The 286,581-nt window shown below is 42.4% G+C and overlaps 10 protein-coding genes and 1 long non-coding RNA gene across 21 annotated transcripts in view; 4 read left to right on the forward strand and 7 right to left on the reverse strand.

Annotated features, from left to right (window-relative positions):
* Positions 1–49,587: 49,587 nt before the first annotated feature.
* RRAGC (Ras related GTP binding C) lies at positions 49,588–60,401 on the reverse strand. The gene is made up of 7 exons (XM_021554836.3): positions 60,077–60,401; positions 56,445–56,648; positions 55,549–55,748; positions 54,571–54,685; positions 53,009–53,151; positions 51,712–51,860; positions 49,588–51,184 (listed from the first exon to the last, which is right to left on the reverse strand). Exons 1-7 carry the CDS (start codon positions 60,341–60,343, stop codon positions 51,033–51,035), a joined length of 1,230 nt encoding a protein of 409 aa, XP_021410511.1. The 5' UTR covers positions 60,344–60,401; the 3' UTR covers positions 49,588–51,032.
* A 2,277-nt stretch (positions 60,402–62,678) lies between these two features.
* Positions 62,679–68,453, reverse strand: MYCBP (MYC binding protein). Its single transcript, XM_021554845.3, has 5 exons — positions 68,377–68,453; positions 68,105–68,177; positions 65,807–65,855; positions 64,972–65,101; positions 62,679–62,774 (listed from the first exon to the last, which is right to left on the reverse strand). The coding sequence occupies exons 1-5, from the start codon at positions 68,389–68,391 to the stop codon at positions 62,730–62,732; spliced, it is 312 nt and encodes a 103-aa protein (XP_021410520.1). The 5' UTR covers positions 68,392–68,453; the 3' UTR covers positions 62,679–62,729.
* A 3,523-nt stretch (positions 68,454–71,976) lies between these two features.
* On the reverse strand, positions 71,977–73,509 carry GJA9 (gap junction protein alpha 9). The gene has a single exon (XM_021554761.3). The coding sequence runs from the start codon at positions 73,507–73,509 to the stop codon at positions 71,977–71,979; it is 1,533 nt and encodes a 510-aa protein (XP_021410436.1).
* Positions 73,510–79,125: 5,616 nt separating this feature from the next.
* Positions 79,126–84,932, forward strand: LOC144247525 (NF-kappa-B inhibitor delta-like). Its single transcript, XM_077788480.1, has 12 exons — positions 79,126–79,141; positions 79,828–79,920; positions 79,998–80,031; positions 80,229–80,410; positions 80,876–81,020; positions 81,809–81,914; positions 82,576–82,722; positions 82,895–82,946; positions 83,410–83,567; positions 83,958–84,071; positions 84,418–84,582; positions 84,873–84,932. The coding sequence occupies exons 1-12, from the start codon at positions 79,126–79,128 to the stop codon at positions 84,930–84,932; spliced, it is 1,272 nt and encodes a 423-aa protein (XP_077644606.1).
* Positions 84,933–88,130: 3,198 nt separating this feature from the next.
* LOC110484246 (uncharacterized) lies at positions 88,131–91,348 on the reverse strand. Of its 2 annotated transcripts, XR_013341180.1 has the most exons (3): positions 90,760–91,175; positions 89,282–90,273; positions 88,131–88,284 (listed from the first exon to the last, which is right to left on the reverse strand). It is a non-coding gene; the product is annotated as an uncharacterized LOC110484246 (long non-coding RNA). The 2 variants fall into 2 exon arrangements; XR_002467711.2 differs by lacking the exon at positions 88,131–88,284 and having other exon boundaries at positions 89,007–90,273; positions 90,760–91,348.
* Positions 91,349–91,856: 508 nt separating this feature from the next.
* Positions 91,857–131,892, forward strand: RLF (RLF zinc finger). 2 transcript variants are annotated; one of them, XM_021554894.3, is made up of 8 exons: positions 91,857–92,039; positions 95,750–95,904; positions 101,709–101,790; positions 110,673–110,805; positions 119,654–119,856; positions 124,075–124,211; positions 126,448–126,589; positions 126,754–131,892. In XM_021554894.3, exons 1-8 carry the CDS (start codon positions 91,887–91,889, stop codon positions 131,476–131,478), a joined length of 5,730 nt encoding a protein of 1,909 aa, XP_021410569.3. In that variant the 5' UTR covers positions 91,857–91,886; the 3' UTR covers positions 131,479–131,892. The 2 variants fall into 2 exon arrangements, with proteins under 2 accessions (XP_021410569.3, XP_021410570.2); XM_021554895.2 differs by lacking the exons at positions 91,857–92,039; positions 95,750–95,904; positions 101,709–101,790 and having other exon boundaries at positions 110,705–110,805; positions 119,695–119,856.
* A 3,697-nt stretch (positions 131,893–135,589) lies between these two features.
* Positions 135,590–148,583, forward strand: ZMPSTE24 (zinc metallopeptidase STE24). Its single transcript, XM_021554839.2, has 10 exons — positions 135,590–135,744; positions 136,819–136,965; positions 139,226–139,312; positions 139,889–140,005; positions 140,319–140,471; positions 143,149–143,290; positions 143,973–144,133; positions 145,499–145,603; positions 146,370–146,513; positions 146,818–148,583. The coding sequence occupies exons 1-10, from the start codon at positions 135,628–135,630 to the stop codon at positions 147,040–147,042; spliced, it is 1,398 nt and encodes a 465-aa protein (XP_021410514.1). The 5' UTR covers positions 135,590–135,627; the 3' UTR covers positions 147,043–148,583.
* Positions 148,584–150,762: 2,179 nt separating this feature from the next.
* On the forward strand, positions 150,763–178,843 carry KDM1A (lysine demethylase 1A). Its single transcript, XM_021554803.2, has 20 exons — positions 150,763–151,047; positions 154,017–154,182; positions 158,965–159,024; positions 162,755–162,888; positions 164,537–164,615; positions 165,508–165,600; positions 166,316–166,422; positions 167,277–167,358; positions 168,450–168,544; positions 169,376–169,518; positions 169,972–170,062; positions 170,779–170,913; positions 171,869–171,942; positions 172,598–172,709; positions 173,088–173,220; positions 173,942–174,129; positions 174,505–174,619; positions 175,664–175,791; positions 176,143–176,289; positions 178,057–178,843. Exons 1-20 carry the CDS (start codon positions 150,763–150,765, stop codon positions 178,240–178,242), a joined length of 2,553 nt encoding a protein of 850 aa, XP_021410478.1. The 3' UTR covers positions 178,243–178,843.
* A 706-nt stretch (positions 178,844–179,549) lies between these two features.
* On the reverse strand, positions 179,550–211,424 carry LUZP1 (leucine zipper protein 1). Of its 2 annotated transcripts, none has more exons than XM_021554861.2 (4): positions 211,297–211,424; positions 187,607–190,864; positions 184,418–184,582; positions 179,550–183,948 (listed from the first exon to the last, which is right to left on the reverse strand). In XM_021554861.2, the coding sequence occupies exons 2-4, from the start codon at positions 190,754–190,756 to the stop codon at positions 183,913–183,915; spliced, it is 3,351 nt and encodes a 1,116-aa protein (XP_021410536.2). In that variant the 5' UTR covers positions 190,757–190,864; positions 211,297–211,424; the 3' UTR covers positions 179,550–183,912. The 2 variants fall into 2 exon arrangements, with proteins under 2 accessions (XP_021410536.2, XP_021410537.2); XM_021554862.3 differs by lacking the exon at positions 211,297–211,424 and adding an exon at positions 205,053–205,747.
* A 5,982-nt stretch (positions 211,425–217,406) lies between these two features.
* HTR1D (5-hydroxytryptamine receptor 1D) lies at positions 217,407–228,521 on the reverse strand. 4 transcript variants are annotated; one of them, XM_077788471.1, is made up of 3 exons: positions 226,641–226,771; positions 220,783–220,821; positions 217,407–220,404 (listed from the first exon to the last, which is right to left on the reverse strand). In XM_077788471.1, exon 3 carries the CDS (start codon positions 219,264–219,266, stop codon positions 218,130–218,132), a length of 1,137 nt encoding a protein of 378 aa, XP_077644597.1. In that variant the 5' UTR covers positions 219,267–220,404; positions 220,783–220,821; positions 226,641–226,771; the 3' UTR covers positions 217,407–218,129. The 4 variants fall into 4 exon arrangements, with proteins under 4 accessions (XP_077644597.1, XP_021410524.2, XP_077644598.1 ...); XM_021554849.3 differs by lacking the exons at positions 220,783–220,821; positions 226,641–226,771 and adding an exon at positions 228,465–228,521; XM_077788472.1 differs by lacking the exon at positions 220,783–220,821.
* A 40,731-nt stretch (positions 228,522–269,252) lies between these two features.
* The window catches only part of HNRNPR (heterogeneous nuclear ribonucleoprotein R), a 23,471-nt gene continuing 6,142 nt past the window's right edge, over positions 269,253–286,581 (reverse strand). For 2 of the 5 annotated variants that reach the window (XM_021554858.3, XM_021554856.3), the window contains exons 2-11: positions 285,565–285,730; positions 283,168–283,286; positions 282,637–282,744; positions 281,971–282,084; positions 279,693–279,869; positions 277,684–277,819; positions 276,404–276,609; positions 275,544–275,693; positions 273,368–273,489; positions 269,253–273,171 (exon numbers count right to left, since the gene is read on the reverse strand). In XM_021554858.3, coding sequence (XP_021410533.1) covers positions 272,559–273,171; positions 273,368–273,489; positions 275,544–275,693; positions 276,404–276,609; positions 277,684–277,819; positions 279,693–279,869; positions 281,971–282,084; positions 282,637–282,744; positions 283,168–283,286; positions 285,565–285,721 — 1,902 coding nt within the window. In that variant the 5' untranslated portion in view covers positions 285,722–285,730 and the 3' untranslated portion in view covers positions 269,253–272,558. Of the gene's footprint in view, positions 273,172–273,367; positions 273,490–275,543; positions 275,694–276,403; positions 276,610–277,683; positions 277,820–279,692; positions 279,870–281,970; positions 282,085–282,636; positions 282,745–283,167; positions 283,287–285,564; positions 285,734–286,581 lie in introns of all 5 variants that reach the window. The other 3 variants (XM_021554857.3, XM_021554854.3, XM_021554860.3) reach the window with 2 other exon arrangements.

Raw genomic sequence — 286,581 nt, forward strand, 5'->3', positions numbered from 1 at the left:
GGGCTCCACCAAGATCAGCAAACAAACAAGCTGCTTCACGGAGAGCCACCAGCAAACGGAGCAAGAACTGAGCACGATGCCTGAGCACACTTAGCTTTGCCCTCATCTGCCGCTGCTTGGGTTTTGCCTTGCCTTTCTAATTAACATGATTTTTTGGTGTTGTTTGGTTTAGGTTTTTTCCTTGTTTATTTATTTGTTTGTTTTAGCAGCTATTTAATTTTAATCCTTTGTGGACAGCAGACACAGGTCTGACTATCACACAAAATAATACAAATTGACAGTATTAATGATGGATTGCAACTGCATTTCAGAGAAAAGTATTTAACTACATGGAAAGTATCCAACTGCAAATATTGTTCTTCCTCTGCACCTCATATCCTTTTCTATATCAATAAAAACCATCTGTTCTATACTAATAAATCGTCACTGAATAATTTTTTCTTTTCTATGGTAAGGAATGTTCCAAGTGATATTATCTGATTCTGTATGACAGATACCTTCAGTTGTTTCTACATAATCCTCTGCTATAATTCAATGTTGATTTGCATACAGTGAAATGTTTATGTCATTATGTGAAACAGAAGAAATTAATAGCAACAGTACTATAGTATATTTTTGAGATTTCATGGAGTCAAACACTGAGAAAAGTTAATTAAGCTAGGAGCAAAGAAAAACTTTAATCTGCCCCACAATTTACAACACCCTCTTCCTAGATGTGCTTATCCTATTGTTTCTATACTTACAAAATCCTTAATCTTTTCTACAGAAAAATGACTACAGATAAAATTAAATATATCTGCAGATAAACACTTCTTTTCACTCCTCTTGAGCTGTCATTAAGTAAATATTTAAGTGATTTGAGCACAGGCACTTTTAATACACAAATATTTTTCAAGTGTGTCTGTTGTCCTACAACCTAAAAGGTGCTGAACTGAAAACTGCTTTTACACCCCTGATTTTTGCTTGTCACAAAAGACATTAGGCCCTACTTGTGTTATCAGCCCTTTAGATTTCAAAACATAAATATTTCAGAATCTTCTGCAGTAGAGTTATAAAGCTCCTGTCTCCCAACGACAAAAGAAACAGCAATGCCATGCAGTGAGCTCTTTTTTAAGTTGTTTTCTTTTTTTTTGGTTGTTGACACCTTTTTTCAATTTTGATAATACTGCTTTTCAGATGTTAAGCAAAAAAGGAGGTAAATAGGCTTTATGTGACTCTGCTGCAGAATTGAATCCATCAAATGGAGTAATGCTCTTCTTTGACTCTTAATTAGAACTGAATAGAGTTAAAATTATTCGTTTATACCTTGCCTTTTTACTTGCCTATATTCAGAAGAGGCTGGGAGCATCAATTTGTCCATCAGCCCTATTCTACATCTCTCCTCAGCTAAAACAGAATAAGTACAAGCACAAACCCAAGATCACTTCTGAGGCTATTAATTATAAATTCTTATATATTGCACATCTCATAATATATTACAAAATCAGGAGGTTTCAATATTGAAAGTTCCTTTTAATCATGCTAACAACAAAGAAATGTACCTCGTACTGTAAGATCAATTTCCATTTAACAGATTCAAGAGTTAAAATTAACCTCTGTAAAATATTTTTTGATGCTAAACTGAAAACCCTCAGAAATCTCTGTGAAGAATTTCAACGTCAGATAATCCTGGAAGGAGCTTTGTACAATCTCATAAAGTGCACAAATGATAATTTGCAACAGCACGTGCAGGACCATGCAGAAAAAGAGCACACAGAAGTGCCAAACTCTTAAAGAGCCAAATTTAAAACTTATCCTGTTAAAAAAAGGTAGCCTGGACAACAGCAGGACTGGTTATAAAAAGAGAGTTCAGGATACCTTGAGTCTAATCCAAATTTCAAACCCATCTTTTGCTAAAATGTAAAGAGAATTTGATTTTTTTTTCTCCTCCTCCCTTGCAACTTGCAGTGAAATGTAGATAAAGTTGTAGACCTCAAAGATCAAATGCATTTTGCAGGAGAAAGAGGAGGCCAAAAACACCAAACTATTTTGACAAGAACATTTTTCTAGTAAAAATTATTTTGAGTCCATGAAAAATATTTGTTGTTTAAAGAGCATACATTTATTTTTAAAAGTGTCTCTGTGAATATCTGTGTGCCTATCTGTATCTAGAATGAAAAGCAGTTCCCTAGGACAATTCAGGAAAAAGATAAACAGTCCAGTTATAGCCCTTATTATTCAGTTCTATCCCTTATATCCCTTGCTGTGATTTGCTTTCTGAGGAGTTTGGGAATCTCAAATTGCTAATTACAGCATTCTCATATAAAAATGGCTTCTTACCTACCCACAGTATACAGAATTTCCAGAAACCAGATGAGATATATCACATCTTTAAAATGTTTGACTGGTAGTGACTTCAAAAACAAATATTGTGGTCCTTATAAAACAAAACCAACCCCAAATTGTCACGTTACTAATAAAAAGCTTTTGCCCATGGCCCTTAAAAATATGATAATTTATTTAAAACAGATACAATCCTGAAAGTGACCCACTTAAAATTATTAAAAAGATATGGTGTTTATTTTTGCTGTCCATAAAACATGCAATGGCTTTTGAATATGCAGACTCTTCAGATGTAATTAATATGATTGGCTTCTACTGGAATACAATCTTCTGTGTTTGAGGGATTTGAATGCAAAAACTAATCAGGTCGATTTAATATGCTTGTGAAAAAATCATCAGCTTTTTTTTTTGGTGCAACTGACAATAATGCTGGTACTAATCCCCTTTCCTGAGAAAATAATTTAAATTTTCCTCAGTGAAGCAGGAAATCTTAAGAGCATAGAGTCAACCTGATAAATGTGGGCTGATTAACAAGGAAGAAATAAAAGCATGTGTCCATTTATAGTAACAATAAACATGTCATTTAATTAACCAGAAGGTTTTCAGCAAGTGTTATGGACAATTATTTGATCGTCACAGCACAGCTTCATCAACCCAGCCCAACATGCACAGTTCCACCAAATGACCTGCAAATATCCAGCCTTAAGGAAAATCTAGAATGCAACTAAATGGGTTATGACATCAGCAATTAAACTAAGCAGGTTTGATCACTTAGCACAGAAATCAATACCTATAAACTGTTGTGTGTTTAAATGTGAACATTTTTCTTTTCTAATGGTTAAAATGCCTCCAGCCACCTCAAAATACTGCTCCTGATACTGTTCACGTTACTGGATGCTCTAGTATTACAGAGTAGTTGAAATCTCCCTCCCTCCTTCTTCCAAAATGTAATATTCTACATTACAAGATACAGAAAAATCCCCCAAATTTGAAATAAAGCAGGAAAACTCAGAGCCAGGTATTTGGAACTATAGGCGATTTTGCCCTGTTTGAACGCAAACAATGAAAGAATTTGGTAAACTTTGAATCACCAGCAGGAGTTTTTAAATACTAAATAAAAAGCTTTGGTTTATTTTGATTCACCCCCTCCTTTACTAAAATACAGACAAAATGAACATTTTAATGCAGGACATGGTGCTTACTCTGTAAGAAATATGGTATATTATTTTGTTGTGAGGGTGCCAAAATCCCCATTCCCTCTGATGTACATATTTATTTATTAGCTGAAAAAAAAAAAATTTAAAACATATACACCAAATTCCCAAAGCAATCCCTTAAGAGTCCAAAGCACAGCAGAAAGGATGGTTTAATTCTCAGCTCCTGCTAGATGGAAGAAAACCTAACAACTAAATTCCAGAAAAGGACACCGAGTCTGCAAATCAGAAAATTCTGTGAGAAGAGTGATTAATTACTGGAAAAGATAACCAAGAAAACGACTGTCAGTGTTGCTTTTAAAAATTAATTTCTCAGGGGTAATTTAAGGCATAATTGACCTACTGAGGGTGTGGGAATGGGTCAGATGTTCTCTAGAAATCCTTTCAGTTTTCCATGGTATGGTTGGAATTTCTATTTTGTTTTGTTTTGGGGTTTTTTGGTGTTTGTTTTTGTTTGTTTGGTTGTTTTTTTTGTTTTGTTTTGTGGGGTTGGATTTTTTTTTGTGGGGGGGGGTTTTGTGGTTTTTGTTGTTTGGTTTTTTTTGTTTGTTTTTTGGGGTTTTTTTTAACAGTGATGCACACAAAAAGCAGGTAGCAGGTCTCCAACAGTCCCAAAAATGAAAAAAAAAAAAAAATACAAAACAAAACAAAAAAAAACCAGAGGAAGCAACTGAGAGCTGAAATATGGGCACATAGGAAACACCAAAGAATTGATAAGCACATCCATCACTGTAAGCAAATTCCCTTGTAGTGTATTTTTATAAAAAAGTGGTTCCACCTTCATTCCCATGCTATGTGCCTCTGCCACTTGTAGTTAAGGTCTTCAAGATCTTTGTGGTTGGAGGCCAGAAAAATCCACTTTCAGCCGGGTTCCTGCGGTGTAACAGTGACACCCAGTGACAAGTTCCCACTGTGACTTCCTGGGAGCATCCAGAAAATGCCATCAGCCTCCTGTTCCAAGGGAAGAGGCAAAAGGAGTTTGGCTGAGAGTTAAAAATGTCCTTTTGTGCTGCCTGGGAGAGCTCGGGAAGGGCTCAGCCTGGCAGGAAAATGCTCTGCCTGCTAAGGCTTCATTCAAAGGCTGAAGCAGGAGTGAAATTTCTGTTTAGGTGCTCTGATGGTTTTCCTGGCATTCTCAAGCACAAGGATTTCACAATTATCTGGCCAAGAATGGGCATCAAGTTTAATCATGGCTCTAACAGTTATTCATTTGAGATTCTGAGATGAGAGTAAAATGAAGGAGTAAACCATTCTTTTGCCTGGACTACAGGGATTTCTAATCTGTAAGAAGCCCATTATGAATTCTCCCTCTCTCTTTTTTCTTTGAGGATTAAATAAAATCATAAATCCCTACAGACATATGCACTGCATTTGCAGTAAAGTCCCCTTCCACAAGATCAAGAATTCTAATAAAAGACATAAATTCTTCCTCAACCTTGAATCACACTGACAGCTTTTCAGTGCCCAGATTGCTGCATGGTTAAAACAGAAAATATTCCACTGAAAACCTGTCTAGACCTCACATTATATATCTGGCTGCTGCTTTATTTTCAAGGTAGGTTTGTTTTCTTCTTCAATAATTTTTAGCAACTTTAAATGCCTGCTAAAGTAAAATGTATAGCACTTTTGGAATGGAGGGAAGATGTAGTTTTTTAAAACATAAGCACCATGCCAAAGGTGCACTCAGGTAAGAATCTACCTGAGGCCAAACTGCAGAAGTTTGCATTACAAACTGAAATCAGTAATTCAGGAGCTGTTCATATGCAATTAGTTTTTTCCCAAGACACATTTTTATGTACCTGCTTCCCCCGGCCATGAATATGACAAAATAAACTACCAATCTGTACTTTCAAAAGAGTATTTTCCCAAAGTTTCATCACTTCATGATCAAAACCAATCCAGATGTGAAGAAAAATGCAAGCAACTCTTGGTGCAAGTCTCCAGCACCAGACGTTACTGGCCCAAAAAGAAATGGAATTATGGGACAGATGTACCATTACGTGTTGTAATTTCAAACTTCCTAAGAAATGGAAGATGGAAAAGGCTGCACTCATTTTTTTGTGTGACCACTGTGACCACTTAGGATCCCATTAAGGAAAATAGGAGTGTGAATGGACTCAAGGACATTATTCAGGAAAGCACAATTTATGAAGAGTTACTAAAGACAAAGATGATCTTTCTGTTTTAGAAAGTCTCCTGTTCTGGAATCTGGAAGGAAGCTACCAGGGAAATATCATGGTACACTTTCTGTATTTCCAAACTCTTTCTTAGCAATGACATCAGAGGCAGGATGCTAAGCTTGGGAATCCTTAGGTCTATCCAGCTGTGTAATGACAGCTATAAAAATAAAAACACATGAAACTAAAAGCTAACCAAAGAATTGCAGGATAAATGAGTGATAAAAAGACTAAAAGTATTCAGTGAAAAGTGTAGCATAATACAAAAATGTACTTAAGTTTACATATGCTTTATAGAATTTGAAAAGGCCCAAAGTGCTTGTTATCACTCAAGAAAAAAATCTGGGAGTTACCTGCAGGTGGTTTTATGAAGAAAGGCTTGCTTAACAGCAATCTAAAAGGCAAGTAGAAAGTTAGGAATCATTTTGAAAATAACCAAGAACAAGAAGAAAAATATCTCTGACATTTTTTAAGAGTTCTTACCAATGTCTATGTAAATGGACTTAGTAGAACTGGGAAAGACAAAAGTGGCTGATGGAAAAAAATCAGAAAAAAATCAGAAAAAAATATATTAATGGCTTCTAAAATGGCCTATAAACCTGCAGATGATGGCCAGAGAACAATTACTCACTGAGCTTTCTAACAAAAAGCCAACGAGCACGGAATATTTGAATAGCAGGAGGCAAATTTGATAAAAGCATTGCACATCCTCTGTCTGAGGCAGAGCTGCAGTGTGGGACTCCCTAGCAGAAGATTCTACCCTGTGGGCTTTACACAGGCACAATGCACCTGGACAAACTCATGCCATAAAAATTCTTTTCATCAGTCCTTATCCTTTTCCCTGGGCTTTCAAGAGTGGCTGCTGCTGGAGACGGGATGTGGAACTCAATGGAGCTTGTCCTGGCATGTAAGATCAGCATGTATTCTGTTCACCATCTGTTGGAGGTGGGGCAGTTTTCTTATCTCCCCCAAGAACAATGTCTCCCTCGGGGAGAGATCTTCTGTTAATGGGCCATTAATGACTCCCTGCATGGCTGGGAAAGTTCCATCAGCCCATGGTGAGATGCTCCACCCAGAGGGAGGAGCCAAGCATTCCTACCTGCATAAAATCTGCATTTTTTGGACACCAGGGCAGCCCTTGGCTGGATCCCCAGAGGAGCAGCTTCTTCCCTGCTGGATCCCCAGAGGAAGACCAGGCCCATCTACTCCATCCCCAGACCTTCAGAGAAAACTCCACCCTTCTCCAGATCCCCGCTCCAGCAGCATTCCATCTGCCCCTCCAGGAGGAGCAGCCACCATTTCACTGGACTGTCACCAACACCCTGACTCCTCTGGGTGTCAGGGTTCTGACTCTATCACTAGTTGTACTAAGTACATTTTTTAAAATTTTTATTTAGTTTTTTCCTAGTAAAGAACTGTTATTCCCATATCTTTGCCTGAGAGCCTTTTAATTTTGAAATTGTGGTAATTTGGAGGGAGGGGGTTTACCTTTTCCATTTCACAGGAGGCTTTTGCCTTCCTTCACAGACTCCTGTCTTTTCAAACCAAGACAAGCTACAGACCACAGGCAGGGATGGAGATTCCTGCCACTAGCAAGACTTATGACCATGTTTTCTTCTCCTGTGAAGACTGGCTGCATATTTATGATCTCTCCCACAATGACCAGCAAGCACCTGCATACACAACAGCTGTAGAGAGACGTGATGAATGAGTCTTGACAGCAACAAATCAGTCTCATGGAACCACCTGTGCCTCCTAATACGAGGTTTCATGGCATGCACAGAGTATCAACAATTGCCATGTAGCACCACTGTCCCTGCACTAATACTCCTCATGGATGGGTGTGAAATATCTGCACTACATCAGCTTTTATATGGGTTTTTTGTATTTCTATTTTTGCATTTTTGTGTTTAGTTTGGGGTTTTTTGGTTTTGTTTTTGTTTGGTTTTGGTTTGTTGCTGTTGTTTTTTGGTTGTTTTTTTCTTTTTGGTATTATATTTCTTGAAGGATCTTCAGGTACATTTAAGGCAGATGAAGACCCCCAGGGACTACACCCAAAATGGATGATAGGTCACAGGTTTGCACACTTTTATAAATTTGGTTCATTTGCATACTGGGGGTTCATCTGCCAATTACAGCTTCAGCTAATGAAGTCATTTACCCCAAGTTTTCTGCCCCAACTCACTTTTGTTTCCATCTCTCAGGCCCTGAGGCAGTGAGGTGTCCTTGATTGCCAGGCCTGGAGAGGAATTGTTGTGTTTGCCCCGAATGGGAAAGCAGCAGCTCACACTGCACGTGGAGTTTGGAGTTCTGCACTAAAGAACTGCAGGATTACAAATATATAAAAAAAATATAAAAACTAAAATGCTAAGGCATCAATGCTATGCAGCATTCCAGCAGGAGTGCTTGAAGCCAATGTATTCAGTTCTGATTCACATTCAAAGTGCCCAGCACTTAGATATCTCCAGCTTCAATGAATTCAGCTGTGACAGTTCATAAAAATTCAAATGGCTGTGAAAAGTCAGGAAGGAGGAACTCAGGACAGTGTTGCTGTGTTTCAAGCCTTGTTTTGAAATACAAATTTTGAGGATGGTCTAGCAGGGAAATCAGGTGACAATCTGGGATGGAGTTCAGCATTCATATGTATTACCACATCCTATGTTCACACCTGCACATCTCAGGATTTATTCTGTGTCTGGGTAGGCTAACATTCCTTGGGAGACAATGAAACAGATACATGGGAAGAGTGGGGTATGGCAACAAATAACTTTTAGACATCTTGCCAAACAGTGAAATGCAGAGCACTATTGAATTTTGTGAGCAAGCAAAGTAGGGATTACTTATCTGTTAGTCAAATAATTTCCTCAAAAGGAGTAAAACCTCATAAAACCTTTATGTTCCAAGTTCTTGTTAGTGAAGAGGTAACAGTGAGGCAGATACTAAACCCAAAACACCTCTGATGGATTTGGAAAAAACCTGAAATTAACTGATTCCACATACTTAGCCTCTTTCTTCTCTACTGTACATAACAGGCCTGCTGCCATTGCCATTCTAACAAACTAAAGTTTCTCTAAGAAGAATAAAAATAATAAAGCCTGGAGTTCAGGCAACTGCCTTGGTGCAGGATAAGCAAATTAAACTATCCCAACATGACAGGCCTTATGTCAGCCTCGGCCTACATTCCACAGCTCGCCTGCTGGGACCTTGTGGCTGTCAAGTGCTCCTGATCATGCCCCAGTGATCCCAAAACTCTTCAGCTCAGTGGGTGAAACATCCAAATCACAGTCAGCAGATGTGCAGCACACAGTCAGCACAATGAGACAGCACCACATTGTTAGCAACAACCACAATATCAGCACAGAAGGCAGTAAGCACAATTCTGGCTAGCACAACACTTTGTGCACAAGGAAAACAAATCACAGCAGGATCCTATGAAGACATTTGACATTTTTACTATGGCAGAAATGCTTAAGTTCTCATATCTAAGGAGTATTCCTCACACAGAGCTGCAGTAGGAACTCAAAATACTTGTGTTCTTCAGAAAAAAAAAAAAACAAAACAACCAAAGTTTATCCCCAGGTGCATTATGAAATAGATTAATGTAGAGTTCTTGAGCTCACAGAACAGGAGACAGTTTGGGGATTTAGAAATATGACTCTATTTCCAAGAAGAAAGCAAAGAAGTTCTTGCAATCTACAAACATTTTAGAGCAAATAGGTAGTCCAATAGTCCAAAAGTTAATTAACATCATTATCTTCAGCCTCTATTTAGTGTTCCCACTTTTTCCAGTATCTCTCCTGCTCTGCTTCTAGCCTGGTCTATCAGCAAATTCAAGAAAGGAAAAAGACCAATATGGTGGTAAAAGGAAGATTTGGATGGTCCAGATCACATCCTTTACAAATCACTTTTCTGATTCCTAGGGCCACAGAGCAAGAATGCTTCTGTAGCTCACCTGGAACACTCTGATGCTTTGGGTTCTGTTCTGCAACCCAAAAAATCTCCCTTCAGAAAGTCCTTTTTTATTTTGGATTACTTATTCTAAAGTTCGCTCAATACCTGTGCCACATCCCTTCAGTAGCACATCCCCACATTCAGTACACCTTCAACAAGGGGAATGTTCTTTACAGACTCAGCACTGAAAATCACAAAGATCACGAGCTGGAAGGCACCTTCCAGACCACAATCCATTTGCTAGCTCTGTGGAATATCCTGAAATCATCACACATCACAACACTTAGTAGTGTCCATTTTCTGGAACTCATCCCATTGATCTGTCTCAATCATCCCATTTTCTAAATGAACAGCTTCACAGACAGCCACTATATTTATTGTAAATACAGGCGAACCCAATGGGAAGAAATGACAATGTCTGACTCAATTCAGAAGGCTGAATTATTTCTTTATTATAACTATGCTAAAATACATTAATATACTGTATTAAAGGAGGATATTAAAACTACATACTACTTTCTCTGACTCTAACACAACTTGTGACCCTCTCTGAGAGTCCAGCCCCAGGTGGGTTGGATTGGCCACCAGGCTCAAACAATCCTCACCAGAATCCATCCAAGCACTCACCCCAGGTAAACAATTCTCCAAACACATTCCACATAGGAAAAACAAGGAGCAAAAATAGAAATTGTTTTCTCTTTCATTTCTCTCTGTGCACCTCTATGAAAATCCTGAGAGGGAGAGAAATGCGCTTGCCACATTATATTCTCTCTGATATTCCTATTTTCTTCTTGCTACTCTCTCCTACCACTGCATTTCTCTCTTTCAGCTATATGCTCTAAATTTCTCTGGCCTTCTCCCAGGGCACATGAAGGAAAAAAAAACCCTGTTGGAATTGGAGTTCTGCCAGATCTAAATTCATTGACACTTAAAGGAATTCCAACTAACCTCAAATCACACTGAAAAGAATCTCTAATAATGTCTTATTTTTCATCCTTCTTAAGTAGACAAATTTTTCTGGTTTATTGGGGGAGTAATGCAGATCTAGGTTTTTACAGATTGCTTCATTAATATTTCTTACTACATGCTCCATGTCATTATTCTCCTGAGAATCAATTAGCCCAAATACTGTTATGACAGTTACAGAAAAAATTGCATTTTAAACTCTAATTGATAGTGTTTTGTCTTTTTCCAATCAGTCTTCACAGAGATGGTGAACACTTCAAACCTAATCAGGTAGTGAAAGAAAATCTCTTTTATGAGAAAGAAATCTATGTGATGGAGAGAGTTTTCTAGAAGAAAACATAAGCCTTTTACTTCTAGATGTACCCTGGTATTTTAAAGTAGTCCAGATGAATGTATAAGCAAGCAAAAAAGCAGAAAAACAAGGTGCTGAGCAATCATTTTCCATTAAAATCATCAAACAGATTTGTTGAAAAACAATTCAAGATGTTCTCTAGAAGAACTGCAAAACCAAAAATCCAGTTTCATTTCAAGTCTAGTGTTTTAACAAATAGCATTTCTCAATTTTTTGATCTCTGTTTGTAAAAGAAAGAGTAAGAATATTTAACTAGATCTTAAAACCTTAGAAATATACCCCAAACACTTTAGGATTCTGATGCCTAGTTTTTCTTAGAACAGTATCACCCATGTCAGGCAGTACAATCCCTCTCACCATAAAAATTTACAGGATGATAGATGATCTGGAAAGTAGAAGGACTTCTCAATCTGATATTTGCCACTCTACAAGTGACAAAATACAGAAGCAAATTGTCACATTGTTCATTAAGCACCTTCAGTGAGCTGAAATTCCTTGGAAAAAGGAATAACAATTGTGTGGAAATGACAAAATCACTGTTTCTTGTTGAACTAATCATTGAAGGACTAATTGAACTAATCAGTGAAGAAAGGAAATTCATGTAAGAATGAAAAATGCAGAGGGAAGTAAAACACCCACTACTACCAGCTGATCTAGAAACCTAAATTCCAGAATTAGGCAATATTCTGGAAAAAACTTCAAATTATTTCATAAAATGTGATGAAAAAGAAACCAACCTGAAAAAGGACCAACCTATATGTGAGCAGTGACTGGAAAAGAGCATGAAGGTGGTTTAGGAGAAGTTCAGGCTGGATATCAGGAGAAGATTTTCAGCCAAAAGGTGGCTGGGCACTGGAACAGCTACCCAGGGAAGTGGTCTCATCCTGATGTGATATTTGGGGTGTCCTGTGAAGGGCCAGGAGTTGAACTTCATGATCCTGATGGGTCTCTCCCTATCCAGCATATTCTATTCTATATGCCAAGTCATCAAATACCAGGAATACCTACATGTGTATAATATTTATAAAATGGTGAGGAGAAATACAATAAACACCTGAAGGAAAGAAACTAGCATAGTCATAGAATTGAGAAAAAACTCCCGAAATTACCTCTGATTTGGAAAAAATCCAGCATAAAACAGTCTGAAGGTGGCAACTAAGAAAATACAGTATGTACTCACAGCTCATTTAACCTGCCCAGTGAAAATATTCCACTGAAAACCTGTCTAGACCTCACATTATATATCAGGCTGCTGCTTTATTTTCAAGGTAGGTTTGTTTTCTTCTTCAATAATTTTTAGCAACTTTAAATGCCTGCTAAAGTAAAATGGATAGCACCTTTGGAATGGAGGGAAGATGTAGTTTTTTAAAACATAAGCACCATGCCATAGGTGCACTCAGGTAAGAGTTTACCTGAGGCCAAACTGCAGGAGTTTACATTACAAATTGAAATCAGTAATTCAGGAACTGTTCATATGCAATTAGTTTTAAAAATGACAATATATTTTACAGTATGGTGTAATTTTTAAGAACTTTGTTTCCCCTGTTAAATATACCAAATATGTTCATGTGATAGTAATCTACATTTGAGCTGATAAATTAAAAGGAGAGTGTAATGATCCAATCTTATCACTGGCACCAAAAGTGTCCTAGGCAGAGATGAGAGAAGAAATGCACGAGGTGGTGATGGCCACTGGATCCCCGAGTGTGAACAGACTTCAGGAAGTGTCTGTCACAACTCATCTATTTTGATGTCCATTATGAAACCCTCCTGGGGTTAAATAATGCACAGATACAAGACAGTTTCACCTCCACTGGAAGGGTTTTAAAAATGAAATTAGACATGTTTTTGAGGCAAAATATTTTTGCAGTTAACTCCCCAGGTCTGCACATATTCCTACAGAATCTGTGGCCAAAGGAACCTCCTCTAAACCATTTCCCATCACCTCCTCTGAGCTGTCAGCTTCAATTGGGCTTTTCTTGCAGCACTACTTGTCCTGTACTGAGAGGATAGCAAACAAACAACTTAACTCATCCTTCTATGTTTATAACTGCAATCTAAAAACCTGTATTTACTATTTTATCTACTTGCTTAAAAATCAGAACTGTTTCAACGTACGTTTTCCACTATTGCACATTTCAGGCTGCTGTACCTTACTAATTTCCAGCATTTGTTTAATACATAAATTATTTGGGTTATAATTTGTTTTTAAGCATTTCTTTTATTTTTAACTAACCTTGCAGCTGGCATTGAAACAAATTGAATTCTTCCGAATGGAATTTTCCAACAACCTGTGAGAGCATTTTTAGGAAGAAAACTGTGTTCCAAATCAAATGAACGAAAAACCTGGGAAAGCATCTTGCTAGTTTGATATAAAAGGAAGAAAAGAAACCAAACAAAAAGTTCATGAGATCATAAACCACTTTGCAAAAGTCTGGTTTATAAAAGTAGTTTTGAAAACTTTTTCAAAAGGTTAAATGTAGATACAGTAAAGTTCAAAAAGCAATTGAACTTTCAGGACAAATTGTCCACAAATACTGGTGCAGGAAATGGAAGAAATGGTGAGGATTTCCATCATAATGGTCACTACTATGGGTACTTCTTTCAGAAACTTTCTCTCCTATTCCAGTAAATAAGTGGACAGAAAATGACATAAGCATGAATAAAAGGACACATTTCAGAGAAGCAAACCCATTAGCATTTCACCCTAGCACTCACAGAGACCTTTAGTATTAAGTGGATTTTTGAATGGTCTCCGTTGCTTAAGTCAGAATTGGAAAATGCTTTTGTAAAGCCTTTTTTACTACTCTTTTTGATAGAACACAAATATATGATTTCAACATTTTCCTTTCTATGCTGACTCATGTTTCTCCTCTACTGAAATTTCTTGGATACTGAGTTAGAGTTTACCAGAGATCAGCACTGCTAACTTGCTGCCAAAACCAGCTCAGCACTGTAAATTTCTGTAGCACTAAATGATGTTTTTACACTGATAACAGAATTACTTATTTTAAAAACCAAACAAGCAGCAGTTCCAAGAATCTACATATTTATTTTGACAGCTGTTACTGTTCCTAACACTTCTCTAGCTTAACATGTTTCAGTTAGACCTCTAATCACTTTTAAATGCTTTTAACATTGGTTGGTTGTACCCCAGCCAGGATGAATGAAAGTATCTGATGTTTCAGTGCATTGAGGGATAATCTGATTAAAAAAAACCCTCAACTCTGTTGGTATAAAGAGGTAACACAGCTAAAACTACTACAGTTTTGCTCAGTTATAGTATTATGCTCTCCTATTATAAATAGCTGTGCCAATGTATTTTGGAAGCATCATGGATTGTGCCAAGTTTTGCCTGCAAAGATGGGCAGCAGTGCAACTTTACAGCTCTGAGGATCAGATCACAGAAGAAAAGGAGCTGGTTCTTTACACTGCTGGATGCTTACAGACTCAGGGGGAGTCATCCTGCTGGCAGGGCACTGTGTGCTGCTCAAACAGCTGTTTGCCTGCCTGGCCTAACAGAAAAGCTGTGAACCAGAACGAAATGTGCACCTAAATGTTTCTGTTTCTGCAGCTATGCACATACATGTTTCAGTTTCTACTCCACTGGACCCAACTGGGAGCTGTATTTGATTAAAACCTCTCCTAAAGACTGGCTCCCTCTAGTGCAAATTGCCAGGAGTCTGATTTTTTTTTTCAACCAGTTTTCTTAAATTGCACATTTTCACCTACCAGACCTCTTGTTTGAAATTTCAATCCTTAACAATCTTGCACTGAATAAAACACCTGTGGTCAGCTTCAATGTTTAATGTAATAAATACAGATTATGTTCAATTACATGATTTCTACCTCTCAGTAGGGATTTGATATCTAGAGTTCACTTCCAGCTAGAAAGCATTGTTATTTTAATAGAAATGTAAGTACACAGAACTGCAGCAGCTAATGACTGCTAACAGGCCACAGATATGGTGCTTTTGGTGCTCTTTTAATGACAGAATCTCTGCTCCCAGGGGGTTTCTGATCCTGCTCCAGCACTGGGAGCTCAGCATATTGGAGAACCCGTGCCAGTAGAGCTGTCAAGAGCTAAAGTTTGACTCTGCTAGAGATTGGAGCGTAGCAATTGGGGTTTACATGCAACAAACTTCAGCAGGAACCACTTCTGTCCTTGCAGAGAGAGGAAGGCTTCATTCAGATGTTTGTTCCAGACCACTACAGCAGGGATGAACACAAAACTCCTTTTCTCAAAGTACTGACAACATCAAAAATCTATCTCTTCCACTTTCAAAAGGCCTTACCCTATATACCCTTCTCCTACTTACATCAGCTGCTAATTTGACTGGGATTTTTGTTGAACATTACCTGTGTTCTCCCAAGAGAGAAAGCTTCAAGAATGAGATTTTTCTAGTCAGTCTATGCTTTCTGCTCTGTCTCTATAGAAATTATACCTTGTAACACATAAAGTGAAATATGTCTTATTTCAGAAGTTTAATGTCATTAACACAAATTCATCACAGAATAGTAAGGAATAACAAAGGGAATCTTATTTGTAATAAAATGGAAGTCTAATTTAGGAAAAAAAAATGCTCAGAGGTGCCAATCCCAGCTGGGGAACTACAATGCACCATCCCCAAGTTCTTTGCAGTAGGGGTAATGTTTGAAACATCCATCTCTAAGTAGTACTGTTAGACACAGGGATTTATTTTAGATTTCCAGTAACAGTTCTGTCAGACTCTGCAAGATCTCCCTCTCCAGATTATCTTCAAACATATCTGAGTGAAAGGGCAAACAGAAATCTGAAAGAGATGATTGATTCCTTTGTGGGGGATAGAGTTACCCACTGAGACAGGAACATATATGAATTCTGATTTGCAATCATTTCCACTATTTATGAGGTCACAGGACATGCTCCTGCTGAGCTCAATTTAGCAAGAGCTTTAGCAAGATCAATGCAGAGGGTATTACAATCACATTGACTTGGTGATGTCCAAACTACAACAAATTCATAACTCAAAACTATAAATAGACTGAAAAATAAAACTATTTCAGTACACAGACAGATTAAAAATCTAAGATGCAAATAGAAATTAAATAATGGCCTTAAAGGCATCATTAATTATGAGTTTAAAAAAAGGGGGTGCAGTTCATGCACTTAGGCAGGCATGCTGAAGCCAACAAGAACTTCAGGTGGTCATGAATACCTCGCTTTGAAACAAAAATTCCACCAAACTGCAACAAAAAAACCACCTCTCCTTTCTGTCACAGAAGGAGACATTTCAACCATAACCACTCATTTCTCCCAGGTGCTCTGAGCACTATCCCACTGAATGACTTGCATGGGATTTGAATTTCAGTCTCCTTTCTTCCTATGAGGATTGTCTAATGATGCCTGCAATCAGGAGAAAGTTGATGACTATAAATACAGAATGTTCTGTAAGATTGTTTATCTTTAGATTATGCATATCTAAAAAAGCCGAAGCAAATATACACCTATATTTCATCTCCTTCCTATTAATTCATCTTTTTTTATTAGCCTTGAATTGATGTTTTATGTAAATTAATAAATTATATGTTCTTCTTTCACCTTTACAGGGATTTAAAATTTGCTATTTCCTAACTTTAACAATATAGTATTTGGATTGAAAGATCTTTAATATGTTGTGCATTCCTCTATTTTCTTGTCTGGGAAGCTTCCTTAGCTCTTCATGTCCCAGACTTTGGCAGGAACCTGTCCATAGAAGAAGCAACAGCAGTGGAAATGGAATCAAAATATTTCACCTAGTTATGTTGGGTTATTCTTTTCTTAAGTGTAGTCTTTGATTTCACTACACTTAAGTATATTTTATTGGTGTTTGCAACGTGCATTTTAACAGAACTGTGAAGGGTGCTGCAGACAAAGTTGAGAAGAAAATGCTTTTTCTTCCTGGACAAGCAGCCTATAGGAAAAAACCCATTCCAGCAATTTAGTTTAGCCCTACATATAAAATAAGAGAAGCCAAGGTGCCTGCGCTGTTATTATTTTTTTCTGATGTTTTTGACACCAATGTGCTGAGCTTTATGGCATTCACCATTTCAGCAGTGGGGAGTTCCTACGAGGTATAGTCACAATACTCCTTAATATTTTCATTTTGATGTAATTTGCGGCCCCAGCTTTTTAAATATCCGCTCTGTAATAATGTTTAATTTCAGGGGTCACTCCGCCAAGGAGTATATTAAAGCCCATAAAACTCATTTCCAAAGCTCAAATATCAAACTGTGATCAGGTTAGGAGGGCAGCATCTGTGAATATTTCATCTTTTATCATGCTGATAATAAGGAGATGACAGAGGCACATTATTACAATGAGAGAATTGCTCATTTCAGCCCTGGCTGCTGGAAGATGGGGTCTGCAGTGTGCATTACTCAATAAAATCAATTCTTATATGAAAAGCAAGTTTACTGAGCCACCACTGTGTCTTATTTGATTGTAATGAATAATATATGGACCCAAGAGCTTGCTCATCTGGTGGGGAGAGGGAAAGGAAAAGGCTTGAGTTTGAAGGGGCATTTCAGTGTAGACAATAATTTATCAAAATTGTATTTTATTGTTCAGAAGCAATGTTATGGGACTGAAGTCTGTTAGACTTATAATTTTGAAAATAAATCTTAAAGTTCCACTAACACTATGAAGGATATTAGCCAACAGTGAACAGTGTAAAACAATTTCCATCTTGCATTTGGTTTTCTATGCTCAGCAGACAATGACCAACTAGCATGACACTTTAAGGTTTACACAATTTCTGCTGCAATTTCTTGTACTTTCACTTTTTTTTTTTTTTTTTTTTTGGGGGGGGGGCTACATTTCACACCATTCTCTACCTAAAGAAGAAAAATTTGGGAAAAAAATAGTCTATCTTATCATTAATAAGATGATAAACACACTTCTATGAAAAAGTAGCATCATATCTGTTCTGAGAGGGATATAGGAAAAAAGGCTGACATTTACTTATCTCTTGGATCATAATCTATTACTATTTTTTCTTAAACATATTTATACCATTTGAAAACAGCTTACTGAGAACAGAAATATGGATAATTTCACAGACCAACACATATGTTTTGTCCAAATTTTGAACTGCAGCTTCAAATCAATGCCTTATAGGAAAATGAGTCTCAGTATAACCACTTATTTATTATTAGCAACAGTATTAAACAGGGCCATTTCTTTTCAGAATTCTGAGAACAAATGGCCATCATTACAAAAATATGACTTTAAATTGTCATTATCACCATGCTGTGATAATGGCCTATCATTTTGGCACTTGCAATCCAAGTTGTGCTTCCTCCAATCCTTTGCTGTAAAACATATTTAACTCATTTACATATAAATATTTATTCTGCCTGCCTTAATTTCTTTCCCTTTTGCTTACACACTACCAAGTTCAGTAGAGTTTAATGGGGGAGGTTTATTTTTTTATTTTTTTCCTAAGCTTTTAAAACTCTCTTCCTGTATTTTATTTTAGGGGTGCAGTTGAGGCAAACTGAAACAACATTCCCAAGTTCACAGAAAGAGAATTAAGAAAACGATTGAATATGAGCATCAGGAATATCAGGAAGATTACCAAAGTTTACACATAGACTCTCCAATTCAATAAATGCACAGTAATGCTTGTAGAAACACAAAAATACAGAAGAAACCCACTTGGGTTGCACAGGAGATTATCTATTCACAACTTCTGCTCTCTGCTGAGTTAACTTTAAAGTTAAATCACATTGATCAAGCATTTTCCAGGATGATTTTGACATGTCACAGGTTCTCTGGGCATTCTGAGTGCTTGTCACTAACTCTGCCAAAATATCTTCCTTAGGTAAAATCAGTTTTCAATTGTTGCAACTTCTGACCCTTGAACTTTTCCTGTCGAAGATTCTCTGGGAAGAGCTGGGCAGAGATGGTTTAAATTCTTCCTGCAGAATTTCCTGTGTCATTTTATTTCAAAATAGAATGAGCCAAACTCTGTAACACCTATTGTCATCTCCCTATTACAAAGCAATTCCAGCACAGACAATTTCTTCTAAGGTTTCCAAAAATTTGCTTTAATAAGATTTGCTTATTAAGCTGACACTGTGTGCAGTTGGTTCAGCTACAATGGAACCTCATGCAAATCCACTCTGCATAACTGTGGTTGAGCCATGTGTGTACTGCCAATAAATCTCATTATTTTGGTCTCTTAGTTGTTGAGGACTTCTTAAACTTCCACACAGTGGTAAATTTTTCCTAACAGATGATGTTGAGGTGAACAGGAGAAAAGCCTTACATCACAATTCTTGTGGTTTACCTGAAAATGTATTTGGTATCCTAGATTTAAAATACAGGAAATTATTCAAACATACAATAAAACTATAGTAGATATACAGATTCCATTGAAAACTCTCAGCAGAAAAATAAGAAACATTTCCCTATGGAAAAAAAAAAGTGATTTAAAAATAAAAAACTTCGTTCATATAGAAGAAAAAGTAATTTTTACAAGAGTAACTTGATTTCTGTAGTATAAAATGAAACTATTTTAAAAACCAACAGATGCTTAGAGGATAAAAGATGATCTGGTCCAGATAAAAGAAAATTATTAGAAGGAATTAGAATTAGAATTAGAATTAGAATTAGAATTAGAATTAGAATTAGAATTAGAATTAGAAAACACTTTTAGGAATTAGGAATTAGAATTAGAAAGCACTTTTTCTTATAAGTGAGAAATCCATGCTGGCATACTAATTTTTTTAAGAGAAACCATAGAGAGAACTACATGTCAAACGTATCAGAAGGGATTAAAAAAGGCCTGAAACTTCTTCACATAAAACAACCATTAATCTGAACTTCTGTGACATCAGTTTTCTATTGAGAGCACTAACATATGAAGAAGAAAGACTAAAACTTATCCATGATATACAATTAAGGGAGAAAATCATCTTTTTCTGAGTTAAGCCAACAGACAGTAGGATCAAAAGTTGACCAGGCTTTTTAATTTCAATATTGAAACAGAAACATTGTTCAGAGAGATCAGTGTGTGAATTAATTGTCTTGAAAATAAACACCAAGGTACAACTTTAAAAATAAATAAATAACCACAAACATCCTGCACCAGCACCAGCCCCTAAGGAGCAGGTTTAAGAGTTGATGATCTGGGATTTGTTATTTGTTGGAAAAGATCACAATATCTCAGAGAGTCTCTCTCTCTACCTTAAAACTCTTTAAAAATACATCATTTGACATTAGAATTTTGCATACATAACCTTCAATCAGTTTATTAAGAAGGTCATTTCATAACAATTAAATATCAACAATAAAGAGCTGTCCAACAGCAGGGAGAGTCATTTTTATGAAATCATATGTTGCAACAGCAATGTCTTCTTCTTATACTCAAGAATTCCTTCAAAGTGCAGGTCCTCTAAGCAAGGCATGGAAATAATTCACAGAATTACAGAATCAGTCAGTGAGAAGGGAGCACATGGGAAATCTGGTCCAACCTCCCTGCTCAAGCAGGCTCATCCAAGAGAATACAATTCCTAAACTGGCCAGAAGAGCATCCTGCCATCCAAGGTGTGCTAATGGCACTCACCTAGTTATTATTCCATTAGTAACACCATTACAACCACTGAATAGCAGAAATTTACTCCAAAAAAGCAAATATCACTTGCAAGTGGCCTGTTACAGCTGAATAAGTGCATTTCTTCACTTAAATTAATAAAGCACATCTCCTAGAATTACTTTATTTTGATGATGAATGAAAGGAGTGAACCATTAACAAACCCTTTAAAAGTTACTGACTACACTAATATCTTCTGTAAATGGAAATAGAACTTTTAAATTAAGTATTTAAGGTTATATACTCTCTGGTAAGTGCTACTTTGAGCATTTATAGTGACTCTTTCTGTACTGTAATAAAAGGTAAAAATAAGAATATAATTCCAAATGGCTAATTATGCTATTTTGTAGGTCAAGTTTTTGAAATTGAATCAATGTGAAGCTACCTTTTTATTATTTTTTATATTTTTTCATTTGGATCCTAAATGGGGGTCACTATTTTAGTGGGGGTTACATTGTTTTAGGGAGAATTCAAAGAACAGGAGCAAAATGGTAAGAAATTTGCTCTTGGGTGAGCCTGCTTGTGCAGGGAGGATGAATTATCACCTATACAGGCATTAGATAGTACAGTGCAGAGAAAAGAGACATAGATTAGAGTTAGAGAGAGAGAGTTTTTACCTCTGAAACAAAAATCTTCTAGGCAAGAAGAATTAATTCTGCACATATTAGAGACATGTCATTTCTAAAGGGTGGGGAGAGGTAAAGGATGAAAAAAGAAACCCCAACCCAAACCAAACAAACCAAGGAAAAAAAACCAAACAAAACCCAGAACACCACTTGGTGTTTATTTTATTTATACTCATCTAGGATGCATTCTTTGCATTTTTTATAATCCATGCACACTGTTGTAGAATAGCTAGGTGTTATTATTCATTACAATTTTCTACTGCACTGTGATAAATGGCACCCCCAGATCTGCTCAGAGGATGCTTATTACAGTCAATTAAGTAAGAGGTGATTAACCTTAAATAGGTTGTTTCATATAGCTGTACCCCATGCTTATGTGGAATAACTAAATTTTTACTGAATGATGACTGTTCCAAGCATGTATCACACTGCATCCTATTTGTTTTATCTTACAAAATAAGACTGTACTAATTCTACATGCTGTACAGCTAGAATCTTTTTACTCTGTTTCAAGAATTGACTCCTTTTTTTAGTGCCAAGTTTAACAAAGGTTCTTGTTTAAAAGGCAACCATCACTCTCTAGTGACAATATTAGAGAAGACAATCTGCAGGCTGTAGCAGTCACTTTCCCATGTATCAAAAGAAGGCTTCTTCCATCTACATATTTCATAATTTGCTACCTTATTTATGCACAAATGCACAACCAGATAGCACAGGGGTTTTGGCAAAAACCTGCCAGGAAGAAGCTTAACTCCTCTTTGGGACTTTAGCCTTCTCTTCGCTGCTGGCACAGAATTACAGATATTGAGAGCAGATATAAGGACATTCTGCTTCAGTTTATATCAATATGACAGACATTTAAGCCTATAAATAGTCTGGACACAATCAATCTATGTTGCTGGTTTTAAAGCACAAGTTTAAATTGGAGAAGATAATCTGTTGAGCAAGCTCGACTTCATATTTTCAGTGAAAAATGAATGGAAGGTAAGAATAAAAAAAGTAAAAAAGAAAAGAATTCTCCTTTAAAACAATGAAAGTGCTGCACAACTTCCTTCAACCTGTTCCCAAAATTCTTTAAAAAAACTTAAAGCAGAAACATTTCATCAGTGGTCACAGATTTAAATTCTCAACGCTGCTTTTCCACCCCAGGTAGCAGAAATTTCCTCAAATTCAAGAATTTCTTATTGTTGTTCTTTTCTGAGTATCAGAATCATTATTTTGTAAATATACAGAATCATTTAAACTATACATGACCTACATAGTTTTGAGAATGAAAGAGTTTCAGTGATGCAGTCTCACAATATTGAGAGCAAATCTCACACAGCTGAATTTTGCTTGATTGTACAACCATGAACACACATTTTCAGGAGGGTTACAATTTCATTATGCATTACTAGCAACCCAACCATATTTTTCAGTTTGTTTTGTTTAAAAGTTAAAAGCCCAAAAGTGAAAACCCAGAGAAAACAGCATGTTAAATTTAGAATTCAGTGCTAAAGCAGCACAGACTACCTGAAGTAAAAGATCTTACCCCAAGATAAAGTTCAGACAAGAAAAATAGATTGGGAAATAGCATTATGTATTGTTTTTTCTGATGTGAGAGAAAGCTATATTTTTTCAGATTTTGGCATTCAAATGCAGATGCCAATAAGATTCAGCTCCAGGGCTACTGAAACTGTTTCACAGTGCCAGAAGTCCCTGTGCTACTGAATGATGGATAAAAATAGCTCTTATAATCACACTGGTCATCAAATGAAGCCAGCACACAGAAGTTTTTAATATGATCCTGTAGAACAGAAATTCTGGATATAAGCAAGAGTAGCATGCAATAGAAAAGGTGAAGCAAAACTCAACATTGTAAAAATAAATCCAAGGTATCTGTTGGCAAAATTGCTTTGTATAAACCACCTGCTCTCATGAGAGTACAAAATCATCAATCTAAATGAGGATGTTAAAATTGTACTGGTCATGTATGTGAACTATAACAATGAAAGTGGTGATAAGCAAGAAATTTTAAATATAAAAGTAAATTTACTTGTTGATAACAGAAAACAGTGACCCTTGCATTCACTTGCCCTTGACATCACCCTGTAAATGACTGTCAGAATCAAAGCACAGACCCAGTCACAGAAGGATTTCACACCAACTTTGTCCAGCATTTAAAGCAAGTATTTTGAATGGAGAGCAGTAGTGAATTAAACTTTAGCTTTTTAATATAAATGGGAAATCCAGCAGCCAAAATATATTCTGATGAGAATACATCAGAATTAAACTTCAACTACTTTTTAAAACAAAGACTTTTAGATGCTAATGGCCATTGTTTTCTCACTTAGTAAGCAAAAATTTGTGCCACAAAAGGTTGGATGATTGCAAAGATTTAATTGAATGTCTAAAAGAAATGAAAATGTTTCTTAAAAAAGCTAAGATGGACCTCTTACCTCATTCCTACAGTAAAATGTCCTGTAACAATAGAGATGTGATTTGCTGAAATTAAAATGCTATTATCGTGGAATTAGCACTTCAATATTTTTAGCAGCTTAAATATGCCTTCCATTTTTAAAGGACATCTGATAACAGATAATTACATTTCATCTCATAGAAACTGAGTTGTTTTCTTAAGGAAAAATACTTTTCTTTTTTCCCATGAAGGTTAAAACATAGCCATCATTAGTAGCAGCAATAGGATTTAGGTGCCTGCTTCAGCTTTGAGGATATATATTAGCATATAAATAGCCATTGGTGGCTGCTTGATTCTACTTACTTTATGTTTTAAGGTGGGATCAGAATGCACTTAGCAAGAAACATAGGGGGCAGTGAGATACGTGCTCTGAGGAGTTCTGTAATATGGTGGTTCTATAGAAAGGGCATATTTTCTTATTAAAAAAAATCACTTGTTGTTATGTTACTGAGTTTTATGTTTACTATATCATTTAAATCCTCTAATTAATGAGTTCTGCAGAGCAATAGGACACTGCTAGAAGAAGGTTCATTGGTTTATGCAGCAGTTCTATCCTGACAATATGAGAATATGTCAAGGTAGTGAGTTTTCTATATGATAAATACAATTGTTTATTTCATATTTACCTGAAATGTATCCAAAATTATTTCTGCCTTTTTATTGATGGAAAAAAATAGAAAAGCAAGGTGTGGTTATTAACCTGAACACTATTTTCATGCAATACATTTCCTCATGGGGGGCAGGCAGGGAAGGAAAGCCACGAGCATTCCCTGTCCTCTGTTTCAGACTGACCTTCAAGATTTACTGCTTTAAAATGTTAATCATCATGAGTGACATTTCTTGTGTCACTGAGCGGATTGCAGCAGCAGAGGGAGAAACGTTCTTTTAACAACTTTCCTCCTAGCCAAGGAGGAGTGACTGAAGGTGGGGCAGAGGTGAGCAGATGGCAAAAACACTCGATGCATTCTTATGAGGGAAGTGAGGAGGGCCTGCAGCAAAACAAACCTGCCTTGATGTATGACTGTGGGAATCCAGAGCTTCCCTCTGGCTGCCCTGGCAGGTCTGGGACCCTTCAGGGGTCAGGAACCCCCCTGGACAGAGCCCCCAGAGACACTGTCTGTGATCTCTGTCCATGGAAAAGAGTTTTCAATCTCACAGGATGAATTACCAGCTCTGAGGGTTTGATATAAGTCATAATTAAGTGTGACATGGGTGCAAAAGTCAAATTTTAGGATTCTAGATAAGGGGTGCAAAGGGGACAAGATGGAGGAAATTGGGTGTGCCTTGTCCTTTTTCTCCTTCTTCATGCCCTCCATGTCTCACTGTGGTGTTGGCATTTTTCTGTTGGTTCAGGCTGGGGACACACTGTCCAACGTAGGTGACAGATATTGGCACGTTCTTGTAAATGCAGCCCAGGGAGTTTCTGGTATTGAATGTTTGTCACATCCCACTGAGGGCAGAGCCCCACACGCTGCCCTGCAGGACAGAGCTGGGCAGGGCAGCAGAACATGTGAGAGATCAACAGAATAAACAACCTGGAAACCAGCACAGACCAATTATGGCTTCTGCTTTGGCAGCGGGACTGACAGACAGAGACTTTCTACAATCTGGGAATCATCAATACCACAGATTCCAACATATAACAGTGATGGATAAAGAGCCATGGATTCCATGGTTTCACAGAATTCACAGAATCACAGAATTCACAGAATCACAGGGTTGGAAGAGACCTTCCAGATCATTGAGTCCAACCCAGCCCAGCCCCTCAACTCAACCCTGGCACCCAGTGCCACATCCAGGCTTGTTTCAAACACACCCAGGGATGGTGACTGCACCACCTCCCCGGGCAGCCATTCCAGAACTTTGTCACTCTTGCCATGAAAAACTTTCTCCTGACACCCAGCCTGGATTTCCCTGGGGCAGCTGAGGCTGTGTCCTCTGGTTCTGTCAGCTCCTGGAGAAAGAGCCCAGCCCAGCTGGGCACAGGCACTTTTCAGGAGCTGCAGAGAGCGCTGAGGTCACCCTGAGTCTCCTTTTCTCCAGGCTGAGCACCCCCAGCTCCCTCAGCCGTTCCTCACAGGGTTGGTGCTCCCAGCCCTTCTCCAGCCTCGTTGTCTCCTCTGGACACGCTCGAGCATCTCAGCGTCCTTCCCAAACCGAGGGGCCAGAACTGGACAGAGTCCTCCAGGATGATCTCCTGGTTCTCCTGGTTCTCCTCCTTGCACTGCAGCCCCCCCCATGCCGGGCATCTCCAGACAACTGCCACTAGGACAAGAGGACACGGTCTTAAGCTGAGCCAGGGGAGGTTTAAGTTGGACCTCAGGAAGAAGTTCTTCACAGAAAGGGTGATTGGGCATTGGAACAGGCTGCCCAGGGAGGTGGTGGAGTCCCTGTTCCTGTAGATGTCTAAAAACAGGCTGGCTGTGGTGCTCAGGGCCATGGTTTACTTGTAAAGGTAGTGTTAGGTCACAGATTGGACTCAATCACCTCAAAGGTCTTTTCCAACCTAGCTGATTCTGTGATTCTGTGGTTCATACTCTTCTGGAGAAGCTACTGGAACAGCTAAAATTCTGTTAGGGTCTGGCATTCAAATAACTGAACCAAACCATTCATGTGTGTGTGTTTTGTTTTGAAAAAAGGAACTATACAAACACATCTTGCATGCATCCTGATACCTATCACATCAATCTCCCATGCTCCAAAAACCTTTTTAAAATTAGAAAGTAACCAATACTATAGACACTGCTTTATGGATGCCACTTCTGAATATTCTGCCTGCCAATATAAGCCCTTTTAATCAAAGCTTAGAATCTTTGTTGCTCACCTACCTTCCTTCATTTTGGCCTTCATTCATTCAACAGCAAAAATATTAGGTCCACAAGGGGCAAAGTAAAACATGATTTCTGGCACCACAAGTACCAATATTTGAAACACTTGTTGAAGAAATACAATAAGAGATTTTTAGATTGGGCTGATTCAAATAGTTATTTAAAGTGTTAATGTTTAATTATAAACAAAATATTGGAAGAAATTAGATACCAGTCCCATCACTTTCGAAATTACCATCTCACTCTCAGTTAATCAAGTCAAAGAAAGGTCAAAGACCTCTATCTTCTAACAAACACGATTCTTGATTCATTACATTAGTCAAAAATTTTAGATTGCAAAAATCTGTTATAACCCTACTATCCTATCTGCATCATTATAATTTTTAAACATGTTATTTCATTTCCATGACCTTTGCATTATAGTTTATACTGAATGAAACAGGGCCAACACCTTGCAAATGAAACAGGAATCCTAACCAGGCACTCTCTTCTTGATTAAAAGAGCTGCTGAAAAGAATTGTTTTGCAAATTAGTAAAGTCAATTTCTATGGCTTTTAAGTCACCAAACCAGAAAAAAAATATTTTTACAATAAAGGGAGACAGATGGAAAGACCCTATAATATACTACTTCTTAAAAGAGCAGCTTAACACCCCAATATTACAGGGGTTTAACAAACACACCAAAAATCTTCTCTGCTAAACAACACAAGGCTTGTCTACTATAAATACCAAAATGGTGATGCATTTTTCAAGAACTTTGTGAGCTCATTAATAGCTCATAAGTTCCCATGACATTGGAGACACCACTCTGCCTCCATATTTTGAGCCTGAATTATTATTATTATTATTATTATTATTATTAATAATAATAATAATAATAATAACAACAACAACAACATTAGATATGTGCATATCCCTTCAACAGCTGTACCCAAGAGAGTTGAAGTGACCAAACTAACCAACCAAAGAAAACCAACATCAGATGTCATTTGGATTTCTGTTTCCCCAGACAAAAATATTTCTGATGTATAAATATTTTGCCCTTTCCAAAAATCTGTAATAACTTATGCCATAATTCCTGTCACACAGTTTGTTGAAAAATATGCCTGGCAGTTAGGCAAACATTGGCTCGGTGATCAGAAGAGTGGAAGTCCCACAAGAGCAAGGATTGAATGACAATATATATTGTGAGTATAACAATGCTTCTAAATGTTTCTAATGCACAGCTTAACCTAACCACAGGGCTAATTTTGCAGCCAGAATTATGTTGGTCCGTTATCTGTCTATATAATTAGAAAAGGAAACTGAACAATGATTCTTTAGCAAGGAATACACCTTGAGAGTTGTGCACGTGATAGCTGAATTTTTTTCTGTGGCAGAAGAACTCAAGGAGATATAAACATGGCAGCCCTTGTATGCCAGAAATCATATTCCTCTCAGGGAAAATGTGCTTTTCCTGGTTTTAATGAGACAATCTCCTTCGTGGGAGAAGCTAACAACAGGAGAAGTGTCTTTGATGGGATTCATATGCATCTTTATTTTCACTTGGAGTAGCTTTGTTGCAGACCCTCTCCCTTTCATCTCAGAAAAATCAAACATGTCTGACCTGAAAAAATAGGGGATTTTAATGGGCATTCCCAGCTCATCTGACTAGGTAAATAAATTGTTTTGATTTTACTCTTATGCTGATCACTAAAAAACCTTAGTCTGAAAGAGAGTTTTGTTCATTTCTCTTCCTGAAACAGCTGAGAAACTGCAGACTTCACAACTGATTCAATTATGCAGCCATGTACTTTTTGCAAACATAAGCATTTGAGGAAAATATACCTCAGATCAGAAAAAAAAAAATATTGTGATGTGAAGAGTTACCAAAAAATCCTCTCAAAGTATTTTTTTAAAAGATTAAACTATTTGTAGGGTGCAGCCTCTGTCTGTAAAACCCTTTGATCCATTCTCCAGCTATAAGTAAAAGCACTTACTGCTAGGATACTTCTGAATTCCTGAATTACCTTGAACAAAACTTAATGGCACTCTTTGAACTATCTTCTTCATCTCCAAATATGCTATTTGAAATTGAACCAAACTTTAACCGAAAGGGAAAACTTCTTATCAATGAAGATCTAACATAGTGTCTGTAAAAATGAAACTAAAGATTTTGTAAAAGCAGTGTGCCACTAAGTTATCTTCAGAAACTGCAAGTATCTTCCTAAAGAGTTAAACTTTTATAATCAAAAGAAATAAACTTGCAAATATTTGCACTAATGCATCGAAGAACATGCTTACATTCTTGTTAGTAAATATTTACATTAATGCATTAAAGAACATGCTTACATTCTTGTTAGTAAATATTTGCACTAATGTATTTAAGAACATGCTTACCTTCTTGTTGGACTATTTAGTGTTGTTGTAATAATTTTTATTCTCTGAATTCATTCTCATTGGTGAAACAACAAAGTGTAAACATCACCATGTGATCACACACCATGGAAGTAGGGTGAAAAATGGAAGTTGATTTTGTTAGCATTCAGGAACACACATAATCACAGAATATCATTATCTGCAGGTGCTTTTATTGAGAGCTCTGGGAATCAGGGGTACAGACCCAAATCTGACTCCGACACGGCTTTCGAGCTGAACGTATTTTATATTCCATTATTACATAACTCACATATTAATTATTAAACTTAGATTATTCTATTGTATACATTGATATGAGTTTCTTGTGATCTTTCTTAGGTCACTGACCACAGTTTCTCATGATTATTCTTATGATTAAACAGTAATTATATTTAATTACTAAACAATCATCACATCTAACAATTATATCAATTATCATGTACTAGCTACACGGTGCAGTTCTAGCAAGTACGAGTTCTCCATGTGCTTAGGGTGTTTATTTTTCCAGGGCCTATTGAACTTATTTTTCCTTTTAACCCTTAATCCCCATGATTTTAAAACCCTTTTACTATCAGTTTCTGCCAGGGTAGGTCTGGCTGCAGGGCTGTGACCTCATCAGCAGAGTTCCCATTTCCTCAAACCCACCTTGGCCAATCAAGCAGAGATACAAAATTGTTTGGAACCTCAAAGTAGCAAGGAATGAAATTCCATTAAAATACTTTAATGGTTTTAAGACTGATACTTAGCATCTTGAAAAAAATAAGATTACAAATAGCTTAATCACACATATGTTTTAGAAGGGCAAACTATGGTGAAATTTGCCCATTTGTTTAGCTGCCTCTCAGTTTAAACTGACATTTCATATGTTCACTATTCCTGTGATTTTCCTTTCCACAGGCTCATTTCCACTCTCCACATGAAATAATTCATTCAACTTAATTTGAGATAACAAACCAAAGGCATAGACCAATATAAAGAATAACATTAAAATGTGCTTTAAAGGGACAAAATTAGAGGAGAAAAAAGCCTTGCAAGGAATGAACCAAACTGTTGCTCAGCACACCCCATGCTGCCCAAAACATATAAATGCTAGAGCTATATTTCTACATAGTCATTCACATGGAACTTCTGACTTAATAATAATAATAATAATAATAATAATAATAATAATAATAATGGTTTGAAAGCAAGTCTACACAGAGACAGATAATTTAACACTACTCTATAGAAAAAATACCTGATCTGCTTCTTCGTATTGGGAGATGATTCAATTTTGTATTGCAAAAACAACCCAGAAACCTATTTCACATTCTGTTGACTGACTGGATAGGAAATGTACTGCCAAGACAGACAAGTCTCCTGAGTGCAAAAACATCTGTAATCATAATTAAACAATAAAGTGCTGGCTGCATCTGTTTCCTCGTATCCCTGCAGGGCTTATGTGTAACATTGAAGGTGATCTCACTATACTGGCCAAAAGGGTTAATTACTGTACATTGAGAGGGAGAAAAAGTAACATTCTGAGGGGAAAGTATCACTGAGGAAATGTGCATTACTGGATCAATGGCCATTAACTGAAGAAGAGATTCACAGCAGGCTGTTAATGATGAGACAAAGATTACAGCTAGATACATCTTTCTGGTAAGGTCATCTGCTCAGAAGTAATAATAATGATGAGGCAGCACACACTGGAATGGATGTGTAAACAAAACACAAAGGGAAGGAAGAAAATGATGAAGATAGAAAAAAATTGTCTCAGCTGATACTTATTCATTCCACTAAGTATTTTAAGTCCTGTGAGTCAATGATAGCAGTGGGGGAGCTTCTTTCTAACCACACTTTTAGCAGATGAAGGATTTTTCCCCCCCTTCTCCTTAAAAACTGTCTCTCTAGAGGTCTGTGTTGCAAAGCAGTCCATAAAACTTCAGGGGTTTTAAAGGGTCACGTTCACAGGGCCAGACACACGGATTCCATTATAACTGTTGAACTTATAAAAACGTGTCATTTTGAATTGCGGAGACGAAGTATAACACAGTGAGATATGTTTAGTTTCCTGATGCCTTAAGAATATTTTGTTCACTGTATAGTTATCACACCCTTATTTCTGCGAGGCATGCTGCCTCTTGTACATGTCAGCTGAAACGACAGCAGCCCTGCTCCAAGACAGCTGATGAACCTCCTGCTGTGCTGGCAAACAGACACTCAACAAGACTTGACTTTCACTGCTAACAGGCATGGACAGTGAACTTTGCAAATGAAGCCTCAGACTGAAAGAATGTGTCCAAAAAGCCCAAAGGTTCAGTCTCTGAGCTGGAGTCTCTGCCCCTCAGCTTGGTCAAAGCAGCTCGCTCAGTTGGCCTTGTTCTTTCCGGGTCTTTTTAATCAAATTGTGGATTAAGGAAAGGTTTGAAATGGGAAAAGGCACACAATAAATAATAAAATATTCTGGAAAATCAACATAGTTTAATAGAGGAATAATCTGATTTGCCCCTTAAAATAAAACAACAATTTTGCTTTAGTTTTGAAATATTATACCATCATTTTGCATAAGAGCTTTTTCTGATAGACTTTGCAGTAACTGAAATAACTTTATATGCTGAACTTTATTTCACTACAGTAACCCAGAATTTTCTAGTTAATTTACTGAAATAATTACTTGGAAGGCAAGCAAGGAGAAAATCCAGGACTATTTCCCAGAAGAGGATGACAGAGATTGTGCACTGATATCTGCATTACTTAAAATAATTGTAACCTGATGACTGACAAGACCTTCTTAAAACCAAAGAATACCCAAGAAGCTAAAGCATGGAAGTTCCTTTCAAATGCCAGCAGCCAATTCTATCCTTTGGGTATGCACTTGCTTGATGTTTATGGTAATCAAAAAAAGCATTAATCTTTGGTGCTTTTGAACACTCATGTTATATAAGGAAGAACTTTCTCACCCCATTTCTAATGCCATGTGGTAAAAGATTTATTCCAAAAAAGCAAGCAGGAGAAAGCATCACAGCATTCTTGATCCTTCAAGGAAGATCTCTGTCATGCTTAGTAACTTTAAGGAAATCTGAGTAGTTCTTTAGTTAAAACTATTCAATAATCAATGTTTAAAAGCATGATAGGAGTTTTTTAGTCAGCAATTATCTGAAATTACTACCATTAAAAGGAAAAAATAATACCTCAGTAAGTGTTTGTGTCTTATAGATACCCTCAGAGCACAAAGTACAGAGAAATTTTACTCGAGTCTGCTATTTAGCACAGTGTAAAGCAAGTCAGAGGAATCCAGGGTAGATATGCAAGTGTAAACTGAATTAAGTTTGGAAGTGAATAGAGCCATAGGAGAAGGGCAGAGGGAGAGCAATGATGGTGCCCTTCCTTTCAATAGAGTTTTACAGATTTATGAATGACAGTAGCCCTCCATACATTACTTTCATCTGGTTAATGAACTGCAAGAAAATTTGGCAGAAGAATGAAGATACAAAGCTCTTTTCAATTTCATTTTTTAAAAAACCCTACCTAACAAAACCCAGAAAAAAAAAAAAAAAGCCAAACCAAAATCCCCCCCAAACAAAACAGAAATGAGGAAAAAAACATCTCCCAAAGAACTAACAGATAAACAGAGGGAAAACATTCAATTTGTTGTCCTGTTGAAGTAAACTCTACGCTGTAAACTCAGTAATTTGCCATCCTTTAGCACACACACTGCCAAGACAAACTTCTCAAAATTAAGAATTTTGTGAAACACCACGGCACCCTCTATATTCTCACAGACAAGTAACAAATCCAAGCTGATTTAAAAGTGCAACTCTTCATTTAGACTTATTATAATCACACCACAAAAAAAGGGCAACTGAAAGAAACAAAGAACAAAGCAAGCAATAAATTATGATCTCCATGTTTTCATAAAAATGGGGTTTTTTTAAACATTCACAGACAGATTGGTTTTCTTTCATTTTTCTGGCAAACCAATTAGTCTGCTTTTCTTTGGCACATCACAACAAAATATGGTGTGTTTTCTGATTGAGATATTAGGAAACTAAGCCTGAGGGCAGAATTCTAACAAGTATTCTGGATAGCAAATAATAATTAAAAAAAGCCACTCTTTATTTCTGGTTTTGTTTGTTTTGTAAATTTTTTAAACTTGTGTTAAATTCAATACTGAAAATGAAACAACATATTTTACAGTTCCAATTAGTATCCATTTATACTTTGATGTGCTGCTTATGGGAGTCCTGAGAACAGAATATGTTGTAAAAGACATCAAATTTATCTGATGATTACATAACAAAATCTAAATAAAGAATGGTTCTTACTAGGAACACACTTCCTTTTTTACAGATGATTCATCAGGGGCTCACAGCTCTAATCTATGTGTTATTGATAGGGATTAATACCATTCTTCACCTTTATTCAGGCTGATAAAATCTATACTTGGAAGAAAACAAACATTTCATCTATCATAACAGGTAAAGCAGGAGTTTAAGGACAGAGCTGCTTCACAAATTCTGGGATTTTAAAAGGAATTAATAGAATAGAGTTAATTATAGTTGAATTGCTTTCCTTAAATGTCAGATAGAGCCAATATGCAAAATACATGAGAATTTATAGACTGGTGATTGCTCTAACCAGTAAAATCCAGTCTAGTAACTACAAATTATAACTTAGTGAACAGGATACCCTGAGTTAGTTACACTCAGATGACACTATAAACCTCTGCATTTTGCCTATTTAAAATTGTGTTGTTTCAAAACTGTCAGATTCCTGAATTCCTCACTCAGACTCATTTGAACATCCTAAGCAAAAGGCTTTCACCTGTTTTCTCAACGTGTTATGTGGCCTACAGTCACAGTTTTGTACAGCTTTGGGTCAAGAAGATTTTACCACTCTCCAGCTCAGTTTGCCTTCTAGCTGTATCTCTAATCTTAATCATAAATTCTCTTCTTTTGAGACAGCCACCACACACAGAGTGTCACCACACAGATTCAGAAGGCTTCAACCCAAACAGAGTAACACCATAAAATTTCAGAAGGATTCAAGCATCCCCCCAAATAGAGTAATTCCATAAAATTTCAGAAGGATTCAAGCATCCCCCCAAACAGAGTAACACCATAAAATTTCTGAAGGATTCAAGCATCCCCCCAAACAGAGTAATTCCATAAAATTTCAGAAGGCTTCAACCCAAACAGAGTAACACCATAAAATTTCAGGAGGCTTCAAGCATCTCCCCAAACAGAGTAACACCACACCTCATCAGAAGGTTTCAGGCAGAGTAACTGAAGAGCAAGAAGATGCTTGGAGCCTTCTGAAGTGGAATGATGTTACTCTGCATGAAGCCTGAAGCCTTAGCATAGAAGCTATTCTAAAATACAGCTTGAAGATGCTTAAATCCAGAGTGAATGAAAGCCCCCAATGAGATCTCAGTGATTTTGGGAGCCTTTACTTTGAACATTGCAATGGTGGGAATAACTCATCTCGTCCTTGTAGGGTTGGATTTCTTTCCTGGCCTGACAGGAGCAGCAGCAGAGATTTTAGCACCATAATAGGACAAGAGAACTGTAACAAAAAGATGGAAGATGACCAAGTCTTCCTGCAGAAAAACTCTATTAAGGCTGAATCCATTCTGATTTCCTCTTTGTCTATCACAATGAACAAAATGTGCATGAAGATTATCTGATCACTTTAAAAAAAAAACTCACATAAATTGATTGAATTTTTTAAAAAAACAGCAAACTCGAATTTAAATTGTGTTTATCACTATAAAGATAGTGAGGGTTGTTATGAAAACATCAAAGATGAAGCTTCTTTCAGTGTTTTCCTCATTCTACATTTGACAGCTTTCTATGTAGCCAGGCAATCTGCAATGTATAGCCAGAGAAATGTGGAGAGGGGTTCCAAATGAAAAAGGAAACAGGAATAAAATTAGACATAGATCTCCTCTACTAAGTATACAATATTTGATTAATGAAAGACCTCACCTCAGAGCTTCACAAAACAGTGCAAAAATAACATCCTCAAAGACTACTACAGCATCTGTGGGAATTTGTTGGAGCAGCAATTCTATTCTTTTCTGTGGTCTCATGTGCTAGAGGGAAGAAAGTAGGCAATTATGAATGGATCACAGAATTTCTTTTTATATGCATGGTAGGGTAAGTCCTACTTCCTGTTAAATGGAAATGCCTTGGCATCTAATGTTTCACAACTGCAATTTTATATAGGGTTTAGATAAATGTATTCTGCTTATACTAATGTAATTTAGAAGAAAACAAAACAAAACAAAAGAAAACCTAAAAATAATTATACTCTTAAATCTTCCTAAACATTGAAGGCTCTTAGTATTATGAAATAAGACCCAAAATTAAATTAATGCTATCTGCACCTACTTTCATAGAACAAATAATCTATATGTAGGTAAAGTGATGAAATGAATATGTTAAGCATGCTACAATACATTTTCTTATATATATCTACCTTACAGAATGCAGGACCTAGCTGGCTTGTCTTTATTGTTTTTAGTACAATTTTACATTACAAATCATAGTTTCATGCACGGTGTTAAAAACACCCACAGATTATTATCTCTGTCAAAACCAACCTATATTTCTGCTACAATACTGCAAATCTGAAAGGATAATACAACAGACTTAACTTATAAACCATTTCTGCATTTGGAAATAGAAAAAGTGCAACATTTGGAAATAGAAAAGGTGCAATGTTTGGAAATAGAAAAAGTGCAACATTTGGAAATACAAAAAGTGCAACATTTGGAAATACAAAAAAAGTGTGTTGTTACATGATCATTCAAAATTGCAATATAGAGGGAAAGTAATGCAATATTTCTTCTTTCCCAACAGACAGAAAGACAGATTAATTAGCTGGAGAGATGTCAGTATTCTGGTCTACACTCTTTCACTCAGCTGCAGATAGGCGAAATCATCTCACTGTGTATGGATCTCTCCACTACCATTGGAAAAAAAACCCTGCAGTTAAGAAATGCCTGGCTAATAATATATTTAAAACCCCACCTGACATGATAAATGAAAGAGAATAAATGTATACAGCTAGTGAAACTTCCAGGGAACAGGGGGAGACTTCAACACTTTTGCTGACAGTGACTTCACTGTCAGTGGCCTGTCTCTCTTGGAGGCAGCTGTCAATCAGAGCCCATCCTGCTCCCCCTGAGGAGTTCATTGTGCCTGCAGACAGCTGTGGAATAACTGCTCCTGGGCGTCGGGGCTGCAGATGGAGTGGATCTGTCAATCATTGTCACTAATTATTAACTTCTGTCACTCAGAGCCAGGCAACATCTCCCTGCCTGATCCTCTGTGATTTGATCTGCGCCGCCACCTCAGAGGCAGGCAGCTCAACCTTTCACTGTGTGTCACACACGCAGCTCTGCTGGGTCAGCCCTCCTGCCTCGCTGCTCCTGCACGATTCTGCTTCATCCTCACAGCCTGGCCGGGCCAAGGGCACGCTCGGCCTTCCAACGCTCTGGTCACTCCTCTTCTGACAACGTTTGGGAGCATGGAAACACCAGTGTCCTCAGTTTTCAGAAAGGGGAAGAAAAATCATCTAGTTGTAAGCCAAGCAGGTCAGATTTTCACAGGATGAAAAGACTCGGAGAATTAATTTCATCAGCATGTGCAAGGATCATCATGGAAAGAAAAAATAACAAACATTCTGTAGGCTCTTGAAGACTGGTGTGAAAAGAGACAGGACATGTGTATGAATCACAGGACGTGTGTATGAATTGCAGAACATGTGTATGAATTACGGGAACTGTGTATGAATTACAGGACATGTATGAATTACAGGACGTGTGTATGAATTACAGAACATGTGTATGAATCACAGGACGTGTATGAATCACAGGACGTGTGTATGAATTACAGGACGTGTATGAATTACAGGACATGTATATGAATTATGGGACGTGTGTATGAATTACAGAACATGTGTATGAATCACAGGAAGTATGTATGAATTATAGAACATGTGTATGAATTACAGAACATGCATATGAATCACAGGACGTGTGTATGAATTACAGAACATGTGTATGAATTACAGAACATGTGTATGAATCACAGGACGTATGTATGAATTACAGAACTTGTGTATGAAATAAAGGACATGTGTATGAATCACAGGACATGTGTATGAATTACAGAACATGTGTATGAATTACAGGACATGTATGAGTTAGCCACAGGGTGAAAAACCACAAATGCCCTGCATCAGCACTTTTTAATAGCAGAGGTGATCCATTTTCAGCAGTGCATTGTCCACAGTCTCTTGGTACTTTTTGAACATTTCCAGACAACCCAATTTAGCTGAGTACAGGGCACATTTAAAAAGTTAATGGGTTCAAGAAGGCACTAATGGCTGAAATACAGTATTAGTGTGTCCCATTTTCAATGTTATCTGTCTTGAAGTCTCCTAAAATGTTAAACTTAAAGGTTTTAAAAATTCAAGTAGTTCAGAATTGTTTTCATCTTAAATTCTATTAACTCCTTTACCCAATACCACTTAGCCTGACTACATCTTAATAATTATCTATGCCAGTTTGTGTACTTTGCTTCTAATTTAAAAAAAATTACCAAAAAAGTTTAAATTTTAAAGACTTTTCCATACCAAAGGATACAGATCCTAAACAGTCCCAGGTTTACTGCTTCTCTCTTTCCCAAAAAAAAACCAAAAAAAACCAAAAAAGCCCCGTTAAAAAAAAATTTAAAAACCACCACAACAACAAAAAACAGCAAGCAAAAAACAAAAAATAGACTTATTTACATACTTACTTTTAAATATTAATTTCTGTCTTGATGGTCTCTTGAAGATCCTTTTCCATTTTTCTCAGAATACTTCCAACTCAAAACCAAATCAAATTTTAAATTGGTAAACAAAATAACAACACAGAAAATCTGAAAAGGAGAACCATTATTGCAAATTGCATAACAAACCAAATATTATATGATTATATTATTACAAGGTTTTGATATTCCAAATTTATTTCCTCACATTAGCCCATTGAATAGAACGTACATTTCATTGCCTCTTATTATAGGGACTTTTGATAATGTAGAGTTTTCTTTTGAAAATAGGAACAAAAAGAGACCATGAGACTATTTCTCTTTGGACCCTGACCATCTGTTGTCATAACAGGTCAAAGAACATTTAATTTCCTTTCATTACCTTTGACAATAAGAATCACTAACAGAATTTTAGTTGAAGAAACTTTTATAAAATATTACAAATCAAATAAATTGCATTTGAACCTCTAAATGCAACACAGTGGAAAACACAATAGTTCTTTATTTTATCAGCTGTCTGGTCATATATACATCATCTGTAACTAAAACCAAAAGTATTGAGAATGCTATTTATCCAGAGTTAGCAAAAGGAATTATTTGACAGCTGAAAATGAAAAATCACTAATAAGCATTACAGTGTATTGCAGGGTTTAAACAATGTGATTAAGGAAACTTTTGCAATAATAAGGAGTGTATGCAATTCTATTTTACCTTGCTAAAGAATTCCTTTGGGATTTCTTACTCTGTTATACAATAACAGTTATACAATAACTGAAATATTATGTTAAACAAGTCTCACATTCTACCTGTATTCAGTATATATTTAACACTAAGAAATAAGTTCTTTCAACTTATTGCCCTTCAATAAAGTATCCGTATTTTCCCTCAAATTATTTGCCCAAAGCAGTAAGTAGAGCAGAAGGAAAGTCTAAAAGCCCTAACTAATGCTTTGGCCACTTAGATGTTTAAGACATGCACTGTAAACACATTTAAACAATCTTATACAAACCTATTTTTAAGAGATGAAACTAGAAATTCTTCAGAAAGACAGAGCAGAAAATTCAGGGAGGGAATACAGTGAAGAGATGGTGGGAAAGAAAGCATTCACCATTATCTCCTGCTGTGAGAAGCCAGTAATAAAACAAAACCAAAAGGAACAAACAAATCCTGCAGCATAATTCTTCATGGAAAAACCCAAAAATGAAAGAACAGCAGCACAGACAATAATTACATTGTCTATACTGTTGTCTTAATGTTTGGAGAATTAAAAGCAATGCAAACAGAAATCAGTCAAGATATGCCCAAGAAGAATGTGCAGATAAGAAGAGCAAAATTTGTCACTTATGCTATCTGCTGTGGTCAGCAGTGATTAGAATCCACCAAGTCACCGAAACATTATCAAGAAACAGAAATTAAATCAGATGGCTGTCACTGAAATGCAAGATTTGACAAGAGCTTCACATCATCTAGAAAACACCACACTTGATATTGTGTTCCTAAGTTATACTGAATTACAGTTTCTTTAAAGTTTAAAGTTTGAAAATTAAGCCTAATTTTCAAACTGAATTTATGTTCCTTGATTAAGTTTACTTAGGCCACTATTTTAAAGTATTTACTGATGAACAAAATATTCTAATAACTGCTGTTATCTGCTGCTATCAACATCTTTTGAACCAGCAGCTTCACTACATCTAAAGCAGAGACAATTACTTAAAGTCTTTAAAGTCAAAATCCTCAAATTTAAAGTTTCCTATAAATTTCTTCAGTTTGTGCATTAAAATCTGCAAATAATTTACAAGTACTCTGGACATACAGCTTGCAAATTATTATTCAGCACTCAGTAAGTCCAGATACACAAATATTTTCTAGACAAGTAAGTTACCATTCTAAAGCACAAAACAATTTTCAAAGAAAACAAAGTACACACATGTGGAAATAATGTTTTCCAAGCTCTAAACAATTAAATGATTACCCAATACTGCTTTAAATACTTAAAGTTCAAAATTGTATGCATTTGAATCAGCATTTGCAATCCATGTGCTTTCATAGAGTTATAAAGCAATGATGAAAAATCACAAAAATGCATCCAAATTTAGCCTTTTGTTTTGCTTTTAAACCCAGCCACAAGGAGGTTAAATTAATAGATCTGTATAACTGCTGTTTATGTCAAGTAGGTTGCCACAGGAACATATGAGGTGAAAGTTTATCCTACATTTCAAATTTATTTCTGCCAGATGAGGCAAATCAAAGTCTCCAACACTCTCTCCTTTATAGTTTTTCTGCTTTAATCACATTTCAACTTACAGTGCTGCTCTTCAAACCATTCCTGGATTCAACATATTTCAAATATAATCAATAGAGAAAATGAGAAAGGAAAAACATGTGACTTGACCACTTGGTTTAGAAAACACTAAGCTCAGTCTCAACAGTTCATGTTTTGAGACAATTAAAAATGGCAAGAACCCATAACTGTTCTTCCTAGCATCAAAAAGTTTTATTGGTTTGGTCATGCACACAGGCATGAAGAACTAAATATCCTTCTCTCAAATCTTCACAAAAAGGAAATACAGAACTCATAAAAGAACCATTCAGCAATAAATTTCTAAGTGGGACCTATCACCCTAATTCCCAAATGCTCCACTCAGTTGCCAGTCAGCTCTGAGTTCCCTGTGTATCTAAATTTCCCCTGGCCAAGTTCCCAGTGCTCTAGAACTCCTGCCTGAACCTTCTCCTTGCTGTATTCTCTACAAAAAACAAAATAAAAAAGGCTAGCCTGCCTCAGTTGCTTGCTGAAGTCAGACATCCAAATCCTGAACAAAGCAGAATCTTAAGCCCATCATTTGCTTTGGTGTTGTCTCTTTGCTTTAAAGCAATTTGGTAGACAGACCCTTGTGGAGCCCAGTTCTGGTCAGTGGGCATTTTTTATATGGCACAATGAACACGAGATATTTAAGATTGCACTCCCCATGTCAATGTAAAGAAATGCAAAGGCTTTCCAGTATCATCACTGGAAAAAGGACAGAATATATATTGTGCCACAGAACATAAGATATGAGCACTACAATGCTGAAATAGCAGCCTACTGGGAACCTGCCTTTTTTGGCTTTCTCAGGCTTCAGTCTTCCCTTCCCTGAAGGCTTCTCATGCTTCCATTTAACATCAAATTTTGTTCTCTTTATAAACTCTTACAAATACAGATAGCTAGCTAAGGCACAACATGGTAAAGGCCATAAAGAAACTGGAACTCTATTCAAACTTCAAGAGACTTTTAGATATTACAATAAAGATTCTGAAGTGTTATTAAGTGACCAAGGATGAATACCTTTATCATTACAAAAGACGAGTTGTGTGGCAGTCACATTATGCAAAGATGCTGAAACAATCAAGAATAGAAGATGCGCACAAGGTAGAAAATTTTTAGAATTAAGCTAATATTATAATCCCTGTGCTGTCACTATAATGATGGAGAGAAGCACCAGAAGAATATTCATTCAAGTAATGCCTTTCCTAGGCTAATGAAAAATATTATTCTAATGTTGAAAAGGAACATCCTGCCCTGTCCAAATCCGAGAAACAATTTACAAAATAAAATGTCACATTTGCAGCGGTCCCAGAGGGACATTTTCTTATTCCTCAGAGAACTGAAGCTGGTAAAAATGATAATAATTCTTATTATTGCAACAACAACAACAACATTTCATACTCAATAAGCAGGGATGCTTTGTGCTCTCGCAGAAACGCACGGAACCCGGTAAGTGCTAATGTTTGATTCTGAATGTGTGTGTCAGGAAACAAACGGGAGCCTTCAGCAGCCGCGGCTGCCTGATTAGTTTCGCAGTCACTCCAACGAGCCATCATCTTCTCAGCGTGAACTTCTCCTGCATCGCTGCTCGCAGCCTTTAGGCTAAGGATTCCAATAATGACTCGCAGTGCCCACACTTCTGCTCTGCTGAGCTGCTTGCTGAGAGGGACTGCATACTCCCTCATTATCATTTTACAGTGCTTTTTTATTATTATTATTATTTGTTGGAACTCAAAATGTCCCTCAGACATTTTTGGAGGTTCCAGGCCCTGGTCAGAAGCATTTGAGACCCTGGCACAGCTGGAAACAGCTGTGATTTTGGGTTTGAGCCATGGAATGAGTTACCAACCTTGCAGGAAGAACAAGAAGTCACAAAAGTTTAGATATTATAGTAGAAGTAGTCACAAAGTAGAGGGAAGAATTTTTTAGTATTGTACAAGGGGGTTTTAACACCTGTACAGGGGGGTTTTTACTTTGTACATGGGGGTCAGAGGTTTTAAGATGGAGGGATTTGGGCCTGCCCTGTCCTCCCTCTTTCTTCCTCCTTACCTCCATGTTCTTGGTGATGTGGCACTCACAGATTGGTTTAGAGTAAAAAAGCACCATTTAATATAGGTAATAGGCATTGGGAAAAACTGTAAACATGTAACACGTAACGTACCATATAAAAGATAGAAAAGCACCATTTAATATAGGTAATAGGCATTGGGGAAAACTGTAACCATGTCACACGTAATGTCCCATATAAAAGAGAGCAGCAGCCCTGGGCAGGGAGAGAAGAAGCAGTCGGGGTCAGAGAGGATGTCAGGGTGTGTGTGTGCCTCTGCCTGAGCTCTGAGCAAACCACAGCAGCCCAAGGAGAAAATCTTTTAGATAACTTGCAATAAACTGCCTTGAGACCGGACAACAGAGACTGCTGAGCCTTTCTTTGGAAGCTCAGGTTGGAGGAGGGATTTTTCCACCACACGGAACCCCTGAACTAGGCCGGGGTTCCGACAATTATTATTTATTTTTATTTATTCTTTTGTATTCCTGTTCCTTCCTCCACATGCTTGGTGCATTGCAGTGAGAGTGTTAAGTGCTACCACCAGGACAGAAGCCATATGCTCATGGTTAATAACCTTCTGGTGTGAGGTAGTCACACAACTTTAGCTGAGTGTTATGTGGAAGAATAAGTTAAGATACAGTCTTCTAGCACATCCTAAAAAATAGATGTAGACACCCTCCTTCCAACCAACAGAGGTTACAACCTCTGTTACTCTACGCATTTCCCTTTTGTTAATGGAATTGTGCAGGATTAAAAATAAAACAAGCAAAGAAATGTGACTCACTTATTTAGCTGCACCTTAGCAGCTAGGATAAAAAAACAGACATTTTATTCCCCTACCTATTTATTATGCACTGCTGGAACAGGAATTCCTCTAGAATTTAATGAATGTTGCTTAAACCAAAAAGTGGTTGTATCATTTACATTTCACACACACATAGAGTACTACCAATTTTCCACTTATTAATCATTTGGCAGCATCAACTCAACAAACATTATGGACAAAATTGACACCAGACTTTACATATTTCATGCTATTATGCCACTCTAATAAAATGTCCCAAAATGTCCCACTATTTCAGGACATATCTGGATTACTTGCAGTGTCATGTGGTGATGACACAATTTTCTCGTGTTCATTCTTCATGTAATTAGAAACCTCTTGTTATTTTAATGTTCTTTACATAAGATCTAGATTTACTTGAGTGTTATCAGACTTTATAATTACTTCTCTAGAGAGGAAGCATGACAATAAAAAAAATGAAATATTTAGAATATGCACATATAATTCTTACTGACTGAATCCCCAAGCAAAACCAGGAAATAAAGTGATTTTAGAGCAGACAGTAAATGGATAACATGACTAGACTATCATATGAGGAATCTTGAAGTTGCCTTACAGATATGCCATCTACATGTTTAAAGCTAAATCGAAAGAGGAGCTACCACCAATCCTCTACAGAGCTACTTATTTATATTTATATATATATTTATATCTATCTATCTATCTATACACATGCACACTTTATAATTCCAGTATCAGATATTAAAAAGGAAATTCAGTGAGAGTAAAAGGTGGGAAGTTCAATAAAATTGCCGTAGACTTTTCCTATTTTATCAAGAGTTACACATAGTAGTTTCTGTACAGGATTAAAAGGAAGGAATAAAGCAAAAGCTGGAGAAGATGTGATCAGTTTGGTATGTCTTCCCAAATCTGTGAGAAAATGTTGGTCTGAAAGGTGCACAGCTGGACCATGATATTCAGAGCTTCACTTAAATTTATACTGTCCTTATGGTATTTTCAATTTAGTTTTGAGAACAACATATGGTCTTGGCATTTTGAACAAGTATATTCTGGAAAAGGCACTATCAGAAAAAAACAGAAGGAATGTAACACAGAGAAAAATGATTATCCAACTTTTGACTGAAGGACTTTGCTGCAGACACAGAAGTAAAAAAGTAACTTTTTTTTTGTGTGTGTGTTGAAAGCATCTTTTCCAAAGACAAGACCTCCCCCAACAACTCTTACATTCATTTACTTTTGACATATTTCTGTCCTTTCTTCAGATACTACTGCTTTCACTGTCACCACACACATCATCCTCATACAAACACAACTGCTCAAAGAATAAACCTTAAATAAACCTTAAACTTTCTCCTGCTCCTTGAGTTATCTGATTTATTTTCTTTTATGAAAACTTCTCAGATTATCAAGCATTTCTGAAAGTCAATGCAGGTTTTGAAGCTTTTTTAATAATATTGCCAAGACATCTACTCCATTGAAAATATATTTAAATTAGGTAGACTTGAAAATTCTATAAAAACTAATATATTAATAAAGTCAAATGTAATCATAATGATTTTTTTTCTTAACTTCAAAAGACTCTTATTTGACATCTGATTTTTTTTTTAACTGAACTGACCAACCAATTGTGTTTTCCAACCTAGTCCATTCTATGATTCTGTGATTCTGTGTGCAGGAGGGGCAGATTAAGGCAGTCCTTTCCTAACCTAAAGTTGCCATCACTGTGCTAATTGTCACTTCCAAAAACTGACATCATTCTTTGTGACAGCAGAAGGATGCTTAACAATCTTATGATCTCCCCTTCAGAAGCATTAACTTATAAGGGAGTTTTTCCAGAAAGCAATTATTTTAATCAATGCTCAATCAGATAAGTTATCATCCCTTAACAATTGTCTTTAACAGCAATTAACTAGAAGTAGTTTCTAAACACTCTAAGATCAATGCTGTCAAGAGGAGTGCACTTCCTGTGAAAAAATTCCATATTTGGTAGTTCAGAAGCATTAAGAAATAAAATAAACACAGTGGAAAGTAAATTTCTTCATCACTCATAGAGATTAGGATTTTTTTTCTTTTTTTCCCTTCTTTCTCTCAGGGAATTTTCTCCCATTTGTTGCCTAAGAGATGGTGATGAGGATACCTAAGAGAAGTGGCCAAGGGGAGGGGAGGGTGCAGCTGGCTGCATCTCTTCACCTGGGGGGTTTGGGAAGGGCAGAGATCAAAGGGATTTAGGGAAGTGCAGAGATCCCGAGGGATTTAGGGAAGGGCAGAGATCCGAAGGGATTTAAGGAAGGGCAGGGATCCTGAGGAAATTTGGGAAGTGCAGGAGAGCCCGAGGAGTTAAGGAAGTGTAGGAGAGCCTGAGGGATTTAGGGAAGGGCAGGGATCCTGAGAGAATTTGGGAAATGCAGAAATCCTGAGGGAATCAGGCTGGGAAGGGCAGGGATCCTGAGGAAATTTGGGAAGGGCAGAGATCCCGAGGATTTAAGGAAATGCAGAGAGCCTGAGGGATTTAAAGAAGTGCAGAGATCCCAAGGGATTTAGGGAAGGTCAGAAATCCGAGGGATTTAGGGAAGAGCAAAGAGCCTGAGGGATTCAGGGAAGGACAGAGATCCTGAGAGATTTTGGGAAGTGCAGAGATCCCAAGGATTTAAGGAAATGTAGGAGAGCCTGAGGGATTTAGGGAAGGGCAGAGATCCGGAAGGATTTAGGGAAGGGCAGGGATCCTGAGAGAATTTGGGAAGTGCACAGATCCTGAGTGAATTAGGCTGGGAAGGGCAGAAATCCTGAGGGAATTTTGGAAGGGCAGGGATCCCGAGGGATTCAGGGAAATGCAGGGATCCTGAGGACTGATTTCACTGCAAAGGACCCTCATGATCTGCCCGGGGGCTGGGGGGAAACCCGGGACCAGGACCGTGAGCTGCTCCCCACCCCTCCAAGAGAGCCTCATTTCTGTTATAGATACATATTATAATATAGGTATTATATAGATGTTATAATATAGATACATATTGGCTTTTCACAAATATTAAAATTTATTCTATATATGTGGTGTTAAAGTAACTTTGTTATAAATATATAATTTTTATTTCTGTTATTAATTAAGCTTAGACATAGTAGTGCAATAGCTGATACAAGTATGTTTGTATTAAAATGCTGCTTGGATGGGTAACACCCAATGAACACAGGATGAGCACACCTGTAGAGATCTGCCAACCATCAGCACTCACTGTCTGATGACAGTGAGTATTCCAAGGCCAAAACTGAAGGTGATGATAAAAATGACTAAAATCACAGCCAAGGACTACTCACACTCTTTTGCTCTATGCTCTTTGTCTCCTATTGTCCTTTATTAAACTTTTTAAATTTTCCCAGGAGAGTGAATGTGTTTTTCACAATTTCTAAGTTATAATAATTTGGAGGGAAGAGGCTCGTATTTTCCATTCCAAGGGAGGTTACTGCCTTCCTTGGTAGACACCTGTCTTTCCAAGACAATCACAATTCAGAAAACTGGGCAATAGATCCTTATGTTTCTCTGTACTTTACACACAGGAAATACCAAGTCCCATTCGAAGTTGGTTTTTTACTTACGGGTAATGATGTCAGCTGAACAGCAAATGCTGGACTCGCTCCTTCCTGTAGTAAGCAGCTTATCTAACAAAATAAATTAAGAACTTTAAGAACCAAAAATGTTAGGGTTTTGAGGGGTTTTTTTAACAAGGAAGAACTGAAAACCTCAGGAAGTTTTCACTCCGCACTGCTGATGGGTGAATAAAGATATGGTTTTATTAAGCTGTTGTTTGGCAATTATATTACCATTTACAGAAGTTTTCTTGTGCAACAAATTAGCATTTTTTGATATATTGGAAAGTTTATTAGGAAATGCTTTCAATTCTCTGAAACAAGTTAGCACTTATCCACCTCCTGCCCAGAAACAGAAGACATACCAGCTGACAGTGGTTCACAGAAGGTTTTCAAGTCACATATCATAATTTTTGTCCATAAACGTTAAAGTACATTGCAAATACACAAACATGTAAAAACTGAGACTAATTAGATAAACTTTCTGCCTTGCAGCTCTGCCAGACTGTGCAATATTCTTTCAAAGAGAACAAGACAGCCATCTAGAGGGCATGAAAAATAAACTATCTTTAGATCACAGGAGAGCACTGAATAACCAATGCACTCACTGCAAGCCAAAAAGAATGAAATGGATCCACACTACTTTTAGTAGCTAAAAATCACACTACTTTTTTTTTATTAAACCAGGCAGTTTAATATTACTTGGTATTTCAACATATTTCCTCTGACTTTCTCTTACAGATCTCAGATAAAGAATAATCAGTTAGCAGCCTAAAAGATATTTGAGGGTGGGAAGATTGATGGTGGGACAGAGGAATGGGCACAACAACAATAAAAACTTGATTGTAAAAAATCAAAGTCAAGCAAGATGTGGACAGACTACAATAGCTTTTCTTTTATTTGCCCCTAAGTGACATAAAAACAGGGAATTGCCTTTATTTTGTTATGTCATAGGGTAAAAGGTTTTAAAAACACTTTGTTAGGGAATTACAGATTTAACCCTATAATATGAGACAGCAACTTTCACTTTCTGTGACACTCGTTCCCCAGCCTGTCTGGATGTCCAGGGTTACACAAACCAGCTGCAAAATCCAACACTTTGCTGCGTTCCACACAGCCGGTGATTGCCCCACCCTCTAATTCATCAAGAGACGACATTTCCTCCAAACTTAGTATCATAAGCAAACTTAATTAGCATCCCTTGAAGCCCAGCTTCCAGCTTGTTTATACCGACAACACAAGATATTTTTACCAAATGTAAACCTCAAAAAACGCCAGCATTCAGAAAAGGCACCTCTATAACTCCTTTTTTAAAGGCTGTGTTTCTCCTGCTACCCGTTTCCACAACTGTCAGGGTAAAAAACTGTGCTGGGATAGTAAGAGAAGGAAAGGAAGGGAGAGGATGGGCACAGGCACAGCAGCAGGACTCAGCGGAAAGGCATTTTTTCAAGTCTTCTTGCAAAGCGTTACCAGAGCGCCGTCTACCGCGAGCGGCCGCTCCAAGCCCAAAACCCCAACCCGCTATTCCCCAAGGGAGCACAGAATCTTTCCTAAAGGAGAACACAGGAATCCGGCCGGCCGGTAGCTCCCAGCCCCGCCGCACCGCGCACCGCCCGGGCCGGGCGGCGCGGCCGCGGCTCCGCACCGCGGGGCAGCACCCAGCGCTGCCGTGGGCGTTTCACGGTGTGTGGCGATCATCGCCACGAGTGACGGCCGAGGATCGCCGCTCCTGAGCCCGCCCGAGCGGGCACAGCGGCGGCAGAGGCCGAGCCGAGCCCCGCTCCGGCCCCGCGGCGCTCCGCAGCGGGAGGCGCTCGCCAGCCGCGCTGAGCTCCGTGGGGACATTGCTATCCGAGAGACAGAGCAAGAGGCGCGGTGAGGAGGAATTCGTAGCGAGGAGGGATTTTTTGGGGATTTCCAGCCAAACGACAGGCGCTTTAGACCTGCAGAACAGCAGAGATACTGCCTTTGATTACTCTGTCCCTTTTCCCAGGCTTGGCCTTTCCCTCCATCCCTCTCCTGTGCTACAGCTGCCAACGGGAAACTCAGCCAGTCATCAGCAACGCCCCGATGCCCAACAATGCAAAGCTCTGAAAAGTACCTTGCAAGGGATTGCTTTATTCTTCCACAGAAAGAAATAGTATTCCTTCTCTCAGCAGATGGGTTACCGTTTTGCCTATGCCCTGCCCGGTCAGCGTCATTCTTCTTAAAAGCACACATGCTCAGTTGTTTGGAAAAAAAGATCACAGAACATCCACACCACTATAGGTACAGAGGAGGAAAAAGCGGGAGGAAAAGGCAGAAAAGTGAAGCCCCAGTTGATGGTTTCCTCTACAAGTTCAATGCTTTTATTGGAGATACTGTGATACCACCTTCCCTTTTCTCTAATAGGATCTCTCCCCGCAGCAGGTCAGCACAGAAAGGAGAGACAAGTTCCTACACAAGGGAGAAAATAAACCCTGATTCCTATCTTTCCTCCTCCCTGGGACCATAAAAATTTCAGAAGCCAAAAACTGTCTCTCTAAAGCACCAACAGGTTATTAACACTCCCTTTGTATAACAGCATCTGATTTAGTTCAGTAAACAAAAGAAATACTGTACTCCTTACTAGAGACAAATTTAACTTTCAGAGCTTAGCTCTGAGTCAGCTTTTAATTAAGATGAAAGCTAAGGGTGACTAAATGAGAATGTAGTATTTAACTTTTTTCAGTATACCATAAAGATAACATGGCTTTTAAAAGTTTGTTTAACCACATAGGCCTTTATAGACTTGTGTCCATAAAGACGAGCAAAAGCAATAGTGTTACAGTTTGACTTTTTTTTTTTTCATTTTATTAGTACAAAATGCTGTAGTGGGTGAAAAGAAAGAGAACATATGCATGTACTTAGAACATGGAAAACTCACTGCACAAATGGGGATGCTTTCTTCCTGTTGTTTTGCCAATTACTTCTTCTCCTACCTTCAGAATTTGAACTGTGATAGTGCTTGCAAACTACAAAACCCAATCTTAAAGAGTCCGCTGCACTCCCTTAATAAAAGCTCTGCAGTTCCATTAGCAAAAAGGGGCTCAGCCTAGATTTAAGAGAACAGACCTAGAGCACTTAAATTCCAGTTTCCTGCTGTAAAAAAACCATTTACACAGTATGTGATACACCCCAATGTTAATGCATGTATATTCATTTTTACATATATCAATGGAAGCTCATTCTATAAGCACAGAAGCAGTCCCATGGTTATTTCTGACCACATAAATACACCAGTTGCAGAGATTACTTCAATTAGCTCTTGCAGAAACTTTTGTAGTGGGACTTATACAGTTGGTCCAATGGCTTTGCAACAAACCTATACACACATAGGGACAGGTAAAAAGAGGCAAGGTCTTTATGGGCCAGTGGCTGGGCCTCCTGCACAGCAAGGCTGGTGTACACAATGACATCTGCAGTATTAATACCAATAAATTAAAGAATTCACATATACTGCCCATAGTATGAAAGTCAGCAGAATTCATAAAGTCAGAAAAACCACTATTCTAGTCAGATTGCACAGCAACAAACAAGAGGGTGTTTGTCATAGTACAGAATCAATGTACTCTCAAAGGCCAGTACTATTAGTAAATTATGGCACAGTGAACTTAATTGCCATGCACAGATAACACCCTCGGACATCTTGCTAGGAATTGTCTTGATTATCAGTCAGAGAGTGGAGAAACATCCACCATCAAAAGTAAGTAACTTTGTAATTTATTTCCTTGGGAATAGCTGAAAGTGGCTGCTTTATTCCAACAGATGGCAGACATTTCAGTTTAGTTAGCCATGCAGTTGTTCCCTGAATAGGATTAATCACAAAGATTTATGACATCCATGTTTTTGCAAAAGAGAGCAGGTAGTTTATTTCTGATTTTAATCCTTCCCTTCCATCAAAGGGGATATATCAAGAAGTGTGGTCTGAAAGCAAAGTATCACTCTCTCTTAAAATGAAGCTCCAGGTCAGTTCTCTAAACAAACACATGATCACTACAACGGAGCTCTTTATCTTGCATCCGCTTAACAAGCACAGAATTCATGAGAACTATGAGCACACCAGCAAGAACAAGAACTACTTAATGGAATGATTTGAGACCAGCCTCAGCAAGCAAAAAGCTTGAGTTTCACAAGCCTTAATAACACCAATTTTGTTTTTGCATGACAGGAGGTAAACTTAAGCCAAAGAGGATATTCTACAGATTAATTTTTAAAAAATTTAAAAAGTTAAGCAAGTGACTGTTCAGTGTTTCACACACAACCCAACTCAATTGTTTCTAAGTTTTGACCAGGCAATCAGTCAGACACAGACTGTTAAAAGAGGACTCCAAACTGAAAACCTACTGCATTTGCAATACAGCTGATTTCAAACTGGCATTTCTAACTCCACTGGCCTCAAAGTATTTTCACAGTAGTTTCAGTTGCCCAACATGAGTTACAATCTGCTGTTCCACAGTTAGGACCACTCTTCTCTGAAACATACTTCAGGCTTTCAGACTACTCCTCTCTCGTTCCACAAAACTTTGGAGTGAAGAGCTGACAAGTCTATCCAAGGTCTTTAGCTTTCCTCTAGACTGCATTCCTAGGTGTGCCATTGTGAGTCACTGCTTTCATATTTGAGGTGCTTGATTGATGGTTGCAGATCCTGTGGGAGGCAACACCTACTTCAAAAACTTCATGAATGGCTTTGCGGAAGCAATGGAAATTGTAGTCTATCAAACCTGTCAAGGAGAGTTAAAACTGCGTTCAGATTGGCACATTTATGTGAACAGAGCTTCAAAATCAATATCAAATTTAAGCAATAGGTATTTTACTACTTAATTTAGTATAAATTTGGAGTCAGAAGATGTAAGAAAGTTTTACTGATGCTAGTATTTATTTGTACTGTCTCAGTTTTTTGGGAAAAAAGGTACTCATTTGGAATGCAAGGTGTATATTCATGACCAAACAGTAGGTAAGGGGCCCACTGCTCCATACTACTGATCCCACTAGAACAGATGGTAGAGACAGAGTTCACGTTAGCTACACAAGTCATTTTGGCAGGAGGACAGTGATTAAAGTGATGATTCACAAATTTAAAAATATGACCTCATTAGATCTATCTCCAAAAAAATCAAAAATTCCTCCCATAAGAAACTACACAAATTTAGTCACACAAAAATCAAGGTGACTTGTAAAGTCATATTCATATTTTACAGCTGAAAGAAAATATTAGATAAAGGCTGTTCAATGGCAGAGAAGTTCTTACCTTTGCGCTCAAAACTCTCTTCTCTAAGAATGCAAACTAATGCCAAAAACTTTGTTACTTCCTTTAAGTACAGGACTGTTGTATTATTGAGTTTGATAATTGCCATTGACTCTTTATCATAAGCACTTCCAGTGCCATCTTCTTTTAACCTAAAAAAGAACAAGTTAACCCAAGGCATAATCTAATAGGCATGCACATGTAACTTCCAAGACAAAGAGCTGTTAAATGCAGTTAGAAGAATATTACTCATACTGAACTAAGCAAATGGAGAACCTGCAATGCAGGTCTTAATACTATCAGTGAGTAAGACCATTATCAGACCTTAAGTTTCTCAGGAAAGCCAGATCTAAACAGGACAGAGGCCTTCATTAGATACTATCACAGATGAGCAGTTAAGAGCAAGCTACCAGTGTGCATTCTTTTGATGTTTGGATTGACATCTCAATGAAACTACTTTTGGTAAATTACTACCAAGGTTTCCTTAATGAGGCTGGGGCAGAGAATGCAACATGGAGCAGGACACTTTTTGGTCTTAAGCTACACCAGCCTGCATTTACAAGAAGAGATGAGCATGCTGAGCATTTTCTATCTTCAAGTTTTCAGTGTTAGTTAAATTACTATAAAAGCAAACGATGTATTGCAAGTTACTTCTAAGCACTCCAGAAAAAAAAACCCAAACCAAACAGTTACACAACTCTGCATCAACCCATCAGGAACAGACCACAAAATGCTGTGGTATTTTCTTGGTAGCACTGCATTTTCCAGGCTACAATCATAGTTCTATGATAAGTTACCACTTCTTCGGAACCACTTCTAAAGTCCAGTGGGAAGTATAATTCTGCTGTAAACTGTGAGATATCAGCACTACATGCATCCTTCATAGAAAGTCAGCAGCAGATGAGCTACCTCAAAATGTTATTCTGTTCAGACTGCAGCAAGTCTCCAAACAATGTCACTGCAAGTTACACTTAGGGCTTGCTATTGACCCCAGTTATTTGCAGGTATTTATGTACTTGCTCCACCATGCCAAACAAGACACAGCAGCATTCAGATTTTACATGAAACACAGTTTCTACAAATGTCAGATAGCTGTCTAGGGCCACCAGTGGAGGGAAACAAACCAAGTATAAATGCTGCCAAATAATTTGGATTTATTTTAGTTACTCACAGAACCAATGTGCTCTAAAGACCAATTGATAACATTTTGCTGCATGACAAAGCCAGCAACAATTGCACAGTTTGTAACCTATTCTACACCTCCAGAGGACTTTTTTTCCTAAAAGTATTCATCACTTACCCATATATACAGGAAACATCTATCACTACATCAATCATGTCACAGCACAACTCATATGACTGCATGTCCACAGGAGAACTGTCTGTTGCAATGTAGATTTTGCTGACTACATCGAAGAGAAAAGCTTTTTCAATGCCTGAATTCTTCAGAAAGAGAAAGAATTTGGATTAATTATTAAAATCTCAAGTAGAATTCATATATTTTCACATTCTTAGCAGCAGAAAATGGTTTAAATACAAGCAATTTAGAGGCTTTAAGACAGATTCAAGATTTAGAGCATGTACCTTATAAATACAATACCCTTGTTGCCATGGTACATATCAACATCATATAGCTGACAAAACTAAAACAGGGGACTCTGTTATAATTCTTTTTAATTTATTATTTAAGTAATCATTATTAAGGTTATATTTTAATATGCTTCCAGAATCCATATTCAGCAATTTACCTCTTCTGTGTGTTTCTATTAACTCCAGAAGAGCCATAATTACATCCTCCTAAGGAACTGGGCTCAGAGATGAGGTATTTCATAGCACTATGCTGACTTTTAAATTTTATGCTTGTAGTATCTTGGCAGCTCAATTTCTGCATGAAGCATTTGCCATGCAGTTTAACATGCAGAGCAACTAAGTCAGCTTCTGAAGTTAAAAATCCATGAAAAGTACCACGTTATAACTATGGGAAAGCACAATGCCATTTGTAACTGAGCACTTTGGTAAAGTGCATATGCTCATATTAAGTTCAGAAGCCTTCTATGGTTCAATTTATCACATATACACTACTAGCAAAGCTTCTTTCCTATTTATGCACCTTATCTCTTCCTAGCTAGCCTGAATACCCAGGACAGTGTCCCGAAGACATCCAGACAATCTTTCTGGAATCAAGATTACATCCTCATGGCACTGGGCAAGGTCAACATACCCTTTATCGATTGGGCCAGGTTATTACAAACAGTCCTCTACCAAACAAGCATTATATGGTAGCATGGGTTGACATGTCTAAGTATCCAGCTCCTCCTGGATATAAATTTTTTTTTTCTTTGTTGCCTCACAGGCAACTTAAATGAGATGGTCTTGTCTCTAGGGTGGTATTTTATTTGATTAGAAGTATAGAGCAGCAAATTTCTATTTGCTGCTAATTCCATAAGAAACACAAACACTAAAAGAATAAGGGCAAAAGTCTCACAGGTCATATGAGATAGACAGCTAAGTCCAAGGCCAAGTTCACATTATCAAAAAAGTCTCTGGCTAGTACAGCTACATTGGACTTCTAAGTGCCTTAGCAAAGTAATCAGTATACCCTGCAGGCAGGAAGCCTCCATCAGCTGTTATAAACAGGCAAAATACACTGTGTCAATATTTAGAGAAAGCCCACAAAGCACACATCAGTACAATTTAGCTATGGTAAAGAGCTTTTAATATAGAAAACCAAGTTGCCAGAGTACACCTACACAAGTGCCACCCAAATCTCTGAAGAGCAGATCTAGACAGCAATCTTTAGCAGAAGAACTTGCTTTACCATTCTAGGAATTTCATTCAAAGTTCTTTTAGATGAACACTTACTGAGATGAAGATATTAAGTAGATTTTCCAGGGTTGGCAGTTGTGGAATGAGCTTCTGTACCACTTTACTGAAGGCTTCAAATATTGAATGGTCATAGATACTGGTCAAATAAAAGCTGAGATGAGGAGGGGGGCAAATAAAGAAAAAAAGAAAAAGAAGATTCAAGAGTGTTTCAGAATTATAACAGAAATGTTAAAGTTACATTTTCTAACATTCAGGCCTGCTACTTTTGCCTGGGATGCCTTTATCACAAATATGTCTGGACATTGCACAAAGAACCAAGGTTCTGAGCAGATGGAATACATATGAAACAGATTTTCCCCATCCTTGAGAGATGGGAGACCAAAACTAAAAATTTGAACATTGTTAGAATGCAGTTGGCCCACACAGTGCTTATCACAAAGGTGTAAAATTCAGATCTCTTCCAGTCCTGTTCCTGGCCTTCCACTATTTTCCCATTAACATTGAGAGATACTGGCTCCACAAGAATCAAAAGAACAACATATCCAGAGAAAAGATAGCTTGTTTCAAAGGTGTCTGTAGAAGACACCTTAAAGGTGAGCCAAAACTCAAGTAACAGACCAAGCTTTTAGAACCAATCACACTAATCACAGGGAAAAGTCAGTGCAAGTCAGGACTGGAAGGCAGAGGTTCCCCTGTCCCTCTCTGCCCCTCCAGCCCACATGCACAAATCTGTTACAAATCTGTTACACTGAAGGTGAAAGACTTTCAATTATCACCGAGCAGGGATAAATCTGTTGATTGGATCTGATACAGTAACCTGCCTCTTTTCTAGCCAGCCTAGCAGCTGAGGCTTGCTCATAAATTCAGCAGTGTATCTTATTTACGCAAGCTGAATCAATATTAAGAAACTACCCAGACCTTGCTCCAGTTGTTCCAGTATTACATCTAAAAGCCTTTAATCTGTATGCATATCAGAAACAGTATGAAGCATATATGCCAGAGTCTTTAACTCACCTAAGGTGAAGTTTTTCAAGCCCAGCATCTGTAAGATCATCATTAGCCCTCTGATGAATATCCCTCTGAGTTTCTATTTTATGGTCATCTGATAAACCATCAACTTTATGAATAAAAACTTCAAAGTTCATTTCTGGGTTGACCTTGTAGGCTTTTGAAACTGTAATGTGGAGTCTTGTTAAAGCTTCCATGTAGTCATCCTGTAAATCAGTTTTGGCAGGAATGAATGACAAAGTTGCTGCCTGACAACTATTCCATTCTGCACAAAGACAAAATATTTCAGTGCAAGAACTTAACTTCTGTAACTAAAAAGAAGTATGGGACAGACAAGAGAATACCTTGACGTGTCATAAATCCAAGCAGCATAGATTCCTTATGTCAATTAAGTTTCATTAGCTATACAAGGCTCAGCTACATAAAACCAGATTTCAGAGCAAAAGGTGGGTTACACTCCAACTCCAGCACAAGGCAGCAGTGATCTCCAAGATGTTCCTAATAACCAGAAAACCTCCCAGGGTGCAATTCCCAGGTTTATTAGAAACTACCAGATACCCACTACTACCAATATTGGAAACTGAGGTCAGAAGTGTGTTGTTATTAATTAAACTCCAGAGCAGAAAAAAAGGATAATTCAGACCATTTAGCTGAGCATATTCTCCCTATTATTACAGAACAGGTACGTTCAGAGTATGAGCCCTTTCCACTCTCTCCACCAGCAGCATATGTCCAGTCACTTCACCAAAACAAAACCACACACTAGAAATCAGATTGCCAATGCATCTCTTCATACACAGCAGAAGCCTTATGAACTTATCTAAAAGTATAATTTGCTGGCCTTTTGATCATTCCTTTCACACAAAAAGCAAAATTAAAACTTCCTTGTGATTTGCATTTACCTGGGCATCAATAACATATATTAGAGCACCCGTTCCTCTGAAGATCATCTCATAATCAAATGTTGGATCAAAAAAGTCCATCTGTCCAGGAAAATCCCATATTTGGAAGTTCACAAATGAACTGTTGGAAATATCATCCTTGTAGATTTTGTTGGTACTTTCCAAGAACAGAGTCTCATTGGGAGACATTTTGTGAAACACCACCTGTTAAAAGAACACAAGTAATAGTGTAGATTTTACCTTATTAGAATAAATTAGTGAAATATTTATGACTTGAATTCTACAAATAAGTTTACCCATTCTAAAATGTATACCTTCCTTTTGGTAAATAGACAGCTTCCTTCATCAGCTAAGGAAATTCCCTACCCCTTAGAAGAACCAAGCAACTGAATACAGTTAAACATTTTCATAAATAACCCCACTGGCTGAAGACACAGACATCCAAGTTACTCTCTTTCCCTGCAAGACTAGCACAGTGTTTTCAAATTCTGTTATATTCAGATCTGATATAAAGCCAGTTAATTAAATAACTGCAAGCTTTTAAGAACTTTTCCTTTCCAGTCTTAGAAATTCCTGAAGGAAACTTTGCTTTTAGTCTGGTGTCAAGTGTTAAAACACAACATAATTGGATGGTTCCTAACAAAAACAAAGAGCACAAAAATAACATCTCCGTTTTAGAGAGCCAGACAGCTAGGTAGTTTGCCATCTATTAACACCTCCTTTTGAGTAGAGAATCACAGAATGGGTCAGGTTGGAGGGGAGCACAGTGGAGTTATCTGATCCCTGCTCAGGCAGGGTCCTCGCAGAGCACAGGACACAGGATTGAATCCAGACAGCTCTTGAGTAGCTCCAGAGAGGGAAACTGCACACCCTCTCTGGGGAGCTGTTCCAGGGCTCAGCCATCCACACAGTAAATAAGTAATTCCTCATATGTAGGTGGAACTTCCTGTGAAAGTTCACCAAAGAAAGGATGAAGGATTTCACACCAGTTGGCAAAAACAGTTTAGCTGCACGATGGCAAACATACTCATTGCCAGAACTCAAAAAGCCCCACTGGGATTTTAGCCCTTCCTTGTACAGAACCAGCAAAAGCAGCCTGTAGCAAAAACAGTGTCAACAGAGAATGCTGTGCTAATGCAACTCAACTAGATCACATGAAAGTTACTCCAAACAATGCAGTCATACACTAGGACTGCAAAAAATTAAAGAAGTTTCATATACAACACTTGGTAAATCTAAAAAACTTCATGATAGGGGCTGCAAACTTGGTAATCTTGGTTTCTTCAAATGCTTCATACAGTTACAGAAGTCATTAGAGACCTGATGCAACAAACTGTCAAAAAAACTGCAAGACAAACACCTCCACACCCAGTACAGTTTAGTGAGGTTCAAAGTAATACTTCAGCCTAGATTTTTAAAGCCAAGGGAAAGAATTTATTTCCTTGGGACAAACATCTTAGGAAGCCAGGGTCTAAATGAAATTTTAAACAGCAGGACATTTGAATGGAGAAGTAAGAACACTTCTAGATACACAGCAGCTGTACTGCATTCTTCAAGGTTTGCAGCATAATTTTCAAGTATTCTGAAATCCACATTTCTTTTGGAACTCAGCATCTCCCACAAAAGCAGGACAGAATTAGTAAATTCAGTTTAAAGCTGATAAGTCCCTGGGAAGCAACACTCCTTTTTCCTTTTTTTTCCCAAAATAGCACATTTCATCAGATTGATGTTCTCCACCTGAACTCTTTCCAGCTCCCTATTACATCAGTACATACAGTAAGTCCAGTTATGCAAGTCTGCACAGAAATTTGTTTATGAACTAAGGCAATCACTACATTCCCAAAATCTACTGACAATTTCCTACTGAATATTCATAGGTTACACCAGTATGGAAAATCCAATTGACCAATGGAGAAAAAAAGTCCCTCCCCAGGACCCTGGCTTTTTCTTTTGTGAGAGATCTCTTGTCAATAGTGCTCTCAGAAGAAGCATGAAATTATTTAATAACTCATGTTTTTCACTGAAACTTCTAGATAATGACAAAGCCAATGTTTTCCCCAATACAGTGTTTATCTTCTATATACCCCTATTTTCTGGCAAGAGGATCAACAACTAGTGCCCAGACAGAAGGGTTGGGTCTGGTTATGCCTATTTTTGAACTAGAAAGATTTAAGAGCAGGAAGGCTGTTAATAAGAAATTTCTTTATATTAGACTTTGCTCAGGCAGCCTCACAATGAGCTCCTAGGTACCAGAATCACAGTTTCTAATTCCTAAGTAAGGTTGGTAACTGGCAAAAGAAAAATTCTATGTCCCCTTACTGCATATTCAATATGAGACTATTCCTTTCCTACACAACTACTGGAATAGGCCCTCAGAGAATTGAAGTCTACGAATCCTGGCCATAAAAAAGTCCAAAAGCTACATCTATAAAGAGACTTGTAATGGCTTGAAATCTATCTGTAATCTGGAGCGCCTGTCTTCCTCTAGTTTTTAGGGTTCAGTTTTTTCAAAAGTGGATAATACAATCAGATCTCTAATACAAGGCTACAAGGAATACCATTCACATGACTAAAAGAGTCAGAAAAAGGCTTTCAGTGAAAGCAGTACATTTGCACATACAGTGGGAGCATTTGACCTAAATAATGGGGAATAACTGATAAGGCTAAAAAGCAAGAACAATTCAGTCTGCCACTGTATTTCATCATAGCTTAATGGAAAAGATCTCTCACTAACAGAGGCTGAAATCAGAACTCAATGGTTTACTGCAGTCTTGGATCACCAAGCAGTCTGCATAAGATTTCTAAAAGAAGCAGATGCATACCTTCTATATTGCAATGTCCATAAAGGCTTCTCTGCACAAAAACTTTATAGAAATCTCTGTAGATTTTCACACTTGCATCTGAAACAAATTTGAGGCCCTTAAGTCTAGAGATGAGACTTATGCATTTCACTAGTAACATCTTCCCATAAAAATATCACCTGAAAAGTTCACAGGAGGGACTGCAAACAAAATTTGCACTGAGGAACAAGGATTGTTCTGACTGCTACAATTCTAGCGATCTACCTGGCAAATGAAAAGTCAGTTTCGTCTTATTTTTATTAATAAACACTAGTGACTTCACAAAACTACCAACAAACCTAAGGCACCGGAACTGTTGTATTTCCTCCTTGACAAGTGACGCTCGTTTACTCCGGCTAAAGGAAACCAGAGGCTGTCTTTCTGCTCACACAAAAGCAGAAGTCTCTCTCAAAGCATCAAAGGGCACAACAACGGCTCAAGTCTTCCAAGTGGAAGCATTAGCTAAACACCACACACCTATACCACCTAAGAAAACACCTCATGATAAATTTCACAGCAGTGTCTTCACTTTTACTTCTGAAGCCTTAAAAGTGAAGAAACACACAAAAGCTACAACCTATGCTACACAACCTTCCTCTCTAGGGCAGATGATCAGAGTCCATTCTGGAAAGTAAACGTCTGTAAGGAGGAGGCTCCCGTCGCTCCAACTTCGCCACATGGGCCCACAATAAAAAGTAGAAATGGCCCGACCGGCAGCACAGCAGGGAGAACCAGCTCGGCGCCGAGAGGCAGCGCGGCAGGCAGGGCGGGGAGCCGCCGGCTGCCCCTCACCTTCTGGATGGAAGACTTGCCGCTGCGCCGCAGCCCCATCAGCAGAATCCGCGGCTTGGAGTCCGCCCCGCCCGCGCCGCCGCCGGGCCCGCCCGCGCCGCCCCCGGGCCCGCCGGGCCCCGGGCCTCCCTCCAGCTCCGCCTCCTCCTCCTCCTCCCCGTAGCCGAAGTCCTTGGGGAACGAGTCCGCAGCCCCGAAGCTGCCCCCCACCAGCGCCGGCTCCTCCGCTGTGCCTGGCGCGCCCGCCCCGCCGAACTGCAGCGCCATGTCCGCCCGAGCCCGCCGCCGCCAGCGCCCGGCCCGGGGCCTCCTCCGGCTCGCCCAGCCCGGCCGGCTCGCCCAGCCCGGCCCGGATTGGCCGCTGCCGGGCTCCGCGCCGCCGATTGGCTCGGCCGGCCGGCGAGCGAGGCGGGCTCCGCTCAGACGACCCGAGTCACCTGACGGCGCCGCCGCACGTGAGCGGAGGGCGGGCCCGGGCGGGGCGGGCCGGCGGGACCCGGGCGGGGCGGGGCGGGGCGGACCGGCGGGACCCGGGCGGGACGGGACCGGCGGGCCCGGGCGGGGCGGGACCCGGGCGGGGCGGGACCCGGGCGGGGCGGGACCCGGGCGGGGCGGGCCGGGCCGGCCGGGACCCGGGCGGGCCGGGCCGGCCGGGACCCGGGCGGGGCGGGACCCGGGCGGGGCGGGACCCGGGCGGGGCGGGACCCGGGCGGGGCGGGACCCGGGCGGGGCGGGACCCGGGCGGGGCGGGACCCGGGCGGGGCGGGCCGGCGGGACCCGGGCGGACCGGGCCGGGCCGGCGGGAGCCCGGCCCCGCTCTGGACAGCGCCCGCCGGTCCCGCCCCGGACAGCGCCCGCCGGTCCCGCCCCGGACAGCGCCCGCCGGTCCCGCCCCTCCCGCTTCGCCCAAAGCGCAAACCCAGCCGCGGCAGGGGAAGCTTTCGCCGAAGCGGCCGCGTAAGAAAACGTTACCTTGCGAAGCAATAGTCTTCATTAAACAGTCATTAATTTTCTTCTAGCTGCCGTGGTGTAAGCCGGCACTGAGCTGAAGCTTTAACAAATCTTTGCTATTTCATCACAATCTTAATTTAAGGTTCGTGACATCCAAGTGCTTTCAGAGGGAAGCAAATACAGTTGTGAAAACTGTAAGTTTGTGTTACTTCCCTGGCACCGACACCGACAGTCAGGAGCCCATGCCCTGTGATGTCTCCACTAACACCTTTACCTGCCTGGCTGCTGCTTTAGCAAGACATGCAGTCACATTACTGAGAAACATGTTCAGCTGTACAATTCCTTTCCTACAGCATTACCCTCTCCCCTATTTCGACATGGTGCAACTTAACGCTTAATGTTCTAACTTGCATCCAAGGCAACTTTCTTCTCTCTGTTCCATAGGTTGGGGAAATTTTTTCTTGCCTTCCTTGTTTGGTTTTGGTTTGTTGGCTCAGGGCATCTATTTTTAATTAATGCTTTACGGACTTAAAACACGATTTCCCCCTCATTTTACTTCTGGTCTGTTTAGGTCAACAGATGCAATACTAAGGTAAGCAATTATTACATTCACTAGCCCTTGATTACAATGACTAACAAAAGATCTGATCCATCCTACCACATTTTCAAGATAGTTTAACTTCCTTATTTTTAGGATGGGTTTTGCAGAGTAATAGCCAATAAATCTAATACATAAGGCAATTACTGCATTTCATTTCCCCCTTCCTTTACTTTTCCTGTCATCAACTGCCATTAAAGTACCTAGTTTTAGGGTAGGAAACAAATGCAGCTCTTTAAAATATTATTATACTTCTAATTTTTTTTCTAATAAAGGTCTAGTTTGCATTTCAGAAGAGTCATAAAACCAATTCAGGGAAAGGAGAGGGGGAACATAGGCAAAATTAATAATAAAAAGTCACACTCACATCTCACCCCTCTTGGATTTTATTCTCCCTGTTAGATGAATCAGAAAGCAGAACTCCCCACACTGTAGTGTTACATGTGCCACCCTAATTACACAGGACTTCCATCAGAAATAAGAATTTTGTATTATGTTCACAACTGCACACACAGTATCTGGATCAGCTCTCCAAAGCTCAGTTTCTGGGAGGAGAGACATGAATTGCATGGGAAGAGGTACATCTCATGGAAATTAAAGTGCAAGTTCAGTCGGTGCTGCATTTCAACACTGCTATATGCATCACTTAAAACTGTACTTGCTCATTTTATGCCCTTCTGAGTAGTGTTACCCAGCAGCTTCAGTGGAAGTCTCACCTCAGTGCTGAGTACATAGGAAGTAATTTGAAGGTCCTGCTTTAGTTTACAGTTGGTCCATCAGTGTGATGTCACTCCTTTCAGTTAAAAGAAAACAAAGAGACAGATCCATAGTTCAACAGGACCATTGACCATGCTGTGAAAATTACATGGAGTTGGCAAGCACAGTTATCTAAAAGTTAACCATAACTGTCATCTTTTCTTAAACACAGAAAGCAAGAACATTGGCCACTATGCTTAACTCAGCTGTTGCCATGGCATCTGCATGCTCATAGCAATGCATTCTTTAAGACTTAGTAAAAAAGTAGACAATGCAGAGTTCACACACAAGACAGCATTTCTCAGGAAGCCCTTTATTAAGTCAAGGCAATAAAAGAAAAAACTACTGTTATTCGCCATGCTTCTCATCTTGAGGTGGTTCATACTGAGCCAGCTGTGGATTTAAAGAAAGGAATTTAGTTAGTAGCAATATTTCATGTAACACACTATATTAAGAAGTGAATGAAAATGTATGGTCTGGACTTGTTCCATTTACTTTGTGCATTTTAACTCACTCATCCTTATGCAAGCCCATTTTCAAGTCAGGCAATAAAATAATTATTCTCCCAAAACATCCATTTCTCACACTGTATAACCATGCAGCCATAACAAGGTGATTTTTAAATGCACTTCAAAGCACACATGTCTTGCCCTTAACTTTTCCGTTTTTAATTCTAGCAGTCCTTTTAGTATTTTCATCTTAAATAGCAGTTGACAGTGACTAGGATACTATAAACTTTCATTGAAACATGATTAAATGAAACAGTCATTCTCATTGCAATAGTATCCAACCTAACATTCCTTGTAATCATTCTTGCTCCCATTATGCTTTCTGGAGAGTATAACCTGGGCAACTACATACTTTAATATGACCTTTACTTGTAAAGTTATTACCAAAGAAAGATACAAAGTTGTTCACTTGACCTCAGTGGCATTGAAGGCAAGTTCAAGCTTCCAAAACAGTTCAAGAGTTATGGCCATCTCTCTGAAATATCCTAATTCAGTTTACTCAATTAAGATTCCTCCCCTCTGCAAACTGCAGAGCAGGTTAAAAAAAAACAAAGTACATATAAATAAAATTAAAAAGAAGAAATAAAAATTAAAAATAAACGTAAAAAATATAAGTGTTCCTTCCTACCAGCAACAGTAAATTGCAACATTCTGCTGCTAACAAGAACCACTAAAATTGTATTTTTATATTGTTGTAGATACAACAGATGACTAGTACACAACCCAAAATCAGTTTTCTTTTCTACCAAGGATCTAACTGTGACTCCCAACATACATGAATATCTGATATTTGTGTGATGAGTGCAACAGTAGTTACCAACAAATGCACAGATAAAGGCATGTATTTTATGTTAGAGTACTGCTACAAGAGAATGGTAGTGTTCTCCCTGCATGCTGTGTGAACTCCTACAGTAAGTCAGAATGATGGGCATGACATTGTAGAGGAAAGAACAAGAAAAAACAAAACACCCTAATACTGGAAAATATGCAAAGAAGGAGTTGTTATTTGAAGACTGAAGCACCAATGAACCCATGATTCCAAAAGGCTTACTTTCCTGCAACAGGTTTTGACTTCTTTAAACAAAGACTCAGATTATTCTGCTCTTATCTGTCTACTTACTATCAGCTGCATTTTTAAGTCTGCTAAAACAACTGGCTGGTCTACTGCTACTCTGCCTAAAATTGTGGTTTTTGCCATATTTCCTGGTAAGAAATAGCAAATGTAGCTGAGGAGTCATCATGGGTAACAGGGAAGAAGGAGAATTACTAGCACAGCAAGATGGGACTCGGGATTCTTGGGCATTACCCCTTTGTTTTTCTTATCCATTCTCACAGAACTAAAGCGAGGTGGTTGTCTCCCAGTAAAAAACTCAGGGGCATTCACATATAACAGCCACCATCCTCTTTCAACAAATGCATGGAAACCTAGCAGTTTCCTGTAGTGGCATGGCAGTTACTAGTATATTTAATATCTCACGCTGTTCACACCTCAGAGCTCTCTCGGCCTGCAGGCCCATTAAAGAACGGTCCTGCCCTAGCTAGCACTTCAGATTCATTGTTGTTTCAGATAAATACCAAGGTCACTTTAAGTAAAAAGCACAGATTATTGCTCCACACGAATCTAAGTGCCTGTGCAAGATCCTGCCATGTGTAGTCTGTGCCATGTGACAGAAAGTAAACATAATATTCCTCCTTCAATCTGCCTTTTGAAAGGCTTTATAATGGATACAATAACTTACTTGTTTTTCCAAACTGTCTTGAAAGCATGATCTACATAATATCAGACAACTTCAACACATCCACACAAGACTCAATACAACATATTGGACATGATAATACACATTCCCTAAATAAATAAAATCCCTAGTTTACCAATATTTTATGTTACATTCCATAAAATATATATGTTCCATAAAATATAATAATCTTTACTACAATGATTTCTCAGACATGAGGCTAAACAATGCAACATCATTTATCAGTTACTCTAATGAAAGGAGGTTAGCTCTATTCCAAGTAATGAAAATATTTTTCTTGTTGTATAATATGGAACTATGGAGGAACACCAAGTAGACTTTTACCTTGGTTTTCAGTTTTTTATTTTCTTCCAGCACAGCTTCATATTTTTCTTTCATCTCTGCCACTTCCAAGCGAAGTGCCTCTATTTCCGGATTCTCAGGAGCTGAAGCTCCCAGATGATGCTTCAGAAAACTGATATTTAGATGTTAAGTATTTCCTCAGTTGTATAACTACATTTTAGTTTTAACACCTGTGTTGATGTTAACACTGCAGTACACATGGTCAAAATTGCAGTAAGCCATTGTGATCACTACAGGAAAAAAGTTACCAAAATAAGAGAGCTTTTCAAATTCATAGCTATATTCCTTAAAAACAAACACACAAACACAAGATATCAGTACAAATCCTTATGTGTTACTACCTCCTTTTTTTTTCTCTTCGTAACGGCAGATGTTTTAAAGAATTAAAAAAAGTAAAGAAAAAAAGCAGCAATACCCAAAAATGGAGGCTGCTTAAAAACAGCAACAAATATGCTAGTTCCCCCCCTTCTTCATGTATTTAAAAACAAATAAAAAACAACAAAAAAAGGAAGTGTGAAGAAGCAAACTTCAGAACCCATTGCCACTGCAGGTACTCAGATCTAAAGCTGCAGGTCTACAACACTGAAATGGCCAATAACTTAGCTTCATAATTGCTGGCATACTGAAATCCCAGCCCTCTGGCATCCTGTCAGACTCTCTTAGCTTGTGAAAATGCAATCATTAGGTAAAATGCATTGAAAAAAGTCACGTTCTCAATGCAAGGCATCGAAATGAATCCATCCAGTCCACCCATGAGTCAGAAGCAATATTGTGCATAAAGTCTCAATAAATAAGTCACAGCAAAGGAAAAGGATACTCCAGTGCACTATCTGGTTTCTCTGGCTCTTCATATAAGGCTACCAACACTGCAAATAGAAAATATTCAACAATTGCAAGAAATTCATGCAACTCTAAGTTTTTTAAACACATATCAGCAGTCAGAAAGCATACATGTTGTATTTGTCCATTTAACAAGATTTTCACTTGCACACTTTGACATAGGCAACAGGTCTGCTGTATCAGAGGGGACAGAGCATTCCACCTAGTAACAGCTAAAGAGAATTTTCTTGATCCCTAACCCCACATTGTGTTCTGGCTGTTCTAGCACAGAACATAAAACATCCTGAAAAAAAATTTACATATGCCACATGCACCCTAGTACTAGCTTTTACCAGTAAGACTGAAATTCTAACTATATTGTTCATAAAACTTGTACTTAAGCTACATCTTTAAACCACAAGACATCAGCAGATTTGTAACTTCCAGCAGAAGAGCAAACCTCCATTGATAATCTACAGTTACAAAACTAAACAGCTACTACACGGCTAGGTGACACTGATAATTTTTACGGGTAGGGACTCTAATGGCCAAAACCGCCAGAGAAAAGCAGCAATACCCCGACAATTTAAATAAAAATAGCCATTTACATAGCAACATAACGGGAGACTGTCACATGAACACCCAGGAAGTTCCCAATCACAACCACTCCCTGCTTCCCCACAGGGGCCATGTGCCAGTTTCAGAAGTCTTGAGCTACACAGCCAAACTGGTTTTAAGCTAAGTACTTCCTAAGTTAAAAGCAAAATTAGTCTGCCTCACTGCTTGGAAGATTTGTTTTGCCATCCCATAGGATGGCACTGCGATTGAAAAATCAAATGGTACTCACACACCAGGCCAAGAGTCTTAGTGCAGCAGCTATTTACTTGACATCCTAGATCTGCTGCTCCCTCTTTAAACAGCATATTTTCAATATTAGCAGAATATTAATTTTTTCATTATTAACACATTTTTTGCCACATACTACTAGAAGGTTCTCAAAAAGATTTTAGGAGGATTTCAAAAATACTAAGTCACACATGTCAAGTTGAGCATCATCATTTTCTCCAGTTTGATATGGAGAGTCATTAATCCAGAACTTAGTGTCATTCATTCTAGAAAAAAAAGCACTAAGTGCTGTTATAAATGAGAATTTATTCAGCCAGATTAAAAAATAAAAATAATTTTTATTAGCGGTCAAATTCTATCTAGCCAGCCACAAGGAAAGAACAGAGCCGAGCCTGGGGTTGGCCCTGGGTGTGCCACAAGGAGTCAGCCTCAGCAGAGGTTCTCCCCTATGCCCACACACCTCCATCCTGGCACAAGCGGTTTTTTATAGGGAAAATTCTGCCTGAGGCCAAGATTTTCTTCTATTCAGAGTCCATAGGTTAATAAGATTTTCTTTTTTTGGTAATGAGGAGAAATAATTCAATGTCCGAAGTAGGTGAATCCCTGATGAGATTTTACGGGAAGGCTGCATTCACATGGATCTGTCTGAGGATTTCTATGATATCCACCTCGGGCCATTCATGCGATGATCAGCACCGATGATCAACACCTGGAGCCCAGCCATGGCCCATCTCCTGGCCGAGCCACTTGTAAATCAGTTTCCAATATACACCCAGTCTCACCTGCAAAGGGGGGGAACTAATACAACGGGCATAATCTAACAAGTATCTAATATTACATATTTCATACAAGGAATGGCGCGAATTATATTTACTACACATAACAGTGCCATCCAAGAAAAGGTATGAAACAAAGTTCTTTTAAAATAACATTTGCTGTTATTTCATCTCAAGCACTGACTTCCTCTGTAGAAAAACCTCACAAAAAGCGCCCATTGAAAGAAAATAAACGACCCAAAGGCACGCATTGAAAGTAGCACTTCGGCCGAAGGAAGAGGTCTCCAGCACACACTGGGGGAAAGGAGCAGCCTTGCCGTTCTACACGCACCTCCAGCAGCGGCCGCCCGCGCGGGGAGCGTGCGGGGCAGGGCCGGTCCCAGCGCCCGCTGCCCTCTCCCGGCGTGCGCCGCCTCGCCGCGCACCTCGGACTCCATTTCCTGGCCACGCCGCACCAAGTTCTCCAGGCGAGTTCTTCTGCCGGCCGCCTCGCCGGACTGAGGAGAAAAAGCGATCGGCGAGGCGAGGCGCGAAGCCCATGGAGAGCGGCGGGGCAGCCCGAGGGACGGCCGAGACGCTGCCGGGCGGGAGCGGGACAGCCTGAGAGGAACGAGGAACGGCACCCGCCCGCAACGCCCCGGAGCGCGCCCGCCGGCCGCGAGCCGGACACTTACCCTTGGTGAGCATGTCCAGCACTCCCGACTTCTCCAAGTACTGGCGGAACTGCTCCCGCTTGGAGTCCGCGGCCTGAGGGAGGACGCCCACACGGTCAGATCGGCGGCGCGCCCCGCCTCGACTGCGGAGGCGGCCCTTTAGCACAGGCCGGTCCCGCTCTCCGCCGCAGAGGCGGCACGAAGGGCCGAGCCGGGGTCGGCCGGCGGCCCGCCGCTCCGCGCAGCCGGCACGGAGAGCGGCACCGCGCCCACGCCGGCGCGCTCCCCCCTACCTTGTGGTGCGCCATCTGAGCCGCACGGCGCCTGCCCCGGCCGCGCGCCTGCGCCCTGCGCTTTAACGGCGCGAGCGCTTCCCCGCGGTTGCCACGGCGACGGCGCCGCGGCAGCGGCAGCGCCGGGCCCGCGCGCCGCCCGCGCTCCCCTCAGCGGGGCCGCGCTCCCCTCAGCGCCGCCCGCGCTCCCCTCAGCGGCCGCGCCGGGCCCGCGCGCCGCCCGCGCTCCCCTCAGCGGCCGCGCTCTCCTCGGCGGGGCCGCACTCCCCTCGGGGCGGCCGCGCTCCCCTCGGCGCGGTCCGCTCCCCTCGGCAGGGCCGCGCTCCCCTCAGCGCGGTCCGCTCCCCTCGGCGGGGCCGCGCTCCCCTCAGCGCCGCCCGCGCTCCCCTCGGCACCGCCCGCGCTCCCCTCAGCGGGGCCGCGCTCCCCTCAGCGCGGTCCGCTCCCCTCAGCTCGGTCCGCTCCCCTCAGCGGGGCCGCGCTCCCCTCAGCGCGGTCCGCTCCCCTCAGCGGGGCCGCGCTCCCCTCAGCGGGGCCGCGCTCCCCTCAGCGCGTTCCGCTCCCCTCGGCGCCGCCCGCGCTCCCCTCAGCGCGGTCCGCTCCCCTCGGCGGGGCCGCGCTCTCCTCGGGGCGGCCGCGCTCCCCTCGGCGCCCCCCGCGCTCCCCTCAGCGCGGTCCGCTCCCCTCGGCGCCCCCCGCGCTCCCCTCAGCGCGGTCCGCTCCCCTCGGCGCCCCCCGCGCTCCCCTCAGCGCGGTCCGCTCCCCTCAGCGCGGTCCGCTCCCCTCAGCGCCGCCCGCGCTCCCCTCAGCGGGGCCGCGCTCTCCTCGGCGGGGCCGCGCTCTCCTCGGCGGGGCCGCGCTCTCCTCGGCGGGGCCGCGCTCCCCTCAGCGGGGCCGCGCTCCCCTCAGCGCGGTCCGCTCCCCTCAGCGCGGTCCGCTCCCCCCAGCGGGGCCGCGCTCCCCTCAGCGCGGTCCGCTCCCCCCAGCGCGGTCCGCTCCCCCCAGCGGGGCCGCGCTCCCCTCAGCGCGGTCCGCTCCCCTCGGCGCGGCCTCGCCCGCCTCGGGGCGGCCTCGCCGTCCGCTGCCGCCCGAGGGGAAGCCGAGCCCGGCGTCGTGCCCCCTTTCTTGCGCGGCCCTGCCTCCTCTCCCGCTCTGCCCTGCTCCCCTGGCCGGGGACGGTTCCGGGGCTCAGCTCAGCTCCCCGCGGAGAAGGCGAGCGGGGCCGCGCCGCGGGGTCCGGGCGGAGCTGTCCTGCGGGTCGCTGGAGTTCTTTCTGGTTTTCATAGTAAGCCTTCGGGTTTGTGAAATTCAAAGTGTCTGATTAATACATTTCAGTAGCTGCAGCTGACTGAAATCACAGGAGAAAGTTGCAGCCAGCAGCGGCTGCAGAGGGTCTGTGAGGCATTGAAGAGTGGTGAAATCTTCGCGACGAAAGTCTTTTGCCCTAGCCTGTTTAAAAAAAAAAAAAAAAAGAAAAGAAACTGTTACACCTGATTATTTTTCTGAAACGCTGACAGATAAAATCTATTTATTGTAGAAATTTTTAAAAATTAAAAGAAAAAGACCAACCAAATGATCTTGCACATATGACGTTAGGGAGTTTTCATGCTTTTTTTCCATGCTCTTCCACAATGTTTGCAGTTTTCAGTGGTTACTCTTCATTTGGGAAGGTGCTGTGATTAAACAAAATGTCTGACTCATATCCAGGCATAAAAAAGTTAATAAAATTCCTCTCACTGCAGCAGAAAAATTCATTTCTAACTTGTCTTGAACAACAAAAATACAGATGTCATGTCCCATACATGAACATCTAAATGCTAACTTTCTGTTATTTAGACAGCAGGAACAGAGTGCATTAAATATGAGGCTTTTTATTATGGAGAGATTAAATGCAAAACAAGCATTAGCAGTTATTGCCCACAGGATTTTACACATCAAGAAATGCAAGAATCAAAGCCACAGCAGCAGCATGAACTTGCCTAAGTCACACTATTACAGTTATGTATGTTCCAGTATAGTATACGACCTTAAATTTTACAGTGTAAACACAATTATGTATTTATGTATACACATAGAAGTGAAAAGGAAAGAAACCTACAGCAAATAGTTTTAATAGTTCTCATGTGTATTTCTTTAATGCTGCTACAAGCAAAATAGCAGTTTAGGTTTTCTGGCTTCTTTTTTGCTAGTATTGTACAGTTTTCAGGCAATCTGAAACATGGCTGGTTGGTAAGTATAATGACAGTGCACTTTAAGAATTTCATTGTGCTGTAACATCATTATGTTATATCTCACAGATTATTTTTTTCAACAGATGAACAGTATGTCATATCTGCTAGTAAGAAATACACACAAAAAATACTAATGCATTTCAGCTGTGACCACCTCACCAAGTATTTACAGTGTTTCAGTGCTGTGCACCTCAAATAAATGTATTCCATACATGGAAAGCTTGATTACAAATGTACCATAGTATTTTGTTCATCTTTGCCCCCTTTATAATTTCAAGATGTTTCATGGAACTTCCTTTACACCATATGGACCTGAACAGCAAGTGGATAAATGTCCTAATGTTTTGTTATCCCCATTAAAAGCATAAACACAAATGCTCCTCCTAAACAGGTAGGACCTTTGTTTGATTTAAAAGCTTATCAGTATTCAGGGGAGACACAAACAGAAAATGACTAGTTTTACTCTTTGATAAACCTTTTATATGTCTTTTGACATTGTAACTCAAATCAGGAAGGTACTACCATATTTGCTTTTTTTGGTTCTCTGTTTTTGGAGTTTTTTTTCTGTTTTCCATAGTAAACCTTCTGGTTTGTGAAAATCAAAATGTCTGATTAGTAAATTTCAGTAAATTGTTTTCTGATTTTGCTATCTTATTAGTGTTATGAAAAATGTCAAAAGTAAAGCTCACAACATGTCTGGAATTCCTGATGTTTAAAAAAAATAGCGGTGTATTGAATTCTGACAGTATACTATTAGAAATTCACTTTGATTTTTCTGCTGAGGTAGTCAGTGGTGATACACTGAAAAAAAGTACCATGGAGCCAACAAATTAGTGATCTGTTTTGCAAATGCTTTTTTTCTTTGTATTTACAACAGCTTGAACTGTGGAATAAGTTTGACATTCTGCTTTTGGTCAGCTACCAAGTGTCTGTTTGAATTCTCACACTGATTAGGCAGAGACATGTTTACCAATAAATTCTTTTGAGAGTATCTTTAACCTAATTTGATTTACTGGTCTTTGTAAAAATATTGTTAGACTGTAAATTTTGTCTCCTACTTTTATTCGGTTTTAATAGTACCAGCTGTGATTTTATGCCTTTTTCCTAATATGTGGGCTGAGAGGATGTATGTTTTCCTTTTTAGCTGGAATGTAGAAGTTTATACACTGAGATCTATGCCACATTTTCATTACAAAAGAAGTAAAGAAACTGTTTAAAATTACTTAGCTACTATTCAAAGGGTTACACAGCTATGTAAACAGCTGGCTAAAGTTGAATTATTTAGCTGCACTTACACGTAGGTCTGGGTTATGTCTCTGTTCAGGAATTATCCCAGCACTGGGTAGTGCAGCTAATGGGTTAACTCACACTATATTTGAAGATCAGTGGGGGCACGCCTACTGCTGGCATTACTTGACAGTGACTGTTGCCTAGACAGAGACAAAAGCTTAGGACTATTCCAATTTCTGCTTTGTGTAGATTCTGAGCTCACCACCCCCATGGAATCAGAAGTGTCTGGTCGGCTGGAATTTTTTCCATCAGCATTGTAAGGAATTTGGGCTTTGTTTACACTGAAACTGCTCTGTCTTCTGTCCCTGTTCTTTGGAAGAGAATTTGTTAGTGCTCCTGTGTCCTCAACCATTGTCTGTCGTCTAAAACCGGCATTAGGAAAAGTTGTACCAGGTTGCAATGAAGTTTGACCTGGCAACTCAGCAAAGCTTCTCAAGTACATGTTTGAGGCAGTATCTGCATTCTGAGTATCAACAAGAAAATGTTTCTTTTCAGCCTCTTCTTGTGCATCATGTGTCTCAGTCCAAAGCTCACCAAGAAAGCCTTCGTTATTATTTGTGCTAGCATTTTGAGTCTGATTGTCTAAAGCATTTGTAGCTGGCCTCTTCTTTGGAGATTTATTTTCCTGATTGCAATGGGTGTAATTGCTGCTGCTTTCTGCACGGTTATTTTGCACAGACTGAAACATAGAAGGAGAATTTAAAACTGGGTAGAGCATAGTGTCAGTTTGCTTTTCCATCAAAAAGGTATAACTGCTAAGAGCACAAGGAAGTGTTTTCTGAGGGGTGGTGGATATTCCCAAGGAAGAGTGTGGTATCGCAGAATATTTCTTAGATTTGTTTATGTAGAAATGGTCAGAGTCATCTTTGTTTTTATTCTGCTCACAGAGTCCCATTTTAATTTTCCGGAATCCTAAGTGGATAATTTCTAGAATATTTAAAAGCAATGATACAGTTGCTATTGATTGCATAAATAATATAAACACTGTCTTTTCTGTTGGTCTAGATACAAAGCAGTCAACTGTGTTTGGACATGGGTCTCTCTGACATTTATAAAGAGGATCTAAGTGAAAACCATAAAGAAGATACTGCCCAATCATAAAGCCAACTTCCACTGCAGATCTTGTGAAAATATGTATGACATAAGTGCAGAGCAAAGAGCCTCTTAGGGGTGCTTTGTTTAGCTTTCTTTGATCCAATTGCCGGAGCTCTCTCTCCAGTCTTTTACGATTTTCAGTCATTTCTAATTCAGTGCTTTCAAGTTCCACCCTTACCTGAGCTTTCTTTTTTTGCCTCTCTTTTTCCAATGCTCTTAGTCTGTATAAGGCATGACCCATATACACCAAAGAAGGGGAAGACACAAATATGACCTGCAAAACCCAGTATCTTATGAGAGAGATGGGAAAGGCCTCATCATAGCACACATTTCTGCAACCAGGCTGCTCAGTATTGCATATAAATTCTGATTGTTCATCATTCCAAACATCCTCGGTTGCCACTCCAAGGACAAGCATTCGAAATATGAAGAGGATCGTTAGCCAAATCTTTCCAATAATAGTGGAATGAATGTGGACCTCCTCTAAAATGCCTCCAAGGAAATTCCAGTCTCCCATGGTTATTCTGCCATATTAACACTAAAATGTATGAGAGAAAAAAGTATCAAACATTGTAAAAGTCGCATTCCTTCCTTAACATATTATGAAAAACACAACACTGGGAAAACTATCATATCTCATATTGTGACCATGGGAACATGACCAACTGCTCATTGATAATTAGGTATTATTTTCTTTCACCTATGAGATGGAGAACTGCATCATCTGCCTGTGCCTGCTTTATTATTAACATCCTGATAAACACATCACTACAAGATATTAAACACCCTCAGTCTGCATCAGTTCGGGGGAAACTACAGTGCCTGACTTGTAGCAGGATTTAAAGAGCATTATGTGATCTATTTGAACCACATCCAATGACAATGTGAGTGCAGTACATTTATATTTAGGACATTTATCAACATACAGGAATATTTCCTTGTCCTCTTTTTTGGATGTTCCAAGCCCCATGTCACAGCTGTAATTATGGCAGTCCAATTAGTATTTAACAGAAAATTGGTTATATAAAGGACCTCAAGAGGGAATAAATCATCTAATGAAAATGTCAATATTAATTAAAAAGACATGTTTAAGTATATAATTTTGTGCAGACATTTGTTTTTTGTTTATAGATGTCAACAATAAATAAATAGAATTGCTGTAATTGGTTTGCTTCCTCTGATTAATGATGTCTGCATTTGAAATAGTGAATAGAGTGCCAAGTGTCAAGCATTACTACTTCGGCCACAACTCTTTGAAACATAAATAATTTGCACAAAAATTCATTATCAGCATTTTCCCAAATGACTGTCATCTGAATACAGATAAACTGGTAACATATGTGTGTAATTGTACATCTCACCTTTCTTTCGTATATTTGTTTCTCCATTAACAGGATACTACATTGTGGTCAAAATTTTAAATTCCTTTTCAATATTTATGTTATTGTATACATATACAATTGTAACACAATTTTTCTTATGTGTGGGGACAAGCAAAACACTTGTAGATTTACCTTTTCATTGTATGAACAGCACAATTCAATAGAATAGTATCTTACTTTGGTATTTTTTAGGATAAAGGTACTTTAGCATAGCATTTTCTCTTCAAATTGAATTAATCTTCACCCTATAAAACAGGAGTGCTAACAAATCAACAGAAGCTGGAATCTTATGGTTGCAATATTGATGTCCATAGAGGAATCCTTATGTTCAGCCTTCTAAACATGAAAATACTTTTGCAAATCAGTATACAAAGGCAAGTTAGATATTTTTAAAAGATAAACTAATTTTAAATGAATGGTAAATTAAAAATAAAACATACCTTTATTTACAAAAATATGAAAAACTAAACATCTGCGACGTCCAATAAAATATTACAACCCCTGCCATCTTCCATCTATGTGAGTAAATTGACACATTATAAGCAGTTTATTTTGCCACAGTAGCAAATAGAGTGTGAGCTCTGCACATGGAATTTATATTTGCTGGGGCTGAAGGGAGGAGAAAATCGATCTATTGTTCAATCTAGTACTGCTTCAAGCATAATTTAACTATGAAGAGTAAAAGATTTTTAAAAAGCTAGAAATAAAAAATCTGCAGCTTTAAGTTCTTTGAGATTATATTCTCTTTTGCCTCAATAGCACCTTTTAAGTTTTAGGAACAGTCTCAGCCTCAGAAATACAGAATAAAACAGAACTTTCAGTCTACGTTTTAGTTTATGTATCTCACTAGCAGCAGACATTCAGCTTGCCTGTGCTAAAGAAGGTAAATCTTCCCAAACAGTGTAATTGTAAATTCCTGCAGACAGTCTGTTCTCCTGCAACAATTTACCACCCCACTCCTGGTGTAAAAAATCAGTGGATGTACTTTTGGCCACTCCAACCTCACTCCCTCCTCACAGACAGCATCTCTTACATTCGGTGATTCTGCACTTCTCATTTACTCTCCTGAGACCATATTACTTGTCATAGTGATGTCTTTAAAAGATTCCTGAACTTGGCAATGGTTTTACTCTATTTTCCCCATCCATAGAATTCAGTATTTCTTTTTGGGAGCAAATCGTTATAATTCCTATCTTAAATGTCAGACATACTAAAGATGTCATTCTTCTTGATAGTGATACTTACGTATAGCATATATAAATGACTTGGTGCACAAGTTCAATTTTTAATCCAGACCTTAAGCTACCCATCTGCATTAGCTCAGCAGGAAAAATAGGGAGAACAGGATGAAATATTTTCTGTTATAAAAGAGAACACAAACTGTCTGATCTCAAAGAATATTTTGGGTATAGATGGTACGCTGGGGAAACCCTTTCAAACACTCTAAACATTAAGAAATGTTGGTCATGGGGAGGGGAAAATACCTTGTTTTACAAAAAGGAAAAAAGAAATAAATATGTCTATTTTGTGTACAAAAATTTTTTTTCTGGAGCCAGCATTAGCAGTGCAGTGGCCAAGGGCACAACTTCGTTAGGCATGCCTGGTATTAATGTGCAAGTCCACTGCTAGGACCGTATGAGTTAAGAAGCATATCTAGCACTATAATGTTCTTTTAGGTGATCCTCATCAGCACTCTGCAAAAGTGTAGTTCTGTTTCAAATGTCCTATAAAGGATGAATAAAATTCCTCTGCTGAGAACTCTAAAATGCTAATCATTATCTTTTAATTTTGGTACTGAAGATCAGTCAATAGGTCATGTCCAATTTCACACTTGACTGCTTGCCTCGATCATTTTGGCAAACTAGCAGTCTCCAGCCAGCCATGTCTATGAAGTACTTAAAGCAGGATTATAAACATGTGTCTTCTATTGAGTACTTAAAGTAGGTCTCTAAATATTTTTCTGTTATTAATAAAACCCTCTGAGTCTGCTGAAGAGGTCCACAGATAAACACACAACCCCTGCCAGCTCATGCAGAGATGCTGAAGCTTTGTTTGAAAACCTGAATTGTTTGGTGAGACTGAGCTGCCATGGGTGGAGATGTACTTGCTCTGTAAAACCTAAATATTTAAAAAAAAATAAATAATGATCCACAGTGTTCCAGGATGCATTATCTCTTTTAAAATAGTACTACAATTAAATGACAACTTGACAACCCACAAAGGAAAATAAATTCAAGTGCCAACAATAATTTTATAGTGTTGATGCTGCTTTTTATCTTAGTTCAGACAGCTTGGAACTGTGACTATTTACATAAACTGTTTATTACAATATTCAGAATTTAGGAATTTAGTGTTGTATGGAAAGGCTATTTATTTTTCTTCCAGGTCTAGAAGCTGCCTCACTGGCTTTTTATTCACTGGAAAATGGTCTCTAAATTTTTGTGACTATATTGATTTTTCTTAGCTTAGGGACAAACGTCACAGTAATCCTCCAATCATGGAAATAGTCTCTGAAGATCGAGGCCTTTTCATTTCTATACAACAATAATGTGCACTTTATGTGTACAATTGATTTTTATTTTCTACTGTTATCTGTCTGACCCACAATGGACTAGATAAGTAGAGGCACAAACATCAGTGATGTGTCCTACATGTTTTCAGGCTAAATTGAACTCACTCCCATAGTTTTCTTTCAGTAGTGAAGAAGGACCACAAATGATAAACTGCAACAATGAGAAATTTGGACAAGTGCACTACTCAGTGTTGTCTTTAGGATCACCAAATTGAGCAGTACTGTGTTTGAAGGCAGGCCAGAGATTACCATAGGAAGACTGAAGCACATACTCTCCAAACTGGTGTATTTCCTGTGCTGCCTTACAGATTCACTTTTTATTGCTAAGATACACATGCAAATCAGTAGGTGCACATTTATATTTTCACTTTCACAAGCAAATTTCTGAAGATGCCCTGGCCTATATCAGAAAGTTTAAGGGGATTTTTTACAGTTTCTGTCTTTATCTTAGTTCACTGCTAATAGTTTTTAATTCATTCCTCTCTTAGTTCCTTAGCTTTAAAAATTTGTATTTTCTATATACTTTTATATAGCTTATATTTTCCTCTCTTAATCCATTGTCTGTAAAATTTTATTTATACATATACAATGGTCCTGTAGCTTTCTGTGCCTGCTTTTAGTTCTCTCCTGAGCTTGCTCCTCTTTGCATTTTCAAGTTTCCGTGTCTACTTTATTAATTTATATATTCTCTAATATTATATATATACTCTCTAATATTTTTCATCTTTCCTGCCTGTTCTGTATCCTGTTCTGCTGAGCTCAAGGCCAGTGTCTGTGGCTGGGGCCAGGGCAAGGGAGATGAGCTTCACCTGGGAGCTGCAGCATCTAGGTTGTCCTCATGAGGTGTGAAAGTGGCTGAGCCAAGGATTAAGACAGGCTACAGGAAGGGATGGGCTGGTGTCGCCCTGATTCTGAAGATTTTTCTAAAGCCTTCTGAGTTTACATTCTGTTAGAGAACTTTCTCACACAACTTTTTTGTAAACAACATATTGTTTTGCATTCCTTCATAGAGGTGGAGAAACTTGATGTACTGCTAGTTTGTCCAATGTCTTTGGAGAGGTAGCCCATTCACTCTCCAATCCACTGTCACCTTTGGAAAAGTATAAATGCTGGAGTCAGAAAATAAACTCTCTCTTTTTCACCTTGCAATAGCAGCAGCTCACATCTTGCTTTCACGTGACAGGCTGGGGCAGCAAATGTGCAGCCACTGAGGCTGGGGTATATAAAGCACAGCCTCTGGTCAGGGTGCTTTGCTGTTCCTTCAGCTCCTAGGCTGTTTCAGCTCTTTGGGCAGGTGTGTTCTGGCACTTAGAGAATGGAGCTGCCTGCCTGAGTCAGGCTTCAGGACCGGTGAAGGTTCAGCAGCCTGTGTAGTAGAAAGTACACTTGTGACACCCACCCCAGTCAGGATGCTGGAGGGAATCCCCCTGCTGTGTGACATCCCCCAAAATAAATCCACCAGCCTTGGGGTCTTCATGGTCTCAGTGGGTCTCTCCTGTTTTCCTGGAGTTGGGTATCCCATGTGTCAGAAATCCCACAGAAATCAGGCTGAGCCCCCCATCTTAAATGCCCTCCCCCACAAAAAGCGGGTCAGAAACCTCCCTCAAATAGGGCAGAGATCCTTCCAAAAGAGAAAGACACACCACACACCCACCAAGTGGGGGGTATGGAGGGGAGCAGTGTCACCCTGCAAATGCCAGGGGAGTACAGCCTGGTGTATCATCCCTCCCCCAGTAAAGACACCAGCCCTGGTGTCTCCACAACCTTCATGATCTTCATGGGTTTCGTAATCTTCTGAGGTTGGGGAGACACCTAGGAAGGGTCAGAGAGTCCCTCAAATGGAGCAAAGACCCACACAAAATGATGGGGGTGAGGGGGACCCTGGATTGTCGCCCCAAATCTGTGCTGATGATGCAACAAGGGAACAGCCCAGGACCTGTGACCCTTCCCGATACCCCCTCAGAGGACCCCGACCCCCGGGTGACCCCTCCACCTTCACCCATCCCCTGGGTCCCATGGGCGCCTCCGGAGCTCCGCCCCCTGCCTTATCACTCGTCCCAGCAGTGACAGCGTTGGCGTTTTGGTGGCGTTTCCCTCCGGGGCGGGGTTTCCTCGCCCAAGTCCCCCAAAACTGTCCCCGCGCCCGCCCCGGCCCCATTTGCCCCCGGATCCCGCGGGGATGCGGCCCCAGAGAGGTAGGGGGGAATAAGGGGGATGGGGGGAGGAGTGTCGCGGGCCCTTTAAGATCCGCTTTTAGGGGATGCTGGCCTTTTAAGACTGCTGGGACAGGGTGCTGCCCTTTAAAACACCTGGGAGGGAGCGCTGGCCTTTTAAGACGCTCTTTTAGGGGACACTGGCCCTTTAAGAGCTGCTCTTAGGAGACACTGGCCCTTTAAGAGCTGCTCTTAGGGGACACTGGCCCTTTAAGTCTCGCTTTGAGGGGACACTGGCGCTTTTAGAGAGCCAAGAAGGGTCTGCTGACCCTTTAGGAGCCCTGGGGGAACGGGGGGACACTGGCCTTCAAGGAGCGGGGGGATCCCCGGGGCCTCCCCGCTGGATTCTCCCCGCGGGGGAGGAGGGGGTTCCCCGGGGAGGAGGCGGTGACGGAGGGGGCGGGCAGTGACGCGTGGGAATCCCCGTGACGTCACGACAGGGGCATTCCTGCCTCGCTCGGGGAGGGGCCGGGGGTTTGGGGGTCCCGGGGGGCCCCGTTATGACAGGGCGGTTTGAGGGATCTCAGGAGTTCAGGGAGCACCCCCGAACAGGGTTTGGATGGGACACGGGGATCTGGGGGGCGCCTGGGCGTTCAGCGGGGTTCCAGGAGTTTTCAGGGCTCCCCGGCATCCCGGGGACCCCCGAACCCCTCCTTGCACACCCCCAGGTCCCCCCCGCGCCGCTCCGCCCCAGACGGTGAAGCAGCTGCTGAAGGAGCTACGGCAGCAGAAGAGCAGGGAAGGGGCGAGATCCCCGGTGGGTGACCCCCTCTCCCAGGCGACACCTCCCGCGGGGACACCCCCGCTCTCCTCCCTGACCCCCTCGCTCTCCCCCCAGGTTTTGGCTCTGCCCTCCCCGCGCCCCTCGGATGGTGAGTGACCTCCGACCCCCCAGTTCCTCCCAGATCCCCCCACACCCTCTGCGCCCCGTAAATCCTCTCCATGACCACCCACCCCATCCCTACGTCCCACCCAGTCCTCCCACTGTCCCTCAATTCCCCTGCATGTCCCTCCCCCCAAACCTTCCTAGTTCCCCCCAGTGTCCCCCCATCACCTGGTCTTCCCTCAGGTGCTCCCTGGCCCCTCGCCCCCGCAGTGACACCCAGCCTCTGTGCGGTCCCACATGGGTCACCCCACGGCAGCCCGGGGGGCGCCCATGGGGGAAGGGCCTCCGGTGCGAGGGGGTTTCAGGTGAGCTGGTTGGAGGGGAGAACTGGGGTGTGAACTGGGAGATTAAAGGGGGGCAGTGTGGTAAGTGGGGGTCTGTGGGGCAAAACGAGAGGACAGTGGTGGGGAGAATGGTGGGGGGGAATGGGAGAGGGAATAGGGGAAATGGGGGGGAAAAGGGGGGCAGACAGCTGGAGGGGAATGGTGGGGCAATGGTGGGAGAGGGGGCACACAACTGGGAGGGGAGTTAAATGGGGGCAATGGGATGGTTAAGGGAGGCAATGGGAGGGAATGAAGGAAGCAACTGGGGACAGTGGAGGGGCAATGGGGGCAGTGGGAGGGGCAGTGAGGGGAAATTATGTAGATGGCGGCAATGGGGTGGCAGCTCAGGGGGCAAGGAGAGGAAAATGGGCGGGGGATCATCAGGGCAGGATTTGGGGGGGGCACCTGGAGCCCTGGGGGGTAACTGGGACCAAGCCCCCCTCCACCTTGACTGCCACCCTCTCAAGGCTGCTGCCATCCCTGGCCCTGCCTGGCCCCATCCCGCAGTGCCGTGGGGAGAATTTGGGGCCCCGCTGCTGGGAAGGGAGATCCAAGACCCGTATCCTGAACCCCAGGACCTGGCAGCCGCCCGCGCTGCACTGGGGGGCCGAGACCCCCGGGAGCTGCTGCGGCAGGACGAGGAGGGGGACACGTGAGTAGGGGGGCCACGGCAGGGCACTGGGGGTACAGGGGTCATAAGGGGGTGCGGGGGGCAAGGGGTCCATGATGGGTCAATGGGCTAAATTGGAGCAAATGGGGGGTGTCGCCGTTGAGGCAGGATGGGAATGCAAGAACTCCAGTTCAGAAGGCTAGATGATGTGAACACTAACTACTTTATTTCAAATACATTGCTCTTTTATAGAGAGCATCATGTAGACTAATTCATTGGTCTTAAAGTAAAAACATTTCAACCATTTGTGTGCAGTGCTTGACGCACAGTGGCAGAACTTATCTATAAACAATGTGAACAACAAGAGAGATAGAGAGTTATTTACATTCCTTTGCGACTCTTTCCCAGGCTCTAGCCTGGTTAGGAACTCTCCTTTCTGACTGAACTGAGAATACCCATAGGGGGGTGTCAATGGGGGGCAATTTAGGGGGTCACTGGTGTGAAGAACTGTCAGTGGGGCCCGTAGGAGTGCAATGGGAGGGCAGTGGGGTGAGTGGAGATCAATGTGGTGAGTGGGGGGCAATGGGATGAAGCAGGGTCAGTGTGGGTGGGATCAGTGTGGGGCAAATAGCAGAGTCAGTGTGGAGGTCAGGGGGGAGGCAATGGGGGAGTCAGTGGGCCAAGGCAGTCTGGGATCCCCCAGGGGCAGTTGTGAGCCACTGGGAGGGGACATGGGGTGCCAAGTCCTTTTGTGGGGTCTGTGTTCTGGGTGGAACGTGGGGGGTGGGTAGAGGAGCAAGGGGGTCCCCTCTAACCCCCCTCCACCCCAGGCTGCTGCACGTGCTCTGCGCCGGGGGACACTGGGCGCTGGCCCGGGCTGCAGCCGAGGCTCTGCGGGACCTGGGGGGACTTGAGGTGCGGGAGCACCTGGGCAAGGTGAGGGGGGGACACACCTGGGGGGCCTGAGGGGGCAGCTGGAGGGGATCAAGATGCAGGAGCACCTAGGCAAGTTCATGGGGGGGTGCGGAGGGGAAGCTAGAAGTCCCAGAACTCCTGGAAAGTTGAGGGCATTGGGGGTAAAGAAGGGGTTATAGGGGTAATAAGTGGGTCTTATTGGGACAATTAGGAGGTGGCAGGGGCAAAAAGGCAATAATGGATCAGGGGGTGATGGGGGTGTTAATTCTAGGATAATTAATCACAGGGTTCTGTTGCAGTCTATTAACAGGGGGAGTGCTGAAGAATAAGGGGATAATTAATACTGGGGGGTAATAACAGGTGATTAGTGTTGGTATAATTAGAGTCCAATAAAGGGTAATGAAGGGGAAATTAATAACAAATTAATGAGGGGATGATAAAGGAATGATAAGGGGGGGCAGAGCAGTAGCAGAATACCAGGGTGATAATTTGAGGATTCAGAGGTGCTTGATGCCCCCCAACCACCCCCGACTCCCCCAGATCCCACCCAGTGACCTTCCTTTTTCCCTGCAAGAGCTCCCAGATCCCCTTTACCCCCTAGACATCTAACTTCCCCCAGGAGTCACACAAGTGCCTGACCCCCACTTCATTCTGTCCCTGACCCCCCATTTTATGCCCCCAGACTCCACTGCTGGTGGCAGCAGCAGCTGCAGCCCCAGAGATCGTGCGGGACCTGCTCGTCCTGGGGGCCAATCCTGACGCTGCTGACCACGAGGGCCGCACAGCCCTGCACCTGGCCGCTGCCTATGGGCGCCCTGAGATCCTCCAGGTGAGACCCCAACCCCATGAGGAATGGGCAACATTGGAGACCACAAAACTCTCCCAAAGGGGACCCCAAAATGGGTCCGGAAAGGGCACAGTTGTCCTGGGAGACCAGGGAACTTGCCTAGTGGGGTGCCTGGTATCCAGGGGACCCCAAATCTTTCCCCTTGCCTTCCCAGGCCATGATATCCTCCGGGGTTCCTGTCAACGTGGAGGCCAGAAATTTTGAGGGTCAGCAAATTTGAGGGGGGGCAAGGGTGGTGGAGGGGCTTGGGGTGGGGCCCCTGGTTTTGGGGTGAGGGTGATTCTTGAGGAGTCCTTGTTTGGGTGGGATCAGGGAGAGTTCTGCTGGTGGGTCCCAATGAGAGCGGGACTCAGGGGTCCCTGATTTGGGGTATCTGATGAGTCCCTATTTCAGGGTGTCTTGGGAAAGTCCCACTTGAGGGGTACTCAATACAGAAGGGGCTCGTGGGTCCCTGGTTTGAAGGGGACGCTGGGGATCCCCATTTTTTGGTAGCTCTTGGTGGGATTCCTGGTGGATGCCTCACTGTTTTGGGGGGATGGGGGATCTCCAGTTTGGGGGTCCTGGTTGATGACGGGCGGGTCCCAGGGGGTGTGTCTGTACTTTGAGGGGGTCCCTAGGAGGGTTCCAAATTCTGGGGGCCCTTCCTGACCCCTCCTGGTTCTCCCCCAGGCCAGACCCCTCTGCACTGCGCTGTCCTGGCCCACAACGCCTCGCTGCAGGGAGGCTACAGCCCCGCGGGGGGCTCTGGGGGGGGGTCCCCCACTCCCCAGGACCGATTCCGCTGTGTTGAGCTGCTACTGCAGATGGGGGCAGACAGCAGCAGCCAGGTACAAACCCTCAAAGACCCCCAGGTACCCCACGACCCTCCAGATGTCCCTCAGATCCCCTGGGTTCCCCACACAGACCTCTGTACCCTTCAAAGATGCCTGTGTCCCACCTCAAGGTCCCTGTGTGCTGGGCAGACCTGAGCTCCTGGCCTTTGGGGTCCATTGGGGTACCATGGGAGGGTTGGGGTGAGGGTGGGGCAGGGGACTCCCCCCCCACAACACCTTTGTGCCCCAAAAAGACCCCTGTGTCTCCCTTCAGGGTCCCCATGGGCTGGATTGACTGTGCTCCCAGGCACTGGGATTTCTTGGGGTCCCTTTGGGGAGGTTGAAGATGTTGTAGGGGGGTGGGGGGGTCCTGTGGGTCCCCCCCGACCCCTGTCTTGCCCCCAGGACACCAAAAGCAGCCTGACAGCACTGCACCTGGCCGTGAGAGGAGGCAACCTTGCCCTTGCCCACCTACTGCTGCGCCAGCCAGGCATGGCCCCCCGCCTCGTCAACATGAAGGTTTGAGGGACTTGTGGGGCTGGGGGGAGCTCTGAGGGCTTCTGTGGGGGGCTCTGGGTTCCCCTTAGGGCTTTATGGGGCACTTGGGGCTGAGGCACCTCTGTGGGGCTCTTGGGGCTGATTGGAGGGGTCTGTGGAGCTCTTAGGGGTTCCTCTAGTGGCTTGTGGGGTGGGAAGGGGCTCTGGGAGGCTCAGAGGGATCAGAAGGGCACTGGAGGCTTTGGGGTGTCTGTGGAGAGTCTGGGGAGGCCGGAGGTGTCGGAATCAGAGCTCAAGGGTGTCTGAGGTACCTCTAGGGGGGCTGGAGGGTGACTTGTGGGTACCCTGAGCCCCTGGCGTCCTGCAGGCCCACGGGAACACCCCCCTGCACATGGCAGCAGCACTACCTGGGACCCCCAGCCAGGAGCCCCTTGTGAGGCTGCTCCTGGCCTCGGGCGCCGACCCCAGCGCCCGCAACCTGGAGCACGACCTGCCCCAGAGCCTGCTGCCCCCCGGGGCCCCCGGAGACCCGGTGAGACCCCACGTCACCCTCACCCCACTGCACCCTAAAACTTCCTCATGATGGGTGCAAATGCCCAGAATTGCTCCTAGAACACCAAAATCCCATTGCTTTGCCTCAGATCCCTGCTGCTATGCCCAAAAGTTCTGCTGCTTTGTCCCCAAATCCTGCTGCTTTACCCCCTCATTTTCACAACCCCCCAAACCGTGGGGTCCTGTCCCAGGACCTTTGGGTGATATCCCCATGTTCTGGGGTAGAACCCCGAGTTTTGGGGACCTCTCTGAAGCTTCCCTCTCCCACAGCTCCGCCTCCTCCTGAGGAGCCGCCGGGGGTCCCATCGCCCCCCCCACACCGCCGAGTGACCAGAGGGGCGGGTATCGGGTGGGGGGACACCCCCATATTGGGGGATTTCCTCATGTTAACTTTTCCTGATTTCAATGAAATTGCCCCCAGATTTCTGTGAAATGAGTCTGAACCACATTGGTTTGGTGGGGGGAGGAGCACAGAGGGGATCCAGCTCCCCCTTGCCCTCCCCCCCAGCCTCATTAATGGGGGCTGCTAATGAAGGGTGTCTCCTCCAAATTGGGGGATTTGGGTGGAGTATGCCATATTGGAGGGGAAACCCAAAAACTGAGAGAATTCTGGAATTAAATAAAAACATTATTAAAATCTGAGTCTGTTTTTTCCCAGTGCCCTCAGTCTCCCCTCAGCCTCTCCCAGTGCATCCCAGTGACCACAGAAAAAGGAAGGGGTTCTGGAACAAAGGGCTTCAAATTGAGAAAGCCTCCTTTTCTCTTCTTTTAAGGATTGAGTCATCAAAAAACCCTCCTTTGACACTATTTAAAGGCCTGAAATTAAGGGGGTAAAAGGTGGGAAGTGTGAGGGGAAAAGAGCAGGAAACACGAGGGAGAAAGGGTGGGAAATGCAAGGGGAAGGAGGGTGATAACCATGAGCCAGCTGGGTGACTCCCAGAGGTGCCCCCGAATGCTGAGGATTTCCCCTCCCTGGCCTAGGGGTGCTCCAGAGGAACTGGTGAGGGGAGCATCCCCCAGAACCATCAAACCCCTCACTGCACCCACCCAGTCCCCTCACAGCTAAACCATCCCATCTCCCCCAACCCACCTTCAAACCTTCCCAACGTCCCCCAAAACCATTTTAGCCAGCTACAGCTCCTCTTTAGCACTCTCAAACCTCACCCAGCACCACTGAAAGGCCAGCTGACACCACCAAATCAATCCCTCCCAGTTCTTCTAAATCTACTCTATCACCACCGAAATTCCTCCTAGCATCTCCAACACCATACCAGCACCTTACAAAACCCCTCCCAGAGAGAGAAATTATGGAACTTTCCTAATTATTTTTTCTACTTAATGGGGTTAATTAACTTTCAATTAATTAATAATAAGCAGTGTAATTTTCCATTTTAGCCAGCATGTAGTAAAGTTTGTTTTTTTTTTTTCACAGACTGCTATTGTAAGAACAGTTTGGGACAACTATTGAAATTTCAAGTTTTACTAAACCAACCTTGATATCCATAAATGAACAAAGCCTGAGGGAGAGAAACGATGCTGAGAATTTGTTCTCCCAGTTGACAGGGGCAATTTAAAGGACAAAGACACCAGTAGAAAGAATAGTCTTATTTTACCATGACTATTAAGGCAACACAAAAGTAAAATGCTACATTCCATATAACTACACACTTGGCTTTAGCACCAAGGGAAAAAAAGGCAAGGTAATGCACCTAATTATTACTACACAAGAGACAAGAGAGTGATTGAGAAAGATACATCCAAAATTGCCTAAATACTTGTACCACCCTCCAGAGTCTGCACTCACTGGGGAGCCTCATTTCACAGTGAGGATCTGGAGAACCCTTCCCAGCAACTGGAAAAATCCTACACAGTTCATCCACTCATAGGTGAGGTCTCCAAATTCACCCCAAAACTGAATCCAGCTTTTATAGGCCCAAACCAACAAGTCAATGTGAGTTGGTGGTATTTTTGGCACAAAAATACTTGGATCTGATGGCACACTTCCTGACCAGCAGGGGCCAGGGCTTGGCCAGAGCCCAGGCCTTGGCTGGGAGGGTTTCCCCTAAAATATCTTATAAAGAAGCCTCTATTCATGCCAGTTGGGAAAAGTTCTTAAAATGATACATTTCTTGCAGATAACTACACAAGGTTATGTGAAAGTTTCTCAAGCAGTGGGTTTGGTGTTAAACAGCTGGCAGAAGCATCTTGGTCATCTATTTTTAGCTAAATAATGGGGCATGAACTGGGAGGTTGAAGTGTGGTAAATGGGGATCAATGGGTCAATTATTTAACTCGCATTTTAGCTAAATAATACTGATTATGTTAGTGACATAATGCCCAGGGTTCATCTTGTAAATCAGCTCTGGCTGAGTCCTGCTGCTCAGGCCTAAGCACATCAGAATGGGACAGCAGGAATGCAAAATTTACAGATGACAAGAACATGTTGCAGAAACCAGAGATGAAGAAACTAAGACAATTCAGCATCTGTACTGAAACTCTCTCTGTGACAAAATGTGATGCTACAAATACCTGAGAAAGAAAGTGCATGACACCACTGTGTTTCCACAGGAGCAGTTTGCCAGACTGCTTCTATCCTGACACACTTTTCTGTGCAAGAAACAGATGGACATTTCAGACTCTGCAAGACTGAAATTGTGTGATACAGTGGAGGACAAAAGAACATTGCCACCATGGTTAGGTGCACAGTTTACATGCTGCAAGGAAATGCAGCTGCCACTTGATTCTGGTGTGAATTTAAGTTTGCAGATGGAAGGGAAGGTCAGTGAAATCTTTCTGTTCTGTTGCAGTTTCTGAGAGAGAGTGAAGGACATTTTCAACTTTGTATCTTCACCATTGGACACCCTGATACCTTAGGATTTTAGCTTTTCTATATTTTATATATTTGTTATCCTGCAGTTCTTTAATGCATAACTCCAAACTCCATGTGCAGTGTGAGCTGCTGCTTTCCCATTTGGGGCAGACACAACAATTCCTCTCCAGCCCTGGGAATCAAGGACACCTCACTGTCCCAGGCCAGAGAGATGGAAACAAAAGTGAGTTGGGGGGAGCAAACTTGGGGTAAATGACTTCATTAGCTGAAGCTGTAACTGGAAGATGAACCCAAAGTTATAAAAGTGTGCAAACCTGTGACCCATTGTCCATTTTGGGTGCAGATGCCCCTGGTAGGGCTTTGTCTGCCTGAAATGAACCTGAAAGGCCCTTCAATAAATATAACTGATTTTATTCTCTTAATTTTGTCTGGGCTCTGTTTTTAGGTAGCCCCAGTGATGCCTTGGAGTGTCTCCCTAGAACACAGGCTAGACAGAATTAAGATAATAAAGTGAATATTTATTAAAGGCCTTCAATATATGCACCCTGGGCAGTCAAAAGCCTCGCACAGACTACACCTAAGATGGACGGTGGTCATGAGTTTTTCAGACAGACCTAAGTTTGGTCTATTTGCATATCAGGGGTTAATTGTCCAATTACAGCTTCAGGTAACGAAGTCAGATACCCCCAGTTTGCTCTCCCCTCCCTGATTCACTTCTGTATATACTTTGCACAGCCTGAGGCAGAGGGTGTTTTTGGTTCTCAGGCCTGGATGGATCGTTCTGACCAAAATTTGAGGAGAGCTTAGCAACACTCTGTATGGAATCCAGTGTACACTGACGCAGAACAGGGTCTGAAAAAGACAAAAAAAGAGAAAAGCAAAATCACCCCAAGGGACAGCGGCATCCATTTCGAGGGCACAGCGCCTCCCCGCGGCGCTCAGCGGCTCCAGCAGGGGGCGCTGCCGGCCCACCCAAGGGCCCCGAGGGAACGCGGGGAGCGCAAGCACGCAGAGCCAAGAGGTGCTACCAATGAAAAGTGACCCAGCCGGATGAAAAAATAAAAATAACATCTTATTACAGCGATGGAATTCTGTCTGAGCCAGCCACAAAGAAAAGGACAGTGCCCAGCCCGGGATCGGCACTGGGTGGGTCACAGGTTTGACTATCCAGCAAAGAGTCTCCCTATGCCACACACCACCCTCTGGTACAAGCAGTTTTTATAGGGAATATTTTGCCTGAGGCTGGGATTTCAGCAATCAGCCTTTTCTTTCCATTCGAAGTCTTACATATTCATAAAGTCTCTCTTCCCTGTTTGGGTTGGAACAATGAATTTCCCTGATGTAGTTACTGGAACACGGCATTCAGATGTAGCAGCCTGGAGGGTTCCAGCGATTCCAGTCTCCAATCTCGAGTTGTTGCTGGTTACCTCGAAAAATGACCCATCTCTGGGCAAGCCACATGTATTAGCTTGTAAATGAGGTTTTATCAGGGACCAGTTTTTAAATATGTGGGGCAGCTCCCAGTGTGGACTTGTGATATCTTCCCAGTAATATAAAATATTACATACATCATATTATACTGGTGTGAATTATCTTTATTACATATAACACAGGTGATTCCTCTGTAAACTGGGTCAAACGTACAAGGTACTTATATAGCTTGAGTTATACCAATATAACCTGAATCATAACTTTCTGTACAATGTAATAGCTTGTATATGATTAACTAGTTGCTTAATGCTTAAATAAACAGAAATTTGCCAAGTGAATAATCCCAAAAATAGACATGCAGCAGGATGTACTAATGTAAAGCAAATTAGCCACAAAATGGAGAATTTAGACCACTTACATCCAGAAAGACCAAGGAACACCATAGCTGCACATGCTCTGAAGACAAAGTTGAGAAGTTCAGATGCGAGGAAGACCTTGAGCCTTCATCGAAGAAGACCCCCAACACTACCTAAATTAGGGAAGCACAAGCACAGTACAGAACTATTGTCTTGCCTAGAACTTCATTGACTCGTCAAGCCATGCCTACTCCTTCCTTTCCATGTCTTCCCATACCCTGCCTACCTCTCCCTTGAATTGTCTGGACTTTGTTTATCCCTCTCTTGCCTTCCCTTCCTGTGAGTGGAATGACCCTGGCTGGATGCCAGGCTCCCACCAAAGCCTGTCTGTCACTTCCCTAAATGAATGTAAACTGAGGACAAAATATATACATCATTAATTGAGGTAAGTGTCGCTGTTGAGACAGGACAGGAATGAAAGAACTCCAGTAAGAAGGCTTGATGAATGGAACTCAACTGATTTATTTCAAATACATCGCTCTCTTTATAGAGAGCATTGTGCAGACCAATTTCATTGGTCTTAAAGTAAAAACATCTCACCCATTGGTGTGCAGAGAATGAGGAATGGTGGCAGAACATATCTATAAACAATGTGAACAAGAGAAATAGAGAATTATTTACATTCCTTTCTAATTCTTTCCCAGGCCCAGGCTGGCAGAAACCTCTTTTTTTCTCTCTGACTGAACTGAGAATACCCAAAGCTAAGAACAGAGAGAGATCTGCTCTGATCCATGGGCCCAGCATGTCGCATCACATTGCAAATTCTTGGTAAAAGCTATTTACCATCCTCTGATGCTGCCCATGTCCCAAGCCCAGGGCATTTCCTCTTGAACAGAAAAAGCTTCTCTTGGTTCTTGCTCAAGGAACCACTGCTGTTTCTTTTGGGCAAAATGAGGTAGATGGACCATCCACAAACATCCAGTCCCTACTGACAAATTCACTCCTCCTCACAAGGCGGCACTTGTCAGACACACAGAGAAGTGAAGGTGACATCCTGGTGACAGTAAAAGGGTTTTTAAATCATGGGGATTTAGGGTTAAAAGGAAAATTAAGCTTAGTAGGCCCTGAAAAAAAAAATAAATACCCTAAGTACACAAAGACTTTGTATCTTCCTAGAACTGCACCTGTGTAGCTAGTACATGATAAATTATATAATTGTTAGATGTGATGATTGTTTAGTAATTAAATATAATTATTGTTTAATCGTAAGAATATTCATGATAAACTATGGTCAGGGACCTAAGAAAGATCACGAGAAACTCATGTCAATGTATACAATAAAATAATCTAAGTTTAATAATTCATATGTAAGTTATATACCGATAGAATATAAAATACGTTCAGCTCGAAAGCCGTGTCGGAGTCAGATTTGGGTCTGTACCCCTGATTCCCAGAGCTCTCAATGAAAACACCCGCACAGAATCATATCCCGTGATTATGTGTGTTCCTGAACACTAACACTGGCAAGGTTGATCCTTACCTTACGTACACTTTCGGGATTTTCCAGCCAAGCATACTACATTTCCTCCGCACAGTTTGAACTAGTCCCAGTCAGAAGCGGCTCGGCAGGCACCGAGGTGCTGGAACGTGCTGGGAGTCTGTGCAGCAGCTCGGCGGGGCTATCCCAGACACGAACGTTCAACACCGCGCTGCTGACGCGGGGTAAAAGTAACGGCAACCTAAGTTAAAAAACTGGTTTATCATCCCTCAGTCCCTCAGCCCTGCAGGCAGTCACCGTAATCGCGGAGGGGGTGACACACCCGAGCCGAGCCGTGCCGAGCCCGGCCGTGCCGAGCCGAGATGAGATGAGATTACATGAGCCGAGCCCTGCCGAGCCGAGCCGAGCCAAGCCGAGCCGAGCCGAGATGAGATGAGATGAGCCGAGCCGAGCCGAGCCGTGCCGAGCCGAGATGAGATGAGATGAGCCGAGCCGAGCCGAGCCGAGCCGTGCCAGGCCGTGCTGAGCCGAGCCGAGCCGAGCCGAGCCCAGCCGCGCCGAGCTGTGCCGTGCCGTGCCCAGCCTAGCCCGGCCATGCCGGGCCGTGCCGTGCCGAGCCGAGCCGGGCCGGGCCGGGCCGAGCCGAGCCGAGCCGGGCCGAGCCGAGCCGAGCCGAGCCGGGCCGTGCCGGGCCGAGCCGGGCCGGGCCGGGCCGAGCCGAGCCAAGCCGAGCCGAGCCGGGCCGTGCCGTGCCCGGCCGAGCCGAGCCGCGCCGTGCCGAGCCGAGCCGGGCCGGGCCGGGCCGAGCCGGGCCGGGCCGAGCCGAGCCGAGCCGAGCCGGGCCGGGCCGGGCCGTGCCGCTCCCCTCTCCCGGGCCCGCCGGAGCCCTCACGGCCCGAGGGGCGGGGTCACGGCAGGGGGCGGGGTCACGGCAGGGGGCGGGGTCACGGAAGGGGGCGGGGTCACCGCAGGGGGCGGGGCTGCAGTGAGAGCCGCGCGCGCCGCCTCGTCACGTGGGGCGGCCCGCGGGGGCTGCGCCCGCTCCCCGCCCCGCCCCGCGCGGGCGCGGCCGCGCGTCACGTGCGCGCGTCACGTGGCGCCGTCCCTGGGCGATGAGGTCGGCGGCGGGTCACGTGAGCGGTGCCTACGCGCGGCGGGGCCGGGCGCAGATGGCGGACGCGGAGGCCGAGGCGGCGGCGCGGCCGGAGGTGCCGCGGGTGGTGGCGGCGCTCCGCGCTCGCCTCTGGCAGCTGCAGACGGAGCTGCGCGAGCAGGAGGTATCGGAGGCCTCGTCCCGAGCCTACTGCCGCGGCTTCTGCCAGGTAGGAGGCGGGCGGGGCGGGCCGCGGGCCGGGTGCGCGCTGAGGATGCGGCCGCGGCGGGCTCGGCGCTGCCGCTGCGCCGGGCTCGGGGCTCCGTGCCCGCCCGCCCGGCGGGGCTGTGCACGCCCTGCCCGGGGCGCCCCGTGGGCTCTGCGCCGGCAGCCCGGAGCCGGGGCCGCGGGCACTGCTCGCCTTTGGGCTTTGGCGTCGCTTCGTACCGGGGCATCCTGCGGCCCCCGGATGGGTCTCTGGGGCAGGCGGGCCGCGCCGCATTGCTCGGTGCAGTCTTGGCTCCGTTCCGAGACCTCTGGTTGTTTGTTTCACTTGTCTCGGTGTCAAATCTGTGTATTCCGCCCTGATCTGCCGTGGGGCGTAAGGAATGCTTGCTGGCCTGTAAGGCCTTACAGTGCCCTTAAGTCCCTGAATGAGCTGTGCTTTGGCTACCTTGTCTTGACTACTCGCTTAGTGCAACCCAGAAGAAGATCACCTGTTTCTAAATCGAGGCCCTACATTATAGAAGAAGAGCTGATCTTGATTAAAGGCACAGTGATAGAGTTAACTCATTCTTAAGTCAATTCTTCCAATGGTTGGTTTGTACTACCCTCACAGCATCATTTACTATGAGCTCTAGGGTTGAAAAATTGTTGTTACGATGGTTGGAGAGTTGTCACTGTTGAGTATGAAGAGATTATGGGTCTTAAAGTAAGAAAAAAAAAATCTGTTTTCTAAGCTTTTTTACGATAAGCTGATAAGGCTATAGTGTTTGGTGAATGGCAGAATCAGAGAAAAAAGCTTGCTGGGTTGCCCCAAATTATATATAAGTTACCCTTCACAATCTTCAATTTTGCATCCACAGGTTGTGTGCTGTGCCATACCATTCTGGGAGGATGTTTCGCACATCTCTTACTGAAATAAAAAAATGATGCTTCTGAGGAAGTGGAGCTAAGCAGGTGTTCTGTCATTGCAGAAAGTGAAAATCTGAGCAGTGTGGAGGGGCTAGGCTGGCCTGTATGTTACACCTTAGGTGGATGTGGTCTCTGCACTTCTCACCCCACTTTCCATCAGATGTGTTACTGGAATCAGAGGAGGGTGGATGAGGTGTAAATGGGTGTGTAAATTAGCCAGCTTTTGAATGTGTGAATACTCTCTCAGGTAATTATACTGTAAGGTAGTAATTGGTTCTAAATTGTTACTTGAGAATCCCTTAAACATGTAGGTTATCTAATTCTGTCAGGTTAATAATTTTTCCATAATAGTTTTTATATAGCCTGCCATGAGAAATGGAGAAATCCATAGTGGACAACTAAACAACTATGACTTGTGAAATAACACAAGGGCTTTGAAGAACTTCTTTAATTCAGTTACTACATTTGGCTTGTCAGTATGCTAATACTAATAGCGTCATAATGTTCCAAACTACAGCTCCTTGAAGCCTAAGCTATTAATAAATCTGTTGCCTTGAATCTGTTTTTTCCACTGAAACCATTGTTTATGTATTTGACAAGAAGTTTCTCATAAACAGTTACTCAGTGAATTCCTAATGCTTTAAGACTTTGATCCCAGTGCTCAGATTGCACTTGAGCAAGGCTGCAGTGTTTACCAGAAAATTTATTTAATCCTATGAAGTGTTCTGCTGCGTTTTATGATTTACATAGACCAGGTAGTTTATGATCAAAGTGTCTGTCAAAATAATTGAGTACTAAATATGGCGTTTTAAATAGATTTGGTTTAATGGATATATTTTTAGAAAAGTGTAGGGATTGGTGTGTTTGATCTGTTTCTCTAGTCACTGTTATGGTAGTGCTACTGCTGGCTTTACTGAACGGCTGATTTATTATAGTCATCAGTTGATTCTCTCTGAGGATTGCATCTTTACAGTCTTTGAATGTGATTTGATGCTACAAAGCAATGTATGATTTGAGTTATATTATCCAATCCTTCATTAATCTGTTCAATAAACTTGAAGACTGGTATTACTCACCATTATCTGCTGTAGCTAATGATCTTTGTGCTGTGCTTGAGGATGATTTCTGCAAACTTCCAATTCCACACCCCCAGCTTAAGTCATTATAACTATTAATATTATGTAGGCTTTGGGGAAAGTTTGTAACTTCCATTCACCCAGAAGTTCTGTTCATTAATTGTTGGAGAGCAATCCACAAAACCGTGGATTACTGATTCTTGGATGGTATTTCTTTATAGATTTCTTTTTCTTAGGTGTAACGCATGATTCTGCTAGTCTGCATTGGTTTTAGGGGCTAGGACAAATATAGTGTAGTTATATCACTGATGTAACACTGGCTACTGGCCACTTATTTCTTGCTGTGATGGAGTGTAGGTTTTGTCTTGGAAGTTTTTGGTCATTATTATGACTGCATTTGGCTTTAGCAAGCTTGTAGTAGGGTTTGTTCTATAGTGTCCTCCTACCTTTCACCACCTGATACGATCATGTGGGTTTTTGTAAAGGTGTTAAAATAAGTTTGTTGTGTCAAAGTCCCAACTTTAAGTGATTAGAAAACTGATGTGGCCTCACCATCCTTGTAGGACAATTTTACTTGTTTTGAATGGTAGGGTGAAGTACTCTGAACTTTTTTTTTTCCCATGCAGTCTTCACAGAATTCACAGAATGACTAGGTTGGAAGAGACCTTAAAGATTATTGAGTCTAACCCATGCCCTAGCACCTTTACTAAACCATGGCATCGAGTGCCACACCCAGTCTCTTTTTAAACATCCAGGGATGATGACTGCACCACCTCCTTGGGCAGGCCAAGTTTTGGCCCTAAAAGCACAGCCTGTTTCATTGGTTTTATTTTCTTTGCAGCTGGCTTTGACCAAGGTTGTTACTTTGTTCAATCTAGGGATAGCGCCACATGGCAGAGGGAGCTGCTAAGTACAGTCACTGCTCTGGAGGTGCAGGAGGCTGTTTAGGGAAGGGCTGATACTTGTGAAGCAAGCAGTCAGCAGAGCTAAGGTGTCCTCAGCTCAGAGCCCCACTTGCTCTCAAATTGTACCTCATAGCACAGCATGCTGCTGTAGGTACCTTTTAAAAACTTTGGGATGTACTAGTGTTGTCCCTGTGTTGATGTGATTCCTGTTAAACCTGGCTAGATTTTATATTGCTGCTATAGTATTGTATAGTATAGTAATGTGGGATTGCTGTGGCCAAGGAGTAAAATCTGGGGTAATTTTGTGTTTGAAAAATGCCTACATAATGATCTGATCTGGGTTTTGGATTCCTTTCTGATGCCTTCATGTTTGCTGTGTGGGAAATGCATGGATCTTTAAAACACTACACCTGTAGCAATGTTCTTAATCTTGAGTTTTTGCCTATTTTTTCTGCATTCTCACTAGTAATAAAGATTCCAGTGTTACATACATGGTTCTGTCTCCATGGTAGTTGTACAAAAGGAGCTAAGTGTAGGACTTCTCCCTGAATTTTCTACTTGATAGCCCACATTTCTGCCAATTGCATCTAGCTTTCTCCCAAGCAGAAATTCTGATAACTTTATCAAGATAATAAATAAAAATATATTTAAATAAAAGGGAGAATTTCTGTTGAGGTGAAAAGCTGCTACTTTAAATTCTTCAGAGTAAAAATTTCACACTTCTAGAATTATTCCACTGTATGAGTCTGATATTGTATATTGACATTTGTTTTTAAACACAAGTGTGTTATAAGAACTTCTAATGATAACTCATTTTGTTTCAGACACTGCTCCAGTATGCTGGCAGTCGGGGTGCATCGGAACATATTTTACCTTTTTTGGAAGTGTATCGGATCTCCATCCAAAGCTTTGCTAATGCAAGACCTTACTTGACTACAGAATGTGAAGATGTTCTTTTGGTACTTGGCAGGCTAGTGCTGTAAGTTTTAAGTTGGTATATTAATTTTTTTTGTTGTTGTTTTAAAAAGAACTCCACTTTCTAAATGAAAGGACAAGCTGTTGAAATTGTTTATTGCTTAATTTGACAACTGTATTTGAATTTATCTAGTACATTTAGTACATTTTTAATTATACCACAAAAATGTATTTGAGCATTTAATTAATTAACATGGAAAGTTATTTATTCTTCTGTATTTGGATAATCATGTAGGTATTAGGAAGGTTCTGTTCTTTCTTAAAACATTCTGCAAGTATTATTTTCTGGAGAAGCTTAGTGTAGTAGTCATTAAACAGAAACTTCAATATAAGACTTCACACATGGATTAATAAACCTGTATCCCTTGCTCTGCAGTTGCAGCTCTGTCCCTTTAGAGCAGGGGCATTCTGAATGTGTCCCTTGTTGAAAAGGACAAGCTGATCTGTGTTTGTGGCTGTCTGAGTTCTGTAAGATTGCAAAGCAGACTAGACATGACTTAAAGCACAGCAATTCTCGGAATAGAACACTGAACATTTTACAGTCCATCAGCTGAATTGGGATAACCTGTAGTTCCTCAAAGTCTGTCCTAAGTGCAAAGCAGCTTTTTGTAATTGAAGAGTGTAGAATGAGCGCTTGTATGTGCCCTGGGGTATAATCAGTATAACCTGAGAATCCTAAGGTGGTGTGCTGGTCGTTCCTTGCCTAGTGAGGTTTCATCTGAGCAGGGAGGGTGAAGATCTAGAACCTTGAACATGAAGATCATAATAAATAAAAGTGATACTGTGACAATTTTAAGGTTTTGGTTTTTTTTGTTATCAGTCTCTTACTTGTTTTGTGGTCTGAACTCGGGTATGCACTTTAAGAGGACTTCAGCAGTGAACTCCTTGGGCAAATGCTTTCTTTTGTAATGGACTGACATGCAATGTAAAACGGCTTAGAACCAGATTATCTCCAAATAATGCCTTGAATTATCTTCTTTTTAATTATGAGAAATATATGAACTAGGAGTGGTTTTGGGTTTTTTGAAAACATGTGAAATCAGGAGAACTGTGTCTGAAGTTCTTTTAATGGAAACTTTAACTGCATTTACCTGGTACATGATACACATATTTGGGATAGAGAATTTTTGTCTTCATCATACTGTCATTAATTAGCTTGTGTATTCTGTTGTTTCCTACTTAAGTAATTTTTAAAGTTTGTCATTTAGTGTTTGTTTGCAGGACATCTCTATTTGGACTATTTTCTGTATATTTTGCCACTGTTAGATATCTTGGGGTGTAAATCCCAATTCAGAATTGCTTTTTTCTTGTTGGGAAATATCAGAATATTCTGCTTTTGCTAATATGATTTTTTCCAGCTTTCAGGGGGAGGACTTTGTTGTAGCTTATATATTCAGAAACTGTGTTAGAGGACAGTAGAAAAGCAGACTTGCTGAAATCTTTTCTTTCTTATAATGATTATATTTGAAAGGAATCTAAAGAATTAGAAACACTAAAAGTGAGGTGGAAGATAAGGAGGATAATTGCATACCCGAATTAACTCTCCCACATTTTTTCTTTTTCATAAGTTTCCAAGGGAGTATGAGAGAAGTTAGAGCAGGGAATTAAAGATAAAAGTTGAGGTTCCATGAGGGAGGAAGACTGTTACCTAGTTAGGGGCACAAAAACATACTGTTCCCATGTAATTGGGATTTTTGAGGAGACACTTGGGTTACCCACAGCTGTCACACACACTGTGTTTTCAGACTTGAACCTTGACTGGGAATGAAATGAGCAAATTTGCTGTTTCAAAGCAGAGGTGCTCTACTTCCTATTGAAATCCTTCTTCCCTTCCAACATTCCTCCTGGAGAAGAGGAAAAGAACTTCCTCCTCCTGACTTCCTTCTCAGCAGGGTGAGCCAGTAACAGCAAAACTCGGTGTGCTGTGGTTTCCCCTGCTGCCTGCTGTGTGTTCAGAATGCAGCTGACATGATGTAGGGACTGTGCCTCCCGTAAGAAACATGATGCTCATGCAGTGTGAGATATTGTTGGTCCACTGTCCAACCTTAGGAAACAAAAGGAAAGTTTGGAGTGGTTGCTCTTGTAGATTGCAAATGTGACAAAACGTTTGGGGGTGTGTGGGTAGGAAACAAGAATTTTTTTTCTGGCCATGGCCTTACCTGCTTTGCTCAAGTGGAACTTGGACAGGTTATTTTCACAGCCCCAAAGCACAGTGCATTCCCCTCACCCCCCAGTATTACTATTTCAAAGGTGTTGCCTCTGTAGAAGAATTAATAAAGAATTAGCCATGTCAGAGATGTCTTTCACTGACAGTTAGTTAGCTGGTTATTCACTCAAACTTCTGTAAGTGCTTTATTTCTAAAGCTGCTGTGAGGGGGAAGGTGTTATGTTGCCATCAGTATGAAAATTTTACTTCCATCTGAAAACGGTTTATTTGATTTTAAGATAAATAGATTAAAAAAGAATAAATATTTGGTCATAAGTCACATTGCGTTTGCCACTAGCTAAGATTTACACTGCTTTCCACTTTCTCCTGTGTGCTGTGATGTCACTGAACTGAAAGGGAACTTGCCACTTCTGCAGCTTTGAGGAGGTGTTTGTATGTTGTTTTTTTAACCATAAAAAGTGAAAGGAGATTTGAATGCCATCAGGATTAAGAAGCAAAACTGTATGGAACCAATGAGAGCAGGCTTGCTCAGGCTTGGAGCTCAGTTCACCTGTGGGTTGTACCTGTGGTACCTGACTGATGTTGTTCAGGACTGGGCTTCCTTCCCACAGCACTCTGTGGGCAGGCACAGGTGACACTGAGCTGTTTGTGTCATAGAGCTGTTCTCAGCCTAATCCACTGCTGCACTTTGATTCACTAGCTTGCATTTACCACTCCACTATCACTAAGAGCTAATTCAACTCTTAATAAGCACAGGATAATTCCTGGCAACAAGTGAACAATGTGTGCTGATAATCCAATGTACAATGAGTCATCTTTTTGTCTCTGAGAAGATTAGGATAGATAATAGAATACAACCTAAAGATAAACATGGTTTTGAAAGGTTTTAAAATTTAATTTTAAAAATTTTTGTGAATGAGATATAAAGTGACTACTGAAAAATTGTATGCAAATAATATGTTGAATTTTGAATAGCATTATTTGTTCCAAAACCAAGACATTTATATCTAAGACATCTTTTATTAAAAGATATTTTGAAGTTGAGTGTTTCAGATGGATAATATTTTTTTCTAATGATGTAAACTTTTAAGAACCCATTACAGTTTATTTGCAAAAATTGTGGCTGAAGTTTAGAATTGAGTTTTGTATAGGTAGGCATTGTGGTGGTACTGGTGAAGTAGGGTTAAAAAGGCTTGACTTGATGGCATTGATCCTGGTATTTTGATTTGTGGCCTAGCCATGACGTGTAAACTCTATTTAGTTGCATTGCAATAAAGAGGGCAGTGGGATTTCAGTGCGTTTTAATGTATTGTATAATAAGAACCAAAAGAAAGAATTAAGATAAATAGTGTGTTGTCCCCCTTGGCAGTGGGGAAGTTTTTATGCACCTGTGTATTTGAATCAATTTTTACCAAAAAATTTAGTTAATTGGCTTAGAATTCTAATTATTCTTCTGCCAAGGAAATGTGATTGGAATAGCCTGGATATTACTTTTACAATTGTGCTGTAAGTTGTTTTACGTGGTAGCTTATAATCTGGAGTTCCAGATTTCTTATGGAGTGACTTCCAGACCAGAGTGCTCTGTGTTGGTATCCTGAGGAAGACTTGCAGTGAAAGAACTTTGGCCTTTTGGTTCAGATCAGTCCTGTGTTACAGACAGTAACTCTGGAGATATAAATTAAATCCTCTTGTCTTCCTAGACTATCTCACTGTGTATACACAATGCTTTAAAAATGTAATTGCTGGTTTTTTCACTGTCCAAATAGGAACTGAATGCTTAACTTCAGAAAAACGATGTTTAAAAGCTTGCTTTGTAATTTTGTTCAAGTCTATTATATTACATAACCAATATCATATATATGAAAAAGAAATGTTGTAGAAAACTTAGTTCTAGGAGTTGAAAGTGGACATAGGTAGGATTAAGTCTGAAAGTGAGGTGTGCATCAAAAGACTTTACAGAAGCACACTGACCATGAACTTTGCAAATGTGTTACTGGGTATAGAATCTGTGTGAAGTGGATGAAAACAGAACACATACCTAGAGATTTTCTTGGTTGGTTGGTTTGTTGTTGGCTTTTTGTTTGGGGATTTTTGTTGGTTTTCTTGGTTTTTGTTGGTTTTTTTAAGTTTTAGGGTTTTTTTATGTTCAAATAGAGTTCAGGTGTTTCATAAAGTTGGTTTTGATAGTCTGTTAGCAACTGCCTGGATCTAAACATTTGGGCTGGTGAATTAACTTGTACTGCCAAGTTGGACTGCAAGGCAAAACAAGGTCCTGGTTATTTTTTTAAATTGAGACCTATGACAGTTGGAATATCCAGTGGTCCTGTTGGCAGCTTTTTCGTCACCAGCAAAGTCTTGTGCTTAATGGTGTGCATAATGATGGAATGACAGTGGTGAAGGCTGTTGTATTAGAGCTTTTTGCAGCAACTACTGTTTCAAAGAACCAGGATTGGGAGTGAACTCAAATGTATAAAATGTGAAAAGGATGGCAGATACTTATTCAATATTCATCCATTTGGTCTTGTTGATGTATATGACTGCTGAATCTGGCTAAAAACTGAGTAGGCATAGCATTTGGTAGGTAACTGTTCAATGCATTTATCAAAAGTCAGGAGGAAGATGGACCTTGAGTACTAAACAGATCTGAAACTCCTGTTTTCCTTATGGTCATCTCTTCCTTTTCCACTTTCCCAAGCTCAGTTCTTCTGTCTGTCATACGACTGAATGTGTTGCCCTGTCATTGTTCTGTTTAATATTTGAGAGAGAATGTTTTGAAGAAAAAGTAGCAAGAGTTGAAGTTACCAGTGTAGATGTAGCTTACAGCAGTGATTTAGTGCTTTTTTATACGTGGTGTCCTAGATTAGATTTCTTTCCTTACACTGTCACGATTTATGAAAACACTTCTGCTGTGTGCAAGTCTTGTGAATCTCTAGGAGTGTCTTGGTTAACATTTTAGTTTGGCTAGATCTAATTGTTCAGTAGGGTTTTAGGCAATCCATGTGTTCTGTACCAGGTTGGATGGCTCCTGTTTGAGAACAAGACAGGCAGCAGTCCTGCCGTGGCAGGTTGCAGTTTGTGCTGTAGGTATTGGAATGCTCCCCCAGTTGGTATAAGGGCTCAGAAGGTGTTTCTAGGTGCTGATTCTCCTCTTGACATATCTTGTCCAGATCCATTTTGGTGCTGATGCATGTCTTCTGTCAAGCTGTCTCTTGGGGTTTTTTCCCTTGTGTATGTCAGTGCTGAAATGTCGAGTTAGGTGAAGCTGGCTTTCATTCTTCCTCTAGGCAGAGACCAGTGAGCTTTATTTAGAATGGTTATTAGGTTTTCTTTGAGAAGAAAGAATAGAATTCTGTGATGCAATGATCCTGAGCTACATTGAATGGACTATCTTTATGATAAGAGTAGCTGCAACCTTAAATTGGAGAGCTTGTGTGTAGTAAAAAGGAGCACTGTTTCCATATGATGAATAATGCCTGATTTCCAGGCTGTTTCAGGCCTTTAATTGATTTGTACAACCTAACATGTTTCAGTGTTACTGTCATTACTTTACTGAATGCTAAGTAGCATGTGCCAGAAATGTTATTTGATGTAACAAGAGAATGTGTTCAGGTAGCTTGTTTACTTGCCTTTTGCTTTTCCAGGAGTTGTTTTGAGCTACTGCTTTCAATTCCTGAAAGTGAATTGCCACATGAGGTGTGGTTAGGATTCCATCAATCCATTCAGGTAAGTGTTCTGAATTTATTTTTTGCAATTTACATATTAAAAAAAAAGCTGCAGTTGTATTCCTTCTCTTCTACCCTTCCCCTGAGTTCCACTTGTCCTGCATTGCTGTTACCTAGGCAGCAAGAATTTCTGAGCAGCAAAAGTGACTGCAGCAACCGTATTGGGAGTCTTAAGGCCCAACAGCATATTTATAACCACACTGTTGATGGCAACTTAAGCAAGAGAACCTTAGTAAGTTTTAATTGAATTATTTGTATGAGAGACAGACTGAGTTAAATGAAGTGATTTAACAGTTCTAAAACATAGCTTTGATGATAAAAGAGCTTTTGTGAAGGCCTGAGTGGCAGGTTAGTGTCTGTACCTGGTTATTTGAGAGGGATGGAAATGATAGGGCATGTCTTTAGTTCAGGTGTTATTAGCAGTGTTTCTTTATGGGTGGTGCTGAAATAAGTTCATACTGCAACATTCCTACACTCAAATCAAGATGGCTAATGTAGACTGTGTAGGAAGAAGAGATGTTTTGTGGGTTTTAGTCTGAAGGTAGCTGTCTGCAGGAACTGGTGTTCCTCATGGAGCTGAAAGACAGGAGTGGTATTGCTGTATTCATATTGATGGGCCCTTCCAAGACCAGGGACTGCTCTGTTTCTGCTATTGCCTGTTCTGGCTTTAGTTGTGACTGGTGAAGTTGGAATCTAAAAGTTACTGGTGAAGACCTTGGCAGGAAATAGTTGGAAGTGAACTTAGACCTTGCAGCTGTCTTTATTGCAAGACCTTTTACCCCTTTGACTGGGGGTTTTCTCAGTCCCTGAGGCTTGGCTACTACTGCTTTAGCTCTGAAGATGCTAGTATTGAGCTTCTACTTTTGTTTTCCCTGTAGTCAAGGAAACAAAAGGTGTGAAAACTTCAGTAGACTGAAGATGAATAAACCTGTCACTTTAAACTGAGAGGAGCAGTCTGGCAGAGCTTTGTAGTCCTGCTTTTGCAGAAGGGACAGAGATGGTCTGTGCTTGAGTGAGTCTAGGTGTAGAGAAACCTCATTTTCCTGAAATACCATGGAATATTTACTAACATGAAACAGCTTTGTGTGGCATGTACTTGATAATAGAAAGAAATGCAGTAGGTACAGTTTAAATTCTGTTGCCTTAGTGGTGACAAGGATCTGTCATTTATTTTGAGTGCATAGGTCCTGTGACTCCCTTAATGACTGTAACAGAGCACAATGGGCATTGCAGCACTCCAGAGCTGGTTTGGAGGTGCAGCAATTCATTTTGACAATACCCAGCTGTGCTGTCTGGCTGGCTATTGGCCAAAAGCTGGGTCTGTGCTCCCAACCCCTTTATTTGTGGGGATGCCACAGAGAAGAGTGGTCAGCCACAGTTCCATCTTTTATGTTAGGACTCATTCAAGATGTTGAAACTTAGTGTTTCCAAAGTAACTCTTCTTTAATTTACTTCTATGGTCATTCAGGGTATAGAGGAGTGAATTAGAATCGCAGAGTACCAGGTTGAAAGGACCTCAAGGATCATCTGGTCCAACCTTTCTTGGACAAAGGCAGGGTCTAGACAAGATAGCCCATCACTCTGTCCAGCTAAATCTTTAAATTGTCCTACATAGGATAATACACCAGTTCCCTGGGGAGATTATTCCAGTGGCTGAATCTTCTCATTATGAAAAATTTCCCTTGGTTGTCCAGTCAGAATTTCCCCTGGAGTAACTTGTACCCATTACCCCATGTCTTTTCCATGTGAGTTCTTGTAAAAAGGGAGTACCCATTGATTTTTGTAGCTGTTCATTAAATGCTGGACTATGGTGATATGGTCTTCCCTGAGCCTTGTGATCTTACCTTACACTAAAAGGAAAATATGTTTGCAACTGACATGGCCTAGGCCTGAAACAAGATGTTTGGAATATGGGAAGGCATATATAGGATTTTTTTTTATTATAGCAGAGTTACAGTGTGGCTCTAAAAGTTGCTAGCTTTTAACTGGAGGGATCTGCAAGGAGAATTCTTGTTACCAAGTTTAGTGATTTCTATGATGTAACAGATCTGTGCGTTTCTAAGATTTTGAAATGAGCAATCGGACTTTGGTATGTCTGTCAATAGAGAGCAGATTTTTAGTCTGATGAGATGGCTCTATTTATGCTGAATAGGTTGGAAGGGAGCTGTTAAATTCCAGTGGTAGAAAGGTGTGATGTCCCACTCTTATGAGGGACAGAGTGTTCAAGATTTGTAAACCCTTGTGGCCTTAAGAATCTGCAGAAGTCAGAGGATGCGCAAAACCAAAATTTTATTAGTAAAGTACACGCTTGGCATGGAAATTGGTCTATTCGTACTTTACCTACTGTGTAGGCACACAGCAGGAGGGATTGGATAAAGGGTTAAGGTAACTTCTCCAGCCACATTTTGTTCTTTCTCATGGTGTGTTATTAGCAATAATCCTTGTGTGTTATTACCAACAATGCTTGGTTGGGTTCTCAGCATCTCACTGTTGGCGTTTGAGACATACATGTAAGCCCTTATCTTCTGGGGTTCTGCAAAGGGTGGCACAAGCTCAGATCTCTCATGTCAACTTTTAGAACTAAGGGAAAATTCAAGATGTGCTGCTGCCAGGAGCGGTAATATATACTTGGCTTTTGTAGTGACTTTTTGAGGCTGCGGCTTCCAAGTTTAGCACTCGCCTAATGCTCCCTGTAGTTCAGATAGTGAACTGATAAAACATGGTGATATTCTGAAAACTTGCTGAAGAGGTGTGTGGACTTTTACAAACAGGTGTTTCTAATAAGATTTTGAAGTAGCTCTCTGGCAGAAGTATGAGAATAACACTTGTACCCTGCCTTGGAGTACAAATAGGAACCCACTTGTCACCACAGAAGGATTAAGTCTTATGAAGGGTAATAGGGACCTTCAGACAAGAATCACTTGTAGGCTGTCTTGTAGGTTTAAAACTTGTGTGTGTCTGTGTGATGTGGAGATCTCCAGGGAAATCCATTAGGAAAGCACTGCAGAATGCTATGTTAGCACATGCCCAAGACTCATGGATGTAAATGTGCTTATTGCTTTCCTAACAAAACGAACAAGCTTGGCTTCAGAGGACTATAACTCCTAAAATGGGAGGTGGTTTTTGGATCTGCCCGCAGTAATTGTTGCTCTGTAACAATCTACACAGGTAATGGCAGTCAGTGAAACTTCAAATAAATTTTCATCCCAGGAATGTGAAAGGTGAGTGAGGGCTTGCATTTCAAAGCATCAAGGTGTGAGGACTGTCCTAGACCTGAAAGTGGAGTGTCACTGATGTCCAGTTTATACTGGACACACAAAATGCTGTCAAAATCTTCATTTGGCTTTGACCTGATAGTTCTGGTATCCTAAATAACAGTAATTATGTCCTGCAGTCACCCATGAGTTCAGTTTTCCTCATCGTTAAGCAAGATCAGAGGCAGCTTGGGTAAAATGAAAGCAAGATGTGAGATGGTATGGCAGGAGTCTCAGCATGGATTTATTTAATGGCAGCAAGCAAAAAGATGCAGACACAAGTGGGGGAATGCTGTAAATATGAGTGGAAGAATTGGGACAGAAGTACAACAGGGCTCTTGATACAAGTAAACTGTTAATCTGGGGGAGGAGCTCAGTGGAGAAGTACTGTGTGGATCAATGTAATCTAGTCAGGTGAAGAAGGTAAAACCATGCATTCAAAAACATCTTCAGTGGGAGTAGAGATGTTTTGTTCTGAGTATTGAATATGGGTTGTGGAACAGGGTTCCCTTCGAGCCTTACAAAGAGCATCAGTGCTTTATTTAGAAAAACTGTGAGTTGAAGGAAAGCATAAGCCAAAAGCTTCTGTAAAGCTGTAGTAGATGCTGATCACTCTAAACTGCCAGGACTGAAAAATCCTGATGTCTTTAGTAAATTGTTTCAAGGCTTTTCTTTTGAACTTTGTCCGTAGACTCTTTCTGTATTATTCTTTCCTGATTTCATCTAGCATGAAATGTTTTATGTCCTACTCTTTAGAACCTGTTTATGGTGTTGTTGTAACTTAATGAGATCTGTAAATGTTGCATTAAGTTTCTTAAAGGACTTTTGTAGTATTCATAATAGATTTTTGCATATATTCCCATTAATGTTAGCTTTATATTCTTCAGCAGGTGCAATATGGTTCAACTAAGCACTGTAGTGGAAGGGGAGTGTACTGAAAGTAGTTAATTACTTATGCTAAATATGTTGGTGAATCTTATATTTGATATTTTTATATTAATACCCTGAATCTCAAATACAGTGCTGACTCGGCAAATCAGTTTGCTTGTATCAAAAGTCCCTTCTTTCTCACCTTCTTAGGTTTTTTCAGAGGTGCTGAAATGTGATGGATCTCCATAGTTGGGCTGGGCTCTGCTGGCTCTCTACTGCATCCTGAAGCCCTCAGATTAGGGAACAGTTGCTATTGGGAAGACATTGCTTATGTTGGATGTCTGGATCATTGAATATCATAAACTGAGGGACAGTGGTATTTTCAGTACCCAACCTGTGTCCAGGTTATATGATTTCTTTTTTTTTTTTTTTTTTTTTTTTTGTCAGCCATGTCATTCCTATAGTGATGGCAGATGAGTGGCCTGCTCTGGCTGTTTCTGAGGCTGTGGCTTCTAACTCCTCGGTACTTTGATGGGTAATTCCAGCCCTTTGTAGGGCATAACACCTGTGCTGAATAAAGCTGTGTAAAGCTCACAGAGTTCAGTCTTCATGGTGAAGTTTGAATGCATAGGCTCTTAAATGCTGATGGCTTTTTGGAGTTAGTCTTTGACCTGATGTATACTTGAGACTGAGAGATATTAATGCTGTAACACTGGTGTGAGGGAAGAGAGTGCATCGTGGGTGATCTGGCAACCTGTTGTGTTGAAAAGACTTAATGCTGTATGACATGTAGTTGGGAAGGGCCTGAAGCACAGGTTGTTAAAATGGGCTTCTATTGATTTTTTTAGGTAAAATCCAGTATCTCTTCTACCTGCACATCTTTCTTAATCATCCTCAAGACTGAAGATAATATACATAGACTTCCTGTAGGAAGTATGTACCTGTTACAGAAACTGGGCTGTGGTTAAGTGTTTCATGGATGCGAATTTAGATCAGTTTGTTGTTTTCCAGTGGTGTTTTTAAAGCTGTCCTGAAGCTACAACTTGAGCATCTTTTGGCAGTTGCATTGTGTTAAGCACTGTATGTCATTCACCTGGCTGGTTCTATTGGCATGCCATTTAGCTCAGTGTTAAGTGGGGAATTGATCATGTTTTAGTTTTATAAAGCAAAACAAACCCAAAAAACCCCACTTCATCCCTGAGGGTCTTTGTGGTGAGCTTTGTTCACTGTTCCAGCATTCAGTGGAAGCAGAGACTTGAGAGGAAGAACAGCTGTGTGAGCCTAAGGATTGCTTAACTGATGTTCTCAAATGCTTAAATACAGCCTGAAACCTTTGTGTGTCAGTCTGTCAGTGCTGTTAGCCAAGAGCAGTTTGAGCTCTGGTAAAGAGCCTGTAAAGTCCCTTGCATCTTTAGGGTCCAGCTGTGACACTCAAAAATTATTTTTAACCTTGTGAGTAGCATTTCAGGCTCAAGACCAGAAGCCAGTTATTGCAAGCATCCTACTTGGCTATCTTTGCATCTGCCAATTTGCACCAACTCCTCTAGCAATACCAACACCTGATTCTTGAGGTGGTCTTACCAATTACTCACTCACTAGTTTTACTTCCTTTATAATCATTTTTAGAAGTAGCGTGGTCTAACAGTTGGAACAGTTGGAACAGTTACAATAATTATCTAAAACAAAAATTAACTTTGGAGCAACATCCACAGAAAATCTCTTGTACTGCTAAGGAAGATGAGATTGTTAAAGTTACCAAAACTGCTTGATTGTTGCTTTCAGCTATGAGACTTCTAATTTTATGGTCCTTGCAAGGTGGAAGTCTGCACTATAGTTCTGCATTTGGAAAGAGCTCCTAATGTGTGCTTTTTTTTGCTTGCTTCTGATGTTGGTTTGATCTTTTTCTTGCAGTTGGAAAAATACTCATATAGGGTAGAAGCACTGACTTCCACAAAGTGTGCTTTCAGACATAGTTTCAGTGTGCTTTCTGACATAGTTTGGAATTTCAGTGTGTTCAGGATGAAATTTCAGTGTGTTCAATCTCTGCAGGTTTCTGTTGAGGCAGAGGCATGAGTTTGCTTGAAGAAAGCTCAGTTACCTGATCCACCTCTTCACTCAGAGTAAGAGGGCTTTCTCAAATTAGGTTGCTTAGGGTCCTGCCCCACCACATGTTGTCTTTAAGAAATGGAAAATGCACAAACTTTCATTAGTCTTTTCAAAATGAGTTTTTACATATGGAAACACTTCCTGCACACACACTTAGAGAATTTTGTTTCCTGTGACTCCCTCACTAGACAGCTCCAGCTACCTTCTGGCAATATAGTGAAGATAAAGACAGCTCTAAGATTTTCCTTTTCACCCTTTCTTCTGCACGTGGTGGTCTTTGCTGGATGTGCATTAGTATGGTAAATGAATTCTATGGGACAGTTGCAGACTAGGTGTTGTACTGCAGTGGGATTTCAAAAGTGCCAAATGGGAATAATTCAGGAACCTCTTGGTTATGCTCTGTTTGAGACTGTTCAGCATAGCTAGCCTTGTTTGCAGTACTGCTGACCTACACTTAAATTAGACCCTAGAGACCTGTGGTGCCAAACTGGAACCTAGCCAGCTGGTCACCAACCTGTTCTGATACTTGGGCTTGTACCATGTGCAGCACTTCCACTTGCCTGCATTGAACTTCACTGAGTCCCTGTCAGTGATGTTCTGCAGCCTGTTGAATGGCCTAATGGCTGCCTGCCCTGCAGTGTCAGCTGCACTCCTGGGTCTGTATGACCTGTGGGCTGGCAGATAATGAATGTGCTTTGTCCTGTTATTCAGACAATAAATGTGTTCAAAATACCAGCTCGCTGTTGACCCTGAGAAGTGCTGCTGAGAGCAGCTGCCAGTTGGGTTTGTTTGTGTGGCAGCACATTTCTCTCTCAGGATTTTTCATAGAGGTGCACAGAGAGACAGAGAGAAAAAACAATTTCTATTTCTGCTCCTTGTTTTTCCCATGTGGAATGTGTTTGAAGAATTGTTTACCTGGGGTGAGTGCTTGATTGGATTCTGGTGAGGATTATTTGAGTCTTATGGCCAGTCCAACCCACCTGGGGCTGGACTCTCAAGAGAGGGTCACGAGTTGAGTTAGAGAGATAGAACAAGTAGGTTTGTAGTTTTATTATCTTCCTTTATATAGTATATTAATATATTTTAGCATAGTTATAATAAAGAAATTATTCAGCCTTCTGAATTGAGTCAGACATTGTCATTTCTTCCCATTGGGTTCGCCTGCATTTACAATAGGTTTGTACAGTATGTTACAAGCCTTTTAAGTCTGGCTGTTGAGCTTGTTTTTTTACATGTGTTTTGTCCATTTTTCCTTATTTTAACAATTTGGTTTTCAAGATACTGTGAGAGATTGTCAAAAGCCTTGCCAAGTATGACTAATGTCATCTGTAGCTTATCACAGAATGTAGTCTGATTACTGATTGTAGTTTCCAGGAGAATTTGTCCCATGTTCTTTTTGGGGTCAGGCTATGCTGACTGGCCCATGGCTCCCCAGGGTTTCTTACTCTTGGTGATTTCTTCAAGTCACTAGAAACCTTTCTCCACTATAGCTAAAGGGTACAACAGAGGCTGTCAAAAGCAAGCCTGAGGTTAAAGATTGTGTTAAAAATACAGCACAGTGTTAAAAATACAACACAGTGTTAAAAACGCAGCTCAGCAGAAGGAGGGGACATTGCCACATATTGAACTTAACATCTGCTGTGAGAAGCATTTTTACTGAAGGTGTAGCCACAAATTGCTTACAGTTAGTTTGCTTTAATTGTCAGCATTAGGAAATTCTGAAAGATGATATTTAATTTTTTCAGTTCAAGTCACCCTACATCTGTTTCTCTACTAGGGACATTAAATGCCTGGAATTTGTTTCAAGTTGCTTTCTTTTCTGTGTTAGACTCTAGATTCTTCCCATGTGTGATGTCTGTCTTTTTTTAATTCCTCCTTTACTCCTCAGATTTCCAGAATTCAAAGCAGCAGGGCCCTGGTCACTGAGCAATGTGCTATGTATTGAGGTTTTGTGGGTGAGCTTCAGCTGGAGGCCTGCTGGTCATGGATAGTCTCTGGATCAGGCTTCACAGCATCAAATCTGCTAGGATCAGAAATCCCTGGATCTTAGAGTAAATGCATTGGACATAGATTAGTTTCTAAGAAAATTGCATCTTTATTTCCAGTCGAAGGATGTTTTCATCTTAATGATGAAATATCCCATGGTATTCTTCAACTAGTGACTGATGGCTTTCATGGCTCTCAAAGTGAATTGACTGGCTCATCTTTAGTGTTAACACTAAATGTACAGTTCTAGAGTCTTGTGTTACTAATTTTCAAAATTGAGTCTTTCTTCTGAGTTTTTAAATAGCATATGTTTTGATACAAAATCATCCTTTGTCTTTTATACTCCTGATTTTTTTATATATATATACACATGTACATGGAGAACTGTAAAAATTGCAGAAGAGTTACAACTGTAGAATAAGCTTTTTGATTAAGCCATTTCAGTTAACTCAGTGGTCTGAAATTGGAACATTTTTCAGTAGGATTAGAAAAGTGAAAGAACATTGGACTATTAAAATCCCAATGCAAACTTGTCAAAGCAGTAATGACTGAGAGGAATAGTGTGAAAGTATTAGCATGTAGTGAAATATTAGGATAGATAATGTAAAATTACATTGGCTTAATTTTTAGCTAAGACTTTTAATGACTTTTTTTTACATTTTTATAGGATTCACATGATGCATTACTGGAATTTGGGAATAACAACCTCCAAATATTGGTGGATATCACAAGGGAAGGGGTATGGAAAAATCCAGTTCTTCTTAAAATTCTATCCCAGCAACCAGTAGAAACTGAGGAAGGTAAGAGTGTGATTTTAGAGATGATGTTTGGTTGTTCAGAAATTACTTGGGGCAGTTTTGGTGGGTAAGCAGTGATTTGAAGACAGAAGAGTTGCATTTTAAATTGTACTGTGGGGTAGTATTCGTATGTTGCTAAATAATATTCATTATGAAACTGTCTCACTGGCATTTTGAATAATGTGTCCAATTGTACAACCAATGCATCTCTGCTTGGACTGTACCATCCATCAGTTTGAATATTTTGAAACTCCAGTTTTAAAAATAATATTTCTTCTTTGATCATAAAAATACAGACATTTTTCTTCCTGAGATGCTTTGTTTCTCATAACTCTGTGCTTTTAAATGTTTTCCTGAACTCTTCACAGGGAGGAATTGAGTATTGTCCATACTTTTCAGAGGCATAAAAGATTCATGTGGAAGGGCAGTGTGGAGTGTTATTAACTTTAGGTTGGGGGGTGCTTTGTGTTTAGACTATGGAAATAAGATCTTAATTCAGAAACTGCTGAGAGGTGAGGAACAGATGTTGGTGTCACTTTATGTAATAGAGTCTAATGTCTTCTAGTAACTTTCTTTACTCTGAGTTTTTTTCCCATTAGTGGTGCTATTAAGTACTAGTAGGTATTTTATCTATTTCATTAACAGTGCACTAGACTGCAGTTTACCTCTGGTAGTCTAAAGTTAAAAATAACACAGAAGGGAAGAAGAGTTTAAATTCAAGTCTTAAAAATTAAGGAGGGAATAAAAAGGTATTTTAAGTTAGGTTTTCTTCCATAGCAGAATCCTTTGTTCTGGCTTTGGGTAGCCTCTCTTTGAGTTGAAGTCTGTTTGTTTTTTTAATAAATAAATAGAAACATGTTATGGTTATTGAGACAATATGTTGTTCCTTGTGCTAAAAAAAGAGCAGCCAAGTTGGACTGCAGGATTCACTAGCCTTCATGTCAGGTATTAATAGCATGGGAGAAACATTTGAACTGTTGTGGTTTAAACTCAGCTGGAAACATTTAGCCTCACTCAGCTGCTTCCTTTTCCCCCACCCCTCTGGTGAGAGGGAGACAAGGGCTGAGTTGAGATAAGAACAGTTTACTTGTAAACAGCAATGAGATAAAATGAACAGTGACAGTAACAATACCAATACCAACAGTTTATAAAAGAAGGTGATTACATTCAAAAACACTCTGAGAAACTCCTGCACTTTGGCCAGAACAATCCCTTGCAGCACTACAGGCTGGAGACTGGCTGGACATGGCCAGGCAGAAAGGGACCTGGGGGTGCTGCTGGACAGCAGCTGGACATGAGCCAGCAGCGGGTCCATGTGGCCAAGGAGGCCACTGGCACCTGGCCTGGATCAGGAGTGGTGTGGCCAGCAGGAGCAGGGAAGTGCTTCTGCCCTTCTGCCCCTGTACTTGGCAGTGCAGGGCTGCACCTTGAGTGCTGTGTCCAGTTCTGGACCCTCAGTTCAGGAGGGACGTTGTGATCTTCAAACATGTCCAGAGAAGGGCAACAAGGCTGGTGAAGGAGGAGTGCCTGATGGAGCTGGGGTTGTTTAACCTGGAGAAAAGGAAGCTGTGGAGGGACCTTTTCAGTTTCCACAACTACCTGCAGGGTCTAGTCAGGTGGGAGTCAGCCTCTTCTCCCAAGCAAGCAGAGACAGGCCAAGAGGTCACAGTCTTAAGCTGCATCAGGGGATGTGTAGGGTGGACATTGGGAAAAAATTCTTCACTGAAAGAGTGATTGGGGACTGGGATGGTCTGCCCAGGGAGGTGGTGGAGTCACAGTCCTGGAGGTGTTTAAAAACAGACTGGATGTGGCACCGAGTGCTTTAGTTGATGAGGTGGTGTTAGGTCATAGGCTGGACTTGATGATCTCAAAGGTCTTTTCCAATATAGTTAATTCTGTGGCTCTGTGACATTCATTGGAGTTCTTCTGCACAGGTTCATTTTTAGGTAGTCTGGAATACTCCACAGGCACACCTAAACAGTCTGAGTGTGACTCAGTAACCCTACATTAGACAAATCTGGCAAAAGCACATTTCTCAAGTAAAGTGTTAGACATTTTAAGTAAAGAGTACTTCTGAGAAGTTGAATATCTGCCTAAAATATTACTTCTATCATGTGTCTTGCATTTGTGGCAATCTTGGAAACTGTGGTTTGTTTTTCTGCTTGCTCTGTCTGAGCAGCTGGAATTAGTCTCTTGGCCTTGTGTAGGAGATGGTTGGAGTTGGTATTAAGCAACTATCTCTAGATGTCTACTAAATTAATTTAATTGTTTGTTACCTTCAGAATCATATCAAGTAAATACTAATTTTTGTAATAGGTTGTAAGTCACTGATGAGTTACAAGGTTTGTCTTCCTTTCATTTGTGTCACTTCTTTGATCTGTATGCTGTTCTATGCTGGCAGGCTCCATTTGATAGAAATAGGAGGAATCAAACTATATTTCCTGCAGGTCCCAGAAAGGATGGCAGTTCTGCTTTTAGGCTTGGGAGTTGGGGCTGCAGAAGGGGCTCCAGTGCAATGGATTTTCAGTTGCCTTAGTCAAACTGCCATTTTAACCTTCAGTACCACAGCAGCTTCAAAAAGTGTCTCTTTCAGTCATCTGAAGCTTAGTTTCTTTGAATAGTTTGTATTCCATGCATTTTGGGTTTTTGTGATGAGTACCTGAAAAGCATTCCTAGTTTTTGCTGCTGTGAGCCAGATATGAGAGTAGCTCAGTGTGCCTAGCTGAAGCTGTGTTTTGTGAACTGGTAGTTCATGTTAATGATCATCAGATGCTTACTTGAGTGAACAGTCCTGAAGGTGTGTCAGGTTCCTGCCTTTCTTGTTTAGAGTTCTTCCTTTTAATTCTGTTTTTTTAATGCACTGGCCTGGAAGAGGAACTGACATAAAATGTAAATATGATTTGCTAAATTTGTTCCAGCAAAAGTTTAATAGCAGCATTGTATTGGGTTCTGTCTGCTGCTTCTGTGGCTGTTAATAAATTGTACTGCTGTGTGCTAGGCTGGTGGTTCCTAATTTTTACTGTCAGCTGGCTGAGGATGGTTGGTTGGGGCATTAATATTTGCTTGAGGAAAGGGCTTTAAAAAAATCATTTTAACTTAGGCTTTTTAGCTGACTATACAATACCAGCATCCTGATGGGACCATAGTTGATGCCGTTCAACAGTTGTGACATCCCATGTAGTTCTGTGCCTCAGGTAATTAGCTTTAATAGTGATTCCAGACTTCCTCCTCACTTTTGTTTTAACAAACCCTGAACCTAAACGAGGTTGGGGTCATCTTGTTGCTGAGTGCAGCAGATGAATGCCAACAATTTGGTGTGTCTGTCTTGATGAGAGTTGGTTTGTAGGACAGCTGGGATAACCATGCAACACACTGCTGCTGTATAATACACAGACCTCTGTGCCACTTGTGCATACTTAACATATCTTTCTGCACATCAGCACCTGTCCTGTTGCCCTGTTCCATAGTGACTTCCAGCAGAAATGCTCACCCAAGATGCTGTTTTCTCTGGAATGTTCATCATAGTGACCACAGAGTCTTTTCATGCTCTAGTGCCATCCATGCTTTATAAAGCTTGTATTCATAATATTGTGGTGTAACTTAAATTATTTTTCACTGTAAGTGTTTTGGGTGAGAGAGGAATCTCTTATTGTTACTTTTTGGTCCTGGCTTAAGAGAGCTCTTAAGATGTGTCAAGTTGGAAACTGCACTGCCCTTCTGGCTAAAGGAAGGGGGAAGGGTTGCAGGGTGTCTGTGCTGATTTTTATAGCAAGCTGTTTTAGTTTTGAAAAGTTTGATAGAACACTGTGACAGAACACATAACAGCAGGAGATCTAGGAAGAGAAGGAACAAGAAAGTCTGTTCATGGACATGTATGGAAATGTAACTGATTTAGGACTGAGTACAAAATTAGGTTCTCTGAGGGAAAACAACTTCTCATTTTGCTGTCTATTCCTCAGTTTTTGTTCATTTTTCAGGAAAAGAGGAAACTTTCCACTTTAGAGTAAAGCTAAGTGCTAAGATAGATGTCTGACTAGTGACTCATTTCTGAATTTTGCTCCTACCATCATCACTTACATCTGCATGACAGAGAAGCTCAGTTTGTCGTTTGCCTCCTTTGCAAAGTTCACTACACACACCCTTAGGTGTGAAAGAATTGGTCTGAGGACACAGACCTGGCATCCTTGTGGGGGCAGCATGTGCTTACTGACTACTCTCAAAGACTGCAGCAAGGTGAGACCCTCTTGTGCATCCTGGCAGAGCATCCACCTCCGGCTAAGTTTCTCTCATTTGTGCTGGAAGATAAAATTGTAACTGTTAAACTGAAAGTGTTTAATTTGGCTGACTGCAGGATGTCTTAAAATACTTGCCATGTCTTGACTAGCTGGCTCTGACGCTTCAGTAAACTTGATTTAAGCAGTTGCCAAGTGCATGTGTAGCTGTGTAAACAAGAGGAATCTAAAAAATTCTTAGAGACGGTAAAGAGAGTATTTTTTTCCCCCAGTATGTCCTTTATTCCTCTTATGGACCTGAAAAAAAGTATTCTTTGAGCCAAGAGGTGGAGAAATTAGAGACTTAGAGAATTGCTTTTAATTGCTTGTGGCATTCAGATCATTCCTGCTAGGCCCATGAATAGCAGTTTCACTTGGAAGAGGTGGCTGATCTGATTAGTGGGTAAGCCAGCTTTGTGGGAGTTTTCCCTCAACAGTGATCTCCTGGCCATCTGTTGTGGTAGCAGTCTCTTATATCAAATATCCATACTGAAGCACTGTTAGCTTTCCTCGATGAGTATTCAAGCACAGTGTCATACAGATGCAATTTTTAAGGAAGAGAGGAGGCTTGTTTCCTAGCAACTGGAGATCTTACTGCAGGCTTCCTCTTGGTCAGGCAGTTCTTTTTGCTTTATTCATTGAAGTTCCTTTAATGTGAAGTGTCAGCTGGATCAAGAGTTTAATGCTCAGAGGTTTTTCCTGTGAAAAACAGAAACCATTACCATAGATTTAAATCTTAAAATGATTCTCTAATGGATCACTAAGCTGACTCCTGCAGAATACAAGTAAGTTTCACTACAGGTATGTGGTATGTACCTGGCACCTGAAATGAGTTTTCTGTTCAGGTGCACATTGTGAGTTTTCTGCCAACTAGTGTAGTGTCTGTTAGAACACACTGTTGCTTTTTTGGGCAATATTTTAAGTGCAGAGAGCATGAAAACTTTCTTGTTATGTGCAATCCTCTCTTTTAGAAATGTACGTACAGTTGGTTTCTTAACTACCCCTCTTGCATGATATAAGATGCTAACATAGTGAAAGAGCCATTGAATAGAAATATTTTCTTAAGTTGTTAGTCTAAAGCAAGCATTCTTTTTTGACTAATCCAGAGTCTCTTGTAGGCACCAGAGGTAACTGGTTGACTACAGTTGCTGCAGAACACCATTCTTGTATGTGTTTTATCAGAATGTCTCATGCATTGCCATGATTTCTTGTACAGTTCATCAGCTAGTTTGTCCTTGGTTCATATGCATTACTGCCTGTAGTGTAAGAATGTGTTGAATCATCTCTTAATTCACAAGAGTCTTTTGATGTACAGATCTGGAGACTCATATCAAGGCTTTGTGAAGATATTTATGTTAAGCTGGAAATAGCACCACAGCATCATATTTTGAAGCATATGATTTCATCATGTTGGTTTTGCACAGCCTGGTTTTTCATAGCAGGGGGGCCGTGGAGGTGGCTTCTGTGAGAAGCTGCTGGAAGCTTCCACCATGTCCAGCAGAGCCAGTCCCTGATGGCTCTGAAGGTGGACATGCTGCTGGCCAAGACTGGGCCAATTAGAAATGCTGGTAATGCCCCTGTGATAACAGATTTAAGAAGAAAATCAAAACAATGTGAGGGCAGGCAATTTGAATTCCAGCTAGAGAAGAGGAGGAGGTGAGAACATGTGAGGGAAACAACATGGAAACACCAAGGTCAGTGGAGCAGGAGGGGGAGGAGGTGCTCCAGGTGCCAGAGCTGAGATTCCTCTGCAGGCTGTGGGGAGGACTATGGTGAAACAGCCGTGTCCCTGTAATCCATGAATTCCTGGGGGATGTAGAGATCCTCCCACAGCCCATGGGGATCCACGGGGGATGTAGAGATCCTCCCACAGCCCGTGGGGATCCACGGGGGATGCAGAAATCCTCCCACAGCCTGTGAGGATCCATGGGGGATGCCCAAGGGATGCAGAGATCCCCCCACAGCCCATGGGGATCCATGGGGGATGCAGAGATCTTTCCACAGCCTGTGTGGATCCACGGGGGATGCAGAGATTACCCAGAGCCTGTGAGGATCCACGGGGGATGCCCAAGGGATGCAGAGATCCACCCACAGCCCATGGGGATCCATGGGGGATGCAGAGAGCCACCCACAACCCCACAGGGGATGCAGAGATCCACCCACAGCCCGAGGGAGAGGTGTCTGGGTGGATGCCTGGAGGAGTCTGTGATCTGGTGGGAGATGCAGTGGAGAGAGGTGGTCCCTGCTTCCAGGCTGGAGCAGTCTGTCCTTGCAGGACTGCAGCCCGTGGAAGGGTCACCCACCCTGCAGCAGTTTTGGCAGGACTGTCTGCCCATGGGAGGGACTCAGGTTGCAGCAGATTTGGCAGGACTGCTGGTCATGAGATTGGACCCACGCTGGAGAAGTTAATGGAGAACTGTCTCCTGTGGGAGGGACCCCACAGCCTCACACAGGGGAAGAACTCCTCTCCCTGAGCAGCAGAAGAAAAACCTTGGGCAATGAACTGACCAAAACCCCCATACCCTGTCTCCCTGCACTGTCAGTGGGAAGGAGGGAGGAGTTGGGGGAAGAAAAGGTGATTTTAAGGGATTATTTTACTTCTCATTATCCTCTTTTGTTAGTAATAAAACTCGCTTTTACCTCTACATTGAGTTTGTTTTGCTCATGGAGTGTTTTTTCCTGGTTCTTATCTCAAGTTATGAAGCCTTCATTAAATTTTTCTCTCCTCTGGCCAGCAGTAGCAGGGGAGTGAAAGTGAGTGACTTTTGTGGGTGCCTGGCATTTGGCCAGTGTCAAACCAAGGCAAGTATGTGTACTTTATCAAAGCTTTTGATGCTGTCTCACACAGCATCCCCTGGACTAAATGTCCAGGACACAGCTTGATAAATCCATAGTAGATTGGGTGAGGAGTGAGCTGATAGATCAGGTGCAAAGTCTTATAGTAAATTAAATTATGTCAGGCTGGTGAGCAGTCAGTGGTGGAGTTTCTTTAATGTCTTCATGAATTATACTAGTGTGGAATTTTAATGTACTTGAAATAAATTGGCTGATGATACTGTGTTAGGACCTATGGTCTCCTTAGAGAGCAGAGGCATTACAGAGAGATCCAGATAGAGCAGAGAGCTGGGCAGTCACCAGCCATATGAACTTTAACAAGAGTAAGTAATGAATTTTCCACCTGGGACACGGTAATCCTGGTTACATGGACAGACTAGGAGATGGAGAGCAGTCCTGTGGAAAGACATCTGGAGGATTTGGGTTGATGGCAACTTGAATATGAGTAAGCAGTGTGCCCTGGCAGCCAGAGAGGCCAACTGTGTCCTGGGGTGCATCAGGCACAGCATTGCCAGCCAGTCGAGGGGAAGGTGACTGTCCAGCTCTTTTCTGTGCTGGGGTGGCTTCACCTTGAGTACTGCTTTGGGCTGAGCAGTTTTGGGTGCTTCAGTGCAGAAAGAACATCAAGCTACTGGATTGTGACCAAGGTAAGGGGAGGCCTTTGAGGCTCCTCCTTATGAGGAACAGCTGAGGTCTCCTGGCCTGTTGAGCCTGGAGAAGATAATACTCAGGGGTGACCCCATCAGTCTGCATCTTCCTCGAGAAGGTTGTGAGGAGGAAGTGCTGGTCTCCTGTCTCTGGTGACCAGCAGCAGGACAGGAGGACATGAAATGAAGCTGTGTCAGGGTAAGCACAGGTTAGACATGAGGAAAATGTTCTTTACCCCAAGGGTGGTTGGATACTGGAACAAGCTCCCCAGAAAAGTGGGCACAGCACCAAACTTGCCAGAGTTCAGGGAGCATTTGGCCAATGCTCTTAGTTGTACAGTTTGAGGTATTCCTTTGAGGAGCAGGACTTATGGGTCCCTTCCAACTGAATTCTGTTTCTATGATAAACACCTGGGAAGAGAACAAAACTAAATCTGTGAGGTATTTAATCCAAATAAGTATGTTTTGCTTGCTATTTACAGTAATAATCTGAAGTGGCATTTGTACTATTGAATTAGTTCATTAATTCTCATAATTATTAGTAGTATCTGCTTGTTTAAGAGCATAAGCCTAAAATGTCTTAAACACAAATCTTCAAAAGTCCCACAAAGATAATATTGTCGCCCTCAACTTCATTTTACATATTTTGGCATTACATGGGGTTTTAACAGCTTGTGTGGAAAATTTTCCAGTTGAAAAGCATGTAATGAATGCCTTGAAATATATTTTGATTTTTGCAATATAAAACCACAGTTGAAAGGTGATGAGTCTGAACCTCAGTTAAACAGCTGGTATCTGTCTGGTGTGATGAGTGTCCTTTAGCCATTGCTCAAGGACATACATCTTAATGGTGCTGTTTTTTGGGGGGTATGGCAGGGGCTGGCTGGGGGTGGGGATCTGTTTTCTGTGACTCAGCATTCTCTTCCTGCAGAGTTTGGGAGAAGAGAGTCCATTGCTGCCACTTGTCACTATGCCTAGAGTTTCCTAGAAACACAGTTCCTACAAAAATTTGTGAAGGAGTGTGAATGCAGTGAGACAATTTCATTTAAGTGTCATCTGTAAATTAGTCTGTTCTCAAAGGATTTTTTCTTTTCCTAGCTAATAAATTGATTACACGAGAAGGGCCTTCCTTTCTGCAGATGCGAATAAAGCATTTGATGAAGTCAAACTGCATCCCCCAAGCCACTTTCCTGTCAAAATTGTGTGCAGATTCTCCAGAAATTGCAAATGCTTCATGTTTTCGCCAAGCCTACATCACATGTGTGTGTTCAATGCTGCCTAATGAAGACTCCATTAAGGAGGTTAGTAACCTATAGTCCCTTTTTAATATCTATTTATGAAGTATTTTAGAATTTATTTATGTAGTAGTAAGAGTTAAAGCTGAAGAGGGAAACTGTTGCAGCAGAGTTCCATAAGAGGAATTTTGAAAGATTCTTTTGAAAGATTAGACAATGTGTGGTCATCCCTTTCCAGGAATTGGATGTGATTGGGCTAAGTCAGGTGTGGAAGTTAAATTGCTGAGCTCCTACAAATTAAACATCTTCTATCTAGATCTATAAGTAATAGCATATATATTCACACACAAGTGTATATATGCATCTGTATGTGCATACTTCTCTAGAGGTATGTAAATACATGTATATTATGTGAATGTCTAACTCTGTGTGTGTGTGTGGACATACACACTGTGTATAAAGTTGTCCCTTGCATTTATGGTACCTCCTGGTACCTTGAATTGATTGAGGCACACATGGAACAAGAAATACAGCTCTAGAGTTGTTTGTTCACTGCTGCTCTGTGTGAATGTAGAAAGTAGAATTAAGGATCACTGTCAGGATTCCAATGTTTGGCTTGATTTTGCCAATTTATTGAACCAATTAAAATGCTAATTAAAGCAGTTGTCCTACACAGTAATTAACTATTGCAAAAGCATGAAGCCCAAATGTTCTGTGATGTAAGATGGTTTTCTCTGCAAGACATCAGTGCCAGCCACATGTAACAGTTAAAAAGGATTTTGAAATGCAACAACGAGATAAATTAAAGCCATACTGAGTGTTTTAATGTTAACTGTTTATCTCTGTCAAATGTCAGTGTGTTTGCTGGGGCATGTAGGAGTTTCTATAGCCATCTCATTATCAAAGTAGGTTTTGTTTAATTTGGAATTCCTTTGGGAAAGACTGAGCCAAAGTTGGCGAGTAAAGTTCTTCAGGGAGTCAATTTAAATAAATGCCCCTTATCCCATTCATAAAAAAATCATTTGTGAAACAAGCAGTCATCTTTTGGAGGTCTTTTTCAAATAAAGAACACTATCAACATGGGGTCCTACTAAAAAATGGTAGAAGGCTAGGTTAGTGGTAGGACATTTTTATGATGACATAAAAAAATAAAGTATCCCTGTAATGTTACAACTTTTCCTTCAAACTAAAGTAACATGGAAAACAAAGGCAAGTTAAGTCTTAAAAAAACAAAGTTAAATCTTACATGGTTGTATGTTCTTTGGAATAACTTTGAGAAGTAAACTGGTATACTTGTTAATAGAACATGAGGAGTGCATCATTTTTTAACAATTTTAATTTAAAATATCTTAGCACTGTTCATTCTGTAGTCTCCTAACTTTCACTGAATTGTTCTAGCTGGGTTTATAACATGCTGACTGGTGGTCAGCATTTCAGGTTTAGTAAAGATAGCTCAGTAGGTATCTGGTTTGTCACTTAAGTGACTGGCTGATATTATTACATAATTTCAAGATATGCATTTTGACTTTGTCTTGTTTGTAAGATTTTTTTTTTTAATATTCAATCTCGCAGCAAAAAAGATCTCGCAAACGAAAAGCAAAAACCCCAGGATCTGAAATGAGATGAATTATTGACCAAGTTTGAGATAAACAGGATTTGAAACCAATTTTCTTGTTGCTTACTCAGTAGTTAATGCCCTGAATGCAAATGAGTTTGTCCAAAAAGAATCACATTTCTATGGGAGGAGAGCTCTGATATAGCTGCAGGTCACTCCCAGTGCCGGGCCATGCCTGTGCTGGAGCTGCTGATGCTCCTGCTGGTCCAGCACACAACACAAGTGCAGGGTCTGATTGAGGAATAACTGATGGCTATTAAAAACGTGAGCTTTATAATTCTGTAGCCTCAGAAACCCTAGTAAGTAAGTTTTAATGTTGTGGCGGTGGTGTCCAGTGATTGTTGATTTAATGGAACTGGTGATGAGCACGCTCTCTGTCAGTAGTGTCTGGCTGAGTAGCTCACAGGTAGCCTGTCACGTTGCCTTCAGTCTGTGGAGGAAACATGTCCCATACTTACAAGCACTGACAATAGTTGTGTCTCTAAAACCCAAGACTTGGAAGATCTGACTTTATCAAACTGCTGCAGACAGCCTCTGCATTATTTAAGAATATTTGCTGTATTATAAATATTGAGGAAATGGCAGTGTATAATTGTAGAAATTAGTAAAGACAGAAGTTTATGTCACTTAGCTTTAAATTTAAATTTTAGCTTTTTAAATCTACCTTATATACTGACTGAAATTGTTACCTATAAAGAAGAGGAATAGTTGAGTGGAGAGAGACAGTAGGATACTGTTAGAAGGCTGGAGTTGCCCAGCTGTCAGACTTAGACTTCCCACCCAAGCTGAAGATTTGTGTTGCTGTAGGTACTGGAGGCCAATGACAACATAAGAAAGGTGCTGCTGGCAAGGAAAGTTGGGGGGAGATGGCATGCAGCAGTGTCCTGTTACCTACAGGAGCCCCTTTGTCTCCTAGGCAATGATCAACACCTTCACAATCTTGTTGTGTGGCCATTGGTCATGAGGCCATTGGCCTTGCTGCTCAGCTCTCCCCAGCCTGCTGAGGTGGCACTTGATTTACAGATACTCTATGGGTTTATTATTTCTGGCATGCAGGGAGCAATGATGTCTGTTCCCTTAGACAGCAAAGCACTGTCACCTAAATAATTTTCTGAGGTTTCTCTCTTGCCAGGGGTGATTCAGTGACAACTCCCTCCCTCCTTCTCCCCCACCAAAATCTGTTGTATTTTACTTTATCAAATGCAAAACTGACACATCTGCAAGGCCTTGCAGCTTGTGAATTGCTCTGGAAATGTCTGCTGCGAGTTGTGGGTCTCAAGCTGAACATCAAAAGGCAGTGGACCCTAGAAAATGCTGGCATTGCTCAATGAACTCCAGTGTCAAGCCTAAATGGGAAACTGGGTTAATATCCCTGCTTCTGTTCTTCCTGCTGAATGAGATATCTGCAAAAATTAGTTTAACTTCCTGTTGTTTGTTCTCTGTCATTGTTATTAATGAGGAACAAAAAGTTTGAAATGTTTATAATGTCAACAGCTGTTTAAAGTACATATTGCTAGAACACAGTCTGTTCTGTGAAGCAGAATAGATCCAGTGGAAAAATGTATTAAAACCTAGTGTTGTCTTAGTAATAAATGCTCTTCATAATTACTGTTTGTTGTTTATATCCAAGCTGACACCCTGGTTTGATACACAGGCATGTTCTACCTTAAGTAGACATTCCAGAACTTCCTTGGGATTTGTCTCCTTGTCGTGGTTTAACTCTAGCTAGACCCAAGCCCTTCATAGCTGATTGCTCAACTCCCCTACAGCAGTACCAGGGACAGAAGTGGAACGGTATAAGTCAGAGAACTTGTAGGTAGAGGTAAAGACGATATAAAAGGTGAAGCAAAAGCTGTGCACAGAAGCAAAGCCAAGCCAGGAATTAATTCAATTCTACCCATGAGTCTGCACCTCCAGGAGAGCAACGCACAGCCATGCATAACGGAGACTTGAGAAGACAAATGTCATCTCTCAACACACTCCCCTTCCTCCTTCTCCCCCTCACTGTATATAATGAGCATGCTGTCATGGTCTGGAATATCCCTTTGGTCAGCTGGGGTCACCTGTCATGTCTGTGTCTCCTTCCAGCCTCCTGTGAACTCCCAGCTTCCTTTGCTCTGTGTGAGTGCTGCTCAGCAGTAACAAAAACATCTCTGTGTTATCAACTGTGTCCAGCAGAAATCCCAAACACAGCCCCATACCAGCCACGAGGAAGAAAATTAACTCTACCCCAGCCAAAATCAGCACACTACTCTAAACACTTCTGTTTCTGTCATCATGCTTTGAAATGTGGTTGTTCAGAATCAGTACCTAGGGATGAAGAGAACAAGAGACCAGCTTTTTCACAACTCTTGATCTTTCTGGATCTGGGTTCTAATTTTCAAAAGTAACACAAGAATCCCTGTAAGAGAGACAGAATGGGAAGTTTTAAATAGATGGTTGTCCTGCATGCCCAAAGTGGAAGGTTGTCCCAAATAAAACTAATATCAAGAAGGGATCAGAACTAACAGGTGAATTTCTCATAACGTTTTGTAACCGAAAGGTGTGGCATGATCTCTGGGTATGGGAGATGCAGTGTTTTGTGAGACTCTGGTATAGTAAATGTGCATTTCTTTTGTAAGCTTACTGAGAATAAAGTGCATTTTCTTTTTAATTTTCTTTTTCTTAAGATTGCAAAGGTGGATTGCAAAGAGGTACTGGACATAATATGTAATCTGGAATCTGAGGGACAAGAAAACACTGCATTTATTCTTTGTACAACATATCTTACCCATCAGCTTCAAACAGCAAATGTGTATTGCTCTTGGTATGTATATGTAGCTGCTTCTGCTAACTGTTCCTCACTGGCTATACTATACTCACTGGCTGTACTGTATTCACTCTATTAAGTGAATATAGTACAAAAATATGTAGAGAAGGTGGATTTATCCTGTACTTGAGAAGTGCATCAGACTGAAGCACTTCCTAGATAATTACTTCTTTTGTCACAAGTTGCTATGCTAATAGAGCAGTTTGACAAAAGTAATGTTTAAACAATTTAGAACTGAATAGCACTCACACTATTGGCATAAACACTAATACTTCTGTGGGGTAGTAGATTTGTCAGTGGTGGTGGGTCAGTGCTCTCAGAGCTGCTGTTAAACCCCTAGTTTTGTAGTTCCACAAAGTACGTTGTCAGTCTGTCCTTCCTTTGGGAATACTTGACCCCATGAAAGTCTGGTGCATTTTTTTGACCTGTTCCACAGAGATGTCAGTATTAGGAATGAGCAGAAGTAACACCCTGTAACAATTTCTCTCCACTTCCCCTCCAAGAGTCTTTTTATATTTTTATAATTTCTGTAACTCCAAGAATTGTAGTACTAGATTTTGGCCTGATTGTGACTGTAAAACTCTGCCTTCTTAACTGTCTGGAGATGCAGAACCTTCTGCACCTCTGTTTCAGCAGTAGTAAACTTGCAGAGCCAAAGCAGAGGGGCTGGTTTCTGCCTTTCAGAAAAGGTTTTGTAGTTTTGGCTTTCAAAGCATGGCTAAATATGTGGTTTTCTTCCATTTAAATCCCCACCTGGATAAAGCTTTACATGGCCAGACAAATCAAGAATATGTTGGGAATTTGGTTTCATTTACCTGTGATATTGATTATTTACTCCGTGTTTTAAAGCCACTAAAAAATGTTTTTACAGTACTTCAGTTTCTGCAGGATAATTGACAGTTCAGCCTAGTCCAGTCATGTGTACAAATAGGCCAGAAATGTCTTGTTGAGCAAAGAATACCTTGTAGAAAGAAATGAACCTTTTGGAAGACTCAGGAGGGGAGAGTTCACCACAATTGAAGTTCCAGAGGATGTTTTTCACTATAGAATTTTTAAATTAGGGATTAGAATAGAATTATATCCAAAAAGGTACAAGGCTAGAGTACAAGAAGTACAAGGTACCATAGAGGTACAAGGCTAGAACATTATTCTAGGGTAACTTATATTGCTTGCTTTTGTCCAAGAAGACATGATTTGTTCCAATAGCTGTATCCCTAGGGTGCAAGAGAAGAGGGTTGGACTTTGTGTTGTCAGACTGTTGGGAAACAAGTGTGGGTAGATTTTTTTGCTTGCAATATAAAGTCTGAACTGAAACTCTTTAGCATTTGAATGTAATTTTCAGGTCCTGTAGGTCTAACTCAGACCTGTAGATTTCTCATCTCCATGTCAGTCTGACTCCCAGGTCAGACCTACCTGAGCTAATGCTACACAAAACATCATGCAGTTGTAACACATCAGCTTTAAACTTGGCTAGCCTAAGTGACAGGCAGGATGACTTGAAGATCCAAATGGCAGCACAGTCCAGCAACATAAATATGTCCCTGCTTACAGAAGGTTAGCAGATTTGTGTCACATCATTATGTCTACACTGTTTTTAGTCATTCTGAGGAAAGATTCTGGGTCAAACTGTGCTGCCCTGTCCATGCATAACACAGTTCCCCCTCCACTGTTGTCCTGACAGACTTTTCAAATTCTAGCTACCTTCCCTGGGGATGAGATTGGAGAATCAAGTCTTCTGTCTAATGGTAATGCTGACATTGTAGAGATGTATAAATTGAAGTCCTAGTAGTGTACCTAGCAGTCCTTGTACAGCTGCTTGCTTATTGGAAGAGAAGTGGCAACTTTCCATTATGATTCATCTTACCCACTTTAAATTTCTATGTGAGAGGTAAAGACTCTGGAAGTGTGGGACTGGTTTTTTTTTTTTTATTTTTTTTTGTCTAGAAATGAAGTCTGCAGCTATAGATGTGTGCATTAAGTGAGATGAATCCCAGTGCCAGTGTCTTTGCCCTGTAAGGATCAGGAGATACACTGGGGTTTGATCAGATGCTGGAGTGGGGCACAGGAGCAGTTCTCTTCAGTGTCACTTGGAGATCAGGACCTAATTGAAGTGTACGCTGTCCTTGAATAACACTTAAATATTTCTTGGCATCAGCTCTGAACTGACACACTGTGACTGCACAGATTGTGTGTATCTACAATGTTCTTACATTCTGCTTTCAACTCTTTGCAGGGAACTGACACTTTTCTGGAGCAAACTGCAGAGAAGAATAGATCCTTCCTTAGATTCCTTTTTGGAGAGATGTCGTCAATTTGGCATCATTGCCAAGACACTACAGCATCTATTTTTCTTGATAAGAGTCATACAATCTGAAGTAAGTAACAGTCCTGAGTCTTTGGACGCAGCTGGAGCTGATTACATTAATTACTGTTTTATTAATAATTCTACTGAACTGAAAAAAAAGCTTATTTAATTATTCATACTTCCTGATTATGTCTAAAAACATACTAATAAAAATCTTCTGTTTCCTTTAAACAGGCAGAGGAAGCAGGACTTGCTGTGTCTGTGTTGTTGTGTGTGAGAGCCCTTCAGATCAGGTCCAACGGAAGCGATGAAATGAAGACATCAGTGTGCAAAACAATTGCTTGCCTATTACCAGAAGACCTTGAAGTTAGAAGAGCCTGTCAGCTCACAGAATTCTTACTTGAGCCAACGTTGAGTGGATTTAATGCATTGGAAGAGCTCTATATGCAGCCAGACCAAAAATTTGATGAAGAAAATGCACTGGTTCCAAATTCACTCCGCTGTGAATTGCTGTTAGCTTTGAAAGCATATTGGCCATTTGATCCTGAATTTTGGGACTGGAAGACTTTGAAGCGGCATTGTCTTAAACTATTAGGGAAGGTAGCTTCTGATTCGGAGGATGATGTAGGTTGCCATATGTCACTCAATGAAACTGACATGTTAGAAACTTTCTTTAGTGACTATGATGAGACAAAAGACCACAAATATTATGATGGGAAAGACACAATGAGCCACCCTAAGGAAAAAGCAAGAGTAAAAAAACCAATTGGTTCTTCAGAAAGATACCAGCGGTGGCTTCAATACAAGTTTTTTTGTGTGCTCTGCAAAAGGGAGTGTATAGAGGCCAGAATACTGCATCATTCTAAGATGCACATGGAAGATGGTATTTATACGTGCCCTGTTTGCACAAAAAAGTTCAAGAGAAAGGAATTTTTTGTACCACACGTAATGGAACATGTTAAAATGCCACCTAGTAGAACACACAGACCCAAAAAGAAAATAATTCTGAAAAAAGAGAGATCACCGCAAAAGGCAACAGCTTCCAGCAGCCCACCCCCAGTGTTTCCAGAAAGGTCACACCAGGCACAGCTCCCTGAAACCTTTGACGATGACACAGAGGAATATGTCACCTTCAGCCAACTTGAAAATTGCCAGCTGCAAGACAGAGACATCTACCCCTGTCCTGGGACAGATTGTTCTAGAGTATTTAAACAGTTTAAGTACTTAAGTGTCCATCTGAAAGCTGAACATCAAAACAACGATGAGAACGCCAAACACTACTTGGACATGAAGAACAGGAGGGAGAAGTGCGCGTTCTGCCGCCGGCACTTCATGACCTCCTTCCACCTGCGGGAGCACGAGCGCGTGCACTGCGGGCCCCAGCCCTACATGTGTGTGTCCATGGACTGCTACGCCAGGTTTGGCTCCGTCAACGAGCTGCTCAACCACAAACAAACACACGATGATCTTCGCTATAAATGTGAGCTGAATGGCTGTAATATTGTTTTCAGTGACTTAGGGCAGCTTTACCATCATGAGGCGCAGCACTTCAGGGATGCGTCGTACACCTGCAACTACTTTGGTTGCAAGAAGTTTTATTATTCAAAAACTGAATTTCAGAATCACCTCGCAGCACATGATATTAAAGTGTCAAATGGGGAAGGGAAGCAAACGCTGAACCTTGAAGGGTTGGTTTCAGAAGAAAAATCCAGTTATCTTCCAGAGTCTCGGCTGCTTGAACAATCTGAAAATTCCAATCTGAATGATAACTTAGATCCCTCAGGCTCTCATGAAATTTCACAGGTGAAGGAAGAATCTCTCTCTGACAGTGAAGATCTCAACAGTGAAAGTAATTGCAGCCTGCATTGTGGGAAGCACAGGGCAGATGCTGCAGCAAGCCAAGGTCAGGCTTCTCCACAGCTGCTTGGAACAGTGCCTCACAACCAGTCAGTTCCAGGTTTTGTCATGTCCCAGGAAGGAGTCTTCCATCCAGCAAATATGAAACAACAGTGTTCCAATGTGGCAGTTTGCTTTGATGAAAAAAGTCTTTCCTGTGGTTTTGAAGGCTGCTGTTCCACCCACAAAAATTCCAGAAGTATGCAAAAACACCTTCGAAGGGCCCATCCATACAACTTTAAAGGTAAAAGAAATATAGAAATGAAAACTAAATACTTTTTTGATCTGTTGAGTGATGCTCAGGACAGTAAATCCCCTACAGATATGAGTCCAGAGTTGGGTCATAATTCTGATACAAATGCTGACTCTCCAGAAAGTGTGTACTGTGCTGTAGATCCTAAAGGAAGCAGTGACCTGAGAGAAGAAACTTGTCCTTCTTCCCCAGAAACATCCTTTTATGACAGCTCTAAAGAACTAGATATTGAAGATAACATGTTGGAACTAATGTTAGGCTTGAAACATCTAAGCTTAAAAAACGCTAACATTCAGAACTCTTCAAGACAGAAATCTTTTCTGGGCTATTCATCTAGGGATGCCAAGTGCCCTGAGTCAGTTGATGAAACTACCTCAAAATTTCACCTTCAAGAGCAAGAAGATAATTTACCCAGTCAGTACCTTACTCAACTGGCGGCTAAACCATTTTTCTGTGAATGTCACGGATGTACGTGTGAGTTTGTAACCAGAGAAGCTCTCTTAATGCATTATGTTAAAAAGCATAACTACTCAAAGGAAGTGGTTCTTCAGCTAAATATGTTCCAGCATCGGTATTCACCATTTAAGTGTCATATTTGCCAAAGATCATTCACAAGAAAAACACATCTTCGAATTCACTATAGAAACAAACATCAAATTGGCTGTCAGATGGTGGCTCACAAGGCGTGTCCTAGTGAAAAATTTGATCATGTAGGTTTATGTACAGAGGACATGCATAAGAACAGCTCTGCTCCAGTGCCTGCCTGTGCAAACAGTGTTGGGTTCTCTGGACATTCGGACTCTGAACAGCTGTGTCACCCAAAAAAGGAAGACTGCTCTTCTGAGACTGATTTGGAGTCCAATGAAGAGACAGACAATGATGTAACAAGAAAAACATCTAACATAACTTCTCTGGACAGTCATAGGGAAGAACTGGAAGCAAGACAGGGAAGAGGAAGCAAAAGAACAGTTGCTAAAGGAAACTTATGTTACATACTGCATAAGTACCACAAACCATTTCATTGTATACATAAAAGCTGCAACTCGGCGTTCACAAACCAGAAAGGTTTGATTCGCCATTACAGGACTGTTCACCAGTATAATAAGGAACAGCTCTGCTTAGAAAAAGACAAAGCAAGAACAAAAAGGGAACTTGTCAAATGTAAAAAAATATTTGCATGCAAACACAAAGAGTGTGGTAAGCGTTTTCTGTGTTCTAAAGCTCTTGCTAGACATTGCAGTGACTTCCATAATGAAATCTTAGAGGATCAAAAACTAATATCTGAAGCTGAGTCTGCCAGATTTGCTTGTAACCAAGCGCACTGCCATGCTGTGTTTTATACTTTTAATAAGCTTAAACAGCACCTAATAGAAGAACATGCCAATGAAGAAAAATTAAACAAAGATTTTGAAATCCATTGTGACCTTAATGGCTGCAATCGAATTTTCACAAATTACAGTAACTATTCTCAACATGTATATTTCAGACACAATGAATATTATGATAGTCTCTTTGGAAATCGGAAAGAGGATGATGATGATGAAGATAAAAATGAGCAAAATTGTTTGAAAGACACCTTTAGCACAAGCAAGCAGAATGGGAAGCAATTAAAAGAAAAAGCAAAAAGAATTAGTAGAAGCAGGGAAAAGCATTCGCTTAATTTCAAAACAAAAGAGGAAGCCTTACAAATGTGCAAAGAGAAGTCTAACCAGACCCAGTACCCCTGCATGGTGCAGGGCTGCCTGTCTGTTGTCAAACTGGAAAGCAGCATCGTGAGGCACTACAAACGCACACACCAGATGACCAACATGTACATCGAGCAGCGCCTGCAGAAACTCGTTCTTTGTGTGAAATGTGGCATCATGACTGAAAAGCAGTCCTGCTCTGGCACAGCTTCAGGCTTGGGTAAAAAAGGTGTAGAAATGAATGAGGATAAATCGGCTGATTCTGAGCCTGTGCAGGAAAGTGACAAACCCCTTGTTCCAAAGCCTGCATGTGATCCTCCAGATGTGAGTAATGAAGACCAAAAGCAATGTTCACCGAGTAGTGTGAATTGTGATGCCAGTGCCTTTGTGTATGCAGGCACTTTAAAATATAACCACAGTTCAAAGAACACTTGTTTTGAAGAGCCTAACACCGGGGAGACAACTGTGTGTAAAACTGAAGATCTTTCTGAAAGTAGTGAAAGAGAGAATAGCTCTTCTTTCTCCAGTTTACAATTAGATTTGCCAAGAGAGAAAGACCCAGAGGAATGTCAACGTAGTGCAGTTAATCAGAATGCAAAAAGAAATGTACTTTGTGCTACAAAAGACAAATTTCAAAAGCCTCCTGTGTCCAAACCATTTGATTTAAAGACATATAAACCAATGGGATTCGAGTCTTCATTTTTAAAATTTATTCAGGAATGTGAGGGGAAAGATGATGATGATGATGATGATTGTGATGAGGTAGTAGAATGGGAGTCTCCTGAGCAGTTGCCAGTAGATGAAACATTGCAGAAAGAAGGAGACAGTCAAGGGAATACACCAGTAAACAACTTTGTAAGTGATGAAAATGTAATCATAACCCCAAATAACCCTGGGCAGCTAACAGAGATCCAGCCCTTGCTGTCAGAGTCTTCATCTGCCCCTTCTTTAGAAAATCTGAGGGCAATCTTGGACAAGGCCCTAACAGACTGTGGAGACCTTGCCTTAAAACAGCTGCATTACTTACGACCAGTCGTAGTTCTTGAAAGATCCAAGTTTTCCACACCTCTCATAGATTTATTTCCAACAAAAAAGGCAGATGAGCTGTGTGTAGGAAGTACATAAGTAGTCTCGCTTAGAGCAGATAGCCTCCACTACTGCTGTATGGGGAGAACTTCAAATTAGAACAGTAATTGTTACAGTTCACACTTTTTAGGTTAGTTTTGACTGTTTAATTCCATGAATGTATAATATCTGTCAAAAGTAATGGCCAAGTTAATTTAGCTCCCCATTTTTTTTCAATGAACAATGCTGATTTTGGTGCTATTTAACACATCAGAATACTGGGGGCTTCCTCTTGAAGAGTAAATGTGCATGATTGTATATGGAACAAGTACTGGGGTACCAGGGTTTGGGGGGCAATGGAGTTATTACTTGACTTGAATGTGCACCCTAGGGTGCTTTGTGTAACATATTGTACACTACAGCATCTTATATTTTTTGAGTTATGAGTTTCAATAAATTACAGTTTTTCACCCATTTGTTTACTGTACAGTAAATCTTTAATGTGCTTTACTTGTAATTGAGTTTGGGACCATTCTGAGTGCATTGGACAGTGTTGCTTAAGTTTTATGCATTTGTAGATAATTTATCAGAGTGATAAAATAGATACAGAAAAGTAAAGTATTACATTTTATTTTACAACATTCTCTGTGTTTTTTTCAGACTTGAAAGAACTATAATTATACAGGCTAACTAATTACACTTATGCATGAGAAAGTCTTTGTTCCTTTAAAGGCAGAGGGTGTTTGCTGAGACTGTCTGGCACCACCTGAGTGTGCGATGAGTGTTGCCAGACTTCCAAACAGGTTGTGTCACATGAAAGTACGAGTATATATTTAGGGTTCCCCAGTTAGCTTTTTGGACAATGAATGAAGATTCACCAGAAGAGTCAGCTAATATTTTAAGCTCTGTTTCTTGTTCTGTATCGCATTTCTTACCACACATGGCTACATCACAAGGCCCAGAATCACTGTCCCCTAAATGGGGTATTTCCCCATCTCAGTGGGGGTTCTAATGAGCAAGCAGCAATCACTGCTTCTTACTGACTGAGGCTTGGGTGTTGTTGGGGCTTCTGGGATTTTATACTGCAATCTGAAAAGCAGCAGTGCAAAGGAGATTGAAAAAAAAAATTCAGGAAATGTTTAAAACAGAGCTGAATATGTGTTGGGTGCAGGAATGATGGCAGCTAGCAAACTGTCTAGTGAACTGTGGTATGACCAAAATGAGGCAGAAATGACATCTTCATACTACATTTACAAAAATAAAGTTATGTGGCCATCTTTAAAAGCTAGGTTTAAAATCATACACCAAGCAAGAGAAGTGTAGCTTAATGCCTTCATGTAATTTCCTCACTCTAAACTATAAGGTTCTTTTAATGAAAGAAATATGGTGCATCAATCTTCTCACAAAGTTCTAAAAATGGAAGTAAGTTGTGTCAAAAGGTTAAATACTGCAACATCATCAGACATCCTTCAGCATGTTCCAAAGTAATTTCTCACTAAAATAAAAAAGTACCTTTTAATTTCAAGTTTGAGTCCTGTTTTAACACACTTGAATCTTCAAGATCTCAAAACAGAAGTTTAACAGCAAACTTAGTATGACATGTGATGGCTGCTTCAGGTATTGGGCCAGAGAGACCCCCTTACCCTCTCAGGGTTTGAGCATCCCCCAGATGACCCTGTCCCGTTGTGGTGAGCATCTATAGTAAATCTTTGAGGTTTGGAGACTAAATTTCAAGTCAAGCAGCTGTATTTCCCACAAAATTAGTTGCACGTGAAACACACTTCTTCATGCAATTCTGCTTTTCCCAGATGAGTTTTGTGTGTGCCTGGCAGAGTGCAGACTGCACAGTGCACGCTGGTGTTACAGAGCCTGTTGAGCAGGGTCCTTCTGTCCAGTTCCTGCTCTTTCCATGGGCTGGGATACACCACAGGACAAGACAGAGACACATCATTTCTGGCTGCCAGGTATGGAGACAAGTCCTGCAACATTCCTCAATCCAAGAGTTGTATTTAGAAAATGGTTGAGTTGCTTTGGGCTGCACAAAAGCAGCTTGGAGGCATTTTCCTGTGATGATGTGGCGCTCCATGCACTGCCAGGACTTTTGGTAATGTGAAACACTCATAGGGTGTTCATACTTCAGTTGAAAGATACCTGTGCAGCACTTGTTACAAAAATTGTATCTTGCCCATTTTAGAGACTTGTCAGTGTGATTCAGTCTTTGATCTCCATCATCTACAAAATTCACTACTGACTCAATGAGGTAATAGCTGTCACACCATCAAAACTGTACAGCTTGAACATACATCTTTATCCCAGTTTCTTCGGGCTTTTTTATCTGATCTAATTGCCTGGCACAGACGGGTGTTGGAGAAGGAGGCCACAAAACGGTAAAGGTTTGAAGAGTTTTTACTGTCTATTTCTGTTTTCCTGCCATGAAGTAGACCATAGTTTTCCCTCCCAAGTGCTACCAGAATTTGTCTTAAAAATTATGTAACATTTCCAGCTTCTTGCTTTCAAGTATACGGGAGAAACATTTTGTTCTGCAGTAAAAGAACACCATTGCATTGACTTTCCAAAAAAAAAATTCTTAATGTGAAGAGCAGATACCTCAGAAAAAACAGTTCATGGGGAATGTTGCTTCCATTTTTTAAATTGTTGTCTTGAAATGTGTGGATTTTATAGGACAAAATGGTGCTTATTGGTTGTGCATGCCTAAATTCTCCAAGGCTGTGGGCTGCCCTGCCATGTTCCCTGGGGTAGTAAAAACCTGTAAATACCTTTACAATGGGAGACATTCCAGTCTGATCTCTCTCTTTCTAGCAGAACCCTCAGCAGAGCCAGCAGCACTTCCTCATCTACCCTGTTCTTCTGCAGGGATATATTAGGTTACAGAAAAAGCTAGGCTTCAATATATTTGACAGGTCATTCTTCTATATAGTTTTAAAAGGTAACTAAGAGATAATGAGAACATTAAGTTGGCACTATTTTATTATTATTTTATTAATGATTAAAAATACAGACATGTTCTATTTCAGACCGTTAGAAATTAGATAAATGGCTGATACTAAAATGCCATATCTAGAAGTGGCTCAATGTTAACACCCCTTTTTCTGCATCTTTGTCAGATTACACGGTGCCTGTGCTCTGCATGGAACACTCATCTCCTGCCAGGTGAGCTCTGAATTTTGGCAGCACCATGCTGTCTTCATTACAGAACATTACAGAGGCCAAATCTGAAGTGCGCATTCAGGCTTTAAATCAGCCAGTACTGCAGCAGTCAGTGTTAATTATTGTACTTCTCTTAGTTTCTTTAAAAGGTTTTGGACAAGTACTAATGAGGCTTCATATGTGTTATTGTGCATGGTCCAAGTAACTTAAACTGAAGAAAAATAATTTAATCATTTGCCCAGATCCTTGCCATGGTACCCCCCGACACACCCTTCACTGGGGTGGCCGTGGCGGGCAGAGCTGAGCTGGAGCCCAGCACGGAGCCCACCGTGGAGCTCCTCATGGAGCCCACCATGGAGCCCACCATGGAGCTCCTCATGGAGCCCAGCGCGGAGCCCACCATGGAGCCCCTCACGGAGCCCAGCACGGAGTCCACCATGGAGCCCCTCACAGAGCCCAGCGCGGAGCCCACCATGGAGCCCCTCACGGAGCCCAGCACGGAGCCCAGCATGGAGCCCACCATGGAGCCCCTCACGGAGCCCAGCGCGGAGCCCACCATGGAGCCCAGCACGGAGCCCAGCGCGGAGCCCACCGCGGAGCCCCTCATGGAGCCCAGCACGGAGCTCCTCACAGAGCCCAGCACGGAGTCCACCATGGAGTTCCGGAGCCCAGCACAGAGCCTTCTACAGAGCTCCTCACAGAGCCCCTCCCGGAGCCCGCCGCGGCCGCCCCTCACGGAGCCCGGCGCGGAGCCCAGCGCGGATCCCACCGTGGAGCCCCTCACGGAGCCCAGCACAGAACCCACCATGGAGCCCAGCACGGAGCCCACCGTGGAGCCCCTCACGGAGCCCCTCCCGGAGCCCGGCACGGACCCCATCGTGGAGCCCCTCACGGAGCCCGGCACGGATCCCACCGTGGAGCCCCTCCCGGAGCCCCTCCCGGAGCCCGCCGCAGCCGCCCCTCACGGCCGCCCCGCCCCGGCCCGCCCTCGGTTCCTCCGGCCGCCGGGCGGCGCCGCAGCGTGCGCCGGGTGGAGCGGCCATGGCGCTGTCCGGCGACTTGTGGACAGAGCTGCCGGCTGAGCGCCGCATCTTCTGCTCCGTCCTGCTCTTCTCGTGGGCCGTCTACCTCTGGGAGGCTTTCCTGGCGCACCGGCAGGTCGGTGGGGCTCTGGCGGGGACAGTCGCTGGCGGGCGGGGCTGTGCCGGGCCGGGCCCGGCCTCACGTGGAGGGTGTCCGGGGCCGGGGCTCGGTGGGCTCCGTCCCCTGCCTGTGGAGCGGGTGGTGGGAGCGCTCGGAGCGGCGGCTCGGCACCCCCGGCAGCTCCGTCCTCATCCCCGGGACAGCTGAGAGAGAGCGGTGGGAGCAAAAATGAGGAAACGCGTGAGTTAAAATAGCGGCAGTTTAACTGGGGAAGGAAAAAAGGAAGGAAGTGCTGCGAGCTGCCATCCCCGAGCAGGTGATGGCTGGGCAGCCTCCGAGCGATAGCCGCCCTGGAAGGCGCATCCCCGTTTTTTATTGCAGAATATCACACGGAGGACGGAGCGTCCCTTTGGTCAGGTCCTGGCTGTCTCCAGCCAGGCACATCTCCATCCCCAGCCTCCCCCTGGCAGCTGCAGCAGCAGCCGCACCCCGGGTGTTTCAGCCCTGGAGCAGGGACAGAGCATCCTGATGCCCCGCACAGGGCAGAATGTGTTTTGAAATGACAAAGGAGCTTTTCCTTAGAGAACAGGTAAATATACTGAAACAAGACAGCTGAGGGAAAAGACTTTTAATCTTAAAAATAATTTCAAGTGGCAAGTTCTTTGCTGAAAATGAAATAGCACCTGTTTCTGCAGCCACTCTGTGTTCTGGTGATGTCACATGGTTTGCACAGGAGGATCTGGTGTGTGGTTTCAAAATGAGTTTAGCTGTTAACTGTGGTGCAGTAAGTAAGTTTTTTCCACATCCTGTGGAAAAATCAGTTTGTGTGATCTGTATTTGATCACACATAAATAAGTTATTAAGTCAGCAGTTCAGTTCCTGGTTACAACATAACAATTATGCTTCAGTTTTATATTTAGAACTTCATAGAAAACTGGAATTTAGGAATAATTGTTCCTTTGTGTGTTGTTTTTGCTTTTTAACTTTCTATGGTGGCACATGGGATCATTTAGGTGTTATTTTTAAATCTTACTTATCTCCTTAAAAAAATTAGGTGTAGACTTTTAAGTTTTGTCTTCAATTTTTCAGAGGAGGGTGTATAGAACAACAACACATGTGCCACAGGAACTGGGACAGATCATGGACTCAGAAACATTTGAAAAATCTCGTCTCTATCAGTTGGACAAAAGTACTTTCAGCTTTTGGTCAGGCCTCTATTCAGAGGTTGAGGGCACTGTAAGTACCTTTTGTATGATATTTTTCATGTCAAACTGTGAATTACTTTGGTTCTTAGTGATCCCATGCAGCTGCACCCCTGGCATTCTGGTGTCTACAGCAAAACCTGGCATTTATATTCTGTTTTTGTTTGTGGCTGTATTTGCTACACAAAAAGAAGTAATTATTCAGAAAGCGTGTAATTTCTTTCTGCAGTGCTGAGTCATACTGCACAACTACAGTCTTAACTTACATTTTAATTATACTCTGTAGTAGTTTCCATTGCAAAATAATTAAGCAGCTTGAGAGTTATTTTAAATTGTTAAAATACAGACCTTTCCCTGTGTTTGGAGGAATGCAACTGCTTTCATTTTTAGATAAAATTTAAGTAGAAAGTAAAAAGCTTGTGAAAACAGCAAGTGTACCAATGGATATTTCTAAAATATAAGAACACTGGGCAAGTAACATTCACATATATGAAAAAAACAGAACCATTAAGTTAGAAAAAAATATTTATGTGTGTGATTTACACTCTTAGGAGAAAAGAAACCTGTTCTAACTCACTGCTGAAACACATTGCTCATCACTGGCACAAAAAGGAATCCTAAAATGCCTGGCATTGCAAAGTAAAATTGAAATATGATCCTAGTTCATGATGAACCTAAGGAAGCATAAATGTCAGTTATAAAATATAATGAAAATAGGATTGTAAAATAGAGTCAGTCACGTAACTGTAGAAGGATGATGCAAACTCTGTACTCAGAGGTTTGTGATACCTCTTGACTTTCATATTTCCTGATCTCCTTTGTGCTGCTTGACCTGTACTTCATTTCCTTTTGTATGAACTTGTAAGAAGGATGTTTTGTCAGCGCAATCTGTTATATTCCTCTTGTTGGGATTTTCAGCAGAATTAGACAATTTTTATATGAGTTTGAAAAGTTTTTATGTTTCTGACTGATTTTAGAAGCAGTGTTTAATTTGGAAACCAAAGCTGCTCTCTGGCAGTGGGCTGGTGGGTAAGGTGAGGTGGAACTGCCTCACAAATACAATGAGTCAAAAGGCTCTGAAGCTTTTTCTTGATTTCAAGAACTTTAGCCAGAAGTTCCTAAAGTTCCTAAAGAAAATATGCATAATTGGAATGAGCATCTTTTGCCACTGAATTCAGTGCCCTGCTATTCAAAGGCTTGAATCAGTTATCTGTGTTTATCTTCATCTGGGCCTACTGTTGTTACAGTTGTCCAAAACATTGTAGCTACTAAATAAGAGAGACAAGAGTTTGCCAGATGGATTGTTAGATGAATAAAAAACTGGTTGGATAACTGCATACAAGAGATAAAGCAAATAGCTCCGTTTTGAAGTGGAAAGCAGGGATGGCTCTCAAGGGCCCACATCTGGGTGAATGCTGTTTAGTATCTTGCTTTGATCATTTCCATCTCCTCCTGACACTGAAAATGCACCCTAAATGTTAGGTTGTAGGAGTGAGCTTTTTCAAAATAAAGAAATATATAAACCCCTAGTGTCATCAATAGTGGAAGGCTGCTTGCTTGAAAACTGATTTTATATATAGTGATGCATCCATCACTCACTAAGAAGGCAGATGTGAAATATTTGCAAGTTGAGTTGTATGAGAAATGCTGCCAGGCCTGGCTGTGAGCTGCAGTGAGCACTTGCTTCAGTAGCTCTAGCTTGGGCATTTCTTAGATGTTGGTTACCCCAGATGTTCACTCCAGATGTTCCTTGGCAGCCAGTATGTCAGGAGAGGCTGGGAGCAGGCAGGAGGAGGAGACCATGGAGCTTTCTGCAACATGGCTGTAGCAACTCCAGTACTGAAAGTGAAACTGGGGCTTTTCTCTGGGCAGGGAACACAGGTGAACCTCAAGGAGAAGAGGGCAGCTCCTCTTCAAGAGGAGAGGCTGCAATATGAATATTATGTGTGTGGGTATACAACCACAGGGCACACGAGCTTTAAAGGCTTCTGAAGATGTACCTTAGGTCTGAGCCACTACAGTGGCAAAGTATACAGAAAATAGGCTTGGAAATATGCTAGCATTTCACAGGAAGAATATTAATTACCTGTTCTCCTTCTGTAAATTAAAAATTAATTATTGACAGATATTCCAGGCTTATTTTATCATTGTTAAGATCAGAGGGGTGGCACAAAAGCTTATTATAAAACTTGTATTATTCACCCTTAAAAGGTTCTTATCATGCTGGAACATTAGTAGACTAAGATGACAGTGTGTTCCATACTGCCTCTGTGGTATGTGGTTTTGTGTTTAAGATGATTCTTCTCTGTGGAGGAATTCCTTTTCTATGGAAATTGTCTGGTCAGATCTCTGGTCGTGCTGGGTTTGGACCAGAATATGAGGTAAGTAGGCTTTAAATTCCTGTGAAAGTGTTTGGTCCCTACTGCAATAATTATTTTTAAATTGGTATTTAGTTAAAAGTGAGATTTAGCTAACCTGTAATGCAGTAAAAATAACAGATATTTTCTGGTGCACACAATGACTCTGTGATTCTGAGAACTGGTAACAGTAAATTAGCTTGCTTTTAAATTAGCTTACTAATTAAAACAGCCTTATGTGTTAAAAGCAAAGTCTGGTATCTGCTTGAGGTGGTGGGCTGGGGTTTAGGGAGCTCTTTATTTGGGTGCTTTATTTTTACTAATCCTAGAATTTATCCACCTGCACACTAAAAGGGTAAGAAATTTGAGTCTACTGCTTATGTTACCTTTGTGCTGTGAATGAGGCAAGTATCCAAATCCTTAGTAAGCTATTACAGTGAGCAATAATTAGTCATCATGAACAAGTTAATTCTGTGAATTTATCTAGCATCATCTTCTAACTGGTTTTTGACCTAAAAGCCATCTTTAACACCTGGAATATTTGTTAGTATGGGTTAGTAAATAGGTGGTTTTGATATCAGGTTTTGTTTTGTTTTTTAGATTGTTCAGTCATTGGTATTTCTGCTGCTTGCAACACTCTTCAGTGCAGTGACTGGTCTCCCATGGAGTTTATATAATACATTTGTCATAGAAGAGAAACATGGCTTCAATCAACAGGTATTGCAGGGAGCACTTGTACTGACCAAATTGGCTCAGATTGGTTGGATAGACTGGTCCTTTCATGAATGTGCAGCACAACATAATGGTTTGGGTCAGGCCTAACTAAGGAAGAGTGCATCTGCATGGGCTTGAGTCCATGTAAATGTAAGGAGCTACTAGGAGAGTTCCTTTTTGACTGACTCTGATTTTCTTATGACACTGTCATTGCTGCTTTGCCTTTTGTCTTAACTGAAGGGATCAGCTCACTAACCAGAATGGCATATTAATATTTACATTGACATCACTGATCTAATTTATCCTTTCTTTGCAGACTCTGGGATTTTTTTTTAAGGATGCTATCAAGAAGTTTGTTGTGACTCAATGTATTCTGTTGCCAGTGACATCCCTTCTGCTTTACATTATTAAAATAGGGGGAGACTATTTTTTTATCTATGCCTGGCTCTTCACACTGGTTGTTTCCTTGGTGAGTATGAGAAGATGTTTGGGTTTCTTCCAGACTCCAGTTTACTGCCATGGATGCAGCTGAAAGGAAATTAAGAAAAATCTAAATTTCCTGTGAATTTTAATGTCTTCAAACTTCAACAGAGTGTCTTGTTCTCAATGTACTTTTTCAGGAATAATAACTCTTATTAGTTGTCCACATTAATGTCATATATATAATCTATTTAATACTGGTATGTCTTCATCCATTGAAAGAGAAGCATTGATAAAGCTTTAGAATAGGTACTGGAAATACAGCACTATGTGGTGATCTATTTTCCTTTCTCCTGAATATAGAGGTGAGAACCAGAACAGATGTAGTTGACCTACGTTCCTCTCTCTCACCTTTCCTACCACAAGCTAGCATTTCATTTTTGCTCTGCCTGCACCTTGCTATTGAGCTGTCCACATAGATTTTGTTCTGAGGTTCTACAGATACTTTAGACCCTGATATAACAGGGGTTGGTCTATCTTTTGTACTACAGAAGCTAGAAAATAAAACATCTTGGCAGAGCTGCAAACTTCTGTATTGAAAGAAGGGTTCAATGCATTCTTAGACAATTGGTGTCTTGCCACCTCACTGCAACTTTATAGTTGCAGTTTTAGGCCTTAATGTGTTTGAACAGCCTTTGACATGCAAAATCATCCTAAGAGGTATTAAATTTACCCTTCAGAGTATGGTTTAGGGAAAAATTCCAGTTCCATAATTCTGTAATCAGAGTTAGAGTTGCATCCTCCTACTAGTCTGTTATGCCTGCTGATACCAAGGCGTTACACAAAGATCTGGGATAAAACCTTAAAATTAGGCCCCACATGCTATATGTTCTGAAACACTAGTCTGGACTGAAAAGCTGATTTTTACTCCATGAAATACCCTCCTACACCTTCTGCAAAATATCTGCAGAGATTTAAGCCCCTAAAAATTACAGTTAGAAAAATTACTTTAGTGGTGTTTCATATTGATGCCCCCACTTGCTGTGACTTTGCCAAAGTCACTTTTTCTGATTTTTGATTTCATTGGACTTTTTCAGCAGTGCATACACTGTCAAAATTCCAGGTACTTGTTTTCAGTGAAACAAAATGTATCAGGATAATTTTGAATTTAATGTTGATGTCCGTTTGCCTCTCATGTTCTGTTCCTTTTTAGCTAACCAGAATTTAAACTTATAAAACAAATAAATAAAAATAATTTTGTAGTGATCCAGAGTGTGAGGAAAGGGAGTTGAGCTTTCCTTTCCACCATATTATTCTAGTTCTGCCTTTCTCAGCTGGGCTGCAGCTGTTTGAAGAGATGCAGGTGCAATGCAGTGATGTTTTTAGGTCAGGGCTATTAGTCATTGTGGAGCCAGAGGCATCAGGCAGACAACTGCCTTAGCCCTGCAGACAGCTGGGAAACACAGAAAGCAGGGGACATGAAATTTCTTGCCTCCTTTTAGACAGTTGTTTTGCAAGTTAGCAGGAATTAGTCCCACTTCTTCTATCCCTTGGTGCCGGAGCTCACCCTGGGTTGCAAGGTGGCTCCATGTGGTGGAAAAATCCCTCCTTCAACCCGAGCTTCCAAAGAAAGGCTCAGCAGTCTCTGTTGTTTGGTCTCAAGGCAGTTTATTGCAAGTTATCTAAAAGATTTTCTTCTGGGGCTGCTGTGGTTTGCTCACAGCTCAGGCAGAGGCACACACACACCCTGACATCCTCTCTGACCCCGACTGCTTCTTCTCTCCCCGCCCAGGGCTGCTGCTGTCTTTTATATGGTACATTACGTGTTACATGTTTGCAGTTTTCCCCAATGCCTATTACCTATATTAAATGGTGCTTTTCTATCTTTTCTATGGTACATTACGTGTTACATGTTTGCAGTTTTCCCCAATGCCTATTACCTATATTAAATGGTGCTTTTCTACTCTAAACCAATCTGTGAGTGCCAACATCACCAAGAACATGGAAGTAAGGAAGAAGAAAGAGGGAGGACAGGGCAGGCCCAAATTCCAAATCCATCTTAAAACCTCTGACCCCCATGTACAAAACCAAAACCCCCCTGTACAAGCATTAAAACCCCCCTGTACAGCACTAAAAAATTCTTCCCTCTACTTTGTAATTACTTCTACTCTAATATCTAAACTTTTGTGACTTCTTGTTCTTCCTGCAAGGTTGGTAAATCATTCCATGGTTCAAACCCAAAATCACAGCTGTTTGCAGCTGCCTGCCAGGGTCTCAAATGCTTCTGACCTGGGCCCGGAACCTCCAAAAATGTCTGGGGGATATTTTGAGTTCAGATACCTTGGTTCCTTCATCTCTTCAGCTGAGTGTGAAACACTTCAGAGCTTTCCAGGATTGCTGGAAGTGACAGCCTTTCACTGGTGAGCCCCCTGCTCCCAGAGGCCTTGTCTCCTGCACTGTTCACAGCAGTTCTGCTCAAGTGTGTGGGTGGTTTGTGCATAGTTTGCTGGACTGTTGGACTGGCCACCAGACAAAGCAGCCCATGGAGAGCCTGCGTGTAGATCCCACTCATGCAGGACTCTTGACTCATGAATGACTCATGAATTCTCTATGACTTTATCAAATGTTTTTTTCTGAAATTGTGCCCTCTTTTTGAACTTTTTGCTTCACCTTTAATACTAAATACTTTTGTATGCCCTGTTCTTAATATCTGCTTGTGTTTGCAGGTGCTTGTTACAATCTATGCAGACTATATTGCACCTTTGTTTGATAAATTCATTCCACTTCCGGAGGGAGAGCTCAAGCAGCAAATTGAAACAATGGCAAAGAGCATTGACTTCCCATTGACTAAGGTGTATGTTGTTGAAGGTGAGATTTTGTTATTTTTTTAAACAAAAAGGCATTGTCATTTTAAATTTCTGGGATTTTAGCATTGACTGTGGATGCTGTAGTAGGGCAGTTGCTTGCATTGCTCAGATATTGCAATACTTGCCAATGTCTGTAGCATTTTCCTGTCTTTTTCCTGAAGCTCAGTGGACAGCCTGAACTCATCTTCTGGTTGGAAGCATTTTCTTGGGTCTGTGGAATGGAAATACACAACTTGCTCAGGAGTGGAAGCACAGAAGTATGCAAGATTATAATTTTACAACTGTGAAACAAAGGGAATAGCTGTTCCCATTCATCTTTGCTGGCACATTTGAAAGAATTCTACATAATTTGGCACAGGTTCTTTGCCTGGAGCAGTGTGAATTCAGAATGCTCTTTCCACTCTAAATCTGAAATTGCAATAGAATTTGCTTTTCTTCTTGGACACTAGATGTTCACAAGTGCTCTTATGGTTTTAGTGCTTTTAGTGATTACACACTACATTTCTCTATTGGAGTCATCATTACTTAGATTTTAGAATATATTTCAGCTTCCAAACATCTGCTTGATGTACAGTTCATTTGGGGACTTTGAGAATTCCTCTGGAAGAATCTGGTCTGTCGTACTGTACAGGCTTCAGTGCATGGGATTATTCAGATCATGGTCTTTAAATTTTCCCCATCAGGTTCTAAGCGTTCTTCCCACAGCAATGCTTATTTCTATGGATTCTTCAAGAATAAGAGGATAGTACTCTTTGACACACTCCTGGAAGACTATTCTGCTTTGAACAAAGAACCAGCGGAAGGAGAAGATGGTGAGAATGAAGAAACAAAGTCTAAAACCAAAGTGAGTTTTGTCTTTCATTTTTCTGTTTATATTAAGTTCTTGGTGAGATATTCCCTTGTGTTTTCTAATGTATTTATAGGTCTTGAGTAAGTTGCTAAAACCCAAACACTAATGATTTCAACACCAAAGTATGCCTGGTTTGCTAATTGGAATTTCTGGGCCTGTGTGAGTTGTGCAGATAGCACCAGAGACTGTAAAAATCCACAGGGGCTTTAGCAAAACATTAGTTCCCTGCATGTAAAAACTAGATCTTCCCTATAATTCTTTGAATAAGGGACCTGTTTGGGATCCTCATCTTCTCTTGGGACTGCCATACCAAAGTTTCCCTTTGAAGGAAATAGTTTTAATTCTTACTGTGGCAATTGTGTGCCTTTTACTGCATGCGGAGGTTTTGGTGCAGGAGGACAGACAGATTGCACATGTGCATCCTCCCATGCTCTGGTCAAGAACAGGATGGTGGCCTGGCACTGGCCTCTCCTTTGATGTGCAGCTGCACATCATGAGTCTGCTGAAACAGCTGTTGTGGCCTCAGAAGAGTATGGAAATGACTAAAGCTAATAGAACATTTTCTGAATAACCTGGAGGAGTTGCCCTGGCCTTGTGCAGATTGGGCCTAAGGTTAGGCCAATGTCTAGATTGTTGTTTAGTCCAGCTTCTGTTCCTTGACACCATGTTAGTGGTGTCCACAGTTTTGTTTGGCAAATACTGCAGAAGTGGGTGGTGAGAGGAGGGGATGTTGAGCTCACCTGATCTAGTCATAATGAGAGTCTGTGTTCCATTTCAACAGGTTCTTCAGCGTTTGTGTTTGCTTCTGACTTGCTAATGGAACTTTGAGGTGCAGATGTCCTTCCTAATTATAGCTTTAAGGTGTGTCAGGGCTTTTTGAAGAGGACAGTTCCTTTTAAAAGGAACAGTAATGCCTTGGGAGGAAGGCTACATGTTGAGTGCTGAAGGAAAAGTAGGAACAGGGCTTTGCTCTCAATTCTCCTCTGAAGGTCTGTAGCTCTGAATAGCTGTTTCCAGTGTAATGCTTTGCTTGAGTAAACAGACAGGATGAGAAGGGATAGGAGAGTATTTGGAAGGCAAATCTTCCAGTGTTCTTTCAGGTTTGCATCAGCATGTCTGCATACATAGAAATAAGAGATCACCACCTCGTAGTAGGAATCTTCTTAACCTTAAAGGATTATGTTTCTATAAATATCTTCATGAAAAAGGCTCAGCAAGAAATTATATGTGTGTTTCTGGTATGAGAAGGGAATGGCCTGATCTAGGGACACTTAAGTGATCAAGAAAAAAAAAAAATAGTAAATTCATTTAGTTGTGTTCAGGCATACCTGATAATATTTCTGCTTTGTTATTCCTCAGAATAAGAAACAAGGATGTAAAAATGAAGAAGTTCTGGCTGTACTCGGTCATGAATTAGGTCACTGGAAACTAGGTCACACTATCAAAAATATAATCATCAGCCAGGTAAGTTATTTTAAACTGTTTTGGTTTTTTTGGTTTTTTTGGTTTTTTTTGGGTTTTTTTTGGTTTTTTGTTTTTTGTTTTTTGTTTTTTGTTTTTTGTTTTTTTCCTGGAGCATTTGTAATTGTAGCTGTTTCCAAATGCCCTCTTCCAGATTTTTTAGTGTACATGCACCTGATATGCTGTGTGACAGGAAGGTGGTCTGGATCACAGCCATTCTACTTTTCTGTTCTGTGTGTTTCAATAACAAACAATATTCTGGTATCTTCTACTTTTAAAAAGACCAATAAAAACCACTTGGATAGCTAATCACACCCTCTAGAAAACTTGGTAATGCATAGTCCTTCTCTTGGCTCTGAAAATCAGGCAAGCAGTGCTTTTACAGGACACTGCAGAGCTTGGATGGAAGCACAGATTGTTTCCAGGAACAGAAATACAACACAGCAGAGACACGTTTTGTTTGGCTTTAAATTTTTCAGAACCTGTACTTAATTCCAAGGAGATGGGTTCTATCTTGTACTCCCTCCTCTCTTCTTGCTTTTCCATCTCCCTTCATTATTTCTTTTTTGCTCATTGGCAGAAAATAGTGGTTCTTCTACTGTTGCATTTTCAGAAAGCAGGTAAAGACCGACTGTTCCTCTCTGTTTATTAGTTCAAATGTAATCTACTTGTTTTTTTTACAGTGGCATCCATGTATCCATGTGCAAATCTATAATGTGATGTTATGTAAAGACTTATCTTAATCAAGAATATTTTTTCTTCTCTCCAGATGAATTCCTTCCTTTGCTTCTTCTTGTTTGCTGTGCTAATTGGTCAGAAAGAACTCTTTGCTGCATTTGGTTTCTATGACACCCAGCCTACCCTGATAGGCTTGATGATTATTTTCCAGTTCATTTTTTCACCTTACAATGAGGTAACTTGTTTTCAAGACATTTTCTGAAGTATCATCCTATTTAAATAATGATTCTGTTTTTTCAGGGGAAGCTTGAATTTCTAGGGGCTGTATTGGGTGTCTCATTTTGATAATCAGGCTTAGTGCTGCATCTTGGGTAGCACTCCCAGTTTCAGGTGTGGCTTGGATAAAGCTTAGTGAGATCAGTCTGCAACCACAGCCATGTGTGGGATGTGGGAAGCTAGATTTGGTGGTATTTACTGGCACTGAAGGAATCGGCAGATACCTGAATTTTAAAATAATTTTAATGCATTTCTCTCCACAGGTTCTCTCATTTTGTTTGACAGTATTAAGCCGACGATTTGAGTTTCAAGCAGATGCATTTGCCAAGGAACTTGGGAAGGCTAAAGACCTATATTCTGCTTTGATCAAGTTAAACAAAGATAATTTAGGATTCCCTGTTTCTGACTGGATCTTTTCAATGTGGCATTATTCCCACCCACCCCTTTTAGAAAGACTTCAGGCCTTGAAAGATGCAAAGCAAGAGTGACAGCAATGATTGCTGGTTCAGAGACAGTGCTTCCATCTCAGAAGCAAAGTTCAGAGCTGCTTTTTAATTTTTTTTTAATGGATAATGCAAATTAAGTGCGCTGTTAACAGCACCACAGATCTGAGTATCCTGAAACAGGTATTAAATTATAAATGACTTCTTTTTAACAAAAACAAAACTGTGGAACTTTAATTTAGAAAAAGTGCTGGGTGAAGACCTTCCCCCCCACCCGCCACACTGACTTTTATTTCCATATCATAGTGTAGACTTTTAAAGGGAGAAAAACAAGTGTAGACTTCAAAGCACCTTTCTCTTCAAGTTTATGTATGCCTTGAACATTGCTTTTGATCCTTTTTCTATTCTCATCATTCTGTGAACCTTCCCAGTCTCACCCTCTTCACAGTGAAGAGGCTTTGGGTGATTTGATTTCCTGTATGATACTTGTGCTTGCCAGTGTGTTTTAAAAAATGCAGCTGCAGGCTTTTCTCCTGCATTCATGTGTGTCATAATGAAAAATGCTACTTAATAAAACCTTCTTTCTCTGAAGTGTGGGAAGAAGGATGAATTATAGCTGAGGAAATGTACCATGTCTTCCTTGAAAATGAGCACTAGGTGGTATTTAGTAGCATTATAGTGGGATTAGGCTGCTCCTGTTGCCCCAGGGCTGCTGGGGGTATGGAAGGATGTTACAGAGAATCAGAATGGGACCCACACGTTTGAGAAAATTGCTAATTCTCTCTTGTTCTCCCTTTTTTCCACATCTCAGTTCCTCTATTTCTGTTGTGCTTTGCTTAGATTTCTTGTGTATATGGAAGTGTCCAGTTGCTCAGCCAGTATATCAGAGTCACACTTTTATTCTGAGGGGGCTTATCCTCCATTCCATTGAGGGTTTTTCATTCATATGAATCCAGCTGAAATAGTAGTGTTGGCATACTTATTCTTCATCATTGTTCTTGTATGTTAAAATTCTTACATATAAAAAGCCCAGAAAAAGTTTGCCCGCATTAGTTACTGAGGAAAAAAGTGGGTAAACGTGGAAATGGCTTCAGCATTGATTATCTCAGACTTTTCTGATGAAAAATAGGATTATATTTACTTTTGTTGAAATAAAAATAAGATATAAATTTGCATGTGCATACAAATGTATACAGTGTGAATAGACATACTCCATATAAAAATCAGATTTTCACTCTGCAGTAAATTAAAAAGTTCTGCTCGGCTCAGGACAAAGAGAGAAGTCATCAAAGCAAATTGTCATTGTTTCACATGTCAGAATATTCTCATACATTTTATTGTTGGCTTACATTTGTTTTTCTGATCATAAGGAAAAATGCCTTATAAGATGATGGGCACAATGATGTCTTGGGTGAAACAAGATGTTGCTGAAAGCCCTTTGTATGCCTTATTCTAATTGTGTTTATACCCCAGCAAATATGGAGCTAAGCTATAGATATGGATTTAGGAGACAGTTTTACAAGTCTGGAGAGCCTATATTTGTCATGTGAACTGTATTTAATAAAAGGCCCTCAAAAATGAAAGCATTCACTTGCATCTGTCAATTCAGAAGAATAAAAATCTCAAGTTTTGAATGAGATGTTGGCTGGTGTAAAGCTATGGAAAACATATTAAGTGTGGTCTGAGAAAATAATTTTTCTTATCCACTAGGTAAAAATTGTTTGCAAAAATTAATTTTCTGGCTATTTCAGAAATTTGGGTAAATGCAGACAAAAGGAGATTAAAGTGTGAAGGTGAAGGAAATGCCAGTTCCTATGGAAGCATGAAATACTTAAATTACCTAGCTCACAGGTGAAGATAGTGTTCTTATAGCAGTTGCCTGTAACTTCCTTTACTCTCCTATCAGTATTTAGTTATCTCTGCAGTTCTTCCAGCTGTTTTTCATATGTAACTACTGAACAAAGTTTCAAGAGTTGGTCCCATTCTGCTCCAGTTGCTTCTCAGCTCTACAGTTGTCAGTGTGTGCTGCTGAGCTTCTACCTGCCCACATTGCTGCTGGGCATCTGGAGTGCATCAGCTGCATCTTGCAAACTTTCTACAGCCTCAGATTGCTTACTGTCTCCCTGAGAATGGTCAAAATTACACCTAAATCTTCCTGTGCACCTTCTGCCTTCCCAGGTACCTAAATGCTCCCACAGTGTCTTCTACACAGCCACGTGATAAGCCAGCACCAGCTTCGTGACAGTGGTCTGCTTAAGAGCAGCCACCATCCCTACCAGGGAGTGGCCAGTTTTAAGGAAAGAGGCAAGCAAATTGGCAAGCATGCATTTAGTGTTCTGTTACCTCTAGCAAATACTTTTCAGAGACTCAAGCAGAATATCTCTGAAATCTGTGGGACTGCTGGGCATTCAGCAGCAGAGTCCTGTCCAAAGGCTGGAGCTTCATCTTCTGCTTCCTGCCTTACCAGCTTTTTCTGCTGGTCTAAGTAGAAACCTGAGAGAAGATACACTGAGGAAAAGCAGACTTTGAAAGGTAACAGAAGGACTAAAGCTTGAATCCTTTGTGAACATGAAGCTTGGTGTGTCTTGGCAATGTATGCTGGCAGCCCAGAGAGCCACATCCCGTGGGCTGATCCCCAGCAGGGATGGGCAGGACAAGGAGGGGATTCTGCCCAGCTGCCTCCATCTCTGGCATCCCCTATACAGAAAAGGCCTGTTGGAATGAGGCCAGAGAAGGCCACAGAGATGTTCCTCCCACAGAGATGTTGGAGCCCCTCTGCTCTGGGGACAGGCTGGAAGAGCTGGGGCTGTTCACCTGGAGAAGGCTCCACTGAGAGCTCAGAGCCCCTTCCAGGACATAAAGGGGCTGCAAGAGAGCTGAGAGGGACTTTGGACAAGAGCCTAGAGTGACGGGACAGGGATGGATGGATGGCTTTAAGTTGAAGGAATGTAAATTTAGATCAGATAATATGAAGAAATTTACTGAGGGACAACTGGCACAGGTTGCCCAGAGAAGCTGTGGCTGCCCATCCCTGGAAGCGTCCAGGTTGGATGGGGCTGGGAGCAACTTGGTCTAGTGGAAAGTGTCCTTGCCCATGCTGTAAGATGAGCTTTGAGGTCCTTTCCAGCCCAAACCATTCTGCGATGAGATAGGCATAAACATCTGCCTTTCAAAGCGTTTCAAGCACCTCCATTTGTTCACGCAGGACTGGTGTGGCCCCTGTGGGCCGCCAGCAGCGGTGTACGGGGGGCAGGTGGGCGGGCTGGGGAGCGGGGGGAAGGTCGGTCGGCGAGGGCCGGGAGCGATGCCCGGCAGCGATGTGGATGTGCGAGGGTCGGGAGCGATGCCCGGGAGCGATGTGCGAGCGCCGGGAAGGATGCGCGAGCGCCGGGAAGGATGTGCGAGCGCCGGGAAGGATGCGCGAGGGCCGGGAAGGATGTGCGAGGGCCGGGAGCGATGCCCGGCAGCGATGTGGATGTGCGAGGGTCGGGAGCGATGCCCGGGAGCGATGTGCGAGCGCCGGGAAGGATGTGCGAGCGCCGGGAAGGATGTGCGAGCCCCGCGCCCGCTGAGGCCCCGCGGGGCCCGGGGCGGCGGCGGCGGCGCGGGCCGGGCGCGGCTGCCAGGACATCCCGCGAGCGGCAGGGGGCGCCGCGGCGCAGGAGCCGCCCGCGGGCCCGCAGCGCCCCCTGCCGCCGGCGGCGGGCCCGGATGTGACGTGTGGCGGCGCCGCGGCCCCGCGCGCTCCTTTGTGCGGCGGGGGCGATGCTGGCGGGCGGCAAGAAAGGCGCGGAGGCGGCGGCGGGCGGCGAGGCCGGGCCGGAGGCGCCGGTGCCCCCGCCCGCCGCCGCCGGGGCGCTGGGCTCCTCTTCGGATAGCGGCGGGGCTTCGGAGCGCACGCCCCGCAAGAAGGAGCCGCCGCGGGCCTCGCCGCCGGGCGGTGCGTCCGAGCCGTCGGCCGTCGGGGCCACCCCTGCGCCCGGCGCCGAAACCACCGGCATCGCCGAGACCCCCGAGGGCCGCAGGACCAGCCGCCGCAAGCGAGCCAAAGTAGGTGTGGGGCGGCCCGCTTGTGGGCCCCGCCGGCGCCTTGTGCGCGACGCGCTCGGGCCGGCAGGGGCGGTCCGGCCCCGGTGCTGCCGGCCGGCCCTTCCTCGGGGAGTCCCGGTGCCGTCGGCCGGCCCTTCCTCGGGGAGTCCCGGTCCCGTCGGCCGGCCCTTCCTCGGGGAGTCCCGGTCCCGTCGGCCGGCCCTTCCTCGGGGAGTCCCGGTCCTGTCGGCCGGCCCTTCCTCGGGGGGTCCCGGTCCTGTCGGCCGGCCCTTCCTCGGGGAGTCCCGGTCCTGTCGGCCGGCCCTTCCTCGGGGGGTCCCGGTCCCGGTCCCGGTCCCGCTCGGCCAGCCCTTCCTCGGAATGTCTCGGTCCCGGTCCCGCTCGGCCAGCCCTTCCTCGGAATGTCTCGGTCCCGGTCCCGCTCGGCCAGCCCTTCCCTAGAACGTCCCGGCCCTGCCGGGGGCTCAGCCCGGACCGGGCCCTGCCGAAGGGGGCGGGGAGCGTGTCCGGGACCGAGGGCTCCGGTGCCGTGAGTGCGAAGGACACGAACACGCGGGCGCGCAGGAAGCCACATTGGCTTAAGATTAAGATCGGGATCCCCTGTTCCACCTCCCTTTCGTGGGCTCTGGGGAGAACTCGTGCCCTGTCATAAAGGAGGGCTTTCTGCAGCTGTTCAGGAACTTTCTGCGGTTTCTGACTGGATATCGAGCAGTAAAAACACCCCAGGTCCATGGCAGTGCATTTAAGCGCTCGGGAGCTTACATTTTATCAGAAAATTCTTGTGTTGCTGTGGTATATGGGTGCAGCTTCTCCAGGCTCATGTGCACGGGGTGATGCTGTCTTTGCAGGGTTGTGAAGGTGATGGCTGTGCTCAGTCCACTGTTCTTCACCTTCCATTTATTGCTGTTGGAGAGCTGAGTCAAAGCTCTGTAAGGGTGGGATTTAACAATGAACTCTTAACAGCTGTAAAGGTCTCCAGTAGTTTGGGTCTGTAGTATGTAATTGTCATCTGTTGTTCTGAATATATAAGAGCATAACCTTTTTTTTTGTGAAACCTTTTCTTGGAAACCTTGTTTTAGAAGATAGTGAAGATCTTTAATGTGCCCTGCGTTGGGGTGTTTGATATGGAAGCTGAAATTACTTTTTGGAACTGTCTTGTCCTGTGGCATTGAATGTGGCTCTTCAAAGCTGTTGTGTGATGTGATGACTGAACTTGTCCTTCACACATAGCATCTGTTGGGTTGGTCAGTCTGGTGCATCTTTTAAAACAAAATAAGGTGGGTGTAGACTGGACATAAGGAAGGCATTTTTTGCAATGAGGGTGTTGAGGCCCTGGCACATGTTGCTCAGAGAAGCTGTGGCTGCCTCATCCCTGGAAGTGTTCATGGACATGTTTGGACAGGGCTTGGAGCACCCTGGTCTAGTGAAAGGTGGAATGAGATGGGTTTGAATGTCCCTTCCAATGCAAAACATTCTGTGATCTTCAGAGGCAGCATTCCTTCTAGTAGGAATTAGTGCTTTATGTGGTTGTGTGCTGGTGGTGTTTGCACTGACAGTACCCATCTGCAAAGGCTGTTTGTCTCTTGTGGCACCATCTGTCCCCTTGAGCACTCAGGCCAGCATGAGGTGACCTTCCCATGAATGTTTGTGGTGTGAACTTAGTTTGGGAGGGTATCTAGGTTAAAAATAAATCTAGGGAAGAGCTTAGGATGTTTAATTGAACTCAGTTTTCTTCAAAAGTTGTGTAGCTCAAAAGGAATGGGAGATTTTGAAGGGTCTTTGGACAGAAGGAAACTGTGTGTGGCTTCAGATACCCCTGGTAATGTACAGATGTGCTGAGTGGTCACCACTACTTGATTCAGAGTGGGGGTTCACAAGAGGTCCTGCAGGTGCAACACTGTGAAACACTGAATATGCTGGACATTGTGGAATGTAAATACATAAAAGATAGCAAATAATTGATTATATTAGTATCTTAATGAATCCAGGGTTTCCTGTACACAGGCTTCCCAAAGCTACCTTGAATTCTGCCAATTATTGCTCGTTTTTAGTGGCTGAACTGTACTGTGAAAGATTTTTTCTTTTGGTGAGATATCCAGAATTGTCTTTGTCATTTCCTGGTGAAAGCTGATCTGTTGGATGTTGGAGGATCACTAGCTGCTTTCTTTTTATTTTTCGTATGGCTGCATTTTGAGAAGTTGTTTTTTTCCTTTCCAGTCATTAGGGGAATTCAATAGCGGTGTACAGAACTTTCTTACTTTGGATTAAAGCTTGCTTGACTAACAGTATGAGATGCAGCCCTTCCAGACTATTTCTTGGGGTTTCCATGTTCCTTCAAGTTGGAGTGAGTCTTTTTTGGCTTATATTTTTATTTATTTTTACTAGAGAACAGTAACAGAACAAGACATAGATGGCAGAAAAGACTGAGGGGGATGAGGGGAAGGGTTGTTTCTTGTGTTGAGCCACTAGTGTGACCATTCTTGAGAGGAAGCAGCTGTGAGCCTCTGTACCAGGACAAGATTCCCAGTAAGCAGCAGACCATACAGGGCACAGGTGGGATTTCTGCAGGAAATCTTATGTGCACTTCTGGTCATCTGTGCTTAGCAGATGAAATTCAAGTTTGAGCACATGAAGTGGACACAGAAGCTGCTTTTCATCCCTTGGCAGGGATGTGAAGGAAGGGAAGAAAACCTGAGAGGTTAAATGATAATATAACACACATAAACTGGGCTTGATGAAAACTCCTACTACAGGGCGCTGGAGATTTTTTTTTTAGGCAAAAACATTTGGAACTTGTTAAGCTTTGTGTCATTTTATAACATGGTATCTGCAATAAGAGTCTGCATAACTCAAGGTAACTCAGGACTTTTCTTTAAACTGTAAGCAATTTTGTTACTTGCAACATTAATGTTAGTAGCCTGACTTACAGGCATCTTCAGTGTGTTTATGTTCTGTTGTGCTTTTCACAGGTCGAGTATAGAGAGATGGATGAGAGTCTTGCAAACCTGTCAGAAGATGAGTATTACTCTGAAGAAGAGAGAAATGCTAAAGCTGAGAAAGAAAAAAAACTACCCCCACCACCTCCACCAGCTCCTGCAGAAGAAGAGAATGAAAGTGAGCCAGAGGAGCCATCTGGTGAGTAGAGAGAGACCTTCTCCTCTGAAATTATTCATCTGATTTGTTCACATAAATTAGGTAGGGCTGGGTGCGGCATCATGAATCCCATGTCTGGTTTCAATCTGGTTTTGAATAATTGTTCTACAGTGTTTTATTTGCTGGCCCCATATGTGGAAAGAGGGGAGAAACACAGAACAGCCTGATAAAGATAGGGATATGCATTAATGTAATTCCAAATGAAGCCAAACCTCTTGTGCTAGGTCTCATGATCCTTACTGACTTGTCTTTGGAAGCTTGTTGATCAGAATAGCCTCTCTGACTCCCTGCTGCCACACCTGCTTGTGTACGAGCATTCAGTTAGGTCGGGTTTATTGGGGGGTTGTTATGCAGAACAGATTTCAACTATTGTGATTCCTGTGGCTTTAAACTGTTAGTCTAGTTTTAAGTTCTGGTTGGATACTGTTTGCTTAAATTTCAGTATTAAATTTTAGTATTCAGTGCTTTCCTTTTTAGCTTAGAGAGAACTTTACTTTACATTGAGATGTTTTTTGGTCAGTCCTGTTCAGGAGGCAGCTTTTGAAATTTGTGGTAGTAGCAGTACCCAATTCTTTACCTCCATTGTGTTTTACAGCTGGCACCATTAGTGAGCTCTGTTGGAATCACTCAGCTGCCTAGAAGGTGATGCTTTTGCAAAGTTCAGAGTCAAGAAATTTCATGAGATAATATGTATACTAATTGGTGTTAGACAAGAGCTGAAATCTAGCAGTTGAATCTTTGCAGGTTCATCACTGGTGTGAGTCACTGTTAGTCTTCAGTTACTTACATTTTCTGTCTGGCTGGCAGGTTTGAGAACATAGCACTGATGTTAGCTTGGGGATATCTACCCTCAGTCACAGAAAAAATATTAAAAGCTGTGGGTGTGTTTTATCTCTTACAATTTGCCATTGTAACCTCTCCTTGTTGCAGCTGTTGGCTCCTGCCTTGATACAGGAGTACTGTAGCTCATGTGCTTGACAGAAATGTTTGCAGTGATAAAACTCCTGTCACCCCACTTCTAGCTGATGTAGCAAAAAAGGAATTTTAATAGGTGTAATTAAGCAAATATTTTAAGCTTTCTATTTAATTTAGTTTAGACATTGTGTTTAATCCTTGAGAGCTAATATTAATATGCTTTTTTATTTCTCTCAAATATCATTTTGTGTCTCTAAGAATGGTTATTGAAATCAGTTTGAGGCATAATCAGTGAGGTACAGTGGAACAGGTTTTGTCCCATGAAGGAAGAAACATGGAAGATGAGCAGTGATGATTCATGCTGTTTTATACACACAACAGTTACTTTGCAAGCACTGTATTTAGCCATCTAGATACAATCAATTTTTAAATAGGCTGTATTTAGCTGCCTAGAAATGGGTAGATTTCAGGTCACCATATCGTTTTTCTATTCCTAGAAATTCTGTGAATATGCATGAAGCAATAAAGTAGAAAGAAGACAGATTTCAAGCTGTCATTCCACAGCTAGTCTTGCTGTAATTTTAAAGGTTTCTGAGACTATATATATTTCTGGATCTCTCTAATTTTGTCTTTATTGATATAGGTGTCAAGAACATCAGGTCATCTTATGCTGGCTGTTAAAAGTGCATTGAAACTTCTAATTCAGCCACCCCTTAGAAGGAGGAGGTGGCATGGAGTCTGCTGTGTATAAAAGTAGTGTTTATAATTGAGGTTTTCTCTCTCTCTGTCACTTTGAAGGAAAAATTGAAGTGTTCAATAAATACTGAATTGGACAGTAATACTAGTGGAGGATTGCATACTAAAAATCTAGGAAATTTTTAGTTAGCCTGGGTATTACTGTTAATTTATTTTCACTGCAGACCTTAAAAAATTCATTTCTGTGTTTAAAGCCTGTAAAAAATGCAGGTAATGCAGTAGAAGCATAAAGCTGTCACATTACAGCTTTTGAGCTGAAAAGCCTGATTGTGCAGTTTAAAAATGTCCTGGTGCTAGTGTTGGTATTTCATTAGCCTGTCCCCCAGACAGTTTATGGTGAAGGGGATTATTGAGTGTCACATAAAGGTGACAGCACAATGCTGGTCTTCCTTGAGTAGGTTCCATTCATGTGTTCAGCTGTGGGGAATTCCAGGTGTTCTGGCTGTTATAATCTGGATTTGCAAGACACACTGCATGCTGTTGCAGAGCAGTCTTAAAAGGTGTGACAGTGTTTCATGGTTAAGGGAATTTTCTGAGAGCATCTCTCCTCTTTTTACTTGAGGAATATTGTCTAATACCAAAAAGCTTCCAAACTCCCTTTCAGTGCTGACTGATGACATTTGTTTTCTTGTTTGTCAGTATCCCTTTTAGACTCAAGGAGTTTGCTTCTTTTGGTTTTTTGGGTTTTATTTTCCTCTAAAAATCTTGGGTTTGTTTTTCCTCACCAAATTGGATTTTCATTTTTAGAACTACAGAAGATTTTCTTTACTAGCTCCTGGCCTTTTAGTGTTGTCAGTATTCTTACTTTGTGGTAATCCTATATTTTTAGGTGCTGTTTTCCAAGGAGCTGAATATTCTCAAGATTAAGATCAAGGGAATGGTCAGACTTAGTGGTACTTTGTCTCTTAATTTTATCTGACTTGTCTGTTTTCCTAAATAAATTCAGTACTCTGTGATACTCATGTGCAGCTCTTCTTAATTTTGAGACAGTGGATAATTATATGAAGTAGATTCTCTTCTGGACCTTCTTCCTCATTGCTCTTCAGCTCATGTTCTGTTATTCTATTGCCTTGAGACTTTGAGCAGATTCTGCTCTCACACAATTCTGTTGAGCTGCAGTAGTTTGATGTTAGCAGGGATCAGTGGTTTGCTTGCTGCTAGCTCCTTTTCAGCTAGAACCTTTCTTCCAGGGAAGGAGAGGTAATCTTCACTAGCAGGCCTTGTTTCCACTCCTCTCTGCTCAGACTGAGTAGCATTTAGAATTATGTCCAAGCAATTAGTAATAGTGATGAGAGGATGAAGATTCTGATTTCCTTCTGTAAGTAAGCCAAGAGCAATTTTTTCCCCTATGCTCATTGTCAGTGTTCAGGAATTATGAAAGCCGTAGACTAAAGTCAGAGTCTGTTTAATTTCTTAACTTTTGGAAGGCACAGGTGAAACTCTTATTGCAAATTAATGGCCTATGCTTGACTGTAAATATTTGGGTTTCAATTGTGTTAGTCTCTCCCAGAATGGAAGCAAGTCATGAAATGTTCCCTGCAAAATGAAGTACTTTCAATGTAGATCAAGTAAAGAATTACATCTTGCTGTTGCAGATACGTTTATTCACAGAATCATAACTTGGGGCTTGTGAGGCCTGTCAAAATACAATTACTTGTCACAGTCTCTCTGTAAAGTTTTTTTGTTTCCAGGCTGGCAGACTGATTTTATACAAGTACTAACTATGGCTCCTCTGCTGTACTGAGGGAAAATGTCTGTCTTGTTTCAGTTCCTATTTTGTTTTATTTGTAGATGTTTAATGTTGTGACATTCTAGTTTAATCCAGTTTAGCACAGTATGGAAACATTTTTTTAACTTCTTGTGTCTTTCTTTAGGGGTTAAATCTGTAGTTCAGATGAAATTCTTCTCAGTTAGTGTGTCCCCTAAGACCCTTAAATTACATTCTGGCAAAATTATCCACCCAGACTCTAAAGAATATTAACAATTGTGTGTCTAACCTCAGGTTAGACCTTGCTCTTACCTGTTTGGAGATTACACCTGAACAGTTGTGCTCTAGGAAGTTGCTGTTCCATTCCAGTGACCTTTGCAGTGTGTTTCAGTGCATGTTGGGTTGGACTTGATGACTGTTGAAGTGTGTGGTTTGAAGGAGCTTTGGTACAGCAGGAGCCAGCTGAACAGCACTGAGCCACCTCTGGAGTGTGCCATGGCTTCCTGAGCTCTGCAGGTGATGGGACTTCAGGCAGACATCTGCTGGTGGAAGAACATTGCTCATGAGCTCACCTCAGAGTCATTGCCTCCTGTGAAGTGAGCAGGGTGTGAGGTGTTGCAGCTGTACTCATCTCTCTTCTCAACACGCTCTGGTCCTGCTTGTGTTGCAGTGCTGTTTAGGACTTAGATGCAGGCTAATATAATTCTGAGACTTCTTCAGATCTTTCAGATGCGTGCTTAGCCTTTCCTCGTGTTTCCACCACTGGGAATGTTGAAAGACTGATGTCTTTCAGTGCTGGGTATTGATCACATCACTGATCAATGGTATGATGTGTATTTGGCTTCAAAGACAATCTTGGTGTGTTAGAATACTGATGGTGTATCAAGGGTACTGAAGCCAAATTAGTAGTCTGAGCCTTTCAAGAATTGTTCTACCATCAAGCTTAAAGGAAGGGTTTATGGGGGAAAATAAGTTCTCCTGAACATAAGAGGCTTTTCAAAATGCTTTAAACTACCTCTTTGGGATGTGGGGAGACCTGGGAGCACCAAAGCCAAGATTATGAAATTCTTAGGGTTTGAGATCCATAGAATCTGATGGTATCCATCTGCCAGATCATAAGTATTTAGCCACCAGGAATGCTACATATGGTGTACTTCTTTATTTCCCATAAAATCTGATGTAAAGCGTTCCAGTAACCTGGATAACACTTTAGAACAAAAATTTTTGGTGCCCTGAACCTAGGTTCCAGAAGATGGGATTCTCAGAAAATGGGTTTAGTTAGTTGGTGAAATTTAATACCTAAAACGCCAACTGCCGGGCCTTTATGTCCAGTATGATTTAATTTATGGAGTAAGGTCCCTGAGTTCTCCTCTTTCCTTCCACAGGGCAAGCAGGAGGACTTCAAGACGACAGTTCTGGAGGGTATGGAGACGGCCAAGCATCAGGTGAGGGTGGCGTTTGATGCTTGCCACTGAGTAGCAAGAGCCGCCAAGTTAGGGATTGATGCTTGCAAGTGCGCATGGGTGTGGTTGTCCCGAATTTAGCAAGAGGTGCAGGAGTTGTGTACCCACCTGTTTAAAAAGTGTGGGGTATTCAGATTTCAGTTGAGGTCTCTAACAACTGTGGAAAAGGGCACTAGCTAACCTGTGCTGAAATGCCTCAGGCCGATCTCTCATCCCTCCACTCCTCTCCATGTTCAGAGGAGTCTAACATACCGAAAGCTGTTTCTTACCTAGCCACTTTGTACCACCTAGACTGACACAAAGAGCTTTAGAACAGTGTACCCTTTTTTCTAATCTGCTGAAGAAACATAGCACGGAGTACCTTTTTGCTCCTTTCTTTTTGTCTTTTGAAAGGGTTTGTGTTTGGCCTGTGTGCCAGCACCTAGCCCAGGAGATTGTCTGCTGGGCAGATTCATAGTCTGCTGCTTGCTGGACTGGATTGGGAATCTCATTCACCATTTGGCCTTGGTACTGCTGCTGGCAGTACTCACTCACTGCTTCCTTCACAGGATTGGTGTCTTTACTCTTAAGTACTTGGAGTGCTACTTAAAATCTTCCTCCAACTCTGCTACTTTTGCTCTCACTTCAGGATTAGGGTTTTAAACAAAAGTCAAAGGCTCCAGAATCTATTCTGTACCTGCAAGTTGCTCTTTTTGAAGCAAATAGAACTTCAAGATACTTGTCTAAGAGTGCATCCCTTACTGTTGTAAGGGAGCCAAATGCTGTTACAGATGTTACCACTTGCGTGGAACTGCTGGCTATTATGGCTCTTGGGTTTAAGGATACCTTGCCTATTTCATTTTTAGGTAGGCTTTGGCTGATTGGAAATTCTGCTTATGTTGCATTTTGTATTATATGCTGAGAGTATGCTCTAACAACTGTCCAATTCAACAGCCAAAATCCTTTCATTCAGTGTGTTCATCTGCAGATGTTTTAGTAAGTCTTTAAATGAGCAGCATCCCCCAGGATTTCTTCTGTGGGCAAGGATATACTCAAAACTTCAGCCAATTAGTTGCTAGTGCTGGATGTCAGGAAATGGGCAGGTGTGTTTGTGCAAATGTGTGTGAAGAGGAGCTGATAACCCAGTCTAGGCAGTACCTTTCCAAGGAGAAGCATGTAGTTTTGAACTGGTAATCCCTGTAATGTGTAGCTTTCATGAAATACAAGCAGTAAGGGTGTGAAATGAGATTTAGTCAGCCTGAAATTCAAATGCATTTAGATTTGAGCTGTGTAGTTGCAGAAGTAAGTTTAATGTAGTTCTTAGAAGATCCTCCAGTGGTTGGCCAAATAAAAATGCTATCTTTGCTATTAATAGCTATGCTTTTTCTAAAATCTTGTATGATACACTCTTGTGGGTTGTATTATTAGCTTTTTTTGTCCCCTGAATACCTGTGCACATCTGGAGCTACTCTTATTCCAGTTTTAAACTTTTGGTATTGCCATGACAGGTATTTGGCCTTAAAAGCCCCCCCAGCTCAACCCACCTTGGGAATTCTTTTCAGAACTGTTAGTAGTGCTGTGTTCTCTGGCTGCTCAATTAGAAGAAATAAATCCCAAAGCTTTTCAGGACACTGCCAAGCTGCCTTAAATCCACACATCTGAGAGTTTGCTGGTGTCCAATGACCACATGGCTTTTTAGGAGGTACCTGGAGAAGCACACTTCTTTTAGCACAAACCTGTAAGAGTCAAGGGGTCAGGTTCAGCATTTCAGGTCTTTACTGGCCATTCTGCTAGCACTTGAGCATTTAGAACCTTAATTAAGATTGTTAGCATTAATAAAGTATTAGAGAATTGGTTACTGGTTTGATTTCCATGCCCAGTTTTATAGATTTCCTAGTTGAGCATGTGCATTCCTGCACAGATGTTGGCACACTTGGGCCAGTGTTAGGTGGAAGGGCAGCAGAAGGGCTGGGCAGTGGTTGTTGCTGGAGAAATTGAAGTCATAGTGGAGCTATGGATTTCTATTCCATAGCTGAATATTACTTCAGGAAACATTGTGGGTGTGTCAACTTCTCCTATGGTTAATTTTATTTTATTTGCAATGCTGTGTAGCTTCTGTTACTAATTTCTTCTTGTAAAATCTGTGTAAATTATTACAGACAGTTGACTCATCACATAGATGTTTTGATCTTTACTTGTGGATGAATTTTTGGTTGTGGGGGTTTTTTGGTCAGTTGGTTTTTGTTTGGTTGGTATTTTGTCGTTTGGTTGGTTTGGGGGTTTTTTTTGTTATTGTTTTAGATTTTGGGGATTTTTTTGGGGTTGTGGGTTTTATTTGTTTGGTTGTATTTTTGTGTGCTTGTTTTTGGTTGGTTTGTTTTGGGGGTTTTTGTTTTGGTTTGGTTTTTTTGTTAGTTTCACAACCATCTCCTTGACTGTTTTTCAGCATCTTTGGGAAATAAAAATTCTTGGAAATTAAAGGGGTGTGTAGTGGCACCAGAATTAAAAGCAGGGAACTCCAGTCCCTGGTACAGTTACATGTACTGCTGTACATGAACTTCAGACTCTTGAACAGTTGTCTTGGTTAGTGTAACACACTGCAAGCTTATATTTACTTTGCTATTTATTGTAAACTTTTGAGCAATTCCAGTTTCAGGAAGTGATCTTAATCATACTGTGTTACTTGGGGGGTTTTTTGCCCCTAGGATGATTTGGCTTCTATCTTTCTAGATTGAATGCCTTGTCCTCTGTCCTGATCAAAGGCACTTCTAGGACATGGGAGGTTTATATTTTTCTTGCTGTATTTCACATCTCAGTGCTTTGTTTAGCTCACTGTGCCTGCAGGATTTGCTTTCTGCACTGGTGCTGTAGCACTTGATGCAGCTGTGTCTTAGTTTGTCACTTTTTCTGTATTACAACATAACAGACTGAGGAAGGCAGGGTACAGAAATATAGTTACATCACTGCCAGTGTGAGAATTGGTACAAGTGCAGGTTCCTGTATGAATGAAGGCTTTCCATAGAGAAAAGTTCTCCTGTATGGGTTCAGCATCAGTCTTTTACATTTGGAGCATTTAAAAAGAACAGTAGGAAATCTGTTACTTGTAGGCAGCACTTGGGGAGGGAGCATAGGAAATGCATAAGTGTGATTGTATTTCCTTGCACTGCCTCCTGTAAATATATCAGATATGCAAAATAAGAGTTTAAGGTGGGTTCCTCTAGCTGGAGGAGGTCAGTGCGAATTAAACTTTGAGAAGCAGGTGAGAGGGGATGGTAGATGCTGTGCTTGTATATTACAGATATTTTGGCTTTGGACAGATTCTAAAACAGTTTTCTGGTTCTGTTAGAAACTGGAAGCCACATAAATTAAGGACAGCATCTAAAATAGTTCTGTTTTATTGTTCATACATATATATGTGTGTGTGTGTAATATATAATGCATTGATATGTGCCCCCACCCAACTTATTCTTCAGGCTTTGTTTTTTTGGGGGGGGTTTTGTTTACTTTCTTTGTTTTATCCCCCCTGTAGTGTAACTTTTTCATTATCTCTAGATACCTGTAATTCAAAGAACTGTTAATTTGGAAACTTGTATGTCTTGCAGAAGTCAATAAAAGAACTAAATGAAAGCATCCCATGAAATTGGCCACCATATCATCTCCTGGCTGGATGCACTGGCTGGGAAAGGCAGTGTTCCTCTGCAGTGCCTGTAGACTACTTGTCTTTTTATTGTAGGTGTGGAGGGTGCAGCTTTCCAGAGCAGACTTCCACATGACCGTATGACATCTCAAGAAGCTGCCTGCTTCCCTGATATAATCAGTGGGCCACAGCAGACTCAGAAGGTCTTTCTGTACATCAGGAACCGCACTGTAAGTTTGTTGTAAAAGTATTGGTGAAAAAAGGGTAGGAAATGTGTGTACCTTACCAAGACTTTTTGGTTACCGTGTCTAGTTGATTCCATTTTTGGTTTTGAGGCACTGGGATTTAATTTCTGGCATCCTGTCATGCTCTGAAGTTGTTTAGAATGTGCTATCCAGTTCTTGATCAAAGCAGTGCTGTGAGCAGCATAAAGAATCTGTAGTGTATTTACAACATCCAAAACAGGGATCAAGGCTTTCTCCTGGATTTTGGAGAACTGAAGTAATGTTAGAAAAATTACAGTGGGAAAGCAAGAAATATTTTGAAAATTGCTGTGTTAGCATAGTTAAGAGACAAAACACCTTATGCACCATTCAGTTTTTTCACAGAATAAAGATGATCAGGAAACATCATGGGGCATTGACCATGGTAACAGCCAGTGCTTAAAAACTTCAAGAAGTTATTTAAAACTTATGTGTGGTGGACATCTCATGCTAAGAGCATGACTTCTGCTATTCTTGTAATGTTTTCCTCTAACTCAAGTTGTAACTTTTGGGAAGTCATGTGATGTGTAAAAACAGGCCAGAGCATGCCAGAAAGTTTGGAAAACAATTTGCACAAAATGAACAGTGAGTAATCCCTTTACAAATGTGTTGGAAACAGAAAAGCCTTCCACTGAAACTTAGAAATTACTGGAAAGAGATATTTGCAGGAAAAGCAGCACTGCTGGTCTTTTGGCTTTATTCACTACAGAGGAATATGGAGAAGTTCCTGAGCAGTCATCCTGTTTGAGAAAGGCTTGTGAGAGGAACTCTTCCAGCAAGAATGGCAGAGACTGTGGAACAGCTGCTATGAACCCAGTGCTCAGCAGAGCTGCAAACTGCACTGTGCAGCCTCTTAATTAGCCATTTGCCTCAAATAACCTGCCAAATTATAAGGAAATTATTTCTTATCCATTCATATTCTTCATAGTTGTAGGATTTCCACTTTAATTTGGTATGTGTAAGGAACTGTGAAGCTCAGTAGTGCAACTCTAGAGAAATACCGAAATAAATTACTAATTATGGAATGCAAAATGGAGTGGAAAAGCTATGTATGACCTAGACCTAAGCATGGAACAGTAAAATTATTTATTTACTCCTGCCTCTGTGCTACAAAGTAGGAGTTCTGTTGGGAAAACAGTTCTTTTCTAGTATGAATTGACCTAATAACATATCACAGACAATTCTTCTGCTCAGTTTTTGAACTGTAAATGTGTTTTTTTGTGTTTGTGTGGTCAGTGTAGTCCATGGTCGTGTCTTATATTGGTGAGGATGGATTGGGTCATTAAATGTCAGAGATAAATAAACCTGACATAAACATGATAAGTACTGCTGTAGCTTTTATGAAAACATGAGCTCTGATGCCAAAAAGGCAATGCTGGCTGACGTTGCCAGCCCCATACATCTTTGTGCTACTTTACTTGAAATGGTGTGAGAATTTCAAACAGACTCTATTGCACCTTAAGGAACACTGCAAGGTGAAGTTCAGTGTGGCTTGGGTTGTACTGCCAAAGTTTAGGGAGTTTCATCTCCTGACAGTATTTGGTAGCAAACACAGGCCAGGAAAACACATCTTTTGTATTGCTTAATGTGATGTGTTTTGTTTGTTTAAATACAGCTGCAGCTCTGGTTGGATAACCCAAAGATTCAGCTGACATTTGAAGCAACTATCCAACAATTAGAAGCACCTTATAACAGTAAGTCAAGTTTTTCATTGCCAAAATGGATGTATCTGTTTTCTTTCTCTTTTGTTTGAGGAAAAGCTGCTTCAGATGCTTCAGTCCTTTGTTAGTGGAGCTCCAAGGGTGGTTGTGTACAGACTGGGATATTGCATTATGCTCCAGATTTAGTAGAGTTCATTGTCTGGTAAAGAAATACCACTAGCAGGATTCATAAAAACTGCTAAAAAGATGGATTATTACAGTAGGGTTAATTCATGTGCAGCTTTTAAGGTTTGCTACAGCTTCTTGGTGATTTTTCAGCTGTAAAATGTTATTAAGCATATGTTTTTTGGGAGGTTTTTTTAAGACTTAAACAAATTGGATGTGATGCAAGAAGGCAGTAAAAGAGTGAGGGACTACTGCTTGCAAATGGAGACCATTCCACACTTCTCAGACAAGATCCCAATGAACTGGAAAAAGGTGGAGGGTAGCCGTAAAAAAAATTGAAGAAAAGAAGAAAATAGTGCTGTAATTAATGCAAATGTACTGTTCAGAATTGCAAAATAGTGAGTTATTGTGCTTTTAAAAATGAGAATTCGGCACTGCAGTAAGTATTGGCATAATACTGGCAAGTCACATCACAATTCTGTGTCATGATCTTGGGATTCTGCAGTCAGTTTCAGAAAAGGTGTTCTGCACTAGGTTAAAAGAAGCACCTGATGTTCTGTCCTGCTTTTGAGGCAGGATTCAGAACTGCAGTACAGCATGGGTGCTTTTCAGAGAAGTAGCTTCAGGCCTCCTCAGGAAAATGAGTGGTCAGTAGGGCAGGATGTGTTTAGTGGGACTTTCCAGGTTGCTGTGAATGTTGCTCAGTATGTATATGCTGCTGAACAGACAGAATAATTTGAAAATTTATACATTCCTTTAGGTGACACAGTGCTCGTTCACAGGGTTCACAGCTACCTGGAGCGTCATGGGCTGATCAACTTTGGGATCTACAAAAGAGTGAAACCCCTTCCAAGTAAGAGGCTTGAACATTGTTTTTAGTTGAAATCTTTTATCGTTCCATGATTTCCTAGGACAGTTTTTTGACTGTTCTTTTTTAGAATTGCAGTGCTAAGAAAGTTTCAAAAAAGGCTGGAAGGCCATCTGGCTATTGATGTTAATGTGTTTTATTTTGGCATAGCGAAGACATGTATTTATGTAAATCACTTTGAGAGTAATAATTGTTGGCAAATCCTCTGTAGATAATTCAGTGACTGTCACTTTTTAATGAGTTATCTTGGTTCCTCATTTGAATACCTAAAGTCAGAGACACAATATTGTATTTAGATCTATTACATCCTTATGTGATTCTTGAATTTTGTAAGTTAACTTCTGTGCCCTTTTTAAGTTTTATTCTTCTGGGGCAGAAAGAAATCAAACTATGATACTTTGTCCCCTGTAATTAATATTAATTACTTTCTTCAGACAGTTGTCTGGAAGCATTTTTTCTCCTGATTTCTTCCTTGTTCCAGGTGTACTGCTAGTGTATTTTCCTTGACCTTGTCTCAGCATTACGTTCAGAATTACTTCAGTTTTCTTTTTGTTTAAGAGTTTGTTCTGTCAGAACTACTCATGAGAAGAAAGCTGCTTTTTGTTCTTGGCATCTCTTAAATGCAACTTTAACAAGGCTGTTTGCAATTTAATACTGCACATATAAAGGAGTGCTGTAGCTGATTTTTCTCTTTCTTTAGCCAAGAAGACAGGGAAGGTGATCATTATTGGTTCTGGAGTCTCTGGGTTGGCAGCAGCTCGCCAGTTGCAGAGTTTTGGAATGGATGTCACAGTTCTGGAAGCCAGAGTATGAATTTCTGTGCTATTTTACTTCTATTACAACTTAGCCAGTAACCCTATTCAGTACTGGAACAGGGCTGTGTCCCAGCAGCATGCCTGGGGTGGGTCACTGTGTGGTGTGGTTCTGGTGCTGAACCTGTCTCACCAGGAGCTGAGTGGATCTGTTCTTGCTGGGAGCTGTCTGGTGCTTTCTCACAGCTGGGCTGGATAGTCAGGTGCTAGTGTTGTGTGCTTACACCAGGAGCAGCTTAAACCAACCTTCTTTGATTATTAGAAATCAGTTTTTCATCAGAAAAGAGAATGCAAGTCCAGAATGCTAGACTAAAGGGCAGACTAAACAGATTTTCAAGAGTGTTTTATTAAAGAGTTTGTTAAACTGTGAGAGAGGGCAGGACAAGTACTAGAAGTTATAACTGTATTGACAGTCTACAAAGTTACAAATACATGAAAAATATATAAAAGCTAAGAATCTTCAGGCATAAGTGGGAGAAGGAAACGTAGTACATAACTAAATTTGTGCATGGGCAGTGAAGGGATTGGCTTTGGAATCACAGTGGATCCTACTGTAGAAATAGTGAAATCTGCCCAAATCAGATTAGACATATTTTTTTTCTATTTCTTTCCTTTTTTTCTTTTCTTCTCCTTTTAAAATACTACTTAAGCATTTGATTCCTTAACTTAGGCAAATTAATTGTGATAGAGTTCATTTGCAGAAATTTTTGGAAAAGTGTAAATTCTTTTTACTGAACCCTCAGTTAAGAGAATACTTGCACCATGTTTTGTAGATATTTCACTGGTGATATTTCAATGAGATGTCTTCCTGAATGTAGCAGGAGGTTAAATATCTTGTGCTTTTCAAAGGACCGAGTGGGAGGAAGAGTTGCTACCTTTCGCAAGGGGAATTACGTGGCTGATTTAGGAGCAATGGTGGTGACAGGACTTGGTGAGTTTTCAAAATCAAAAAGACAGGGAAGGAAAACTGGGGGACAAGATGCTGTAAATGTGAAACCTGAGTGCTATTTCCTTTCATAGCCAAAATAATTGGGTATTTTTAAGTCTTTAAAAGTGTGTGTTCTCATTCAGCCTGACAATTAGTAGTTTTCATAAATAGCAAAGCTATGTGATGGGAGAGACCCTAAAGAGACAGATTGCATTCTTTCAGTTTACATGGGAAGACAAGGGAGGAGGGGAAATGGAGAGCCATTCTGAAGAGAAAGCCTTTCTTCAGAGTTGAAACCTCAAAAGTACTTTCTCCATGTGATTTCAAAACTAGATGTAAAAATAATGACAAGCCAAATTTCTTCCTTTGAAATGATAAAATGATAAAATACTGTAAAACCTATAATAAGCCCCTGGTTTTGCTGACAGCCTAAATTTGGTGTCTGTCTCATGATTAGTCTTATTAAATTGCATACAGAAACTAGTTCCAAAGAACTGAACTTGCACAATCATGGAAAAACAGATTTCAGTTTGCCTATTGAAAGGCTGTAATATTTTTGTTTAATTCATAGAATCATGGAATTCTAAAGGTTGGAAGGGACCTTAAAGATGATCTAGTCCCAGTTACCCTTGCCATGGACAGGGACACCTTCCACTAGACCAGGTTGCTCAAGGCCTTGTTCAGCCTGGCCTTGAACAATGCCAGGGTTGGGGCATCACAACCTCCTTGAGCACTTCCAGTATCTCACTACCCTCACAGGAAAGTACTTCTTCCTAATAATGCAGCCTAAATTTCCCCTCATTCAGTTTGTACCCTGTCATAGCAATCCTGTCTCTGAGAAAGAGTCCCTCTTGCTGCCTTCTAGGACCCCTTCAGATCCTGGAAGTAGGTATTTGGTGGGCAGGTTTGTTCCATGTCCTCATTGCAGGAATCACTGTGAAGTGCAGCCCTTTGGCAGGGTTACATTAGGTCACTGGAATGCATACACTGGAGTTTCTGTTTTAGTCTCTGAAATTGCTTTAACTGTAGAGTTTTTGTTTAATTGCAGACAAATTTTACAGGAGTCTCTGTTAACTATAAAAAATCTTTTCCAGGAGGAAATCCCATGGCTGTGGTCAGCAAACAAGTAAATATGGAACTGGCAAAGATCAAACAAAAATGTCCACTTTATGAAGCAAATGGACAAGCTGTAAGTCTGTTTCCCTGAACCTTTAAAAAAGAAGTAATATCTCAAGTATGTTTGTTACCAGGCTATTGGTCTAGTATGAGATGGCTTCCAGAGAGAGGGAAGAAGGAAAGTGTGTGTCCCTTTTTAGGCATTTTAGTAATATTGTAGCATACCTGAACATATTCTTCTAAAGCCTGCTCTTTCCACATGAGTTTTTACCTTTGCATTTCAGAGGTTTTGTGGAAGCCAAGTTCTCTCACCTTTGTTTAACCCGTGAGTGGTTTAACATATGTGAGGTTTGCTCTTTCCAGCACTTGAGCTCTCATCATGCAACAGGTATTTTCACACTGGCAGCACTCACTATTTAACTGAGTATCATCAGTACAGTTAAATACCACCATTCCATATGTGTCCTGCAGTGTTTCCACCATCATCCTAGAAAAGCTGGATTGGTAGTTCTTGCTCACACTGACCATTCCAGAAGATAAATTACTGTCTGTCCACTTCACTGAGCTGTGCCAAGCCTTCTAAAGCCCTGTGATTGTTTAGAGCCATCCTATCATCAGAGTCTTTTGGCAAGCTTTGATGAGCACACCTTCCTTTCCAGTAAGGAAATCTTATGAGCCCATAAGGCAGTTTGGTTTTCTCTTGCAAGAGAAGTCTGTTGTCATTGTGGTTTGACAGCTCTTCTTGTGCCCATCCTGCCAACGTGTGACATTGTGTTGTACAGGCCTTGGTGTCTGACCATTTGAGAGAGCTGAGGGTATTCATTTTTTTTTTCCAAGGGCTATTCTCAGCAGCTGTATTATTTATGAATGGATTAAGAACAATGCTTGTTTTGTTGTCTCCTAGGTTCCCAAAGAGAAAGATGAAATGGTGGAGCAAGAATTTAATCGTCTGCTGGAAGCCACATCCTATCTCAGTCATCAGCTGGATTTCAATGTTCTCAATAATAAGCCTGTCTCCCTAGGTCAGGCTCTGGAGGTTGTCATACAGTGAGTGACTTGTCTCCTATTTTGGGGGTGAATTTCCAAAAGTTACCTCAATTATGGTGCTCTTAGATGTAAGAATTGCCCTCTTAATACAGCTGCTCGATGTCACAGATGGCTCAAGGAGCAAACCTCTCTTCTTGAAAGGTTCCTGAAAATCATTGGTAGAGTGGCTCAGTGTGGTTGGTGTTCATACAGTGCACTAACACCACTTGAAAGCTCATGGCAATAGTAATGGCCTTTAACAGCAGAAGGTAACTTCACACTCACATTTTAGCTAGTCATGTATCCCTTATTAACAAAACTTCCATTAATTTTCCAATTGCTTCACAAGTATTTACTGAAATACCCCATGACATGTGGTTTTATTGCATTACACTAATTAGATTGTGATAATAAGTTGTCTCATTAACACAAGGATTTTATGTTGAGCTGACAATTGCTTCTCACCTTTTCCAGATTGCAGGAGAAGCATGTGAAGGATGAGCAGATTGAGCACTGGAAAAAAATAGTGAAAACGCAGGAGGAATTGAAAGATCTTCTTAACAAGGTCAGATGATGGCATTTAGAACAAGATGATAAGCATTTTGTTCCTTAGAAAGTGGCAAAACATACAAAAATGCCCAAATAAAAATATATCATTGCTATTAATGCTGTTCTTAAAATATCTCTTTGCTTAAGACCTACACAGAAGCCCTGTTAAGACAAAGGTGTTGCCTGCTTGAGAAGGAGAAATTGATTAGAAATTATGGGAAAAGAAAGGAAGAGGACAGGCACAATGAACAGTGATGTCTCATAGCTTCCTGTAGAAATGCTGATATTGGCTGAGGCTTTTGGGGCTATTTAAAAATGTTTGCTGTCTTCAGTACACATCTGATTTGTAGTACAGAAACAGTGGTTTAGGACAACTTCCATTATTTTTGCTCGTGGTAAATGATGGGGTTTTTTTCTCTTCTATGTTTCTCAAAAATGCTTGTGAACTGCTCTCAAATTACTTGCAACATAGTAAGAAATCAATGATGTTGGTCAACCTTGTTGTTTAGGGTTGATGCTGTTTACTGTGGCTTCTTGCAGGTAGAATTGCATGTATAAGTGATACCTGCCAAAAGCAGGAAATCTCTTTTGTATAATGGCACAGTTAGAGGTGAATATCCAGCTTACACAGGAACTTGTTGAAATATGTCTTTTGACATTTTTCCCCCATTCCTCCTTTTCCCCCATTCCTCCTTTTCCCCCCTTCCTCCTTTTCCTGCTCTATCTTAAAAGATGGTGAATTTAAAAGAGAAGATTAAAGAACTTCATCAGCAGTATAAGGAGGCATCAGAAGTGAAGCCACCTCGGGATATCACCGCAGAGTTCCTTGTGAAAAGCAAGCACAGAGATCTGACTGCACTTTGCAAGGTACAGGATTACATACAGTGTGCCAGAGTGTTTTCTCAGGACTTCAGCAGCCAAAAATTAGCCCATTAGCCACATCTTTCAAGAGATAAAAGTAGCCAATATGAATGTTTCCATATCTCTCACTATGATCCAGTGCTTTCAAGAGAATGTGATTGACAGTAGCTCTGGGTTCTAGCACTGCTTTGAGTACCTTTAGCTGGGGAATACTAAAGCTCAGTTTTAGGTAAGACTGCTGGCTCATGTCAGACAGCATGTAATGTTCTGAATATGAATTTTTCTCAGATTTGGTCTTTAATACAGCTGGATTTCACAATAGTCTGGAAATAAAATTACATTTGAGGAGAGATGCCTTTTCTCTAAAATAAATAAAGGTGGTTGCTTGACTAAAAGACTTCTTTCTATTTAAAGATTGTCATGTACAGAGCTCTGTCTTGACAAACAGAGTTACTTCCCCTCTCTGGGAGTATCTTGATGTAGAGATGTGCCTTAAAAGGAAACTATAAAAGCTTGAATTAGATCATGTCTTTGGTTTTTAAGTATGATTGATTCTGCTTTGGAAATCTCCATGTTCAATATTAGCTATAAACTTTTAAGAGAGAGAAGAATAGAAGAAGTAGTTTGTGGAATATGAAGCTCTCAGAACCGTAGGAACCCCTAAAATATCAGGAATGTAATGGACCCTCATGTTTTCAGTTGAGTGTTTAAATTTCTGAAATATCAAACTTATCTTTCTGCAGTGTGGCACAGAGTTCTGTATATACAAAGAGCAGAAGAGCAAAATATGCTGGATTAAATGTTGAAAAAAATAACAAACTTGATTTAGCTTCCACTAAATCCATGAAGTGATTTTTTTCTAGTGATTTCTTTTGAGCCTAGGTCCAGTCTGATGCTACATGATGTCTTCAAGTCCTTTTATATGTAAACCGGTTTTAATGTTAGCTTTTAATCTTAATAGGAGTATGATGAACTGGCAGAAACACAAGGAAAGCTGGAAGAGAAATTACAAGAACTTGAAGCCAATCCACCAAGGTAAAGAGACAAACTAAAAGGATAAATGCTTAGGAAAGCAGTTCTTTTATTAGCTTTTCCCTGAGTTTCAAAAATGGTGTGGTATTATGGGAACTCAAGAGGTTACAAAGGTACAAAAATGGAGTTTGAGTTCCTTCAGCTTTAGAACTCCCTTTCCTCATTTTTAGAGATGGTTCAAACAGAAAAGGTGGTCCTGAGCTGGGGTAATTCTGTAGAAATCTTGGCAGTAATCAGTGCCTGATCTCAAAAGGCATTTGAAGCTTTAAATACCTACCAGTAATGATAGCATACAATCCTACTTATATTGGTAGAATATTATTATTATGTGCAGTTTTACTATGTTTTTTGTTGTTGTCTTTATGCATGCTACTTAAGCCATTATTTGTGTAACTTTTTTTTATTTCTGAAGTTTTTATCTTCCCTTTGAGTATTTTACATGAATTCTGTTTTAAAAACCTGAATTTGCTGGGTTTTAATACGCAGCTTTCACAAGAGAAGTCCAGATGTTTGAAAGAGAATCTGTGTTTTTAATGTTTTTATTTCTGGACTAAGGAGAGATTCAGAAATTACTTGTGAAAAATTTTCAGAAGCAATGCATTTACATTATCCTGTTCTAACAAACTAAATGTCTTTGTCTTATAATTGTTTTTTCTAGTGATGTTTATTTGTCATCAAGAGATAGGCAAATACTTGACTGGCATTTTGCAAACCTAGAATTTGCTAATGCTACACCCCTTTCTACACTTTCACTGAAGCACTGGGACCAGGTAGGTAGCCAGTACTCAGCAATTCACAAAAAACTTCAACTATGTTTATTTCATTCTCATGAAGGTTTGTTGATGTTAAGAGTTTCTAACTGTTGAAGTGTGTCTGCTTTTGTGCAGGTACTGAATTCTTAAGTTATTAATATTTGATGATGAAATTCCAGACAGCTTTTTGTTAGTGCCAAAATAATCTCTAACAAAATAATCTCTGTGTGAAGGTTTCCATACTTACTACTTGATGAATAATGAGAAATAATTTCACATTTGTTTGAATCTCTGTAAAAGGTTTTGAAATATTTTTTGCCATTGTATGGAGTTGTTGATTATTTTCTGTTGACTGACTTCATTATGAATGCATGGTTTTTATGCTCTTCATTTTAGGATGATGACTTTGAATTCACAGGCAGTCACTTGACTGTGAGGAATGGCTATTCCTGTGTGCCAGTAGCCTTGGCAGAAGGGTTGGATATTAAATTAAACACTGCAGTTCGACAGGTTCGCTACACTGCATCAGGTACACAAAACCTCCAGGAAACTGCTTTGGGGGAGTGTGGGCATAGAAAGTAGATTTCAGTGCTTCTGGAAGCAGTTGTGAGGACTGTAAAACTCCTCCCATTACATGTTTGAGGTTTGATAAACAGCCATGTTTCTTACTGGCATTGTGTAAGTAGTTGCTAGAGATTAATAAATCTTGAATGTTTTTTTGATTATTTCTGTGACTCATTTGACACAGTCTTTTTCAGTTGTATTTACTGATTGTTCACATTTATTCTCTTACTTATTTACTTCATTGATTGGAGCATTTGGAGTAAGAGGTCTGGGAGCCACAGGTGCCACAGGACCTGGTATTAGAAGTATAAATGAATGTAATGGAAGGAATGTATCTTTTTATTGTTCTTCCAAACATTGGGCTTGGGAAACTGTCAGCTGGGAGAGCAATGTAATGAGAGGAACACTCTCTACTTGTTGTTTATTTATGGATATATTTAAGTAATATTTACTGACCTGGATGAACCTTTAGGCTTATCCCAGTAAGGCCATTTTTAGATGATACCTTAATTGTGTTTCCTGGACTAGAGTTAAATGGCCAGTAACAACTTGCCTACAAGTACTGTTAATGTAAAGCTGTCTCCATAAACAAAATACTTTCTGATGTGGTTATGGTAATTTCTTTAATTTTTAATCCAATGCTCTTGCCTCATGACCTATTAAACTGTTTTTTCTCCCCTTTCCAGGCTGTGAAGTGATAGCTGTAAATACCCGATCTACTAGCCAGACCTTCATTTATAAGTGTGATGCTGTGCTGTGCACTCTGCCCCTGGGAGTGCTGAAACAGCAGCCCCCAGCAGTTCAGTTTGTGCCACCTCTTCCTGAGTGGAAAACTTCTGCAGTGCAGAGGATGGGCTTTGGCAACCTGAACAAGGTACATGGCCACTGGGGGAACTGCAGCAGGCCAGAGGCTGTCAGAGAATCTGAAATGTGTGTGGAACGTGGCTGGTGGAGGACAGGAAGAATGCCTTTTCCACAGCTGTTTTGCTAGGGTTTGATGATGAAAACTGTCTGAGGAACTTGCAGAAGCAGATCTGATGGAACTTGATAATCAGAAAATTGATAGCACACTAACATGTGGGAAGGCAGTTGCAGCATACGCCTCTATGTATTGTGTATGTGCACTCTATAGTCACCACATTTCCCTTTCATGACCTGTCCAGTGATAAACACCAATGAGTGTAATTGTCTTTATTATTTTTATTTCTTCCCTGCGCTCTTCCTTACTGCTGATACTCTTTCTTTCTAGGTTGTGTTGTGTTTTGATCGTGTCTTCTGGGATCCGAGTGTCAATTTGTTTGGCCATGTTGGGAGCACCACTGCAAGCAGAGGAGAACTTTTCCTCTTTTGGAACCTGTACAAAGGTAGCTGTGGTGCATGTCTGCTTTTGCCATGTCTTATTTGTATAGTTTCAGATTTAGAAAAAAACACCCTTTAAAATGCTGCTGGGTATGATAAGCAGATAGTGTTTTTAGGAACACAAATGGAAGCAGAGAGGAGCACTGATTGCAGACAGTTCCAGGCTGTGCCTGTTGAATTGCATTACTACCACAGCAGGACTTTGCCATCAGTAATTATGGTTTATCTGTAGCTGGTGCTGCCACAGTAGATTGTCAGGAGACCTCTGCAGTAAGTGTACTGGTTTTGTTCCAGCCGTTGACCAGACTAAAAGCAGAGGTGTGTATAAGGAGCATTATTAAATGAGCTACTTGGTTAGCAAATGACCAGTGGGTTTGCCTTCATTCTCTCATAAGCAGGACCCGTTTCTCTGTTAACTGGAAAAAATTGCTGTGCAAGGGAAGTGCCTTTCTAGGCTATTGAATTATTAAAATGTTTGGTAAGATTTTACTGGAGAAATACAAATAAGGAGCCTTGAATAGCAAGGCTGTTCGTGTGGTTTTTGTGGCTTTAAGATGGCTCTATTATGTAGTTAATAAGTAGGGTTATGGTTTTGGTTTAGATGGAAAGATCATGTCATGTACAAATTAGCTTCACATGCTACATTCTAAGCCTTCCTTTTCATGAATATAGGCAGAGAAGGTAAAAATGAAACAAATGCAGTAAAACCTCATCTTGAAGCACAAGTCAGATGTCTGAAATCAAAAACAACAATTACCATTTCAGTTAATGTGGTTAGACCATGAAACATTGAAACATAATTTCTGATGTTTTTATTTACTTTTTAATACATCAGCTCTCTTGATAATTCTAAATAGTATATAAAAATTAATTTTCTTTTTGTTATATTGACATGGTGGAGAATTTTAGGACTAATTTTGTTGGATTTGTTTAGTCTCTAACTTTGTGCCTTAGCTGCAGATCTGTGTCTATCCAAATCCAACTTGTCTGATCTAAATGTTCAATTTCAATAATTCAGTTGTTCTTTTTTCTCTCCTACTCCCCCACAGCACCGATTTTGTTGGCCTTGGTGGCAGGAGAAGCAGCAGGGATCATGGAGAATATCAGTGACGATGTCATTGTTGGTCGGTGCCTCGCCATCCTCAAAGGCATCTTTGGCAGCAGCGCCGTGCCCCAGGTCAGTACAGCCCGGGCTGCAGGAGAGGGAAGGGTGCATTGGCATCATGTGCAGAGTGGGAAAAGAAACAGCAAACAGAACACACACAGCAGGTGTGTGCAGCTATAAATGTCTATAAATCCAACTGGGGATTTACCTGCAGCAGCATCTGGTAATGTTTTGGAAAAACTTAAGGAATCGCCATCAAAGATTGACCTTTGTATGTGTTATAGAATATAAACATGGAGTTCCCCCACTGCTGTCAGCCCAGGGACTTTGTCCCTTATCTTGTTGCAATTTGCATTGTTTGTATTTGTCACAAACTGTAAAATTTGCACTTTCTCAACAACTGAAGCTCCTGTCTTGTCTCAGCCTAAAGAGACTGTGGTGTCCCGCTGGCGTGCTGACCCCTGGGCCCGGGGATCATACTCCTATGTAGCTGCTGGATCCTCTGGAAATGACTATGATTTGATGGCTCAGCCAATTACTCCAGGACCAGCCATCCCAGGTGCTCCACAGGTGAGAAATTGTTTCTACAAAAAGCTCAGAACAAAATGATTTTTCTGAGAAATTTGCATACATATCTAAACACAAGTTTAGATACCTTGAATCTTACGATGAATGATTAAAACCTGTAAAATAATTGATTTTTTCATTCATTAATTCTGTCATCACAGGTTTGGTGTCATTTATTCGCCAAACAAAAGAGCATTTTTATTCAGAAGGCCAGTTTGGTTATGTCTGAACAGAGTATTTAATATTATACCTGTGTTTTGTACTCCGTATTTTTATTGTCCATCACCATATTTAGGTGAGTTGTAGTGATTTGAAAGAGGGTGAAGGCCACAGTGAGAAGAACAGGTATTGAAAGGTCTTTTCCAAATTGGGGGCCAACTCAATGAAGGCAGGGGTCATCTCCAGATCATGTTGAGATAATTAACTTTGAAAGCAACAGCCACTCTTGAAAGCACTGCCAGGACAGGCTGTGTGGCTTTACCTTTATTTGACTTCTTGTTCTAATGATACAAGTCATTAATACACACAGCTATTAATAAAATTATTCCCTGAAGAATGTAATATATGAAGATATATTTTTCTCACACTTTTTATGATTCTGTGGGTCATTGTTTAAAGTCTCAGTTTAAAGAGAAACTGCTGATTTAAGTGAGTTGTTGAAGTTTTTTTTGCTTACTCTGCTAGAGTTCATGTTCCAGGATTAGAAAGTATTCTTCCTAAACACGTTTGGCTGTAGAGTTACAGTTACAGCTGGAACATGACCCTTCTCTGCTCCTCTGGCTCTGCAACCATTACTTATGGAATAGGGCTTTATTTCTTGGTAATTTGTACATAACTTAAAATAACTAATATGGAGTAGGGCTTTATTTGCTTGGTAATTTGTACATAAAATAACTAATAAAGAATAGGGCTTTATTTGCTTGATAATTTGTACATAAAATAAAATAACTAATATGAAATAGAGCTTTAGTTGCTTGATAATTTGTACATAACTTAAAATATTAATAGCTAATATGGAATAGGGCTTTATTTGCTTGATAATTCGTACATAACTTAAAATAACTAATATGGAATAGGGCTTTAGTTGCTTGGTAATTTGTACATAACTTAAAATAACTAATACAGAATAGGGCTTTATTTCTTGGTAATTTGTACATAACTTAAAATAACTAATATTAAATAGGGCTTTATTTGCTTGGTAATTTGTAATAAAATAACTAGTATGGAATGGAGCTTTATTTACTTGATAATTTGTACATAACTAATATGGAATAGGGCATTAGTTGCTTGATAATTTGTACATAAAATAAAATAACTAATATGGTATAAGGCATTAGTTGCTTGATAATTTGTACATAAAATAAAATAATATGGAATAGGGCTTTATTTCTTGGTAATTTGTACATAACTTAAAATAACTAATATGAAATAGGGCTTTAGTTGCTTGATAATTTGTACATAAAATAAAACAACTAATACAGAATAGGGCTTTATTTCTTGGTAATTTTGTACATCACTTAAAATAACTAATATGGAATAGGGCTTTATTTGCTTGATAATTTGTACATAAGGTAACTAATATGGAATAGGGCTTTAGTTGCTTGATAATTTGTACATAAAATTTGTACATGAATATGGGCTATCCTATATGCACCGCCTGCACATTAGCAGAGGTTGTGCTGTGCTGAGAGGACCTTTGCCATCCTTGCAGTATCCTGTGCTGCAGCATGTGCTGGAACACGAGCAAGCCCTGTGTGTTTTTGCCCGCAGCCCATCCCTCGCCTGTTCTTCGCGGGCGAGCACACCATCCGCAACTACCCGGCCACGGTGCACGGCGCGCTGCTGAGCGGGCTGCGCGAGGCCGGCCGCATCGCCGACCAGTTCCTGGGGGCCATGTACACCCTGCCCCGGCAGCCCACGCCCGGAGTGCCCCCGCAGCAGGCTGCCAGCATGTGAGGGGAGCTGCAGGAGGAGAGGAGCACGCTGCTGCTGCTCTGGACCCCGCCACGGAGAAGCTCGAGTAGTTTGTAGCAGTGTCTGCGGAGAGGAGCCCGAGGCGCTGGACAAGGCTGGTCTGAAAATGGCCTTGCAGCAGCTTGGCAGCATTTGACAAAATCTTAAGCTATTTGAAGGGCCAGTGTAAACAATCCTTTACTGCAAAGCTGGTAAGGGACTTTGACTCTGCAGATACTTCTTGGAAGTCAAAATAGCTGGAGGGATTTTTAGGGTGTTTGGGGGGTTTTTCTACCTATGTGTGTATTTACAATTTGGTAATTGCACAAGGGCCTCTAGAAGCTGGTTGCTACGAATACTAGCTTAGTGTAGAATGTATGTAAATTTCTTTGTGGTTTTTTATGGCTTTGTTTTGAAGAGTAATATTTTTGACCACTTCTATTCCTGTCGGGCATTCAAGAATTTGGGGCAACTGCTTGTCTACCAGTAGCAAATCACACCTCTCCAGAATGGTCCGTTGGCTGCTACACCATCCGCTGTAGAGTAACCTGGTACCACTGAGTATGCTAAGCATACTGTTTTATTAAATACAAAAGAAAAGGTACTGAACAGTGTTCCAGTGTCCTGAGGTGAACTCTGTGTGTAGTGCCTGGTGCTTTACTGCTGACCAGCTGCAGTACAGGAAACCACTGAATGGCTCCTGGTGTGTCAAACATCCCAAAGGAGACAGAAATGATTGTCCCAGGGCCTGTAACTGGAATGCCAGTGCTTGTCCTTTAACCTTAGCAGAGAGCAGGAGAACAGGCAATGCTAGTTGGGATGAGAGGAACAACAGGACATCCCCAGCCTGGAAATCCCTGCTTTGGGGCTGCTGTCTGATGCAGGGACACTGGTTTAATGCCTTTGTTGTGGTTGTATCTTCCTGCCTGGAAGGAAGGATTCCTGGTACAGAAACAGTCTGGCTGTGACTCACCTGCAGCAGAACTGATGATGCTCTGTGTCCACCTGGTGACACCAGGCTCGTGGCAAACATCCACTGCTCTAGAACCCCTCACATAGCCTGGGCCATTCTCAGCAATGCCGTGTCCAGCTCAGGGAGCCTCAGTGGAGAATGGCTGTGTACAATTTGCTGTGCTGTCTGTGCACCATCCCTGCCTCAAATGCATCCTGGAATGGGATCTAAGTGTGAGATCTGCCTCAACCAAGGCACAAAAAGAAGTGCAAGGTGCTCCAGCACCGAACCACCCCGCAGCATGCATACACAGACAGACACAGCACACTCGTTCTGCTGTAAACACCACATCACACCATGGAAAAAGAGAAGAGTGTTTATTGGTTATATACTGTAGCACTGACAGTGTTTGAGTCAGGAGAGACATGCAGATAAGTGTGTGTTTACATTTGGCATGCAGACTAAGAGCACTGTGTCGCTGGAAGGAGGTGAGCACCATCTGTATCCACTGCATGGGCAGCCTGGGGAGGAAAGTACTGGCTTTCCTCTACTCAGCATGCTGAAACAGGGCGAGTTCTAAGGGTGGAACTGCTCATAGCTCTACTGGACACAAAAGTTTATTTTAGGGGAAAGGCAATACTGCAACCCTGGAAAATCTGCTTAACTTGGATGAACTTGTGATTATGAAAAGATTTCTTGCATTATTTGTCTTCTAACTAAGCTGCCCCACCCAAATATATGTTCACAAATACAAAAAAATAGATTTATTCTCTTAAAAATACATTCCATGCAGCCTGGAGTGCTGCTTCCCCAAAGCAGGAGCCTCACTGCACGTGAGGCAGCCCAGGAGGATCCTTTGGGCTCTGGGTTCTGACCATGGGAGGCATCTGCTACCAATGGCTTCGTGTTCTGTGCACAGCTCAGCCTGCAGGGGCTGGCCTGGAGCAGTGCCCTGATTGCTTCAGCCGTGTGCAAGGGTGGCAGAGATGAGGTTTACTGCGTTAGAGATGACACAATGTGACTATTGCTTCAGTCTGGAGCTAGGAAATTGCTTGTGTCAAGTGTCTTGAAGCAGCAAGGCACGTGGCTCTGCGCTGTGCTTCCTGCCCTTGGCCCTTGCTGGGGTCCTGTCCACGGGGGCTGATGGCACCAGTGGCCAAGCTGTCACCCCAGACCCTCCGAGGAGCTGCACAGGCAGCTCTGGGGGCTGCACAGGTGTTTCCAGACATGCAGGAAGCCATTCCATGAAGCAGTGAGCTGCTGGGCCCTCACACTGCAGGCAGCCCTGCTGGGGAAAGCCCTGGCTCTCCAAAAGGGCCCACAGCTGAGGTTCCTTGGGAGCAGCAAGCACTGACACACTTCCTCTGTACAGCAAATACATTTACAACTTTGGAATTACCCGAGGGCTCGATGCATGGCCGTGTGCATCATCAAGCCTACTGAAAAGCCGGTTATATTTATATGCTATAATTACAAATACTTCTTCAGTGATGGCAATATTTACACATATACTCTATTTTACAGGTGTTCAAAAAAAGTGTGCAATTCGAGTAAACACATTGTGTTTCCTGAAGTCATTGCTATAAGATTAATAATACAATCAGCTCCTATTGCACTCATTGACTAGAGGGCATGGCCCCTTTCCATACTAGGTAGGGTTTTCTTTCTCAGATTTAATCTCAGCTGTGGTAAAAACAACCAGTATGCTGTTACCAAGTGACATCTGTGTCCGGTATTTACAAGCAGTGAAACAGAGTCTAGAGCAGGAGTTCAAGGTATCTGCTGTAAAATATTGAACAAATAATTGAGGCAGCTGGAGAAAGGAGAGACATCATCTGTGAGAAGCACCTGAAGACAGTGCCAGCAGCGCTGTGTTGCTGGGGCTGAGCCAGCTGAGCAGCAGGGTGAAGCCCTCCCATTGCTTGGGCAAAGCCTGGTCCTGGCTGACAGAAGGAGAAAACCCAACAGGTATTGGTGCTGGTGGTTCTTCCCTTGCACTGCAGACACGGGGCTGTGTTCTTGGGGTGAGCAGTGGGGTTGAAAAGCTGGTAAGTAAGCCAGGGAATTCTGCATTCACCCCACACGTTGACTCACCTGGATGCAGATTTCCTTGCCACAGCTGAAACCACTGCCCTTGGAAGGCTCTTTGGGAGCACCGTGCTGAGCCACATCCATGCCAACCAGGTGAGAAGGAGAAAGCTGGTGGGTGTGCAGGGACGTCCTGTGCTGTGTGGAGCCATGTCCTGCAGCAGGATGGGGCTGGGACTGTGAGGGAAGGCATTCAGTCACTGCCCAAAGTGATCCTTGTCCTCCTCAGCACGTCCGTCTGTCCAGCCGTTTGTCCAAGCTGCAGGTCCAGGGCAGGGGAGCCCCATGCCATGGTGGCTTTCTGGAGGCACAGCAGCAGTGGCTCCCACGGCCACTGTGACTGGTACAGGTGACAGCTGGAGAGCTGCTCAGCAGCAGGCTTGGGGATGTGCAGAGAAGGAATCCCTGTGGCATCTGAAGAGGCAGGGACATGCCAAGATGCCTCCCAGCTGCTCCCAGGGTAAGCAAGCAGGTACAGTGTGAGGATTCGGGCAGCTGAGGCAGCAGGTTGAGTTTGGAGGGGCAGAGTTAGAGGCAGCAGCCTGTGGTGGGCAGGGCCAGCAGCAGAGCAGAGCTGGCACTGCTGGGCAGGGAGCAGGGGCTGCTCTGGCAATCCAGCTGGTTCAGGGTGCTGAGCAGAGCAGGGGGCTCAGGAAGGATACAGCCACTGCACAGGACTGTTACATCCACTGCTTTCAGATTGCACAATCCAAAAGGATTCCCAATCCTTCCTGATAAACATGGGGAAGGGGGAGGCAGTAAGAAGTCTGAATTTAGATTCAGAATTTCACTTTCTTTCATTTTCAGTTTGGAGTTTGAGTTTAAATTTTTTTTCCATTATCTCATTCTACTAGCACTACCATGTCAATGGTAAAAGAGAGTAGTTGATACAATTTATTTTAATATAATTTAAAGATTACTAGAGCTGCCACTCAGTACTAATTTAAAAGCATCTTTTTGCCTTGTTATGCAAGTTGACATATGTCATGACATGTAAAAGAATAAAATGGTTAAAAATACACACTTGGGAAAACATCTTTAAAATTCCAAAAAGAAACTTTCTTTTCAAAAATAATTTTTCCCTTCCTGCAAGCAATCTTTATAAAAAAAATAATGTCACTAAAACACATCCATTTTATATAAATGCTTTCATAGATATTTTTAACCAGCTCTATTTTTTTTTTTTTTTTGATTAATTTTCTTCTCAGAATTGAGGTGTATATTTCCCAGGCCAGGGAGGACCTGCAGCACAGGCAATCAGATGTCTCTGTACCTGCTCCTCCAGAGGTGGGATATGGGCACAAGGGTGGGGTGCAGCTCAGACATGGAAGTTGTTGGGGTGCAGCTCTTCCCACAGCACCTCTGAAACAGATCAAGGACCTTTTCTGTCTGGAGCATTCTCCTTGTCCTGCTGCAGAGAGGGGCAGGCAGCACTGAGGGTGTCAGTGGTGTTTGTGTAGGGGCCAGCCCAGCAGCTGGGGATGGGATGGAAAGGAAGGACTGTCCAAGCCCTGCTGTGAGAGCCAGCTGCAATCACCTTGCTCAGGAGAGAGCTGATGACCTGAGCACCTCCTGGAGCTGTGGTGACACGTCTGCCCCACAGTGACACCAGCTGTGGGCACTGGGGACACACACTTCTGTGTTTGAAGCAGTCTCTGACCGTGCCTGGGTCCCAGGCATGGCAGACAGGGGTTGAGGCACAGACCAAAGCTACCACAGATCAGCTTAGGGTCCAATCCAGTTGTCTCCACCCTGTTTCAGGAAGGAACAAGGACATTCTGCTTGTCTGTGAGGAAAAGCACTTGTTTCTTTTTCTCCTAGGGCTCAACTGCCTTGCACAAGCCACAGAGTTGTTGCCTGCAGTGTAACACACAAAGCTCCAGATAAATGGCACCGTGGTCCCAGGCAGGAGGAGGTGTCACTGCTGTGCTGGTCTGGCTCAGTGGATGATTTCTTGGTGCAGGATCTCAACTGGTGATGAGTAGATCATGCAAAGCTTATTGCAGAGACTGACAGTGATAAGGAACCAACTCCTTCTAAACAACATTTTCTGCTCTCCTTCCCTCTCAATTTGTAAAGTAACCAGTGGGGAACAGTCTCCTCTTACTTAGAGACTAAGGGTGCTGGAAACACAGATACTGAGGTGACCACTACTCCAGCCAGCAAGGGTGTATTAGGAGAATGCAAACTCTCCATATGAACTGAAAGCTTTCAATTGTGGTGGACAGCTGTCATGGGCTGGTGGATGTAATCACAGGGACACTGCTGGGATCTTGTGTGAAAACAAGTGAATAAAAAGTTCTCTCTTGTGCAAAGAGTACCATTGTTCAAAGAGGCTAGGTAGTCAGAGTTTCCATATGGAGACAGACCTATCATCCTACAGGGAAGATTAAGATTGCAGGTACAGAGATGAGAAGTGGGAGTCCCCTGAGCAAAGTCTCTGCAGCTGCCTCTTCAGCAATGAAGAAAAAGAATTCACTGGTAAAGCTCCTGTACCTTTCAAATCGCATTCCAAAACTGGTTTCAGGCTAGTTGAAGCCTCTGGAGAGGTTACAAACAGATGTGATGCCTGTGAGCTTGGTACTGTCCTGCCTCTTGCTTCACCATGGTCACTGAGAAGAAGGGAATGCAGCTCATCTCCGAGATGTCCGGCACGCCCGGGCAGCGCCCTGGAAGAGACAAACCCACAAGATCACAGACTGCCCACAGCTGCCCCTGCAGCATTTCTGCTATTGCCCTTGGCAACCATCCCAAATCCCACCAGGATCACAGTCCTTAAGGTGGCAGAGCAGCAGGGGTGTAGCAGCAGAGAAACACTCCAGTAGTAAAGCTGCCAGCTGCAGCAGGGACTCTGCTTTTGTCTCTCCAAATGTTTTTTGGCATTCCTGATTGGTTCATGTACCAGAGGATGACTAGATGCAGTGCCACTTAATTCTTTGAGAATATTCTTAGCCATAAAACTTGCTGAATCAAGTTTATAAGAGAAAATACAGCAGCCACTCCACCCCTGACAAATGCTAACTTCGGACTTGATTTCTCCTACAAGAGTGGACTTCTCTAGACAACTTCTCTAAGTTAGGTTACTGGGAGTTCAGTTCAGATATTGGCTTCTTGCCTTGTAGCTACCTTCCCTCATACCTGCTCCTCTCCTTGGAGCCCTGGTGGTGCAGGGGAGTTGGATTCAGGGTCCTGCAGTTCCACCTTGGTGGCTATCCTTTTCCCCAGAGTGTCAGCCTGGAGGAGGTACTCAGAAGAGCCATACTGCTTCCTTCTGGAACTGGACACAAAATCCTTGCTTTCATCCTGTGCAAAGGAAAATAAAAAGGGTTTGGAACCAGGGTCTATGAAGGATCTGAAACAGCACTGGGGTCCTAGTGCCAGGTTTGCAGTGTAAGGTGTGAGCTTGGGTCATTTTGGCAAGGAGGGACTTAAACCACCAGGCCAGCTCTGCCATGGCCTCATTTATGTGCTATTTCATAAAGATCTTTTCTCAAGAACCCTCCAGTAATTTTAACCCAAGTTATGGGTGCACAGTCACAAAACAGGACAGATCCCTTTGACAAAATTACTGAGGTCCAAGGAAGTATTCATTCTGTTTTCTCTCTCCCATCCAGTTATGAAGGGGAGTGATACAGAGGGGCTTTGCTGAGAGCCTGGCATCCAGGCATCACCCAGGTTAACCCACTACAGATGCCCTGGACATTAGTCCCCAAAGCAGGGGAGAGAAAGGGCAAGAGGCAGCACATCCCTGGATGCTGCCTGGGAGACTTTTCCAGCAGATGCACTTCTACCATCAGAGAAGTGATGATGGCTTCCCTTGAAGACAAGCCTACCTTTAGAATTTTGCCAAATTTATGCAGCAGACAGCCCAGCTCCAGTCATTAATGTCAGAGGCATAAGAAAGCCATGCATTCATCTGACATTGCTGCTGCTCATCTGCTCCCTGCCCCCAGCACATTTGCACTAATTTTCATCAAACATCACACCAGAGGAATACAGACTTCACTCTGTGAAACATGAGCCCTAACTCAATGACTGCTCGAGGTCTTGCATTGCCTCAGGTCCTTAGGGAGCTGGAGAAGGCTGGCTGCCAGCAGCAGAGGGAGCTGGTCCCCAGGCTGCAGCACCCACTCATCCATCAGCAGCTCCTGTTCCCTGGGGCTCCCAAAGCAGTCAATACCTCCTGTAGCTTCATTAGAAACATTTGCCCAAATCAGCCATACACTAAGGGAAGGTTGCAATGGAAGAGAGCAAATTAGATTTTGGCAGAAATAGCACAGATCTCCCGTTTCCCAAATAAGATTCTCAAGGCAATGTCAGACTGTGGATGGTGGAGCTGGAAAGAGGTGACAGGTGATACCTTTGTAGGGCAGCTCAGTGCCCAGTCTTCTGCCAGAGAAAATAGCTACATCTTTAACTGAAACACAAATCCCAGCAGAAACAAGCTGCTGTGATATATGAGGCATATTACAAGCCTGAAGATATCCCTCAAAGGGTTTTTTCCCCAAGGGCATATGCAACGATTTAAGTTGCATACAATTTGCTGTATCTAGTACAACTGAGGTTAACTTCACACTCGCCATTTACAAACTAAAAGTACACAATCTATGACCAAGAAGTCAGGTTTGTGACTCTGTGGTGCCAAGGGTGACTTTATTGCAAAGTCCAACACAGAGAAAGATCCCAAGCTCAGTTTTGTGTGAACTAACCGTGTGGTTGCTCTCCTGACACAAGCAAGGCTGGAACCCAGCTAATCCTGGATACACTTGGGTTGACCAGGCAGAGATCAGGTTGCTCTCTCAGGTACACCTCAACTGCTGTGAAGCTACACAGCTGGCAAATTTATCTGCCAGCAACCTGGGGAGCACCTGCAGAATGCACTGCAGAGGTACACTCAGCTCGGGGTGGGCTGCCAGGAGGAAAACTGAAGAGAAATTCCCAGTTCCCACTGTTTAGGGCTCTAAACACTCAGCTGTAAGCAGAGATTGCTTCAGTTGTGACAGTCAAGGCTGTGGGCACAAAGAATTGAAACTCCTGGGACAAAGGACACCCTAGGAATGGATCTCTCATTTCCCAAGCACACAAACTGCTGTTCTGTAGAAGAACAACTTCAATCATATCAGCTCTGCTTGGATTCATGAAAAAGTAAAACAGATTGCCTGCAACCCACCCTGGCCAGGGAGACAATGTAGTCTCAGTTTCCAAATGTAGCTGGAAGGCCACCCTGTACTTTCTAACACCAGGCAAAAGACTCTCTGCAAAGCTAAGTGCAAATTCTTCTGTGCTTCTCATAGCCAGAGAAGTTGAAGAGAAGATTTGAAAATATAAAACTCCATGCCTATCTCCACCAGTTCATCTTCATCAATGCCAAAGTCATTCAGTTATGAACCCATCCCCTCTGCCACCAGCCCTGTCAGATTATCCAGCTTGCTTCCTCCTGCAGACTGGCAATAGCAGGAGCTGCTCAGAAAAGTGCTACAGGAATAGCAGAGGCAGGAGCTCCAGCACAAACCAGTGTGGGGTTTAATGGCCAGAAGGGCACGTGCTGTAGGTGAATTCACTTGAAATCTGCCAGAGCCTGCAGGTTGCAGGTTGCAGTCACCTCTCCAGGTTGCTGTCAGCTCCAGTGGCAAGCACATCTCACCAGACCAGCTGTGTCTGCATGTGTCACTGCTTCGAGGGACTCCCCTCACCGGTACCAAAGGAACAGGAAAAGAGCACAGCTGTCCTTGTGGCTCTTGCTCCTTTTCAGGTGGAATATTGACACAGAGCAAGAAGAGAGCAGCCTTGTGTTACCAACCACCATCCATCTGTTTAGGGGATGCCCAGGAAGCATTTCCAGACCAGAATCTGGCTTAATGCGAGGAAACCATAAAGCGCTTACCAAAAAGAGCTCTATCCATCTCTACAGCTGCCATTAGAGCTACAACTCTGCCTCAGGCACAACTCCACTCAAATCTGCTCACTTCCATCGTTTTTTCATTGCTATTCCAAATTTAAAATGCCACATAAAGTCACTCTGAAAAACATACCACATCCTACTTAAGCTGTGACTATGTCTTTTTTGATGCTACTATGTAGTTATTCATATGGCATTACAAGACCCAAGCAGATGGATCTCATTTCAATAAGGCTAAATCTGGTAATTCACACATGAGAAAGTTGTGGGCACTGTGAATTGTGAATTCACTGAAGGAAGACAGCAGGAGCTGGGAGAGGCAGCACTTAGGAAATAAGCTGTAAGAATTTCAAATCATGCAGCCTACAACGAACAGGCAACTTGGAAAACCTCATCAACAGGAAGAGTGTAGAAGGGAGGATACTCACAGGTAGCGTGGTGCGCTGCCAAGCAGCAGCTGCTGCAGGGTCACTTGCACAGCTCCTGCGTGTCAGCAGCTCTGATGCACTTAAGTTACTTTTGGTCCTTCGGGACCCCAGTTCAGGGCCACTCCAAGAATTAGCTGTGGAACTTGTCCTTGAGGAAGTCTGCTCCAGGATATCTGTTTTTGAACTATTCCCTTCCCCTTCTAAAAGGTCCACTGAGGATCTACACAAGTTTGTGGCACTGAAAGTTGCACTTTTCTCCACTTTGGTTTGAGAGTCCTCCAGGGAATGCAGGCCTTGTCTTGTTCTCCAGGAACTTCTGACAGTGACGTGCTTTGTTTCGGATGAACCTGCATCTGACGAGCCATGGCTCTTCCAGCCGATTGTCTCCAAAGGTGTCTCACTGTTCCTCTCAGTGAGTTCAGAAGTCTTTAGCATAATGCTGCTCCTCGAAACCACTGTTTCAGCTTTACTTCTCGGTGCTGCCTCTCCACTTCTGTCTGTCTCAGGTGACTTCAGAGCACTTCTATTAATCGAGACCTCAAAGGGTGCAGGAACATTGTTTGTTATTGATGGTGAAGGCTCATTTGAAGCAACTCTGATGTTGCTGGTGGTAACATGCCTTTCCTTTGCTGCTGTATCTGCAGTGGTCCTTGGAGCTGTTGGCTCAGAAGGAAAGATTGTGATGCTGCTTGTCATTTTATTTGTTACCATTTTAAAAGTAGACTTCTGTTTGTCTGACTCTGCCTCTGAAATAGTCCCTCCCATGATTGCCTTCATATCCTTCTCAACAATTGCAGGTTTAATGATGGCTTTTGATCTCAGAGCTTCTCTAGGGCTGAAGGATCTTCTGGATTTCGATCCTCCAGTGCTGGCATCTGATGGTTTTATGCACTTGGTAGATTCTTCATCATTCACAGTTTTTTTGTCATTTTCAAAAAGTGATGCTCTAAAAACTCCCCTAGAATTGGAGAACTGCTTGGAACTGACTTTCTTTCTTGTCTCAAAATCTGACTGAGTGGTTGGTTTTTTGCCTCTCCCTGCTTCTTCATCTGAATTAAGTTTTTCCTGGTTACTCTGGATGGTTTTGGAGTCAGTTTTTAAACCCATATTTACATAATCTGTTGCTGAACTCGAAGGCTGCTCGGTGCCTTCTTTATCAAGACCTGTGAGAAGCTGCAGAATGTCTTCCTGACTCCTGGAGTGATGGGAACGCTTCGTTAGTGTCGAAAGCTTCACACTTTCAAGTGATGTGTCTGCAGCTTCTTTTTCCTGGGACATTGCTGCCCTTTTAGCCCTCCCCTCTGAGGGCTGTCTGTGTGATGCAGCAAAAGTGCTCACTGCTTCCACTTTAGAGGCAGCAGAGTCTGAGACTGACACGCTGGAGGACACGTGGTACCTGTATGCCGAGGCTGTGCCATTGGAAGAGGTGTGGTTCCCCCTTGTGAGCTGCGTATCCCCCAAGCACTCACTGACTTCAGCCTGACCTGTTTTCAGCTTCTCAGACAAAGAACTCGTTGATTCTCCTTTGCTTGACTTTTCATCCCGTGTGTCAGCACCATTTTGGCAGTTCCCACGGAGCACCTGAGATGGCTTTTCAACCTTGGATCTCAGGCCTGTATCACCAACAGGCTTGGAAGGTGCTTTCCAAGACTTCTGCTCCTGGGCAGCAGGAGGATATCGGCTGAGGACAGATGGCTGCTCTTTGGATCTCTTCCCCTCGTTCTGCATGATGCAGCCTTCCTTCTGACCAGAAGAAATAGTGGAAGCTAAAGATTTCTCTTCCAGCCTTCTTGTATCTGTGACAGCAGTGTCTGAAAGGGCAGCTTTCCCTGCTTTTCTGTTTATTAAGCTTGGACTGGGCACCCTCTTACCGCTATGGCTGTAGCTGTCATTACTGAGAGGGAAGTCTCTGTTCCGCGCTCTCTCCCGGCGCTGCTGTGGCGAGAGCTCCCTTGGCTTGTGCTTAGGGGCTGTCAAATCTGTCATGACACCTCTGTATTTAGGTCGGTCATGCTTTCCCCTGCTAGAAAAGCTTGTATCTTCATTTTCAACTTCTCCATTCTCCAGATCTTTCTGTTTCTTTATTTGCATTTTTATTTCTTCTAGCTGACCTGTTAAGAGTTTGTTTTTATTCTGCTCACTCAAGTAACTGTCTTGCAGATCATTATTTTTGGCTCTCACTTTTTTAAGTTCTTCTTCTAAAGATTCAAAATGTTTGATCTGAATTTTAAGTTTCTCTATTTCTTGGGTGAGATCTTTCACTTTGTTGTCTTCCTGGTTTTTATTCTTTTGGTTTTCTGATTTATTCCTGGTTTCATTTTCTACATGTTTCAGGTAGTCCATACTTCCCTTCCTCCTGGTCTCTTTTGAAGGCAGTGCAGAAGTCAAGTCATCTTCAATTCTCATATCATTTCTGTCCAGAAGATTGTTGGATGACCTTTCTAGCAAGTTGGATGCATTTCTAGTTTGATCTGCCCTATTTAGTTTATTGTTTTGTTCTAGTTTCTGTGTTAGCTCCTGGATTATTTTTTCATTTTGCTTTTCTCTTTCATTAAAATGTTTTCTTTCCGTGACAAAGCTCAGGGCTAAGGATTTCAGCTTTTCTAGCTCAGCTGTTAAGGTCTGCTCAGTTTTATCCAGCCGATCCTCAGATGATTCCAATTCTTTCACTTTCACTCTAAGTATTTCTAATTCTGTAGATATCTTTTTGGTCAGGTTCTTTTCTTCATTGAGGCTAAGACACAGCTGTGTACAGTCATTCTTGCTCCTGCTGAAGGCCTCCTCCAGCTTCTCCAGCTCTGCCATTCTTCTCTGAAGGAGTTCAATTTCTGACTTCAGATCTCGAGTGAGGCTCTCCTCCTCTTCAAGCTTTTCTTTCATTAACCTGCAAAGCTCTTCAGCCTTCCTAATTTCTTCATCCTTGCCTTCAATCTTCAGCACTCTTTTCCTCAGGGCTTCAATGTCAGCCAGCATGCTGGAGTTGCTGCCTTCTGCCTGGATAACTTTGTCCTGGAGGTCAAGCAGTTCATCCTCTGCTTTCTGCAGATTTTTCGTTGCTTCCTCCAGTTCATCAAGGCGGCGACTAAGGCTCTGCAATTTGAAACGTAGGTGCCGATTTGAGGTTTCCTTGTAACCTGTACATTCTGCCATGATTATTTTATTCCTTTTAGAACAAAGCTTTTCTTAGTCTGGGTGAATGGCATACACCTTGTGTATTTCCAGTACGTTATGGTTCCTTTGAGTGGAGGCAATCTCACCCTAAAAGGAAAAAAGCTCAAAATCAATATAAGGCTCAGAATAGAAATATACTTACTGTTTAAGTTAGGCTATCAATGTTTATATAAATAACTTTTTAATTGAACCCATTTCTGAGTACTAAATTAAGTGAAACGAAATTGCAGAGACAGTCCATTTACTTTGGTTATACAGGGTTTCCAAATCCAGCCTGTTCCCCATAACTAAGGGCAGAAAGTTTCCTCCTCTGCTGGTCTGCACAGGTGGTTTGTGCTCACCCAGTGCTCCACAGGCAGTGCAGCTCTCACGTGTGACATCCCAGGTTGCAGAGGGTCACACTCATGCAGGACTCAGGTCCCTGTACACACACACGCCCATGCAGCAGGCACCTTTCCAGCACTGCACCTGTCTCCTGAAGACACCTTAGTGATGAAGATTCAGAAATTATGAACAGAATTAGAAAAAGGCAAACCCCAGCCACATGGTAACCACTGAGGATGGGGCAAGTCCCCCATACTACCTGGCAGATGGAGGGGACTGGGAGCTGCTGCCATTTGACACTGCCAGTATTTCTACACATCACATCCCAAGGACATTCGACCAGTGGAGTTTTAAGTTTCTCCTTCCCATTTCCAAAGCTGTTGTTGCCCTCAGCTGCCACCCACTCAGCCACCCAGGAGATGAGCAGTTGCTTATGCCTCTCCTTGCTGCTGCTGAGCATGAGCAGTGATTAGAAGCCATCAGCACACTGACACACTCAATGTGAACCCTTCCCAGCTCAGCTCAGAGCTGGCAGGATGTTTTTTAAACAACTCCTCTGTGCTTTGAGGGAGGAGCAGAAAGGGGCCCCTGGGCAGACCAGAATGGCCACTGGGGGGATGTGAAGTCCTCATCTGGCAGTCAGCATTAGCACAGTCCTGTCCTGGGCCTGAGGCACCACCCAAAACATGCAAGGGCTACTGCAAACTGAGTGGAGGTAGGATGACTGCAGCTCTTTGATCTGCACCCTTGTTCAGGCAGTCTGTCTTGGAACAGGACTTGACCTCCAGAATTTTTGTGGACTTCTCTGCAGAGGAAACAGCAGGAGTTTCCTGTTGCATAGCATCAAGAAGTGATGAGCAGGATGTGCAGAGGAGACAGTGCCAGTAAGGGAGGCAGCAACATCCTGGCACACACCCTTGGGCTGGGATCCATTTCCAGGCAGGCAGGGGGGCCCAGGCTGCACCCACCACAGGGACCCTCTTGGTGCACACTGGGCACCCTGTGGGACCCATCTCCTGATGGACCAGGGGGGATTTGTGGGGGAATCATCATCCTATGTGGCTGGGCTCAGGCTCTTCCAGCCCCTGAAGGGAGCACCACAAACAGTACCAGAGAGGAACTTTGGTGTCCTGAGTGCAGCAGTGCACCCAGCCTTGGCCACATGCCTGTCCCCTCCCTTACCACCATGGCCATGTCCTGCTCCTGGATCACCTTCCCTCATGCTGTCCACACACCATCGAGGCCACTGCAGCTGCCTGCAGGCAGGAAAGGCTGTTCAGACCCCAGCAGAACCCCAGGAGAAATGTCACTGGACCAGCACAGGAAAGGCCACAGCGAGCAGATCGAGCAGATTCGCAGTGCTCTGAAAACAAAAGCCTGTCCCCACCAGGCCATGGAGTGGGAGTTAATGGTTAACCCAGCAGCAGCTCCTGGCTGGGAAGTGAGAGCAGCCTCCTCCCCAGACAGCCAGAGCACGATGGGGCCACACCTGCACAGGGCTGGTGGCTGCTGCTGGACGTGGCATTGCTCTAGCACTGCCACAGGGTGCAGACAGGCTGTGGGACATTCACAGAGGTATTCAGAGCTGGACCAGAGATGGCTCTGGAACTTCCCAGAACTTCCCCAGCTGACATGATTTACTGCCAGAGAGGAAAGAGGCTTATTAGTTTAATAAGGAGAAGGAGATGTAAAGCAACATTTTCTACAAACAATAAGATCTACAACAAATCTCCTAGCTGGAGGCCCTTTAACTTCCTGACATAGCCAGAAGTAACCTCAGTGCTTGGAGACAGAACCAGACCAAATCAGTACTATAAATAAAGTGCACATTTATAAGATTGAGGGGAATTGGCCAATATAAAATATTATATTAGGTAGTGACTGCTCTGAAATCATGATTTGAGTTAGGGCTTGGACCAGAGAACTCAAGGGAACTTCCAACCTGAACTACTCTGGCTGTTTGTGACTGTTCTTCTCCAGTCTGTCAATGATACCAAAGTATCAAAACAAATGGTACAGGACTCAAACACTGGGACTATTATTAATACTAATTAATATTGTTGGTGGATAATTAAACAGGATCTGTTAAATAAATCTGATAAAGCTTGCAAATGTACTGAACAATCTGATATAGTTGTATGCATTTCATATTTCTCTCTCTCTCTCTCTCTTTTGGAAAAGTGAGCAGTTCTCAGCCTACCTCTATCTTACGATTTTTGGAAAACAAAACATCAAATACCCAAACCAACAAAACAAAGCCCCAAAAAACAAACAAACAAAAAACCCACCCCAAACCATTGAAAACCCACACGAAAACAAAAAGCCACAAACAGCAACATAAAAACCCCACCAAAAACTAAACAAACAAACCCCCCCCCAAAAAAAAAAACCAACAACAACAAAAAAACAGGAAGAAAAGAGGATGATAACTTTCATAAACAGGAAGTAAACAGTGGTAGTCACAAATGTAGTAGGGGGAGTTCAGCTTACCAGGGCCATCTCAGTCACCAATAAAATCAGATTAAAGACTCTGGCCGGCTGTATTTCTGGACACACTGGGATGACATTATTTTGTATGTGGTACTGGACTGTATATTTACACATCCAAGACTGATGCATCTGACTTTGCTTAGCACTCGAGACTTCTAAAATCAAAGACAAAAAGATGCTCAGCTGTTTTCACCTGACCTTGCCAAGGAAACAGACTTTCCACAGGAGGAGAACTCTTCCCCCACTGCCAACAAAGGGAGCCCAGGCATGGCTCAGGCACAGCTATCTGGATTGCAGATGTCTCCCCCAGGAATGATGCCACTCTTTCTCCAGGGCCATGCCTCAAGAACATGAACTGAAAGTCTAGGAAAGCTTTGGAACAGCTCAGAAAAGCAGTTAGGTGTGCTTCCTGACTCTTTAAAACTTAAAGACCTAATTTCACCTCAACAACAAGGGTAGTCCTGCATTAAGAGGCACAATAGCACCCCTTCAGATTTGAGTTCTTGAAAGAACATTCTTCAAATGAGACATGTAGGAAGCCTGGGAAGCCTCCAACTACCTGTTACTCAAATAAAATATCAAGGCAAAATATGTGGCCAGTAACTATGTACAGGAAAAACAGATTTTGTCTGATCTAAAAGGTTCTTTATTAGAGCACATGGAGTCAAACCCCAACTTCACACATTTTAACCAATTCAAAGCAGTACTGTAATACCAAATATTGCAGTGATTTTACCAGGATTCACTATGTAAATTACTCATTCTGATTCTACTTTCCCCTCCAGATTTATCATTGGGTTTTCTGATCTTCCTCAACAAGTGTGCATATCTCCTAACTACATTTATATTTAGCATTATCAATTGCCTGCTCCCACTGTTTCAGACTGCCTTTGAGGGCTCTTCTGACTCTGCATGGTTTTGGCTACACCATCCTGTTAAACAGCTGTGAGAATTCAGTGCTCAAGACATTTACTAGAGTCATAACTCTCAAGTACCCTTCAAGTTCTTAAATATAATTTTCTTCTGCATACTCACGTCTGCTCATTATCTACAATTTGATGAAAATATTTCTTTAGCAGAATCATTGGCTTTAACTTCCCATGGAACTACTTTAAACTTGCCTGCACAAAACACATACAGTCAGTTCACAGCTGTGAACAGAGGGAAAGAACCTCCAGCTAGAAACATTTGTGTTAGCTAAACACTTCATGAGTTGGGAGATAAGAATCACCTATTTCAGGAGGAACAGTTAAATGACTGCTACCTGAGACCTACTCACATCATCTCTGCCAGAGCTCCTCAGGCCTGCAATGCTAAGGAACATAAGGAACATCTCCAGATTCACAGAAGCATCTTACCCTACACATCACGTTCCTTGCTCTGATTTGGTTGTTGGGATGAGTCCCACAAGCACCCACTGCTCTTGATTTCAGGATGTCCCCAAAACACTCATGTGGGAAAATAACTGCTGGAACCAACTCCTACAGTGCCCTCTGTTATGCCAAGATAAAAATGCAGCCAGCTGCCACACACGTCTGTCGAGTACTAGGAGACACTGGTATCTCTCACAAGCACATTTTGCATTTAATCTTTGGGTTTTTTAATCTTTTTGCTTGCACTTTTATACTGATAATGCAACATCCCTCACGGTGGCTGGGTGAGCCTGAGCTCCCAGTGATGGCACTGCTGGTGTGTCATCATCAGCATATATGATACATTTGGCTTTGCCCAATCCTAAAGATGAATGAGAACTATTAAAGGCTTAGTCTGCAATCTCTTTTTACTAATTTGTTTGTTTGCTCTTGAAATTGCCAGGGCTTCCCATACACTCTGGAAAGCAGCACTCATCAAAGGCAATAGAAAATCAATAGATGCAAGCACAGCTATAATCAGGGAATAGAAAAGCAATTGCCTCACTGGAGTTTGAGTCCTTGGGATCCTCTGTGTTGTGAAACCACACAGGCTGAGGTTTGCATTCCTTAGCTGACAGGTGGCCCAGTTTCAGGTGAGGAGCAGAGCAGGGCTATTGTCCATGCTCTTATGGATGGAGGACATATCTGGTACTACTCCCTCTACTTCCCCAAATGCTGGGGTGAATTTAGATCCCCTCTCTTCTATTCTCTGCTAAACTATTACTTAGAATATCCCTGCAAACTGTATTTTTGCATTGAACACAATGCTAGGAGTGTTTGGACACATCTGGGGAAAGGAAGCCTTTGGCAATGCCTCCAGACTATGAATTCAAATTACATTAGGTGGCTGATTACATTAGGTGGCTGACAGTTACTCCAGGCATAGGGACAGCTCTGTGGATGTACATCAGCAAAACCTGGGGTAGCAAGGAAGCTCCTCTGATCAGTCCCCAGTGGCCAAGCAGGTTAGGGAGAAGCTGATGAAACTATCCTCCTGTTCTATTGCATACTTTTCCACCTAGAGCATAAATTAGGTGCACTGGTTGCATTCTGCCCCATGTGCACATACACAGTTTTAATTAAAAGGTTTCTGGTGTTGCATACGTATGCAAGGGAGTGTGAACATGTCATGCTCACATACAGTAATGCTGCTGATGAATCATGCTTATATCACAGCTCAACGTGGTGAGAGCATCACTGGGACTTCTCTTCCCTGCCCCAGGGTGAAATGGGCTGGGAGGAGTCCCGCATGTCATTCCTCATTTGTAAAGTTTCTCTACCATCTATAGAGAAAAAAGACATAGGTGTCACAAATTACAGCAAATGGCAATACTGTGGCCAGAGCCTTCAACCAGTTAAAAAGAGAAGGAAGGAAAGCTTTTCTTAATAAGATTTTGCCTTTTGTGAGCTCTTTCCAGCACCTGGTTCTTGACTTGACACAATGACACGCAGTCATGAAAACAGGAGAAAATCACTTAAGAAAAGAAAAAGGGCATAAAACAAGACAGACTCAACAAGAACCAAATGTGACAGCAACCCTGCATGCCACCTGCAGGCATCTAACAACCTCCTGGGACAGCTGAGCACACAGATGATGTATTTGCTTACACGGGAACGGAACTCTTCCCTGGCCCCACTGAACAAAGGCAAAATGACTTTTGGGGATACACATATTTTGAGGGATGAATTGTCTCAGAAATTGCTGCATCTAATGGGAGAGGAAATTCTAAAACTTGGAAAAAACTCAGCCATCTGGAAGTGGGTTGATTATTGACTAATATAATATGAGACTAGAGATGTGAAATAATGAGACAGCAGTCAAAAATAACCACAGTGACCACAACCTTCAAGGAAACTCATATTTTGACACCAAATAGCAGCCACAGCAATGTGAGACACTGCAGCAGGCTCTGCAGATGCTGGAAAGGATCTGGCACATCACTGAGTCACACTGACCCTACGTCAACACTCTAATCACCCAGTGAACTCCTCAGCACTGCTCTTCTCCTTGCAATATAAAATAAGTTTCCCTATATGGAGCTTTAGCTTTCCTCTACAAAACCACTCTCCTCCAGCTCCCCCTTGAAATCACTGCTTGATTCACACTGGAAGGGCTCACTGAAAGCAGGTCTGAGCATTTGCTGACAAGGTACAGCATTTCCTTTCAGCAATTCAGTGTTAATCTGCACAAGGGCCAGAGAGAGGGCTGCTAGTGGCATCCTTGCCCTGGGAGCTCCATGGCAAGGAAGATGTTACCCATGCTCTGGAGCTCGTGATCAGAAATGGATTGATACTTCCAAAGCCCCTCAGCATGCTACTCCTATGTGCCATCCTGCACTGGAATCAAAGCTGAGAAAGAGGTTTTATTTCTTCCCATGCTGCCACTTGTACTGTCCTCAGAAGCAGATTTTACTGTCACATTTGATTTCACAAACACTATGCAGGCACTCTTCAGCGTGCCACAAACTTGGCAGCATCCTGCAGATGGCATGGGAAAAGCAGCCCCAGCTCAGTGGTGCTTTTGTAATAATTACTGGACACAGAAGTCTCCCACCTCCTTCACCCTCCATCCCTCCCTCCCATCTCCATCAAGTTCAGTTTGAAAGGACTTCAGGGACCATGGCTCTCACCATCACTTCAGCCCTGAAATATGTGCTAGCATGAAGGTAGCTGAGCCACCCATGGGCTAGCTGAAAGTCCCAGACTAACTGAAAAGATTCAGGGGAGATTCAGAGCAAGCAACACCCAGAAAGTTATCAGAAAAATGAATGAAATGATATGTTAAAGATTATTGAATGCAAAGAACCCAAAGTTCTGTGACTTGGGACATCTCTGGAAGCAGACAATAGAGAAACACATATTCACTATTTTCATGTTCCTCCCCAACATCTGGTTTGCTACAGCTAGGATGCTGAGGAGACAGGCACCTCAGCTGGACCTACAGTGTCTTTTCTTCTCTCCTGCATCACGGCATTTTTTGTGCTTCTCAAACTTCAAATATTCCCAGACATTCTGCACAGAGTAAAAGCTCTTCTCAGACTTCTTTTCCACACTGTCACTTGACTCCTGAACTTGCTTTTCTACCCTCTTCATCTGGCCACCATAAATCTTACCTTTCAAGCACAACATTATTCCCTCCATCCTCTTCTGAAATGCTTGTGCTGACTGCTGGGCCAGTACCATCAATCCCAGTTCCTGCTGGTGTTTTCACTCCCTTGCCCCATCCTGTTACCTTCTGCTTGTCTCTGGTTGGGCTCACTCCGTTCAGTGCCCTACTTCTGCTTGTATGTAGTGGTACACTAGAGAACTTCTTGCTGCATAATGCTATGGAAGCTAGAAGTCCTCATGGGTTCATAAAGCAGCAATTAGACGGAAGAAAAATCCCTCAAAGTCATTCCTACAGGGACCCACTCCTAGTTCAGCAAGACCACTTGAGACAAAACTCGCAGGTTGGAAGAATCCTTTGATCGGCTTGGTTGCACACTTCCCCTGACGCTCTCCCTCGTTCCCAGGTGTCCATTTCCAGCCATTGCTCTCATCCAGTAGGGCTCTTATTATCTTCTTGGGCTCCTTTACTGTCCTGTCACAAACACTTGTCCAGGTGAAACAGGACTAACACTGCATATCTGACAAGTACCACACTGCAAATTGGCTACACACCCAAAAGCACACACAATTTTTCATCCAGCAGCATCTACAGAGCTGGGAAAGACCTGCCTGGTACAATACCCTTAGTAAGATAAACTTCAAGCATTCAGAACCATCTTTGAATCATTTTGCTCATTAGGCATAGGCAGCTCTAACCTTCACATTCTTCCTAACACTATACCCAAGAGCCACATGGCTGCAAACATATCCCTGCTGGCATAAAAAATATAAAGTATTGTGTGTTTCTCTGCATCCTATCTGATACAGGGCACATTCCATTCTTCTAACAGAGTAGAAGAACATCTGACTCAGCTTTGTAGGAGCACTCCTTTGATTACTGTGAGTTTTTCTGACTAAAAGATTGGCTCAGGCACTCAGAGGTTTCCATGCAGATCCCTACAAACCCTGAAGAAAACTGGGATTAACCAAAGGTCCTCCCAAAAAAACAGGCTCATGAACTCTGTAGCACAGACAACTGGCTACTCCTGTGACTTTCTCCCTGGAAGAATCCATTCTATTAAGTTTGCAAGTGCTAAAGGGAAAGCTTTCCAGTTCTCTTATAGCTGCCACAGGAACAGCTTGGGGAGCTGCCTCTCCTGGACTGCTGCAACTCCCAGTCCATCCATTTTCTGCCTTGGACAAAAATGAAAGGACAGGCAGGCAAGCAGCCTGTGTGTGACACGTGTACCCAAAATGTAGTCTGCTAGAGCTGTAAAAACATTCAGGCATTCACCACAGACAAAAAAAGTCTGCAGCACTGTCAGATAATCACCCAGCTGATCCCAGTTTGTTAAGGCCAGGTGGAGACTGCACTGTCATCAGTAACCAAGAAGAGCATTAGGGTACACCTGTATCAGTACACGAGCCTGGCTTAGGCCTGTCCTCTGTGCCAAAGCCAACTGGCACAGAACAACCCCTGCCCTTTTAAACCTGCTTTGCCTCCAAACATGACAGACCTTGTCTGGGAAGATCCAGGCCAAGCCATGCCAAGAACTGTACATACATAAGGCAGCATTGATGTGATCAGGATTGTCCCTGCTCCTTAGTACTAGCAGGGAAGATCTTTTGGGAGCAGCTTAGACTGTCAGCTTTAGCTCCATTTCAGGAAAGGTGCCCTGTCCTCTCTGCACGCCTTGCCCTGTGCACACAGGATTTTGTGAGCAACTCCAGCAGGCACTGCACAGACTCTCAGACTGATGGCCTGAAATAAAAATGATCATTCATATTTCAGTAAGTGTCTAAATTTTAATTTCCCATTAATCTTTACTAACAGCCCTGTAACTCAAAAATTCTAAGCAGACAGCTAGGACTAATTACTCTGACAAAATTCAATATTCAAGCGTAAGCCCAGTTTTAACTTCTGTCTTGTAGGTCAACTTTATAAATCATTAGCATTGCTATCCACCCATTGAACAGAACAGCCCTGCCAGTAGAAAGAAACATGATCATCAGAAATCTCCCAAATCAGCAGAAATTTTACCCCAAGCCTCTGCAGAGCTGCTCTTCCTGAGGGGACCCCTCTTCAGGGCATGCTGCTGTTCCCCTTGATTTGGTGTGAGAAGCTTGTCCTGGCCTGGCTAACACCTGACACAGCCTCCCACATGCAAATCCACAACTAGCCCTGCTTAGTGCAGATGCTGAAGATTAAATTGCTGGCACGTTTTCAGGACCCTACCCTGGGACAGATGGACAGCAGTACTTCTGCAGGCATGCTCAGCAGCCTGGCCTGCCCTGTGCTTGCAGCTGAAATGCAAAAGGCTGAGCAAAGTCTGCAATTAGCAGCATTTTAGGCTCGTGGAAGGGCCCCTGAGGAAGCCAGGGAATCTGATTCAGGCTACAGGTGCCACTGCTGCTGCTCTTGGAGCAAATCAGGGTTTAGATTTGAACTGTAAACTCCCAGTGAGAGGGCTGTGTGTGAGGGGAGCTGCAGTGCCCAGCATACAGGCACACTGGCAGGGGCAGCACTGCAGCAGCTCAAGCATGTGCTGGAGCTCACTGCAGCTGAGCCACTCTGCAGCTTTTGGACAAACATTTGTTAGAGATGTGGGAGAGCCAACAGCACACCTCAGCTCAGGGGCCTGGGGAACAGCAGGGTTAACACTGCTGTCTTGAAAAGTCCAGGAGGAACCTGTCAGCTATTAGAAATACCTCTGGCATAAAGGCTGGCCAGCTTGGTTTACACCAGCAGCATCACTTCCAGGCTTGAGGCTGCAAATCATGAAATCCAGACACTCTGAAGCAAGACACTGGGTGCTGTTATCAAACCAAGGTGCCAGCACCAGCTCAGGGTCTCTTCCAGAGCCTCTTGGTTGCCCTGCAGGAGCAGCAGCTGAACCCAGCAAGTGCCCAGGACAGTGAGCAGGCAGGCAAGACGGGGCACGACGCTGCAGCAGCTTCCATCAGCCAGGTACCCACGCACTGCAGGCACTGACTCACGGGCGGGGCAGCCAAAGCCTGGCTGATTTCTCCCCAGAGTCATGTGAACTGGGTGGACCACGGGCACAGTGTCTCACAGCCACTTGTGCAGGTAAATGAAGGCTGGCTGCCTAACCAATGCACTGTGAGTAATCTCTACATCCTTCAAGGCCGCCCAATACAAACAGTTGGTAACTCTGTTCCCTGGCTGTACCACAAATACTAATTGTGACCCTGGACTCCCTTACAACAACCAGGGTTTTTTTTCTCTCTGAGCTCCCGACCTGCAGCTTTTTTGTTCCTTGGCAAGTGTGAAATCAAATGAAAGGAAGTATTCATTAACTTAAAAATGTCTTATAAATCACTCTTAAATATGATTTGCTCAATGAGGACAGCTGGGTGGATTGGAAGATCCTAACAGTAGTCTTTGTGTCCAATTTATTGCTGAAAATACCCTCAGGTAACAAAAAAAGTAAATAAAATAACATTTACAAACAGGAACATGCTGCCTTTGTGAGAGCATGCTTGTAGCTGTGGGGACTTTAACCTCAAAATTAACACTCCATGGACAATGGGGAGACTCCAAGAAAAGCTGCCGAGATGGTGTCATGACACTGGGCAGCTCTGCCACTGAAAACTGCCCACTCAAAAGCCTTGATGAATTTATGGATAGAATACATTCACTTGCAGGCTGAGCCTCTCAAAATGACAACAGGCATTTCACACACAGACATACAGCATTGAGCAAGCAGGACATAAAGGTGAGGGCACCTCATTGCCCCAGCAGGCAGAAATCAGCCACATACATACCCTGTACCACACACTCAGCTCTGGGAAGAGCTGCAAGGGCACCTGATATTCTCCATAAGCCAGAGGTTCAAGGTCTGGTAACTGGCTGGGGCATTCAGCAGTCACTGCTGGGATTCTCCTTAATGCAGAAAGAGATAGCAGAGGGATACCTGGCCTCTGCTCCTTCTTTCCAAAAAGGGGCCAGAGTAATTCCCCATTTCCTTGAGGAAAAGTGTCTCCTCAGTGCTTGGGGATAAAGTGTCTCTTTTGACTAGGAAGCACACTGAAACAGCAGAACAGCTTTAACTTCCCAGAGAGACCATCCTTAGCACCCAGCTGCCTCCTTCAGTAGGCAGCTAAGAAGCTGTTTGGAGACAGAAGTGAGGGACGGGATTTCCATCAGGGAGGTCCTGAACATACTTCTTCCACAGACAAGGCTGAATAATATCACCAACTTCAAAGTTCTTCCACCTCCCACCAGCTTCTCGTCAACAGGACCTGAAAGGGTTAAAGATGCCATTTGACTCATGATTATCATGGGAAAACTTTGTTCCAAATTCTCCATTTCATGCTGCTAGAAAACCAACAATCTTGAATTACCATGTATTAAACAAGGCAGCTCTACAGGGCAGCCTGCATTTGCATTTAAGTACACTAGTTTTCCAAGGCTGTCGACTAATGGACAACAGACAGACAAATTCTACTGCTCTTGGAGCACAGGTATTCCTGCAAGCATTACACAAGATGCTAATGACAAAATCTGCAGGCCTAATGCCAAGCATTAATTTATCTGAATCCTATCCTAAATGAAGATCAGAGCCAAGAGGGCATATGCTTTTCTTGCAGCATGTTTAAGAAGTAGAGAGCGAGAAATAGAGCATGAAGCAAAAATGGCAGCAGATGATCCCCTCCAGGATTCCTCTTGTCTAACTGTGCTCACTTGCATTGTTATTTATGTGTCTTTTTTCCCCTTGTACTCCCTGGACTGAAGGAAGGATGTTTCATAGGAAGGAAGCACTGCTGTGGCTGTACTGAGACAGGGCCACACTGCTTCCCCCACTGCTATTCCTTTCTAGAGACGAGGGAAAGAATAGGAAAATCACATTTTGTCTCTCATCTTAGTTAGCAGTAAGGGGAGGAAGCTAACCTCAGTACAGCTCTGATTTAAAACAGGGTTAGTATCCAAAGCTGGAGCAGGTTGCTCAAGACTGCATTAAGTTGTGAAAATCTCCAGGGTCAGAAATGCTTCAACCCCTCAGGCCCTGTTTCCTGTCAGAACAATCTCAGGGAGAAAATTATTTTCCTTTATGTTCAGTCAGAATTTACCATGGTGTCACTTTCTGCACCTGGAATGGGGCAATACCCAGCATCAGCTCAGATTGGTGGATGAATGGATTGAGAGCAACCCTGCAGAGACAGACCTGGGGGTATTGGTGGACAAAAAATTGGACATGACCCTGCAACGTGTGCTTGTAGCCTAGAAAGCCAACAGTGGTCCTTGGCTGCATCAAAAAAATTATGGCCTGCAGGTCAAGGGAAGTGATTCTCCCACTCTGCTCTCATGAAACCCCACCTGGAGCACTACATCTGAAGTTCTGGCATCCTCAGGAAGACTATAGTGGGTTCACAAGAGGTCACAAAGAAGATCCAAGGGCTGTAAAACCTTTCTGAAGAAGTGCTGAGAGAGTTGGGGTTGTTCAGTCTGGAAAAAAGACCCAGGGGAGACCTCATAGTGGCCTTTCTATATATAAAGAGGGTTTATAAGACACAGGCAGACTTTCTACCATGCACTGTGGTGATGGGATGTGGCCACTGGTTTCAAACTAAGAGAGCAGGTTTAAGATTGGATATTAGGAAGAAACTCTTCCCTGAGAAGGTGGTGAGTCACTGGCACAAGTTGCCCAAAGAAGCTGTGGATGCTCCATCCCTGCAAGTGTCCAAGGTCAAGTTGGATGGGGCTTTAGGCAACCTGGTCTAGTGAAATATCCACCTGAATCTCATGACACTTCAGACAGCATCTCACCAATATTGAGCAGAAAAGAACAGTTTTCTCTTGATCTGCCTCCCATGCAGTCACTGCCATGTTGCCAATGCTTTGCTGAGTCTGTCCAGCTTGCTGCTGCCATTCTTGCTTTTGCAGAGAGAGATGCCCCACCAGGTCACACACAGCTGGGCTCCAAAGCCCAAAAAAGAACTGTGCTGAACTCTCAGCCACATGTCCCTGCAGTTGCAGCAGTCACTAGAGGTACACAGGGCAGAGATTGCTAAAATAAGAAAAAAGTGAAGGAAAAAAAAAACCCTACCCTGCTCTGCAAATCAGCTCAAAGCGTAGGCAGCTGAGGAAAAGTGAATGGAGATCATCTGTGCGTAAGGACTTGGGAGTGTGTTCCTGCCATAAGGTAGCCAGAGAAAGCAAGCCAGAGAATGGGGCTTGCCACTCCTGCTGCTGGAGGAGGGAAATGAGGGGCAGGTGACCCAGACCCAAGGAGTGCCACCTGGCAACCAAGGCAGTCAGCAGGGCACAGATGTTTCTCTCTGCCTGCACCTCCAGCCAGCCTCTCAGCCCAGCTCTTACACATCAGATACCAGCAGCCTGTTTGTGGTCTGTGCCCTGCAGAGACTACACCCCAAAGAGCCTCCCCATCTTCCCATCACTGCTGGAAAAGAGTTCCCCACCTCCCCAGATAGGAATGCTCCACTGCAGCATTGCTCCTGCAGTCACCTTCAAACACACAGGATTTCACAGCTTTCCCAAAGCACTGCTGATACTCGCTGTTCCCTTCACAGCCCCTCTGACAGTGGTTACAGACAAAAGGAAGAAAAGATCTATTCCAAACTGTGCTTCTTGTTCCCATGATCTGCCCAATGCATAAGGTAACATCCAGAGAATTTTAGAGCATATGCAGGCAGTTTACAATATACTAACAGCCAAAACTCACACAGAAACATCAACACCCACATTATATAGGATACCTTTATGCAAGGACATTAGTCACACTCAGCAAAATTAAAAACAATCCTGAAGAGCAGCTATACAGAATAGGATGCAGACAGAAGAGTGAGAGACTTCATCAGCAATTCTCAATTGCTTCAAGTTCAAATTCTCATCACAAAGCAGTACTACTAGTTATTTATAATCATCCAGGAACTATTGTTTTCCAGTAAAAACAGACATATTTCCAAATGATTCATACTACCTGAGACATTAATGTTTTTGCAGCTCTGTTCCAGATCCTGGGTCAGGAATCTCCATTCTATTCCGGTAAATTCCACTAAGATATCACATGTAACAACAAGTTCTTGAAGAAGTTTCATCAGATTTTCCCTTTAAGGTAACCCACTGCACTCCCACGTGAGGCACAGGCACCTCAAAGGCACAAGCAGCTGAAAAGTGCTGCAGTGGAATCAGATGATCAAGACAACCTTGGAGCCTCTGCAGCCTCAGAAACATAACCTGTGATTTTTAAATCAATCCAGTGGGGAAGACACAAGCCAGTGCTGAACCTTAAGAGCCAGGTAATGCATATAGAAGCAATTTTAATTAACGCAATGCTGAGAATGAACGTGTCTGACAGATTTTGCTGCAACACGTACTGAGGGTGCAGCACTGCAGCAAAAGCTGTCACTCCCATCTGTGCAGAGCTGTGCGGCATGCAGCACGGGTGGCAGGGCTGACGACACCAACCATCAGAACCACCCTGCCAGTTCTTGCTGCACAGCTCACAGCTACCTTTCTGCAAGCACTGCATTGCATGCAGCAACAGAGGAAAACGTGGAAAGCAAGCATTCAAGGTAAAGAGAAACATTCTTGAGCTAATTAAACAGTTGCTTGAGCTTATGTTCATCGTGATCAGTCATGCAGAAAGACATTTTCAGCTTAGGATGAAGCCACCATTTTTAGAGGTCAATTAGAGCACTTACACGAGAAGGAGAAACACAGGCCCTGCCACATCACACAATAATGTGCTCCCTCTTTTGCTCCCACACCACCTTTACCTACCCTGGCACTTGCACTTCCAGTGCAGGATGCTTGCATCACCTGCTCCAGGACCCTCAGGGGAGATAGGGACAGTCACTGGGATACCTGCTACATGTCGCTCACTGGCTCCCAGGGTGGGAGAGCTGCTGTCCTGGAGCAGAGGTGATGTGCCACCAGAAAGCACCTTCCTCAGCTGCTCCCCAGGACTGCTGTGCCATGACACAGGCCAGGCAGCCCTCTCACATCACCTGCCTACAGCCACAGATGCTTTCCTCTCCTTCTGCACAGCCTGACACATGAGCCTCAAGCTCCAGTGGTTTTGTAATATTAACCACCAAAGCCGAATCCTACCAGGGCTAAGAAGCCTTGGTTCTCATCTCCTGCTGCTCTGCTTTCTCAGAGGCATGCAGTGCATAATCAAGGATAGCCACAACACTATTTGCAAGGGGTCTGAATGAAATCAGTCCTACTACTTCAGAGCCAAACAAGCACAAATCCAAGCAAGGAAGACAGGGTTTTTGTGGCAAAAGAAAAAAAAAAAAATCTTATTTTGATCAACGCCCCCTCCCCCCCTCCAGGCATCAAGTTTGCAAGTTGAAATCACAAACCTCAAAACCGGCTGAGTTAATGAGTTAATTCAATACTAAGTAAGGTTTGATACTATGGCCTGGGCAGTACAGCAGGTCAAACTATGACTTAAAAACCAATTAGCTAAGTAAATTCAGAACTATAAATGTTTACATGCAGGGGCTTGTCCACCCACTACTGATTAAAAATCGTTAAAGCCTACACTTTCCCCTTTGTGACTTGAAGCAGCTAAACCACCACATTCCCCACAAACCAGGACAGACAACAAGGAGGAGTGATGAGGAAGTATCCACACTCATCAGTGCATGTCCCCCATTACTTCATCCTGGAGCACTCAGGAGCCCACCTGTCAGAAGCAGACATGGCACCAGGCCAGTCTGCCTGTGCCTGCAGCTAAGGGAAGACAGTGAGCATGGCTGGGTTGTGGACAGCTGGCCCCTGACACACAGGGCAGGGCAGCATGACAGCTATTATGCTGCAGCAGGCCAAGGAGCAGCCATACGGAAGTTTCCAGCTCACACAAAGTATTTACACACGTGAGACCAGTGCACTTTGCTGGCCCATGTTCAATACAGCTGCTCAGAGCCCAGATGACAGGACTCTGAAGTTACTTTGTGAGGAGGACATTTGAGGTTTGCTCAATCCAATGAACCTCTGACAAACAGGGACAAAAAAAGATTGGGACTTAATAAAAGTAAAAAATTTTTCCACTGAAGTCCTCTAAATATATCTCTACTCCTCTGCCCAAACCTGGGCAGCACTTTGTGTGAGCAGGAACTTTGCAAAGGTAGCACTTCCAAACTCACTGTGAAAGCATGGTGGTGACAGAGACCTCAAGGCAGACAACAATGCTGAGATGCTCAAGGGATGCTATTACTGCAAAAGTGACCTCACAGACTTTTGGCCAGATCCTCAAACTTAAGTTTTATAGTAATTTTCAGGTGGCCCTGTACTGTGCCTGCCTCCTTCTAGCCTCATGCTCCCCTCCCTTGGCCAGAGTAAAGCAGCCCCGCAGCCAGGCTGGGAATTGGGCAGGGTTAAAGGGAGTGGGGGGAGGCTGATGGTTAATTTTCACCAGATCAACTCTCTGAACACAACTGCATGAAGTTTTTGTCAGCTTGGGTAGGGCTAGACAGGGCATTTGGAGGAGAAAGTGGTTAGGACAAGGGGAAAGGCAAACCCACCTCCTCCAGGCACAGTGCCCACCTGCACTGATGTAGCACTTCCCAGATCCATGACTGAAGAGGATGTGAAAATCTATCTCTCCTCCAACTTGATAAAAGCAAGCAGACACTCTCATCCACCCACTGCCACACAGAAATAAACTTACCATCTTATGTGTTCTTATACATTATACCTGTGTGTTGGCAACCTTGTTCCTAAGCAAGGAAGTGATACATTTAATTCCTGGGGTTACTGGGCTGGATCCTAAGGGGGCTTTACTACAAGAAGAGACAAGGCTGCAGAGCAGGCTAAGTGCCAAGTACAACATTAAAACTCTTTTTTTTCTAAACACCCCCTTCTCCTTTCAGCCCATCACTCGCAGGGTGCATTCACCTTTCTGTACTGTGTTTCTATGTGAAATTAAAACGTTTGGAACACAAATGTTACATTTGCTGCACAACTATTGCAACAAAGCACCAAAATATTCTCAGCTTTCTTTTATAGAAAAGGAAATAGAAACTGCCTGTGCACAGCTTTCACATGCTTCTGTGCATGCTGCTGTCACGCTCAGGTAAAGCTGTGTGTTGCACCTGCATATTTTACTCCACCCTGGTGAGGGTTAAAGCACACAGGGCTGAGGTATCCTTACAACCCCTTATCTGCCCAGATTAGGGCCCCAGCAGGGGAACATCATTGCCAAAACCTAAGACACCACCACAGACACAAAAGCATTAAGGCCACATTCTTATGGCTGACATCCAATGCCACACTTTATATCTGATCATTTCAAAAACACTGGTTTTCAGGCTGCTGAATCAACCCAAACCCCACCAACTTCACAGGAATGGCATGCCTGGCATGCCTTCTCAGTCATGGTGGTTAGGAAGGCTCCTAAATCTGGACAGTTAAGGGCAAATGGTTTGTGGGTTTTCTACCAAACTGATTCTGTCACCAGCCCCAAACCTCAAATCCAGAGGGATGTAACTATCAACAGTGTGTGCAGTGAGTGGCTGCAGTCACCACCAGGAGAAGGCTGCCACAGCCTGTGTTACCCTGGCAAACAGATGAGATTGGACAGGGAGAATAATCATACCTTTGGTGGCTACAGAGAGAAGAAGAGATCAAGTTAAAAGACTAAAGCCTTCCAAAGACTCAGCCCATTGAAAGCAGAGAGAAGAATAACAGTATGGAAGGACAAAGCCAACCACCAGCTTTAGGAATGCAAGAAGTGCTGGCAAGCAACACCTGCTCATCAGCTGTCACCAAGTACTGGAAAACTTTCATGCTTTCTACTTCATGTGTGTGAATACAAGCATTACCCAAGGCAAAAAGTCTGTACAGCAGGCCTTAGACGTGTGAGGATGTATGTAACCATGCCATAATCATCACAACAAAGGTTCTCCATTCCAACATGTTTTAAGGGCTCCCATGATCTGCAATCCACTAGTTAGTGTAAAACGTATTACTGCAGCAAATCATCACCCTCGTGGGAATCTTCCAATAAAAACAACCTCCTAAAGAGATTTTATGCTTCATTTTAGTGTAACAATTGTATCAAAATTGTCCTTCTTTGTCATTTTGCTCAGTAATGCCAGCCATACTTTCTGAAAAACTCCCATCAAGAAAGAGACCTCTGGTTCCTCACCAACTGCAGCCCACAGTGGGAAGGAAATGTTTCATGGAGGACATGCACAGCCTTTAGAGTCCCTGGCTACAATACTCTGCTAACATCATGCTCAAAGTTGTAATCACCAATCCATTTGAACATAGAAAATAATGTGGACTAGACTGCAAGGCATACTGGGTTTTTAAATATTATAATTTCTTGTAACAGCCACATTTGAGAGTTCTCTTTTTTAACACAAGTTATTTTTTGCCTACAGTTCCTAGCCTCGTATAAAATAAAGAAAATCATCAACTTACTCTAAGCTGGGCAATTTTCAGAACACAGCCAGAAGACTAGAGAAATGTCTGTGCTCTTGTAACTTATTCCTACTTCTTAGGAAGTCAGCATTGTTCAGACTCACCTGTACTGGAGTGCAGAAACGTTACTATTTCATAGCAATATGAGGAACCTGAGGTTGAAGAACTACTTAGATCAGGAGATGCAGGGGCTAGTTAATGGGGACCTGATTACTCTTGAATTGTGCTGCTCTCCCACACTCCCTTTACCCCAACTCATTCCTTCCCCCAGGAACTTTCAGACGCATATCCAAAAGAAACACAGCAATCAGCTCTCCACGTCCTCCTCCTCCTTGCAGTGCTACAGAGGGCTGGGTGCCCTGAGCAGCCCCAGGCGTCCCATGCCCAGGAGGTGTCTTGCACACCAGGTCCCTGCACAAGTGAAATTCCTCCACAATGGAGGAATTACACTTCTGCAAGTGTGCCGCAGATGCAAACCAGCCACAGAGCACGCTGTCCCTGCCGAAATATGGCAGCTGGCTACTGGCTGCACAAACTGACCGGAGCACAGAGCTGCTGGTTCTGTACTCGCACAGACTGTAACACTGGGAACGACGCCTCCCGCACCGTCCTGCAGGTCAGCAGACGCATACCTCTGCCATGAGGCTGTAGGCATGTGGGAAGTCACTGCATTTTTTCCCTCTAAACACGGAATGCCACAGACGATTCCAGGTTGTAAAATTCCCCCTTCCCACTGTCATCACTGTGGTGAGAGGCGCCCACCCACCCCAGCGGCTCTCGGCGAGAGACTCGATAAGCAACAAGCCCAGCACACGCGGCAGTGATGAGCACTCCTTCCCCCGATTTTTGTGGAACATTTTAACAGAATTTACGCACCACTTAAAACTTAATCCCACAGCACCTAACTCAAAAGTGCTGATTAGTTGGGATGGTAACTTTAACTAGTGTTTAATTGGTTTAAAGGCTTCAAATGTAGCATTACAAGGGGGGAAAAATACAGATTTGCAATGAAAGCACAATCACCAAGGACAACAAGCAAAGGTTTGCTGTGCCACTGGCTTCACATGCCGGCACATGGGACACCTGACAAAGCCAAACGAGGGAGGTTTCAGAAATTTTTGAAAGAGGCAAAGAAAAGTTTCACAATGCTCCATCAATTAATTCCCTCACGACGGGGGAGCAAAGAAGACTGAAGTAATTAACAAAGTCAGAGCATCAGAAAAGCATGTATATAAAAGAACGTTATGAATTATTTGCTAAACGTGGGCGGGCTGGGAAAGAAGGGGGAATTCAGGAAAAATAAGCAACAGGAAAGGGAGTATGTGGCTGCAGCAAGGAAAAAAAAAAAAAAGGTTATTCACAGAAAACGCGTTAAGTGCCTGGAAACCTCCAAAATCTCAACTAAGCCCCAGCCAACGGGTTTAGGAACTTCCCTGCGGGCAGCTCGCTACAGCGAGGAGCGGTGGGACCGTGCCCTTCCCGGGCGGGGACGGGGCCGATCTCCGCTCAGGAAAGCGGCTGTTCCGGTCCTGTCGGAAGGAGCCCGACGGCGGCTCCATTTCCGAGCGGGAGCCGAGGCCCCGGCGGGCGCCCCAGGGCCGGCTCTCCCGCGGGGGTCCCCGCCGCCGCCGCGGGCCACCCGGCCTGGAGGCACCGCTCGCCCGCACGGGAAGGGACGGGGAAGGCGGCGGCGGTCACAGACAAAGCGGATGCCTCAAATTCCTCCCCGCCCCGCCGGTCCGCCGCACCCCCCGCCCTCCGCCCCTTCATCGCCCACCTCTGCCTACCTGGGCAGCAGGAGCGGCCGGGCTTCGCTCCCTCCCAGCCCGGGCTTGGGCAGCCGCAGCCCGCGAGGGGCTCCGGGGCTCGGGCGGCGGTGCGGGCGCTGACAATGAGGGGAGGGCCGCGGGGCCGGGCGGTGCTTGACGTCAGCGGGCGGGGGCTGCGGCCCGGCCCGGCCGCCGCAGCTCCGCGGCGCCCGCCCCCGGCCCTGAGAGGCGGGCGGGCCCCGCCGCCATTTTGGGGGGGCCGAGGGCGCTCGGGGCAGGGAGGGGAAACTTTCCGCCAGGCCCCGGCGCGGAGCTGGGCGGGCTTGGTGGCGCTGCTCTCGGAGGGTTCGTGCTCCGGAGCCTGCCGGACAGCCCCTTCTGCGGACGCGGCCAGGGCTGCCGCTGGCTCGGGGATTTGGTGTCGGGGCGGGCGGTGCCGGTCCCGGCTCTTTGGGAGCAGGGCGGAGCCCCGCGCCAGGTGGCACAGCGAGGTTTTGTCCTCCTCTCCCGCCGCATCCCCCCGTTAGTGCCATCTCTTGGACACTTTGGACTTGGTGGTCAGCCCAGCTGCGGTTGGTTCCACCTCTGGTACCTGCAGCCGGGGATGCCGACATGGGATCAGGGACAAGAGACCTCCGCCAGCACTAACCGGGAAAAGCTGCTCCCGGTGCGGCTGAGCGGTGAGCCGAGCCCGGGAGCTGACCGGGCGGGTGGCGCGGCGAAGGACACCGGGAGCGTGCCCGGTGCTCTGTACAGCATCATGCCCAGCTGAGTCCGCAGCAGACGTGTCAGAGGCCGGTGAGCAATTGCAGCCTCCCGGCCAGGCAGCGAGACGTGACAGGCTCGGAACCTACTGACCATTGTGGGGACAGTGGGGAAAAGGGGAGCTGCCTCCTCACCTTGTAACATCCCTCATTCCACTTGTCCCTTTCTGTACTTTTGTCTGCAGCTTCCTCTGACTGCACTAAGTCCCCATAATTATTAAAGAAAAATATTGCTTTATCTTAGAGCAGCCAGAGCTTCCTTAGTTTTCCTCTACATCATTTCCTTTCCCGGGACAGAAATTTCTGAGTGTCTAACCTCACACTACTAAGCTTTTTTTCTTTGAAACACCAGCCTGGGTAGTGGCAACCCTTGTTGCCACGGGCACTGTACCACCAGCTGCGGCCATGCAGCTTCTGCAGGACACAGAGCAGGCAGGTTGTCTCTCACTTGGGTCCAGAGATTTGACATTTATCATTTATTTGGTTTCTATTCACTCTCTTCCTCATTCTACAGACCCCACGTGGCAGCTGGTTCAGTTGCCACTTTGGTGAGGGGCTTCTTTCTCCTCCTCCTTTATCAGCTCAGCTCATTTTGTTAGCTGTCACCTCCCTCCATCACTCATGCTGGGTGGGTCAGGATTTACCTCACACCTTGTGCTTTCCCTCGAGCAGCAGTTCACTCTGCCAGTGCTGCTGGCATCTGGTGGCACAGAGGCTGAGTGTCTCTGAGTCCTTAGTGAGCATTTTACTCACCCAAGCCTGAGGCATGGTTGCTATGCTTATCTCTTGGATTGGAAGGATGGGTGCTGGATTTCCAAAACCCAAAGCAGGGTGCCAGCACCACTGGTAGAAAACTTTTTCCCCAGATGTCCCCACAATGACTGATAGAAAGGCTGCATAGTCCCGAGGGAGTGGGGTGTAAGCAATGTGGGCAGGTGTGACCAGAGATGATGGGCAAGGAGAGATGACAAACACAATAAAATCACAAATTATACGAGGAATCAGCAGAAGCTGTCAGCGTATCTGACAACAGAGGATCCATATGGGTGTAGTAGCTTTAAACAAATAAATGTAACTCATGCATCTTATGCACAGCTTGATAACGTGAGAAGTGGATGGCTCTAGGATGCCATGAACACCAGAGGCATGAGATTCAAAAGGGATTAGCCAAACTTACAGAGAGCAGATTTCTCAGTGGTTATTAAAAATGTCTACCTGAGTCATCTTACAGTTCATGAGGTCCCTGAACTGACTCTTCAGGTATTGCTATTCTGTACTCCCTCTGCTTGTATGGTGAATTTAAGTGAGGTGTCTGAGTTGATCTTGCAGCTGCTGATACACGCAGTTGAATGTCCCTCCTAAAATTACTTGTATGTGCTGTTTCTTCTGCACCAGTTCTGGCATTTGTTCTGTTTATCAAACAAGCAGACAACTAACTCAGAGTGAATACTTCTCTACCTACAGTGAGTTGAATTAGCCCACTGTTTTCTAAGCCAGTGGTTCTTGCTTCTCTCTGCAAATTAGAAGTGGACATTCTCCTGATTCCAGGTGTTTGGGTTTTAAGTATTTAGAAGATCAGATTCATGATAAGATCCTGATGTTTGTTGAATTAATTTCTAACGGCTCCGACAGAGCTGGAGCCTTGGTTGTGTTAGATGCCACACAGAGTTTAGGAACAGTATTAAACACAGCAAGCAGGGAAAAAGAAACAGAATCATGCTTGTATGAACAGAAGTGCTGCATGGCTTGCTAGTCTCACATCATTATCAGCAGTCTATATGGCAATGTAAGTTTTGTTGGGTTTGGGGTTTTGTGTGTATGACTGTTTCTTGTTCCTCAAATCAGCTAGGTGCCACCATGAGTCCCCACAGAAGCCTGCAGCCACATCAAGGTTTGGTAACAAAAGCACTGAGAAGGCTGCAGCACATAGGAAACGGGTTGATGTCTTTTTAGTTTGTCCTGCTGCTATCTTCCTCTCAGTCAGAAAACATGTGCAGTCCATTGGGAACACCATCTCCTCAAGCCAAGGGCTTTCAAATCCATCTTCACCAGCTGCATAAGGAGCCAGAACCTGACACACCTGGAGAACACCAGGATGGGGAGTGGCAATTGCTGGAAATCATAAACAGGATTTACACACACTATGAGTAGGGTTTGTCTGAATACATCAGACATCTCCACCACTGATTCTTCTGCACAAGTCTCATTTCAATCTTGCAGCATAGGTAATGTAAATAATGTCATTAAGCATTATGAGGGGATGTTTCACCTCTTCCTGGAGCAGACATCTTAAAAATGTCAGCTAATTTAGGTCTATACATGGGGCCAGAAGGGGTGCATTTAAGGATGCCAAGGGTGTTTGCCAATATAATTTCAAAACTGGCACCATAGCTACAGCTGTGTCTCTTGACGTTTGTTCAAGGACTTGCAAGGTTTACTGCAGAGGGAGTTGTGAACTCAAAAAAGAAAAGCAGGATACCAAGTAGTTTCCATGGTAGTTCAAAATTTGAAATTGTCTATCCATCATTAACTGCTATGGAATAGACAGGAAAATACAAAGCACCACATCTTCACAGATACCTTTTGTTAGAATATCAGAGTCGTAAAAGATCGTAATTGTCAATGAAAGCATTCTGACACCATGTTAAAAAGCCTGTTCTGCAAAAACATTTCCATCACATCATAGACTCATTATGTATACAAAACAGGAAGAGGAATTTTGGGCATGCTTGTTTGTGAAGATGTGATCTGTTCATCAATATACTTAAGTAGTCTTACATATTGTTCTTTTGTTCCTCTGTGCATTTTGTTCCTATTTTGCATTTGTTCCTTTGTACTGACAAGGAGCTGTTTTCCAGTTGGTGGGCATGGTGGGATTTCTTCAACCCTCAGGCTTTCAATGACCATATTTCTTTCACGTAGCAAGGTTCAGGTTTGTCCTGGGAGGAGTGATCATGTTCCATGTTCATTGTCCTGCCAGTCTTCTGTCATGGTAACTCCACATTGCTGACATTCATCCTCTTCCCTGGTTGTAGGAATAACCTGCACTGGAATTTAAATGCAGGGTGCTGCAGTGAACACACATACTTTGACATATATTTAGCTATTTCTTCTATTTTCAATAAATGTTACAATATCATTGAAACAACTATCTTCTTGGACATATCAATATGTACTTTTATACAAACATAACATGTTTTAACTTACCTTTGTGCTCAATATTGCTAGAGCTTCACTGGAGAGGCACTGAGATATCACTCAGCCCTCCTGTACCTTCTGTGAAATACATTTGTGTGCTCTAGACTGCAATTCACAGTGTTGTAAAACATGGTAAATACGGACATTGATCTCCGTGACATGAGGGCCTCCTTTCAACTCAGAGGCTGTGAGTGTTATTTAATTTATGATCATCTCTAGCAAGTGTTTTCATCTGCCAGTTCCATATCACTGTTTTTTCCAATATAAATTACTGAGGCATGCTATCAAATATTTACTAACAATAAGAATGGTGTAATATTAGACCATGTCCATTTTAAAATTAATCTATAACCTAACCAAAGAAAGGGCCTACTTTGTTTACTCTTGAATTAAACAGTGTCAAAGAAGAGTGGTGGATCACCTTCCTATGCTGTATTTTACCATTCTCTTCATAATCGGAAATCTTCTAGAGTAGGAAATACAGGAAGAGAACAACAGCATAGTTGATACAGGCAGGGAATGGACTAGCCAGCCTCTCAAAGGCCCTTCTAGGACCATGATCTGTAATTTTATGTTTCACACTGAGCAGGTGAATCACTCAGAGACCGTGGAAGTCATCACAAACTGGCCCAAAGGTGAACATTTCAGCTGTCATCATCAGAGGAGGATGAAACGTTGACTGCTGCTATAACAGCAAATTGAGCAGTACAGGGACTGGCCTCAGGTGTGGGAGTTCAGTTGCCCACACTGGTTTATGGTTCAAGCTGTCCCCTGGGGGCTGTGGCCTGTGTCAGCTCACGTGTCCCCAGGCAATGCAGCAGCACAGCTCAGGAGTGAGCCAGGGAGAACCTGCACTGGCAGTGGCCACTGTGGACACGCTTTGAGAGGACACTGTGTGGACACGGCCATGTGGTGGCACCACCCAAATCTCTTAAGCTTGATAGAGCTAGATCAGTGCCCTTTTGGGAGGGTAAAGGAGCCATGTCCCAAACAAAGCAGCCTTAAATGCTTTCTGTGAGAGAGGACTGCCCTACTGTGACCACACAACTGCTCTGTCTGACTCTGCAGCATGTGGGTGGTCCTGGTGTGGCAGCACATTTCTCTCCCTCTCAGGATTTTTCATAGAAGTGCACAGAGAGAAATGAAAGAGAAAACCATTTCTATTTCTGCTTCTTGTTTTTCCAATGTGGAATGTGCTTGGAGAATTGTTTACCTGGAGTGCTTGGTTGGATTCTGGTGAGGATTGTTTGAGCCTGATGGCCAAACCAACCCACCTGGGGCTGGACAGAGACAGGGTCACGAGTTGTGTTAGAGTTCGAGAAAGTAGTATGTAGTTTTAGTATCTTCCTTTTAATATAGTATATTAATGAATTTTAGCATAGTTATAATAAAGAAATAATTCAGCCTTCTGAATTGAGTCAGACATCATAATTTCTTCCCATTGGGTTCGCCTGCATTTACAATAGTGATGGGGCATCACTTTATGGTCCATCCTCAGCAGAGGCACCAGTAACAGGGAGAAGCAGCAAAGCTGTGCTACAAATGCAAAGGAAAGGTTGAAAGCTGTGGTGGACAAGCTGTGGTGGAGTGTGTTGGGATGGCCACAGCAGTGGACAGTGGAGATGAACTGGGGCAGGCTGAGAGATGGAAGGGCAGTCAGAAGGATGCTGGCTTTGTGTGGCTTTCATATTCAGCATAGACATGACAATTCTGATGTAAAATGCCCAGAGACTAAAACGTTGCATGACATTTGGGCTGCACCACTTGGTGTGCTGTCTTGTCTGAGACTTCATCCAAGACCTCCATGTGCCAGCTTCCCACCTGCCAAACCAGGGAAGGAATCCCAGAGGCAGAGAAGTGCATGTTGGACAGGACCTGCTCTGTGACCCCAGCAGAGGGTCCTGACAGTGACTCCTGAGCACAGTTTGTCTGACCAGTACTTAAAGAATTCCAGAGACAGGGATGCCAGATCCACCCCAACAACCTAATTACTAAGAAAGTTTTCCTTGGTGTGTCACTTCATTCTCCCCTCTCTAACTTCCCATATCTTATCACCAAGGAGCGAAATTTACAGCTATTTTATGAGGTCCTAGTCATTCCACACTGGCACTAACCATATTCTCCTATTTCAGTTTATGCATTCAAAAAACCAGAATGACAGAAATATAAGATCAATAATTTTCATGCTATTTATTTTGTAGCATTTCTTCACTGGCTGTTCTATTCATGATAAAATATGTAATAATAAATTCAACTAAACTGTTTCCTTTCTACACTTCACCAAAAGCATAGATTCAAATGCAGCATTTCTTAAATATCCATATAACTTACGTCTGTGCTATGCTGCTCTGCCCTGCTGCTGATTATAGTCAGGCCATGTCACACATCTGCAAGAGTTACAGGTTTTATCAGCTTCACATGGGTAAGATACAGGCCATAGAAAATACAAGTATCAGATCCTGCTCTCCAGAAACTTTCTCAGCCGACATAAATGGTTAATAATGTACAGCAGAAATACTAATGTCTTGTAAATACACACACAATTTCTTCCTTTCAGGTTAGAAAGTGTGGTAGAATTGGATAATGTGTTACCTCATCACACAAGACAAACTCCCTGGTTCACACACCTTGCCTCATTGTAAAGCTTATTTCATGTGTTGTTGATCTTATATACAGACATGATCACTGCAGAGACCATGGACAACTTCTGTTGTGGCATGTACAATCCCAGACAGAAAGTATCAAATTGGCAAGAAATTCCCAGTTACATGCACAGAACAGAGTAGAAGCAGAAATGGCAATTACACTCTGTTCCTTAGGAATAAAAGCATGGAAAGTTTTGGGTAGTCTGTGAGATTGCACAAGGGTCAGTTACACAGGAGGAGAGTCTCAAGAGGAACACTTTTTGAAAATTATTAGTTTTTGGAAAGCCTGTTTAAATTCTTCATTAAAAGCTGTATAAATGACTGGATTTATTAATGAGTTTAGATAACCCAACCAGGTAAAAAAGTCCAGTAGGATGGGATGAAACCAACAGGCATCTTGGCAGATTGGTAGGACTAGGGATATGACAAAAAAAGGCAGCCAGCAGAAAATGAAAGCTCCCAGAATAATGCCTAAAGTTTTGGTAGCTTTCCTTTCTCTCGCAGTAGAAATCCTTTTCCTTTCCAGCACACTATCTGCAAGTTTTATTTTAACATGACCGATAAATATGGGGGATCCACCTGAATGGGAATGCCCTTCATGGAGGCTAGCATTAATGGAGCAGAGGGAAGACCCTGCAGAACCAGTGATCAGGTGTGCAGTAGTAAAACGTTTCCCATATAATGAGGGTGGCTTCAGAATCCTGGATCGAGCTGCTACATAAATTCTACCATACAATATCAGCAGGAGAACAGTTGGGATGTAGAAAGCTCCACAAGTCGAATAAATGGTGTAGGAAATTTGATCTGTGTTTACAGCACACGTCGCAATTTCTTCGTGAGCTTTCACTTGCCTCCAGAAAAACGGTGGCACGGAGATGCTGATAGATATCATCCAGACCACGGCAATCATGAGGGCTGCTCGGCCAGCAGTGCGGCGCTTGGTGTACTCCAGAGCGTCTGTGATAGCCCAGTACCTGTCCAGGGCAATGACACAGAGGTGCAGGATGGAGGCTGTGCAGCACGTGATGTCCGATGACAGCCAGATGTCACACAGCAGCTGGCCAAAGGCCCACGTGTGGGTGACAGTGTAAGCGATGCTGACAGGCATCACCAGCACAGACACTAAAAGATCAGTCACTGCCAAGGAGCCAATGAGGTAATTTGCAGGTGTGTGGAGCTTTCTAGTCAGAAAAATGGTGATAACAACAAAAACATTTGCAAGGATTGTTGCCAAAGTTATGACAGACAGAAGGATTGACAGTGAAATCTTCAGCCCTAAGAGTGTCCTTTCATCCCAAGACAGAGGTGTTTCAGTGACATTTAAGGATTTATTTGCTGAACTCTGGAGAGAGAACTGTGCTGAATGGTTGTACTGAGTCATCCTCTGCTCTGATTTCACCTCCCAGTGTAATCTTTCTGGGACAATGAAGAAAGATGCTCACTTTTGTTGATAAAATAGAATTTTTCATACTTTGGTCAAACACTGAAGAGTTATTAACTTGTTGAAAACTTCAGCTGACACAGTAGATGAGATACTCTCCTATGCAAGGTTTTCCATTACATCACATCGTCACATCACGTTGCATCATATCACATCATCACATCACATTGTATCACATCAATTACATCATTGTTAAAGCAAAATGTCATCCAGACGTGAGTCTGGTATATGACAATAAAAACAGTACTATAAGTGATGCAAATTCAGGTGGTTTTCATCTTGAAGAAAATGAAATAATTCTTTATTATCTTTTTTCCACACCTCCTTTCTCACCTAATCTTCTGCAAAGTTGCATAAATCAATCCTGAGGGGTAAGAGATGGAAAAGAAACATCTGGGCATGCAGCTGATGCCCCTCTGCTTGAGACAAATCTACCCTCAAGATTATTTTCCTTTTCTCTGTAATAGCTGAGTGTCGTTTTTGGTATTTACAAGGGACACTTTATTAGCAGAGTACCTAACATATAAAACAATACTTCTGAATTCTTTCTGTAAACATAATTTCTCCCAGATTTGCAGATCAAGACTTCTTCAAGTACAGATCTCCATTTTTATTTATTTCTCCAGACTATTCAGGTTTTCCCTTCAACAATTAGTCTTCAAATGCTGAAGTCAGGTGTTGGGTGCCAGACCCCAATGCACTGGTGCACATTACAGCACTGTATGCAATCTACAGACTTTCCATACTTTTCCTTGTATTCACCAGGACTGGATATCCTGAAGTCTCCACAAACCTGAAGGAAACATCCTAAGACAGTTTTCCATCAGGCCTTTCACTCATTTCCATGAATACCAGAATGTCACTTGTTTTATGCCAGCCCAACCCTTCTTGAAAGAGATGCTGAATGTGGGTGGTGAATGGCTTTGAAGTGTGCTGGGAGGGCTACAAGGAGGAACACCAAACTTCTCCAAGGAGAAAATCACCAGGCCAGCCTTCTCCTAGCCATGGAGGAGAAGAGCCTCTCTCAGTCATCACTGGTACCAGTTCATGCCATCCATCCAGTCACTCAGCTGGGAATCTGTGGAGCAAGAGGAGCATAAGATTCTACGTGAAACATCAGCACTTTGAACTCAAACAGCCTCTCTTAAGCTCCTAAATCCTGATATAAGCAATACTTTTCAGTTTAGTGCGTTTGATTTTTTTATATACAACTTCCTTCTGCGAGTCAAACATTTTCAGACATGGTTTTTCTTTTGAAGTGTACTTTTCTAAAAAGTCTCCTATTTCACACTAGGCTATTACTTTCTTGATTTTTTTTTTCTCTAGGAAGAGAAAATCCCTTCCTCATTGTGATACTGAGCAAAGTCAGTACATGATTATTTATCATGTATTCAGGAAGTTACCATCTAGACAAAATGAACATATTCCAAATAATTTAGTATTTCAATGAAGTTACCTTTTACTCAACAAACGAATGATGAATACAGGTATTTTCCTGTTAAAAAGAAAAAGAAATTAAGTTTGCGTAAACTACGGATACTGAAGAAAAATAGAATCAAATGACAAGCAGTCATTAAATTATGTCAAGTACAAGGTCATACACATAATTGCCTGTTAAGGAAAGCAGAACACAAATGCACAGACATTACATATCCTGAAATACCAGAGGCCAGGAGTAGGAAGTGGCCATCCAGCATGTTTCTGAGAGCAGAGGGACGTGCTGCCTGGGCAGGAGGAGCACTGGGCAGGAGCTGGGTGTTGAGGAATACATTTTGTGCCACTAGCTCAGGGTACAGCTGCAGGTTGAGCTTCTGTAGATGGCAGCTCCTAAAAGACATCTGAGAGTGCCACAGGAAACTTTGTGCTGAGCTGGTGAGGAAACCAGGTGTGCCTGTGTGAGGGTGGGGGTAGCTGCCACACTCAATGCCAGTGTGATGCCAGAGAGGCTCCTGGATGCTGGGACAGGGAAGTTTCCCTGCTGCTGGTGGCATTGTCACCTCTAGATAAGATGGCATCACTGGGTGTGTGCGTGTGCTGGCAGTGCAGCCTGCAGGCAGCTGAGGGCACGGCCTGGCAGGCCATGGCAGGTTTGTCACCCCAATTTGTCACCAGGTCTGTCACGCTTCACAGGATGGGAATCCTCTCAGATGCCTTGGCTGCATCACCACTGTGCTTGGTCCATTTTTCCTTGGGCTTCACCTGGTGCTCTTGGCCATGGACTGTGGGTATATTTTTTGCTTCAAAACGCCTGAAATAAATTGAAGGTGATGTCACAGCCAACCAGAGTGGGATTTTCACAGCACAGCATGCTGGCATACAATGCCAAGCTGGAACAAGCTAGTTTAGCTCTCTGCAGTTTAACTCTCTGCAGTGCTGGGCTGGAGTGCGATAAATAATGTGTACAAAATAGTTAAGTTCAAATAAAAACATAGATTTTACTATTTCACGAAATAGAACAGACAAAAAAAAAAAAAAGAAAATTAGATAAAATGTCCTTTAGTAAGTTGCACATTTCCTTTAAGTTCACACTAAAGTTCGAGGAACTAGGGAATTAACTTTCTTCTCTTGAAGCTGGAGAATTGCAAAGGGATGGCTGAAAACAGAGCTAAACTTCAGCAAACTACTGAAAATTTATTTTGTAGTTTATTTTCACTTTTCATATAAATGTAGAATCCACTAAATAGACCAGGTCTATTCTGTCATACTGAAAGTATGATCAGCAAGGAAGCTGCTTCCAGTGAGACCCAACAGCAGTGGCCAGAAGGCAGGACAGGAGGTGGCACCTGGTCAAGAGGAACCCCTCTGAAGGTTCATTTCAGAGCAGAACTTAAAAGAGGGAGCGAGTTTTGAGTAAGTTCTTGCATATTTGGGACAATTGCCTCGAGCATGCATCATAGAGTAGGTATGGAGCCCAACCTGAAGACAAAAGCACTGTTCAAATAACATGAAATAAATTTAGAACTAGCTCTAGGAACAAGCTAGTTACCATAACCAAACCTGGATGCAGCTGCTGGGAGAAAACCAGGCTATGCTAGAGTGTATTGCACTGAAAAATCAAAGGTACAGTCTATGTAAATTTGGTTTGCATCAGAATTTCTGGTCAAGCCCAGCAACAGCTGGGCCCTTTAGGGCTGAGCATCTCTCTTCACTGCCAGTGAGGGGAGCTGGTAGAGAAGAGTTCACATTTCTGGAAAAATGTGCTCCAGCACAGCTCATGCAGCATGGCTGGATGTCTAACCTGCCAGGATCACTGTGACTATTTCCAAGTAAATCAGGCATTCCTGTTTTGTTCATTTGATCCAGAGAACAGCATTTTATATGAGAAACTATATGCAAAACATTTCTCGTTTTAAATAAACAACTATAGTAATTGCAAGCAAATGTTAGCAATGTTTAACACCTTCACTCTCTCCTCCCCACCTTGGATTTTTGCTCAGCTTGTAAGAAATTATTGGTATTTTTCCTCTCTTACCTTTATTTACACACCACCAATATGTATTAGCTGTCCAACCCATTGATAATTACTAAGTTACAGAGGGAGATTATTTATACATTATCAATAAATATTACTTATCAAAGAGAAAGTCTGGGGTTTAATGGGCAGTGATTCTGGTAAATACTACATTGCAAAAACAGCCTCTACAGTATGTTATCAATAAGTTCTTTGGAGGGAGCAGGGGCTGGAAAGATCTCAGCCATAAAGCTGAGTTTAAGTGCAAGGCAGGTAGTTCAGGTAGAAATGAGCAGTTGCCCTGCTGTGTGATGGAGAGTAACCAGCTCAGCAAAAGCTCTGCACAGTGTGGGATCAATGTGCACTGTCAGCAGAGCCAGTGACATTGTACCAGGGCAAAGCTGCAAACACCTTGGCAAGTGTGGAACTGGGAATCAGGCCTGGATAGATCTTTTCTGTTCATTTTGGACAAGGCCAAATGGCAGCCTGGCATTCAGCTCTGGGCACTGTTCCCAAGAAGAACAGATCACACAGCAAGGAATCAGAAGAAAGCAGCAGGAATCATCAGAAAAGTAAAATGTATGGGAATAAACTGCATGGGAACAGGGATGTTGGGGTTTAAAGAGCACAGCTGAGAAGGTATTCAACAGTTTCTGTGCATGAAAGCCTGCAGAACAGGAAGGAATAGTCTGTTCCCTGTGGCTGTGACTAATATCACTGAAAGGAGAGAGACTGAACTACAGCAAGGAGAACTGAGCCCTTAGGAAAACTCTGGAGATGGTAAGAGTAGTGAAACAGAGTATTGCTTAGGGACACTGACATCTGCACCTCAGAAAGTCACAAGGACAGGTCAAATAATCTTTTTGGAGTGTGATTTCCTATAGCCAATGAAGCACCAGGAAAGTAAAGTGAATTAGTCTGCCCCATATAAAATGGTGAAAACCAGAATTTTTTACTGCAGTACAGTGTAAACTTAAAGAACTCCAATTTTGAATTCCAATTCAAAATTAACAAAAAAAAAACCAAGAAAGTGAAAGTTTTTGCAGAACATCACAGTTCAGGTCTGAAATTAGCTCAAGACTCATCATTGTGGTGCTGTGGTGTTCCACAGGGGCACACAGAGGAACACAGAGAATTTTTGTTGCTTTCAGGAAGGGACTGGTGAGCAATGAGTTGCCTGTAACAACTGTCAGTGGGTGTCATTGGGGCAGCAGAGCCCCCAGGCTCCCCCATTTCAGAGCATGAACACAAGGAACAAACTCCCCATGACTGTGGCAGGTAAGAGCACAGAATATCCTCCTGACAGACTGGGCCATCAGCCCCATGAGCATTTTCCATGTGCCTCTGGCTTTCCAAGCATTGCTCCCTAACAGCTCTCTGTCCTCCTCTCTTGCTGCACTCTGATCTTTGGTAATTCCTCTGCTTCAGCTTCACTTTCTAGGACACAGACACAGGGTTCCCTGACACAAAATGCTTGTTCCTTTGGTGAATGTTTGAAGTAGCACTCCCCTATATGATTATTCATCTCTAGCAGCCCCAGCAAAGAAGCTCAACAGTTGTTGCTCTGACCCCAGTCTTCATGGCCATGATGCTGGTTATTTTTTTCTGTGGTTTAGAATCAGCTCCCCTAGCCATCCCAATTTCATGGAACTCAGAGATGAGAAAATATCTAAATTCCTTCTGCAGTGTCTCTGTGCTCATCCAGGGTCAGGAATAGGCAGGCTGGGAACAGGCAGGGAGGAACAGCTCAGCTGAATTCTGCACTGCACCTGTGGGGATCACAGAGGTGGATTATGGTTTGTGTGCACACTGAGGGATGTCTTCCTTTACATGTACCTCTGAGTGCATGACCAAGGGACAGAAAGCAGCTCACAAGAGAGAGGAAAAATCCAGTAAATTTGTATGCTGACTTTTGATATCTGGATGGTTTCCTTCAGAGCTCTGTGTAGGACAGTTCTATCCAGGTAAAAGGCTACAAGACAACAGTATTGCCCTGCTGCATACATGCCAGAAGTGACTGACACTTGTCACTAAGTTTTGTTCTGCATTTAGGAGAGCATAGTACACTGCCATCATTCTTACTCTGTGTTAAACACTGAAAGTAGCCAGGCCCCTCCTGCATTTTGACAGGTCTCAACTCAAGAAATACATTTCCCAGATTTCTAAGTAAGCTACAAACCAGCAGAGTTCACGCCATGGGTTTGATTTTTTTTTTTAATGTCCTTGTTCTCTGCCATTTACTTACACATGCTTGCACTGCACATGCTTGATTCCCAGCCCATCAGAAGTGTGATACATCTGAAGAAAATTAATGACTGATGGCTGGTGAGAATGCTACTCCAAGATCAACTACATCTGGGGTAAATGTGAAAACCAGAAAATGTTACAAGTGACATGGAAAACAACAAATTGACTATTTGTTTGGTATTCTCTAATTTTAATATTTGATAAGCATGTAAGATATAAATCCTAAATCCTTTGTTATGATGCTGCTTTAACTTTAAGGACAATATGCAAAGGAAAAGCAAATTTGCCTTGAGAAACCTTACAGATCCCAGCCATTGCTTTCTGGAATAATCTGTTTGACACTCTATTGGCAGCAGTACCTAGAAGGAGGAAGTTACAATTACTGGCAAAGTAATCTCACCTCTCTAAAGTCAGTTGCCCCCTTAATTTTGCAGAAGAAATTTCTTTTCCTGGGGCTTACATCAGGCTCACAACTGGGAAAGAGACTGTCTCTCTGGGGAAGCATTATTCTCCTTGAAGTCCACGTTCCACTTTCATGCATTGCTGCCCGCAGTACGCTGGAAAAACCAGACTGCAACGCTGGCAGTTCTTGTGCTTGGCTGGGTCCTGCTCTTTGCTGCAGAACCAAAGCCCATCCCAAAAGTGGCTCACATTCATCACTGATGCCACAGGTGACAAGGTGGCCTGCTGGCTCCATGTGAGAAAACAGAGCATTTTGTCCTGAAAAGCCTGGCTTTCATCCAAGCAGGTACATAGACATGGATAGGTGAGGATTCCGAGGGTTCAGTATCACAGAGGCAACTCCTGGCTTTGCTCTAGCATCTAATCAGAGGAGACCTTTGGCCACCATTGCACCCAAAGCAGGAGTGAAGAAGAAACCAGGCAGCTGTGTCACTTGTAGAATACAAATCAGGATGGTGTGGGATAATAATGGAACAACCCTTCAAGCAACCCAAAGCTTTCCCCAGGGCAAGCCATATAAAATTACACTTCTAAAGTGGCCACTTTGTTTATGCAGTATTACCGTGTACCTGCAAGAAGCATTTAAAGCTCTAAGCGCCTGTGAGATTCCCTCCCAGACACTCGGCATAAAGGGTCACCACGGGCTGCCCAGAGAGGCTGCGGCTCGGAACATTCAAGGTCAGGCTGGACGGGGCTCTGAGCAGCCTGATTTGGTTGGAGATGCATCTGGTGGCTGGAGGGACGGACTAGGTGACCTCTAAAGGTCCCTTCCCAGCCAAACCACCCAGTAACTCCGTGATGCCCGTGTCCGGCGCTGCGGGGTCCCCGCTCTCCGCGGCTCCGCAGGGCGATGCCGCCACGGAGCCCTGCCCGCCCCATCCACCGGCGCCCGCAGAGCCGGGGCGATGCCGGCTGATCCCGGGGCGATGCCGGCTGATCCCGGGGCGATGCCGGCTGATCCCGGGGCGATGCCGGCTGATCCCGGGGCGATGCCGCCGCAGGCCCCGGCCTCCCGACCCCCGCTCCGCCGGTGGATCCCTGGGCTTTTTCCGGGGCCACCGTGGCGAAGCCCCCAGAGCTCTGCCCCGGGGCACCAACTTCAGCCGGGGCCGAGCGCCCGCCCCGTCGGCAGCTCCCCGGCCGCCAGCACTCACCGCTGTCCCCGCTGTCCCCGCTGTCCCCGCTGTCCCCGCTGTCCCCGCTGTCCCGTTCTCGCCCGGCTCCGGCAGCGTCCCCCGAGACAGCGGCGGCCCCGGCCGGGCTCGTGGCGCCCGCGCCGCGCGTCCCGCTCCGCTCCGCCGCTCTCCTCCCTCCGCTCCGCTCCGCTCCTGCGCCCGTCAGCGCGGCTGCGGCTCGCCCGGAGCCGGCGCTCGGGGCTCTGCCCGCCCGGGGCTCGGGGCACCGGGGGTTCCTCCGGCCAGCGCTGCCCGGGGCTGCGGGGGGCGGCTCCTTCCCGGCAGCTCCCCGCTCCGGACCCCGCTGTGCCAGCCCGGGCTGTGCCCCGGTGCCGTACCCCGGTGCTTTGCCCCGGTGCCGTGTCCCGGTGCCGTGTCCCGGTGCCGTGTCCCGGTGCCGTGCCCCGGTGCTTTGCCCCGGTGCCGTGTCCCGGTGCCGTGCCCCGGTGCCGTGCCCCGGTGCTTTGCCCCGGTGCCGTGTCCCGGTGCCGTGTCCCGGTGCTTTGCCCCGGTGCCGTGCCCCGGTGCCGTGTCCCGGTGCCGTGCCCCGGTGCCGTACCCCGGTGCTGTACCCCGGTGCCGTGTCCCGGTGCCGTGTCCCGGTGCTTTGCCCCGGTGCTTTGCCCCGGTGCTTTGCCCCGGTGCCGTGCCCCGGTGCCGTACCCCGGTGCTGTACCCCGGTGCCGTGTCCCGGTGCCGTGTCCCGGTGCCGTGTCCCGGTGCCGTGCCCCGGTGCTGTACCCCGGTGCCGTGTCCCGGTGCTGTACCCCGGTGCCGCGCCCCGGTGCCGTGTCCCGGTGCTGTACCCCGGTGCCGTGCCCCGGTGCCGTGCCCCGGTGCCGTGTCCCGGTGCCGTGTCCCGGTGCCGTACCCCGGTGCTGTACCCCGGTGCCGTACCCCGGTGCTGTACCCCGGTGCCTTGTCCCGGTGCCGTGCCCCGGTGCCGTGTCCCGGTGCCGTGTCCCGGTGCCGTACCCCGGTGCCGTACCCCGGTGCTTTGCCCCGGTGCCGTGCCCCGGTGCCGTGGCCGGCTGCGGGGTGGGAAAGCCCCGCGCTGCTCCGGTTGATGCGGGGATCGATAACTCTCGGGAAGCGGGGATGAGCAGAGCGGTGTGGAGGCCCCGCCGGTGGCCAAGGATGGAGAACGGCTCGGAGAAAGGCTCCGAGCTCCTCTGGAGGGGTTTGACCCAACTGCTGCTTCAGCCTGGCTCCGACCTGGGGCTTGCACACCCTCTCAGCACAGCCCTCCTGCTCCCAGACCTAAAAGACTCCGTGTTAATTCCAGCGTTTTTAAGCTATGCAGTTAGTGGGGTTTTACCAGTTTTAGTTGCTAATGAGAAATTAATGTGGGTTTGATTGTTTGGTTTTTGTTTTGTTTCTTTTTCCAAAGAAGCAGTAACTGTTCACACTAGACAAAACTTTAACATAAAAGTAATTCAGATTCCAAGGTCTCGAGAAACAGAAACGCTTAAGCCACAGCCCCTTTGCAGCATCATTTGGCCTTAAATAGATTCTAAATTAGCCATTGCCAGCTGTCTCCATTTTCCTCTGGCAGCTAATTTACATATTGGATTACTTTCAAAACACAGATAATCTCATGATTTTTGCACACTTAATGCTGTTGATAGCCAGGCTCTGCCCTCTCCACCACAGTGTCTCCATAAATGATTCTTAACCCTGAGCCCAAGTCTGTCTCAACAAAGTCACACTCTCTCCAAATATCTTAGAGGGTTTTGTCCCAACTTCAACATCTCAAATATCAACATCTCAAAAATCTCAGCTCCCAGAACAGCAGCATTTTACCTGTTCTCCACTGCAATGGAGAATGGTTGAACCAGGAATGGCTGAGCATGGTAAAACATAAAGCCTCACTGAGAGGAAAATACAAGCTTTTTAAACTGCAGCCACATGGTGTGAATCTTACACAAAAAATAATAATTCCTTGCAGCATCACTTCCCTCCCAGGCTGGGAGAGGACACATTGTGAATCTTTTGAGCCTCCAGAATTTCCCACTGAGACAAGAGTAGCTACAATAGGTTTTCTCTGAAAGTCTGAAGGTGCCTTTCCATTTATTTTCCTCCCAAACAATGTGGGTGTCGTTCTGTGGGTGGGAAAGTGTTTGATGTGATACAATGTGAAAGGAAAGAGGTTGGCTCCTTTATATCTCCAACAGAGGAATAAATTCTGCCCTGGGGGTAGAGATACTCCATGGAACCTTGCAGAGCTTTGCAGCAGAGTGCAGGCTGGTCTGGGGTCTGTGGCCTCCCCAAGACCCCTACAGTCCCTTGTCAGGAGAAGAGAGTTTGTGTCCCACAGACAGAGGATAGATTCTTCCTAGAACAGGAAAAAAGGAGTGAAGTTGCTGTAAAGTTGTTGTTCTCCCATGCCAGGACTCCACAGATATCAGTTATTTTTCACAAACAGTAATTCTATACAGAAGAAGAAATTATCTGGTGGCTTTCCTTAGGCTGACTGGGAAAATCAGAGAAAATTTCAGGGCACAGACTGTTCTTCACATATTAAAAAAAAAAAAAAAGAAATTTCTTCTTCCTCTGTTTTTGATCCTTCAGATACGCTCTAATAAGAGCTATAGCACATTTCTCTCATGCTTTACAAGGTCAAAATCAGTATTGTATTTAATATCCTGTGTTGAAAGTCCTGCTTAGAAAAATAATGCAACTACTCCTTTTTTTTGAGATAGATTATATTCAGTTTTGATGGAGCAGGTGCACAGAGAGAATTTTTGCACAGGCTCAGAGCCAGTACAAATGTGCACCAGTAAGACAGACAGATTCTACAGATAAAGAAGTCTTGGAAACAATCTACTCTTTGGCCTAACACTTGGGGCGGGGAAAAAAACCCCACAGCTGCATTGGCATGGTTGGCAGCCACAGCAATCTGCTGGTGTCTGTAGATCCCTCTGTTGGTGCTGTACATCACTGGAACTCAGGCACATCTGCATCCACTTTGTGCTGTCTGAGGCAGGGTCTTGGGTGAAGATCAGGATTTCATACTCAGCTTTTAGTAAGCTTCTTCCTTTAATCCATTTATTAAACTTTCACGAGGTTGATTTCATTTTTTCCTTTGTAAACTGAGCCCATCTAAGCAGTCCTACCTCTAATTTTGTTTCCTATCATGCTCAACTCCCAGAATTTCTCACTGCTGCTGCTCACAGCTTAAACATTTCCCCAGCAGCCTGAGCCAAAGTTATGATGCACTGAGGAGTGGTGGAGTAAGGGTTACAAGCACATCCAAGGAGAATGAAACCTCACTCAAACCTCCTGTCTCAGATTCCTGAGTGAATGCCTCACCATATCGACCAGATTTGATTGCTCTAAGGTGGTGAAGAGCTATCTCCTGGGTCTCTGGTTTCACAAGGCTCAGGTTTTTATTCCCTTGCTACAGAAGAAAGGCTCAAAATTTGATATTTTCAGTGTGTGAAAGAGTTTCCTTCCTTGGTGTGGCTGGAAGGCCATCAAATACAGAGCTGATGATTTCCCTCTCAAGGGTGTTGGCTGTCCAGGCTGTCCCAGAGTGAGCCCAAAATCTGTGCTGTCAACCCTCCCCTGGCCTGATCTAATTCAAGACCAAACACATTGTGGTGCTTCCCCTACTGTGAGTCCCCAGGGAAGTAGGATGGTGATTTAACTTTCCCAGAAATTCTGGAGGAGTGTTTTCACTTGTTTGAGCTGGCAGGAGGGGTGACAATTGGTAATGAAAGCCTGTGCAGGACTGAGCAGAGGCACAAATGGATCTGGTTCTGGTAAAAGACTGCTGTGCTACACTGAGAACCAGCACAAGTAGAGACAAAACCTCTGGGACTAGAATTATTTTGCTGCCCTGGTTGTAGCTTTTTCAAGAGCTGGAAAGTATCCCAATCTCCTTGTCCAGCATATGGGAGGGTCAGTGGACCGAGCAATTCCAGTGAATTTGCATGAAAACCATCACCTGGACACATCTCCTCAGAAGATGGGAAATGACAATAAAATAGCTGCACCTCTATGGTGTTCATGTAAAAATATCTCCTTCCTCATCAGCAGCATGGCTCCCTGTGGATGCAGCACAGTCAGATCCATTGCTTATAAGAACAAGATGCTGCTTTTTCTCTTTGTAGGTCTTGCCAAACCAGAATTAAGGAGAGAAGGCTGATGTCATCCTGACTACTATAGCAAGTACTTCAAAACTGCTTTTGCTCACCATTAAACTGTGGTGAGAGCACTAATACAAAAGACCCTCCTTGTTTTCAGTCTCATTTTGCCCACTGCTAATTTACAATCTATTTCTCCTGCATCCAGCAGGACCTTCCTTGAGGTTTACCCTCATTATTTACTCACCAACTCTTTTTTGAGGCAACAAAATGTACTGGCTCTTTGTCACAGAAATTTACTTTGGCTGAGGAAGACAGATGCATGATGTGAGGTCCCTCCTTTGGCTTCTTTGCTTTTTGATATTTGATGTCACCTTAATTTATCATTGAAAACTTAATTAAAGACCCAGACATACCAAAAAAAGGAGAAAACTCACAGTACTTTTTTCCTACATGAGCTATTTTCCTCTGAATTCCACGTTTTTGTCACATTCCAAACCTCACACTTAGATGCTGACATATGGAGAATTCTTCAGGCACTGCTTCTCTACAGAAGGTGTGTTTTGGCTTTAAAGCTGTATTCTCAGCCTTACAAAGGAGCAGAACCAAGAGCCCAGCCAATGCCTCCTTCTTCTGAGGCTCCTCTCTTTTCTTTTTCTCTATTAAATAGAAAAATGCTCAGAAATTGGTACATAATCAAAACACAGAACCTCTGCTATGATTGCTGAGGTAACTTGTAGCAGTGCCTTGAACTGCTTGGCAGCTGCTTTCCCCAGAGTTCCTCGAGTTCTGTTTTAACCATCTGATTTATGCAGAATATGGCTGAGAAAGGCAGCCAGCTCCCGAGAAGTTGTGTGTGCTCACTGAACTCCATGAGGCCTTATTTACACATGGAACAAAAAAATATTGTTATACACAGACATGAATTTTCTTCCACAGAAGAGAGGAATTCTCTGTCAGCACTGCTCTCCCACTGACTTATGAAGCATTTTTCTGGGCAGAGCTCCTGATATCAGGGCTGGAGAAACCCACCAGACATTTTGTGAGGAAAGACTGAAGGACCTGGCCTGTTCATTTTGGAAAAGACAAGGGGGATCTAAGTGCCATCTTCAGTTAAATAATGGGGGTATGGAAGTTGCCAGGGCCTGTGTGACATCTCCATGCACAGCGTGGGTGTTTTACTGTGTCCAGCAATTTCTTTCTCAAAAAGAAATCATCAGTCACAGCTGAGGTAAGGAAAGGGCTGTAAACAGGCTGAGTCAACATTTATTTCTTTTGACAGTGATCCCTGCATGCAAACACCGAGGACCCTGGATTTTGGGCTGACATTCAGCTTTAATGTAGTGGCGAATCCTCTGTGGAGGAAATGTCTATCTGCCCCAGCTGCTCATTAAGGGGGAGGCTACTGAGTAAATATTTATATTCTTGATTAAAAATGATAGACCTGTATCTGTTCTTTGCCATCCTTCCTTTGCCTTACAGACTTTTAAGAAATTGAAATGTGTGAAGAATATAAGAAGAGAAAATATCAAAGCACAGTACATTTTGATTTTATTTTTTTAAAAAATCACTTTTCCCTGTCAACTTCCATTATTTTCCTAACATATTTTGCTAGGAGGAGTTCAAAGCTGTGAGAAGAAGCAGTCCATGATGCCCTGCTCCCCAGTGAAAAGCTGCAGAGTGCAGGATGGTGCCAGCAATGCAACAAGGCACACGGGCAGACAGCAGTGAAGTGTCCTCTGCACTGCTGGCTCTCGTGGATGTTGCCCTGGTCTTTAAAAGTGTTAAGTTTTCTTTTATAGTTCTTTCAGAAGTTTTAAAGTTCTTTTAAAAGTTTTCCATGCCTTCTGATGCTTACATGCTTCTATTGTAGTTCTCACACACTGTTCATGTAAATAATAATTATTTTGCATTCTTCTTTGAGAGGAGAGAATTGATGGACTGTTGGTTTGACCAGTGTGGTTGGAGAGGTGACAATTTTACCCTCCAATCCTCTGTCACTTTTGGAACTCCATATATTGGCGAGGTCGGAAATAAAATTTGCTCTTTTCTCTTTTTCTCTTTTGAACTTACCAAGCTTCTGTGTACTCATTTGGTGTCCAATAGCGACAGTGGTATTCTCACAAATGTCAGAGACTGAAATAGTCTCACTGTATAAAAACACAAGGCAAATCCCAGGAGAACTGGAAAGGATCCCTGGATCCCCAATCTCCTGCTGAGAGCTGGGAAGTCTGGAAGCTACAGGCCAGGTTGTGCAAAGCCCCATCCAGCTGAGAGCTGAAAATTGATGAGGGTGGAGGTTCATAAAGAGTTAAAGTCATGGGGCACCAGGGGGTGGAAAAGAAGCTGCCTCCTTGTGGAAGCAGTTCCTGTGAAGGCAAACCACCAATGATCCCAGTGGCACATCCCAAAAAAGCACAACTGCAAGCAGCCAGCAAGGTGTTCTAGAAAAGAGGATTATAGCACATAGCAGAGGAAGGAGATAAAACAGATAAAAACTCAAAGTGAATGGAATGTTCATGTCTTTAGTGCATATTTCAAAATTATACATTTGATTGTTCTCAGTGGCAAAAAATATTGGAGTAGAAAAAGAGAAGGATCAGCCTGGGAATGGAAGATCTTCTGTTCATGATTCACCTAGAAGAGCTAGTCTTGGATCTAGTCAGGAAAAAAACAGAATGTACAGACATAATAAATAATTCCTCATATATTGTGAACTTATAGGTAATTACACATTAGAAACCATATAGGGAAAACAACACTGAGGAAAAAAAATCTCAAAATAATTTCCATTTTGTACATTTGGAAAAAATAAATTTTTGACATTTTGTCCAAAAGATCATTAGATTTTTCAAAGTTTGTGTTTCTAAACTTTTTATTGGCTATTATTTTTTGTTTTCTGTCTTCTTTTTTCCTTTGGTCCAATATTTTGAATGGATTTTTTTATTACTTTTTCTCCATCTTTTTTTCCTTGCATTTGACATTGTCTCACTGTGTTTTTTGTGGGCTAACTGAACAGTGAAGAAAATAAACCATTTGTGCTCATCCAAATCCTGTCCAAAACTACAGTGGAAAAAGAAAATGGAAGAAGGGAGAGGATAAAACCCATCTGATCAGATGAAATAAGGACAACATACTGCTTATTGACCTTTGTGTTATATTTGTATAAAATCTCAGCGTTGATACAATGTCTGAGATACTTGCTATTGTTCATGGACCTTAGTGAGAGGCTTTTACTATTATCATCTCCCTTTTTGTAACAATGGAGCTACTTTCACTTTAATATCATATTTAGATTCCATGCTTTCAAAATGATTGCTTCAGCATCTGTCATTGTCATTAAAGGAAGGTATTTTGGATGTTTCCCCTGGGTCTGATCCAATTTTCTCCTGAGAATTGTAGCAAGCACCCCCATCCTTACTAAGGCAGTTCACAATGGAGCTTTAGTGCCTAAGGAATTTAGTAATTTACTTTTAAAAATCTTAGCAGACAGCTAGAGTAGATAAATGCATTGCTTGTGAAGCTCAACAGATAGAGACATTGTTAATTTTCAAAGCACTGGATAAAAATACCTCAGAAACTTCTAAGCCTGGCAGAAAAGAGAGAGCTAAGCATGATAATAACATTTAAATACCAAATAAAGAAGCAGATCCTGTGTAGTTTGCCTTTGGAATGGAACTGCTTGGCCCACAGCTCTGAGAGAATTGAAATTGCTGAGCTGAACCTGGCCCAGCAGTTCTCTGATCACTTACAGAAGAGCTTATTTCATCTGAATATTGCCAAGGTGAAATGCACGAAGCAAAGCAGAGCTGCTGGACCATCACCAGGTGAATGTCTAAAGGATATTTTCTAATTATTTTGCTTCCTTCTTGTATTTGCTGTGCCTGCCCCAGCCCTTGCATACACACAGTCACCTCGACAGCAAAATCTTCTGAGGACTGGGTGAGCTGAAATGGCCCTGCAGCTCCCCGGGGCTTGGTCCTGGCATCCCTCCCTCCCTGTGGGAATACTGAGGCTGCAGTCACATATTCTGTGTTAATGGCCTATATGTACATTACTAGAAAATGTTCACTTTGAAAACTTTTTGGCTCTTCTGTGCTGTAGGAAATCTCCTCAGGGGCTCCCTGGCTCTCTGAAGATACTTCAGCTCTCACTCACAATGGAAGGATCCTCCTAGAAGTGCTTTCTCCCACAGCAAGTTTCCTTACAAGCTGCACAAAGTAGAGAAAATTGGGGTGATACTTCATTTCTTCTTTTGATTTCTGCTTCTAGCTAGGAACAGGCCTTACCAGCAGTCTTTCCTTTAAAATGAGCACTGGCATGTTGGGAGTTTTTGCTGTGTACAGAGCACCTTTCCCTGCTGACATTGTAATTCATGGGCCATGCTGTGGGTGAAGTCACACACCCTCCTTGCTTCCTTTTTTTGTCTTGTTCTGCTCTCTTTCTTTTCTCAACTTTTTTTAGCTTTCCTCATGAAGCAGAATTTACATCAGTTGCTTTAAGCCTCCACATTGCAGCTGTCTGAATGAGTCACCCTGGAAAGGCAGAAAAAAGCAGAGTCTCCCAGGAAGTGACTGATCTGAACCTCCTTGGGTCTGGCTAACTGCACCTCCGGTGAGTTTGCTGCTAAAGGGAGGAGTGAGCTGGACAAAACCCACCAGTTTCATCCACCACTTCCACACTGCAACTGGGGCACCCTCCAAAATGCCTCTGGCCCCAGCACGTCCCCTGCAGAGGGACAGGAGAACCAACAGCCACCTTCCTTTGGAGCTCTGCCTTTGCTCCACCGATGCCTCAGGTTTGAGCTTTTCTATTTTTCACATTCTGTGCTGCTTTATTTAGTGTGTGGGTCTGGGCTTCACATTAGGGGATGGTGAGCTCTCTGTACAGAGCAGGGACACAAAACAATTCCTTCTCTAGCTGGGGACCAAGGACAAATGATCCAAATCTCAGGCCCAAGAGCACAAACAACGTGAGCTGGAGAGAGAAAAACAAGCAGGATGGGACTGCTTGGGCTAAAGCTGGAATTGGACAATGAACTCCAAGGTGCAAAAGGAGCAGAACTTACAGAAGTGTGAGACCTCGTGACCTGTCATCCATTTTGTGACCATTTTTGGTTGTGGATCTATTTGAGGCCCCTTAATAAATCCTTACTTTATTCTTTAGCTCTGTCTAGTCTCTAGACAGGCTAGGTCAGCCTTCCCAAGGCATCACCACCACTTTAATGTGCCCTCTGGGGACTGTGCACCAAAGGGTGACATCCCCCAGCGCCCCAGCCCAGCAACCATCCTTTCATCACAGCAGAGAGGATCAAGCTAGGACTGCCACCTCAAAAGGGCTTCTCCCATTTGGGCTTTGTGATCCAGAGCTTCCAGCAAACACTGGCCACAGGAAAACATAGCAAGGATGTTGGAATCTGTGGTATTTTTGATTCCAAGATTGTAGAAAGTCTCTGTCTCTCAGCCCCGCTGCCAAAGCAGAAGCCATAATTGGTCTGTGCTGGTTTCCAGGTTGTTTATTCTGTTGATCTCTCACATGTTCTGCTGCCCTGCCCAGCTCTGTCCTGCAGGGCAGCGTGTGGGGCTCTGCCCTCAGTGGGATGTTACAAACATTCAATACCAGAAACTCCCTGGGCTGGATTTACAAGAACGTGCCAATATCTGTCACCTACGTTGGACAGTGTGTCCCCAGCCTGAACCAACAGAAAAATGCCAACACCACAGTGAGACATGGAGGGCATGAAGAAGGAGGAAAAGGACAAGGCACACCCAATTTCCTCCATCTTGTCCCCTTTGGACCCCTCATCTAGAATCCTAAAATTTTACTTTTGCACCCGTGCCACACTTAATTATGACTTATATCAAACACTCAGAGCTTGTAATTGATCCTGTGAGATTGAAAACTCTTTTCCATGGACAGAGATCACAGCCAGTGTCTCTGGGGGCTCTGTCCAGGGGGGTTCCTGACCCCTGCCAGGGTCCCAGGGCAGCCAGAGGGAAGCCCTGGATTCCCACACAAGGCTGTCAGCAAGTCTCCACTGTGGAGGTTCAACCACAGGGTGCCAAAGTGCTGCTCAGCCTGGACCTGGGCTGGACCTTCATCTTGTTCCTCCTCTTCCTTTGCCAGACTTATTACATGGTACAAAAAGCCAAGTCCATTGCTCTTTCCTGCTCACATGAGAGGAGCCACAGCCAAAATTTCCTCAGATATAACCACTCCACTCTCTTTCCATGGGAGGCAGAACATTCGTGCTGGAAGTTCCCCTTGGGTGAAGCTGCAGCTGTCAAAGCAAACGGGATTTTGGCATGGAAACAGCAGGTCCACGGCTCTGAGTTAGAAAGTCAGTGATGCCTGTGGACATGAGCTCTGTCCTGATGTCACAGTAACCCTGTGATTCCCAGCAGATGTGACACAAACACCACTGTCTGATTGCTGATAATACTTTCATGGTACCTGCCACACAAGCTGCCTTCTCTGCTGAGTGCAGAGCCATCAGCACGTGGGTGACCCTGCTGAGATGCTGGCTGCACCCACACCCTCTGCCTGGGTGGAGGGTGGAGACCTTGGGTCTGGGGCATACTGAGCTTCCCCTCAGCTCCTCTGCTGTCCCAAACTGAGCGTGCTTCTTCCAGTTTCCAGAAAAGCTGATGAAAAGAGGAGAGGGAGCAGGAGGGCAAGGCTCAGTGCAGCAGGTTTTGCTTGGACAGAGCAGGAAGGTTAGGGCTGCCTTGGCTCCAAAGTGGAGTTTAGAGAGCAGTCTCATAGCAAGAACAATTCATTCCAGGAGATAGAGAACAGAGGAAAGAAAGAACACATCCACCAGTGGCATCTCACTGCTTTCTGCTCGCTTCTTCTCACTGTAGATGTGATGGCTCAGGAGAAATTGTCCTGGCTGCTCCTGCAGCTGCCTGGTGTGTAAGAAGCTGTATTAAATGTTCAGTAGCAATTCCTCAGTTTGAGGAACCCTCTGAACCCTCTCTTTAACATCTCCCTCGCTGGAACTTCCTGGATCACTGGCTTCTATATGCAATTACTGTATTTCATACTTTACATCCCGAAGCATATCACATTGGGAGTATTCATGGAATTAAAAATATACTGGATTATATTTTGCACACTTTCCATTGCTCCCTCAAAATCTGCAGCACAGAGATTTCTTGCTCTTGAGTTAAATACACACCACAAGGCTGGTTTCTTGCTCTCTGCTGAACAGTTATTCCATAGAATCCTTTCCTTGTTCTACACACAGAGAAAAGAGCAATATTCCAGGTAAGATGAGGAGAGAGATGTGATGCCTTCCAGTTATAAACTTCTCTGAAGGTAGTACCTGAGCAAACCTACAGTGGAAAAGTCTGTGTGATTTTCTATTATCATTCCCTGGTCTGTTGGTTGTGCTGTTTCTTGGGCTTTTACTTACCACCAGTGTCTAAATTTGACTTTGTAGTTGGTTAGGGATTGGGAGAGCTTAGCAGAGAGGAGTGAAAAGGTACTGAAGAGAATTACTACCAGAGCCAGAACAACCTGACACAGCCAGAACAAGCCATTTCCAGTTTGAAGACTGTCCTACAACAATCACTTCCACAGGGCAATCCTTCATTCTTCTTTTTGGCAGAGAAGTTCAAAGATGCTTCCCAAAGGGGAAAACCCACATGCTTAAGGGATAGTGGAGAGAGATCATTCCTTGCTGGGTGGCTGATCCACGGCACAAACAGCCATGGCAGCACAGCTGTGTGGGAGGGTGGGTGGCAGAGCTGAGTCACCAGCTGGAAGCACTCAGTGCCTGAGCTCACTTCAGCACTGCAGAGGAGTGGAGAGCACCACAGACACAGAGGCTTTTCCTTTTGGGGCAGAGTCCTCACCCTGTTCCTTGGTGACCCTGAGTGTTGGAATCTGTGGTATTGGTGATTTCAAGATTGTAGAAAGTCTCTGAGCCTCGCTGCCAAAGCAGAAGCCATAATTGGTCTGTGCTGGTTTCCAGGTTGTTTATTCTGTTGATCTCTCACATGTTCTGCTGCCCTGCCCAGCTCTGTCCTGCAGGGCAGCGTGTGGGGCTCTGCCCTCAGTGGGATGTGACAAACATTCAATACCAGAAACTCCCTGGGCTGGATTTACAAGAACGTGCCAATATCTGTCACCTACATTGGACAGTGTGTCCCCAGCCTGAACCAACAGAAAAATGCCAACACCACAGTGAGACATGGAGGGCATGAAGAAGGAGAAAAAGGACAAAGCACACCCAATTTCCTCCATCTTGTCCCCTTTGGACCCCTCATCTAGAATCCTAAAATTTTACTTTTGCACCCGTGCCACACTTAATTATTACTTCTATCAAACACTCAGAGCTTGTAATTGATCCTGTAAGATTGAAAACTCTTTTCCATGGACAGAGATCACAGACAGTGTCTCTGGGGGCTCTGTCCAGGGGGGTTCCTGACCCCTGCCAGGGTCCCAGACCTTCCTGGACTCCCACACCTGAGAAGCAGTGCAGGAGAAGGTCTCACCACAGGCACCCACAGCTGTCTCTGTCAGATGTTCTGGCCTTGTTTATTGTCAGCAGAAAAAAATGTATCTGAGGGGGTCACTTGGACATTCAAAATCAGCCAGCTGAGCAGCCCTCAGGAAAACAGGGTTAAAGTATCCTGGTAATTATGAGATTAACCCCACCTGCTTTACAAGGTAGGAGAAATGGATCCAGTGAAGAATCATGTATTTGTGATAAACCTCTATCAAAGTGATACCTTATATCAAGACATTCGCTCTGCTTGGTTTTGGAGTGGCAAACTACACAGGCTTAAGCATTTGGTGGGGTTTCCTCCACTGTTGCAGCGTGCTGTTCCCCTGCCAACTCTGCAATTCTGTCCTGGCCTGTAAGATCAGCATGGATTCCATTTGCCATCTGTTGGAGGTGGGGCAGGTTTCTTATCTCTCCCAAGAACAATGTCTCCCTCCGGGGAGAGATCTTCTGTTCATGGGCCATTAATGACTCCCTGCATGGCTGGGAAAGTTCCATCAGCCCATGGTGAGATGCTCCGCCCAGAGGGAGGAGCCAAGCATTCCTACCTGCATAAAATCTGCATTTTTGGGACACCAGGGCAGCCCTTTGCTGGATTCCCAGAGGAGCAGCTTCTTCCCTGCTGGATCCCCAGAGGAAGACCAGGCCCAGCTACTCCAGACCTTCAGAGAAAACTCCACCCTTCTCCAGATCCCCGCTCCAGCAGCATTTCATCTGCCCCTCCAGGAGGAGCAGCCACCATTTCACTGGACTGTTCCCAACACCCTGACTCCTCAGGGTGTCAGGGTTCTGACTCCAGCACTAGTTTTGTTTGTACTAAGTACATTTTTTAAAATTTATTGTTTTTATTTAGTTTCTCTCCTAGTAAAGAACTTATTCCCGTATCTTTGCCTGAGAGCCTTTTAATTTTGAAATTGTGGTAATTCAGAGGGAGGGGGTTTACCTTTTCCATTTCACAGGAGGCTCTTGCCTTCCTTCACAGACTCCTGTCTTTTCCAGCCAAGACAAATTCCCAGTTACTGGCAGGGACAAAGAGCAATGACAGGGGTCTTGGGGTACAACAAGATGGATTTATTATTGGGCTCCCAGACAAAACTGGGCCGGGGGGGGGGGGGTGAACAGAAGTTTTTATAGAGCAGCTCAGGAGGAGGGGTGTAGGAAAGTGAACCAATGAGGATATGGTAAGAGAGGAGTATAAGGTGGGGCAAATAGCTTATGAGCCAGTTATAAATGAAAATTTGTCCAGCCAAATTAAAACAAAAAATATTTATTTTTACAATCAAATTCTATCTAGCCAGCCACAAGGAAAGAACAGTGCTGAGCCTGGGTGTGCAACAAGGAGTCAGCCTCAGCAGAGGTTTTCCTCTATGCCCACACACCTCCATCCTGGCACAAGTGGTTTTTATAGGAAAAATTCTACCTGAGCCAAGATTTCTGCAGTCAGTCTTTTCTTCCATTCAGAATCCATAGGTTAATGAGGTGGTTTTTTTTTGTTTGTTTGTTTTTTTTGTTTGTTTGTTCGTTTTTTTTTGTTTTGTTTTTTTTTTTTTTTTTTTTGTTTGTTTTTTTTTTCCTTGTGATGAGGAAGAACATTTCAGTGTCCCGGAGTTGTTGAACCCCTTGATGAAATTTACAGGAATTCACATGTTTCTGCCCTCTCCTGACCCAACCACATCCTTTTACATGTAAATCGGGTTCTAATATACACCAGGTTTCGCCTGTGAGGGTGGGGGGACTCCTAATACAAATGTGTATATTCCAACAAATATTCAATAGCACATATATCATACTAGAAATTGCACGAATTACATCTACTACACATAACAAGCCTAGCAGGGAAAATGGCGGGGGGATAATACAAAGTAATAAATGAGGTGTGGAGGGCAACAAGACAGACAAAGAACTCTCTGGAGAAAGGGCAGGGATAGGGAGGATTGACAGCTTGGAAGGGAGGAGGTTGGGGAAGGGCTTGGGAAATTTAGAAACTGGGGAAGAAAGGGGATTAGGGAGAACAGGGAACAAATGTGGATTCAAAGCAAAACCAAAACACTGCACGAGCAGATAGGAAAAACAATTTCTACATCTCAGGGGTTTTTTGGATAGTGGCATTCAAAATATCTTCTGCACACACTCTCAAAACCTAGGGTGCACCAGAGCCTCACTCATACAAAAACTTCATGACTCACTCTGCTGCCAATGGGGAACATTTCCTATGCATTTTCTCCTCTTTGTGAAACACAAAACCCATAGAAATGTGCAGCTTGTGGATGTGGAACAATCCTCATTTTATCCTCTGAGTTGTCATGACTTGGCGGGGAGTTTGAGCTGCTGTAATGCAGGGCAACTTTGCAACATCCAATTCACTGAACATTCTTGAAAACCCATTTATTTTCTTCTTGTAGTTATGTAGCCTTCTTCCTACTGTTAAATAGAAAGGTGGAGATACCAGCATCTGTTATTTTAAAAATACTTTGACTTTAAACTTCTAATTATACAATGACCAATTTACAGAAATGTCGTATTTTAATCACTCTTCAGTATGCCAGAAAGAATCACTTTTAAAAGGCAGTTCTAACTGCGTTTTCATGTCAGTGGGAGAGGTGCAAGCCAACATTTTGTCAAATATGCTAAATTACATGAGGGTGGGGCCTCATATATCTTTAACTGAGGATGCTGTGTGAGGAAGGACCTGCGTGGAGAAGGCTCTGGCAAGGAGCAGTGAGTGATGGCAATGCTTTGGGCAAGAACTACTGGGGAAACAAAATTACAAAGCAACATCCATCATAGCTTTGTCCAAACGCAACCCCTTGAAACTTTGGTTCAAACTGAATGACCAATTCATTATAGTTTTCTTTGTTATTTGTTTATAAATTGCAGAATTATGGAGTAATATGAGACTCCTAGGGATGACCTCGTCCAACCAACCTCCCTAAAGCAGGACCAGCTTTAAAGGTTGAATTTGTTTTCAAATTAATTCAGGTTGTTGAGGGGCTTTCATATTTAATATCTTCAAGTATGGAGCCTCCATACCCTCACTGGCTTTCTCTTCCAGTGTTTCATTCCCCACTTCATTTGGAACCATTTGGTATTTAAAAATCTGGAGACAGTAATTCATATTCTTCTAACAGCCAGAGCAGGCAAGTTCCAGACTGTTTCACAGAACTGAAAAGTCAGTAAGACTCATGAAATAGTTAATGAGATCAAAGCCTCCTGCTCCCAAAAATTGCAATCAAACAGCCTGTTTTTCTCATGTTTTGGAGCTGTTTCAGCACAAACCAGGTGGCACTCATCCCCATTATCAGTTTCCTGGGCAGAACATGTTAGCCTGCACTTGCTGTGTTCTCTGGAGATGCCTGATGCAGCCTTGGGTCCATGTGCTCTGACTCACCGATTTGCAAGATGCTTCACTTCTTTAATTGATCCTATCTGCCTGTGAGCATGTTTGTACTCAAGACATCTTTGATATGAGATCCAGCTCCACCACGGCAGAGAACATCCCATCAGCAAATCAAGTGAGATTCTGTGTGTTACCCTCAGTGGCACTGAACACTTGGCATCCAGTCTGCCTGGCAGAGCAGGAGCAGACAGGCAGTTTGGAGCTCAGGCAGATCCAGTCACTCTCAGTAATGTTGGCAGACTCTGGCATGTGTAGGTCTATCATATGCAAGGAGGGAAAGTCTGCAGAGGCTCCCACAGGATGTGGTTTCATGGGAGCAAAACAGTGAGCTAGCAGTGGAAGCAGGCTCTGCACCAGGTTTTCCTGGAGCTGGGGGTGCCAGTTCACCTCCTGGGATAATATTCCATTTTTGAGGGAGCCATGTCCATGCCACATCCATGTTGTTCCAGCTGCAGTATTTTCAATTTAAAATTTAAATTAAAAATCAGTGTGAGTGGAAGGCAAACTTTGTCAGCAAAAATGGACAAATACGCCTCCTTGTACATCCTTCCCACCCCACCACTCCAGCAGGAGACAAATACTCTATTTCAGATAAACCAGAATATTTTCTGTTGTTCCCAAAAGAAAACATTTTGGTTTTCCAAATTAAATTAAATCCAATATTAAATGTAATGAATGCTGAAACTACAATGTCTGCATTCCCTTCTGTGCACAAGCAGATGTTTCAGAGGAAAGTGCAGGAATCTCTTTATAGCAGTGTTGTCCCAGCCCTACCAGACCAAACCATCTGCTTCTGGGCTGAATTTTAAAAGAGAGAGAGTCTCTAAAGAGCAATATGCAGCTTATCCCCATGAGATCCACACAGCTGCATCTAGAATTCCCAGGAGTGTTTTGGTGCTCCAGAGCTTCTCTGTTCCTCCAAACTGGTCCTCTTCCTACAGCTCTGTACACTGAGGTGAATTATTCTTTATCTACAGATTAAAGAGGGCACTACATACAACTGCGTGCATTTGTCTGCTGCAAAATGTCTCAGTTCTACCCTGCCCTCCTGTCCCCACACTGTCCCCAGATCAGGGTCACTGAGCCCCTCTAGGGAAGGGTTGGGATGGGTAAGGGAAGCTGAAGCACTTAGGGGAGCACAGCCCTGTGGCAGCACATTTCTTTCCCTCTCAGGATTTTCATAGAGGTGCACAGAGAGAAATGAAAGAGAAAACAATTTCTATTTCTGCTCCTTGTTTTTCCTATGTAGAATGTATTTAGAGAATTGTTTACCTGGGGTGATGCTTGGTTGGATTCTGGGGAGGATTGTTTGAGCCTGGTGGCCAATCCAACCCACCTGGGGCTGGGCTCTCAGAGAGGGTCACGAGTTGTGTTAGAGTTAGAGAAAGTAGTATGTAGTTTTAATATCCTCCTTTTATATAGTATATTGATGTATTTTAGCATAGTTATAATAAAGAAATCATTCAGCCTTCTGAATTGAGTCAGATATTGTCATTTCTTCCCATTGGGTTCACCTGCGTTTACAATACAGTCCCAATCACTGTCAGGATGAGGCACCCAAAGTTCTCCAAGCAAGACTTTTGCCAGTGACAATCTCGCTGCTTAACTCAGTGTCAGCTGAGTCTTGCAGAGAAGGTTTCTAGCAGAGGCGAGTCCTGTGATGCAAAATTGAGTCTATATTTGTGCACAGCTAGGAAAGTTCACCCACTCTATGTAAGGAAACCTAAATGTGTCGTGTGTGTTAACTGCTTTTTCTGTGTGTGCTCACACACCCGCTGTGACAAATTTAGGCTGCTCTCCAGAGCCAGCCCTTCTCCTGCTGATGTCTGGATCCCACAGTGGCTGCATTACACAAGAGAGAAGAACCAACACAACCATTCCCCAAACTGTGTCTACAGCTAACCCTACATCACCTTCTATGAGTCACCATCACTCAGATCTTGTCACACAAAAGAACATTTTTTGACTCTGTGGTCCATCCAAGAATCTAACTGAAAATTCACTGTAATGAAAGTGCAGCAGACTTCTAAGGAGATTTTAAACTTTTCAATAGCTGGATTATTTTTCTCAAGACTTAATAAAAGTCCAGCTTTATGTTCTGGAGTTATTTAGCTCTTTCACTTACATGAAGCTAATCTTTCTATTATTATTTTCCTTTACAAAATTGTTGCACCAAAAACCTTACCAGTTTGTCTTCTTCTGGTCTTAGGATTTAGCCTGCATATTAAATGTAATTAATGAGATATTATGTAAAATATCAAATTTAATCAACTTAATGACAATTTAAACAATAAGAAATTTTAACAATATTTCTTAAAGCCTAATTTTATAAGCACTTAAATAGTGGTCTATTTAAGCAGCTTTTCCCTTTCAGCCATTCACACAGTCCTTTTCTCTGTGCTTCTTCATTTTACTTTGAAAGGAGTGAGAAGGAGGTGTCTTCACAAAGTGTGCGCCTGCTGGTAGAAGAAGTCAGATGCTGATAGGTGAAAGAAGCAATGGGGAGGAACCAGAAATTCCATAGGAATTCCACAAATTGACAAAGACTGTTACTCACTCAAGACTGTGTTAAATCCCTAGACTTAGAGAAAAAGAAGAGAGACACAAGGAAAATAAAAAGAGAGGTATACATTAGAAGGGGGTCTGTATTAGGTGATTTGGAAAGTTTGTACCTCTCAAGTACCTCAGACAATGGCAAAAAGAGAGGGAAATGTGGCCAGGAAAAAAAGATAAAAAGGAGGCTGTGCCCTCTAACAACTTGAGAGACCCCATGGGAAGTGCCCCATGGCCTCTCCCTTTATTCAAATAAAGTTACAGGACCCCTCTGTCTTCTTTTTGGACATAAAACTCTGGTGTTTGTGGATTAATTTTCCTGACAAGACCTTTTGAGCAGCAATCTCTCTCCCAGTCAGCATAACAGGAAGAGAAAATTGTGTTTGATCTGTGGTACTTTGTTGTCAGCCTGCTGTAGGAGTGCATGGGCTCTGCTGAACTCATCTGCATCTTGTCTTGATGCAAATGACACTTTTCCCAGCGCTGACCAATTTTATGGCATGGTCCTTACCCTGGGTTTCTCCTGATGCTTTCACACACAAGATGTGAAAAATCCAATCAAAGTCATGTGTCAGGGGGTGATCTGCTCTGCACAGCCTTGGCTATGTGTGAATGAAATTATTTCTGTTGCACATCCTGGCCAGATTAAGGTCATGCCTCAATTCTCTACCACTAAGAATGTTGTTGGAGAGTTTTTGTTTTTCCTGCAGTTTTGCTGACAACCTGAACTGGGGTGAAACTTTTTTGTGGTTACTCAGATTGACATCCAAGCTGTCACAGAGGTGGGAATTGATGCTCCCTTTCTCTGCAAAGCACTATTCAACTGCTGTTCTGTTTAGCCACTCACCGCCTCCATAGCCATATTCCTTCCTGGTACAGACACCCTCCTACTCCTCTTTGCACACAAATCTTCCTATTCACATACTCTCTAAGTCAATGTGTTGCACTTGATGCTCAGAAAAGAGGATGGTTGGAGTACTAAAGGTGCCCTTGGGGGTTCTGTTATTTTCTTTCAACAACCATACTCAAAGAAGTTCTCAAATGGACTACAGAGGTGGTATCATGAATTTCCTGGGGCAAGATTTATCATCCAGAGCATTTGGATAACAGCACTTAGAGTTAAGAATACACTCTTAAATTTAGTCTGAAGACTGCAAAGTCAAAAATCACTGATTTTGGCTTGGATATGTGAAAGACTTCCATTGTCATTTGAGTGAGTGGCCACATGGATGAATTAGCCTGTCAAGAGGTCCCAACTGGATAAAGTCCCAAGCAAGCTGTTACAAATGATTCCTTCCAGGTCCTTTCATTCTGTGATTACATGATCTATTAAACAGTCCTTTATGGTTTGTGGAATAAAGTGACACACATTTTTGTTAGCATCTCAAATGCAATCCTGAATTTTCAGCAGCTCATTAAAGTGCTCATTAAAGCCAGCTCAATGAGTGCTTTGAGTGGGTATTTGCATCAGTGAAACAGGAACACTGAAACCTTGCAAGGAGAAAATGGGAAATGACACAGAATGCAAAACACAAGTGCTCAACTGAGAAAGTGCTCTTTTCACTAAAGTAGCACTCAGAACCAGTCTTACTGAGCAGTTTCCACCCAAACGAACTGTTGGCACTAAGTCAGCTTTCCTGGAGCTCTTAGGACTTGTTCTTGAAGCACTCTTTGAGCACCCTGTCCCGTGGACTAAGGCTGTGATGTGATGCTTTAGGCAGCCCAGCTAAACCTCATGCCAGGACCAGAGGTGCTGCTTCTCTCTGTCTGCATGTGCCCAAGGAGGCTGGCAGGGCAGCAGGGCTGGAACCTCCTCTCCAGAGTGTCCTCATTTGCCCACAAGGCTCCTGCTCAGCCATCTTTGTGCTGGCACATCTGCCTGATTTCAAAATTACAGAAACCCTTGGGATCATTCTGAGGAGCTCATGGAATGGTTCAGGTGGCCCATGTTAAGCAGCAGATGAGGAAGGCTCTGCATGAGCTGTCCCTGCAGTGGGAGCCTGTCACTATAGGACACTGAAAGCACAACATGAGCTGTTGTTATTTGTCCTGGCATGTAAGAAAAGCATGTATTCTGTTCACCATCTGTTGGAGGTGGGGCAGTTTTCTTATCTCTTCCAAGAACAATGTCTCCCTCGGGGAGAGATCTTCTGTTAATGGGCCATTAATGACTCCCTGCATGGCTGGGAAAGTTCCATCAGCCCATGGTGAGATGCTCCGCCCAGAGGGAGGAGCCAAGCATTCCTACCTGCATAAAATCAGCATTTTTGGGACACCAGGGCAGCCTCTTCACTGGATTCCCAGAGGAGCAGCTTCTTCCCTGCTGGATCCCCAGAGGAAGACCAGGCCCATCTACTCCATCCCCAGACCTTCAGAGAAAACTCCACCCTTCTCCAGATCCCCGCTCCAGCAGCATTCCATCTGTCCCTCCAGGAGGAGCAGCCACCATTTCACTGGACTGTTCCCAACACCCTGACTCCTCAGGGTGTCAGGGTTCTGACTCCAGCACTAGTTTTGTTTGTACTAATTACATTTTTTGTTTTATTTAGTTTTTTCCTAGTAAAGAACTGTTATTCCCATTCCCGTATCTTTGCCTGAGAGCCTTTTAATTTTGAAATTGTGGTGATTCACAGGGAGAGGGTTTACCTTTTCCATTTCACAGGAGGCACTTGCCTTCCTTCACAGACTCCTGTCTTTTCAAACCAAGACATTATTGTAAAGGTGAAAAAGAGAAAGTTTATTTTTTGACTCTAGTATTCATACTTTTCTAAAGGTGACAGTGAATTGGAGGGTGAACATGCCACCTCTCCAATGATATTGGACAATACTAGAACATCAAATTTCTCTGCACCTATGAAGGAATGCAAAACAATAGGTTGCTTACAGAAAGTTGTGTGATAAAGTTTTCTACTAGAATGTAAACTTAGAATGCTTTAGTAAATCTTAAGAATCAGGGCGACAGGAGCAAAGTGGGACTGTGGCCAAGGGGCTGCAGGAGCCGCACAGGAAGGCTGAGGAGCCCTGTCCCATGGAGCTGGGCCCTCCCACCTGCTGCTCTGGAGATGGCAGGTTGGCAAACCATGGGAAAGGTGGAGGAATTGATGGGGAAAGCAGGAATCAGCAGAATTAGGTGCAGATGGAACATGAAGAAGCCATTCCCTGCCCTGTAGCTGCTGTGTGCCTCAGGGAGAGGCTGCCAGCTGCACTTGGGCAAAGGAGGCCTTTGCTGTCACTGTCTTGGACAGCTCAGGTGTTCCTGTCACCTCTGCTGTCGGAATCTGTGCTATTGATGATCCTGAGATTGTAGAAAGTCTCTGTCTTTCTGCCCCACTGCCAAAGCAGAAGCCATAATTGGTCTGTGCTGGTTTCCAGGTTGTTTATTCTGTTTATCTCTCACATGTTCTGCTGCCCTGCCCAGCTCTGTCCTGCAGGGCAGCGTGTGGGGCTCTGCCCTCAGTGGGATGTGACAAACATTCAATACCAGAAACTCCCTGTGCTACATTTACAATAACGTGCCAATAGCTAATCTAGAATCCTAAAATTTTACTTTTGCACCCATGCTACACTTAATTATTACTTATATCAAACACTCAGAGCTTGTAATTGATCCTGTAAGATTGAAAACTCTTTTCCATGGACAGAGATCACAGACAGTGTCTCTGGGGGCTCTGTCCAGGGGGGTTCCCAGCCAGAGGGATGCCCTGGACTCCCACACTCTGCTAGTCTTGTTCTCAAACATCTACTGAGATGAGCCAGCCACGTGGTAGGCAGCCAGAAAGGCAGCTCCCAGCGCTGCAAACCTTATAAAATTTTTAAAGTGGTTGTTTTTCACACTACTGCACAGGTCCACAAGCATGCTGCTGCTCCACTGGGCTGGCAGTGTCCTGCAGTCCCAGCACGTGACAGCTCCTGGGCTCCAGGTCAGCTCTGAACACTGAGGGCATGACAAAACCCCATTATTGATCCTAAGTGATTCAGACATACTTCCTGGCTGCCACAGCACTTTCTAGCAGGAGTAATGTTACCTTCATCAATAATTTAACTCAGTGGCTCTTCCCTCATAAGAAACCAATACATTATGTTGAAAAATTACACAGTAATCTTATTTTTAATGCAGAAAGAAATCACCAGTGATTATAAATAGGAAAAAAACACAATAAAGTACCAATAACTTTCAGAAATTCTCATAAAACAATAGTATCTAAGTAACATGGAGAGGAAGAGGGTCAGAGAACATGCCACAGATGAGAAAGCAATCAGGAAATAGTGCAGACAAACCTTTTAAAAATTAACTTCCATGTTGTCCATATGCTGCATTATTTAACATAGTGTGGTTATAGTACACTTTCATTTATCCAAGTTGTCATCTTAGAACAAACTTCCTATGGCTCTGGAGATGTCTGGCACACAGGAACATGGAGGAAAACATCCAGTTAAAGCTGCTGTTTGAGGACTGAGACATGAGGGTTGGGTGTTTTCGAGGTAAGCAGTCATCAGGGCTTTAATAAAATAAAAGCAGAGGATTCCACTATGTTATCTTCAAACAGGCTTCAAACCTTCTGTAAGTATTGTAGCCTCTGGTCTGTTCTTTCCCTACATCTTTAACAAGACTTTTTGCTTTCATTTTTCATCAAACACTACTGCATGTGACTTTGTCATTTCACTGCCCCTGCACAAGGCAAATCAAACCCTCTGCCAAACCAGGCCACGTCAAAAATCACTTCTCTCGTGGCTTCCCTATTCTCTGCTGCACAGTCACCTTTCTTCCTGTCAGCCCTTCCAATGTCCCTCTGTTTCCTGAGCCAGCTCTTGATGTTCCTTTAGCTTGTAGGCCTGTAACTTCATTCCAAAAGGGCCTTGTGTTATTTGTTGAACCACTTATTTGACTAATGTGACCTCAATGTTCCCTTAGTACCTGGCACCACGACACTGACACTGGAGATGTGTTACATACCCCAGCATCAGCGGCTTCCTCGCACCAGGTGGCTGCTGTAATGTGCTTTCTGGTGTCCTCATTTCAAACTAGGATTTCAGCTCTTCTCTTCTGGCATCTGTGAGGAAGAATGAGACACTTCAGGGGCTAATGGGCCTTACATGTGAAGCATGACAGCTCCTGTAACTCAGGATTCTGTTATCCAAGAGCCTCACGTGACTGTCTACATTCCACTGGCCATCTTGCAGTGCTACTCCTAAATCAAATAAGATGTTTAAATCCCAGTGGCTGACTTTGGGCTACAATCACATAAGCTTGTCCTCAGCATTGATCCCTCACACTTGCTCTGCCTAAAGCAGACAATTTCTGCAGCATAAGCAGCAAGAGATTTCCTCCCTGCAGCCACCCTTCCATTCCTCAGTGCAGGAAATCATAAACACTCCTCTATCTCCCAGCCCCTGCCAGCATTCCACCACAGCACAGCAACATCAACACCCAGGGTGACTGACACATACCTGCCTGGGATAAACATAAGGGGTGGAAATGCTTTGGGAATAGAAGATAAAAGCCCTCCCACTGCCCACCAAGACTGGCATAAAAGGTGAAGAATGTGTGTCCTGTGGAGAGCACTGTGCTGGTGGCCCAGCACGTTTTAGAGGGCTCTGGAGGGCTGCACGTGCCATGTTTGCACACCCCATCCTGACACCTCCTGTCTCCTCACTCTGCCTGTAGGTCAGCCTGGATCCCAGTGCCACTTCCAAGTGAGTTTGTCTCCCCTCCCATACAGAAGCCTCCTCCTCTGGATGCAGTAACCCTGTGCTATTTGATTCCTGACTTGTGGGCACCTCGCAGAGCAGCCCAGGAACTGCTGGAAGGTCTCTACAGTGGCAGCTTGGTCATTGTCCTCCTATCACACCCCTGTATGCACCAGAGCCAGAATTTCCCCATTCCTTGCTGGAACCAGGCAGCAGAGCACTCCAGACCCAAGCATCCCTGACCCAGTGGGACACAGACATGGGGACAGGTCCCTGCACGTGTCCCTGTCCTGGCAAGAGACAGACAGACTCTTGCTCACAGCACAAAGCCAGTCTGAGGTCCTGAAGCCCATGGCCAGAGCAATAACCAAGAACAAGCTGGCACAGGACTAGCAGAGGTGACAGGAACACCTGAGCTGTCCAAGACAGTGACAGCAAAGGCCTCCTTTGCCCAAGTGCAGCTGGCAGCCTCTCCCTGAGGCACACAGCAGCTACAGGGCAGGGAATGGCTTCTTCATGTTCCATCTGCAGCTAATTCTGCTGATTCCTGCTTTCCCCATCAATTCCTCCACCTTTCCCATGGTTTGCCAACCTGCCATCTCCAGAGCAGCAGGTGGGAGGGCCCAGCTCCATGGGACAGGGCTCCTCAGCCTTCCTGTGCGACTCCTGAGCCCCTTGGCCACAGTCCCACTTTGCTCCCACTGCAGGGACAGCTCAGGCAGAGCCTTCCTCATCTGCTGCTTAACATGGGCCACCTGAACCTTTCCATGAGCTCCTCAGAATGCTCCCGAGGGTTTCTGTAAACCTGAGATCAGGCAGATGTGCAGCCCAAAGATGGCTGTAGCAGGAGCCTTGTGGGCAAATGCATTTCATAATAGTTTTCAGAAGTGCCTTTTTGGAAGGTGTCACATTCCAGACCCAGGATGGTGCAAAATCACTCTGTGAAGGGACCATCCTTTCACTCAGCACATTTGCATTTGTCCTACTTCTATTCCTGTAGACATAAAACTCATCAAATTCCTCCTCTCTGATATGCAGTACCACCCTTCCCAGGATGCTATACCACAGTATTTGAGAAGAATATGTCAGGACTACACAGAAAATATTTTAAGATCCTACCCTGCGTCAGGAACTCCCCCAAACTCACGTCTGTTCTGATTTCACTTTACCCCAAATCACCTGGACAATCAAAACAAGAGACAAAATATGAACACGAACAATACCCGTTTTATTTTACAGCTTCTCTGTACAATTTTTTTAAAAGTAAGATAAAATTACACCAAAACCCAAAACTTCAGGCTCTTATGCCTTCAATGAGCAGTGACCAGCTAGTGCTGCCTACAGCTGGCACAGCCCAGCAGCCAGTCTGAGCTCTGTCTCACCCTGATATATATTTACCATGAGACTTCAGAAATCACTAACAGCAGAGCAAAAAGCTGCAGCTGCAGTGGCTTGTGCTGAATTTCACAACCTTTGAGCAGTTGAACAGGTGGGTTAGTGGTTGCCACAAGCTGTGAGGACCCAGGGACTCTTGCAGGAAGTGTTGCAGATCCTGAGAGCCCCCAAGAACACAGATGGCCAGTGGTGTCCTGTCCCCTGCCTCCAGAGCAGCAACAGGACAGGGCTCATCCCCTCTCCAGGACAGAGCCTCATCACTGGTCTAGCTTAGTGCAATGGTGGCATTAGGTCACTTCCTGATGGCTCCTCACAGCAGCCACCCTGCACAGTGTCAGGAGCTGCAGGCTGCAGAGGTTTTTCTGTATGTGTGTCCTAGGGAGCTTGTAAAGTCATTCCCCTCACTAGGAGCAATCATTGAAGATTTCTAACCAGCCAAGATTGGTGGATTTCTCTAGCCCCACTGTTTTGGGTAAATGGTATTTGTCACAGCTGGACAACATCTGTGACATGTGATGGCTGCACCAGTCCTGCCCAGTTCTTACAGGATAACAAACATGGGACTCAGGCTGTTGTGTCCAGCCTACTCCATTCCTCTCCTCCCCACAGAAGTGTTCAGTGGAAATGCCTGGGAAGGCAGCAACAACCCCAGCTGCTGCTGCTTGAGGCAGTGCTCAGGAATGGCACCTCCAGGACACGTCTCTGTTCCACACAAACCTCCCAAAGCAGGAGTGTGACCTCCTCCAAGCCTGTAGCCAAAAGGCCTGGGGCAGCACAGGGCTGGAGCTCCTCTGCCCTGGAGAGCCAGGAGAGCAGGAGCAGGGGTCCTGGGCTCAGATACCAGGGAGATGCCAAGGCCATGCTTCAAAAAACATCTCTGAGGGGACATACATATCCAGAGTAAACCTCTTGTACTATTAGAGGTTTCTGCGTGTGCCAAGCAATCAGATCCCAGGTGAAGAACCTTCCCATGCTTCTACAAATAAAAGGACAGCTAGAGCATCCAGCCCACTGAGTCACAGAAAACTAAAGCACAGTTGAGCTGTAGTTCAACACACTGGGAGAGGAGATCCTTGCCTGCAGGGCCTGGCTTGGGCAGCTCTTCAGGCACAGCCTCCAGCTGGGCTTTGCCTGAAACAGGGGCCTCCCTGCCTTTAGCACATCAAACCTACATATGAATATATTCATTTCTGTTTGGGCAGATCCCACAGCAGCCACTCAGCCTGCTGCAGTCAGAGGTCATACTTTCATCCTCTGGAAAAACACTTATTTTTGCTAATAAGCAATTAATAAAGAAAAAAAAAAAACTCAAGTAGTAGCCCCAGCAGGAATTTACTCTGGGGCTGGGAAGCAGCTCCCCTGCATGCCAACCCCCCACAGCAGCAGGAACAGGTACACAGGGTGTATGAAATCATTCCCACATTGCACAAGGAAGATGAGGGCAATTGCATACTTAAATAATGAATCCCCAATTATTTTAGTGCCCTCAGGGGGCCTCAGGATCTCAAATCTGATTAGAGACACTTGCTGCCCCACAGGAGGTGGCTCCAGTTTGCACAGGGGTGCAAGGAGCCAGGAAATCCCCAGACTGGAGGTTCCCAAAGCAAAAGGCAGCCAGGGCACAGATTTCACAGAATTTCAGCATGAAGATCTCCCTTGAAGGCTCTGAAAGGTTTGATGTGGGAGGGAGCTCAGTGACAGAACTCAGATGTGGGAGGCATTGACAGCAGCCGTGGCAGACAGATAATGAGGCAGATCATCACAGCAGACCATACTCAGGTAGAAGAGCTGTCACATGGATGTGGTGGTTTCACAGAGGGGGTGCTGGGGGTTCACTGAAGTTCAGGACCACATCTGAGCAGGGCCCAGTGACACCCAGCTCCACCCAGGTAAGGGGAAGCCATGGAGGAAGGGTGCAGGCTGTGTGCCTGGAAAGCAGATGTGGTCCCACTTCCCCCCCTGCATCACAGCACGTGCCCTAAAAAATGCACAACACACTCCAAATCTCCAAAAGCCTTCCTCATCCAGGAGAGCCCCAGAGCTCCTGTACCACATACAGTCAGTTTGGGTTGGGCTGGAAATGGTTTGGGTTGGAAAGGACCTTAAAGATCATCTCATTCCACTCCTTTCCATGGGCAGGGACACCTTTCACTGTTCCAGGCTGCTCCAAGCCCTGTCCAACCTGGCCTTGGGCACTGCCAGGGATGGGGCAGCCACAGCTGCTCTGGGCAGCCTGTGCCAGGGCCTCCCCACCCTCACAGTGAAAATGTAACATTTTTCTCTCCAATAGTCCATCTAACCCTGCCCTCTAGCAATGGGAAGCCATTCCCCTCCATCCTGTCCCTCCAGACCCTTGTCCAAAGTCCCTTTCAGCTCTCCTGGAGCCCCTTTAGGCCCTGGAAGAGGCTCTAAGGTCTCCCTGGAGCCTTCTCCAGGCTGAACAGCCCCAGCTCTTCCAGCCTGTCTCCACAGTACAGGTGCTCCAGCCCTCAGAGCATCCCTGTGGCTTCCTCTGTGTTCCCTCCTCACCCAATCCAGCCCATCTCTGGAACAGTCCCTAAGGGATGGGTAGAGCGGTCTCTAGTAACTACCACTAAAACCTGAGGTGTGTAAAGCTCTGGGGAGGTCATGACCAAAGAGATTTTATTACTTTCCATGTTTTGAAAGACTCTGTAGGAAATCCATTTCATCATAAAGCAAAAAGAAGCTGCACAGAGAGAAAATACAGGAAAAAGCATCAGAAGTCAAAAGTGCAAACAGTAAAGTCTAAGGCAGAAACCAAGCATAAGTTTTTGGAGCACTGGGAGTAATCACAAGGCACATGTTTAAATTAGATCACAGCTGACAGTTCATGACATTATCAACACAAAACCAATCATTGTCACCTGCTGTCCTTTAGTTTAACATATTTACATCAGTTGTAGGTGGGTCAGGTTCCTCCAAGCCACCCATGCCAAAGGAAACTTTGTATTTTCCTGGTACATCCCCAGATCACAATGGGATAACAAGCTAATTTGTAGCTTTCCAGGCACATCTTCCACAGTCACCCCAAAATCATCAGCACCGACACAGCCAACTCGCAGGGACCCAGGCTGCCAACAGCATTGGTTCCTGCAGTCTGACCTGTGGGGTTCAGAGCAGCAGAGCTCAGGAGAAAGGATTAGTAACAAATGTATACTGCAGAGTTGTCCAATTCCATTCCAAAGCCCATCTTGGATGAAGGGCAGGCCCAGGAATGCAAAAAGCACCAAAATTATCACCAAGGCTGCTGCAGTTGTCTGAAACATTTGTTTCTGGAGCTGCAGGTCTGTTTCCCAGTACTGTCCTGCCTTTGTGCTGTCCCCATTCCCAATGCTGCAGCCCAGGCTACATCTGCCACTGCAGATGACAGCATCAACATTTGCACACTATATTACAATTCAGTCTACTGCCAAATTTTTCTGATTTCCTTATAAAAATAAAATTCAAATATTGGCCTTTGGTTGTTTTCTAGTCAATCTTAACAAACAAAATTATGAGTCAATGAGTGCACAAGCTAGCCTGCATTTCTTTAAGCATTATCTCTAATGCACCTGCCTCATCCAAGGACATTTCAGATAACCAAAATATTAAAAAAAAAAAAAAAAAAAAAATCTGATTTTTAATTTGAACTCCAGCAGGTGGCAATAAAATCACCTGTAAAGAGCTGCCTGTTCATTTTTAAAATGCGAGAACTGCATGCCATGAAGAATTTTGTCTATGGCTGATCAAGTTAAATTGTCGCGGGCAAAAAAAAAAAAAGATAAAATGCTGAGAATGTAACTCTGTTCTAGCTCTCCTGGAGCCCCTTTAAGCACTGGAAAGGGCTCTGAGGTCTCCCCCAAACCTTCTCCAGGTGAACACCCCCAGCTCTCCCAGCCTGGCTCCAGAACAGAGGGGCCTGAGCCCTCAGAGCATCTCCATGGCCTCTTCTGGACTCTGTCCAGCAGCTCCTTGTGCTGGGGACCTCACAGAGGGGATGCAGCACTGCAGGTGGGCTCTCACACAAATACAACTTACACACAAGATTCATTTTGAAATTCACAGGTGCCTTTGGAAAAAACAGTAATTCACACAATCAAACACAAACATAAAGCAAGTTTATTCCTGTTCTGGTGGACTTGCAGGGCTGGGGATGGCTCCTCATCTGTGGCCAATGATTCCTTCAGGTCAGTCCTAGCTGAAAAGTGTCTCTTCTCTCCCAGTGAAAGTGATTTGCTTGGTTATTCACAGGATAAACTTTTTCCATAACAGGAGACATTCACTGAATTTTGATTGAATGTAACATCACACCACCCTGTTCCCGGGGGCAAGCTGCCTGCCAGCAGGCCACACCAGGGCCTGTGCTCAGGGACTGCCACCACAATGTGCCAAAATCAGATATTCCAGAAGATTTTGTTTCTTTGAGGAGGGTTAGAGCTGAATCAAACATCAAAACTTTTGGATTTTAAGTTGCCAAACATGTTTGTGTTTGGGTGTTTTTTTAAGTTGCCAAACAGATTTCTTATAGGATTAACTCTAATTCTATTTTCATGGCCAAGTCTCCAAAATAACCTTATGCCAGCTTCTTAATTTACACTTCTGTAGTAGCTGTTGTTAGGAAACGTACATTCCTGCTATTCAGCAAGATCACTACAATGCTGCATGTAAAAAGGATTAAGCATAGGAAAAAAGAGTGTCTTTCTGAGGGATTCTGGTAATGTCTGCCCAGCTGAACAGAAAAACAAAGTCAAACTGATCTCTACGACATGCCAGAACACTGCTATAGAAAAAAAGGGATTTTGAAGCCAATATATACATGCACACAAGTTTTCACCTCTTGAAACCCGATCTGCATGGACACACAGGCTACCTTCCATCCTCCCTGGAAAGAACCAAATGGAGGAATATTGAAAACACACCATTGGGTGCATTCTACTCTCTTCTCAGTTCTCCTTTGAAATACAAGCTAGCAAGCCAGGATGAAGCCAAACTCTTGGTATTCATGTAAGCACAAGGTAGTTCACCTTCATGTGGCTGAAGTTTCCCCACAGGACTTGGCACTTCACAGGAACAAAAGCCCAAAATCACAACTTCCCATTTGTTTCACCATCATCACCCAAACCAACATACAGAATTAATTTTTCTTCATGGGAAATTTCTTTGATTTTGCCAGAGAAACTACTAGCAAAGGTCTTGTGTGGGTACAGCAGCTTCAAATAAGGTTTTTATTCAAAGGAAGCAGTTATGAGTTTCTCTTCTCCTCCCTGCATGATCCAAAGAAAACATCAGAAGGATGTACCTAACACATGGGAACTTGGACCCTTGGAAATCATTCACAAAGCAAAGACTTCAAAAGATGTTTATTTAGGAAAACCAGACATTACAAGAGGGCCAAACAGATTGTACAAGGCACGTGCAGTTTCTGGTACAATGCAGAGAACAAGAAAAGTCTACAAAACAGGTAACACACCCACCTGAACTGCTACCATGGGCACATCAATGCTCAAGTCACTTGCCATGAAAGGCAGATCCTGGGGTCCTTCAGGCAGCCAGCCAATCCCTGGGGTATTTCACATTTCCTGCAGAAGTACAGATTGCACACAGAGCTTTAATGACAATTAAAACAAAATCACTGCTCAGGAATTCCTACCTCCAAGTTGGGGCATCAATATACTGTATCTCATAAAATTTTATTTCTTTGTTTTCATTGAAGGTCATGTAGATTTCATATTCTTATAATGCATTTTTCCTCACAAATAATAAAACCTTGCTGTCTACACGATTATGCCCAGCAAAGCATATCTGAGTCTGTTTGCTTTGTTAGCTAAGGAAGAGATCCAGATTTAATTACCAGTCAAAACAAGGTAATTCAGATGTATTGACAGGCAAGTCCCTTATATCCCATATCAGAGAACTGAGATCTATATTACCTAATGCTTTTATTAGGCTTTAGAACAAACATGTCCTAAACTCGACCAAACCCAGGAATTCTTGTCTTTAAAGCACAGCTAATAGCAACCACCAATCCCCCATCATAGAGTGGAGAGCAAAACTCACTGAGCTCAGCAGAGAAAAGTGAGCATGACCAGCTCAATAGCTTCTAGCAACAAGTGCAACATTAACCCTAGTTCTCAATCAGGAAAATGAATAGGAAGAATATCTCACTGAACAGATTGGTAAATTTGCATTTGTGTCTGTACCTAAAAGAACAAATAAATACTGAAAGAATGGTAAAAATCTAATTCTCAAATTAGTCTCCTCTTCTTCCCATATAATATATATAATAAATGCCCTGTTTGCCATTTTGTAATAGTTTTAGCAGCTGTCTGATCAACCTGACAGATGTCCATAGATCCAACATCTGTCTATAAACTTTAAGGATTGCACCAGAAAAAACAAAACCAAAACAGATTAACTATCCAGAGCTTGGTTGTCAATCCCTTCACCCCCAGCTCCAAACTTACCTTCTCTGTTGCAACACAGCTCATGGATATGCTATAAATAAAGACAAACATTTCAATCAAAACTGAAATTAATAAATGGAGAAAACCACAGCTAAGACACACAGCACCTAAGCCCTCCTCAGACACGTCAGACCATCAGGACCAAATAGGAGTACCTGCCACCAGAGTGCACACTTCAAGTCCATGCTTTAGTGCCCATCACAGTGTCTATCCTTCATCATCTAAAAACAGACCAGAAATAATGGCATTTCAAAGAGGAGAAAGTTATTAAAACAAAGAGCACAGATCCTGCAATCCTACCCCATGGAAAAGAGAGAGCTGGCATTCAGCAGATACAAAATCAGCAAACATGAATAAAATGGAATTGACAATCTCAGGAAAGGCTCTTCGTGGTGAATAATTTGAGATTGCTAGGTAGTAATATTAATACGCAAATACTTAATCAACTCTCACACACACTGTTTACAGAACTGTAGTGAGCATGAGCAGGTGTTACACCATCCTCCTGCATCTCTATAAAGCCAAAGGAAAGTAAAGCAAAGTAATCTATTTCACATGCCACCAGACACCCCAAGTTACTGAGGGAGACTTGGCAAGATCCTTACTGGTTTTTTTCCAAAATAAGCTACAACTCTTTGCACCGATTATCTGTAAGCCAAAACTTAGGACTGCATCTGGAAACAAGAATGCAGGTGATCCCCTGAGCTACTGCTTCAGCTCACTAAAGGAAATGTGACAGACTGACAGAGCTGATTTCAGCTATTTTTACACTTCAGTTTTTGAATACCAGTTTGGAGGTTTGGTCCATGGTAAGTAATGAATATCCATGTTTCTTGACTTTAGCAGTAAGTCTTTCTTCTTTTTAATTCTGTTTCTCCTGCTATATTTTAGATGCTTCTCTTAAGCATGAGGAATAAAAAGAAATCCTAGCTATTGTGGAACAGTTCATCATCTTTTCCAAACTGGCCATTAAGGAGAAACTGTTCAGAGATGGATCAACCTGAACATCCTGCAGATGTAATAAAAAGCAAGTCATTTCACTAACATCTGCTCAGGCAATTCATAACATTGTGCAGCAGTGACACTAACTGGTGTTTGCTTACTTGTTTTTTAAGAAAAGGTGATTTAAATTCCTAAATGACTCTCATGTACTCATGTGAATGATGAATAAGCAGGCTGCAAGATTTTGTGTTGCAAGTGTAAGTGATGATACCTGTTAAGGTGCCACCAGCAAGGTGCTACTGCAGGAGGCAGTGCAACACCACACTCCCCAAGAGCATTTTCTAAGACTAACAGCCAAAAGCCATGAATACAAAACAGCCAATTCCAGAGAAACTAGAGATTTTAAGATTCAAGAACTGCGATAACAATATTGTATTTCTCTAAGAAATGAATGAAGCCTGAAGAGATCAAGAGGCATAAGCTAAGCCAGGCTGATGATCCAGCCCAGGCCAGAGATCAAAGAACCCAGGAGAAAATCACTTGCCTCAAATGAATTCAACCAACAAGTAACTGTTCCAAGAGCTGCGAAGGCTGATGGGGTCCTGCCATCAGTGTGCAGATATAAAGCTCTAAAGCTCACTCAAACCAAGCTGACTTCTCACCTAAAACTCTTGGGTTACAAGATACGCAATTTCTATCAGAAAGGGCTCAGACAAAGAGCAAAACCACAGAGCAAAACCACAAATCCAAAAAAGGCTTGATCTCATCAATAATGATCTCATTACCTCCGGTAATGCTCTGGAAGATGGAAACTCTTCCAACTCAGCAGTGCCAGGAAGGCAGTACTAGAGATGGGAACACCTCAATGGAATGGGAAGGTTTTCAGAGTCAATGAAGCGGAATCACCTCTAAGAACATCTTAAACATCACCTAATACTGCCACACCTCAGACATTACCCTGGACTCTGACTCCCTATTCATGGACAAAACCTGCCAAAATGAACAAAAAAACCTGAAAATATTTTACTTACTGTAAATGTAAGCCAAGTAGGAGGCTGGAAGACCAAGCCTTGAAGAGCCATCATGAAAAGGGGAAAAGATCCAAGCCCAAAGAGAAAGGGTCACACATGAAGTGGAAACATAGATAAGCACAGACCTCCATGGCTAAACATATAAAAACTGAAAAACTGCAGGCAAGCTACACTTTGTGTTTGGATTTTGGCAAGACCAGGAACTTCTCTAAGAGAAACTGGAAAGGATGCAGGTGTATGGGGCCTGACACCTTTGTGACCAAAGAGAGAGAGGCTGCAGGCACAGTCAAGCACAAAGACAGCAAGGTTTGAGCAAGGAAAAGGTGCACCAAAGCCTTACCTCTCTCCAGCTCCCATGGGCTGCCCTCCTTCAGCCAGGTCATGCAGCTCTGTGCTGCTCTTCAATGGACAAAACACAACTGTTTGGTTCAATTCTTCTCCCAACCCAAATCACACATGAAAAAAGCAGGCATTGAGCTCCACCTCTGAGAACACAATTGATTTTTATCCTCCTTCGTCTCTCTTGTTGTGTCAGTGTCACAAATATTCCACTTTGCAAAGCAGCAGGTACCTGAGAAGGCACTGAGTCATGTGACACTCAAAAAGTTTTCAGACAAATATAATGAGCAGCTACACAAACATTTCTCTATCTCACCTCTACTAAAAGCTCATTAAAACCCAGCTTCCTAATTGCTTCAATTTAAAATATAGAAAACCAGGAAGATGTGAAATTGTTTTTCTTTTTTTTTTTTCCCTTCTTAAACATTTGCAAGGAGTTCTAAAATGTGAGGTAAATATGAGCCAAGCCTCCTGGCCCTGCTGACTACTAGTGCATGATGAACCAGAAGAGATTGAGAGGGAGAAAGCCTAAGTCCAGGAAATGTAGAAAACACCTAGAAAAGGAAAAATATTCAAAAAAGTAATAAATATTGAAAATATACTAGGCAGCCATATAATTTTCTGTCCAATGTCTCTATTTATAAGTTATTTCTTCTTCTTCTTCCTTTTTTTTTTTTTTTTTTTTTTTTTTTTTTAATTTTTTCCCCCAGTGTAAGGTTGCAAAGGGGCACTGAGAAGCCATCTACTGGTATGCCCAAATTCCTTCAGTCCATATTCAGATGAAATTTGTTTGCAACACTGTAAGAAGCAATTATAAATACTTCAAACACAAGTTTTGCCTGAGCAGTTTCAATTCAAAAACCACTGGGCTAAAAATAAACTCGATTTAAGTAGTGGAGCACATATTGATTATTCCAGGTATTATTCTAACGAGTTTAAGAGCATGGTACCCTGCCCAAGAATCCAGGATGTGATTGATACTTGTGCTCTAGTAATCCTTTCCACTTGTTTCCTGTTCTGCCAGCAGCTGCATCAGTCAAGGAAGTGAAGAGCAGCACTGCCCTGTAGGCTACAACCCAGAACACTGCCACAGGCCAAGAATCACCTACAGGGAAATAGCAATTTTGCTAGTTTTTTGTAAATTTAAAAGTATATCCAGGCTCCAACTGATTTCATACTGTGCCACAGATTTAGTATCCTAGTGTGTGTGCAGAGGCTATAATACCAGGTGGCATAAATGAAGTCCTGAAATCCTCTCAGGAAAGCCACTAATCAAACTTCTCCACACATACAAGGAGAGGCAACTTACTAACTCAATTCATATGGCATCATGAATGTTCTTCAGGCATTATGAGACAAAAATGGAAGCTAAAACATTATTAGTAGATAAAAGGGTCTAGGCACTTGTGTACTAAGATATAAAAATGAGTTTTAACTTCTTCAGAGCCTGATTTCTGATTGCTGTTAATAATTATAGTTTGTAAAAGAGCTTATTTAGACACCTAATAGAAAACAAAAGTGTACATTTACACACCCATAGGCTTTTTCTTCTCCTTTCATTCTGCCAGCAGCCATCTTCTTACAGCCATAAGACACCTGCACTGGCTGAACTTTTTTAATGACAGGACTGAACCATGAGTGTAACAAGCAAATGAACATCTAATCACGCTTACATCTCAATTTTCATCAAGCAATCCTATCTCTGTACATAACTGCAATCATTCTCAGGCTCTTGGTAATAAAGTCTGATTGTGGTTTTTTTTCCTCACTAAAGGTTTTGTGGTCTCAGTTTGGAACGGAGAAGAATATTTTGTTAACACAAGCAGAGGCTCTGTGCATCAGAAAGCAGTCTGTCTTTGCTTGAAATCCACCTGGCTCTGCCAATCCCACGTTTCCTTCTGGAAGTCTTCTTACATATTTATACACTGCAGTTCCTCCATGCATAGGGGATTAATCAATTCAGGCATCATTATCTAATTTTCACCTACCAACACAGTACATGACAAAAGAGAATCAATGTGAATTATATACCCCACGTTTCTGTTACAACAAGAGCAAAGCTCACAGTCTCTATGGTCAGATCCAGCTCAGTATCTGAAAAACATGTATTTTTAAATTTAAAAAAAAGTTAAACCAAACATCCTTGTGATGTGTCCTGCATTAATTAACTTATTACTAGAGGCTTTGCAAGAAATACACAATGGTTAAAAAGATGTAAAACACACAACTTCTTTGCATTTCAAGCTTGTAGGAGCTCAAACTGAAACAGCCACAGAAGACAGCACCAATATAATTTAGTGTTAGTACTTCCTACTCCTCTCCTGGCTACCCAGCCTACCCAGCAAGTTGCTACACTTTGGATTTGGATTTCATACACTAGTGAAAAAGACTGCCTCTACTGGTCTAATGTACAACTGCTTTCCTAAATGTCTGATGTCCCCTCTTTTTCCCAAGGTCATTCTGTAGAAATACAGAGTAGAAAACTTTCTGAGCTAATTCACTTCCACCCTTTGTTCACATAAAAGCAACACTGAAAATAGCCTATTCTCAGCAGGAACTGCTCTGAAGATCGTATCTGCAGACACATGCTTTCAGTTGCACTTGACAGTTCAAACAAGAGAAGTCTATCAAAAAATAGACCAATTTTCTTCAGAATGCCAAAAAACTCTACCCCAAAGAAATAATCTTCATAGAAAGTCAGAATATCACACCTGAATCCCAAGAACTCAAATATATGGCCTTTGTATAATTAGAGAACAGAAATCACGGAATCAGTACAGAAAGTTCAAACAAGTGACAATTACTGAAGTTAAAGGAAAAAACATTCCAAGTGTTGCTTCTGAGAAGGATGATTACTCCCACCACAAAACTGGACTCTAAACTTTTATGTTAGAGTCTAGACTTTGCTGTAACAGAAAACAATCCATGCTTTTCATGTATTCCTGAAATGCAAATTTCCATTACTACTTATTCCTCAGTCAAAGAAGGGGTGGAGCTATCACAGCAATTAAGAGCTGAGCAACCTTGTTAGTGTTCCTACATATGTATAAACAAACACTCCGCCCACCCCACACTGCAAACATCTCATACAGAAAAATCCCAAAGAGCTACTCAAATACTTGCATATCTGTATCTCATTTAAACAACTTCTACTGATACAGTAGCACATTTGATGTTCTTTAGCTACTTCTATTTTAAACTTCAGCCTGCCTGCTAAAAGGATTTTTCAAGCTATTTCCAATGAAAGAAAAAAGATGACCTACATTGGTGGAGATACCTCTCTGGCCTTCCACAGTGGGGAAGGTGCAGCCTTCACTGCATGGACCACATTTCAACCCGGTGAAATTGATTTCATTTGTGACCTTTAGATTTTACATGCTACACTGCAAACCCTTCTGAACCCACTTCTAAGGGATGTAAAAGAAAACATCTATTTGACATGACTGAAAATGTTAAAACTTTACAACCAAGAGTCAGTCAAGCAAAAAAGGACAGGGGGAAAAAAGCACATTTATTTTCTATGAACTGTCATGAAAGAAACATAGTGAAGATTTAATGTTTACCAGAACATTGTAGAAAATATATGTTCTAGTGCTTCCCAAACATGATGATGAATGGTTTTTTGCATAAAATTATTTTATGAGCAAATTAGCTCCTAAGCGCATGCCTACAGTTCTCTGCAACATCTAGCATCTAAAAATGCTGACAAAATTAGTAATTCAAGTTTTCATACTTCACATAGGTAAGCAATATTATCAAAGAAATCTGAAGAATCCTGCAGTATTTTTATCTTTACAGACTACATTAAAAAATAATTTGAAAAACACCAATGTCCACTCAAAAAAATCTCAAACCTTGCAACAGGGCTTTGCATCTGCACCAGGAGCTTGTTGGTTCAACAGACCCAAGACACTGCAGGGAACACTTTTCTCCTCTTTCTCTCTACATAAACTGACAAGTACAGGTGAACATCCAAGCAACAATGGGAGGGGAGAGGAAAGGAAGAATAGAAACGAGAAGCTACAATGCTACCATGAAGGGTTTAAACATCCTCATTTCTCAGGAGCCTTAAATTCAATGTCTCTAGTCATTACTGGTTTGTGCAGTATCAGAGTAGCAAAAACTGCTTCCAGAGAGCAGCCTTGTTGTAAGGGGAACAGCACTGATGGTAAAATATCACTTTGGATCTGAATGAGAAGCAGCTGAGAAATCCTGCTGGCAAGTTCACCTGGAGAACTGCTACAGACTCACTCTTCAACCTGAAACTGAATTTTGCCTCTGACCTGTGTTTATCTCAGCAGTGCTCTATCAAAAGGCCTTCAGACTGCTTATTAGATGTAATGCAATATATTAGCATCCTGCAAATGTACAGCAGTTTGAAAATCAAAGCTACAGAAATCAAAAACATGTATGGTATAAAGACCGACTAGTTATTAATTAATAGAATTTTTGTAGTGAACCCCTAAATAATAGCTGAAAGAAAATTGGTGGGGCAGAAAACCAAATCTGACAGAAATGGTTATGGTTAAGAGTCATCTTTAAAGCCATGTTCACCAAAAATTTTAAATTGAATCCAGAACTGTTTGGAAAGAGAAGAATAAAGGTGGCTGCTCAACTTTCTGGAGTAAGCACAATCAGGTAAACATGGCTGTTCTTATTTATGAGCTACTGCTCAGCTATCTGGCTACTAAAGGACCTTTTTATGATCTACACTCCTCCAGTTTTTGACCCTGTTGAAAGTGACTTGCAGAATGCTAGTGTGCTAATATTCTCCTGGCTTAATTTTTAGCACTGTACAAGATCTCTTGATTCCCAGCAAAGTTCCATTAACTCCTCACCACAGCCCTTTCAACCCTGACCTTCCTGGTACTGCATCAAGGACACTTCCAAGGTGGGAAGAGAACACCCACTGTAGCACAAATAGATTTATAAAATACTTGAAAAGTGGTCATACCAGCAACAAGAGAAAGCAAAAAGAATTCACAGCTCTTTTCCTCTTCCTGGATCAGCACACAGCAAACTTTGGTAAGAGGCCCCAGAGATGTGATGTCAGTCTAGAGCCATCCCTGACAGTAACTCAGGTTTACTGAAAAATGATCCAGCTGTTCCTGAACTGCTGCCTTAGTGGGTATTTCCCAAACCTGACCAGCTACCACCTACCTGCAAGGACCCTACAGCAACTCCTCTGCCCTTCCCAGGGAGAGAAGGAAAAGGTGCCCAGTCCACAGGGTGCTGTGGCCATAGTCATGTTGTCTTTCCTTGATTGGGACTTTAGGTTTTTCATAAAGGTTGTTTGGTTGTTTTTAGCCTTTTTTTAGAACTGCAACTATTTTTAATCACAGGACTTTTAGCCCATGCAGTGTTTCACTTCTCTTTTTTTGCAGCAGTTAAAGCAGCACAGCAGGGAATTCTAGAACAGAAAGAAGTATCCATTGCTAAAACAGCTGAATGGTCTCCAGAATTAGATTCCTTTCCTATCTTGAAATTATTGCTTAGACCACATTTTCTCTGAAATTCCAGATGGGTATGCACCTTCTGCACATCAAATCTGAACTGTCTGGAGGTATGTCAGAAAGAATAATGTCATGTGAACAGGTGCTGGTACAATGGATGCTCATTCCTTGAAATTAAAACATAAATACAATTGTTTCTATCAGGTTGCTGCTAAGATTTAAAAACAGAGAGAAAAAACTGTGTATCCTACACTTATACAAACTCTGCAGAAGTTCAACAGGAGAATCAAATGAGAAGACTGCACGCTCACTGGTGCTAAAGAAGGAAAAAAGTGAAGCTTGCATCTGAAGCAAGGATGGCAGAACTGGAATTTGGTCTGCTTTTCGTTCTTTTTTCTTTTTTTTTCATTTAATGCAATTTAGCAGCTTATGATCACATAAATATATACTTATATTGAGTTTTAAACTCATCAACTTCACTAATAAGAGACTGATGTTTTATGAAAGGAGCATGTCCCATTCCCACTATTTCCAGCTATCTCCAAATTCCACACATGCAAAAGCCAATCCATTAAGTTGCTTTTTCTCTTGTAAGAGCCTTGCCATCTGCTTCCCTTCTCAGAGATAGGCCACCTGAGCATGTGCAACACATCCTACTACACTATCAGCAGCTCTATGGGACATGCAGATTGGAAAATCCAGAATTAAGAGATCCTCTTTTTTCTGTTTACAACTTTTCAAGTGAAACAACACTGATGACTTTGTGTGATCGTAACTCTTCTCAAGTTGTGGTATGCCAAGGAAGGTTGATCTGGAATGAAACAAATACTTCATTTCTGAAAATTCCTTACAAAATACCTGTACTCACCAGGCACATTTCTTCTGCAGTTGGTGTCAGAACTGGCATGCTATTCAGTCCCACGGTAAACAATGACTGCACCTGGAATGCTCCTCTAGCCTAGTAAGTTTTTCCAACTTCTCTGCTCCTTTCCAAGTACTGCATGAACAAGCAGGAAAAGACAAGTCTGCTGGCTGAGGAAAGGTGCAAGATGAGCAGGTGCCATGAAGAATTCAACATATCCAAGTATTTGATTTGCAAACCTGTTCTTCAGCTTTTGCTATTTGTTTGTCTAGAATCAACATATGCCCTCCACAAAAAGAGATGATTATTAAAATCCAGTGGGACTTTATCATGGGATCAACTACAACTGTCCCTTGGTACAAAAGCCATTCTCTCTTGATTAGTGCCTTCTAAGCATTATCAGGTTCAATACATAAATGATTCAGACTCATGATATGCCAGTGTTGTTATTTCCAAGGCAAAATTTTATTATTTTCCAGAGATCTACTTGGACACTTTTCTTAACAGCATTCTTAAGCTTTGAAGAAGTCTGCTGCAAATTCTTTGCTTTTCCATAGGTGGGGAAAGAAATCCAACCCATACCTGGATTTAATTAGGGAGGAAAAATTTAAATGTTCAAAATATTTTATGCTTCCAGCACCCCTAAAAGAGCATCCACCTTTCTCCTGAAGTGCAAGTCATCTTTATTTTCAAATTAATTTCAAGAACCTATGCCATACCTCTCTTGAACATGGGCAAATTCAACCTCAACCTTTACCTTCCACACTTGCAATCTCTTCACGGTAATGGCAGATTTTGAAAGCTATTCCAGTGCTCAGGTCTGTGGAGCTCATATCCTCCCTCCTCCCACACCAACCCTTTCACCTTACTGAAGGAAATGAGAAAGAAAGTTTTCTTACCTATAACTCCAAGGTTAATGTCCCCTGCGAACCCCACCTAGCAAGTCGACATCATGACATGTCAGGTCAGCCTCAATCACGCTTCCCTGATAGTCAGGTAAAAGGAAGGAGTTAAAATACAAAATTGACACTTGCAGATTTCTGGACATCAGAAAATATATTCTGAACTGCCTTTCAGAGCTTCTGGTAACCTCCAGGTTGTTAAATCAACATTTCTTCAGAGGGATTCTCCTGTTCTAAAATTTCAGAAGTTCCTGATCAATAACCAAGTATCACAGATCCATCTTGACTATTTTATTTGAATGAGACCAAAAGCTTATGGTTTCCCTTTGGTACAAGTGACTTTTTTTTTCTCCCTGCTCTATACATTTTATCAACTAATACATGCTCAACAAAACTGCTCTGGGTTTCAAAGGACAATTTGAGCCAATAGACTAGAACAGCTTCATTCAAGTTCTAAGTTAACAGAAGCTCTAACTTCTTTTTGTTGTTGTTTTAGAAAAAACAGAAACACAACATAGTACACTCTTTCTATAAGGCTCTGAGCTACTCACATAGTTCACATGAATGACAGAATTCTGCTGACAACCTCCATCCTACAAGCAATCTTTAATCACACACATACTCCACCTCAAGTCATGCAAGATCAAAGACTGCTGATTACAGATCTCTAGGATAGGTCCTTGCTGTTCTATGGATGGGTCACCAGCACTTTTGGATAACAATTAAGTCTTGCTGAAAATACATTCGTTCAGTAGGGTCTGTGAGTCTTGATACCAATTATTTTTGAGAGATTTAAGACTTTTTGCTCAGCACTTCACATTTGTTTCTCTCCTAGCCTTATAATAAGAGTGTCCTCTGTATTTTTTTTTCTGTGTAGCTCAAATTATAGAAATGGGCTTAATGTCCAAATATAGAAGGGACAAAAAGTGGTCAGGTTTTTATACAGAGTCACCAAAATCATGCGGTGATCTTCTACTTCGAGTTTATTTTGGAAAGGTTTAAGCAATGCAGTTGTCATTCTTTAATAATCAGACTACAGAAGCTGAGATTTAAAAATAAACAATTGCTAGAAAACACTGTAAAAAAATGCAAACTATGTTGAATGAAATAGTAAAATTAAAAGTTGAGCTTAGTAAACTAACTTGTTAATAAAGTAAAATTAAGTATATAATAGTACAGTAGCTGTAAAAGTATTTTGCTCAAGTTTTGGAACTGCTAGGAATCTGGTAGCTTGCTTCTTAAGTCAAACACCTTATCAATACAGATATTTAAGCAACTGCTATAAATGAGTGATCAAATAATCATTAAAACTCCATTTCATGGCTCCTCCTCCAATGCCAGCAGGACACTCATAAAAGCTGAATATTGGTGTGCAAGTTGAAATCCATTTTCAACATATTATAGAGGATTTTTGCTAAGTTATACTGAAGAAACAATCAAAAGAAATGCACAAGAGTAAATTTAAATTTATTTTTTAACTAGATGTCAAAATTGTGCTGAGAAATTCTTCCCTCGAGTCAGGCATGGTAGTTTTCCACTGTACTACAGTATCTTTGCTTGATAATTTTTTTCCATCATTTCATTAAGTTCTTCAAGTTCAGCACACACCACTATTCAAGTAAGCTGTAGCACACCTTATCTAAGGATTAAATAGAAGTACTACTGCAAATTTAAAAGGTGAATTTGAGTAGCCATAAACCATGTAAATCAAAGAACTTGGTATATCTTGCAAATATAAACTTCTACTGAGTTAAAGTGTTATGATTTCCAATTATAAAAATTAATAGCTCACTCCTCATATTTGATAAAACTACTAGTATAAACTATTATTAGAGGGAAAAGTAAATACAAGATGCAAATTTACAGTTCTTGAGGAAGACAATTTTAACATTTTTGTTTCTCAGCTGTTTTGTAACCACTGTAACTGAGGTGTTTAACTTCCTCCCCACTCCCCCCACAGCATTTACTAGCACCTCACCTCTCCTAGGCTAACATGTGCAATATGGGAACACTACCTTCTTCCAAGATGGAGAGGACTTGAAACGTGATTCCAATTAAGCTCCTTGTACAAGATGCCCTTTACAACGAATATTGAAAAGCCAATACTTATTGGGACTACAGGGTTCTGCTCAGCACTACAAGAGCTGTACAACTACCAGAAAGTCATACGGATGGGGCAGCAAAACTTGGTGTTAGAACAGAATTACAAACCATATCCTTATCACAAGCAAAAGCCTGAAGTGTATACTCGGGCAATAGCCCTCTGAGTTCACTGCTCAGTAAGAAACAGAGAGGACATGATTTGGCCCCATTAACTTTATGAAGTGGGGGAAAAAAAACCCAAACCCCAACATACTAGATATTGATTTTTTAAAAAGCACTTTTAAGCTACTTATGACCAATTCTATTAATTGGAAAAGCCTGACACGGGCAAACCCATTTCTGAGAAGCAGATAGACATCTACAATTCAATTCAGGTCACAACTCAAACCCTGCAATCCCATTCCAGATCCATAGCAGTGTGGGGAGGCTCATCTTACTGGGTATATTCTGACACTTGAGACACCAGACAGGAATAGAAGACAAAGGGAGGAGTATGACCACTGAAGTTTAACTTCCTCAATAGTCTGTGTTTGGAATGCTGTAAATCAAGTATGAGCAATGTATTGGATTTGGATATTTAGAGGTCCAGCAATAGTTTTCTTTAGAGAAAGTATAAATCCGTTTGTTTCTCTCTTTTCTTGAGAAGCAAATGTTCTTCGTTGGGGTACAGAATGGCTTAGATGCAACACAAGAGTAATGTCATGATTTGCCAGTTAAAATTGACATCTGGGAATGTCCAAGACAAGGGTCAAAGCAACATATAATATAATGTAGCTAGCAATGCCCTCAAAAGATAAAGTCTTAAACTCTTTAACAGCCTTTATTTTAAGGCAGGAGAATTCTAAGGCAAATTGTTCATCATGGCAGAACATCAAATTAAAACGTCAAGATAGAAATAAGCAGAATCTGGAGAGTATGTTCGTGTTATCCGTAGCAAGAAATTAATTTAGTGTGCCACAGCACCCAAGTTGTAATTCTCAATCCAAGTCAAATATTATTTGAGATTAGACTAAGATGCTTGAGATCAAAATAATTTCCCTGTGTGTTTGTACGCTCAATTACACAATAAGGCTGGATCCTACCAGAACAGCCTCCACAGGGACTCCACAGGACATCACCAAAGGAATAAAATTAACACCATTGTAGGATCTGCTTCCTTCTCCACAATACATTAGACAATTAGATTTAAATTAGATCTCTGTGAATGCTTGGATACAATTCAACACTTTTAAATAGGAAAAAAAGTTTCAAAATTAGATGCTGATAAATTATTGAGTAGCAATTAAACAGTGAGTGCTTTTTGGGCTGTCTGTAATTTCTCCTAGGTTTCAGTCTGATGTCCACAGTGCTACATGTTGGAAAGCACAGGAAATTTTGCACGAATTTGATCACTCACATAGGCAGTTATACTTTGAAAACAATATTTTTCACAAGAATTACCAATGAAATAATGTTTTAGGACACAATTGAATTTGAAATAGGTAATGTTTTGAATAGATTTTTGAGTTTTATTGAAATCTTACATGAACAAGAAATTGGAAATACAATCACATCAAGGAACAAATTGCCACGGCTTTGACGTTTTAAGCCAAACAAATTTTGTAGGGCAGATTTTCAAAAAGGTGTGAAGTTATAACAATTTAAAAACACAGTTATCCTACTTCTAGGAATGCAAAACATACAATCATGTTATTTTCAATACAAGAAAACTTAATTTGTTGTAATTTCTTAAAACTACTAAGACAAAGCACTAGCTTTTACTTTTATGTACAGCATACTCCTATGTAGTCTATCCCAAATCCAAAAAAAAAAAAAAAAAAAAAAAAAGGAATAAACTGTCCAAAACCAGAGGTTCTGCAAAATCATGATTGAACAGTGTGCCATTCCTGCTTTTAAACTGCTAAAGTGAAGCCTAAAATGATAAAAGCACTGAAACCCCAATAAGGAGTTCAGAAATTCTGCAAGCCCAGTAATGTCCAAGTGCGTTTATGAAAAAAGAAAACTAAGAGACTCGAGTATATACACAATAGAGTGATTCTTCAGCCCAATACAAATGGCAGCCAATCGCTACTGAAGGATGAAACATTAAGCCAATTTTTTTTTTTTTGAAAGATGTAGCGCTATAGCCAATTCTATGTTTCCAATATTCTCAATCTCTCCTCACTTGTCTACTTCCACTGTTGCCCATAAGTATCCTGATAAAATTCCTGGTTGTCATTATTGTAACCATAGTTACCGGCATAGTCACCACCTTGCTGGAGCGGCTGCTGAGCGATGGGTTGGGAGCCCCAATTCTGCTGGTTGTTGGTCTGACGGCGCTTGGAATCGGGTTGGTTGTACCCATCTGCCTTTCTCTTGCCTCCTACGTTGCCCCCACGGTTGCCCCTGGCTCCACGAGCACCACGTCCTCTCTGCTGCTGCGCAGGGCCCCCTCTCCCCCCCCTGGCTCCTCTCGGCGGTCCCATGGGTGCCCCCCTCTGTGAGTAGCCAGCTCTACCTCTTGGTGGTGGTGCTCCCCGCCCCCTAGGTGGTGGAGGGGCACCTCTCCCACCCCTTCCTCCTCCTCCTCTTCCTCTTATAGCATAGCCATCATCATAGCCGTAATAGGGATCTTCATAGCCACCACGGTAGTCATGATAGTCATAGCCATAGTAATCATCGTAATAATCTTCATAGCCATAGTAATCTGGGGGATAGCCATATCCACCTCTTCCTCCACGGCCTCGGCCTCTCATAGGAGGTGGCATGCGAGGCGGAGGGTAGTAATAATAGTCTTCATACCTAGTAAGAAAGAGAAGCACAGAATTATTTATCTCCAAAAGCAACCCAAAATACAGTATATATCTGCCGTTGTTGGCAACAACACACAACATGGAGAAAATTCAAGTCAAGTCATTCAGGTTTTTCTAGAGCAGCCCCCTGTTTCACAGCACAACTCCACTCTGCAGCATTACCACGGTGCGAGGGTGACACTCACGCAGTGCTCCGGGAGGCCTGTCTGGCAGCCTGACGTTCTTTCCTTTTCTTATCCGGTGGCTTTGCTAATACTATTTCAATTTCTTCCCCTTCTATCTCTTTCCCATTCATTTCATTCATAGCCTGTACAAAAATTAAAAGAAAAATAACTAAATTTTTTTTTCCATTCAAAAGGAACTGAAACTTACTGCAAGAAACCAGACAGCAGGGCTGTTCCAGGCTGAGCTGTGCCATGTGCTTTGCTTTTGTGCTACATAAACAAAACATTACACATCACTTTTCCAACGCACTTTATTCACCAGTTGCAGGGAAGCAGTAATTTTTAAAAATATGATCTTTATATAATAAGACAAAAAAAAAGAGGATTAAAACATATTAAGAATTATTTTTATAAAGTCAGACATAGTACCATCAGTTTTTATGTTCCCGTATCTCCTAGAAACCTTTCAGAAATAAACAAGTTCTCACTTCTCACACTGACATAAAACACTCACTGCACTCTTAAGCCTGGTAGAACATGTGCATACAAGAGAAAGAATTATTACATTTGGGGCTCCCAGGTAGCTGAATGTGAGTCAAGTGACTGAGAAAATCAAGTAGTTATGAGGACACACACTTGAGGAGAAAAAAACCAAAGGAGATTACTGAAACTTGGTGATCTCATCAAGCAAGCCCTGAATCCTCCAGAAAATTAATGCACAATTTTTTACTATCAAACACACCCACAAAGAGAACTTAATACACAAGTACAATTAGGACTAGACCCCCCAATTCCTCACCAGGAATTATCTGCTTTGTATTAAACTCTTTTGGGTATTAATATTTGTGTCTGTACACCTACATGCCTCAAAAACATCAGAAATTGTGGCAATTTACTTCCACATTATTACTGCTGAAAATCAGTACATGCTAGAGTCAATGTCCAGTTCCATACATTCCACACATAAATACCACAATTTCACTGAAAGCCAAAACACATCCATGCACAAAAATATCTCACAAAGTTCACAAGACAATTTAGTGGCCATGAAGCAGTCACATAGGCCAGATGTGGTAGTTTCTAGCTTGAGATGAGCATTAGTGATGCATTTTATCTGTCTTTTTCTCAGCTGCTGCAAGTTTCCAGTTGCTGAAATCGAACAGAGCATTTAGCAGCTAATTGTACTGGGATGGGGCTGGACAGTGTTTACAGACATACTACAGAAAACCACATCCAGAGGTGTTGCTGACTTACCCCTCATTTCAACAATTTCCTGTCCTCCCTCGGACATGGTCTAAACCTATCCAAACCAACCTCAATCTCTTTAAGTACAAGTGATATTCATCTTAAAGCCATACCTAAGAGCATTTTAAAACTAATCTTGTGTGTAGTAAAAACCTAAGCAATTAAATGGCTACAAAATCATTACTAAGAGGATTGAGTATGGAGCCATTGAACTTTCCATGTAGCCACATACGATATATCTGCTTCAAGACTGACAAATGCAAAAACTACTTTGTACTCCTTCCCACCATGAACCATGGATTTAAAAAACAGATGGGAGTAATTTCTACTGAATTCAATATACTGAAGCACAGACAGCAGATATTAATGACCTTCTCAACAGCTCATGGACACAAAGGAAGAGAATTCTGAAGCTTACAATAATGATCTTCAATATTTAACAAATTACTGAGAAGCAACCTTGGGTGCATGCAGAGTTAAAAACAGGTAATGCTTAAAGAGTCGCCAACACTACTCTCCTGTCCTTCACAAAGCATTTTTTTATTACCTCCCAATTTCTATTTGATACTTTTGTCACTCCAAAACTACACACAGCCTTTAAATAGGGGTCTCTGAGAGACAACTGATACCTTCTGCCAGTGTCTCCTCAGAAAAATTGTCTAGGTTGATCTTTTCTTTTTTCCCTCCTCTAGTCTCCTGCATTGCTCTACACCTCTTTTCCAGTGTATTTGTTAACTTGCTACATTCTTGTCCTTTCAAGTTTCACATCCTCCTAGCTACTGAAATCATCGCAACAGAATTATTAGCATTAAAATTCTCACAATGGGAACCTTATTAAATGGGCTCTATGGTTTTTCTTACCGAGGTATTTACCATAAAGAAATTTCTTAAAACCATTCGTAAAAAATAAAGTGCTCTCACCAACTTAACTAGGAAAAAATAATTAACCTACCTTCACTGCTGCACCTCTGTCCTCAAAATGAACAAACGCATAATCCTTCAATTTCTTTACTCTTTCCAGCTTTCCAAATTCAGAAAAGGATTTCTCAAGAATTTCTTCTGTCACAGTAGTGGCCAAGTTTCTTACAAATAAAACTTTTACCTGATTAAAAAAACAAGAAAAAAGCTGTAATCTTTAAAAGTCAAACCTCAAAGGAAACAATCAACTAGAAAGATATAATTCCCTTTTATGTTGCATTAAGAAAGTTGGGTAACTCTACTAATTCTGAATCTGTTGGGACAAAAAAAAAAAAAAAAAAAAGTGCCTTGTAGTTACCTGTATGAAGTTTCTACAACTTCTCTCCTTCCACAGTTTCCTTCCATAACCAGAAGAATATTCAGCTTTGATTTTCTGCTTCTGGGATGCCACAAATCCCAGCAAAACTTTATTAACAGACCTCAAGGACAGCAAGAAGTTACCCCAAAACATAGGAATAAAACGCACATCATTCCCCACGCTGAATTTCACTGTTATCTCACTCTGGAAAATAGTTTTACACAATACCTACCTGGTATTGATTACAGCTAAAGCAGAAAATGCAAACCCTTACACGTCAATCCAGCAGGATAACCCTGCACAGGACTAGTTTATATGTTAACAGCAGTTAGTAACAGCACATTTCCAACATCTTGCAATGGCAACTCATCTGCAGTGCTCAGACCAGGCCATTTGCACAGCTAACTGTGAAAACACCCTCCAATTGTTTTTTGTGCCTCAAAACTAGCCTTGCTCAGCTGAAACAAATCTCCATCACTATGGCATAAAGAAATTCCTCCCAAAGCACAACAGCATCCAGTGAAGTCTTTACTGACCTTTGCCATGACTTCTGGATCAGGCTCCTCTACTGGATCAGCCCATTCCACTGTAACAACATTTCCCCAGACTTTTACTTTCCCACTCATCAGGCGTCGGCGAGCTTGTGCTGCTGACTTGTGATCCTCATATTCCAAGAAGCAGAATCCTCGATTCTTCTTTTTATCATCAGGTTGATGATATAAAATTACATCCACCAAACCCTCTGAAAAACATATCTTTAGTACTGAGCTTCAAAAGAAAAGTAAGAATCTAGAGTCTACCCTAAAATGCCTTCACTCATGTTTTGTAGTGAATTTGAATTTTACACCTGAAAGGGGTGGGAGCACAAGAAAACTAAAACAAATAGAAGATATCTAGCCAGTTTACCCAGAAATATGTCACCTAGCAATTGAAATTCCACAGAATAGGCTCTGCAAAACACCAACCTCAACAATTCACACAGTTTAAGTTTTCTATACTTTTAAAATAATTTTTACATCTTTGAAAGGCAGCCAGCACTAACATATGACCTCTCCCCTGCCTCCTGCAGAACCTAGAAGGAACATCTTCCACATCTCTCCAAAAAGAGGAGAGAGAACTAAATGAATATTCACCTTCTGTTTTCACCACTTCCCTGAAGTACTTATAAATAGCAATCCTAAAAAAGAAGCAGGAGGTTAAAGCTCTCCTACAGGAACAAGAGCAAGTGACTCAATCTCTATCTAAGGCAGAAGCACCCTTTTACTGATGAGCTGACTTCTCTTCTTCCTACTTGCTGCACATACTGGAGAATGCTGAAAAACTGGGACAAAAAAATGAGTCTGTTATTAACTTTTTCTCTAGTAATATTCCCTCTAAACCAACTTAGTGCTCCCTCCTCCCCTTCACTACTCAGGAATACATTTGCTTCAGGCTCCCCAGAAAACTTCTTCATGTTGGCAGCAGAACCTCCTGTAGATCCAGTAACAAATCACAGTCTTCAACAGAAAGCTAAAACAGGTAACAGAATTGGAACCTTCATTTTCTTCAGAGTTCATGTGTGCTTGTTTTTGAGTTCATTCGAGCTGTTTCCATCTCTAATTGTAAAGTTACATCATCATTCATTTAACAAGCACTAAAGCAAACACAAATCCCTTTACACTCCACCTTAAGATAAAGTACATATATAAAATTTCTAACAAAATCAAACTTGGAATCAAATTTGAAAATCGTTTAAATGATATCTGAACACATTGGTCAAACAACTAAACCTACAAAACAGAGACTAAATGGTGTTCTGGGATTCATGAAGTCTTACCTGTGACTTTACCAAACTCTTCCAATATGTTTTCCTTAGTTTTGTTCTTTGGAATTGACCCAACAAACAACCTGTTGTTTGCCACGGAGATGCATACTCCAAGGTGCTTTCCAGGACGGATTTCATAGTTGTCACACTGAAAAAACAAAGCCAGTGATTTGCTTTATCCACAATACTATCCATAAAAATATCCTCAAGTCATAATATCAGTTATTTACTTCATCATATACTATTTTTATACATAGCATATTGAATTGGCATTGCAAGAGAATTCCTAGAACAGCTGTTTTTGTGTCAGCATTCACTTGGGAAGAGTGCCAAGCTTAGAAGAAGAGTGCCACAGACTTCAGAAGTCTTGTTGAATGGAAAGCTACAAAAAAACCTGCAGTAACAGCAACAACATGGGTCCATATACAAATTGCATTGCATAAATTTATTCACCTACTGTTTATCTGAGACTTGAAAGATCTTTCTAGCAACTGGTTACTGCTTCCTCTGCTGTCAGTGAACTGCTGCTGCTGTTATCAGTAAGCAAATACATGGTATTAAAGATACTGGGAGTTTTTCCTCTTTCCTTGGATGTCTTTGAACACTGAAAGGTTTGCCAAGACAATCAACACTCTAAATCAGTCTGTGACGTGGCTTCTACCCCACCCACAACAGCAGGCATTTTTTTGACTATGTACATGATGGGATTAAAAAATTTTACCGTCAAGATTTAAAAATTCCATTAATAAAATATCTACTCCACTGCTTCATGCCTGTACCCACAGCTGGATTACTGTGAAAACAAAGACTCCCAAAAGACCTTTAAAGGTACAAGAATTCAGCCTTAAAAAAAAAAAAAAATCAACACAGACATGGTCTTTGTTTTAGTCAGGATTTTCAAACACAGCAAGGAGGATGGATGTTTCATCATCAGCCAGCTTCTGAAAATCTCATGCAATTCTTTAAAAGCAGGCTTTTAGCCACTCTAAATCCAGCTGTGACATAAGCCTAAAAATGACAACAAGACCTTCAAGAACCTTCTTCATACTCTAGAAAAATATTAAAGTACCACAGACTATCAAACAATATCACTTCAAGGATGACAAAAGCACTTCAGAATTTCACATACTAAAGCAGTTCTTAACAAAGTAAAACTTTTTGTTCTGGTGCCATGAACTTATTAACCTGAATCTGTTTTCCACATTGCATCTTATCCAAAACCATTTTGCTTACGATTAATCCCATTCCCACTGATGCCTTGCCAACACAAGGAGAAAGCCCACATGGTTTTAACTGCTTTTAAGTTTCTCCAGGTTTCAGGTTTCCCTGCCCCTACCAGCTTAATTAAGGTGCTCAGATTTTACCCCTCTTCTTCATCCCTCATTCAGGATGAGCTGAATTCCACTAAGGCAATTGAGATTAGGCATTTCACCTGTTTTGGTTCAAAGTATACAGTATTTCACAGCCAAATTCAAAATCTTGGGAGACACACCCCAATCTGCCTAATTCTGCTCGTGAGGAAGAAGTAGAAGCAAGGCCCCTGTCAGACTTCTGTCTCTAACTCCCTACTGCTCTGTGTTCTTTCCCAAGTTGTCTAGGTGCATGCATGTCAGCTTCCAAGCATCACTGGAAAGAACAGAAAGCCACTGGAAACAACCAAAGGAACTAACTCAGAGACCTCCCGATGGCAGCAGCAGCTAAACAAGGCATCTCTAATTAGCTCTTTACAATAGAAAGGGTGATGAAACTTAAAACACACTGAAGCTCAAAAAACTTATTTTCTAGCTGAAATCAAGTAGGTTCCTAACAATCACCTGATCAGCCACAGTAAGGTACAGCAGATAACAGTCTTATAAGTTATAAATATCTATACTTACTCATGCAATCAGGAGGCAATTTTTAAGAAAGTAAAATTTTGACTCTGTCAATGGATGCTTTAAAAACTTCATTACTTAATAAATTACCATCAAGTTTGCTGTTTACTTTGTCTTCTTGACCTGTCTGGAAGGAAGTTAACTCACCAGTTTGACTGCTTCTTGCGCTGCATCTTTACTACAAAAGGTAATGAAAGCATAACCTCTGTTTTGACCAGAAAGAGGATCCATCATGAGACGCAGATCCCAAATTGGACCAGCTTTCTCAAAGAGTGGTACCAATTCATCTTCGTAAAGGTCTCGGGGAATTTTACCAACAAAAACCTAAAAAGGAAGAGGATACTTGAAACAAAGCTTTTTCAGAAATACAAGCTTCTTTTTAACACTTGGAAATTCCTAAGAAAGGAAGAACAATGCAGATGAAACAGCAGAGTAGAATCACTGCAGTCACCAGTGCAGCCTCCACAGCAGCTGATGTTATTGTATGTCCCAAGTGTTCTAATCCTCCTGCCATCTGTATGAGGTTTTACACACAGGAAACCTGTGATTGCTATTTATATTGAAGAGGCTGTGAATTTCCCCTGCTGAAGAGATAAACAGTTCTTACCTGATTTTCATTCTGGCAGTTAAAAACTAAGACCTTACAGACTATCTAGTTGGGTATCATATGTTAAAGCAGCCCAAGCACTTCCTTGCTCTTGCAGTATTTTCAAATCATTCTGTAAATTACTCTTCCTTGGAAAGCTACAGAGATGGAGAAACAATTTAATAATAATAATTTCCTTTTAACTGCATGATGCACGTTTTCCACTTTCAATATACAGTCTTGTTTCTCATCTGCATTTTTTTTCAGCTTCCACCAACTGAATGTTTAATATTTACTTAAGCAAACCTGTGAGTTCTTGTGGTTTTGTGCCATACAATTAACTTGGGTTAAGTTTTGTTAAGGAGTTAATATCTTTAGCTGAGGTCTCTCTAGAAAGAGCCCCCCAGCTGTTTAATCACTGCAGCTCTCCTCCAAAGGCTCAAAACCTCTTCCTTGTTAATACAAGCAAAACGTTCCAAACACCCATTAAGATAAAAATAAATTTATTTTAACTTCAAATATTTTTTGTAGGAAAAAAAAGCTACGAGTCAACATTTTCCTTCTCAGTAAGGCCTTGTCATAACTGTACTTCACAATGAAGGCATAGAAGAATTTTGTAACTAAAGACACTCAGCATGCCCATAATAAGCACCACAATAATAAACTCATGAGGAGAATGTGACTAACTTGCAAAACATGGAATAAGGTAGAACTTCTAGATTCTTCATGCTATATAGATATTCCTGAAATTCAGTTTCCAGAACATTTCTTAAAAGCTTAGCCTCTCTCAGTTCAGTGCGAATGTTGACTGAACATTACTTACCGGGGAGAAAAGAAAGGAACTGATTCATCACACTAAGTGAAAGTTTAATGGAAGAGCCAAAAGGTTTTCCCCACCATCTCCCTAGAAAGCTTAAGGTATTCCTCTAGATAGATATTTACATTGTCATTACTTCTAGAACACTTAATTCTAACTCATTTGCAGCTTTTAAAGACAAAACCTCAATAAGCATAGAGCACACAGACCCAAGCAGAGCTTGAGAAGTTATACATCATTTACTATCTTTCAGTACAAGGACTCATTCTAATTATATATCACCACCACAAAATTAATTTTCCTTCATGGAATATGAACGTTCCCTTCAGAAACAATCCTTACTGTGATACTTCTTGACATCTTCTTGACAATAAACACAAGAGCTTCAGCATCTTAAAGAATGGAAAACTTATCTATAAATTGAAAGACATTACGCTTAGAAACTGATCGTTTCCTCAAATCTAGTCTGGTGGTTTATAGAAAAATCTCTGAAAGAACTCCTGTATCAGACATGCAGCAGTGTGACAGTATTTAAAGCATTGCGCGTGTATTACAAAACAACCTCCTAGGGACTAAAATAATGAAGAATAGCTAAGTGAAGAAATGCACAGTTCAAGCATTTTCATAACCAAACCTAAGTGTGCTCACAGCCTGCTTCCTAGAAGGAAGATGCACAGGGTCAGTCATAACCTTAAATTTACAAATAATTGCTTACAAACTAAACTTCATCCTTTGGAAGGAAAAAAAAATAATTTAAAGTCTTTGAAACTCCTCCAACTATCTTTTACCTTTAAAAGGAACAGTTTTTTAGTATATTCCACCTCTTTTTTCTCCACTTTAACCTATCTTCCTGTCTTTTGCAGAATACTGAAGAGTAAGAAAGACTGATTAAGACACACTAAGAAGACTATTTTGCTTTACAATACATTAAACTTGCAATATGTTTTATTTTTAAGTATTTTCTATTTATGAGTTTGCATAAGTATACAAAGCAATTATCAGATTAGTCTGTATATACCAACCTCTGTTCCAATGCCTGGCTGAACACCAGAATACACAGTATCTGGAGGAGGACCCCCATATTTCCTCTGTCCTGTAGTTACATCCAAAGTGTAACCAGTCCGCTCTAGCAAAGCCTGGAAAAAAAGAACCAACCAAAAACAGTCAGACTACTTAGAGGAGACAGGGCAGTGGGTTAAAATCTACAGAATAAAAAAAGCATTCCAAGATAAGCAATACTTTATCTGCTCCTTGCCACACTTGATAAGGTATAGATGAAAAGATAGAACCTACAAAAACACCTGTTGTTTTGTGGGTTTAAAAAGCTATCATAAACACCAGCATTTGTTTTATATTGCAAGGTTGCTGGAAAGAACTTGCTTGCCTTTCCCCTTATTTTCCATTTTATATGTAGCACCCCGAGAAGAGCAGAACACTGGACAACTGAGACACAACTCTTAAACAGACATCAATGCTTTTATAGAGTTAAATTTTGGCAACTGTGTGATCAAAAAGAGCTGCATTTCCAACAGCCCTTCTCTATAGAATCTCTATCATGCATGCACTTCTTTAAAGCCTAGTGTGAATATACTTATCCAGGTGGCATTGATGCATTTTGAGCTCATATTCAGTCCATGTACAAGTAATACATCAGCCACTACAGAATAGCCAGTATCTCTAAGTGTTACCTTAATCTTTGCTTCATCTGGTCCCTTCGTTGATTCCTGTACTTTGCTGCCTTGTTTCTCTCTTTGCCTGTAGGTCTTCATAACTCCACATAAAAATGCACTTTTGTTCTGTAGATACAATTTACAAAATAATTCAATTGTGTGTATGACAGGCCCTGGGAATCCACTGAATCTTACACTCCATACCATGAAGTCACTACTTCCAAGTCAATGAAATAAATCAAATATCAAAAGAATCCTTCAGGAAAATACAATAATTAATTGAACAAACTTGTCAGACTGAAAAAGTTATCAGATTCCAAACAGCATTTTAACCAATTTTCTGAACTGCATGGATATTTTTATTATCTGGAAGGTTTTGCTTTGTGCTCAAATACCTACACATTTAAGGCAATTTTTAGCAGACTTGTTATTTGGGTTTGAAGTATTAAACAGCAACATCAGTGAATTTCTATGTTACAGCTCTACTGCCAGTGGTGCCAGAACACTATTTATACTTATGTGCTCACACTCCTGGGGCTCTCACCTTACCTGTACATGCGACAGGTCACTTTCTTTAAATTGCTGTAATACAGAGAGGGCTCCTTCTTCATTAAATTCCCTAAGAGCATCAATTGCTCTTTCATCAAGATCGACATAAGCTACCAAGCCTAAAAGTTAAAGATAAAGAAGTTACAGATTTCTATTGAATTTCATACAAACTAAGAACTATGCAATTTGCTTTTAAAGTCAAAAAGTTACATTCCATAGCAACAGAATTATACATTTAATTATATATTCCTACACAAGTATATGAAAGAATATGAGTACAATGAAAAAGTTAAATTAAAATGTATATACCTAAGCACTAACTGATGTGCAAGATTATATCCCATGTATAGCAGTTCTCTAGCATTCAGGAATGCAATATGCTGCATAAAAGCAGTATTACACACCAGGGTCTGAAACAATAAACTCTGGCTTGCTTTTAATAATTTGAATTTTGTTTGTTTATCCCTCATTTTAAGTTCCACACTTCCTTCTCTTGAGTTAAGCTGTTCTAGAGTAAACTGACAGGTGAACATTATAAGTATCATATTGTATGGGAAAAAGGAGCTACCCAACTGATGAGCAAATACCTGGAAGCTCTACCCCACAAAATATTAGGAAGCAAAAATTATTTGTTCACTCTTTCCTTCAGCTTCAAAAAAGTCAGTGGACTTCATGGGTATCTTAAACACTGTCTGTGGTTTTTAAAATCCATTTTGTTGTTCCAAGAGCCAGAATTCAAAAAGGAATTATTTTGAGCCCTGCTATGTACCCAAAAAAGCTAATGTTAATTTTACAGGTACAGACTCCCCCAAGAAACACTGGACCAGTTCTGAAGCATTTTCTTTTTAAGGACCTTATAAGGTTTGTTTTCTTTTCCTTTTGCAATGCACTTGCATCAGTTGTGGAGTCAGACATATAGGTTGAGATTTATGCTTTTAAAATCATACATCCGAATTTAGGACAAATACTAAAACTCCACACACTCTGCAACAGCTTGATCTCCAAAATATACAGATTATTTCACTGCTACTTGATTTGGAAAATGCACAGCAGTGCCAAGCCCAAGGACTACATTTCAGAAGTGATCCTGCATATTGGAAGGCACCTGTATCTTTCATAGAAGACTTCAACAGATTAAAAAATCGCTAAATTCAACCCCAAATTTGGGTCAAGTGTCTATTATAGTTTGCTTCACTGACAAACCCCTCCGCAATGCAAACATTTTCAGTGGCATTAATGAAGTGTAAATAAATGTTTTCAGGTTACTCATGCAGTGAAATTATACTAGGTAGTCAGGTGCTGAGCTAAAAAGCTTTTAAACTCCTTACAACACACCCTAACTGCAACACATGTTAGAACCCCACGAGTTCCTCAGCCCAGGTATTTGAGTTCCTCTGCCCAGGTATTTATTTACACCTTCTCTCAGACCATCAAGAGCATGTCATCATGACCCACAGTTGGAAAGTGCATCTCTGTAGCCAATAAAAGCTGATAAAGGCTTGAAGAAAGCTCACTGTGAATGACTTCCAAAAGACATCACCCACATGAGCCAGTTTCACACTGAGGATTGATAAGGTATTGGTTTTGAACTGCCTTCACTTGATCAGTGTAATTTTAACTCTTTTCAACAAAAACTGTCATTTTGCCACCCAGGCATTCAAGATAAGCACATAGAGCAGTTCTACTGCTTCTTGTAAAACTTTTCACAGAACACACTCTAAAAAGGAAAAGAAAGCCTCTGTCTATAAGATAAAATAGGGTGGTTATAAAAACAAAATAGGAAAACCTCTGTATATGAAGAAACCTCTTTAGAAGTTGCAGAGACCACTTGCTACCAGCAAGGTATTACTCGAGTTGCTAGATAGCTTAGTCCTCAACTTTGTTAGTGTCAGGCTGAACATTTCAGTGTAATAACCAACATGGATTGAACTGTCCACTCAGAACTAGAGAGAACAAAAAATCCACAGGCAGACTCAATTCAAATGTAGTCCCAGGCAAGACAAGCTAGTTGCTCCCTCACTAAGTCACCTATCCAGCCTTTGAGTGTTTTAGAATCACTGTGACAGTGACAGTAGAAACATAAAAGCAAAATGATGATTCGGACTGAAGAAAAAAAAATGTACAGTTTAGTATGTGGAAACATACATCTTCATTTGTCGTCTAAGAATCTAGTGCTCTGTGCCCTAAAGCAACTAAGATAACACATACAACTCCAAGGATGTGTCAAGTAATTAGTCAATGTCAAACCCAATTTGCCTTTAGGGAAATCAAAGTAGCAAAACATTCAGAGCTACACAGATCAAAAACAATGAATTTTTAAATCTTAATCTATAAAAATTTGAAAATGGTATGCCCTCACTTTCATAACCAATCAGAAACAAGAAATGCATATTATACCTGTCTGAAATATTTCATCAAGTCTCTCTGCCACCTTCTGTGGGAGGCCTGCCTCTATCAGTGTCTTGTAGTGTTCTGTGTGAGTTACACTGGAAGTATCCATTGGTTCTTCCTCTTCTTTTAACTGTACCGCATTACCATTCACCTGATTAGCCATTTTATTATGCTGCTGGAAAAAATTCAGGAGCTATATTACAATAAGCCAGAAATAACTAGTTTGTAGGACAATGCATGATTTATCTAAACTAATTTGTATACATGCTGCAAAATCACCTGTATCAAGTTTTAATTAATACTTTTTGGATGCAGCTGGTCTAAGTTTCAAAAGAAAGTACAACCCTTAATACTGTGGAAAATGTACATGGAAGAATTTACATAACTTTTTAAAAATGTACTTCATGTACATAACAATGTCTAAACTCCATCTACTGATTGTCATTAACTGGTTACCATAGCAGCTAGAATGTATGGGGACACGGCAGTAACATCCTTCAGCAAAGACTCAGAAGATCTAGTGCTAATTCCATTTCCCAATCCCCTACTTTTAAAACAATCGTTTAAAATGTAGTGAACACGTAACCCTGCAGGGTAGCTTAAGGTATAAAAATGTTAATACTTGTTTCTTGTTAATACTTTTTTCCACTTGCTTGGCTTGTCGCCATGTCTTCCTTCAAACCCAACATGCTGCACAAGACTAGCCACACGCTTTCTCACGACGCTGTCAGAACTCGAGGACAGAAAGAGAGAAATTGCACTTTGATGGACATTGTCATTTGAAGCTGCAACACAAGAGTTTCCATGCTTTCAGTTTCCCTCAAATAGGAGCTGTACAAATCACAGCTACTATTTCAGTAATATATACCTTATTGGTTTAAAAGGAAGGCATGACTGCAGCATCTTCATTTCTTTATATTAATATAAGTACTTGCTTTCAGAATTAACAAACTGATTCCAAATACGTGCACTGAAAAATGCACATCTATCTTCTCAGACAATTCCAGTGAGCTTTGCCCAATT

This window comes from Lonchura striata, chromosome 26 (assembly GCF_046129695.1).
Source record: "Lonchura striata isolate bLonStr1 chromosome 26, bLonStr1.mat, whole genome shotgun sequence".
Classification (NCBI taxonomy): Eukaryota; Metazoa; Chordata; class Aves; order Passeriformes; family Estrildidae; genus Lonchura; species Lonchura striata.

Excerpts from the sequence above, each read along its gene's own strand:
- MYCBP (XM_021554845.3), bottom strand. Across the intron at positions 65,856-68,104 it reads GCTGGACATGCTCACCAAGG|TGTTGGTAGCCTTATATGAA; the intron begins GTAAGTGTCCGG and ends TTCTATTTGCAG. Across the intron at positions 65,102-65,806 it reads AAACCAGATAGTGCACTGGA|TTTTCTGAAGCATCATCTGG; the intron begins GTATCCTTTTCC and ends TCTAAATATCAG.
- KDM1A (XM_021554803.2), top strand. The coding sequence starts at position 150,763 with ATGCTGGCGGGCGGCAAGAAAGGCGCGGAGGCGGCGGCGGGCGGCGAG. Across the intron at positions 162,889-164,536 it reads TGTACATCAGGAACCGCACT|CTGCAGCTCTGGTTGGATAA; the intron begins GTAAGTTTGTTG and ends GTTTAAATACAG. Across the intron at positions 174,130-174,504 it reads GCTTTGGCAACCTGAACAAG|GTTGTGTTGTGTTTTGATCG; the intron begins GTACATGGCCAC and ends CTTTCTTTCTAG.
- GJA9 (XM_021554761.3), bottom strand. The coding sequence starts at position 73,509 with ATGGGAGACTGGAATTTCCTTGGAGGCATTTTAGAGGAGGTCCACATT.
- LUZP1 (XM_021554861.2), bottom strand. The coding sequence starts at position 190,756 with ATGGCAGAATGTACAGGTTACAAGGAAACCTCAAATCGGCACCTACGT. Across the intron at positions 184,583-187,606 it reads GGCAGCGCACCACGCTACCT|GATGAAAGCAAGGATTTTGT; the intron begins GTGAGTATCCTC and ends TCCTTTGCACAG. Across the intron at positions 183,949-184,417 it reads GGCTCCAAGGAGAGGAGCAG|GGCGCTGCCCGGGCGTGCCG; the intron begins GTATGAGGGAAG and ends TGTCTCTTCCAG.
- HTR1D (XM_021554849.3), bottom strand. The coding sequence starts at position 219,266 with ATGACTCAGTACAACCATTCAGCACAGTTCTCTCTCCAGAGTTCAGCA.
- RLF (XM_021554894.3), top strand. The coding sequence starts at position 91,887 with ATGGCGGACGCGGAGGCCGAGGCGGCGGCGCGGCCGGAGGTGCCGCGG. Across the intron at positions 92,040-95,749 it reads ACTGCCGCGGCTTCTGCCAG|ACACTGCTCCAGTATGCTGG; the intron begins GTAGGAGGCGGG and ends ATTTTGTTTCAG. Across the intron at positions 126,590-126,753 it reads TAAGAGTCATACAATCTGAA|GCAGAGGAAGCAGGACTTGC; the intron begins GTAAGTAACAGT and ends TCCTTTAAACAG.
- RRAGC (XM_021554836.3), bottom strand. The coding sequence starts at position 60,343 with ATGGCGCTGCAGTTCGGCGGGGCGGGCGCGCCAGGCACAGCGGAGGAG. Across the intron at positions 55,749-56,444 it reads TATATGTTATTGATGCCCAG|GATGACTACATGGAAGCTTT; the intron begins GTAAATGCAAAT and ends ACTGATTTACAG. Across the intron at positions 54,686-55,548 it reads CTTGAAAAACTTCACCTTAG|CTTTTATTTGACCAGTATCT; the intron begins GTGAGTTAAAGA and ends TCCTCATCTCAG.
- ZMPSTE24 (XM_021554839.2), top strand. The coding sequence starts at position 135,628 with ATGGCGCTGTCCGGCGACTTGTGGACAGAGCTGCCGGCTGAGCGCCGC. Across the intron at positions 139,313-139,888 it reads GGTTTGGACCAGAATATGAG|ATTGTTCAGTCATTGGTATT; the intron begins GTAAGTAGGCTT and ends TTTGTTTTTTAG. Across the intron at positions 146,514-146,817 it reads TTTTTTCACCTTACAATGAG|GTTCTCTCATTTTGTTTGAC; the intron begins GTAACTTGTTTT and ends TTCTCTCCACAG.
- LOC144247525 (XM_077788480.1), top strand. Across the intron at positions 80,411-80,875 it reads GATTAAAGGGGGGCAGTGTG|TGCCGTGGGGAGAATTTGGG; the intron begins GTAAGTGGGGGT and ends CCCATCCCGCAG. Across the intron at positions 83,568-83,957 it reads GGGCAGACAGCAGCAGCCAG|GACACCAAAAGCAGCCTGAC; the intron begins GTACAAACCCTC and ends TCTTGCCCCCAG.